This window comes from Azolla caroliniana, unplaced genomic scaffold, assembly GCF_043228905.1.
Source record: "Azolla caroliniana isolate FFs.n. ecotype wild unplaced genomic scaffold, voAzoCaro1.0.p SCAF_20, whole genome shotgun sequence".
Lineage (NCBI taxonomy): Eukaryota > Viridiplantae > Streptophyta > Polypodiopsida > Salviniales > Salviniaceae > Azolla > Azolla caroliniana.
In genome coordinates this window covers 10,105,350-10,393,707 of record NW_028230455.1, presented here as the reverse complement: position 1 = coordinate 10,393,707, position 288,358 = coordinate 10,105,350, and the positions used below count along the sequence as shown (strand labels likewise).

At 39.8% G+C, this 288,358-nt stretch overlaps 18 protein-coding genes and 2 non-coding genes across 27 annotated transcripts; 12 read left to right on the top strand and 8 right to left on the bottom strand.

The window, feature by feature from the left end:
• Nucleotides 1–37,967: 37,967 nt before the first annotated feature.
• On the bottom strand, nt 37,968–40,697 carry LOC147850971 (uncharacterized). Of its 2 annotated transcripts, none has more exons than XM_087335791.1 (2): nt 38,761–40,697; nt 37,968–38,682 (listed from the first exon to the last, which is right to left on the bottom strand). In XM_087335791.1, the coding sequence occupies exons 1-2, from the start codon at nt 40,562–40,564 to the stop codon at nt 38,213–38,215; spliced, it is 2,274 nt and encodes a 757-aa protein (XP_087191917.1). In that variant the 5' UTR covers nt 40,565–40,697; the 3' UTR covers nt 37,968–38,212. The 2 variants fall into 2 exon arrangements, with proteins under 2 accessions (XP_087191917.1, XP_087191918.1); XM_087335792.1 differs by having other exon boundaries at nt 37,968–40,002; nt 40,099–40,696.
• A 3,318-nt stretch (nt 40,698–44,015) lies between these two features.
• LOC147850970 (casein kinase II subunit beta-1-like) lies at nt 44,016–52,654 on the bottom strand. 4 transcript variants are annotated; one of them, XM_087335623.1, is made up of 7 exons: nt 52,471–52,654; nt 48,563–48,665; nt 48,144–48,385; nt 45,874–46,095; nt 45,323–45,432; nt 44,913–45,078; nt 44,016–44,621 (listed from the first exon to the last, which is right to left on the bottom strand). In XM_087335623.1, the coding sequence occupies exons 3-7, from the start codon at nt 48,367–48,369 to the stop codon at nt 44,485–44,487; spliced, it is 861 nt and encodes a 286-aa protein (XP_087191749.1). In that variant the 5' UTR covers nt 48,370–48,385; nt 48,563–48,665; nt 52,471–52,654; the 3' UTR covers nt 44,016–44,484. The 4 variants fall into 4 exon arrangements, with proteins under 4 accessions (XP_087191749.1, XP_087191750.1, XP_087191746.1 ...); XM_087335624.1 differs by having other exon boundaries at nt 48,563–48,635; XM_087335620.1 differs by having other exon boundaries at nt 48,144–48,477; nt 52,471–52,653.
• A 29,559-nt stretch (nt 52,655–82,213) lies between these two features.
• On the top strand, nt 82,214–86,097 carry LOC147850969 (chalcone--flavanone isomerase-like). The gene is made up of 5 exons (XM_087335850.1): nt 82,214–82,411; nt 83,062–83,163; nt 83,830–83,988; nt 84,931–85,139; nt 85,843–86,097. Coding segments are annotated over exons 1-5 (636 nt in total). The 5' UTR covers nt 82,214–82,410; the 3' UTR covers nt 86,008–86,097.
• Nucleotides 86,098–90,851: 4,754 nt separating this feature from the next.
• LOC147850968 (uncharacterized) lies at nt 90,852–94,882 on the bottom strand. The gene has a single exon (XM_087335413.1). The coding sequence runs from the start codon at nt 93,868–93,870 to the stop codon at nt 91,927–91,929; it is 1,944 nt and encodes a 647-aa protein (XP_087191539.1). The 5' UTR covers nt 93,871–94,882; the 3' UTR covers nt 90,852–91,926.
• Nucleotides 94,883–106,366: 11,484 nt separating this feature from the next.
• EMB976 (Tetratricopeptide repeat (TPR)-like superfamily protein) lies at nt 106,367–110,839 on the top strand. The gene is made up of 3 exons (XM_087335731.1): nt 106,367–107,072; nt 108,517–109,918; nt 110,102–110,839. The coding sequence occupies exons 1-3, from the start codon at nt 106,434–106,436 to the stop codon at nt 110,344–110,346; spliced, it is 2,286 nt and encodes a 761-aa protein (XP_087191857.1). The 5' UTR covers nt 106,367–106,433; the 3' UTR covers nt 110,347–110,839.
• Nucleotides 110,840–111,923: 1,084 nt separating this feature from the next.
• Nucleotides 111,924–111,996, bottom strand: TRNAF-GAA (transfer RNA phenylalanine (anticodon GAA)). Its single transcript has one exon. It is a non-coding gene; the product is annotated as a tRNA-Phe (tRNA).
• Nucleotides 111,997–114,882: 2,886 nt separating this feature from the next.
• Nucleotides 114,883–114,955, bottom strand: TRNAF-GAA (transfer RNA phenylalanine (anticodon GAA)). Its single transcript has one exon. It is a non-coding gene; the product is annotated as a tRNA-Phe (tRNA).
• A 139-nt stretch (nt 114,956–115,094) lies between these two features.
• Nucleotides 115,095–117,412, top strand: LOC147850964 (endonuclease V family protein). 2 transcript variants are annotated; one of them, XM_087335733.1, is made up of 2 exons: nt 115,095–115,268; nt 116,046–117,412. In XM_087335733.1, the coding sequence occupies exon 2, from the start codon at nt 116,304–116,306 to the stop codon at nt 117,231–117,233; it is 930 nt and encodes a 309-aa protein (XP_087191859.1). In that variant the 5' UTR covers nt 115,095–115,268; nt 116,046–116,303; the 3' UTR covers nt 117,234–117,412. The 2 variants fall into 2 exon arrangements, with proteins under 2 accessions (XP_087191859.1, XP_087191858.1); XM_087335732.1 differs by having other exon boundaries at nt 116,027–117,412.
• A 4,488-nt stretch (nt 117,413–121,900) lies between these two features.
• LOC147850963 (putative pentatricopeptide repeat-containing protein At3g01580) lies at nt 121,901–124,522 on the top strand. The gene has a single exon (XM_087335730.1). The coding sequence runs from the start codon at nt 121,916–121,918 to the stop codon at nt 124,367–124,369; it is 2,454 nt and encodes an 817-aa protein (XP_087191856.1). The 5' UTR covers nt 121,901–121,915; the 3' UTR covers nt 124,370–124,522.
• Nucleotides 124,523–133,609: 9,087 nt separating this feature from the next.
• Nucleotides 133,610–139,304, top strand: LOC147850962 (uncharacterized). The gene is made up of 5 exons (XM_087335861.1): nt 133,610–135,734; nt 135,780–136,176; nt 136,285–136,472; nt 136,973–137,208; nt 138,324–139,304. Exons 1-5 carry the CDS (start codon nt 133,841–133,843, stop codon nt 139,053–139,055), a joined length of 3,447 nt encoding a protein of 1,148 aa, XP_087191987.1. The 5' UTR covers nt 133,610–133,840; the 3' UTR covers nt 139,056–139,304.
• A 9,007-nt stretch (nt 139,305–148,311) lies between these two features.
• Nucleotides 148,312–150,522, top strand: LOC147850961 (large ribosomal subunit protein eL32z-like). Its single transcript, XM_087335919.1, has 3 exons — nt 148,312–148,464; nt 149,103–149,284; nt 150,236–150,522. The coding sequence occupies exons 1-3, from the start codon at nt 148,375–148,377 to the stop codon at nt 150,363–150,365; spliced, it is 402 nt and encodes a 133-aa protein (XP_087192045.1). The 5' UTR covers nt 148,312–148,374; the 3' UTR covers nt 150,366–150,522.
• Nucleotides 150,523–153,477: 2,955 nt separating this feature from the next.
• On the top strand, nt 153,478–160,246 carry LOC147850960 (uncharacterized). The gene is made up of 7 exons (XM_087335548.1): nt 153,478–156,424; nt 156,470–157,195; nt 157,903–158,250; nt 158,332–158,637; nt 158,967–159,113; nt 159,375–159,898; nt 160,031–160,246. Exons 3-7 carry the CDS (start codon nt 158,100–158,102, stop codon nt 160,244–160,246), a joined length of 1,344 nt encoding a protein of 447 aa, XP_087191674.1. The 5' UTR covers nt 153,478–156,424; nt 156,470–157,195; nt 157,903–158,099.
• Nucleotides 160,247–161,398: 1,152 nt separating this feature from the next.
• On the top strand, nt 161,399–164,854 carry LOC147850959 (pentatricopeptide repeat-containing protein At1g06140, mitochondrial-like). Its single transcript, XM_087335965.1, has one exon. The coding sequence runs from the start codon at nt 161,829–161,831 to the stop codon at nt 163,908–163,910; it is 2,082 nt and encodes a 693-aa protein (XP_087192091.1). The 5' UTR covers nt 161,399–161,828; the 3' UTR covers nt 163,911–164,854.
• Nucleotides 164,855–165,559: 705 nt separating this feature from the next.
• Nucleotides 165,560–170,639, bottom strand: LOC147850958 (ras-related protein RHN1-like). The gene is made up of 7 exons (XM_087335752.1): nt 170,400–170,639; nt 168,600–168,677; nt 168,113–168,280; nt 167,498–167,546; nt 166,913–166,986; nt 166,748–166,841; nt 165,560–165,927 (listed from the first exon to the last, which is right to left on the bottom strand). The coding sequence occupies exons 1-7, from the start codon at nt 170,436–170,438 to the stop codon at nt 165,824–165,826; spliced, it is 606 nt and encodes a 201-aa protein (XP_087191878.1). The 5' UTR covers nt 170,439–170,639; the 3' UTR covers nt 165,560–165,823.
• A 21,724-nt stretch (nt 170,640–192,363) lies between these two features.
• DGK1 (diacylglycerol kinase1) lies at nt 192,364–200,855 on the top strand. The gene is made up of 8 exons (XM_087335753.1): nt 192,364–192,495; nt 193,248–194,497; nt 198,280–198,655; nt 198,735–198,811; nt 199,177–199,296; nt 199,390–199,551; nt 199,884–200,021; nt 200,262–200,855. Exons 2-8 carry the CDS (start codon nt 193,262–193,264, stop codon nt 200,409–200,411), a joined length of 2,259 nt encoding a protein of 752 aa, XP_087191879.1. The 5' UTR covers nt 192,364–192,495; nt 193,248–193,261; the 3' UTR covers nt 200,412–200,855.
• Nucleotides 200,856–201,026: 171 nt separating this feature from the next.
• On the bottom strand, nt 201,027–205,635 carry LOC147850956 (uncharacterized). The gene is made up of 9 exons (XM_087335417.1): nt 205,499–205,635; nt 204,704–204,939; nt 203,834–204,043; nt 203,208–203,321; nt 202,839–202,892; nt 202,485–202,688; nt 201,971–202,198; nt 201,548–201,613; nt 201,027–201,424 (listed from the first exon to the last, which is right to left on the bottom strand). The coding sequence occupies exons 1-9, from the start codon at nt 205,572–205,574 to the stop codon at nt 201,281–201,283; spliced, it is 1,332 nt and encodes a 443-aa protein (XP_087191543.1). The 5' UTR covers nt 205,575–205,635; the 3' UTR covers nt 201,027–201,280.
• Nucleotides 205,636–207,534: 1,899 nt separating this feature from the next.
• On the top strand, nt 207,535–211,334 carry LOC147850955 (GEM-like protein 1). Its single transcript, XM_087335754.1, has 5 exons — nt 207,535–207,665; nt 207,699–207,780; nt 209,477–209,578; nt 210,026–210,300; nt 210,934–211,334. Exons 1-5 carry the CDS (start codon nt 207,564–207,566, stop codon nt 211,108–211,110), a joined length of 738 nt encoding a protein of 245 aa, XP_087191880.1. The 5' UTR covers nt 207,535–207,563; the 3' UTR covers nt 211,111–211,334.
• Nucleotides 211,335–212,148: 814 nt separating this feature from the next.
• On the bottom strand, nt 212,149–213,339 carry LOC147850954 (ATP synthase subunit delta, chloroplastic-like). Its single transcript, XM_087335634.1, has one exon. It carries the CDS (start codon nt 213,286–213,288, stop codon nt 212,500–212,502), a length of 789 nt encoding a protein of 262 aa, XP_087191760.1. The 5' UTR covers nt 213,289–213,339; the 3' UTR covers nt 212,149–212,499.
• Nucleotides 213,340–218,703: 5,364 nt separating this feature from the next.
• Nucleotides 218,704–223,177, top strand: LOC147850953 (uncharacterized). 3 transcript variants are annotated; one of them, XM_087335632.1, is made up of 7 exons: nt 218,704–218,851; nt 219,472–219,610; nt 219,721–219,824; nt 220,316–220,487; nt 220,817–220,945; nt 221,055–222,174; nt 222,214–223,177. In XM_087335632.1, exons 1-7 carry the CDS (start codon nt 218,811–218,813, stop codon nt 222,870–222,872), a joined length of 2,364 nt encoding a protein of 787 aa, XP_087191758.1. In that variant the 5' UTR covers nt 218,704–218,810; the 3' UTR covers nt 222,873–223,177. The 3 variants fall into 3 exon arrangements, with proteins under 3 accessions (XP_087191758.1, XP_087191757.1, XP_087191759.1); XM_087335631.1 differs by having other exon boundaries at nt 221,055–223,177; XM_087335633.1 differs by lacking the exons at nt 218,704–218,851; nt 219,472–219,610; nt 219,721–219,824 and adding an exon at nt 219,891–220,218 and having other exon boundaries at nt 221,055–223,177.
• A 40,911-nt stretch (nt 223,178–264,088) lies between these two features.
• Nucleotides 264,089–266,037, top strand: LOC147850952 (protein MIZU-KUSSEI 1-like). The gene has a single exon (XM_087335780.1). It carries the CDS (start codon nt 264,445–264,447, stop codon nt 265,372–265,374), a length of 930 nt encoding a protein of 309 aa, XP_087191906.1. The 5' UTR covers nt 264,089–264,444; the 3' UTR covers nt 265,375–266,037.
• Nucleotides 266,038–288,358: the final 22,321 nt, after the last annotated feature.

Below are 288,358 nucleotides of genomic sequence, written 5' to 3'. Positions count from 1 at the left end.
CCATCCGGAGGGACCTGTCTCCCAACAGAGTACTGGAACGGCATGTCGTCGTCCGGTATCGGTGCGCGGGCTGGTAGTGTTGGTGCTCGTTCCGGAATTTTCTCCGGTGTCGGTGGTCTTTCCCGATTTGATTTCGGTGTCGGTTGTTTCTCTTCCTTTGGTGACGGAGGCCTCTCCTCTTCGACTTCCGGTGTCGGAGGTCGTTCTTCCTCTGCTGGTTGCGGGGGTTCCAGCTTTAGCACTTCCGGTTCCGGTTCCGGTGTCGGTAAGGTATTCGATCCTTCGTCCTCCGGTCCGCCCGGGGTTTCGTTGCTGCTACGGTAGTTCGTGTGCACGCTGTATTCCCCTTCGGAGTCTGATTCATATGCTGAAAAGGCCTTTGCTTCGCCTTCTCCGTTTGCCAACGCGTGGAGAAGGGATTCGGTTTCCCAGAGGCTGCTTAGGCTGCTGCCGTCGTCCGGGTGCGATGTTTGCTGTAACCAGAGGGAGTCCTCCTCTACTCTCCGGATTACGTTGGAAAACGAGCGATCCGCTCTAATTTCCTGCGCCGCTTGCTGGAAAGCCTCGCGTCTCCTTTGCCTTTTGGCAAGGCGCCGAGTTCGATCTGTAACCAGGTCGTGCGTTGATCTAGACATCCATCCGTGCCGTCGTTCGCTGCAAAAACAGGAATCGTGGTCGCCAAAAACTGTGTTAACTCTTCGGGTTGGACAATGGCCTAACACAGGGTGTCTACGAGAGACACTTCACCAAAGGGTGTTACGGCAACCGGATTAGACTTCAACGCTTAATCTGACTTAATTAAGTTACTTATTAGGATCGTCTTTCATAACACGCGTAAGATATAACAATTAAGACAGAACGACAATTAACACAGAGAGATAACAACGCTTAAGCTTTCATTAATTAACCGCTAACTATTACATTGTATCCGGGCCTTTAAATAGGTTTCCAGTCTGTATTACAAAACGGTGCCATCCGCACCTGTTCGGGATCGGTCCGGATCCGGAACGGCATACCGTTTCCGGTCCGTCCGTCCACACTCATAGCTTAATTACAACCACATTCCTACTACTTAATTAGCTCTCCGTTTCCCACTCTGGACTCCTTTGCCGGCCGGTAACATGTGTCAAGTGGACACGAAGTCACATGCAGGATCACAGTACTTCGTGATGTTCATAGATGACCACAACAGGAGTTTGTGGGCCACACCGTTGAAGACGAGGATCAGGTGCTATCTGTCTTCAAAGAGCTCCACGCGAGAGTGGAAAGAGAAACCGGCCGAAATCTGAAGGCGGTTCGAGCAGATAATGGAGGTGAATACCGGGGGCAGTTCGAGGAGTACTGTCGCTCGAAGGGAATCCAGCTCGAATTTACCGTGCCGAAGACGCCGGAACTAAACGGGTTGGCCGAGAGGATGAACCAGACCATAATGGAGAGGGTCCGGAGTATGCTGGCGCATGCAAAATTACCCAAGAAGTTTTGGGCTGAGGCACTGTCGACGACGACATATGTGATAAACAGATCACCCTCAGTACCCTTGGACGGAGACACGCCGCAGAGAGTATGGACCGGTAAGGAAGTGTCCTACCGGCATCTAAAGGTGTTCGGGTGTCTCGCGTACGTGCATGTTGCTAAGGACCGGAGAGGAAAGTTGGATCCAAAGACCCGGCCATGCATATTCCTCGGATACGGCGATGATGAGTTCGGCTACCGAGTGTGGGATCCGGTTGACAAGAAGGTATTCCGGAGTCGAGATATTATCTTCATGGAGGACAAGACGCTCGCCGACTGGGAGTCAGAGAAGAAGATAATGAACTCCGAGTCGACCGGTAAGGATCGATTCTACGATGAGCAGACCCAACCGGCAAGAGACCGGTTAGCACTCGATGAACCGGCTGGTGACGGTAAGGAGACAAGACAGGCCAAAGAAGAAGGAATAGGTGAAACCGGAACCGGCCAAGATCCCGAATCAGATTCGGATGAAGAACAAATAGAGGAGCCGGTTGCCGAAAGCCAAAGACAGAGATATCGTCTCAGAGAGAGAAGGCCCCCCTAGAGATTTCCAGATGCAGAGCATGTGCTGCTAACTGATGAGGGGGAGCCAGAAAGCTTCGAGGAAGCTAAAAGTGATGCCCATAGCCGCAAATGGTTAAGTGCCATGCAGGATGAGATGGATTCCCTGCATGAGAACCATACATATGAATCGGTGGAGTTGCCGAAAGGAAAGCGGGCACTCCGAAACAAGTGGGTGTACAAGTTGAAACCGGGAGATGCCGGCAACCCCCCGAGATACAAAGCCAGGATCGTGGTGAAGGGGTTCCAACAGAAGAAGGGTGTGGACTTCGACGAGATATTTGCCCCGGTAGTAAAGATGACCTCCATCCGGACGATGCTGAGTATAGCGGTAAGCATGGAACTCGAGGTAAAGCAGTTGGACGTGAAGACGACATTCCTTCACGGTGACCTCGAAGAGGAGATCTACATGTAGCAACCGGAAGGATTCGTGGAGAAAGGGAAGGAGCACCTGGTTTGCCAGTTGAAGAAGAGCCTGTACGGACTGAAGCAGGCTCCCCGACAATGGTACCGGAAGTTCGACTCCTTCATGACCGATCAAGGGTACCACAAGATGCAGGCCGATCACTACGTGTTTGTGAAGAAGTTCGAAGGAGGCGACTTCCTGATACTCCTTCTGTACGTGGACGACATGTTGATCATCGGACGGGACCAAGCCAAAATACGGATGCTGAAGAAGGCTCTCAACCGAACTTTCGCAATGAAAGACTTGGGTCCGGCAAGACAGATGCTGGGGATGCACATCATCCAGGACCGGTCAAAGAAACAATTGCGGTTGTCATAGGAGAAATACGTGACAAAGGTGCTTCAGCGGTTCAACATGTTAGAAGCAAAACCGGTTGGATCGACACTCCTGGAAAATTATAGATTATCCGGTAAGCAAAGCCCAAAGACGAGAGGAGAGAAGGCAGATATGATGAAGGTTCCATATGCTTCTGCCATCGGGAGCTTAATGTTCGCAATGGTGTGTACTCGACCGGATATTGGATACGCAGTCGGAGTGGTGAGCCGGTTTATGAGCAATCCCGACAAGGAGCATTGGAACGCGGTCAAATGGATACTCCGGTACCTGAAGGGCACTTCGAATATGTGTCTTTGATTCGGCTTCGGTAAACCTCAACTTGACGGTTTTATCAATTCGGACATGTCGGCTGATGTGGATACCAGCCGGTCTACATCCAGGTATGTAATGACATATGCAGGGGGAGCTGTTTCATGGCAGTCGAGGCTGTAGAAGACGGTTGCGTTGTCAACCACGGAGGCAGAGTACATGGCGGCTGTGGAAGCCGACAAAGAAATATTATGGATGAAGGACTTCATTGGAGAGCTCGATATCCGGCAAGATGAATACCGGCTCTATTGCGATAGTCAAAGTGCCATCCACCTTGCTAAGAACGTAGCGTACCATTCCAGGACGAAGCACATCCAACGTAGGTATCACTGGATCCGGGAGCGAGTAGAAGATCGAGAGTTCGCACTGATGAAGATCCACACGGCCGAGAACGGGTCAGATATGCTGACCAAAGTACTGATACCCGACAAGCTAGATGCATGTCGGAAGCGGATCGGACTAGTACGACATTCCATGCCGGAGTGAAGGGGGAGTTTGTTAGGAAACAGGTCCCTCTGGATGGAAAGTGAGAAGAACTGGATGACGAGTACCCGACAACGGAAGACACGGTGAGAACTGGATGTTTCAGGCCCAGTGAGAACCTCTCATCGGATGGAAGGGACATATATGTAAATATGTTCCAGAGAGCCCACTGGGGCTATATTTGTAAATAGCCCGAAAGTCATATTAGTATAAATATGACCTAGGGCAAACTTAATAGTATGATGTAGAGTTGGTTGTGTTATTATCGTTGTGGCGATAATTCAGAGTGTAACTGTGTACAGAGAAGAGAGAGAGAGAGAGGAAGAGGTTGTTGCTTCTGTTGTAATCGCCTGGTGGCGATGCGAGGGAGCAAGAGGTCGTTGCCTCTGTGCCCCATTGTTGCAATCTTGATATAGTGATATTTTGCAGTCTGAGGGCTGTCGTGGTTTTTCCCAGATTCGGGTTTTCCACGTTAACATCCAGTGCACTCTCTTCTTTACTGTTTCGTGTGTAAGCTACATCTCACCATATCCCTGTTTTCTATGATTGATCCGACGTCTCGGTTGTGACCGAGCATAGCTTAGGAAACAATATTCCTTTCAAACTGTCAGCAGCAACCGAGGAAAAATAAAAAATTGTTGAGTTCATCTTATCACTTGACGGGCCGTCGGCAAATTGGTATGCCTAGAACGGGAAAAAAGCGTTCGAGTCATTCGAACAATTAAAGCAAATTTCGTGGCCAATTCCATAAGAGGAATTAAAGGATATTTTCTTGGAGGCTATATGTGAACCGCTTCGAACAACCCTAGCAGTGTTCGATTTCTTGAATCAATCATTGGAGCAAGTGGTCGATAAGGCTATGGCAATGGATCAGACACACAATAACACAAGTATGAACATGTCGGCGTTACACCAGAACTTACCTACATTAGAAGAGCTCAAATTCCGGCAACCTATTCAATGTACTACTTGCCTCAACATAGGGCATTCGACAATGGAGTGTAGTCTACGCACTTATTGTACGATTTGTCATTCCAAAGCTCATTCAATCGAGCAGTGTGAGTATAATATGCTCAATAGAACAGGTGCACCAGTTCGGCAAATTCATCCTGAAAATAATTATTAGGAAAATCGGGATCGGTCGCATGATGAAGATCGATCAAAATATGATCATCGGTATCAATCAGAGCGGCGAGATGATAACCGGCGGAATGATGGCCGTTGAGTGGATAATCGCAGAGACGATTATCGACATAGTGAATATCGGCGTAATGACCGATATGATGAGGATCGTCAAGATGACTACCAATGGGAATTATGATTGGGACCACTCATCTCGACGAGATAACAATAATCGACTACCCTACAGGGGAAGTCGTTATTAGGACGACCGAAGGCCCAATAACTATAAAAGAAATGAGGATAATCGACCATCAAATTGTCGATTTAATGACAACCGAAAGCCGAAAGGGTCTCGACAATTTCAACATGATTCCAAAGACAGGGATAATTCTGAATCTCAGGATGCTCGTAAGTGGTCGATAAGGCTATGGCAATGGATCAAACACACAATAAGACAAGTATGAACATGTCAGCGTTACATTAGAACTTACTACATTAGAAGAGCTCAAATTCTGGCAAGTTGTTCAATGTACTACTTGCCTCAACATAGGGCATTCGACAATAGAGTGTAGTCTACGCACTTATTATACAATTTGCCATTCCAAAGCTCATTCAGTCGAGCAGTGTGAGTATAATATGCTCAATAGAACAGTCGCACCGGTTCGGCAAATTCATCTTGAAAATAATTATCAGGAAAATCGGGATTGGTCGCATGATGACGATTGATCAAAATATGATGATCGGTATCAATTAGAGCGGCGAGATGATAACCGGCGGAATGATGGCCGTCGAGTGGATAATCGCAGAGACGATTATCGACGTAGTGAATATCAGCGTAATGACCGATATGATGAGGATCGTCAAGATGACTACCAACGGGAATTATGATCGGGACCACTCACCCCGACGAGATAACAATAACCGACAACCCTACAGGGGAAGTCGTTATCAGGACGACCCAAGGTCCAATAACTATAAAAGAAATGAGGATAATCGACTGTCAAATCGTTGATTTAATGACAACCGAAAGCCGAAAGGGTCTCGACAATTGCAACATGATTCCAGAGACAAGGATAATTCTGAATCTCAGGATGCTCGTCGACCACATTATGAACCCAGAGAATCTAGTGGCTCATTAGGTCCAAATTGCTACATATGCAAAAAAGATGGACAGTATGCAAATCAATGCCCGACAAAAGATGAAGGGAAGGCACCGACAAAAAATATGGTGGTATCGGAAATAGAACAAGTAACCACTCATAGTAAAGGCAAACAATCGGAGTGGGAGGTGTAGGAAGCAGTACAAAAGGCGGCTAAGGAATGGGTTGAGGACGCCAACAACAACAATGTCGCCAGAATGATACAAGACAATGCGGCATCCATCGATGCACAACCAGTTGGACAATCGGCACAACAAACGTCGACTGAAGATGAAGAAACATGGAAAATCTTGGCAGATTGCCAAGTGTCATTACCCTTGACGGGATTATTAAAATTAGTGCCCAAGTTCACGAAGGTTGCAACAATTATTGTGAAGAATGAGGCTGAAAAAGTGTTGGTTAATTACAACAATCTGATCACCGGATCGACAATAATGGATGAACAGAGTCCATCAATAAAAAAAGTGATTCGGGGTCAGGAAGTCACCGACACTATTGTCAACGACGGATCAGGGGTAAATGTGATCAATAAGTTCACATGTGATTGGCTCAGAATTACCAAATGGGATGCATGTCCTTTCTGGTTAAGAATGGCTGACACGAGTACAATCCGACCGTTGGGATTAATTCGTCAATTAGATATCGTTGTAGTGGGTCACACTTTTCAAATATGGGCAATAGTACTTCATTTGGAGGCACCAGGTGCATATCCATTATGATTAGGACGACCTTGGTTTAAAACAACAAATATTAAACAGAATTGGAACAAGAACACCTTAACATTCCAAAAGGGAAAGAATAAAATTTGGATGTCAACACATGAAAAGGTCAGTACGACTCGACAATGTTCACCAGTTCATGTAGTAGTAAATATGATGGAAGTTTTGAGTGAGTTCGAAGAAGATCGATATTTTGAAGACAATCCAAAGATCATTCCACTATTCGAAGTAGACATCTTACAGACACTTACGCCTTATATGGGGGAAGAAGATAAAGAAGAAGATGTTTCTGAGGATGACAAAACATTGAAGGAATTATGACTGCAACAGGAAGCCACAGAAAGGGAGATGCAGGTGTCCCAAAGAGTTCAAGCATCGGCACTCGAAGACTTAAACTTAGTTGATGCTGACGCCAAACCCAAGACCATCCTAATAGCTAAGGAAATGGAGCCAGCTAATAAAGCAAAGATGTGACAGGAACTACACGCTCCTGATGAACAACGCTCGGCCACAACCGAGTCTAAAATCAAACACAGAAAACGGATAATGAACGCACGACACAAAGGAGAGAAGAGTGCACAGGATGTTTAACGTGGAAAACCCTGAGAGGGAAAAACCACGGGAGTTCACAGACTCCAAACTATCACTATATCACAATGATTACAACAGTGAGCTCACAGAGGCAACGACCTCGTGCTCACGATCTTCGCCACAAGCGGCGGTTACAATAGAGGCAACGACCTCATCCTCTCTCTCTCTCTCTCTCTCTGTACACTATTACTCACTCTCTAATCTAGCGCCAACAAGAATGACAACAACACATATACTAAGTTTGCTCTAAGTCATATTTATACTAATATGACTTTTCAGCTATTTACAAATATAGGCTCGATGGACTCTCAGAAAACATATTTATGAATATGTCCCTTCATTCGGTGAGCACTCCTCACCGGGCCTGCATCATCCGGCACTTGCCGGGCACACGTCATCCGGTTCCCACCGGGCCTTCCGTTGCCGGGTGCTCCACATCTGGTTCTCACCGGGTCTTCACCATCCGGCTCTTGCCGAGTACTCCACATCCGGTTCTCACCGGGTCTTCACCATCCGGCTCTTGCCGGGTACTCGTCATCCGGTTCTCACCGGGTCTTCCGTAGCCGGGTACTCCTCATCCGGTTCTCACCGGGTACTCCACATCTGGATTTGGCCTCGGCCGAGTTTGCTCATCAACACTGTTCTTCTCACTTCCCATCCGGAGAGACTTGTTTCTTAACAAGATGACCTATTTATTGCGTCAATATAAAGATGTGTTTGCTTGGTCATTTGAAGACATGAAGGGATTAGATCAAGCCTATCAGTATCAAATAAAATCTGAACTATACTGTGAAAGTTAAGGAGGAAATCAACAAACTCCTCAGGGGTCGGTTTTATTCTACCAGTAAAAAAGACAGGTTGGTTAAGTCCAATTGTAGTCGTACCCAAGAAAAATGGAAAGATCTGGTGTCGTGAAGAAAACCGGCCATAGGCGGAATTGGAGAAAAAGACGCATGAACCGGCTCTTACATGGGTGGACGCGTGAATTGATGTTTTGAACATGATTCATAATTGGATCGGCTGATGTAAATACTAGGTAGTATACATTTATTAGGGATTGTGCGTATCTCTGTCGAAAGGGACAGGGAATAAAGCGGTTTTGACTAGGGAGAAAGGGGCACCCCCTTTTTGCGAACTATTTAAGGAGGGAGAGAAGGAAGAAAAGGGATCGCGCGTTAGGGAGGACGAAGGGTTGCAGGACCGAGTGCCGAGCTCTCTCTCCTCCTCGGATCGTCATTCTCTGTGGGTGCTGGGAGTTCGACGCCTCTGCTTCGGGGGTAGCCCGTGCGCTGCCAGTAGAGGCTCTCCCTTCTACGCTTCTTTTTTCATGGGGTCCAGTGTGTTCTGTCTGTGTGCGTGAGTAGGATCCCCGTGTCGGGTCCATCGCCGCCTTGCCGGTTGTAATCGTTAGAGTTTGTAATCTCTTGATATTGTAATCGATTGTTACTGTAATTAAGTGTGTCGTTTCTTTCTCTTTCCTTCTCCCATTTGTGTATTTGCAAATCTCTTCTCTTCTCCTCTCCTCTCCTCTCTCTCTCTCTCTCTCTCTCGCTCTTCGGTTCAAGGCCCCCGTGGTCCCGCCTCTTTGTACATGCACGCGCGTAACAACGCGACACCGGGTATGTGTCGACTATAGGAAGTTGAATGTGGCCATAATAACGGATGCATTTCTATTACCATTTACGGATGGAGTTTTGGATGTAGTGGCAGGTCACAAAATTTACAGCTTTCTGGACAACTTTAATGGCTATAATCAGGTTTGAATGCACCCAGAAGATCAGGAAAAGACAACATTTGTCACGAAATGGGGAGTGTTTGTCGCAGTCGTAATGATGTTTGGATTAAAAAGAAGGGAAAAGTACCAAGATACCCTTGGAAGTTCGTCTATTTACTAGAATGCCCTTGGAAGCTCCAAATTTACCAAACTACCCCTATGTCCCAAAAAATACACTTTATAAAGTAATTATACACTCAAATCTACAAGCCCTATTTACCAGAATACCCTTCAAACACAAATTTCTTTTTACCATGTTCGGGGCATACGGTAGATTGTAGTGAAGGGGCAGTGCGGGGCCTAGTATTTTGGTAGAGGATGGATCGATGATCAATTGGCCGGTGTAGAGGAAGCAAAGCAAAGCAACAAATGCATCATATGAGACTATATCGACGGGAATGACATCTTTGTCCCCATGGATTTGAGCTGCACCGGCCTCCTAGTTACTCAATATACCTGTTGGAGAATTGCTGGCGGGACTCCCGGTGATAGAAGAAGAAACAATCTGGTTCTGGCCCTGAAGATTAGACTGTTGTTGGTTAGGGTAGCATTGGCTCACAGAGATGCTACTAGCATAGTGGGGAATGAGATTGAGGCGGATGAAAGGAGGAGGAGGTAGAAGAATTGCAAAATGAGGAGGAGGAGGAGGAAGAAGAAGTAGAAGAGGAAGAGGGGGAGAAGATGAGGCGGAAGAAGGGGCTGCGAGCCGACATGATGCAACAATGGGCGTAGATGAGGGCATAGGTTCGGCTGTCTATGCAGAAAGCAATGTCCACGAATCGGTCAGGGCCACAGTCCAGAAGGGTGAGGTAATCTGAAGATAAGCTCCTCAGGCTACTACTCAACATGAATGTGGAAGGTTGGACCACCTCCATTGACTTCTATATATATGTATGCTACTCACGCTCACACACACAGACACGGATAGATGGATGAATGGATAATTAGGGTAGACAGGTAGAAAGATTAGTGATTGTAATGGTAATGGTCACTAACTACAACTATTTTTAACCTTCTTCTTCTTCTTCTTCTTCTGCTGCGGTTGCACACCATGTTTGTAATCAATTCTCTCTCTCTAAATGTTCTTTTCCTCTCTTTTTCTCTGTGCTCCTCTACTAGTTGTTTGTTAAAAAGATGAGCTTCTATTATGAGCTATTAATATGTATCTCTGATATTTGTTTCTCTCTATCTACACACACACACACACACATACATACATATATAATGACGGGGGGGGGGGGGGGGATATGGTAGTAAGAAATTTGTGTTTGAAGGGTATTCTAGTAAATAGGGCTTGTAGATTTGAGTGTATAATTACTTTATAAAGTGTATTTTTTTGGATATAGGGGTAGTTTGGTAAATTTGGAACTTCTAGGGGCATGTTGGTAAATAAACAAACTTCCAGGGGTATCCTGCTGCTTTTCCCTAAAAACAACTCCGGCGACATTTCAAAGTGTTATTCAGGAAATTTTCACTAATTATATCCCTGCATTTATGCAGGTATTCCTTGATGATTTTGTCGTATATAGTAGAAAAAACGATCATTTCGAGCATTTATGACTGTGTCTAGAACGGTGTCGACAAGGTATGAGCAAGGAGAAGGAACGCCTCAAGTCGTCAAATACTGCATTAACACGTATTTGTGGCAAACTCGAAATGAAATATGAACACAAACGGTTGGCCTTACTAGTTGCCGAAGCGAAATTAATGACATAACCAGGGTCGACAGATGCTTAGATAGTCGAGATGCATAAGGAACTGGCCACGATGCAGTCTCAGGTCAATATGGGCAAAGACAAAGTTCGACAAATCCTAAAGGCTCACAAGCTAAAAACACTCAAGTTGGTCACTGATATCCTCGATAACGGTTGGAAGACCTGGTCGGTGCAGGCAACAAAACTGCAATTATTATGCGCTGACAGGGATAACCGTAACAAATAGGGCCAATGATTCTTCAAGGTGAGCGAAGAAGCCATTATAGTGGTCCAAGAAGACCTTGCCTGCGACTTGTATGAACTAGTGACCAGCCATAGGGAGGAGATCACACACCTTATGGAGGAATTTGATGCCCATGACATCGACACTTCGGTACACTTAGATGGCTACAAATGAGAACGTCGGCAGCAGGCTGTAGAACTTGGAGCTTCTACTGACCAACCACAGGTTGAAGATGCTAAAAGGCAGGACAAACACACGAATGTGACTGACACCAATCATGGAACAGAAGAAGAACCGTCATTGTTCGACATTCTCCATGACAACGACGACCCCGACTCCACAACAAATCAGATGTAGGATATGACAAGGGGTTCGACCATGCAAGGCACTGTCCCACAAGCGTGCCAAGTGTTAGCTGCTTAGCTACAAGGTCGGGATGTCAAAATCGGACAAGTGTGAAAGGGTCAGAGTTGAAGATGTTCGGAAGTATAGAAGAGTCGGAGTCGGATCAATGAATCAACAATATTTATTTTGCCAAGTAGAAAATATATATTAGAATTAGTTAAACAATTTTGTGCTAGTTCTTGCCGAATATAGACAGGTGCAATCTTGGAAAGAGACACTCTCGGTTTTACCTATAAATGAGGGACCGAAAGCATTGTAAAGTTATCGTTCTATTTTGGAAATTAATATAGTTAGTGGTTAGAGTATCTCTGTGTTGACATGTCTCTCTATTCATTGTTATTCGAAGTGTCGACCTCTGAATTGTTTTGCTCACTAAGTATTATATTAAGATCTTATAGTCAATCAAGGTTACTCAAGTAGCAAGTCCTATTTGCTAACTAGTTTGTCTATCCATCCTTCTACCACAATCATCTTGATAGAACGTTCGGATCGGAACGTTCGACCTATTGTGTTGGCTACGTATAGTAATTGACTGTCGGCCGAACAACAAGAAGGTAGCATTAGAACCACCAGACCTTGTTGCAAACTTGATTATCAACGTTTTGGCTCATATGTGATCTCTGCTAAGGTCAATGATGTGGCATTTCACCTTGATCGTCCACCTCATATACGTCTTCACGCGGTCTTCCATGTTTCACTTTTGGAACCCTACACAACAAACTCTATTTCGGGTTGTCTTACATCACCCCCACCTTCAATCGAAGTTTCTGATGGCTCTGAATATGAAGTTGCTGCCATTCTCGAACTCCAAGATCGTTTGCAACAAACTATATTATTTGGTTGACTAGTTAGGTTATACACCTAATGATCTAACATGGGAGACTACCGAGCATGTTGCTAATGCCTCCGACATGGTTGTTGCATTTCACAACAATATCCCCATACGCCAAGTGCGAACACTTGTCTTCCGACTCGTGGAACTTGTCGTCGAAAAAGGGAGATAATGTCTTGAAGACATACATTTTGGATTACAGGGATTCGAACCCACAATTTCTTGGTCTATGTGTTAAACCTTTAACCATTATAATAACATATATAATATATAGGTAAAATAATTATGCTAGTTATTACAAGATATTTAGAGTATTCTAGAACATTCTAGAATACTCCATAAGGACCTATAAATAGGTGTCCATACATTTATCACAACTCATTCGGTTCAACACTAGTCTTTAGCCCCTTATACTACTTTTGTCACCCTTGTTCTCTTATAATATAAACTCATTTCCATTTCCAATCTTCTTCTTCTTCTGTGTGTGTGTGTGTGTGTGTCTACATTCTGTCTTCATCTTTTTCTATTTTCTCCCTCTCTTGCTGACAAGTCACGATCGTCGACACCCAGTAACATTGCTTTCAATTAGGAATCAAACCGAACTGCAAAACCATTTCAACCAAAATTTTGTGGGGTTTCCAAGCTAAAATGAAATGGTTTAAGAGATTTATAAACTGTTTAACCATTAAGCCACAATTTGGTTTGGTTTGGAAGGTGAATGGTTTGGTTCAGTTTAAATGGTTTGATGGTTTAGGGTTACCAATTTGATTTTCTTAAAATATTTCTTCAACCTTTTCATTTTAAAGCCTAATTCTCAAATATTAGGAAAAAGCTTTAAAATTTTGAAAATTTGAAAATTGAAATAATGAAAATTTAAAATTTTAAAATTTTAAAATTTGAATTTTCACCTAACGGTTTAACGGTTTGGATTATTTGTAACGGTTAACTTTAAACGGGTTTTGGTTTAAATGGTTGTACGTGGTTCAATTTGGTTCAAGTTTCTTGTTAAGATATCAAGCTCAACTAGTTTAATCTAGTTAGTCAACACATGTAACTTAGTAGTTACCTAGATCGAATCTAGTTAATGTGTTGACCTTAAGCCTTTAAATAGGACCTTGTACTTAAGTGGGATATTCTAGATCCTCCACTCCTTAGTACATTTAATGTAGGACTTACACATAAGTACCTATGTTCTACCCACACATGTGCACCTTTGCACATGGGTTGTATATATACCTCATTGTGGGTATTTTTGTAAGTTGATGACACTTTTCAATATAGTCAATCATCCCCCATTTATCTTCGTGTTCATAAGTGTAACTTCCTCTCTCTCTCTCTTCCTCTCACACACTCTCACGTGCATATCATACTAATCTTCCGCTGCTTAACGTAACCATATAATTAGTCTCTAATTAACCCTAGTTAATTACCTAATTACTTAACATTTCTAAATTTTTAAATGGTTCGATTTTAAATTGGTTTGGTTTTGACACTCTCGAACCAAACCGAATCATTGCCGATTGTTAAATTCTCTAACAAAAATTTGCTCCTAAACATTCTATTGGATTCCAAACGTTATAGTTTAATATGTTAATAGTTTACAACTCTTAAGTTTGTAACATTAATTCGTATTGAATAAATATTTATAACTAATGAAGCCATTTAAGACATGGTTTGAAGACATTCAAATCATGTCAAACAATTAAACTGTTTATGCCACGGTTTGAAGCCAACCGTTAATCCATTTGAGCCATAATTTGAAGTCATTTAAACCACAAATCATTAAGTTGATAAAGGCTCAAAGCAAAGCAAAGCAAACCCATGACCTCCCAAGCCAAACCAAATAGTTTGCAAATTTCTAAACCTACACAAATTGAATCAAACCATCTAAATGGACAAGCCATGGTTTTTTGCTTTTTGATTTGGCTGAAACCCAATCCACTATCGATATCTAATGCCTCAAACCCTTCACCCCTCATCAATATCTAATGCCTCCAACACACCTTCCCAAAACATACTTTACTCCGCCCTCTCAAACGCTCATATTGGACCACTCTCCTTGCCCTCTTTGACTTGACTCGAACTCTAGAGTCTTTCTTGATGCTTACCTCACTAGCGTTAGCCCATCATAATGCCCCCAATTCCCACCCAACACCACTCTTGCTCCTTTCCGTTCCCTACTAACATTCTCAACTCTATCCTTTCCTTAAATATTCGCATTTCAATCTTGATGATTTTGATTGTTGATTGCCAAATGCACCCTAGAATATGCACCCACTAGGTTAGGGTTGATGTTAAGCTCTTATCACATAAGACATCAATGCATATTGCAAGGACATAAGCAATGTCATTGGTAACCAAGAAAACATAGAAGATGTGGACAAATAAGAAGAGAACTACGAAGAAGTGGATGGAAGAAACAAGGGAGAAGGAAACTAAATAGAAAAATCACTTAGTGTTAAAAGGCCAAGACTAATGAGAATATAAAAGTCACTTTAGAACTTTTTTATCACAACTCTTTAATTTCTTGATATTTCTGGAACAAGTTCTTCCTTCTTAAAAAAAAAATCCTCTCTAATCATCCATTTGTAAACCTTCTCTAGGCCCTATGTCCCAATCAAAATCATTGTTAATTAGAAGTTAGAACTTAGGCTAAATTGCATGAAGTGGTTGAGCTTTAATTAGCAATTAAACTCTTGGGGTTAATTTATGTATTTCATATCGTCTTATCTTTTCAAAATAGTTATTAAGACTACAAAGCTAATGTGTTTTAGTTGAAGGGTGATTAAGCGTAGCTTAATTGAGTGTCTAACACCAAAACCTACACTCTTTGCCAACATTAGAGTAGATGTTGATTTGGCTTGACTATAAAACCTTATATTCTTAGCATTTTGTCTCTTGCCCTCATGTCTTAGCATGTATACTTTTTATTCTTAATAACAATGTTGTTTAGTTTATAAATTGTGTGTGTGTGTGTGTGCCCATGTTTTTGTATTAAATCTGTGCACACATGCATGAGCACGTGAATGCGTATGCGTACAAGTTTGTATGTTAGGGTGCATATATATGGATGTGAAATTGGTGTGCAAGTAAATATGTGTACTTATGCGTGCATATGCATATTCATATGTTTGTGTAATTGCAATTATACTTATTTATATATATGTGATTGTGGGTGTGCTTAAGTTTGTATGCATTAGGGTAGACTTTTGAAATTAATATTTATTGATTATATTTAGGAAAACGCTATTTGCCCCACATTGTGACTTGCTATAAAATGTTTCACACAATGACACTTTTTTCAAATTATCTCTAAAAATTATATGAAAAGGGGAATTCATAATCCCCTTTTTTCTTATATGACTATTCCCCTCTCGCCATCGAGACATAGCAAACAGAGCAAGGCTCACAGAGATTGAAAGCTCCTTGTCCCCAAATTTCAACAACACAACCTAAACACCCATGAGTCTATTTGCTACCAAATCATAAAGAAGCCTCGTTAGGGAATCACGGTCACGGATGTTGTGTGGCGCGTTTCAATAATTGCATGGGATTTGCATCATTAGATCATTATCCAAAAAAAAGTGTGTGACTTGCTACGAACCCGGCTCTGATTAGCCTTTGTAACAACTAACATAGGAACTTGGATGTTCTAACCCGGCCATTGTAATCTCTAACCCGGTCATTTTAATGTCATGGTTTTTCTAACCTAGCCCAAGGATTGCCAAACTCGGGTCAATCCAGCCATGATATGACTAACCCCGCCGATGGATTGGCTAACTTGGATCAATCCTGCCATGACTTTACTAACCTAGCTCTAGCCAAGTAACTTGAGAAGTCGTAGTAACCTAGTGGAAATCATTACTAACCCAACCAATTATTATAATCTGGTGTTACGTAAATGCGCGTATGTGTGGTACTTGAGTGGGACCACGGGGATCTTGGACCAGGGAATCAAAAAGATGGATGATAAAAAAGGGGAGCAAGTCGAAGAAAAGGATTAGTTGAAGAATGACTACTCAAAGAAAGGATTCAAAGAAAGAAAATGTCAAAGAAAGTTATCGAAGAAACGACTAATCGAAGAAATGACTAGTTGAAGGAAAGACTAGTCAAAGGTTCCTTCGTCGAAGAAATCTTAGTTGAAGAAACGACTAGACTAGGTCGATGAAAAGACTAATCGAAGAAACCTTAAGTCGAAGAATGGTCTCGAAGGGAGGACCTAGTGAAAGTCGGAAGTTCTTGAGACACGAATGCTTGGGTGTGGATGTTCGTCGAATTAACAAGAGGGAGATTAATACACAATTAACGAATTAACACGAGATTAAGACCAAATGAAAACATTAGATATTAATATTTACAAGAAAATCCCTTTATGGATTATGGTTTATAAGTTGCGATAGGAAGCACAACAGTGATAACTTTGAGTTAACCATAAGGTCTATCTTTGGAACAATAGGGTCTATTCGACAGAGACAAGGCGCCCCTTGGAAATGAATCAAGGCCAAGGGGGCATGAGAAGGCTAATGGAGGAGGATGAAGCACGACATGTTGAAGCCGTCCACTACTCAGCGTTGGCTGGGATCCGAGTGGGGAAAGAGGTGAGGAGGCAAGAGGAGAAAGAGTTTGACTTTTGGCTGTCAATCCTTGGAAGCCTCTCTAGGGGAAAGTTCAAATCAGAAGAAGCGGATGAAGCGGAAAGAAGGGTCCAAGAAGTGGAAAGGATCCTCGATAGTCGCGTAGAGTTTAGTCTGTGAGGGTCCTCGAAATTGCCAAGAAAGAATTCCACGAGGTCATCATCAACCTAATGAAGAGGAAGCGGCTCTCGACGGAGCAAGAAGTGACAAAGCCCGCAATTGTAAATGCATTGTCAACTGAGGTTCCCGAGGAAGACAAAGACTATGTGGACTGTCACTACACGAGGTTCACCGACGAGACATGATAGAAGCTCCGGATTGGTGGGGGTGGCTTCCTATTGCCTAGGGAGGAGGAAAGATTTAGAAGGATGATCGAAAGCCACGGAAGGGCTTTCACCTTCTCGTTGGGTGAGATAGGGTGCGTAAACCCTAAGATCGTGGAGCCAATGGTGATCTTTACGGTACCGCATGTGCCGTGGAACATCAAACCAATCCTGGTTCCGAGAGCTCACATCCCGAAGTTGATTGAACTACTCAAGGAAAAGATCGAGATGGGTATCCTCGAGCCATCAAGCGCCCCATACTCGAATCGGTGGTTCACTGTGCCAAAGAAGAACGACAGCTTACGCTTCATCCAGGACCTACAACCTATTAATCAAGTGACAATTCGAAATGCAGGGGTCGGGCCGAGCGTTGACAAATTCGTCGAGGCCTTTGCTAGAAGGTCTATTTATTCGATCAGTGATCTATACTCAGGGTATGATCAATTCCAACTAGTTGTGGAGAGTAGGGATATCACGACGATGCGGACCCCTATCGGCCTAGTACGAATGTGTACCTTGCCACAAGGAGGCACTAACTCTGTAGCCCACATGGTAAATGCAATGAACAAGGTATTGAGAGACTGCATCCCCGACATCACCATGCCATTCCTCGATGACATCCCCATAAAAGGGTGCTCTGAAGCGGAGAAAGATGAAACCTTGGGACGAGGATGGCTGTAGACGTTTTGTGGCATATCACATCTCCGATTGCGAGAAGGTTCTACAAAGACTCGAAGATGCATGCTTGACCTTCTCGGGTGAGAAATCGGCATTCAGCCAACCGGAGATTCTTGTGGTGGGACAATTGTGCAGGGCATACAGACAGAAGCCATCACCGGCAAAGGTGGACGCCATCACAGACATGAGGGAAGAATCTAAATCGCAAACAGAGGTGAGGCGATTTCTTGGTGCCTGTGCATTCTACCACATCTGGATCCCACACTACACTCACCTAGTTGAGCCCATGTATGGGCTACTCAAGAAGGGGCGGAAGTTCAAGTGGGAGGAAGAGCACACAGAGGCAATGAAGAGGCTCAAAGGAATGTTGGTAGCGGCACCAGCTTTACGAAAAGCCGTATACAAGGAAGGGGTGCCCATCTACGTGACGGTAGATACAAGTTCAACAGGGATCGGATGGGTCATCAACCAAGAAGGAGAGGATGGTACACGCTACGCCATCCGGTTCGGAGCCAAGGTCTTAAGCGAGCGACAACAAGGATACGCCCAAGTAAAGCGTGAGCTTTGGGGTATTGTGTCCGCAGTGAAGGCGGATAAAGGTTACCTAATTGGGTCAGAGGTGGTAATAGAGACGCATTGCCTTCCAATCCTAGGGATGGTTTCGGGATGTGCTACACCTAACCTAGCTATGCTAAGATGGATTGCTTACATCAAATCAATGAACTCGGAGATTCGCCACATTTCAGGGAAGAACAATCCCATGGCAGATATGCTATCGAGGGCAAGATTCGAGGGTGAAAGTGACATGGTGTCTGAAGATGAGGATGTCGTCTTTACTTCTTTAAGATGGCCCAAGCGTCTATAGATGATCGAGATGTGCGAGTACTCCACGCCTTCAACGAAAGTGAATATGAAGGGGAGTGGCTACACATTGGCAAGTTCTTAAGCTCAATGATGGTGGATAGTTCATGGTTGAAGGAGGAAGCACAGAGAGTCCGAAAGAAAGCGTACAAGTACTTCCTACGGGGGGATTCCTCTAGAGGCACCCAAAAAGAAGGACGGGGACGCCACAATGAGTGGTCATAAAGGAAGAGGACCAGACAACATTGGTGTCTAATTTCCACGAGAGTCCTTGGGTGGGCCATAGAGGAACATGGGCAACATTCAAGAAGTTAAAGGAGAAGTATTGGTGGCTGGGAATGTACAAGGATATCGCTCATTTCGTGGGGACATGTGAAAGCTACCAGATACACTCCAACATACGCCATAGGGACGAGTTGCACCCGACCTACCCATTCACCATACACTTCAAATGGATGGTGGATTTGGTTTCGATGCCGATGGGAGTGGGCCAAATGAAATATTTGGTGCTAGCAAGAGAAGACCTAACAAACCAAGTAGAAGGGCGAGCCTTAGCAAACAAAACGACGGCGGGGGTGTGTAAATTCTTACTCGAGGATGTCATCTGCCGGTACGGATGTGTGGGAAAGATAGTGGCCAACAAAGGAGAGCTAAACACTCACGAAGCTACAGAGCTCTTTGAACGACTTAGAGTGAAGCTCTCTCTCACAACCGCTTATAACCCGAAGGCTAATGGAAAGATAGAACACGGACACGGGCCTATTGTAAAAGCCATTGTAAGAGCTTGCGATGGGCGAGTCGGGGATTGGCCTCGATTACTACCTTCTGCCTTGTGGGCCGACAAAACAACTCATAGCTCAATTACAGGTTTCATGCCAATTGAACTCATGTACAAACAAAAGACGGTGATGCCCATTGAAGACACAATTGCGTCGTGGGAAAACAAGATGAGTTGAGAAGAGCTTCTAGCAACAAGGATAAGGCAACTTGAGAGAAGACCCGAAGACTTGGAGTTGGCAAAAGAGAGGTTAGAAGCGGCTAGGCTAAGTAACAAAGCCCGGTTCGACAAGACACACCTACTACGCCCTCGGAAGATCAAAGAAAGAGACTGGGTGATTGTGTATGATAGCAGTCTCGACAATCAACATAGCTCGATGCAGAAATTCGCAAAGCGATGGTTCGGGCCGTACATGTAACGAGTGCAAACGATAATGCTACCTACCATCTCGCTAAACTCGATGGAACTAAGCTAGTAGTACCCATAGCAGGGAAGCGGGTCAAAATCTTCAAAAAGCGACACGACAGGGAGCCAAATCTCGATGACCTTGACGAAGATAAAGGTGAGCAAACAACAAGCCACGGGGTCAATGAGGAGGAGGAAATGAACTATTGACCACCCTCAGCCCGCCATGGCAAATACCGGAGGATGTGCGGTTTGGTGGGGGTGGATGTCGTGATGTGGCGTGCTCAAGAATGGGAAAAAGCGGCGAAGGGGGGGGGGGGGGGTTCAAAATGTTCATGTGCAATGTGTGTGCACACAAAGGAGATTAATTGTGCACATGCAAAAAAAAAGGGAAAAGAAAAGGTGGAAATGATGTATAGATGCTCGTGTAAAAGTAAGAGAGAGGAAAGATAAAAAGTAGAGAGGAGATAGGCTATGAATTTGTAGAGATACAATTATATATTATATAAGAGAGAGTTGATGGGCTAGTGGATAGTCACATTAACTTATAGCTAGAGGTGCATGGTTCTAATTTGGTCTTACAATGTAGTGTGATTTAAGGAATGTTATTCCTTTTGCATTGAAGACAAAATTGGCGACCCCCCTTCTTTTTTTCCTATAAAAGGAGGTCGAGGGGGCTCATTTGGGAGGACGTTTTGGGAGGAGGAGACTATCGCCATTTTTCCTTTGGAGCTCTTCATCTTCTTCTTCACCACTTCTCTTCATCTCATACCTCTTCATCCCCTCATCGCCACGTGCTCGTCTTCTTCGCGTTGGCACCCGAAGTGCTTGTGAGCCCAAGTTTCGTTGGTTCAACGTTGGTTCGCCCCGTTCGTCGTTGTGAGCCCGTGTGCTCACCGTTCGGGTGGTCGTGGTTCGTTGGGGTTGGCATTTTGGTGGTGCTCATGTGTTCGTCTTCATCGTGTTCAGATTTGCTCTTGTCTCTAAGGGCATTTAGTATTTATGTTTTGATTGAGCTTGTGGTTAACTAGAAGTTGCCATTGTAATCAAACCCTATTTTATAAAGGGTCCTCTTGCGTTGGAATCGAACACGTATTTATTTCTTTCACCAATATCATTCGTGTTTCTTTCTTTCTTTGTTCTCATCCACTTGTACGTTCGGTCGTCTTGTGACGAGGGAGCGTTTCGAGCGTGCCCATGCACCTCTCCTCCTCATAAAGGCGTACGAGCATTTGTGTGTGTGCTTGTGTCTTCCTTGTACGTTCAGTCGTCTTGTGACGAGGGAGCGTTTTGAGCGTGCCCATGCACCTCTCCTCCTCATAAAGGCGTACGAGCATTTTGTGCGTGTGTTTGTGTCTTCCTTGTACGTTCGGCCGTCTTGTGACGAGGGAGCGTTTCGAGCGTGCCCATGCACCCCTCCTCCTCATAAAGGCGTACGAGCATCTGTGCGTGTGTTTGTGTCTTCCTTGTACGATCGGCCATCTTGTGACGAGGGAGCATTTCGAGCTGCCCATGCACCTCTCCTCCTCATAAAGGCGTACGAGCATTTTGTGCGTGTGTTTGTAATTTCCTTGTACGTTCGGCCGTCTTGTGATGAGGGAACGTTTCGAGTGTGCCCATGCACCCCTCCTCATAAAGACGTACGAGCATCTGTGCGTGTGTTTGTGTCTTCCTTGTACATTCGGTCGTCTTGTGACGAGGGAGCGTTCGTGCTTGCCCACGCTGTCGTGCCTTTCGGCTCCGGATCGTTTGCGTGAGTCGGGTGGGAACCACCAAGGTTTTTGACTAGGAGAAAGAAGAATATGAGATGAGGCTAGTAATGAATAGATTATTAGAAAGAGAGATAGAAATTTCGTGAATCCCACGAGTGTATTGTATTCGATTAATCAATATTTAGATAAGAATATGTATTTAGATTGAAAGAAAGATATAAGAAACTTGTGAATCCCACAAGTATAGATTATATTATTTTCGTGAATCCCACGATTATATTAATCGGTTGGTGTTTTCGGAAATATATCCAATTTCCAAATATTTCACACGCCTATTACATTGTGCTCCCCATCCTTATGTAGTGATGGGAGAGACTAAGCATAGCTACATGCTTTTTTTTCTAATATGTTCATGCACACTAAATGTGCATGTGATGCTTTTTTAATCCTTGCTTTTATTTGCTAAATATAGTGCTCATGCACGCTAGATGTGCATGAGTCACTTTTTAGTTGCTTGCGTTTTTCTATAAAATATTCACGCACTCTAAAAATGCATGATTTACCTTTTTAATAAAGGTAGGCGCAAATAAAGCACTTATAGTTATTAAATCTATTTATAGAACAATAAAGATAAGGTAGCATAATGGTAAAGTTGAAGTTTGGCTACGTGGAGGTACATGGTTCGAATCTTGCCCTATGTACGTGATAAATATCTTGATATTCTTATTTTATTTATTGGTGATAAATATCTTAATATTCTTATTTTATTTATTTATATGTAATTAAATCGGTTATATTATTTTTACTTTTTCACGTAGTGTACGAAATACACTACGACAACGCTGTCGTACCTTTCGGCTCCGGATCGTTGCGTGAGTCGGGTGGGAACCACTAAGGTTTTGGACTAGGAGAAAGAAGAATATGAGATAAGGCTCCTTATGAATGGATTGCAAGAAAGAGAAATATTTGAAGGAAGATATGAAACTCGTGAATCCCATGAGTATAGTGTACTAATTGATACTTAGAATGTAAGAGAGAAATAGATGGAAAAAATCGTGAATCCCACGAATATATTAGATTTATCAAAATCCTTGTAAAAATAATCAACAACCCCCATACATCATTCTCTCCTCCTTATATAAGGATGGAAGAGGCTAAGCATAGCTTTATGCTTTTTCTAAAGTGTTCATGCACACTAAATGTACATGAGTTGCCTTTTTACACTATGCTTTTATTTCGTAAATATAGTGCTCATGCTCGCTAAATGTGCACGAGTCATTTTTTTTATTGGTGTACATTTTTCTTATAAATAAAGTATTCACGCATTCTAAAAAATGCATGACTTTCCGTTTAATAAAGGTAGACGTAAATAAAGGTCTTATACGTATTAAATCTATACTTAGAACACTTAGGATAAGTTAGTACAATGGTAAGGTTGGGGTTTGTCTATGTGGAGATATAGTGTTTGAATCTTGCCCTATGTATGTAATAAATCATTTTAATATTTTATTTTATTTATTATATGTACTTTAAATCGGATATAGTATTTTACATATTTCACGTAGTGTGTGATTCACACTACGACAATGCACCTCTCCTCCTCATAAAGGCGTACGATCATTTTATGTGTGTGTTTGTGTCTTCCTTGTACGTTCGGTCATCTTTTGACAAGGGAGCGTTTCGGGCGTCCCCATGCACCTCTCCTCCTCATAAAGACGTATAAGCATTTGTGTGTGTGTTTGTGACTTCCTTGTATGTTCGACCGTCTTGTGATGAGGGAGCGTTCGGGCTTGCCCATGCACCTCTCCTCCTCATAAAGGCGTACGAGCATTTGTGCGTGTGTTTTGTGTCTTCCTCGTACGTTCGACGTCTTATGATGAGGGAGTGTTCGGGCGTGCCCATGCACCTCTCCTCCTCACAAAGACGTACAAGCATTCGTGTTTGTGTTTTTGTCCCCTTGTGCGTTCATCTTGCGTGCTCATCTTTGCGTGTACCCGTTTGATCACTTGGTTCGTGCGGTGATCTCGAAATGTCGACGAGTCGTGATCAACGAAAGCCACCGGCCTCACAAAAAAAAAAGGGTAACGAGCCCTTGCTCGGGAAGGGGTTGGGAAGTAGTATTGTTGTAAAGCAAACCTCGGGTCTTCTCTATCCCTTGAGTAATCCCTAGTCCAAGACCCCCGTGGTCCTGCCAAAGTAACACACACGCGCGAAACTTCGCGACAACGGGCATGAGTGACCATGTGCAGTCCTTACCGGAGACTAGAACACTGATGGATGTGAGCGACAATGTGTGGTGCTCATCGGGAACACGAACGGGCGTGAGCTATGTATTTGATGTCACTGTGTCATGACACTTTGAAAGAGTTGTGAATGGGTGAAACGTTGTTCTATATAATCCTTGTTAAAAAAGCATGTGTCAATGTTGTGCGTGGTTGTATCAATAAATGCATTTCTAGCATAACTAGGCCTGAAAAAACATGATCATTTTTCAACCTTCATTTTATTTTGATAAAATCTTGGTGTCTATTTGTACATAATGCATGGTTTATCTCTTTTTTGTCTGTTCACAAGCATAATCTTTGTTTTAGAGCTATTGACACTTAATTTATTATGTATGTAAAAATTTTCCAATGTCTTCATAAGCTTTTGCGCATCTCCTAAAGTATTTGCAAAAAACACTACATTATCTGCATATAGCAAAAGCATAATGACGACATTCCCAATTGCAACTTCGTCAACACCTTCTTCCTTTACAAACTTGGCAACCATTTCCTTCAATTCAGCAATGCATAGACCAAATAGAGTTGGTGAGAGTGGGCATCCTTGCTTAACACCAATAGTGCTATTGAAAAAATCTGAAAGTTTATCGCTCTTACGCACACAACATATAACCTTCTCACATATTCAGGATATTGCAAGCATATATTCGCTTGGCACCTCGAGTTCTTCTATTCACCTCCAAAGATACTCACGAGGTACCATATCAAAAGCGTTCTTGAAGTCTATGAATCAACAATATAAAGCTTTACCTCCAAGGCAACTTTCCTCCATTAATACTTGAAGGGTGACAAGGTGATCAATGGTGTTAATCAATGGTGTTATGGTGTTTTTGAATGCCAGGTTGTCCATAAGCTCTCTTACCATTTTTTTTCATCCCATGCACTTATATTTGATTCCATTATACATCCAAATAGTTTTGCTATTAGCGAGCCAATCATGATGGTTCGATAGTTGTTTACATTATTTACATCTCCACCTTTATGTAAAGGTTTGAATCTCCAATTTGTAATCCATCGTACGGCATACCATGTTACAATGCATGATTAAACATATCGCTTATCCATGCATGTGCTTCCTTTCCTGTCCATTTGAGCATTTCATCTTTTATACATTGAAGATTGTTTGCCTTTCGAGATGCCAATTTCTTAAGTCCTATGCATATATCTTCAATTGTAAAGAAGGGAGATTTATGTGAAAGACAACCACAACACATCATCTTTCCGGAAAGAGATAGCATTATCATCATCAAATACAAAATTACCTACAATGAGGTATATATAGATCTCATGTGCAAGGGTGCACATGTGTGAGGATAATATAGGTACAAAAGTGTAAGTCCTATATTAAATGTACTTAGGAGTGGAGGACCTTGAATATCCCACTTAAGTACAAGGTCCTATTTAAGGTGTTATAGTCAACACTTCTAACTAGATTCTATCTAGGTAACTACAAAGTTACATGGTTGGCTAACTAACTAAACGAAGTTAAGCTTTATCTCTCAACACGCCCCCTCAAGCTCCAGTGTGAGGTGTCCGACATCCGCTTTGGCTTTCATCGGCTTCATGTGCTTCCGTCCGGCCTTCGGTTTTCTTCATCGTGGCAATCTCGGTTCCTCCCCCTCAAGCCGGTGACGAAGGCTTGTAGTGTGTGGGCAAAGGTCGACCACTTCCACCCATCGTGGGTTACGAGCCGCTTCGGTGGAGCTCTTGGGCTCTGTTCGGCCGCTACCTTCATCGCAAAGGCATAGTGATGGGCCATGTATTCATTGTAGCCGTGCCGAGTGACGGGGTTCTTAGCTCTAGATGAGCGTCAAAGTTTTTCGCTTGCTAATGTGAGCGCCTTCTTTACTACAGGTGTCTGCATGATGGGTACACCAAACTAACTGTCTAGTGAGCGAGTCGATGCATCCAAATCACTGTCGTCGGGGCTGTTGACTTCGTATTCGGGCATCTTACCTTTGCCTTTGTCCAAGGTCGTACTTGCCCGTGACGTGCTTGGAAGGCTTGAAGGCTCGTGTGGTCCACTTAGCTTGGTAGAGCTTGGACAGTCCTTTAGTGAAGGGCTTGGCCGAATATCATCCTCTGAGTTGGCGTTCAACTCTTCCTCTATCGTGTCGGGTGGAGCCGAATCGGGCTTATACCAAGATGCTGATTCGTCGAAGACTACGTCTCGACTCACCCAAACCGCTCGAGTCGAAGGGTTATAGCACTTGTATGCCTTCTTCTCAAACAAGTATCCTATGAGGATACATTCCTCGGACTTCACGTCGGCCTTCTGTCGGCTTTCGTTCGGGATGCATACATTCGCAATGCTTCCGAACACCTTGAGGTGCGATAGGATTGGCTTCCTTTCGACGAGGAGCTCGTATGGAGTTAGCTCATGCACTCCATTAGTGGTGCATTGATTCATGAGATAGACGGTTGTGGATGTCGCTTCGGCCCAATAGAAGTTCAGCATGTGCTTCTCATGCATCATGGCGCGTGCTACCTCGAGTATTTGCCGATTCTTCCTTTCGGCTACTCCATTTTGTTGGGGTGTGTGTCGGCACGAGAATTCTCTCCGAATGCCTTCACTTTGGAGGTAGGAGGTGAATTCATCAGAGAAGTACTCCTTTCCTCCGCCCGATCGTAGGCATTGAATGTGTCGATCGGTTTATTTTTCCACTTGGCCCTTGAGTTTTTGGAAGTGGGAGAGCACTTCGCTCTTCTTCTTCATCGGAAAGATCCACGTGTAGCGGGAGTAGTCGTTGATGAAGGTGACGTAGTATCGGCATCCGTCGATTGTCTGCATTTGGGCCGTAGTGTATGACGTCGAGAAGGTCTTTGCTTGCGGAGCTCTCCTTTGGAAATGGGAGTCGATGATGTTTGCCGAGTTGGCACACTTCACATACTCGGTCAACTCGTTTCGACTCGAATGTCGGAAGTTCGATGACAACTCCCTTTGATTGCATAGCTCGGAGCCGTTGGAGGTTTATGTGGCCAATTCTCTATGCCACAACTCGATGTTTGTCTCAGCTTTGAGACCTTTGGCATATATGGCCGATTTCACCTCGTTCAAATTGAGGATGAACATTCGACCATCTCTCCATCCCTTGGCTATGAGTCGGCCATCTTTCTCAATGAAACACCCTTCATTGTTGAAGCGGACTTGCATGGCTTGCTCCACGATTTGGCCGACCGAGACCAAATTCTTCGTTATTGTGGACGCATGCAAGACATTCTTGATGCAAGTTTGTTCCCCTTCTTTTCCGAATGGGACATTGCCGATGTGCCAAATGGGATGTGTGGTGTTGTCTCCCGTCTCTATGAAGCCGAGTCGGTCCGACGTTCATAAGTCACGAAATCACTCTTGGTGTGACGTCATATGATGTGAGGCGACGGAATCGACGAACCACACGCGTCTTCCGAATTGGAGGTGCTTGCTGAGTCAGAAGTCGTCATAGAGTTCGCTCTATGTCTCATTATGAATAGACCACCGTAGTCGTCGTATTCGAAGTTGTTGGCGTAGTTTGTGAGTTGTCGGCTTGTCGAAGCCGACTCGCTTCTCTTTTTCCGACACTCCACTTCATGGTGGCCGATTTTTCCGACGTTGTTCGGCATGGAAGCTCCCCCTTCTTCCAAAGGTTCCTCGATGGCTTCCATCTTGTGTCGAAGGTTTGAGTTCCCTTCGTGTGATGGGTCGAATCGACCTCTTCTACCGCCTCGACTTCGTTCTCGGCCACCGTCCGAATTCGAGAATAACATTTGTCCTTCCGATGGCTTGGTTTTGGTTTAGATGTGGTTCTCTTCAACCATTAGCATTGATTGAAGGTCGAAGAATGAAGGAGGATATTCCCTCACCAAGATTCCCGTCCTCAACGAGTCGAATCATTGTGTGAGGCCGCCCAAGCATAATTGAACCATCTCGTCTTCAACGACGTTTATTTTGATGGAGCCAAGCGAGTCGCAAATGCTCTTGATCTTGGCAGTGTAGTCTGACACAGACATGTCTTTTTGGCGAATTTTGTTCAACTCTTGTCAGAGTTGAAGCGTTCGGGCGGTTGTGTTGGCGGTGAACATTTTCTTTAAGTTCTCCCACGCCTCTTTGGGCATCTTGGCATCTCGAATGTGGCTTAGCATGTGGTCGTGGACACGTGTTGCCAATCAATACATGACTTGACTCGCCGCTTTCTCCCATGTTGCGTAGTCAGCGTTCTTTGAGTCGGGTTGATTTTCTTGTGCGTCGTTGATGTAGCTCCACTACCCTTGGCCGACAAGGTATTGGGTCATCTTGTACTCCCAAGATGAATAATTGCTCTGGTCTAGCTTTTCACTTGGGAGCGAGCTACTCATTTGTGTGTTCATGTTGATTGTAGTGTCTTCTCTTCTTTTGCTTTTATTCCTTCGATCACGTACACGTGCTACGTAGCGGCACTAAGGTAGCGGATAGCCAAATTTTGTCATTGGCGTCTCGAACACACAATCACAGAGTCAGGTGGGCTTAGCGGATTTTCTAAACCACACGCTCTGATACCATGTTAAGAATAAGGTAATTAAGCAAGGGTTAATTAGTACCTAATTATGTGATTAAGTTAATAAGCGGAAGATTAAGTGATATGTGTGTGTGTATGTGTGTGAGAGGAAGAGAGAGAGGAAGATACACTTATGAACAACACAAGATGGGGGATGAGTAACTATATTAAATTAGCATTATCATCGTCAAATATAAAAATATTGTAAAGAATCAAGAGATGGATTCTTGTGAAGCGGAAGAGATGTGAGTTATGTGTGTGTGTGTGTGTGTGTGTGTGTGTGTGTGTGAGAGAGAGAGAGAGAAACAAAGAGAATACGCAAGGTAAAAGTATATTGACAAAGGAGAAAGACTCAACATTATACAAGGTGGGAGGAGGGTGCTTTATGTAGTCACCCTCTCTCTTCATTAACTACAAGCCTCATGGAGCATGGGGAATGTGAAAGCTCATAAGTTATGTGTCATAGAATATGATTCTATGACTCATACTAAATGCTAGAATACAAAGTGGTGACATAATGGTGACTCTTGACTATTGGAGTGTCTCTTCACTCTCAAGGTGAGTTTACACACTATACCAAGTTGAGCTTGATTCTCAACACACCCCCTCAAGCTCAAGTCGGGTCGGTTTCAGACGGTATTCAGAATCCGCTTCAACTCGCGTTCCAGAGTCCGCGTCGACTCGCTTTATGCGGAGTTGCGGAATCCGTGCTCCAGCTTGCGTTGTGCGTAGTTACGAAGTCTGTGCTTCGGCTTGCGTCTTTCTTCGCGGCTTTGCGCGGTAGATCGGCTCTTCGTTGTGCGTAGTGTCTTCAGTACTCCCCCTCAAGCTTGGCAGGTCAGGGATCGTCAATCCAAGATCGTTCATGAATTTCCATAGCTTGTCGGCTCCTAAGGTTTTAGTGAAGATATCGGCCGTTTGAAGATTGGTTCTTATGTGTTGTAGGTCGACATCTCTAGCCAAAACGCACTCTCGGATGAAGTGATAGTGCACTTCGATGTGCTTTGTCCGCGCGTGGAACATTGGATTCCGAGCCAGATAGATATTGCTCATGTTGTCGCAGTAAAGGGAAGTCGGATCCTTGATGGGTACGCCCAGATCCTTCAAAATCCTCTTGAGCCATACGGCTTCACACGCAGCTACGGTTGCACCCCTGTATTCCGCCTCTGTACTAGAAAGAACAACGGTAGGCTGCTTCTTGCTACTCCAGGATATTGCTCCGCTACCGAGGGAGAAAACAAATCCGGAGGTTGATCTTCTATCAGCTTTGTAGCGGGCCCAATCGGCGTCTCTGTACCCCTCGAGTTGTATTGGCATCGCGGTCTTGTAGAGGATGCCGCAATCCATTATGTCGCTCACGTAGCGTAGAACTCGCTTAGCGCAATCCAAGTGAGTATCACGCGGTGTTTGCATGAATTGGCTAAGGAGACCGACCGGATAACTCAGATCGGGTCATGTGATCGTGAGGTAGATGAGACTCCCGATGAGTTGCCGATACTGAGTCGGCTCACACGCTTTGGTGCCGGAGTTCGCATCTAGTTTGATATTACGATCGAGCGGGGTTGCCACAGATTTGCACTCAGCCATCCCGAACTTGTATAACAAGTTGAGGATGTAGTGCCGTTGAGAGATCATGATTCCGGCCGGAGTCCGAATTACCTCGATGCCGAGGAAGTAGTGGAGCTCCTTCATGTCCGTCATCTCGAACTTGTTGGAAAGGAGGGATTTGACTTTATTGATTTCGACGAGATGCTCACCTCCAATGACTAGGTCATCCACATATAAAATGATGACGATCGGACTTGCGGAATCGCTTCGTATGTAGAGGGAGTTGTCCGATTTTGACATACGGAAGCCGATTTGATGAAGATATTGCGTTATCTTCGAATGCCAAGCACGCGGTGCTTGCTTGAGGCCGTAGAGTGGCTTCTTGAGTCGGCATATAGCTTTCGAATGGGTGCTCAAGTTGAAGCTGGGTGGTTGGATCATGTACACCTCCTCTTCTAATTCGCCTTGTAGAAAGGCGTTCTTGACGTCCATTTGATGGAGGTGCCACCCTTTCGCCGAGGCAATCGCAATTATGGTCCGCACCGTCGTCATCTTTGCCACTGGGGCAAAGGTTTCTTCATAGTCGATGCCATGTGTCTGAGCATATCCTTTCGCTACGAGTCGAACTTTGTAGCGGTTGACGGAACCGTCCGCGTTGTACTTCACTTTGTAGATCCATCTGCATCCGATCGCCTTTTTGTGCGGTGAGGTGGGAACGAGATCCCATGTCTCGTTCTTCCGTAGTGCCTACATCTCCTCGTTCATTGCTTCGATCCATCGCGGGTCCTTTGCGGCTTCGGAAAAGGTTTCCGGCTCCCGTACTATTGCTACCTTCATCATAAAGGCGTAATGGTACGCCATATAATCGTTGTAGCCGAATCGGCTTACGGGGTTCTTTTCACAAGTGGATCGGCGGAGCTTTTCATTTGCAGAGATGAGGGCTTTCTTTGCTCCGATTGGTACCTCGAAACCACCGAACTCACTGTCAAGTGAGTGAGTTGACTCATTGTCGGTGAAGCGATCGTCTTCGTATTCCGCCATTTTCGCCTTGCCTTTGTCCATCTTCGGGCTAGGCCGTGATGTGCTTTGATCGCTCAAAGGCTCTTGTGGTCCGCTCAATCGGGTCGTGATCGGACTTTCTTCGAACATGCCCGTAAGGTGATCTTCGTCCTCTACCTCTTGTTCGGTGGATTCCGAGTCGAGCGGGGTCGGAGTCGAAGTTGTCTCTGGTGCGTACCAGGATGCGGACTCGTCAAAGACGACGTCTCGACTTACCCGAGATTTTCGAGTTGAGGGGTTGTAGCACTTATACCCCTTTTGCTCCAGTGAGTATCCTACGAGGATACATTTCTCCGACTTCGGGTCGAGCTTTTGACGCTTCTCGTCGGGGATGTACATGTACACAATGGAACCGAATATCCGAACATGTGTAGGTTCGGTTTCTTTCCGAAGAATCTTTTGTGCGGAGTAGCCTCGTGCACGCCGGATGTTGTGCACCGGTTCATTAGGTAGACGGTCGTATTTTCCGCTTCGGCCCAATATGACTTGGGCATATGCTTCTCGTTCATCATGGCCCGCGCTACTTCGAGGATGTGCCGATTTTTTCACTCGGCTACTTTGTTTTGTTGCGGAGTGTGTCGGCAAGTGAATTCTCGCCGAATTCCTTCCTTTTGGAGATACGTCGTGAAATCGTCCGAGAGGTACTCCTTGTCGCCATCCGATCGAAGGCATCATACATGTCGGCCCGTGGCTTTCTTGACTTCATTCTTGAAATTTTGGAAGTGTCCGAACACTTCGCTCTTTTGCCGCATCGGGTAGATCCAAGTGTGCCTAGAAAAGTCGTCGATGAAGAGCACGTAATATCGGCATCCGCCGAATGTCGCCGTTTGAGCCGGACCCCATACATTGGAATGAATTACGTCGAGTACGCCTTTGCTCACATTCGGTTCCTTCGGAAATGGGTGTCGGTGTTGCTTGCCGAATTGGCACGCTTCGCATACACCTTCAATCTCCTTCTCTTTGAATGTCGGGAGTCCGATGGCAACTCCTTTCGATTTCATTGCTTTGAGTTTGTTGAGATTGATGTGGCCGATTCACTTATGCCATAGCTCTATGTCGGATTCGGCTTTCGTGCTTTTCGCGAACATGGCGGATTTCATCTCGTGCGAATCGAGAATGAACATTCGGCCCTCTCTTCTACCACGTGCGATGATTCGGCCTTCTTTTTCGATGAAACACCCTTCTTGGTCGAATCGTACTTGCATCCCTTGCTTAACCATTTGGCCGACCAAGACCAAATTCTTTGTGATGGTGGGTACATGCAAGACATTTTTAATGTATGTTTGCTTACCTCTTTCACCAAACGGAACATTGCCGATGTGCCGAATCGGGTGCATAGTGTCATCTCCAGTTTCGACATAACCGGGTCGCTCCGGCTCTCGAAGTTCGAGAAACCATTCTTTGTGGGATTTCATATGGTTTGAGGCTCCGGAGTCAACAAACCATACGTCCTCCGGATTGAGGGCACTAGTTGAGGTAGAGGCCGACATAGACTTTGCTCTATGTTTCATCATGAACATTCCGCCACAGTCGGAGTTGTATGCATACATTCCGCCACGATCCTCGTAGTCGGAGTTGTGCCCGTACATTCCGCTATACTCTTCGTAGTCGGAATTGTGCACGTAATTCATGAGTTGTCGGCTTGTGGAAGCCGATTCACGCATCTTCTTTCGGCACTCTTCTTCGTGGTGGCCGAGCTTTCCGCAATATCCTCATTCGGTTGCATTTTGACGGCTCGGGCCGGAGTGGAAGCTCCCCCTTCTTGCGAAGGTTCCTCGTTGGCCTCCATTTTGTGGCCGAAATTGGGAGTTGTTGTCGTAGGTCAGACCTCGTCCGCCTTGTCCTTGGCCAAATCGGCCTCTCGCTCGTCCACGTCCTCTTCCTCCATTAGAGTGCGTGTAGAGCATGTGGCCTTCCGACTCATTGCTCCTTGTACGCACGTGGTTTTCTTCGACCAATAGCATTGATTGGAGCTCGACGAAGGAGGGAGATTTCTCTCGTGCTAGAACGGCGGTTCGCATCGCGCCGAACCATGGTGCGAGGCCGCCGAGGCATATTTGCACCATCTCATCATCATCTATACTTATGCTTATTGAGCCGAGCGAGTCGATAAGCTCCTTGATCTTCAAGGTGTATGTTGTGATGGACATATCCCTTTGTTGAATGTTGTTCAACTCTTGGCGGAGTTGAAGCTTCCTCGCAGTCGTGTTGGCGGCGAAAATCTTTCGTAGATTTTCCCACGCTTCCTTCGGCGTCTTGGCTTCTCGAATGTAACCGAGCATGTGGTCGTGAACACATGTCGCCAAACAATACATCACACGGCTTGCGGCTTGCTCCCATGTCGCGTATCCGGGAGCCGCTTCGGCGGGTCGGTCTTCATGCGCTCCTTTAATGTAGCTCCAATAGCCTCGTCCGACAAGGTATTGGTGCATCTTGTACTCCCAAGATGCGAAGTTGTTTCGATCCAACTTCTCGGTAGGGAGAGCGCTCCCCATTTGAGTATTCATTATGTCGATTCTTCTTCTTCTTCTTCTCTCTTTGAATGCGAGCTATGTAGCGCCTTGTCCGACAAGGTATTGGTGCATCTTGTACTCCCAAGATGTGAAGTTGTTTCGATCCAACTTCTTGGTAGGGAGAGCGCTCCCCATTTGAGTATTCATTATGTCGATTCTTCTTCTTCTTCTTCTCTCTTTGAATGCGAGCTATGTAGCGCCTTGTCCGACAAGGTATTGGTGCATCTTGTACTCCCAAGATGTGAAGTTGTTTCGATCCAACTTCTCGGTAGGGAGAGCGCTCCCCATTTGAGTATTCATTATGTCGATTCTTCTTCTTCTTCTTCTCTCTTTGAATGCGAGCTATGTAGCGAAGCTACAATAGCGATGAGCCGGTTCTTGGTCGTCGGCGTGGAGCACACCACACGATCACGATGAGGCGAATGGGCTAGATCGAGCTACCAAATCGCTCTGATACCATGTAAAGAATCAAGAGATGGATTCTTGTGAAGCGGAAGAGATGTGAGTTGTGTGTGTGTGTGTGTGTGTGTTTGTGTGAGAGAGAGAGAGAGAAACAAAGAGAATACGCAAGGTAAAAGTATATTGACAAAGGAGAAAGACTCAACATTATACAAGGTGGGAGGAGGGTGCTTTATGTAGTCACCCTCTCTCTTTATTAACTACAAGCCTCATGGAGCATGGGGAATGTGAAAGCTCATAAGTTATGTGTCATAGAATATGATTCTATGACTCATACTAAATGCTAGAATACAAAGTGGTGACATAATGGTGACTCTTGACTGTTGGAGTGTCTCTTCACTCTCAAGGTGAGTTCACACACTATACCAAGTTGATCTTGATTCTCAACAAATACCTACAATGAGGTATATATACATCTCATGTGCAAGGGTGCACATGTGTGAGGATAATATAGGTACAAAAGTGTAAGTCCTATATTAAATGTACTTAGGAGTGGAGGATCTAGAATATCCCACTTAAGTACAAGGTCTTATTTAAGGCGTTATAATCAACACTTCTAACTAGATTCTATCCAGGTAACTACAAAGTTACATGGTTGACTAACTAACTAAACTAAGTTGAGCTTGATCTCTCAACACTACGATCCAAAATACCAAGTTCGGAAAGTAACACATAGTCAATCACACTATTTCCATTGTGTTTTCTACATGTAAAACCATTAGTGTTGGGCCATAAGGGAACACCATTTGTAATAAGCAATCCGGTACTATTGCACATTTATAAGAATAAATTCCCAAATTGTTCCGCATCTTTTCATCGTTAGAAGAGCAGCTATACATTTGTGTATCCTCTTGTATCCTTGAGATATTACCCTTGTCCTTGAGAGACTATGGAGGGATCTTGAGCAATCTTGACATTCAGCTAGAGAGGTAAAATGACAACCTCAAATCTACAGTCTGAATCTATTGATGTTGCTTTTGTTCATTTCAACTTCATATTTGTTTAAACCAGAGGTTGGAGATGCAACCCACTTTGATAAAAACTATTTAGGATCACTTGAAGATTGTTTCAGTGGTCAAGTATGCATCTTCATGGATAACAAAACAACTTTTTAGTTGGTTGTAGGTAACTCAACTACCTGCCTATAATCAAAATAGCCATTTTTTATAATGTTAGAATTGTTAAAGCTATGATAGAGTGCTTTGAACCAAGCATCCAGTTGAAGCTTGCAAGTTGTCAAAACAAATTCCTCACATAAAGGTAATCATTCAAAGTTGTGTAAATTGTTATATCTAAGAAAAATATTAGTTTTTTAATATATTTTAGATTTTGTCAATTCGTAGAGTTGTTATTATCATTTTTCCTTAAAGTTATTGATTCCGCAACATAGGTAAAATGTTTAAGGATGCATGGTTCTTATCAACACAATCAAATTGATTATTGGTAGGTATACGTGCAAATGTTGGATTGGTCTAAGTTACATCATTCAATTGATTGTTTTCTTATGCCGGAGAAAGTAGAGTAGCCTCATTCAAATGGGGCATTGGGAATTAGAGATCATGATGGAGATATCTACTTTGATTCGAACCCATCTACGGAAGATTTTTAATGCCAATGTTCTACATGTTTATAGAAATGAGCTTGGTATTTGACATGGAACTTTCAAGCAATACTATGATAGGGACTTGTAAATTGATTTATACAACAAGCAATTGCACTTGTCTATCTTTACCTTGAGATTCTTGATTGTACGACTATAGACCAATTTTAGAACTATGCTAGGAATATATCCAATTATGCCTAGCATAGTAGGAGACCAAAAGTGAGCTTCAAAGCAAGAGAGAGCACAAGAGATGACAAGAGAGCTAGGAAATGCCACAAGTATAGTAATAGAACAAACAAAAACAAATAATAAGAGAGGCTTCACCTATTTATATTTTTCTTTTTAGCCACTGCAAGGTGTTGTTCAATAAGTTGCACATAACAAACTATTTGCTAAATGGGTATGTAAGTGATGTGTGTATAAACCTTAGTAATAACATCCTATTCTACAGTAGTGCATCAACCTCCTTTTATAAGAGCAATAGTGGCTCGAGAGTAATTAACAACCACTCTCGCCCGACTCACCAACAATAGGGTATACATCAATCTAGACTCTTCAACTATGATATCACGTGGAGGCATCAATACAAAGATGTGCCCTAAACCTTAGACCCTTTGATGGATGATAGGTTTAACAACATTTGCTTGACATTGAAAATGTAGGTTGTTGCTCATTTGCATATTAGATTTCGTTACTTGCATCATTGATTGTTCTTATTCTTGAATTTAGATCAATGAACACTTGTGTAGCCTTTGTGTCATTTAGTTGTGTATGTGGCAACGATGTGTTTGCTTATCCATCTAATGTCCTACATATGCACTCCTTTCCTTTCATAGTTTTGTTTTTAACTTTTACCGCCAATTGTTAAACTACAAATTTCCTCGTTTTTCTGTTTAAATGGTATTAAACCTTAACAATCACATGCTTAATATTTGGATCATCATTTACGTTGAGTACATGTCCTCTTTGTGTTTACATTGAGGCATTTTTTGTCATTCTTTTAGCTTATTATTCTGGTGTTGTAGGTTGTCACACATATTACTTTTGTGAGTTTCCTGAGTCAACCTTACCATCTAACATCTTAGCTTACTAGGTCACTTGATGATCCATCCAATCTTCCATGTATCACTCTTCGAAATGTATATCCCCTTGGATATACAATGTCACATTCCAAAACCAACAACACTCGTTGAAATTCATGATTATGAAGAATAGGAAGTCAAATAAATTCTCAATTGTTTCAATCTGTCACAAAAAAATCTATTGTCAAGTATATTTTTGTTTTCCTTTCTTCTAGTTTTGCATCAACTGATTCTTGCATAACCTTTTTTTCCTTGATTTGTGTATGTGTTGAGCATTTGTTTGCATGTGTGTCTAACATCTAACATACCCACACTTGCACATCTTTTTCTATAATAGCATAATTTTGTTCTAGGTTGTACAACCTGTTGTTAACCACAGATTTCCTTGTTCTCTCATTTAAATGGCAACCAACCTCTTAAATCACTTGTGTGAAGTATAAGTTCTCTTTGTGTTTATATGCTTATACATGGAGGAGTTTCTTGTCTTCTTTTCTTTTAGCTCATTGTTCCAACGTTTTAGGTTGCCACATATATTACTTTTTCGAATCCCCTACATCAACTCTATCATATATCACTGTCATATATCATCTTAACTTAAATCACCTTGCGATACACCCAATCTTCCATCTATCTCTCTTTGAACTATATATCCCCTCAAATATAGCACATCAAATGGAACGCCTTCCTAGATTCATGTCAATCTTAAGAGCCCCCCACATATCTAACAATGCGAGGACCTAGTCAAGAAATTTTGTGAAATGGATGGGAAAAGAGTGAACTAGAATGTTCTAAAACACAAACCTTCAATAGTAACGTAGCATTGTAATTTACAACCGAAAACAAGTAACATTACTCATTTATCAAGTTTCAAGGTCTTGCATCTTTCATGCATATTTGAATCTCACAATTTTATTGCCCTTAGGTCTCATGTGCTCCAATTGTCTACCTCCACCTTCGCAAAATTTCTTCATTTCTCAGCCCACTATGAGTGACAACCACCATGCAAAACAATCACTCCCAAAATGTGGAACGATCCTCCTTTATCTCTCCCAAATTACTCGTGGGTTGTACTGGAATCTTGTGGTTCAGCTGCCTACCTCCACATTCATCTTGCCCTAATCCGACCCATGAAAACGTCATAAATTTTAGACCTAGTGGAGTTTGAACCAATCCCACACAGACATGCTTTTGCCATCTAACCCTCCCCTAACCATGCCCCGTGAATACATGTTTTTTTTTCAACATTTTATCTATAAAAGGTGTCAATATGGTGAACCCAATCTCAATAATCTCAACAAGATGTCCGTTCACTTCTTCAAATAGCAATATTCAAAGCTTTACTCCTAATTAAGATATCCCATACCGTTACTACAAAGCTCTTGCGCCCTTCTTACAATGTTCGAACGGGGAAAGTTGGCTTACCAAAATTTCCCATTAAGAGAACATAAAAAGTATGTACATAGCTCTATTCACATCAAAAACCACAAAACTAGTTGACATTTAACATTCTATGAGTCAGATGTGGGTACGCAATGTTGTTTAACGCTCTTGAGACCTCACATTTCACCTAGAAGTGACATTATGTTGCCACCATGTACTCTCTCATCTGGTAGATCCAAAGAAGACATATCAAAAATATTGTCATCCTCCTCTAGATTGGCTTTGTGTTTTTGGCCAGAGTCTGATCTTTTCCTAAGAGATGCATACCTTTGCATGGCCGAAGGCCTGAGTATATTACCTGATGAAATACGAGACTTCAAAATAGAACCTACCCTTGGAATTCCTTCTTGCTTAAGTGAGACCCCAGGTGATGAAGTGTCGAAGGTCAACATCTGGTAAGGTACTCCAAGATCTGATGAGAATATTGCTACTTTAGGAGAAAGCTGAGTATCCTCTTGAACTATATCATCTTGTTCTCCACTAGTTATCATAGGTGAATTTGATTCAAACATATATTCCTCACCGGCTATCATATCATCGCAATCGTTATGATCATTGCAATCATTACCACCATCACAATGTTGACCTCCTTTAAAGCTTCCGGCTATCATATCATCACAACCATTATGATCATTGCAATCATTACCACCATCACAGTGTTGACCTTCTTTAAAGATTGATAGAAAGTTCTCTTTCTTGTCTATCAACTCGAAAGCTTCACCCATCAGTGAACCTACTCTCTCGAAAGTAGCACTTCCATGCACTCTTCGATCCTCCAATAGAGCCCCGTGCAATCCACAAAGACCCAATTTTCCTTTAGCATATCTATCACAGGGTTCTTTGACATAAGTCAACAGATTATCATCGAAACATTTTCTAGAGTGTATCAAACTTTCTTGACCCCAGCAACACCTTTTGCAAAATGTCCTACTAATAGATGTAGCCCCACTCAATGCATCATCAGTAAATACGGGTAGCACATAGTTTCTGTTAGAAGTTGACCCTTCGTCTGAAGAATTCTGATCTTGACTTGAATTCTTTGCATACCCTAATACCCTTGACCAACTAGATCCTGACTCTATACCCAAGCCCTCTAGCATTTTTACTCCTTCAATATCGAGATCTCTATACAGATCCTGTGGATTACAGGCTTGACTTAACTTATTCACATAGTCAAACCTCCATGGCTTACGAGTTTGTGACTCCATAACCAAGCCATTGTCTACATCTGGATCTTGATTCTGAACTTGACTTGACATTTGGACAAATTCAAGCACCCTTGACCCATCACATTGTAACTCCCTATCGGAAACCTTTACAGTAGCTACTTCTTCATCGCTTACATTTTGAGATGAATTACTCATTTGATTTGATTTTGTTACATAGTCAAACCTCCTTACCTCACCAAATTGTGACTCCATATCCAGACCCTCTACCATAGTCACCTCTTCCCTGTTGACATCTTGAATTGAATTCTCGTCTGAGCTTGACTTCTTCACATAGTCAAACCTCCTTGACAAACCAAATGGTGAATCCATAGAAAAACCCTCTACCGTATCTTTGCCTTCATCGTACAACCCTCGAAGTGAACTTTGGGTTTGATTTGAATTAACATGGTCAAAACTTCTTGCCCCATCATAATGTGACTTCACAGCTACACCTTGACCATCTACATCCCAATTCAGATCAGTCAGATTCTGAGTTCGACTTGATATTCTAACATTGTCAAATATCCTCGGAATTTTCTGGTTATTATCAAGTCCTAAAGAGGAATTGTCCACATTTTGATATAGATCAGACAAATACTGATTTTGATTTGACTCAATCACGCCATCAAACCTTGTTGATCCACTACATCGTGACTTCATCACATAGTCGAACCTCCTAGACCCATTACATTGTGACTCTGTATCCAATATTTTCATTCTACTTTCTAGGTTACTATCCACTACCAAAGAAGAACATTGCAAACTAAAATCTGGTTTAAGTGGATAATACTCACCTGATCTTAGATGCATCAACAAAGGCTTTGAAACATCCGTATCAGAGGCAAATTCTGCTGATTTAAACATAAAATAAAACTTTAGAAGATTGGCAAAAGACTCATTTTCTGTGCCTTTCATCTCTATGCTTCCTCCACTGGTGAGATCAAGATCCAGGTCAAGATCCAAATGTAACCCTAACCCATTATTGGAATGGGATCGAATCCCACTTTTCGAATCTTCGTTTCTGTCAATACATATCCTTTTGATCCCTATGAATCTGTCAGAAAATAGAAGCTTTTGGGGAGTCTCTAGGTTGAGAGACGGGTTCATAACGATATCCAGGCCAAGCCCGAAATCTTCGTTTTGATCCAATGGAATCCTTTTGATCCCTCTAAACCCATGGGGAAAGACGAGCTTTTGGGCACGGGCACTCTCCAAGGGAGAGAGGTTTTCCAAGCCAGTGAAGGGCTCTGCTTCTTGCATCAGATTGGGAGGCTCCGATCCATGGAAGCTTCATAATTTCTTGGTAGAAGAAGCATGACCCATCACAGACCTGTTAGTGGGCGAATCAGGATGTTAAACAGAGATTTCTTTCCTTTGGCTTAATGTTAAAATGTTTGAGAGAGAGAGAGAGAGAGAGAGAGAGAGAGTGTGTGTGTGTGTGTGTGTGTAGAGAGAGAGAGAGAGAGAGAGAGCTTCCAAATTGGGGTGTGTTCACATTATAAACACTATTATTGTTTTCTTGGGCATTGTCCTTTCTGTTCTATGCTGCCCATTTACTCTTAGCCATATATCTGTATCACGCGTGTTGTGTTGTTGCGATCATCTATCTGCCATTGACCACGGAGCCCATGGGGGGGGGGGGGGGGGGGGGGGGGTTCATTGGTTCATTTGTCCGTCGGGTCATGTCTGGGATCTCAATTCCCTTTCTCCATTTGCCCGAGCTCCTTTCCATGCATGTAAACAAAACAATAAGACGCCTTCACTTAACTGCAACAATTGTTACTCATGGAACTTAATGTTGGGAATTTCTATACCTTTATGTCACATCTTGCCTCCCATGAACATGTATTCCATATGTAGAAGTTTGAGATTTCGAATGATAGCACCTGCACGAGAGGCCTGTTTTCCCACAACATAACATTTTACAGGGAGGGTCTACCGTCTTACTAAGGGATGCCTTTTCCCACCATCCTAAGCTTGTGGTATACCATTTCCCCTCATCATACTTCTAATGAACGGATCCATTTCATATACTTCTAATCCCATTCCTCACAATTGTCGATTGAGAGCTAATTGGCCATAATAGGCCAAGAGTTGTTAGTGTTGACATGTTAAGAGTTCATGTAATATTTTGTTTGTGGCACCTACTTCACACATGTTCACTGTGATCAATGTTTAAACGTTTTGTTTGTGCATGCGGCCTCACACTAACGCATCACTCGCACTAACCTGGAGTAAAGTTAAATTGGGGTCATAGAAATTGCACATTGATGTTGAAAAGTGAACGTCGCGCCATAATTTCAATCTCAACTCATTAGAAAGAATTCTAGTTGGAACCTATACCTCTCATCTCTCCTCCACTAACCTAGAATCATTGTCATACGCATATTCGAAGAGGTCATTCACATGGCTTAATGTCCCTCAAATAAATATATTGTTCCATTATTGGGCTTTCTAAGTTGCCATTTGATTTTGTAGAGAAAAACTTGACTTCTAACAAAAGGATTAGTAAAATGGATGGACCCCATTTGCCTATTTCTAGGAGACATGCTTGTAGGGTGTGATTTTGAGAACTTAATATTACTTTTTTATTTAACACGTTATGTCCCTACACGATGTATTTTGACCAATTAGGTTTCTACTTGAACGTGTCGAGTTGCAAATATATATCAGATCATAGTTTGATCATACTTCAATATATCCTACATGATAAAGGTTCTTTATTTTGAATCATTATCGTATCTTGTTTCTATCATATTTCCTTCTACTAAAAAGCTTTTTCATGTTCTTGCGATGAAGTTATTAACCAATTGAATAATTTTTTATTGGAAACTTTGTAGAATTGCACTTACATACAATAATAAAATTACTTTAAACAATGCATAAAACCAAATAAAGTAAAGCCTTCCATTATTGGGTCAAGTCATAATGTCCAACATTTAAGTTCAAAGTCGAAACAAAATATATTCCAACCTTTGTATCATGGCTTAATGGTGACCCTTTTTTCTAGTTGCTTAAGGTCACTAAGGTTTTGCACCAAGAGTCGTGCACTAAACATGAACAAGACTTTGTGGTCTGCAAAAGTTGTGGAATGTTGAAATACATCAGTAGGGGGCGTTCCATAAAAGACAAAAGCATTAGCGCAAGCAAGTGTGGATAAACTAGAAGTAAGAATGTCAAGTCAAGTAGCCAGACTACAATGCCCCAAAAAACCAATTTGATGGCTTGGTAGCATCTCCCACAACTTGATCTTGTTGTCTCAATGTGAAAGAAAATGGCTCAATGGTACGTCAATGATTTGGTTCGCTACAAAAATGTGAATTTGTAAGCTCTACATCCTCTAAACTTGAGGTCATTCTTCTAGAGGTAGTGGCTCATTTCAATAGTGCCCAAAGAGCAATGACAACTATTTCAATTTTCATAGGGGGGTTTCACACACAAACCCAAAGAGTACTTTGCTTCTTGATGTTTACAACAGTTCTTTTGTTGGTTATTAGCCACAGGAAAAAGTTGTCCATGAACTGATGTCACATGTTAGTACTCTAACATAATAGTGTCAATATCCAACCAATCAACCTCTAGATGAAGGAAGCATCAAGGTCCGATTGATGCTATAGATGTTGTCACCCAAATGAACAAGTGTATCTCATTATACCACCAAGTGCAACTACTCAATTTATTGACTTCTTATCATGCTATAAAAATCACATCAGCATTGACAAGAAGCAAGATTCTACAAGTTTCAATGAACAATTTGCAAGAAACGATAGAAAAAGCTACCCAAATTCAAATAATTCCTAAAATTTGTGAAACATTTGGATTTGACCCATTTGCTTGAATCGGTGATATACCTCAATGGGACAACATACATATAATGAAACCATCAACAAGAAAATGCCAAATATAGCAATAAAATATTCTTTTCTAAACAGCTGAATCTAATCTCATTATCTTAAAGTTCAGAGAAAGCTGATACCAAAAAAGACATCAACTAATTTAGATGCTGTGAAGACACTATTTTTGGTACCACCATTTGGAAGTTGATTGTTAAAATGCATAGAAACTTAAATGCAATTTCACCGATCAGACAAAATCCAGACAATATATATGAAGAACAGAACCAGGTTGCAAAAAGTAAAGGTACATAGGATCATTTATTGTTGGGGTATTGTACAAAAACTTCCTAAAACGCCACAGATGAAACTGAAATTGCAAGAATGCCATCACTGCTGATATCAACTGCCACTCGTTTACCTTTTCATATTACCAAAATGTTCCACACATTTGGATAGGTAGGAGGATCTGGGTGAAATATCAAACAGATGGTAATATGATAGCTTCAACCTTTTTCAGGGCACTAGGGAAATTGTGTAAACATATATCATGAATATTATTTTGGTAGATTTTCTATTCTAGGCAATACATTTTGCTCATGAAGACCCACAGGTAAAGAATAGTAATTGCACCAAAATCTCTCTTATTGAAGATTGCAGAAAAACTCAGCACTAGATTTCAAGAAATTATAACTTTAACTCAAAACTACCAATAATTCAAAACTCATAGATAACAACCAATATATTTATGTTTCCATAAATAAGAACCACTACCTTACATCAAAAAGTTATCTGTTTCCATAAGTATGTCAGTGATCTGTATCATCATCGGTTTCCATAAATAACAATCACTTATCTTACCACATGCTGCCCCAAACTCTAGAACATGCTTTACCTTAATATTGAAGCAATGTGCAGCTAATAACAAACACTTTTATCAAAGGATTCCTATTACTATAGAAATAAAAGAAATGAGAAGCAAAAAAGAGAAATTCCTTGAAACAGGAAAGTCGGGAGTTATTTTCAAATCAATACAAGAACACTGGACATAACCTTACAATTGAAATGTGTGAAAACAGACTAGTTCCTTTCCTCGATTTTAACCGACTTGAAAAAAGTTGTACAGAGTCATTCTGTAGTAGCAGAAAACAATTCATCCTTCCCCTCAAGGCTCTGTTGTTTCATGTAAATGACCTAGAAGTGATTGCTGAAATCCTTGCTTCACCATAATGTGTTTGTTTAATCAGCCTTCTAATCAAAAACCTCTTCCAGACCTCTATATAATTGTAGTCTCAGAAATATCCGCAGTCTCTTCCAAGGCAAGCCTGAAAATTATCCTGCCACTCTTTACCTTGCACTTCGGTGAATTTTGAATCCAAAAATCTTTGGCACATAAGTTGCTGTTGGTTTCAATGGCTTCATGTAAGGATATGTCATCAGAAACAGGTGAGGAAATGTTGTCCCAAAATAAGCTCCATCAACATCTGTATTTTTGTCAGGAATAAGCCAGAGTCTCTCTCCTTACAGATTTACAAAATACCCTTATTATTTACCAAAATAATCATTACTTGACTGGAAAAAACATCTATACAGATCGCATTAATTCCCCGTAACTTTATAATTTACAACACCCAGAGTAACTCTCCCAAGTACACCATATTCTGGTCAGTTTTGAAAACTGAGGGTATTTCAGTGTTTTGTGCTTAAAGTTTTGGCCAAATATAATGCTCAATTCACAAAATAAACAGAACAAAAATAAGCTGTTTAAAGGATACTGCCTTGGTATTTCGATCTTGGGTAGTAAACATCCTCACATTTCGGGCAGTAAATCTTCACTGTACTATTCCGGGGAACATCAGATTGGCCAACAGGTAAACAAGGTTGTCCAGAGCAGTATACTCTTGGGCAGCGACCAAAATCCATGTTCTTGTACTTGTCTAACTGCAGTAAAATACCAAATGACCATTTACTCAAATTTTAGAGCAGCATAACTGGGCTACATAAAAAGTCAAATCATCGAAACACCTGAAATTAGCTATTTACCAAAGCACCCCTAATCTTTTTGAAAATTACCATTGCAATAGCTTCCTACAAGGTTGTTCTGGTAATTTTAAAATGTTATGGGACATTCTGGTAAATTGCATATTTTTATGTTTTTTCCCCTAAATGTAAATAAGCCATTTACCATTGCATTCAAGCCTTTACTTGTCAGAATGTATCGGACATGGATAAGTCCATACAGCATTTCCGCAGCAGATTCAACCATTTCATTTTGATCATCAGTAAGCATGTCAGCTGAATAATAAGAAACCATAGAACTTTCAGAGCCTATTCACAAACTTCTTTTTGAAACCCTTTGTCTTAAAGATTTTTGAAACCCCTTGCCTTTAGATATGCTATATTTTATCTTGGACATGCCAATTTCAGTATAGTTAAACTCTCCATTCATGAAAATTGAAACAGAGGTAATACAAACACATTGTCTAAATGTGAGTATTAACAAGAATGAACAATTAGAAATCACATATTATGTAACCACAGCAACTCTTCCAAACAATGATTATCATTATACTCCATTTTAAAGACACCACCTTAGTTATGGTCAATGAAAACCCTCTAGTTTCATCATACTTTCTTCTCTTCTAGATATTTATTTTAGATTCTTCAATAGAACATACTGAAATCCTATAATCTATTCATAATCTCCACACCCTGAGAACAGAATCAAGCCATTACCATTGGGAGATTCAGCATCAAGAATGAGATCCATCGCATATTCATAATAAGGCACTTGGCTGCTTAGTCCACTTAAATTGAAGTCATCTTGGATGTAATCTTCCTCAATTTCACAAAAGAATTCATTTCCTCTCAACCCACAAAACCATGAAATCCAGGAAGTATCATCTCCATCTGAGCCACTAACATCTGAACCTTCAGTGTCTGTATCTGAATATTCACCTTCAATGAAACATTATCCATCATGTTAACAGATCAATAAGATGAAAGACATTTGCAAGACAGAAAACTCTAGACTTATTTAATTGGTCCAGACACATAAATCTACATGATTGAGACATTTGGATCCAGTAATCATGATGGTTAGTTTCCCAATATAAATACTCTGATGGTTACAGCCTAGTGATGGATACTTAAAATCTCTCATACTTTGAAACCGATTTTCAAACAAACAGTTAAAAGACAAAATCCCATTCATTCCATTCTTGTCCCATAACAATGTGCCCATGTGAAGACAACCAACACAAAGGATTGTCCTTATCATCAATGTGTTTAAATCAATTTTGAACCAGTTTTGTGTGCACTAGATAGAAATAATAAGGATAGTTTGCGTGAATCCTAATATTACTGGAGACTCAGATATGTTCTCTAAATAGTCCAGGATCCTAGATGACAAAGCATAGTAGCTTAATAAATTCTATAATTATTGATAATTTCCAGAAGACTTGTTGAACTCTGAAAATTACACAGTATGTAATGTACGACAAGCAAGCTAGAATGACACTTAAAACAATGTAGGGATTTTAACATCCATATTTTTATCACCAAAAGCTTAGTTATATTTAGCTTTATATCTGTTAAATCACCATGTTGGGCAACACCAGGACTGCTATATGTTACAGTAGCCATAAGAGATGTCAGAAAGAACCTTTCTAGAAAACATTAGCTATTATCAGAATAACATTAGACTGCCATAGGTTAATAGTACAACAAAGGTGTTAATAACCTAAAATAGAAAGAAAGCTATGCAAAGAAATCGAAATCTTGATTTAAATATACAGTTACCTAGTCTGGACTTGATGGACATATGATGAGACTAATGAGTGATGCATGTGCAGGTATCATATTTGATTGAGAAATATATATTCTGAAATACCAAGGTGACTCAATCATGCAAAGAGTTGTTGCATCAGTCACTAGAACATACAAAATGTGATTAAAATGTTGGTCTCAACCTACCATAATATTTCCTGTAAATGGGAAACATACATACTACTCAGAGATGTCTGAACTTATTTCCACCATATCATACTTTGTGCCTCTTTTCTCATTCTTGTCACCTCCTTCCAAGTTCTGGCCAACATTTATCTATCATTTTCATGAAACTCTTCATGTATTGTTCCCCAGTAATTAAAATCTATAAGGAATGCATCTCAAAGATAGTGCATAGAATAAAATAAGTCATCACTGATAGTCAGGCATGTTAGCCTAACTTGTCATCATTGCAATTACCTTTGTAGCTAGCTATGTCATATAGTGTTCATCTTCAAGGATTCCAACCATAGTTGAAACCAATCATCATCCAATTTAATACTTATTTTAGTATGTATTAAATCCAAAGATGCCCTTTTCTGGCAGACTTTAAATTGTTAAGACATAATCTGCATGTGAATAAATAATCTATGGAGACTAAATAACTTCAGAAGACTGCAACTGTAAATTTGCACCTAATAATATACCATTAAAATTTTGGTGTTTACGTTAATAACAAAAATAGTAATAATCAACTCACTAAAGAAAGGAAATAAATTTCATACAAAACATCAATCAGCAATACATCTAAAACCTAATCAAAATATGGAACACAATGATAGAAAATATAGCTAGTCAATAATACATCAAAATATATAGTAATATTGCTACATTTATGAGCTATGCAATAAAAATTTGAAGGCAATGAATCCTGTTAGAGAGAAAAGATATATTGGAACTCTAATAAGGAAACTTGCATTTGATACAAAACAAGCCTCACATAATTTATAAAGTTATATAAAACTAAAACATGTAAATATGTTCAACCATAACACAGACGACCGTAAACAAAATCACACACAAAAAAAGGACATGAAAAAGAATTTTCCTCTGCATTGAAGCCCATGGAGTCAATCTCATACTGCACATATGTATACTAGATTCTAGAAGGCATTCAATAATAACTTATAAGAATCAACAGGTAAGTGGATGAGAAGATGAGAAGGAAGTGTACATACCATCCTCTGGGAACTTGGCCTTCTCATAAGTAGATCTTGCTTCCCTTGTGTCCACAGATCCTGCACGTCGAACAGTTGATGTGGATGGCATGGACATACGCTCTTTGTCCTTTGCATTTGCCTTGGATGTTGATGGAGATGTCTTCTCTAATGAATCCTCTATGCGTTTCTTGCTTTCAATCGATTCACGGCTTGCAGCACGCCCTTCCCCACGGTCTTTATACATATCACCCGAGTTGCTCCTTCACCAAGAGCCTCGGATAAGTGACTTGAAGAACGTACGCAACATGAAGTTTTTCTCAAGAACAATATTTTTGTGAGAACAAAAGGAAAACTGTCGAGAGAAGTAAGAAATGCATCAAAACCTTAGCTGCATAAAAGAAAAAGTATGTGGAAAAAGGCTGAGATATGTGTCTTACTCTTTTCTAAGAAGACATTATGCAACATGAAGTGTTTCTCGAGGAATGTTCTTTTCTGAGAATGAAAGAAGTTCTGTAAGCACAATGAGCAATGAGTCAAAACCTGTGAAGTCACAATTAGAAAACAGAAATAGGGGATCTTTTGTGAGATCAGAAGAAAAACACTGAAACACAATAAAAAGCAAGATAAAACCTAGTTTTCGTACAGGAAACAGTATGAGATTTTGAGAGCAAAAAACAACAAACTAATCTACTCGATTCTATCAGTTCAAAGAGACCCTGACATGAGAGATTCAGTAAAATCTGTAAACATCTGGAAACATGTTTGGTGGTTTCATTGCTCCATATATGTGAGAAACTCTAGTCTTTACTGGCCCATAAACAAAAGATTAAGTACACCATGTGAAAACAGAAAATGTGTGAAGTCAAAATAAGAAACAAAAACCGGGAATGTTCTTTTGTCAAAACAAAAGAAAGATGTGAAGCACAACAAAAAGAAAAAAGCCAAAACCAAGTTTTGGTACAGAAAAAGCAAAGTGAGATCTGACGCAGAAAAAAACAGAAAAAACTAATCTGGTCAATTGAGTTCAATAGATTCGTAAAAGAGACTGAGATGAGAAGTTCAATAGATTCATGAAGCTCTATAAAAATTCCTGATTTTAACATTCGGAGACAAGTTTGTGATTTCATTGCTCCATAAGTGAGAAACTCTAGTCTTTATAGGCTTGAGGAAAAACATTCAAGTACATCATATGATTCTAGGAGCACGCCTTTAGAACAACCAACTTAAGAGTATCTGCAATTATTTTACAGCTTTGAGATCTACCAGACCCCTCAAGCCATCATTTTGTCAACAACTGTTGGCCCAACAGATTCCACAAGAATTTCATATCATTAATGTTGTATTATCTCCATTGCAATTGCCACCTGGGTCACTCTTTCCAAAATTGACCCTTTGCACTAAGGATCGGGGATCTCTATTATCAGTAAGTGAGCAGCCTAATCCAGCTTACATACTACCGATCAGGCATCTGGCACACTGCTAACTTACTGAGTTGCCGTAATGTCAGGCTCACCTGTTCACTTCACAACATGTATCTTCGTATGTAGCCAGCACCTCCACATATGATATTCTACATAGTCGTGATATGGTGTGCACTTGCTAGATGGTCCAATTCTGGTTACAACATCAATCTTAGCACTCATTATTTAACGAAAAGCATAGTTTTTGCCGGAATGGAGGCCTATACATCAACTTCCAGTTGCTCTTTCATCAGAAGAAGCTGAATCCTAATCCTCTTGTTACATTAGAGAGGCAATTTGGCTATGAATTTTCCTAGCATAGTTATTGTTCATAATCCAGGCCATCACTGTTCTGTGAACAATCAACACTGCATTTCAATTGCTTAGGATCCAATTTTTAATGATTCACCATCTTATAACAGTTGACAGTGTAGACCAATACCATTATATTTGGCAAAGTATGGAGACGTTCTCACATATTCGTACTCTTCTGATAATGCTATTGATAACTTTGATGTCTCTCAGTTGATCCCATTCCTACTCTAAGAAAGGATATTACCAACAATTTCAGACTCCTGCTAGTTTTTCTAAAAATCGTCTCCTATCTTTTCCCTAAAAATCATCACCTCTATATTTCAGCCAAATCAGGAAACCCACATTAGATGGTTGTGTCAACCAGATCGAGATTGCAGAGAGGGAGCTACAAAGAGAGTTATCATGGACAAGTAGGCCTGAATCCTGGCCTCATCTAAATGGCTTGATGCAACAAGGCAACGCACTACAACCAACAAATGTTGAGCCAATGCTGGTGATGCCATCAAAGTAACTAACCTTCAACTATTATGTGTGGATCAAGAAAACCATAAGTTCATAAGTAAAGTAGTGCACTTCCTGAACCTTGATTAAATAGTAGAAGATTTAACTTAAATCAGGTTGGGCACAGCAAGCTCTACGTAGCCAGTCACCAAAATTTAAAAATTGTTTTGGCAGCTACATAAGACTTGCACAGAGCTTGCCACTTAATTAAAACTCACGAGAGACTAGGTTGAAGAAGACAATCCGCCCTCCAACTCAACGACCGTCTCAGCCAGGCCAAATATACCCACAGCGAGTGTTGCTCCAGATGACCAGTCCAACCCCCCACCACTGACTACTAGAAACACAATATTAAAACTGGCATATTGGAGACATTGCTTTCACCAGCCTTTTGTTGCTTAAAAAATTAGGTGTTAATTGTGTGTCTTTCTGTTTGAGTGTGGAGCAGACTTGGGGGGAGTTTATTGTTTCGGTTCACTATATCATCAAGGTGTCCTACCAAGCTAGGTAGCATTTAGGTCAGAAAGAAACCTACCTACTCTCTCCTTCCCTTTGTAGGGACAAGGTTTCTTAACTATTTCCGCATGTAATTGGAATCAATCATCATTATTCCAATATTAATTAATTAATTTTGAATTTCAAGGAGATAGTGAAGGATAATAATTTATAGTATGACTCTACACTTCCCCATCACCGCCTGTAATTTGAGTCAATAACCAAACACAGATTATGCCCTCTAAGCAGAGAGAGAACCGCCACTTTCGCATAACAAAGAACACGCTACATGAGTCGCTTTCTTGTTTACCACCTTCTTGTGGAAGAATTGGATGCAAAACTTTACAATTGGATGCAAAAACATCAGAATTGAATGCTAACTAGACCTACCACATGCCGATCCCAGGGCCTGCCAGCAATGACTCTTTACACATTGATCATTCGTCCTCTACCATTACACATTGACCAGGAAATTTCATCTTGCCTGATTTCAAGAGTTCCAAGGAGCAGTAAAATAAAATATCCTGGCGAAAATTGAAATGTGAGAATTCTTTTGCTTATATAAAAGTCTTGAATATATTATACTTTCCAGATTCCACCCATTAAACAGTAGTCGAGGATTGGGAGACTCAAACCTAATACTGATCTCAGATCAAAAACCCATTTAATCAAACATACTTGGTCAATGATAGACCATAAACCTATCAAGGAAAAAACTGAGGTAAGTGTGATTGAGGATGGCAAGACCTTACATTGGAACAAAAAAATTTGACCAAAATGCTGAGCTTATTAAGAAAAAATAAGTTGAGCTGAACAAACATAGACTAGGATAAAAATATGGTTATCTTATCTTAGTAGGGAGAAAAACTGCATTTAGCAAACAGAGTCAAAATGCAAGTCCGAACCTAAACTTCCCAAAGAAAAACACTTGAGATTAACAAATAAAAACAAGGCCTTAAACTAGATAAAAAATACTTGAGGAAAAACCATGATCTTGACCGGAAGAATTGGACCATCACAGACTCGGGCAATGTTCGAAAGACCATAACCTGACCTTCGTTAGCATGGAAATGGCTGAGCTTAGCAAACGCAAAAAAACTTGATCTTAGACAACGACGTCAAGATCTTTACCAGATGTTTGCAGGGAAAAACTCCTTCACAAACAAGAACAAGGATGGCAAAACATTAATGTGATGCTAACCGGAAGAAACTTGAAATTGACAAAACGAAGTCAGGGATAGCATGGTCCACGCAGGAGAACACTTGATACTCTTAAACTCGGTCAAGCATAACAGGAGTGAAACATAACTAACCTGAAAGAAGTTATCAGAGTTCTGATCGTATGAGAGGGTAAAATAAAAGTCGACCTTTGTAAGCGCTGTCAAAGACAGCACAATCGATCTTAGCAGGAGAACAAAAATCTGAGCTTCACAAACAAACGCGGTCAAGGATAGCAAGAAGGTAAAACCTAAAAACAAGGGGGGGGGAGGGGAACGCAGCGATTGACGGTGACTATGAAGAAGAATATGATGATGATGATGATGATGATGATGATGAGAAGATTGAGGACATACCTGGAAGAGGGAAACCGGGGAACGTTGAAATAGATCGAGGAAGGAACGACGGCAGATGGAGGAAATGGAGAGAGAAATAAGCACGATAAACTCTAACCCTAACCCTAACCCTAACCCTAACCCTATTCTTGGGTCTGAGTTTTGAGTCTGAGCTCAAACCCTGATCTCCACTCTCCCACTCTCTTTCTCTTTCTCTCTCTCTCTCTCTCTCTCTTTCTCTCCGCTGTCTGTTCACATTTGTCTGCCGCCCATCCCAAGCCATTCTCCTTTTGTCCACACATCTCTATGTATGTATGCATGTATGTATATACATATGCCATGTATGTATATACATATGCCATGTATGTATGTATGTATGTATGTATGCCATGCATGTATGTATGCCATGCATGTATGTATGCCATGTACGTATGTATGTATGCCTTGTACGTATGTATGTATGCCTTGTACGTATGTATGTATGCCATGTATGCCATGTATGCCATGTATGCCATGTATGTATGTATGTATGTATGTATGTATGTATGTATGTATATATGTCTGTATGTATCTATGTATCTATGTATCTATGTGTGTACATATGTATTTATGTATGTATCTATGTATGTATGTTTGTACATATGTATGTATGTATGTATGTATGTATGTATGTATGTATGTATGTATGTATGTATGTACAAAACACATGCATGCATAACAAACACATACATGCATGCATTGATATGACATTACTTACACACACACACACACACACACACACACACATACATGCATATATACAAACACATAGATACATAGATATGTATGTTACGTACATACATGCATGCATTTGTACGCGCACGCCTTGTTATGTATTTTCACGAATCTCCCAAAGCGCAAGCTACTCGGAAATAAATACCTTGAGTTGCTCGTTACTTTCCCAACTGTATTTTGTTGTTCATTGTTTCCCAAACTCCCTCTCTCTTTTCGACATTTCTCCAAACACCCTCTGTTAACCTCCCTACTAAGCAAATGCACGTGTTATTTATGCTAGCATGTGGTCCATTTGTCCCTCCTCTTCTTAATAATAGGTGTCAAGAGAGCAACTGCCTGGTCAATCCATCCCATGTTTAGCACATTTGGGGCTTTATCTAGCACTATTGGGAGACAACAAAGTGGGGGCCTTTGCATAAATAAATCAAAAGATCGAGGGTATTTTGGAGTTTTCCCCTTTGTAAAATTGCCGAAAATAGCTCTTCATTTGTCTTCCTTTTGTTCGAGTTGTATCACGGTGACCGGCAATGCCTTTTTATTAACTCTATGCACCAAAGTCCAAATCTCTTTTACAAAACGACTTTATTAGATGCCACTGCAAAGGGTTGAATGCATGATCTTCTGGTCTCCATCAACCAACCTTACCGATTGTCTCTCTCGTAAATATAGTATATTTTACTCGTAAAAGTAGTACACATTTTTTTTAAATGGCAATACACTTATGGCAATGTACTAGGTGTTGAAGACTAGTTGACATCGTTATAACTCCTACGACAACAAGGTATCAACAAATCACTAGCAATAACTAACGATAAAGTTTCCTTTTAACTTACATATATGCCACCATGCTCCATGTATATAATCTCATACAATTACATATCATTCCCTCCCTTTGTGCCATTTTATGTAGTGGGTATTATATTAACAAGTACAATTTGATGCCAAACGAACAAACATGGCCACATGACCAACCAACGAAAAGTTTAGGCATCCAATATTGTTTCATGGCATGAAACCATAATTGGAAGATGCTTTATGCAATGGATCATGAGGGTGCATGTATCCTTCTCAAGTGAAGGTCGAGAACCTACCATCGTCATATTTCAAAGAGAGGAAAAAACAGACAGCGAATGGTGAAAGAATGTTGCGCAAATCGTTGTAGACGACGAGGAAGAGGACTGGTTGACACGATACACCATGGGAACTCTAATGCAACACCCCTGACAACTCCTCCACGGTCGGTCTCCATCGTCGTCTTCACACCGGAAGAAGAAGTGATGTTAAAAAGAGAGGTAAGTCGTCTACATTCCTACTCAATAGTGTATAGGGTTATAGGTTTAAGGCCAAATAGAGGAGATTTGAGAGATCTCCTCCAGGCGGCTTTGCAACATAGGATCAGAAAAATCGTTGATGTGCAATTTCTTAGACATGACTTCTATCATCTAGAATTGGATACAGTCGAATCCATTGTAGTAATGTTGAATGCAAATATGATCCATATTTGGAATGCAATTGCTTGTTTTGTGTCGTGGAAACCATGCTTTGATCCTGTCGAATTGTTGAATTTGGGGCATCGTCTAACCCCAATTTCCGTGGTTTTCTCGAGAATCCCTAAGGAATACATGGTTGTACTCCCATCAATCACATCAAGAATCAACATGGTTCTTCCTCCCCGCGAGGAGGCCTTAGAAACAAAGCTAACAGGATACCCATCAATTCGAATATTAGTTCCCCCAATGGAAAATTTACCTATTCGGGTACTTTTACCATCACTCACTGGGAATTTGATGTTCATGCAAAATTTAGAGTATGAAGGTATGCCTGGACAATGTTTTTATTGTAAACAGAAAGGCCACGCAGTGAAATATTGTCCAAAAAAAGAAGAAGGGATTTAGACCCTATAATGGTACAAGTAATATGCATGTAGATGTTAACCATGTTAACTTGGATAAGAGTCAAAAATCACATCTAGTTGAGGGAACTGAGAAAGGGAAAAATGTTCAGCCCTCCAAGGATGATAAGGGGAAAAGTATTCAACCATCCAAGGATGAGATGTGGAGACCAATTGAAAAGCGACACTCAATACCCAATATGTGCATAAAATCTAAGGATTCTCATGTAAGTATAGGTCGCTATGATGCCATGCAGGAATTAGATAACTTTTTGTCTCAAAATGATGTTCAGATATGACAAATTAGTAATGTTTCTAAACAATCTACTCCTAGTGGAGAAGAGACTGAATCAATCCATAATCTTGCTATGACCACTCAAAGTAAAGCAACAAGGGTATCAAGTAAACAACATTTGAACTCGAGTAATACATCGCAACCCCTTCATAGATCTATAAAATGATCGTCTAGTTTGAGAGGGTTAAATGCGAACTTCATTCGCACAATCCCGATAAAATGTCAAGTAGAAAATACTTGTGATTTTGCAGTCATTCGATGGAATGCCACATATGGGTTTGAGTTTTTGAATTTTTTGGGATACATGGTTGATAATGGCGATGCATCAATACATGTTCATGTTCTTTTCAAGAGGATGCAATCTCTTGTAGGATTTTATTTTCCTTTTTGTGGATATGATAAACAAACATGGGTGGCAATGGGTGTTTGATTGGTTATTAGACAACAAACATTACACTTCGCAAAATATGTTAATTGTGACAATTTAGGGGAAGTAATATTAAGGGGACTTGAGGCAACAACTATACAACTTATGCCAATGTCTAATGTGATGGAGCGGAGGCAGGTGGTTGTCTCCGTAGACTTTGAGATCCTTCCAAATTGTGGATATACCTATATTCATGAAGATTGATTATCGGAAGGTCAAGTATTAGCTAAAGCTCATCATCATTATAGAATGGTACGTGATGCGATACCTTTATCATGTTCGATAAGTAGTGAGCACGATAGCAATGAGGCCAATCTGGAGCCGTTAGCGAAAAACATGAAAATGGTGTGACAATAACCTAAGTTTCCTTAAATGCGAGTGATATCATGGAATGTTCAGGGGTTAGGGGGGCCCTTATATAGACGATACAAACATAATCTCTGTCAAGAGATTTTCTTTCAATACAAGAACATCATTTAAATACTTTTAGAATTTCTCGTTATGGTTCTATTTTATCCGGAAACTGGGACATGTTTTGGTCCCCCGTAGTAGGCAACACGGAAGTCTGTGGTGGGGTTTGTATGGCTATTTCTCAGAGGTGGATTCCATCCATTATCCAAAAAGAAATGGTTATCCCTGGAAGGGTTCAATATGTTATTATGCAAGGGGGAGAGATTACATGGGGACTTTTGAATATATATGCTCTCAATACTGCCTTTGCTTGACAACAATTTTGGAAAGAATTATTAAATAATATGCCTCCCCTTAATCATTGGTGTATTGTTGGTGATTTCAACATGCTTGAGGACCCCATTGATAGAATGGGAGGTAGCTCAACCACGATACATGGCCATGAATTAGCAATGTCAGAACAATTTGTGTTTTCCTTACAAATGTTAGATGCTTGGCACACTCCTTCGATAGTTTATACAAACACCTCACTTTTGTTTTCAATATCAGATAGGCATGTAAATGGTACTAATTTATCTCGTTTGGATAGATTCTACGTATCTGCCAAATTTATTTTAGCAACTGGTACAATACATATAATGTCAGGAACGACTTTCTATGATCATTCTCTAGTTATTCTTTCAATCTTGACTTGAAACCTTAAAGAATTTTCCAATCTGAAGATTTCTGAAAATCTATTGTTAGACAATGGCTTTTCCTTACAAATGGCTGAATTATGGTCTCAAAAAGATGTTGTACAAAAATCAATGGCTATGCGGGTAGCTAATGGCTTATGATGTATTTCCGAATTTTTCAGGTGTAAATCCAAGGAGAGGTTTTCTATGCTACAAGAAAAGGAGAAATGGTCTCGTACTTCTCTTGTTTCTCTACAACGATTACAAGAACGATATCCACATTGTACTTAGATTGCTGAGAAACTTGGGTCAACAACACAAGAACTTGTTGCACTATTAGAAAAGCGTGTAGAATTTCAATATCATCATAGGGCAGCTAATTGGACCAAAATGGGTGATAAATGCACAATTGAATTTTATCATGCAATGAGACCCAATCATAATGCGATTTCACTCTAACGACTACAACATGAGAGTGGAGGCATCTCATCTGACCCTTAAGTGATGAGAGAAATAGCCACAAGATACTATTCCAACCTATTACCAACTATTTCCTTCTCCGATGAGGATGTAATAAGTCGGTCTTGTGTATGGAATAAGTTTAGTTCAAGAATAACACAAGATATGAATGTTAGTCTTCAAGACGTTCTTACTTAATGAAGAATTGAGTGAAACACTCCAGGTTTTGCCGAAAAATTGTTGTCCAGGTATGGATGGTTTAACTCCAACATTCTTCATTAAATATTGGGACTTGTTCAAAGCAGATTTATGTACAACATTCCAACAAATTCTTCGAGAGTGTAATATGCCTTCACATTTTATAGAAGGACTAATTTACCTTATCCCTAAATCAAAAGGTCATTCACTAGACATCAAGAAATGGCACCCGATTACATTACCGAATACGGTGTATAAAATCCTAGCTAAAGCAATTAGTATACGACTTAGTACTATAATGCCTATAGTTATACATCCGACTCAAATAGGATTCATTCGGGAAAGGGGCATTTTGGATAATGTTTATACATTTTGGGAATTTGCTGCCTTGGCAGCCAAATCTAATCAAAAGTTGGCCATTGTTATGCTTGATTTTGAGAAAGCTTATGACCGTGTTGATTGGGAATTTTTACAAGGTGTATTGGCTCATTTTGGTTTCTTGATAGAATGGATAAAAGGTATTTCTTCCTTAAATGATTCTGCACAAAACCTAGTCTTATTGGCTGGGAATTATGGACCTTTGTTTCCTATTTCTCGATCAGTTTGCCAAGGTTGTCAGTTGGCTCCTTTCCTATTTCAATTTTTTGTTGAGGTAATGATTTCTTTTTTTGAATGCTGGTGATATTGGTGTACGGGGACAACACATCCCACTCTCACATATAGAAGTGTAAAGAACCAAATATGATTTTGTGCAACGGAAGAGATGTGTGTTATGTGTGTGTGTGTGTGTGTGTGTGTGAAGAGGAGAGGAGAGGAGAAAAGAGAGACACAAGTTAGATAAGAGAAAAATGAAGTACTCAAGAAGAAGGTGTACATTAACAAGGAGAATATGTAGCATTACAAGGAGCAACAACCGACTCTCTATGAAGTAGGTGACGGGAACTAGAACGCTCCTTATGCGCAACGCTCGGCCACAACCGAGCTTAGAATCATACACAGAAAACGGGAAATAATGCACGACACGAAGAAGAGAAGAGTACACAGGATGTTTACGTGGAAAACCCAAACTAAGGGAAAAACCACGGCAACCCACAGGCTGCAAGCTATCACTATGTTAGAATGTACAACAGTGAGTTCACAGAGGCAACGACCTCGTGCTCACGATCTTTGCCACAGGCGGCGGTTACAACAGGGGCAACGACCTCTTTCTCTCTCTCTCTCTCTCTATACAATGTTACACGCTCTCTCTCTTTTCTCGCCAACAAAGAATGACAACAACTCTACATCGCACACAATGAGTTTGCCCTAAGTCATATTTATACTAATATGACTTTTCGACTATTTACAAATATAGCCTCGATGGACTCTCAGAAACATATTTACGAATATGTCTCTCCATCCGGTGAGCACTCCTCACCGGGTCTGCACCATCCGGCTCTCCGTAGCCGGGTACTCCTCATCCGGTTCTCACTGGGTCTGCACCATCCGGCTCTCCGTAACCGGGTACTCCTCATCCGGTTCTCACTAGGTCTGCTCCATCTGGCTCTCCGTAATCGGGTACTCCTCATCCGGTTCTCACCGGGTCTGCTCCTTCCGGCTCTCCGTAGCCGGGTACTCCTCATCCGGTTCTCACCGGGTCTGCACCATCCGGCTCTCCGAAGCCGGGTACTCCTCATCCAGTTTCGGCCGAGTTTGCTCATCAACACTGTTCTTCTCCCTTCCCATCCGGAGGGACCTGTCTCCCAACAGTAGGAAGAGGGTGCTTTATATAAGGTCACCCTCTCTCTTCATTAACTCGTGTAAAAGAATATGATTGCAGAAGCTTTGACAAAACTGGCTCGTCCGGATAGCTAAAGAATATAAACACAGGTTTAATGGAAACCTTACACGGGAGAGACAAAGAGAGCAAAACAGAATAATATCAATTAAAAAATAACACCTTTTACACAAGTCCTTAAAAGGACTGATAGAAGTACTGACATGTACTTCAATGCTCATACAAGCGACTAACAATGACTCCCAAAAATATGCCTACGTACTAGGCTAGATTCGTAGGCCTCTGACGGCCTACTGGTTACGATCTGATCCAGATCCTGGTTCCAGATACCATTCGGACACCGATCCGGTTCTTCGTTCCGGACCCCGATCCGGCTCTGGCTTGTTCAGCCGATCCGGATCCGGCTGAGCTTGTTCGCTCAACACTCCCCCTCAAGCTCAACTTGAGGTCGGATCGCAGTGTCAGTGTCAGCGGTAGACGGTCCTCTCCTCTAGCTCCTCCTGGCGTCCTCCCACCCAACTCACACTCCTTGTCTGGTGCGGTTTTGCTTCCTTCGACCCGTCCGGTTCCGCGCTCCTCAACCTTCTTGGTCGGCTTGTATGCTCATAAGGCCCTTCTCAACTCCTTCGCTATTGCGACTTCGACGCTTCTCGACCCGTCGGTCCCTCCATATCGATGTCGACTTCCGTTGTCTCCTCGTCCGTTTGGCCTTGAGTTGATCCGGCTCCTCCGAATCAAACTCTTTGTCAGAATCGGCTGCTTCCGACTCGTTCCAGCTCTTGTCCGAATTGGTTATCTCTAATCCGTCTTCTATTCCTAGACCTTTCACGACATTGGCCCACGTCCGTGTCTTGGTCTTCATGCCCTTCTTGGTTTGACCTCCCCCTTGTTCGGTTGGCTCATGCTTGGGCACTCCGTTCCACTGGCTTCCCCTGCGTCCGATCTCGACTTCTTCAATCGTCCCGTGCAGTCCGACTTCTTCAGTCGGGCCGAAATTGAAGTCGGTTTCTGACTCAACTTCCCGGTCATCTTTCTCATTCCTCCCCTCAAGTTCGGCATATCGAGGTATTGCACACCCAGTGCACTGGAAAATTGTCGCAACTTGTCTAAGCCGAGGGGTTTGGCGAAGATATCGGCGACCTGTAGATCCGTCGGAACATGTAGCAGTTCCACTTCATCGGAGAGAACGCACTCTCGGACAAAATGGTAGTGCACCTTAATGTGCTTTTTCCGGGTGTGAAAGACGAGGTTCTTAGCCAAATGGATGTTGTTGAAGTTATCGCAATAGATCACCATAATATCAGATACCTCCACATGCAGATTCTTTAGGAGCCTCTTGAGCCATATGGCTTCGCATGTCGCGACATCTGCTCCTCGATACTCGGTCTCAGTGCTCGAAAGTGCAGTTGTCGGTTGTTGACTGACAAAGACTTAAAAACCGGATAAAGTCCAGAATGGGAAAGGGATAATTATTTTAGAACCAGGAGTTGTTACCTATAATTATTATATATTTTGAGAAGCGAACGGACGGACCCAGAATTGGTATGCCGATCTGGATCCGGACCGGTTCATGGTCGGTTGTCGGTTGGCACCGGTTCGTACCTAGAGTCGATGACCTATAAAAGGACCCGGTGAGATTGTAATCAGATAGCGGTTTATTAATGAAAGTGTTGTTGTTCTACATCTTGTTTAATCTTGAAGCTTTAGTTAATTGCCGTTCTGTGCTTAATAGAATCTATCTTACACGTGTAGCCGGTTAGGAATACGTTTGTATCACGGTCTACGCCTACCCCACTACACCACGCCTTTGGTGAAGTGTCCTAGAGGGACACCCTGTGTTAGGGCTAGTCGTGCCCCAATTCTTCCTTCAGTGTGACGAGTTCTTGTTCTTGTGCCTTATTCGTATCCGAGACTGTTTTAGCCACCGGGGTCTTATTATTCTTAACACTCACCGGTGCCACCGGTTCTAATTGTTTCGGTCCTTCAACGACCAGCTTAGCCGCCTCTTCTCTGGTCTTTTCCATTTCTTGTTCCATGCTCCGTATTCTTGACTGGGCCTTCTCTAGTTCTTCGGTTGTGGCGAGCAACTGGTTCACGTGTGCTCTTTCTTCTACTTGTATGTGGCACACCACCCCGGCCACTTGTTCTCCTATCCACCGTAGCCATTGGCTGCCGGTGCTTTGTTGTCGTGCCAGTTCTGGTCATGGTGTGGCTTCCTCACTTGCCGGGAACCTATTCTGGGTAGTTAGCAGCAATTCTTGGTCTTGCTATTGCTGCTGCGTCAGCGACACCGGCAATTCAATCACCAGTTTTTGAACATCCGGTTCCGCTATTTCCTGCCGCACAGGTGCTTCTAACACCGGATCTGGTTGAACCGGTTCTGACTCCTTCCTTAGTTGCGGCTCCTCGGGGTGGGGCTTTGGTATACTGTCCCTTACCAGACTTGATTCCTCCCCTTTGTGGCCCTCGCTGCGTGTCTGTTTGCGACGTAATAGGGGCTCGACAGGTTCTTCTTCCTGCTCCTCTGCTAGGGTTCTGCTATTGATTAACCCTGCCAAGGGGTCTTGTTCCAATTGTTGTTCGGGCCGGCGTAACTTAATTTTTAAGGGTTTCACCGGTGTTTCCACCGGTGTCTCCTTCTTTGCCGTACGCTTTCGACTAGGCTGCTCCTTCGCCTTCTATGAGGAGTCGACCGCTTTCCATCCGATCACTTGTTTAGCCAAGAGTTGCTGCCTTTTTAAAGATTGGTTGGGGGTTGATTCAGTCGGTCTCCCCCCATCTTCGACTGTATCGGCTCTACCGGTGGCGCTAAAAGAGTGAGCCATTGCGCCACCACCGTCCACATCTTCTTGCCATCCTTTATTGAGTCTATGGCTGCACTCAGACTATCAGTGATGATCACCGGCCAATCCACCTGTACTCCCTCATAAATCGCTATAATCAAACCGGCTCTATTCTTTGGCATAGCCGGGGGTCAAGGGTGTACATGCCCATACTCATGAAGCACACGAGCGACTTCTCAGAATAGAGCGTCCTCGTCGTCTTGTGTGCAGTACACCTTGCTGGCCAGGGAGTACTCACCGAAGAACTTCGTGAGCATCTCCGGTGAAGGGTTGTCAATCGAGAATATTCCGCCCTCCGGTAAGCTGGTCATGGTGCAGATGGCCTCTTATGTGATGACCTCCGTATCGATCTCTTGCACGACTTTCTCTGCCTCGTCGTGCGGAGGTGCCTCAACGATTCTTAGGAACCCTTCCAACCCGTGTTGCTTGAACCATTTCTTGGCCGCTTCCGAGAGTGCCATGTGTTCCATATCGTCGTCTGAGTCTGTTGGACTTGGTAGAATTGGTACGTATGTGCGTTCTTCTTGCGTTCGTCTGATCGCTCTTAATTGCTTGTGTGCACTTAGTGCTCTATTCTCGCGAAATGCGAGGGACTCTGTGAGGCGGAGGTTTTGTCTCTCCATGCTTGGCGCCTTTTCTCGATTCCCGCGCATGCACGTTGTGTACTATTATAGCAGTCAGTTGACACATGGTGGGCTTTTAAATAGGCTTTAATTAGCCACCAACCACACACCTTTTCAAAGTGCCCGTTCACTCCTCGCCTATGCATGATGTGTTTTTTTTTTTTAGTAACTAAGCATTAGTCCTGGTTATCTGGTAACACCGACTCCTCTTGGTTGCCGGCCAATTGCTTGCCGCTTCCAGTTACCGCGTCGGTCTCCTCTTGATGGAACGGGTTTGGTGGCATGGGCCCGTAATAGGGTTTAAGCTGGAACCCATTTACCCATTTGGCTAGTACTTCGCCGGCAAGCGTGCCTAACTGGTAAGAACTGTTGAATTCTCACGTGATCCAGTATGGTCTGGTCCACCGGAACCGTAGCTTGCCCGACATCTTACCCATTCGGGTCTGAAACACAAGCACCAGCTTGCCGATTCCGAACAACTTCTCATTGCCCTTCTGGTGCCGGTCAACGAATGCCTTCCTTTGTCGCTGCTCTAGTTCCAACTGCATGATACTCGCTATCTGATGCTCTTCCAGCTCACATAGTGCCGCCAATCGGATTTTCTTTGATTCCTTTTCACTTAGTCGCTCCCGGATCTATATTTGTAAGCTTGGTACTTGAAATTCAATCGGCATCACCGCTTCTAGTTCGAACACTAACCGGAATGGTGTCGTCCTGATGCTCGTTTTATACGCGTTCGATAAGCCCATAATGCACTGTGCAACTTCGTGTCCCAATCGGTCTGGTTCTCGTTGACGATCTTCCGGAGGATGTTCTATAGTGTCTTGTTGGTGGACTCAGCCAATCCATTGGCCTGCGAGTAGTACGGAGTGTTGCGCTTGTGTACTACCGCGTAGAACGTTGTTAGGCTCTCCACTACTTGACCGAGGAAGTGTCCACCCTGGTCGCTAATTAATTCGATTGGACATCCGTAACGGCACTAGATGTACTCGTAAAGGAACTTCGTCGTTGATGCTACGGTATTGTCTCACAAAGCCTTGGCCTCTACCACTTTGTGCAATAATTCGTATCGACAATGACGTATCTGTTGCCGGTTCACATGGCTTGTAGCTTGAATGGTCCGATGAAGTCCAACCCCCATTTTTGAAATGGTTCCAAAGGTAGTACTGGCTGGTGACACATCTGCGCCTATTCTGTCGGTTGGCCCATTTGTTGACACAAATGACATTCCTTCGTATATCGGACCGAATCTTTCAGTGTCATTGGCCACCATAGCCCACTGCACCATATCTTTCTTGTTGTAGCTTCACCGACATAGTGTCCTCCAACGACTCCGCAATGTGCTTCCCGTAATATGGTGTCCTTTTCATCGCTCCGCACCGCTCTTCGCCATATTCCATCGGCTCCCTTGTGGTATAGGGTGTCCTGTAATAAACAAAAATGTTGGCTTTGGACCGCCAATCGTTTCCGCTCGTCTTTGTTCATCTCTTTCGGAGGTAGTCCCGTGCTTAAGAATTGATGCATGTTCGTTAGCCATTTGTCCTCATCTGGAACTGTACTATCTGTCGTGGTTTCTGCTGTAATTTTAAACAGTTCGGCATCTGAAAACTCATCTGGTATGCCGTCACCGGTCTTGCCGGTTTCTAACCGACTCAAATAGTCGGCAACTATGTGTTGTACACCCGGTCGGTGATAAATTTCGAAGTCGAATTCATGTAGTAGCAATGTCCATGGGGCCAGCTTACCTGTGAGGGATGCCTTAGAGACCAAGTATAAAAGTGTTACCAATTAGGAACACTGTCTACGGTCAGTCCTTCAACCTAGACCTCAAGGTGACTGCGGTTGCAAGGAATGGTATCGTCGTACCGTAATACGTAATGGGATACTTCCCCGTATCCCGGTAGCGTATAAGGGAGACAACTACAACCGAACTCCTTAGGAAGTGCACTTAGTATCCGCACTTACGCCTACACCTTTATGATTACACTCCGCCACATAGAACAAAGAACACAATAGATAAAACCACAAATATGCACATAAATCAGAGAAGATAGTATTCTATTAGAATAACGCTCTAGGCACCAAAATTACACGCTACCTCTTACAGAGGATTTCTGCCCTTTATATACACAGGGTCTTTTAGCCGTTCACGCTTCTCGCGTGAACCATTACATGCGTTTCTTACGCTTTTACTATATTCTAATATTTTTGCGCTTCTGTCCGTCGGTTACTATTCCGGCGGACAACACCTGGCACGCCTGTGGGATAGTACCATGCCACATCAGACCCACCCCTTTAATCTTCCTCCAAAATGGCCCAGATGTTTGGTTTCGTATTGGCCGCGTTCGCTTTTTCGACCCATGCTTGGGCCGTCTGACGTATCTCATCTTGCACGGCCCAATCAACATTTTTCGTTTGCTGTCTTGTCGTAACTTGTTGAACTTGTGCCATAATCGTATTGACGGTGGGGCCCTTGCCCTTGTAGAGTGAACATTGAGTGGCATAATGTCCGGGTTGTTGGCAAACGAAACAATGGACGCTGGATTCGCCTTTCTCGGCAGCTGGTGGCGTGTTCCTATCCCCAGGTGTGACTTGCTCCTCCCGGTCTTGGTTCATTCTTCTGAAAGTCCGCGGTGGTTGTTGTTGGTCCCGACACGGCTCCTGGTGCCAGTCATCGTCTGAACTTTCGTCGTAACGCCGTTGATCCCTATACTATCGATGTTTCCCACAAGGCCCATTGATGCCACCACGTTTGTTTGCCGGACGGTAGTTTTCGTAATGTCGTCCTCCTTTATTATATCTGCAGTTGCCCCGGTAGTCTTTGTCCTCCGGTTCTTCTTCCTCAGAATCGTTGTTATTCCGGCGATTTCGGTAGTGCCGGTCATCGCGTGGATTCTGAACCATATACCGGGGTCGTTCTTCTTGGCGCCTTTGATCATTACGGCGAGGTGGTCGTTGTGTTTCTACGCTTCGTATTGTGGGCATGGGTCTGTTCAACATATTGTACTCACACTGCTCAACCTCGTGTGCTTTCGAGTGACAGATTGGGCAGTGGATTCGCACGTTGCATTCCACTACGAAATGTCCAGAATTGAGGCAAATCGTGCACTGGATTGCCTGGTGAAAATGTCGTTCCTCATCTTGAGGTAATGCTTGTCGTAATGAGGACATAGAAAACCTTTCCTCTTCTTCATCCAGCTCGAGCTATAACGCTCGTTCTATGACCATATCAGTTGTTTCTCCTTTCACACTATTGTTGTTGAGCGTCGTCCGTATCGGTCTCCGTAAGTGTTATGGGCATGACCATTTAATATCCCGTGGTGAGAATTTACCGTAGTATTCTATACACGTGGATAAGTGTGAGGGTTAAACGAGGGTGTAAAGAAGGGGAGGATTACTTTTAATCCTCGGGATTGAGACAACCCATTAGGTCAAGTGTGAACTTGCTTGGGGGCCTTGGGTATCGCTATAAATAAGAGGCCTAGCTATACCCTCATTTGATCATCTTTTGACTACATCGAGACTCTGCTCGTGTGGTGGGTCAACTCTTGTAGCGAGCGCGCCAGCACCAGGTACGACTAGACGCCACGGCGGTGGTATGGGACGCCGATCGAGGCTCGAGTCCGTCTCGATCCCTTCGCTCGGGGGTGGTCGGGTGGATCAGCACCCTTCTTTCTCTTTCTCCTTTCTATCTATCGTTACTTTATCCTTATCTTAAGCTTACTTTAGTACTTAGATCTATAATAATTGGTATCAGATTTTTGTACTAATGTTTCTTTGTTTTTCATTTGTCTTTTGATTGATGCTGATCGATCGTTGTGCGGTTGGCCTTGATCCAGACAACGATCAACAAAGAACTTCGGTAACTCTTTCCATAATTTTTCTTTCTATTCTCTCTTCTCCCATCTAATCATGTGTTTAGTTTATATGTAATTTTTTTCATTAAGTCAATGATGTTGTAGTGGTCTTTAATTGATTATCTAAAATGTTTACATATGTGCACGAGGTCAACACCTCGTTTGACATATTAATAATATGTGATGAGTGTCGTATGCGTACGAGGTTAATACCTCAATTACGTATTACGTTCACGAACATATGTTACGTTTGCGTATGAGTTGTTGATTTGTAGTAAACGATATGCGGTTGGTCTCGTATGCGTAAGAGGTCAATACCTCAATTGCGTATTACGATGATCTCTTATTTGTGGATGTTTCGTGTGCGTAGAGGTATATACCTCGATTACGTATCTCGATCACATCATTTGTGGCTATTTAATATAACGATATGTTTAATATAGGCATATGTGGTCACATATATACGTATTTGATCGTATATATGTGATAAGTAAACATATGTGTATATTCGTTATTACGTGATTATATCGAAAGTTGTCCTTGTCGGGAAAAGGATGTTGGTGGCCGTCCTCACATTTTTGTGAGAATGGCGTTGTCACCATCCCATTTTCAACATTTTTTTATTGTTGATAACCCCGTTGATGACCTCGATTTCGTTACGTAAAGAAACGCCAATAGCCATAATGATGTTGAGTACGTAGGGCTTGACCCACTTCAAGTGAGGTCGCTCCAATGACGCACGTATCCAACATCCCTCCCTCGTTACATGGATACGATGCCACCATGAGCTCGTTCTTACGAGAGGCATTCGTAATGACGTGACCATGTGATGGCCCACGTGAGCCTACTACGAAACAAGGGTTCATTTGGCTTGACCATTAGGTTGCACTTTGGCGTATGCCATCGTAATTACGAGACTTGAGGTTAGGTAACGTACCAACATAGTTTTGGTACATGAGGGCGAAATAAGGCCCCTTGACATATATGTTCTTTTAAAAAAAAAAACATATATGATCAATTGCCTCGCATATCTCTTATACGCATCAAACATTAAGCATTCGAGAAGAGCAACTTACTTGGTTGGCTCAAGTGTTTAATGTATTTGTTCTCGAGGTCTCGAGTTCAAATATGACCAAGACCATACAACATCCTTGATACATATGACTATAACACATGTTTAGACTTAAGGTCTAAGTGCACCTCGGGGTCCTCGTAATAGGACTTAAAGAGCCGAAACCACATATGTGGGCACCGAAACATAGTTTATTATTAACATTTTTTTCGTGTATAAACAATTCATGACGCGAACATACATGGTTGAGCCTCGGGGAGCCACCATGAAAAAATCGATATAGAGATCAGGGAAAGACATTTATTTGTCACCCCCATGGTTTTTAAAACACCTTTGTTTTACCATAGTAACCTGATCTTGAACCTCATCTCATACGTCTAGAGGGGTATTGACGTGAGATAATGATATCGATTAATGCTCGCCCATGATATGTTTACATCACGACATGATGTTATGACTATATCTCTGACCTTATCCTATTTCTTTTCCAAAAATAATCTTTAATGGCTCAAATTAACGACCCGATGTCATCCGCTCAAGCGGAAGGAACTCAAGGGAATCCTCCCGGACAAATGTCCACTGAGATGTATTTGGCACAAATAACCCAATACCTTAGTTTCACCGCTCAATAGATGACCGAACTTCGGCAATCTCAGAGTGCTCTTGAGGCACGTGTCATTAGTCTACAACGTGAGACTAATAGACCTGATGAGCGACAAGGTGAACCATCATTTGTCGTTAAGCCATTTACCGGAGACAAAAAGGAAAGAACCGAAGAAGCAATCTGCACATGGCTGGGACGATGGGAGTCTCATTTTGAGCTCTATCCCACGCCAGATAGTATGAAGATTGCATATGTCGGCCGAGAACTCGGGGGTAAGGCCGCCGCCTGGTGGCGTGGCCTCCGTACCATGGGGAAATTGCCCGATACCTGGACAGATTTTGTCACGGTTTTTAAGGGCCAATTTCTGCAACCTCCCTCTCGAACCGAGGCAGCACAAGCTTTAATAAACCTCTCTAGCAGGAAATTTTCCTCGCTAGAAGACTATGTTTACCATGTTAGAACCCAAATCCAAAAATCGGATCTAGAAGGGGACAATTGGTTGATAGCTTGTTTTGTCAATGGCATCCCCAATTCGGACTATCACTGGATAGTGCACGATAAGGATCCAAAATCCTTCGAAGAGGTCGTTGAAATAGTTCTTCGCTATCAACGCACTTCGAAGAAGGACCATAACAAACCCAACGAAGCGCCCGGGACTAAGCAGTCGCAATTTGTTGGGAAACGCAAGACACCCAACGAATTCCTGGATCACGATTGTAAGCGACAACATCCTTTTTGTGTATTCTGCAAAAAGAAGGGTCATACAAAAGATCAATGTCGAAAGCTCCAACGGAAAGAGCACGACAACAAAGCTAAAGCTGCAGACCATAAAGGTGAGATTCCTAATGTCCTTCAGGTCTATACACATCATTTAAGTAATTGTCAATGTTCTTTCCCTCACTATGTATTGGGTCCCAATGATTTACTACGTGCAAACGGGTATATCAATGGATCTCCCGTACAATTTTTATTTGATTCGGGAAGCTCACACAATTTTGTGAATGATCGTTTGGTTTAGATATGGGGAATCCAACCCACCGTAAGTGATCACACCTACATGGTGCACTTGGCTGATGGAAGAGTACAATACATCAACGGGGCGATTCATTCATTAGGAATTTCTATTGATACTTATATAGAGGAAGTAGACTTCCATGTAATGAATCTTTGTACCACCGATGTAATACTGGGTTATCCCTGGTTTTATAATAAAAACTCTTCTTTATTTATTGATTGGGTTCGTCATTCCATTTCTTTTGTACTGAACGATTGTACGCATTTTATTCAATGTGTAAAAAAACAATCCCTCTCGATTGTTTCCTCGTGTCCATCAATATCCGAGTTGTCTTGTTCTACGTTATTTTATTGTGTACTTGATCCGGACATTCACGTTTACAATATCGATAATGTCCCGGTTCAATTATCATATTTTGAACAACAACAACTTGATGAAATCTTAAATGATTTTCATGATGTTTTTCCAAGTGAACTACCTGATGGGTTACCTCCTAAATGTAATATAGACCATCGTATAGATATTGTACCTGGTGTTGCACCAATAAGTATACCTCCGTATCGCTTAAGTCGATCCGAAGAAGATGAGGTATCTAAGCAACTCAAGGACTATTTACGAATGGGTTATATACGTTATAGTAAATCTCCATGGGGTGCACCAGTTCTCTTGGTTAAAAAGAAAGAGGGCACATGGCGTATGTGTATTAATTACCGACGCTTGAATAAAGTGACGATCAAGAATTCATACCCATTGCCCCGGGCTGACGATCTAATTGACCGTCTCCAAGGAGCTCGGTATTTTACAAAACTTGATCTCCGTACTGGCTACCATCAAATACGAATAAGTGAGGACGATGTTCCTAAAACGGCATTTCGTACGCGCTATGGCCATTACGAGTTTTTGGTTATGCCTTTTGGTTTGACCAATGCTCCGGCTACTTTTCAACAAGAAATGAATGACATTTTCCGAGAACAACTTGGAAAATTTGTCGTTATTTTCTTGGATGATATTTTAGTTTATAGCCGTACATTACAAGAACATGTTAGACATGTCCGCTTTGTTTTACAAACATTGCGTGACAAACAGTTTTATGCAAAGATCTCAAAATGTGAGTTCTTCAAGAAATCAATTACTTATCTAGGACATCTCATAACCGAACGAGGAGTTGAAATTGATCCTTCTCGCATTGAGAAAATCAAGCTTTGGCCCACTCTTCGGAATATTCGAGAAGTTCGATCATTCCTTGGTTTTGTGGGGTTTTTGCGAAAGTCTCTTCGTAATTACTCCCAATTGACGACGCCGTTTACTGATCTTTTAAAAGGTCAAACGCGTAAGTCTACAAAACCTATTGTGTGGAATGGTACACTAGACCTCGCCTTTAAGGAACTCAAGGACCTGGTTTGCAAGGCTCCTTCACTTCTTTTACCTGATCCTTCAAAACCTTTTGAGGTTGAAACTGATGCGAGCGATTATGCTATAGGTGTTGTCTTATATCAAGATGGTAAACCAATAGCGTTCGAGAGTAAGAAACTTGATTCTGCTCAATGTCGGTATACCGTTCAAGAAAATGAATTATTTGCAGTTATACATGCGCTCAAAACATGGCACCATTATCTTTATGGAAATCACTTTGTGGTAACTACGGACCACGAGTCCTTGAAATATTTTTGTGACCAACAAGACCTTAAAGGTCGTAAGGCACGATGGGCTGATCTCATCCAGGACTTTGATTTTTCCATACGATATCGTAAAGGTTCCATGAACATTGTCGCTGATGCACTAAGTCGCATTCGTGAAGTTAACACGCTTAGCTTCACTGAAATATCATCAGATCTTTATGATCACCTTCGAGGAAAGTATCCTGATGACAGTTATTTCGCAAAATACTGGGCAAGAGTTGAGTCTGGAACAGACACCACCACATCCTTGAAGGAATACTTCCACATTGCTAACGGTTTGCTCTACCGTAATGGGAAGGTTTGTGTTCCAGATTTACCCGAGGTCAAAAAGAGGATTCTTTTTTAATGCCATGATGCACCCTCAGCAGGGCACCCTGGAATACATCGTACACTCGTTCTCATCTCCACTCAATTTTATTGGCCTAAGATGCGTCCTGACATACATCGCTATGTGACTAAATGTCACCAGTGTCAAGTTAACAAAGCCGAGCGACTTAAAGCCGCAGGACTTTTACATCCCTTGGACATTCCAAATAATAAGTGGGAAAGTATATCCATGGATTTTATTGTTAGCCTTCCTCGCACCCAAAAAGGTCATGATGCCATCTGGGTTGTCGTTGATCGACTAACTAAAATGGCCAGATTTATTGCTACTAAAACCACGGTAACAGCTCCTGAATTGGCTTACCAATTCGTTGACGAATTGTTTCGTTTTTATGGGTTACCGATGGATATCGTGAGTGATCGAGATCCAAAGTTTACTAGTGACTTCTGGACACAAGTCTTTAAGAAGTTAGAAACTACGTTGAGCATGAGCTCCACGGATCATCCTCAATCCGATGGACAGACAGAACGAGTAAATCAAATTATTGAGGACATGCTTCGAGCATACGTTGGTGCAAAACCAACAAAATGGAAACGTTATCTCCCAATTTTGGAGTTTGCTTATAACAGCTCCAAGCATACGTCGACGGGATATAGTCCTTTTATGTTGATGTATGGTTTTCAGCCACGAGCCCCGATTGATGTTAATATACATCATGATGAGTTGCGAAGTACGCAAAACTTTCTTCGGGATATGCAAGATATGTTGCATATTGCACGAGATAATATAAAAACAGCTCAAGATAGAGCGCGTTTTTATGCCGATCATCATAGGCAACCTCGTGTATTCAACCCTGGACAGAAGGTATTTTTACGTGTACCTCACAATTCTAAGACATTGTCTACAAGTAAGTGCGCTAAGTTAGCCCCACGGTTTTGTGGACCTTTTACAGTCCTCAAACGCATTGGGTCATCAGCCTATCGTCTCCCTCTTCCCGATGGTGTCGGAATTCACCCAGTCTTTCATGTGAGTCGTCTAAAAGAACTTCTAGGTTTTGGCGACAATACAGTTACAACTGAAACTCTGGTTACTTTTGAAGAATTATCTTCTAAACCACATGTACCAGAAAGAATTCTCAATGTTAAAACAAAAAAATTACGTACTAAAGAAATCCGAGAATTTAAAATAAAATGGATGGATAAATCAATAAAAGATGCCACATGGGAAAGCGAAAATACTCTCAGAACTAATTTCCCTAACTTTCCATTGCAAGAGTGCAATGTTTTAAAGAGGGGGAGTATGTTACGGGCATGACCATTTAATATCCCGTGGTGAGAATTTACCGTAGTATTCTATACACGTGGATAAGTGTGAGGGTTAAACGAGGGTGTAAAGAAGGGGGAGGATTACTTTTAATCCTCGGGATTGAGACAACCCATTAGGTCAAGTGTGAACTTGCCTGGGGGCCTTGGGTATCGCTATAAATAAGAGGCCTAGCTACCCTCATTTGATCATCTTTTGACTACATCGAGACTCTGCTCGTGTGGTGGGTCAACTCTTGTAACGAGCGCGCCAGCACCAGGTACGACTCGACGCCACAACGGTGGTATGGGACGCCGATCGAGGCTCGAGTCCGTCTCGATCCCTTCGCTCGGGGGTGGTCGGGTGGATCGGCACCCTTCTTTCTCTTTCTCCTTTCTATCTATCGTTACTTTATCCTTATCTTAAGCTTACTTTAGTACTTAGATCTATAATAGTAAGGCTGCCAGAAATGTCTCCTGAGCCTCGTCCTCTATCTGGCCCCGTTCTAATTTCCGCCGCAGATTTTGGAAGCGTAAATTGAAGTTCGCGACAATCTCGGCTGGCAACTGTTTGATTGTATAGAATTGCCCGAGGATTTTGCATTGCGACACCCTCCGATGAAAGAACTGCAGAAATACCGACTGCAACTGATTAAAGGTCGTGATTGCTGGTAGATCCATCTGCGAATGCCAAAATGCAGCTCTACCATCCAACGTTAATCAAAACTCTGTCATTTTGAACGGTGCGCTACCTCTTCTGGAAGTCTCTACGCCATGTGATTTACATTCCAGACATTCAAGAATAGGCGAATGTGGGCTGCGACATCAGTTTCGTCGTTGAAGCGGGGATAGGAGAAGGCCATGTTGGATGCTACGACGGGCATGGGAAGACCACCGTACTTGTGTGGTGACGGAACTTCCTGCGTGTCGCCAGGGTATTTGGTGAGTGGGAAGTCGACTTTGTGGTCCCAACAAATATCACTGAGGCCACTGAGGCGAGGTTTTTGCCTTGCGCATTGCTCTGCCTGGCGTGTGATGGACCTTGTGATTGGTCGATCTTGTCGTGTTGGTTCTCTGGGACGTCTAAGGCTAAACATCCATTCGTCATTGTTCGTCTGCGAGAAGACACAGATCACCAAGCGTGCCAAACGTGTTACCGATTAGGAACACTGTCTACGGTCAGTCCTTCGACCTAGACCTCAAGGTGACTGCAGTTGCAAGGAATGGTATCCCGATACTTCTTCGTATCCCGATAGCATATAAGGGAGACGGCTACAACCGAACTCCTTAGGAAGTGCACTTAGTATCCGCACTTACGCCTACACCTTTATGATTACTTCTTCGTATCCCGATAGCGTATAAGGGAGACGGCTACAACCGAACTCCTTAGGAAGTGCACTTAGTATCCGCACTTACGCCTACACCTTTATGATTACACTCTACCACAGAGAACAAAGAACACAGTAGATAAAACCACAAATATGCACGATATGAGCATTACAAAGGAGATTAACTGATGCCTTACAAAGTAGGAGGGTGCTTTATGTAAGGTTACCATCTCTCACTAAAATGCTCACTGTCACTCTACCTTGGGGAATGTGGAGACTCATTAATTATGGGGAATATGGAACTCATTAGTTATGTGTCATAGAATATGATTCTATAACGCATATTTAATGTGTAGAAAGTAGTGGTGACTTTTAACCTTTGAGTGCTAATAGATTCTCAAAAGGTGTGTTCACACACTAGACTAGGTTGAGCTTGATTCTCAACACTGACTCACTATCGTCAACTAGTCGAAAGCTTGATCTACCTCACCATTATGTGACCCGACCTCAGTTATCTTATTGGTCTTCTTATCTAGTTCATGTAGACACCTCGTGGCATCTATCTGGACGGTGCTAAGCAAGTACTAAGGTATGTAAGTGGGACGATGGATTATGACATCCTCTACAAATCGGCCACACCAATTCGACTCGAAGGGTACATAGATGTTGATTGGGACGACTACAAAGCTAACAGACGATTAACCTCCGATTCATCTTCTCCCTCAGTAGTTGAGCCATATCATGGAGTAGTAAAAAGCATTCGACAATTGAACTGTCGAGCACAGAACCTAAATACAAGGGCGTGATCGTTCTTGCATGTAAAGTTGTATGGCTTAAGAGGATTCTCAAGGATCTGAATATTTCCATCAAAGATCCAATCCTCCTATACCAATACCTAGCTCGCAACCTGATTTTTCACGCTCAGACTAATGTTAGGATCGTGACCGGCCACAACCAGTTGTACTTTGAATGTTCGGGTGCAAAGCATCAAGATAGATAGTACACATATAGATAAACAAGAAAGCAGAAAGATAAGTACAAAGACACAAGATGTTTTACGTGGAAAACACGAAAGGGAAAAACCACGGGGGTCCAAAAACCCCGAGGAACAAAATCACTATGATATAGAAGTAGTACAATAAGAATCTTGGGGGCAACGACCTCGAGTTCTTCTTCGTCGGACTGACGGTTGTGGAGTTACTAACTCATACACTCTCACTCTCTCTTCCTTTCACGATTACAGAGGCAACTACTCACTGTAACTTATTACAACTATAATGATTCACACTCTATAAACTTTGCCCTAGTTGCTTATATACTAAAACCACTTTCAGGCTATTTACAAATATAGCCCACAAGGGGCACATTCAGACTATTTACAATTATAGCCCCTCGAATCAAGAAATCGATTTTCGGTTTTCGTTTTCGATCTCGGCCTTGGCCTATTGATCTCGGTCGAAATACTCATTGACTCCACCCGATTCGGTTCGTTCTCCTCCCATCCTAAAGCACTTGTTTCCCAACAACTAAGCACATCGATGTGCATTATCATTTCATTCCAGAACGTGTCTTGGCCAAAGATGTTTCCTGACAACACATCAACACAAACCTGCAAACGCTCGACATCTTCACGAAGGCCCTAGGAGCTGACACACTACAACAATTCAGACGAACCTGTTACCGGCCTAGGGTTCTCGTTTGTATAGCCGGTTGTCGCCATTCTCGTCTCTCTTTGCTAGTCACTGTAGTTCATTGGCCATTCATTCCGGTCGTCTCATCTTCCTCTCATCTTCTTTGGCAACACCTTTCTCATCCTACTTGGTCTGACATCATTTCTCCCAAAATTGTCGAGTTTGCTTCAATCTTTCACTACCAAATATGAGACATTCCTCCAAATTTTGTAAACGTAGGTGATAAGGAGAGGGCACCCAATGTAGACATTCTTGGATTTCTGGGTAAACTTCTAGGGTGTTGAAGGAAGGGTAGCTGGTAAGGTTCATTGCATTGCCATTTCTTGTTGGAAGATCTATGGGTCTTCTGTTCGTGCTCAAATTTTGCTCCCTCGGAATAATTATAATCACCACACCAAGATGATGATAGTGTCTACTGATTTCTTCGATTTTCCAATGAATGTTGATCACTATCCATAGATTCTTTATATGGTTTGCTTATTGGATTTGATGCCACTTCTGAAGCAAGATTGTGTGGTTGTAATCAATTCATAAAATGACAAAGATTGATCATGGTTGATGCTCCTCCACCCAAGAGAGGTGATGATCTTGCCTCTCCACAAGTGCCATTAGTGCTCAATAGTGGGAGAGAGCTTGCAAAGCTGCATCCAGATTATGGCATATCCCACAGCTCATATTGATGCCTACTATCATCACCACGATCATTAAGGACCCATAAGAAAACCAAATCGGTTGTCTTCTCCACTATCAACATGACCTAGTATGGATTCTTAATGCCCACTCTGCACCCATGTGGGAACAACCTCTCAGCTTGAGTTGATCCACTGTTACCTTCCATGGCATTGCACAAATGTAAGGAGATGGCGTCCCCATCATCATCCACCTACACATTGATGAGAACACGACCATAGGTGGTCGTCTTTTTGCACAACGTGTGCACACAGAGGGTACCATAGATGGTACCTTGGCGATGGATCTTCTCAACCTTATGTTGCTTCAGAGTGTAGGGTTTGTGGCCACTTATACTTGAGGTTGGGCTAGATGGCTTGATGCAGACCTCATTCACAAGGTGGGAGGCCAACTCCATGAGTAGGAATCTCTAAGGGCCACGACATTGGCTGATATCATGTCCAAGCTTTGCAATGCTATCAACCTTTCTTCTGGCATTGGTATATGGTGAAGCAACACATGTGGAATTCATTGATAGGTATTGAGTAATGTCTTGATCTAATGGCGATGGACATAGATTCACAGACACATGCACACAACACCTCATTCTTTCATTACGTGTGGAAAAATATTGACAATAACGTCTTGTAATTTTGCAGAGCTTGATTGTCATAAAACAAAGAGAGGGAGGGGGGGGGGGGGGGGGGGGGGGAGAGGCCAAGATTGAAGCAGAAGGCAAGATCAAATCCAATATGTAATCTAGTTAAAAGAGTGAAGAACGATAATGAAGAGGGAGAGACTTCTTCTCAAGGGGCTCCTGCTCTAAGAGAGAGAGAGAGAGAGAGAGACTTCTTCTCAAGGGAGGGTCGGCCGTTTGGGCATGACAAATGTTGATGGGTGGGGGGTTAAGCCAAAAACGGCTCCACCCCCCTCCCAAGGGGGTTACGTGGTTACGTGTGAGGGAAAGAGAGAAGTAAAGAAAAATAGAGAATGACACAGAAATGAGAGGGAAAAATCTATATTGCATTACATGCCCCATAAGGGGTTTATATGGTACATAATGTAACAGTTATATAATATGACCGTTACAAAAGAAGACCATTACATTTTGTACACATGCACATAATTGTGCATGTGTTCACACACATATTCATCCTCACGTACACTCGTATACATTACACATACACAACAACCACTTTATCGTGTTCTACCCTTATACCGCCCCGTACACTCCTACGGGAAACTGAACCTAGGTCTCTCGACCGCCAACCAACCGAGTTTGAGGAGCGAGGAGCAGAAGCCCGACAAGACCGACACATAGTGAGCATAATCAAAGTGTGGAGTCGGATGGTCAAGAGAGTTGAAACCGAAGCCAGATACCGGACCAGTTTAGAGCCAAACCAATGATCCTTTATTGGGTCAATGGTTCCCATATCGATGTCCCCCACAATTTATGAGAAATGCATGTTTATATCCATTATTCTTGATGTGATATTGATCCGGGATAAAAACAATTTTCCATGAACAAGAGAGAAAACCAAAACTCACCTGATTGAAGAGATCGAAGATAATAGGAGGCCCACAATGTGTGTTGAGTATGTGTATGCTAACAACACACGATCCATACTTTCAATTGTTGCGTTTAATACAAACCACCAAATTAAACTTTCTATATCTCATTGCGAAGCCCTAATCGGGGGCTTTCCAACGCTTGTCTTTGTGTCAAATTCTGTTGCCGATAGAGAGTGCAGCAACAAAAACAAATTTGCTTCTTCTTCTTCCCCACTCCACTCTCTCTCTTTCGTAAATAATGGCTTTCATTACGAAAGAAAAAAACACCACCATGATTAACTTACTACAAAGTATAGAACCATTCTATCTAGGGATCTAAAGAATACTACGACACCAAACTCAATGCCACCCTACACACCAATTCAAATGGCGAGTATGATGATATGTGACCTTGCAGAGTTCTCCCTCTTCTTGGTTGAGATTTCATGACTTCTCTAGCACTGTCAATTGCCACAAAAGAAGTCCTTTTAACTTTAGAACATATTTTCTCACCCCAACTTGTGAATAAAAAATGAAGACATTCCACATATTCCAATTGAACCATAGCCCCCAATACCTCAAGAACTCATACCTAGAAGGTTGAGCTCATATATGTATGCCTTATTCACACATCAAGACTTGGTGCTTCAAAGCATGAATATCCCTTTTGAGGAAGGAGACACACATCAAGACATAGTATGAACCATACGTGCATTCGCATTCAAGTATGGTAAACACCCTTGAAGTATGGTAAATACCATACTATTATATTCATTTTTTTAAGGTAAGAAAGTTAAGGTAAAAAGTGTAAATAAAACATAAGAATTTTTTGATAACATGCCCATTCGTTTGCATTCGTACGAAAAAGAATGTTTGCTGATACATTCGAGTATATTACGTACTATGCATCAAGATAACTTTTGTAATTAAGTCCAATAGATCAATAATGGCCTCTCTTAAGAAGGAGACACATGTCAAGATAAGTTTTGTACTTAGGTCCTATGAGTCAATATTGGCCTCTCTCTCTCTCTATCTATCCATCGCTCACACACATTAATCTCTTTCTCTCTTCTTCTTCTTCTTCTTCTTCTTTTTTTTTGGTAAAATCACACAATTATATTAATTGCATGTAAAAAAAACCCATATTACAACTTGTTAGTCATCTTTACATACATAGAGAGATACATATTCATAACATTACCATGAATATGTCTCTCAACATCCCCTAATCTTTCTTAGCAGACCAAATGACGAATGTGATGTCCAAGTAACTTACATACTTGTTTCTCTTTATGATTGAATATGCTTGACATCTCCAACAATGAAAATTGCCATAAAAGGAACCCTTTCAATCTCAACACATAACGATGTACTCCCCTTTGTTCATCAAATATAAAAGCATTTCGCATATGCCAAATAATCTCTCTCTCTCTCTCTCTCTCTCTCTCTCTCTCCAATAGCACATGGACCAAGTCCATGGGTGAGAATGAAAGAAAGAAAGATATGTTAACGTCTTCTAAGGCCAAAATTGGCCCATTAGACAGTTGGTTTACAACAAAATGGGTATTTATCCAATCATCAGAACTAAAATAAAATAAAGTAAAAATGGGACTTAAGCTAAAAGAGTTCTAGTAGTGTACAAAACATGGTATACTCGATAAAAGGAAGTGACTTTGCAGTAAGCCTAATTTAATTTCCATCCAAGCCTCTCGAAAAGAAGTGAGAGCTCAAAGGGTTTTGGTGTGGGTGTGACCCATGGTCTCAGTGTATAGAGTGCCCCAACCATGGCTTCTAGGCGGTGTAGCTCACATTCCCTTATTTTCTTTATTGCTTCTACACCACATCGAGTTGCTTTGAAATCTGACATCCGAGGGTGTTTGGTTCTTCTTTGGTTTTCTGCTTCATCAAGGAAAAGGCCGAGTGGTGCAAGTGTGTTGACATTCGTTGTCTCCCCCTGTTCCTGAAAAACTTCATTTGTTACATGTTGGTGAACATTAGCAACATTATTGTCAGCATTTTGTAACTTATTCTCTCTGTGTTGTTTTAGCTCGAGGATGTATCTGCCTATTTTCTTTATATCTAGAGTATCTAATAGTTTGGGGAGGGTGGGAGAGGAACCAAGTTTGTCTTGGTATTTTGCCCTTATCTCGGCGTAGGTGGGACACTTGCATGTAAAGTGGTACTCATCCTCTATCTCTATGTGGCATAACCTGCATATTCTTTCCTCCCTAGGGACTCCATTAGTATGACCATTCTCAATCTCAATTTGGTGAGATGATATTCCAAGTTGTCCAATGGCAACCCTTAGTGCATGTGGTAAGAATACGTCTACATATTTGGGCCACGTAATAAAACCTAACATAGAGAAGTGCATGAAGTGTTCATTATAGTACAACATTTTAGATGGGAGTGGCTCTAGTGGAGTAATCCATTTATACCGAGTGTAAATTTGTCATATTTCTTGACGTATTACTTTATTGCGGTCCTCATGAGAGATTAAAGTGTTATCAATCGCGTGGTTGTACCTAAGGGGAGGGAGGTTATTAATGTTTGGATTGTTCGCAAGAAGCCAACTCACTATCATGCCATACCATGAGCTAGTATAACCAGACTCATACAATGATCGAGAGGCCTTAAAGGCTTGATGGGATATTCTATCACGTGGTTGGCTATATATCTTGTAGATAAAGACTCCAAGTTGAAAAAGTGCCTCTATTAACATCGTGGGTAAAGTGAACTCGGCCCTAATAATGTCATGTTGTACTGTCAATTTGCTTCGGAGTTGGCGTGATAACATCATCACCAATGGTCTCTCTAATTGCGTGACAGAGGTGGTCTTGGTGGTGGGATCGTTTTTGCATTGTCCCGACCTATTCTTTGTTTATATTGTACGTACGCCGATTTTGATTTTGTAAGGCAAGGCAAGGCATGTCTGTCCATCCATCCATCCGTCCATCCACACACTAACCCAACTGTCCATCACATGTTTTCAACATGATATAGGATTCATGATATTTCTCGGAATCTTTCCTCCTTTCATATACTCCTTCCTTTCCTTTCCTTATGTCTCTAGACTCTTTTTCATTCACTCCTTCCTTTATCTTCCTTCCTTATGGTCTCTAGACTCTTTTCATTTATTCCTTCCTTTCCTACCTTCCTTCCTTCGTGTCTCTTGACTCTGACTCTCTCTCTCTCTCCCTCCTTCCTACTAACAATCGGCAACAGTTTGGTTCAGTTTGAGAGGGTCAAAACCGAACCAGTTTCGAACCAAACTGTTTTATTTTTTTGAAACCTGAACCGAACTGTTAAAACATTTTTCAAACCATTAAACCATAAAAACCGTAGTTTCGTGGTTCGGTTTCGGTTTTCAACTTAGGTCAAATTTTAAAATTTTAAAAAATTTATAATATCTCATTATTTTAAATTTTGTAAATTTTAAAGATGTTCCTAAAATGTGAGAATAAGGTCTAAAAATGAAAAGATTGTTTAAAAATAAATTTTTAAATTAAAAAAAAAAACCATTAAACCGTTTAAACCACGGTTTTTGACTCTTAAAACCTAAAATGTTCCTAAAATTTTGTAAATTTTAAAGATGTTCCTAAAATGTGAGAATAAGGTCTAAAAATGAAAAGATTGTTTAAAAATAAATTTTTAAATTAAAAAAAAACCATTAAACCGTTTAAACCACGGTTTTTGACTCTTAAAACCTAAAATGTGAGAATAAGGTCTAAAAAATGAAAAGATTGTTTAAAAATAATGTTTTAAATTTAAAAAGAAAAACGTTAAACCACGGTTTCTGACTGTTAAAACCGAACCGAACCGTTTTAAAAAACCTGAACCTGAAGCGAACCGAACTGTTTGAAAACCGTTAAGCTGCGGTTTCGCGGTTCGGTTCGGTTCGGTTGGGCGTTACTTCCTACCTTCCTTCCATTTGTGTTTGTGGACGTAGACTCTTTCTTTTTGTTTTGGTGGACGCTGACTCTCTCTCTCTCTCTCTCTCTCTCTCCTACTTTCCTTCCTTTTGTGTCTCTGGGGACTAGACTCTTTCTTTTGTTTTGGTGGACGCTGACTCTCTCTCTCTCTCTCTCTCTCTCTCTCTCTCTCTCTTTCTGTCGCGTGCGCGAGCGCACAGTTGTCTCGTGGGCAACGAACGCAGACTCAGACTTCCCTCAGTTAATCCCACCACACGGACTTCTGATGGGAGGAGGCCCTGCATTCATTGCCTCGTTCTTCTCATTCCTTCTACTTATTATGTACGGTGTACACACACGTTGCCTCCCTTCCTAACCTAAATTACACCTTCATCTTCGTCTTCGTCTTCGTCTTCTTCTGCAACAGCAGCAGGAGCTCAGACCATTTCCATCTCCATTTCCATCTCCATCTCCATCTCCATCTCCATCTCCATCTCCATCATCGTCTTCTTCTTCTTCTTCTTCTTCTTCTTCCCCTTCGTCATCGTCTTCTGCGGAAACAGCAGCAGCAGCAGCAGCAGCAGTGAGTACATTCCCGCTCATCTCCTTCTTCACCGATTTCTCTTCTTTTAATCATTTATTTCTCCATCTTCTTCTTCTTCTTCTTCTTCTTTCCTTGCTTCCATCGCATATTTCTTCTTCTTCTTCAATGCTTTACATTTACTATACCGCCTCCGCCCCGCTCCCTCCATCGCATTTTTCTTCTTCTTCACTGATCCAATTGCCATGTCTTACATTGTGCTTCGTCAATTTATTATCTTCCGCAATCGCGCATGCCTTCTTTTCGATAAACGTCACTGTATTATCTTCCTTTAACCATCATATCTGCATATAATGCCTAATTTCGTCTTCCATGAAAACTTTCAATAAGGCTTCATTTTCTCTTCCTTAGTCTGTATATCTTCACGCAATGCTTCTTTTTCTGTTCCTTAATCTCCGTGTCTTCATATAATGCTTCATCTATCTTCCTCAACTGTTGTATCTTCATCTAACGCCTCACAACATCTTCCCTAATCATTGTATCTTTCATGTAATGTTTCCTTTTCTCTTCCGTAATATTAATGATATCTTCATATAACCATGTAAAAATATATAACTTGCAGTTTTCATGATTCATTATATTAGTCTGATGGTGTTTCTAATACACATATTGAAACTCGTCCTTACCTTTCTTCAGTGGCTGTCCTTGAGTTTGATGGCTTGGAAGTAGACGGGACCGATTTCGCTTCTTCCATTGTTCCACCTGGATCCGCACAGTCTCTTGGATTAGGAGGAGCTGGTATATCATTGTGTTTCATTACAAACTAGCTATGTTGTCTCTATGTTAATGCAAGGTTGCAATCGTTACGTACTTCATTTCAGTATGCAATGATTATTGTCTTATATATTAAGGAAATCAATGAACCTGTTATTCGAAATAATTGTATCTTCACATAATCCTAGATCCCTTTCTTCAAAAGATGAGATATTTAATTGTTACACACTTAATTATGTCTTTATGTAATCAAACGATGTGATATGTTCTCACTTTCAACGTGATTCAACAATAATTATGTCCCTATATAATGAAATAATTTTCTTTATACAGTCAAACAATGTAATCGTGGTCTTAAATTCATTATAATTCAATAATAATGTTTTATATGAGGAAACAGTGAATTGATGCGAAAGTCTCTCTCTACTTAAGGGAACAATGTGATCACCTTCTTCACTTTATTCAATTCAATATGACATAAATTAGTTCCTTTCATAGTGAAATGGTGATTGTGTCCATATATACAATGGAACAATATGATCCCTTTCAACAATTCAATATGCAATACCTATGTCCTGACATAGGCATACAAAATAGTTGTGTCTTTATAATATAATGGAACGATGGGAGATCTCTTTTTTCAATTCAAAGTTACACAGTTTTGGATTATAATTTAACTACCTTTCACAGGTGCCAGAGGCATGGAAATCAATGGTAATTTCATCAAATTCACTGCCATTGGTATATATGTAGATACGGCAGTTGTTCCTCATCTGGCCCCTAAGCTTGCTGGGAAATCCGTGGATGAGCTTTGTGAGAAAGAGTTGATATTTGAAGAATTACTTATAGGTTAGTATTTAACACCCTAAATACTGTGGTCATATAAGTTTTTCTTTGTTAATAAAAGAATGAAACCTGCATGAAAGTAGCTCCTAAATATCATATGTTACATGTCTTTGGAAAGATTTTGATTAGTAGTTACATCCAGATATATTGTGAGGAATAATGTCATCAATCTGACATTTCTAAATTAGTGTGTAATCTGTGATGTAAGTAGTGTATAAGTCTTTCTGTAACTTTCGAATTCATCCATTGGTAATGGTTTGGAAGCTCAGTACCAGCCTCCAGCAGCCTACCTCTAGTTTTTACTGCAATGCATGTTTTTGTCGATAACGTTATGCAAGTTTTTATGTTGGTCCAGAGGTTTTCTGTGCAGAATTTAATGCCAATAGAAGTGATCTGTTTTTTTGGAAACTCATCCACTTGAAATGTTTTTGCAAGCTTTGTTCAAGAAGCTCATAGGTATTTCAGTGCATTTATTTCTAGAAATTCATCTGACCTCCTCTCTGTCTATTTGCCTAAAGTTTTGTTTATGAAAGAAACAATGCTAATAGGGCATGCCTCAAGCTCATGCTCTTATTCAATTTATCCATCAGCAATGGTTTGTGAGTATATTTTCTCTCATATCTCAATTCGATGCATTTCTATGGACAAAATTTCTATACTATTGAAGGAAACAATGCAAATATGGCTCGTTTGATACGTTTGCAATAAAGATCATCTGCTATTTTTTAGTTTATCTATTGGTGGATCTATACTACGGTATAATATTACAATAAAAGGGCATGTCTAATGCTTGTTTGGTGTTTTCCAATTAAAGCTCATCTGAAACTTCTGAATCAAGTTAATCTGATACTTCTTAATCAAGCTTATATGATATGTCTGAATCAAGCATATACTGGTGTTTTCCAACTTATCCATGGTTTTATACATGGTATCTTGTTTTATCAGCTCCATTCGAGAAGTTTGTGCGAGTTGTCTTCCTTGTTCCTCTCACTGGAATTCAGTATTCTGAGAAAGTTATCGAGCGAATTGGTGTTCAAGAATATACCACAAAAGTGCAAGAAGAACACAAGCAGAAATTTCTAGAGACCTTCAAGGAAGAGAACTTTCCTCCTAGATCATCTGTACTATTCTCATTCTCAAAAGAAGGATTGAAGGTAAAAAATAACAGAAACAAAAACAATACTCTCATTGATGTTTTTGGTTTTTGTTTTTTATTTTAGCATCGCCTCTTCAACTAGGAAAGCTTAAGTTCTTATTTTAAATTGTTTTTTGTTTGGGCATAGCACTGAATAGCCATACGTTTTCGTGCTCGTCTCTGCATATGTTACTCAATCATATATATAGATCTTGTCAGTATTCATAATTTGTTTTTTTTTTCCCTTTAATAAGTTCTCTTTTCCCGAGTATTTTTGTCTAAAGTTTATTCATTCTTTCATCTTTTACTGAGGCATTGAATGCAAATCGTGCTACACTGCTATGCTTTTGTTAGGAAGCTGTTGTCAGTTATCTCTGCAGGCCTCTCTCCAATTGCCGCAAAACAATTATCTTTTCTCAGAACTGCTTTTATTCTCATTTTACACAGCAAGAAATAATTCCCCTTGGAACTTCCCTAGTTAGTACTTCATCTGCACTGATTGTATCTATGCTATAGCAAATTGTGTTTGGTGATTTACTGATTGTATCAATGCTATAACAAATTGTGTTGGTGATATGCGAAGTGTTTATATGTATGGTAAAACTAAAACTGTGGTGTTATATATCTATGGTATAATAAAATGTTTTGCTATATATATATATATGGACTTGACAAATTTTGTGTAGGATTTACTTATTGTGTGTATGGATATTGTGCCTCAGATTGCCTTCACAAAGGATAATCGTATTCCGGAAAAGCCAATTGCCGTGATTGAAGATGAATCCTTTGCCACAGCTGTTCTTGCAACTATCATTTGGAAAGATGGAGTATCCCCTGCAGCGAAAGTGTCTCTTGCAGAAAGATTGTCTAAGCATTTCACTGTCTAAAAAAAGCTATTCATGGGGAGGGAGAAAAATCTGTCTTTGCTAAACATTCTTCATCAGAAACTATATTTTCTTTTGGTTTGTAGAGAATAGGAAAGAAAACAAAAACAAGAAGCCAGATCAAGTATAAATGGGTTTCAAGTAGGAGAATCTAGGGGAGAAAAAACGAAGTGTTGGCCTACTTATCTTTTTATGTAAAATAAAATAACTGCCATGCTATGTTTTCTTCCACATGGAAAGAACAAATATGAATTGCTGCATTGAATACAAATATCTTCTTTTCATTTTTCTCTCTTATCATGTGAGCAAACTATTTCATGTCGCTTGATAAAGTAACACAGTCTTATCTATAGACTATGGATGCAGTGTTTAGTGCATCTAGTAAACCTTTGAATTAAAAAAGGTGTGAATGAACTTAAACGACAATGTGTTAAATGAGCTGTATGCCAACGTTCGGGAATGAGCAAACGTTTAAGTAAATATAAATGTGGAATGAACAAACTTTGTGTAAGCAATAATATGTGACAGTTAAAGAATGTATCATGGAAAGTTGGTACTTTATGTTTTTGAATAAGAATAATGATCTTATAATTAAAGTAGATTAAACAAGAAAATGCATGATTTCTAAGCATGGTTAAAGGTGTGGATTATTTTAATGTTTTCAATTGAGTATAATGTGATGAAAAGTTGGAGAGTTACTTTACGTTTTGACCCAGAATAATGATCTTATAATTAAAGTAGATTAAACATGAAAATGCATGATTTCTAACCGTGGTTGATGATTTGGACGATTATTTTAGTGTTTTTGATTGAGTATAATGTATGCCTCGTCCCATATGCAAGCATTTAAATAAACTTTAAGTTAACAGACTTTTGAATGAACTTCAAGTGAATAAACATTTGTTAGCGTAAGGATTGAGAATTGTCTTTGCCTCATATCCCTTCATCACTTGATTCACATTTGGCTTTTATGTTTCCTTAACATATGTATGTGTATTATCATTGCTTTTTAATTGAATGTAAAATATTTGAAAGATGATTTTTGGAAAATAAAAATAAAAAATGAAAGATGATTAGAGTTGTATTCAAACATGAACATTGATTGACCCCGATTTCTTTCTTCCAACTTTTAGCTTTTCAAAAAGCAAGCCTAGCTTGGATAGTTCCTAGGAGACAAGGAGAGTGATTGATTATCATGCAAATGTTTGATAATCTACAATATGGTGTTCAAGAGCAATACTTGGAGTGTTATGACTCCTTAAATATAGATATATATTATTGGATAATTGTGGGCATACTAGAGAAGTACAATCACATGTACCTTCAAGATCTTGACCTTATTGCGCATCTCTTTGACGGTAATGTATTAAATAGTGGCTGATAATAAAGAACATTTCTTGAGAACTTGTTTGCTGAAAGTAAACATTGTTTTGATGATTTGAATAACAATGAGCTTTTTTTATATACAAAAACAAAGATACAAGTGGGCCATATGATAAATTTTACTCATTTAAGTTTGCGGATAAAGATAGTAAGACCTTCAAATTTTCTAAATCATGGTGAGTTCTGAAATTTGCATTGTGTCACATCACAAAAAAAGACATTTTGTGTTGTTGGAAATCATCCATTGAGGTTTATATGCTCTTTGTGCATAAACATAGTTATGTATAACCCAAGACAAGTTGTACTAATTGTTATTGATGCATACAACTACACATAAGTTGGGTTTTAAGCTGTTTCGAAGCACCCACCTCCTCCCCACGTTGCAAAAATAAAAATACCTCTAACTTTGTTGTAGTAACCCCACCTCCCAGTCAATATACCACAAGAGTATGAGATATAACATCCTACTAAACACAATATGATCATGGATTTGGTCACAAGGTAACTATTGTTAGTTGCTTTAAGCATTGTTGAATAGTGTAGAAGGTAACAAGTTATTCACTATCACTAGAACTAATATTGGGTGAGCACTAGTGGTGGCATGTAGGTATTTTTCATGAGGGCTTGGAAAACTACATATGAGTATGTAAGTATGATGAATGCAAAAGATATATGTAGGTTGAAGTAACCAATGTAAAGATCAACTTTATTTGGCATGCTATTACATTCCTCATAGAAAGTCCAACTATGCACGAGAAGATAGGAAAAGTGTTGGTCATGGAAGATTTTAATTGCTAGAGTTGGAACTTATCAACATTTTAACTAGATTCGACACACGACTCAGAAGATTGTATTATGTCTAATTCTAGTAGGCTTCTCAAATAGATGCTCAATTGCACAAACTTGAAGATTCTTAGTGGTACCCAAGTGTTTTCAATGACAAATGTTGTGCCATGTCTTCCAACCTTAGGAGGACATGTTGTTGACTATATATTGGTGAAATAATGTGATGCATCCATAGCAAATTTATTCAAAATTGAATCAATGTCACAAGACACAAACCACTAGCCCTTATATTTGCACATTGCAACCAAAAACTTAGACATTGTCCAATATAATAAAATACAAATGGAAAACATTACAATATGGGGATAGATTTCTAGAGGCTATACATATGATACAAGATGCAAAAATGTCAAATTTGGAATATTGCATTGTGAACATTAATCACCAATGTTGGCCCCTTTACAAGACTAAAATTCCACGAATACAACCACATCTTACGACCCCCATGAGCCTTGGCTTTCATAGAGCCTTAACACTTCTTCAAACTCGGTCACACAAGTTGGGTGCTAAGGTAGCTTCATGAAATCATTGCATATACAATGTGTGCAATGAAAACCTAGTGGAGGATGAATAACACTAATTTCTCACTTGCTCAACATATCAAGTAATTCATGAGACTTGTTAAACTGACATAATAATTGAAGTATTGTACTCAAATCCCCACCATGAAGGGTGAGCATATGTGTGTGATTATTTTCAGGTAGAGAGTTTCTACTCGGAGTAGTAACACCCCCTTGTTAGGAAGGAATCACATACAAGATGATATGTTTATTTGATCCCATATGTCAAAATTGGTGTCCTTGTGGGAGATTAAAAAAACACCATTCTATTGTATGTAAATATGTTTGAAGATAATATGGGTAGTATGTGTAGAATGTGGTCATTTTAGATATATCTCAAGATTGCAAGGAACTGGTTTGCGGCTTATTTTCTTATTTTCCTATGTCGTGTTCGTTACTTTCTTTGTCAAAAATGTACAACATTAAAAGAGACTTAATAGTGCATCATGTCGGTTGGCATTGCAAACAATGTACAAACATTTAATATTGTGAGATCACGAGTTATTTTCTTCTTAAAAAACATACAACATTGAAAGTAGCTTTAATATTGCATCACATCAAGTTTCATGTTACCTACATAGTATTAAGAACCCCATTAGAGTGGGAATTACCTAAGTAGGCTTTATATTGACCGAGGATTCCACCTATACACCAAAACATGGAAAGAGGTTTCTTATCGATTATCATTTGGCAACTAATTTGACAGTTTAATCAAATGAATCAAAATGAGACTTATAGAATCTCTAATTGTCGCGAGGAGAGACATTCCTAAGAGCCTCAAATAAATGGGTATAATCATCAAATGAGTGACATAATGATTCCTGGCAACCCCCCCCTCTCCCTTTTAAAGCATAAGTAGCAATTATTGACCACCCATACCCAAGCACATGCACATACATTACATATATTTATATATAATTCTGAATTTAGCATGCAAAGTTTGAAGGCCGTGATCACATGTGTTGAAACTAGCACGAAAGCAAAAATAGGAGAGTGTATGAAGGTTGAGAAATTTTAGTTAAACATCATACGGGTATTGTGATAAACCTTGAATTAAAGCAAAACTCAACAAACTTGAAGTAAAAGGTAACAAGACAAAAGATTGCAATAATGAGTGTTGTGATGCTATTGTAACTTAATGGTTATTGTTGCAACTTTGCAAGATTGAAAGAAGACGAAGAAGAAGCATGGGGAACATGTATATACTTATTAGTCATATGAAAGAAGGAAACCATTCTTTCCATTAAATCTTTCTAAATCAATCATAGGGGTAAAGGAAGGCAATTCATTGAATTTTTGTGAAAATTCATTTACAACGTATGTATCAATCATACAAGCTATGAAATGAGCATCAAGATGAGATCATTGAGACTTTGAAAAGTAGGAAACATGAGACAAATAGATTCTATCATTTGTTATTATCTTTGTAGATATGAAAGTGAGGCACATTTTCCTTCTTATATGATCTTGTAAAATCTAGTGGTTTTTAGCACTTCTAGAGAAGGATCTATTGCTTTAAGAAGCTTGGATTTGGACGTTGGGAGTAATTGTTTAAATGCAATAATTTGGTTCATAGTTTTCATCAGTGTATTCATCGTTTTGCATGTTGGCAAATAATCTCTTCTTCAAACAATTTTCCTCTTAGCTTGACTCATCAATTTGACAAGTGGAAGCATTGCAATAGTAGCATGTCACATTGTAGTGTTCTTGTAAATAATGTATTGTATTAAATTTGGTGATAAGAGTATGAAAGTTGGTGCATGTTGCATGTTGGGACATCAAACATTATTAACACAAATCCACCTAACTTGTTTAAAAATAAAAATCAAAGGGATGATGGTAATGAAGATGGTGATAGAAGTAACAATTCCATATATGTACACAATAAAGTATCTCTTCATATATGGACCCGCTCAAATTTTGTCATACATTGTCTATGAGATAGGCCCTCTTTCTTTTTCAGATGGCCTCTGGTTTTCATATTGGTTGATGAATTGAATGGGGATAGCTCATTCAGAGTTCACAAATCACACAATGCACAATGCAATCAACCTATGGTAATAAAAACTTGTGCATACTCCTTTTATGGTGTCAATTTTCAAAACCAATCTTTGTTGGTATAGCGCAACAATAGTTGCGCACCTATAAGTAGGGTTGGAATAGTTGATAATAGTTCTCAGCTAGTCTTACAGCACCCCTAGGGTTTATCTTGCCATAAGTTCCTCAACTGTTGCTGTAGAGACGGTAAGAATAAGCCTTTTAAAGTTCTACATTGGCCTGATACAATGATTTCTCCCTTAAAGCTTCTCAACAGATCCTCTTCATCTCAGTGCAGGAGCTCCCACTGTTGTGTGCTAAAATTCCTTACTGACACTTTGCCATTGTTGGGCAAGCCAAAAATCCTGTTTGGCCAGTTGTGGTAACAACGATTGATAAAATCCCAAATCAGATTATTTGGGAATGATACATTATATCTCCAGTCAGTCATAAGTACCATATATTGTTTCAACTATGACAGCATAGGCAAAAACTACTTTTTACCCATTTAAGAACTCAATGATATAGAATGCCCATGGGCAAACTAAGCACAAAAGGTTTATAAAATCCAAGTGAGTTTATTTCAAAATGATACAACATGCCTCGAAGCTGTGAAAGTACCAGATATTATATCACCTAAGAGATGATGGAGCAATAATTTTCTCCTTTGAGAAGTAACTTGATACCAAAAACCTTCATTATTGAAGCCTCCTTTAACATCTTTTAGTATTTGTATACATTCCCAAAGTGCAAAGAAGGATCATTGTGGAGATTGGTTACAAAGTTCAAAACTTGGCATGATGAGCACCAACGTTTTATAGAGGTCCATGGGTATATGTGGGCATCCCCAAAGTCCAAACAAGCTCACTGTGGAAAATGGTTACAAAGCTCAAAACTTTTTTATAGAGGCCCACCGGTATACTTGAGCAATGTAAGGCAACATCTACAATCACATACTTTAGTACATCATCGTCACTGTACACTTATTGGCTTAAGATCCACTTCTCTCCTTTAGATAAAGAATTGCATTGAATCAGCATATCTGGGCAATGTAAGCCAACATCTGCAATCGTATACTTTAGCACATCATTCCCCATTAGCGTACACCTAATGGCTTAAGATCCACTTCTTTCCTTTGGATAAAGAATTGCATAGCATCCTGTACCAGAGTAACACGAAGAGAAAATCCATGTTTCTCCATGCTGTCCATGAGACGAAATGCACTTGATAGTTGCTTAGTCTTACAAACCACCTTCATAACAGTTTCGTAGATTATCTTGTCTAGTGAGCATCCCACTTTATCCAATTCAATTATTAATTCAAGAGCCTTATCCACTTCACCAATCTTGCATAGGCCATCAACAACAGGACAAAGTGATTTGGCATTCGGTGTCAGACCCATTTGAAACATCTGGCGGACAATTTTCTCAGCTTCATGAAGATTACCCGCCTTTACCAGTGCACTTATGAATGTGTTCACTGTCACTACATCAGGGGAACATCCATTTTTAGTCATCTCCTCAACGATTTTGACAGCGTCTAGCTTTCCCCCAATACTGCAAAGGTATTCTATCAATATATTGCAAGTGACCGAATTGGGTATAAAGCCAGTTTTCTCTGTACACCGTAGAAATTCCAACACCATGGCCAGCTTTCCTGATTTGCAACAACCATTTACCCAGGTGTTATAAGTTACATGGTTTGGGGAACAACCTCTCTCCTTCATCTCCTTTAAAACCTCCCCTGCCTCATCCCACATACTTTGTTGGCATAATGCATTAAGCACCATTGTGTAATTGAACCGATCGATTTCACAATACTCTTTCATTTTATTCAAAAGTTCATAAGCTTCGGCCACTTTCCTGTGTTTCAAAAGCCCATCCAAGAGGCAGCTAAATGTGACAATATTTGGAGTTAGCGCATCATTTTCCAAGAGCTTATTCATGAGGCATTGTGCTTCATACAGTCTGTCATGTTTGCAAAGCCCGTCAATGAGAATATTGTAGGTGATTCGGTCAGGGGGACAACCCATATTAGACATGCAATCAAAAACTTTGATAGCATCATCAATAAGACTAGCCTCACAGAATCCAACGGCCAAAGTATTGAAAGTTACTACATCAGGAACCACCTTGTTCAGTCTCATCTCCTTCATCAAATCAATAGATGCTTGCATCTTTCCTTGCTTGCAAAGAGCTCTAATGAGAACTGTATATGTATACATGTCAGGTAGAAAGCCTTCCCTTCTCATTTCTTTCTTAAATTCCCAAGCTTGGTCTAACCTTCCTAGTTTAGAATAGCCATGAATTAAGATGTTATACGTTGCCCTTCCTGGCAGAACATTCATCGATGCCATTTTCTTGAAAAGCAAGTTTGCAGTTTCCATATCTCCTGCGGCAAGAGCACCTTTGATCAAGGTATCAAGCATCACTTGGTTTGCATGGCATCCAACATCTTGCATTTCCTGAAGAATGTCACGTGCCAAATCAAATCGATTTTCTTTGAGGAAACAGTTTATTGCACAGCTGAAATGCCACACGTTTGGATTGATACCAAATGCATTCTTGGCTCTCTTGAGAATGTCAACAATCAAATCTAAGAGTCCAGCCCATCCATAGCCTTGAATCAATATGGTCAAAGCTTTTGGTGTCATCTCAAAACACGGTTGCTGTACTCCTACCAATATGGTGATGAAGGACTCTAAGCTTCTCTTCTTTTCATCCTTCCAAGCATGCAAGATAGTTTCTATAACATTCTCATCAGGGACAAAGCCAGGATTACATCGTATTGACCATATAAAAACACGAAGAGCTTCTCTTGGGTGTGGAATTCTGCTCAAAAGAAGCGAGAGGCTATGACAATCCAAAGAAAACTGAGATTGTGTCAACGCATCTTCAAGAGGGAGTGAAATGTTACGATTTCCAACTATGGCGCAAACCTTCTCTATCTCTGGAGGGAGTTCTCTTCGAGGTGGTATTAGAGATGCCACATGCAAACATCGAACCTTTCCAAAACTTAGCAAAATAGACATTCTTCTCATTCTTCAAGAATCTCAAGTGGAGAAAAGAGCTCCACTCTTCCACCTTCATGGTGTCTTTTTCCTTCTTCTCTCTGAGTATTTGCAGACATCCTCCATGCTTTTCAACCCGGTTTTGTCATCACTGCTAAAACATAGTATAGAGATCTTTTTCTGAATAACAGAAAACCATCAGAGTGGCTCCATTTTTTGGCACTGATCTCTTCCCAGACTAACAGAGAGCCATTGGGAAGGCTCAAATTCTCATCTTCAGAAATGATCTCTCTGGAGATAGCAGAAAACCATCCAAATGGCCCAAATTCTCATCATAAACACCCTTCCCGCTACCAGATTAGAGATAAATCATCAAAATGGTTCTCAATTTATAAGTTTTCGGAAAATCTTATTTCAGAAAACAAAACTTATGAATATATCTCATTCTGGATGACAGAGAAACATCCAAACGGCTTAAGTCCCCAGTTCACACACATATTTCTCTCCACATTAACAGAAAACTAAATAAAACCCAATCAAATATCAACAGCGTTGGCCCATTTCTTAGTTCTCAGCGCTTACATAAACACCATATTAGTTGGAGTGACGCATCATATGTACATGCCACCAGATAACATTCAACCACTAAAAAGTAATATAATGGCATCAAAACGGCTGCCTCCCCCTGTTCTCAGCACATAATTCTTTCCACGTAGCAGGAAAAACTATACGAAATCTGGTCATATTCTGAGTTTTCAACAAAAATATGTCTCTAGTTATCAGAATAGCATAAGAAAGCCTCAATTTATCAGTTCCTTACAGTGAGCTCTCTACAGATTATCAATCCTCATGTTTTGCAGCACTTTAGGTTTACCTCTTTCTTCTCACGTCCCCACTTCTCTGCTATGATCCTCTTAGAAGTTTACACGGGGGGAAACCATCAAACCTGCGGAATTTCTCAGCATAGATCTCTCTCCAGACAAGAGATGACCATCCAAACGAGCAGATATTATGCATAAAAAAATAAAAATAAATTGCCTTCCAATCCCCGGTACGAGGAAGCTACATCCAATGGCTCACAGAGAGAAGAAACTCCTACAATGCAAACAAATTTTGAAGAGAAAACCAGTACAAAGAAAGGTAGAAGGGGAGAGACAACCTGGAAGAAGAAATGATAACAGAAGAACAAGAACAAGAAACCATCGATGGATTGGATCGGCTGACCTTCGCACTGCGTCTGAGCAGAGACAGAGAGGGGGGAAGCAGAGAGAGTAGGGTTTTCTTCTAGGGTTTTTGTATCTAACAGAAGAAACTCTCTGGTAGAGAGAGAGAGAGAGAGAGAGAGAGAGAGAGAGAGAGGGTAAGGCCTTAGGGTTTTTCTTCTTCAGTTATATGTATGTATCATTTCTTCCTTCTTTTCTTAATGAATGAGATTAAGAGTAATCTTCTTCTTAGATTAGAGGCTCAGGTGATTATTAAAGAGATGGCGAGTTGTTAATTGTTATTATATTTCACTCTCATTTTTACTCTTAAAAAGTTGTTGCTCGCACCGTGTATGTATAACGCATAATGTGTATGCCTATGGTCGATTAGTATTGATGATCATGTTATCACCGTTGGTTAAGCTAAGCTTCCCGAATCATATCATGTTTATCATTGTTGGTTAATTAATACTATATATTTCAGTGGTTGGTTAGTATTGATGATCATGTTATCCCTGTTGGTTAAGCTTATGAATCAGACCATGCTTATCGTTGCTTAAGCTTATGAATCATACCATGCTTATCGTTGCTTAAGCTTATGAATCATACCATGCTTATTGTTGCTGCTAACTAATACTATACTTTTGTGGTTGGTTGGTATTGATGATCATGTTATCGCTTATGGGTAAGCTTCTAATGTTTATCGTTGCTACTAACTAATATTATATTTCTGTGGTTGGTTAGTATTGATGATCATGTTATCGCAATTGGTTAAGCTTCCGAATCAGATCATGTTTATTGTTGTTGCTAACTAATACTATATATATTTTGTGGTTGGTTAGTATTGATGATCATGTTATCGTTATAGGTTGAGCTTCTGAATCAGATCATGTTTATCGTATAATTCTATATGTGTGTGGTCATTAGTATTGATGAACATGTTATCGTTGTTGGTTAAGCTTCTGAATCATACCATACTTATCATTGTTGCTAACTAATATTATATTTATGTGGTCGGTAATATTGATGATCATGTTATTGTTGTTGGTTAAGCTTCCGAATCAGACCATACTTATCCTTATTGCTAACTAATACTATGTCTGTGTGGTCGGTAGTATTGATGATCATGTTACCGCTATAGTTTAAGCTTTCGAATCAGACCATGCTTATCCTTGTTGCTAACAAGTAATGTATCACAGTCAATCTATTTATGAATTCATGTGTTGCCTAACGCATGTGGCCACCCCCTTGGGTCCATGTTAGAAAATTTCACCCACATTATTCTCGTCGTCATGTTTACAACTCTCCCTTACCTAGTACCTGCACAAATAATTTTTTACCCATCAATAACTGTTCTACTTGAAGGACATATTCCCTCGCTTAACAATCAACCCAAACCTCTTCTACCTTAAGGGCTCATGTTGTACGCCTTGCATCACTTACTACTACCTTGACACTGTTACCTCTCCTCGTGCTCAATTATGCTTCATTCTAAGCAATAACAAATCACTTACCAGTTCACCGACCATCCTATATTAAAATTTCTGACATTGATCCTCGTCAAGAGTTTAAATGACAAACTCTTTGTTTAGCATATCAATTATGAATTTTCTCACTCTTTGTTAAATCCCATACGTGGAAATGAAACAATAACATGAAATAGAAACAAATGGAAAAGGTGCTCTAGATCATTCTACATCGGTTATGTTTTTACATAATAGAATTTGAAGCTTATAACTATAGCTCTTTAATACATCTATGTGTTACATTTGAAGATGGTTGTTGTATTGGTTCACTAAGTCATCCTCTTGTCACTTTGCTTCAAAGCTAGATAAATTTGACCAAGTTTTGCTTTGCAACCTTAAAACAATGCCCTTCTCATTTGAGGGGCCTTTATTTCAAATGAAGTACTATATCCTTTACACTATGGCCTCCCAATTATGTTCACACCCATTGGATGCCCAATACATGACATACCCATGGGACAACAAATTTTCTGAATGAACCTTGACAAGTGTTAGGTGAGGAAAGAGTTTTACAATGGTCAAGGCACCTTGTTGTCGTTTGACTCGTTTGATGAGCATATGTATCAACTAGTTTGTTAGCGCGGATGATGATGATGGAAATGGGTTGGCCTCATCATGAGTAGTTGGTTGGTTGGGGGAGCCATGCATGCTTTGTTGAGTTCCAAAGGAGGGGGAGAAACAACCTCAAATGGGACATGAGGCTTTGTAATGTTGTCGTACTTCCACCTAGACACAAGACGATGAACTTCCCTTATCATATCCTTGCATGATATCCATCTGAATCTCTATAATTGCCTCGATGTCCAAGAAGTAAGCTTCCAAGTGTTGTTGGATTCTATTGTCTCAATTCACCCAAAGAAGGTGAAGTTCCATATTGTCACTTAGAGCTCATTCTTGCCATATTGCTTCAATACTTGATAGGGCAGTGTGGCCCTCTCATGCTAACATGCTTTGAATTAGTTTTGGGATGATTCTTGTTGCTCCTAGAGCAATCATGCATGGAGATCGATGATGATCATCTCAAAGGCATCAACTAGTTTATGTTCTTGCTCAAACAACCTTCTTCCTCCTATTTTTTGTACCACTCCAAAAAGATTTGTCACATCATCGAACATGAAATGCAAGTGTGCGATGGAGCATACCAATTGGGTGGTCCTTGCCCATGCCGTATAGCGATATGCTTCATCCCATGCCTTTGTGAACCAATTAACAAGGTTCAAATGTGCTCAATGAATGTCTTGTTTGCTCTATCCGAGGTCCTTGATCTTTGTATATGCCACTCAAAGATTTTCCTACGTAAGTTTATGTTCAAGTTCAGTGATCATTACCCATTAATTAGAGGCCATGATCCTCAAATTTTGAGCCTCCATGTAGTTTGTGTTGCAACTTGTCGATTGTGCTAGGTCCTCTATGCATTTGGCAGTCTAGAAATTAATGGTTTTGCAAGCCTATTGGACACATTTGAATTGTGCCTATGTACAAGGTTTTACCTAAAACTCAACATGTCGCAACATTTTTTATTTCAATCCAACTTATTGGTTGGATAAGATTTAGGGTCAAGGTAGCCTAGAAAGGCACTGAAGATGGGGAATTACAAGCATTCAAGATGCTTCTCTCACAACCCTTGGTCATACAACATCCCAATTGATTTGGGGATTGCATTTATTTGTTGAATCTGCCTCTAACATGATGACCAACAACACGTTGATGTAGATGTATGACCCTAAGTGGTATTGACACATGTTCTATACACACCACTACCTCGTAAAGGTAGAGAAAACTCGTTCCACCTCTAGCACAAAGCATTAGGATTGATCTATAGTATGAATAAACTCTAACACTAAATGCTTGCGTGTTGGATGTAGATCTTGGTAATAATTTGAGTTTGACATTGTCCACATTCTAGAGACCTATCATGCACTTGTAGACCACCTATCCTGAATTGAGTTTGGGGAGACGAGACAATGATGATTTCCTAGGAGCTACCATATTCTTCATCCATGCCAAGGACATTGTCACTCGTTATTACATCATTGAGAGATTATGGTAGAGTGGCCATGGTCCAAGATAGCAACTTAACAAGAAGAATAAACCATCCCTACCTACAATTACTTGCCCTTTTCTGCTAGTTGATCCACTGTCATCTATGACTTGTTGTCCCTAGCCATTGAAGCAACTACTTAGTCAACTTTGTTGATTGTACCCCAACAAAGAAACCATGCCATATCCTTACACTAGATAACATATCGAAAATAATGTCAAGGTGCATCTCATCGCCTTCATCATAATTTGTAGGCTAATAACATCCTTCAATATCCTAATCTTGTATATAGTGGAACTTTCCAAATTGTCGAATCCAACCTCTCACTCGACAACCAAGTAGTAAGGTTACGAAGACTATCCTTTGTTATAATGACATGGATTCTCTACATAAATTCAAAGGTACACCTCATCAAAATTAATCTATTGATTTAAAGGGAATTGGCTCTTAGGTTTGGGTGAACCTTATAATTTTGTCATATTAAGTAGGTAGGATATGAATAAAGAGAAGGTAGTTGATATAATGTTCCTCATCATGACAACTCCTTTTCCATGCCATTTTGGGCACACCTCATAGGATGTGCAAGTTTGGTAGGGGTGGATATCATAATGTTACATGTGCGAAGGGAGAAAAATGCCTAAAGCAAAGTTTTATAATAGGCTAAGGTTCTCGTTAAATAAGTAATTGGAGAAGTCAAGAAGAGATGGACATCGAATCATTAACTAAAGATAACTTAAGTGGCAATATCTAACCTCTTAATATAATAAGGTCAAGGGTTTGAACATTGTTAGGGGTACTAAGGGGTAAAAGTAATTTATGATACATTGTTAGGCGTGACTAAATAATGGTTTTCTTCCACGTTAGATAGTTGACGAGATAAGGGAAACATGCACCCTCTTGTTGGTGATGCAAGCAACGGATGGGTGTCAATCCATCTTTGAGCATATGAACTAACCACCTAATGTCCATTAGGGAATTCTCTAAATAACTATAATTAACTTTAACCTTAAATGACAACACTTAGTAAGACAATTTTAATAGACTTAAACATTTAACCATAACAAATAAAACACCAAGAAATCACACAAGAATATTACCAACCAACCTTTGCATTCCTCAACCACTAGCACTCATGCATCCAGTCAAGTTCATGACGATACAAGGATCAAATGAAATTGAAGAGGTTATGGTAGGCTTAGTGTGAAGGATTATGGGAATAAGAAGTTTAAGGAGATTTAGCTTTAAGGAGGGAGGGTCAATTTTCCTTGAGCTACATCCTAAAGTTCTTTTGTATATAAGGTGCACTTTCTCTTGGTTCTGAATGTTGAGATCTTGCCCAATGTTATCTCCTAGTGTAATACCCTTGCAAGTTCTTTGGATGTAACCACAAATAACAAGTCAACCCCTATTTTGTTTTTCTTATCCAAATACCACCTTGATAATAATGTCAACCCTAGTTTAAATAAGGAAATTTGTGTCCGTATTAGGAATCGGCACCGGCTTGACTCAAGCCTAAACTGAACTGTTAAATGGTTTAGCAGTTTGGTTTGGTTTAGTTTAGGCTTCAACTTCCTTAACTGGTTTAACCTCAGTTTCGGTGGCTCAAGCCGAGTTAAACCGGCTCCCAAACTGGTTGAGGCTTAATCGGTTTGGTTTGCACTAGGCCAAACCGGTTAAGTCGAAACCGGACCGTTGTTGATTCCTAGTCTGTATGATGACCATTGCTTGCAAAACATCAAATGTCTTCTCATGGGACATACCCCTTTGGTCACTCCACCTTATGCTGAGAGACTTGTGGGTGAGTTCGTGGTATCATGCCTCTTAGGTTGGTTGCAGCCAAAGTCGGTATTTGGAAAACAATCATAGAACTCTCCACGACCATCATTAGAAGACAAGCATTAAAAGATAATGCATTGTTTTTGTGCAACTACGAAGTTATCTGGGGTTGGATAAATAAGACCCACAATAAACCTATTCATAAGTTGATTAAAACAACCACAAAAGGCAAGGTAACAAGTCAAGATTTGGCTCACCAATTGGTTGACTGGTTATTTTGCTTTTAAGGTTGCTGATGGATGTTGTGAATGATAGAGATCCTAAGTTTACTAGCAAATTTTGGATGCAAGTCTTCATAAAACTAAAAACTAAACATGAGTTCTTTCAATCATTCTCAATCTCATGGACAAACTAAATGAGTTAATCAAATTATTGAGGCTATGATTTGGGAATATGTTACAAAAAGCCTTCCTTAAGAGAACAATATCTCCCTAGTTTAGAAATATTTCAAGGATCGAACATCGTTTGTAATGACAAACTAATTTCTATATAGGTAAAGTCTCCAAGTTTTTAATGTGTAGATGGTGTAGATGGCCGCCACCAAAATTTTTCTTGAACTACATATCAATATTGAGTAGATTCTAAAATTTTGCTTTAAAATGCAATAGGTCTACCATCTTCACAAAGAGCAACTCTAGTGGCATAATCAAAGGTGTTATTTTAAACCTCAAAGGGTTTTGACAAGTTTGGTGGAATGAATGTAAGAGCAAGACAAACATGTTAAACCAATGACTTCAAATAAATGACTTGAAACTTTTCAAGTTTTTTGTTTAACAAATTTATGTCTAACCTTGTAAAAGATTAGTAATCTTAGTCAATTTAGAATCATTATGGATAGTTTTTTGCAAGAAACCAACAAATCCTATAAATGACCGAGTTCACATATATGACAAATAATAATTTATAATGGATTTAGGGGTATATTATGAATTAACCCTTAAATAATATTTTAAAGTTCTATGCATAGCATGCTTTCATGCAGTTTTGTACAATGTGTACCGTTGTTTTGATCTATGTTTTCTTGTTATGATAGTGTAATACTTTAAACCTACCTATACTTGTTGAATTAAGGTGCTTTTTTTTTTCAAAAAAAATATCCTCCATTGGTATTAAAGAAGTCAATATACAAAACAGTCCACTATTACAATGAATATTGCACCATATTTAAGTAGAAAACTCTTGAAAAGTCATGTAGCTTCAACCATACAACCACATTTAACATCCATATCAATCAAGGAATTACCACCAATGACCTTTATCAATGGAGTCTATGCCACATATATTACTAAGCATTCCGTCTCTCATTTTGCTTAGCCAGCTTCTCCACAACACGCCTCAACCCTATTTCCAATGTTCAACAAAATACCACCTTTAGAAATCCCTGCAATATGATCGAAACTTTGTCGATGAATTCCAATGGTTGGTGTCAAAAGATGTATATTAGTTGAACATCCATCACACCTTGTCTGTCAAATTAAGGTGTTGTTTAATTAGTCTATTGTCATAATCGATTCCCACTTTACCCTTGTGATAAGTAGCAATCCCAATATAGATAAGTGAGTTTACATTCTTATGTCATGACCTAGCTAATTGTATAGAGCAATGTGAGAAGCATAAGTACGAGGTTTGAGCACAATCCTTCAATGAGAATGTTGCTCAAGGAGTCCTTACATTCCTAGTCCCAAAGATACACATTCTAGGGTAACCCTGGAATATATTAATTGTCTTTGTTTGTAGTTGTTGTCCTGATAGGACTTGGAGATTGGAGGATACATAGTGGTAGGTCAACATGCCTAGTCAAATATTTTAGACACTCTAGAGTGGCAAGTGTCTATATATTGGTACATTTATCCCCTTGAAAAATACAGTGCCCTCAAAATCAATCATACTTTAGGCCTTGGATGGTTGGGAGAGTGTCATGCTTTTTTGCGAGTGCTTTAATACTGAGTCCCGACACATCAATCATTTTTTGACCAAACACTTGCAATTTTTTTGGCCATCTTCAAACATTTAGTGGCTCAAGTAACAAGCAACTCGATTGTTCACATTATTCCGACGTTAAAGTAGCGAATGATCGTCTACTGTATTCGATGCAATCAATTATGTATGTGTAGGTAAGATGAGATGTCATCAAAGGGATGGAACTTTGAGGCCGAGGGTTTAAGGTTTAGGGTTTGTCGTAGGGGGATCAGAACAATCGTTCGACTTCATGATATCCATTGGAGATTCATCTCGCTTGGCTGTTTGGTGCATTAACAGAGTTGTGATTCGATTGGATCGTGCCTCGCCTCGCCTCGACAAGGAGAGAGAGAGAGAGAGAGAGAGAGAGAGAGAGAGAGAGAGACTACGTCTGAACATTCAATCATGGATGATCCTGAGCAACTTGTTTGGGATTCATTGGCTATGGAGTTTTTGAAGTTGGATGTTTGGACATGGTTGCATGGGAATGATCCAGGTTTTACTTTCCAATCCGCTCAACATAGACAAACATGGAGTCGGTTAGATAGAATGTATGTGATGCACAATGATTATTTTTTACCGACATCACTTTGTATGACAGTTTTACAAGATGTAGGAACTTCATATCACTTTCCTATTTGTTTGGAGATTTGTGGTCATGCAATTGACATGTATAAATCCTTACTTGGAAAGCCTCCATTACGCTTTAACTCTTCTCTTTTGCTTCAACCTCACTTTAATTCTCTCATGGAGCAAAATTTGGTAAATTTTTCACAAGAAGTGAATCTTAAAGGAGTTAAAGCATGGGATATCACATTACGAAATATTAAGATCGTTCATTGTATGTATGGAGTAACTAATGCTCAACGAAGAAGAGGTCTCCTTCTAAAATTCTCGCAAGTTCTCTCTAGGTGTAATGCATTATTGATACGTGCACCTTTAGATGAGGAGCTTTTGGATATCCAAAGTCAATTGCATGTTATTATTTCGTAGTTGCAATGCCAAAGTTATCGTTATGCGAAGATGCGACAATTGAGGGATGGGCTCATAGATAATCAATGTCAATCCCATTTGTTTTTCCAAGCGTTACATCCTACTTATACTCGATCTAATGTGGTACATGTGAAGCAAGGTGATGAATGGATAGTGGATCCTACTAAAATAATTGACATATGTGTTCATTACTTTAAGGAGTTGATTGGCCCACAATTGTTAATGACAAATGAGGTGAGTAGAGCACGTCATGAGTTTTATGATGTGGTTGGATGTATTGTGCATGACCTCATTAGTCATGAATTGGATGCGGATTTCATTAAGGATGAGGTGGACACAGTTTTAAGGCATCTTCCTAGTGGTAAGAGCCCTGGTTGGGATGGCTTGACAAATGAAGTTTTTAAGCGATATTCACACATTTTAAAGGGGCCCTTAACTTTGATGTTTCAACATTCTTGGGATTCTGGTCGTATGGCTCAAGCTTGGAAGGTTGGTCTAATTAAATTAGTTCCAAAGGTGGCATCTTCATAGTCATTTCATCAATGGAGACATATTTCTTTGATGGGGGGGGGGTTGTATAAGATATTTACAAAGGTATTAGCAAGTAGATTACAAAAGTATTTGTCAAAGTTGATACATCCAGCCCAATATGGTTTTATTGCAGGTAGGAATATATTGCATAATGTCTTAAATGTTCAAATGGCCATGGATTATGCTCGAAACACTCATCGAGAATTGATTATGGTGCAATTAGATTTGGAGAAAGCTTTTGATCATGTTAATTGGTCCTTTGTTTCTGGGTTAATGCATACAATGGGCTTTGAACCTCGATGTCTCGCCTCATATTTTTATTAGGACAAGATGCGGTGTCTCGAGTCATGCTTAATGGAGGAGTTACATCAGATATTGCCCTTATAAGATCCATTCATCAAGGATGCCCTATTAGCCCGTTGTTGTTTGCTATTGTTACTCATCCCTTGTTAGTGATGCTATCAAGGCTTGCAACAAATGGTGATATTGTGGGTCTACACCTTCCGTCTGGAGGGCAACTAGTTGCACAAGCTTTGGTTGATGATTCTTTCATGTTTCTACAAGCCTCACGAGAGAATCTTGAGAAGGGGATGCTTGTATGAAACCAATTTGCATTGGCTTCCGGATTACATATTAATTGGAGGAAGTTTAGTGTACTGAAAGGGATTTGGAATGTTTAGGATGGCAAGGATCCGTGGTGAAGAAAGGCTCTATTTTTCAACACTTGGGCTATCCATTAGGAATGAGTGTTACAAATGGTCAATTGATTGAATGGATGTCTAGTAAGTTGAGGGATAAGTTCATGTATTGGAAATCACAATCTTGGTCATTTCATGTACGTTTGAAGGTTGTACAATGTATTATGGAACCTATGATATTATATTACTTGCCATTGTTGTCGTGGACAAAGAAAGCTTTGCATTCTATTTTGCAACCTCTTCGATATTTGTTGTGGAAGAAAATGGATAAGATGGGAATCACTTGGGTTGCATGGAATCATCTAGCAACTCCGAAGCGCTTGGGGGGAGCTGGAGTATTGAATTTATCTAAGCATATGATGGGTCATAGATTTTCATTATTACAAGACATGTGTTCAATCTCACAAACATGGATATCTATTATTCAATATTTCATTGAGAACAAGGGTTTAACACATGGGAGGACAACAATTAAGGCTTCATGGTGGCAATTACTAAATGGATGTATTTCACTTAGGATTCAGGGCTCTACATGTGTTCAATACTTGGTTACCTCATGGCAAGAAGCACTCTTGTTATGTGTATGGAAACCATCATCTAGTAGAGAGCACTGTAATTCTTTGCAAAAAGAGTTACTCGTGTCTTCTCGGTTATTATGTTGGCCAGGAAAGGAGAGATTACGCTCTCAATTTAATCGTTTGTTTCGTTTGGGGGTCAAAGAGGTGGGAGATATAGTTAAGGCTTCATCTCAAAGAATTTTGGAGTTTGTTGAAGCACGACAATTATTACGCATTCCGCCTAATTATGGGTTTATTTGGCAACAACTACGAAATATTCCAGTGATGCAAGGTCCCTTCCCTCTAAAACAGGAGAACAACCGTGGATTGATTGGTGTTTAAAGGGTCAAACATCGTTGTTACAAGTGACTACTAATATTTTGTATCATTGCTCTGTTGAGTCTCTTGGATGGTTATCATCTAAGGCTGAAGAAGAATGGAGATTACACAAATCTGATCATGGGTGGTGGCAAATCTTACAACGTAGTTGGCATTCTAAATTGCCACTTGTAGCAAAGGTCTTCATTTGGAGAGTTTTGATTGGAGGATTGCCTTTGGGATTAGCTCTAAAGTGTCGTGGACTAGCAACGAGTAATTGCTTTTTTCTGCACTGTTCAAATGAAAGATAGTACTCATCGATTTATACAATGCCCGATTGCTTCTCAGATTTGGAGTTACATTTCTCAAATTTGGCAAGTTTTATCACGGTGCTATTTGACACCTAGACAGTGGGTGTTTGCACAATTTACACAGGTGGACCCAAAGTCAGAGATGGAGATTGTTTTTCTATTTTTGAGATATTGGGGATTGGGTGACCATACTTCATGGTCACAACCATTGTAAGTAGTGTTTTTTACACACATTTATTAATATAATTGTGTGTTTTCACCAAGAGAGAGAGAGAGAGAGAGAGAGAGAGAGAGAGAGAGAGAGAGAGAGAGAAACAGGTGTGTCCCGAAGAAGGAGGTGGGTCATTTTAGCCGGGGATCGCGAGAGCCGCACTAGGAATGGAGACAATGTGCTAGAAGAGAGACTCTTGAAGGAGCACAAGAAAAATGATACAATTGTATAGACTCTAAATACATATAGTCTTTATACATATGTACATAGTTTCCTTCTTCATATATGTACATAGTCTTGAGATAGTCTCTAAAAGTTAAATCTCTCCTTCTCCTTCTCCTTCTCCTCCCCCTCAAATGGATGGATATGCTGTGATTTTGGATTAATGGGCATTTTTCTTCCCTCCCCTAATGTCTAGCTTCGGCTTCTGTAACTTCTTCGGCCATAGCTTATCACTCTCACTTCCTCAACAGAAAAGCAACACTAACAACACCACTACCACTACAAGAAGAAGCATCAGAATAGGAGGAGGAGGAAGAAGAAGAAGAAGAAAGGGAATATGGAGAAGAACCTCGGTTTCTCCATCCCTCCCTTATCATGGCATGTTCCTTCAAGGGATTATAACATGCCAAGCTCAAAGAGAGCACAGGAAGCTCAGTGATCTTTCATCTAGGCAGAGAGTCTCTAATAAGAGATGGCCTCTAACTGATGATGGAGCTAGAAGGGTCATCAAAGAGAGGATAGCTTGGGAAAGCCAACTAAGAAAGAATAACCCTAACGCAAAAGGCTATAAATGGATCAAAAGGTCTCCTTCCCAAATGGCTCAATTCTTAGAGAATGGTCGGATCGATTACCAATATGCGAAACATGTCGATTCGGCCATACATACCATTCGCAAACTGGCTTCAAAGTCCCGGAGCTCATATGACTTTAGTCTCGTTATGAATCCTTGGGTCGGTCGCCTCTCTTTCAAAGAGATGTGTATCATTCTCAAGGAACAGAGGAATTGGGTTCAAGCATACGATTTCTTTCAGTGGATGAAGAGGCAGGTATGTTTATTGGGTGCCCCCTCTAACTTGGATTCTTTTCTTGTCTTTTGTTATTTAGTTTATCTCATTACCTTTGTCCAGTTTTTTCTTTTGTTTTTTCCTTCCTTCCTTAGATTATTACTAATCAGGATAAATTTTGTTGCTTATATAGATATAGATATAGGTAGTTCTTGCCTAATTTGCACATAGTCGGTGTTAGTTAAATATCGGTACCCTCTTTTCAGGATTTTCTTTTCCCTTCAGTTATCACTAACAGGGTAGATTGTCTATCTTTAGATGGTTGATTATAAGGTCGAATTGTCTTTGCCTTAATGGAAGTGGCAGGTACGTTAGTTAATCTTCTTACCTATTGGTTAGGTTTTTTTCTGGTTATTGCTAGTTGGGGCTAGATCTAGCTATAAATAGGTAATTATAAGTTCTATTTTGTTCTATAAGTTATAAGTAGAAAGTATATTAGTTAATTAGTTCCACTTGTTCAGTTTTTTTTTTTCCTTTGGCTAAATGAAAGTGGAATCTATGCCAGTTAATATCTGTATTGCGTGCTCATGTTTTTCTTTCTGGTTATGTCTAACTGGATAGATCCAGCTAGCTATAGATAGGTGGTTGGAAGTCTCCCTTCTTTAAGGACAATGCTATCACTTATTTTGTGGAAACCTGTGATTATGCATGATTTCAAACTTAAACTTATGAAGGGTTTTAAAAAGATTAGGGTAACATCAAACCTATTGCTCGAGATTCAAATTCACAACCTTCCATTAGTCACGAGACTTACTGCTTCAACTTTAGAAAGTTCGAAAATGTAAGCTTGTGAATCTATGACTAATAATTGGTAATACTTCTAACGTCTCTTATGTGGTGATGTAGTAAAGGCAATGCTTTAGCACGTAATGTCTTGTTATGCCGGACAATTAGTCTGAATCAATCTATTGAACTGCGAAAATCTTTTCAGAGGGAAATGACAATGGTTGTGCATGTGTATACATCTAATTTGAATTACTGTCGAGAGTCACGACGCAAGGATTGGAACTCAATGAACGAAACCCAAGGTCAAGTGCAAACGGGAAAAATGATATATACTTAAAGCTCTCTTTTCTCTTTTGATGGAAGCTTCAAGAACTTTCTATGAAGGAGCACTGTTTATGATCTTTATGAAACTCGATTTTTCTTAGACAGCATACCATCTTTTGGTCAACTTAAATGTAATTTACATTACAACCTTCTGCTGCCCTAACTTCCAAGTCCTCTGTTTGACCCAGAATTCATAAAACTTGATTGTTTTCCTTGGTAAGGATCATTTATTCTTTTTGTTTAGATTGACTTTCTACATAGGAAAACTAAGAATGGGGATATTTTGCTTCTGATTGTTTAGTGGTTTCAAAAAGTTTATTTTTTTCCATACATAACAGAATGTTTGAAAAAAACAAGCTTATACATTAATGTGCAGGGTCGTTATGTGCCGAGTGTCATTCCTTACACAATCCTATTGAGGATATGCGGACGAGAGAAACAATTTGATATTGTTCAAAGCCTTTATAAAGAGATGTTGGGTGTAGGTTGTGAACCGGATGAAGTTGTAATATGTAGCTTGATCTGTATATTTGGAAAATCAGGCCACATAACTTTTATGCTGGAGTTTTACGAGATGATGAGGATGCAAGGACTCATCCCACCCATTGTGGTATATAATTTCATGCTTTCTTCCTTGTACAAGAAAGGCCTTTACATAAAGGCGATTGATGTTTGGAACGACCTTCGTGACTCGAAAGCGAAAGCGAATGATTACACTTATGGGGTGGTGATCAATGTTTATCGAAAGATGAACAAGTTTGAAGAGGCCATCCATGTCTTTGAAGAGATGATGTCGTTCGGCCATCTCCCTGATGGGATTCTCTACAACATGGTGATCACTATGATGGGAAAATTAGGAAGACAGGATTTGATGCTAGATACATATGAAAAGATGAAGATGCAAGGCTTGATCATAGGTAAATATACATATACATATTTGGTTCACTTCTTTTGCAAAGCTAGAAATTACGAGCTAGCAATGAGGTTTTTCTCTGAAATGCAAAGACAGGGATGTCTGATGGATGAAGTGATCTATGGTACGATAATTTCTATTTATGGCCAGTTGGGTCTCTATGAAGATGCCGAACGTGCTTTTAAAGAGATGGATGAAGCTGGGCTTGTGGTCACTGATAGAGTGTTTATCATAATGGCAACTGTAAGGATGAAAGCATGTAGTTATGCTCAAGTGTTAGAGCTGTTTGATGAGATGAAATCTCGGGGCTTTACCATGTCAAGATATGCCTGGATTATTGTGTTACAATGTTGTGTGAAGCAACAAAAACTATCTCATGCTGAGTCGGTCTTCCAAGTGATGCACGCGAAAGGGTTTGCAGATACAGCTGCATACACATGCATGTTCAGTTTGTATAAGAAGCTATCCATCATTGAAGGTAGTAAAGCATTGCTATCAGTTTTGGAATCTGATGGTTTGAGACCTGATGAGAAGCTTTATGGTGCAATTATTGACCTTTTTTGTAGCCTTGGCATGATTCCACAAGCTGAACTCTATTATACCAAGATGCAAAATGATTCGGGATTGACCCCAACTACGTATATCAAAACAATGCTAATCCAGGCTTATGGAAAAGAAGGGAGGTTTTCTGAGGCAGAATTATTGTATAATGGTTTGAATCGTCCGGATGCTACAGCGATGGTTGTGATGCTCAACATATACGATTCCTTTGGTAGAACAGAGGATGTGGCATCTCTATCCCAATGCTTAATGCAATGCGACCTTGAAAGCTATAACAACCTTATTGTCAAGTGTGTTAAAAAGGGTAATGGAAATGTTTGATTGCTCAACTTGTTAAGCTCATCATGAAGTGCATTGGAAATGAGTAGCGTTTGATTGGTTAACTTGTTAATCTTGTTATGAAGTGTTTTACAAACAAGTTATTTTGAAGTTTGTATGAACTTAAGCCTCTCTTCTTCTTCTTCTTCTTCTTCTTTTGTGCATGCAGGTTCTATAACCACTGCAAGCTTTCTTTGTTCACAAATGATGGAAAAAGGCCACATACCGCCTGAGAAGACATTTATCTCTGTGCTTTCTGCGTTTATTGGCAAAAGGCAATATCAAAAAGCATCAGAACTATTTCAGCAAGCAGGCACATTGGGCTTTTGCTATAAACCATCGGTATATAATAATTCAGTTATCGACAGTTTGAAGTGTGGGATACAAGGGATGATCACGAAATTTACCAGATGATTGAGGAATATTGACATTGATACATTGGTCAAAGTGTTTAAATTCCTTTATCATTACATCTGAACGTTTTCTACGTCATCAGTATAAATGCAGTTCCATGCTCCAACTTGAAGAAATCAGATGTATCGCGATGTGGCCAATGGAGTATGAAGGCTGAATGATCATAAAATTTACTGGATGATCGAGGAAACGAACATTAGTACATTGGTCAAAGTGTTTAAATTCCTTTATCATTACATCTGAATGTTTTCTATGTCATCAGGATAAATGAAGTTCCGAGCTCCAACTTGAAGAAATTACAAGGATTACTATATGGCCAATGTCGTACGTAGGCCAAAGACTGAAAATTGTAACATATATGAATTATAATATTCCATTTGACACTTGTACCTTGCCAGTATATTTACATAATGGAGAAAGAGATGCTCTTCAAAACATATTCACGGCTCCAGATGGGAGTGTCATCGAGTAATACATTGACATACCGTTTTGATGAAGGTTTGCCAAAGAATCGATTTAAGGAAAGAGGGGGAATTGTTAATAGCGAATCATATGTTTGAACCATTCAATTACCTCACATGAAACTTTGTCTGCTTGTTAAGATCAGGAATTAGATGAATAAGATATTAACAGTTATTGTTAATATCTGACCACATATACGTTCAATATGTAAATATTCAATGAAAGGATTTAGGTAGTTTCAATTTGTTATTTGGATGGATCACATGTACGATCCCATGAAGTTAAGATCTTAACAGATATAACTTCTTGTCTTATTCATAGGAATCTCTTTTTCAAAGCTATATCAGCATTTTGCTAACCATTGCTATCCCAATACTCTGAAAAATCCGAATTGAGCATCTTGTCTTTATCTTGGTGTCTTGTGTATGCTTCTGTATTATGTTAGATAACTAATCAAATAAAGTCTGTAATTAAGTTTGTAATGACTACAATGTGTCATAATAATTTCAAAATGGCTCAAAGAATGTCATTGGTATGTTGGGTATAAATAAATTACATGCGACAAATGCATCCTCACACAACACACACGTGATTCATCTCGAATAAGTAATTATCATGACCAAACTGTACAACAAATTGATTGTATCAAAGGTCTCCTTTTATTCCCCACTACTCAGGCCCAACTTTTTCACAGAAAACATGCAATGATGATGCTCATATTTTATGAACTTGTGACAAGAAAGGATATATCCTTCACTGAAGCAACAAAAATCATTGGGTGTTCGAAAGTCTCATCCAATGGAGAGTATAAGTGGTGTTCGAAAAATCATAGGAACCAACCTTGTTAGTTTTTGGTAGATGATGAAGCATTTCTTTCACACTTAACCCATTAGTTTTTTTTTTCCGATGGAGGAAGATAATGAAGCACTACTGTTTTATCAAACACCTATGAAGGAGAGCATTATCTTCTTCTTCTTCTTCTTCTTCATAGGTCAAAAACCATGGAAGGAAAAAAAGCCAGAGTTAACCCAGAGCCAATCTCAGCTAGCTAGCCAAATCAATGAGAGTGTAAAGCTTTTCTTTTTGGACTTGCAAGAAAGAAAAATTTAAGAAAATGCGGTGAGCGTGGATCGAACACGCGACCTTCAGATCTTCAGTCTGACGCTCTCCCAACTGAGCTATCCCCGCAGATGAAAATTGTTTCACTTTAACTATATATACCCAGTGTAAACAAGAACTTAATTATTAACAAACTAGAGTATAGAAAGAACTTAACTACATATGATTTAATGAATTGGTGTAAACAATCCAAGAACTTAACTATTAACAATCAAAAGTATAGAAAGAACTTAACTGCATATAATTTAATGAATGAATTGATGTAAACAATCCAAGAACTTAACTCTTAGTAATCAAAACTATGGAAAGAAATGGAAGTCTGGTTACACCTACCCTCTTTGTGATACAAGGTTTTCCCTTCTCGCATTGGTAGCTCAACTGTTAACTGCTTCATTCGTAATTGTTCTACGGTTTCGATCAATCCCTTCATGCACTTTATCCAATTTTTACCCAACTTGGACTTTAACTTCATCAAGTCAACACAATTTAGGGTTTGTGAGGGAAGACCAAAATCCTAATCTTTCAAGACCCTTCATGTCGTACTAGTGGTGGAAACAAATGAAGTAGGGGTACCAGAACATACATGTAGGTGTATATAACATGTGGGCCAACCTAGTTATTAATCATGCTAGCAATGCATTTGTATAACATCCACAATTTTAACCAAAATTATTGATGGATGGAAATGACTAGAATGAATGTGGTCACAATGACTTATTATGATGAGTAAATTGATGTACAAGATTGAATGTAGACATATATTGCCTTACAATATGCAAAACTTACTTCCTAGCAATAAAATGGCCGGAAAGCTTTGAGTTGGTAATGTCATTAAACGCATATGATAAACTTGAGTGTCATAACAATAATTTAACCCTATTCAAAAAGCTTATGTAATACGTGCACACCACCTCATCAAACATGAAAAGCCTTATATAGGCAAAAAAAATTCTCAATCTATTCATGTACTTTAAAGAAGAAAATGGAACAAGTAGATAGACCATGGACACATTTGCATAAAAATGTTCTTACTTTTCTTTTTGAGTAATTTGAGGCATTTATAGAACACATATCTACAAGGACATTGTAGAGGAAAGAACATATTCATGGTGTGTATATAGCACACTTTATGTGAGTGTTGCATAGATAAAGGCCTTTAAAGCACACAACATTGATAAGAAAATGGTTTGTCATTGCATCATTGCTAAGATCTCATCATTAACATAGTTGCATTATTAGGGATTTGGGTTAATAAAGCCAAGAGTAGGTCCATTCGCCTTTAATTATCATATAGTTACTCCAACATTAATTAATGAACCCCTACTAAGGTAGCCATGTGTCTGCTCGTCACAAATGTAATCAAACTCAATCAGATTGAAGGACACACACACACTTTTGTTTGCAACACATCATATACACGTGGAAATGAAAACCTCAAAGAGAAGCGAAATTATGTAAAGAATTGATGCAACTAGGGAGCTTGAGGTCTCCAATAGCCAATAAACTAAACACATTCAAAGAAAAGAGATTAAAGATGCTATATGATACCATGGAAAGTATTACAAGCATGAATAGACAACCATAGTTATAATGATTTGAGGAAGATAATATATGAATCAATGGAGGTAGTGCCATGTTCTATCCTTTTGCAAAGGACAATGAGACAATTGATTGAATCATTATTGTTCATAAAAAAATCCAAGGTCTTGGTTGCAAGAAAACCAATGTCCATAAAGCCTAGAATATTACCATGTATAGAGTTACATGCAATAACCAAAAGTCCAAAAGACCTTACCATGTATGAAATGTTGTCTCTATGAAAAATATGTATAACAAAACACGTCCGAATAAAATGCTCCATGCTTACATCAATGCATGCATCCACATTGTTTGTAAATGAGATTATTTGAGAGTAGAAGCAATATTCACACTATGTTCCCTTGAACTACAAGGAACTCTTCAAATTACCTTTTTAACCTTTATCTCCACCAAGCCAATTAGTTTTTTGCATTTTCCACATGTCATTGTCTTGTAAATCCACCTAGATGCTAGAACCTTATTGTAGGCCAACACAATTCTTAGTAGCTTACACGGACAAAGAGGGGCCATCTAAAGGGTTCTTCAAACTCGAAGGTGTTCTAGCTCTTTTAAGGGTGCCATAAGCACATTGATGTCTAGTTATGATATGCATACAACAAATTGTCATACATGTCGATGGTGCAGACCGAAATCATATCTGTCTTATGGTTTCTAGAAAAGTTGATATGTTGATCCGAGTTGGCAACATCTTCAATGTTCATGTACTCTTCTTTTGTGGTAGTAAGTAGGCTTTTCATGCATGCAACACGACTAGAAGTGATTCTTGGATAGATTGCACTATAGATGCGCGAGCTCTTGGGCTACATAGAATTGAAGACTACACACACAAGCATGTATGCAAGTCTAAACACGTCCTCCAACTATATAGCACAAAATTTGGAGCCAATTCATTGGCCCAATGAATCACGAAGAAGAAAGGTATTTCGAGCACATTCATTGACCCAAATGAATCATGAAGAAGAAAGGTATTTCGAGCACATTCATGGACCCAAATGAATCATAAAGAAGAAAGATATTTCAAGCCCACTCATTGGCCCAATGAATCATGAGATCAAGGGTATTTCTAGCCCATTCATTGGCCCAATGTATCACAAAGAAAGGTATTTCGAGCACATTCATTGGCCCAATGAATCATGAGATCAAGGGTATTTCTAGCCCATTCATTGGCCCAATGTATCACAAAGAAAGGTATTTCGAGCACATTCATTGGCCCAATGAATCATGACGAAGAAAGGTATTTCTAGCCCATTCATTTGGCCCAATGAATCATGACGAAGAAAGGAATTTCTAGCCCATTCATTTGGCCCAATGAATCCATGAAGGAAAAAAGGTAATAGTTACAAAAAGCCTTAAAGATGCGGTGAGCGTGGATCGAACACGCGACCTTCAGATCTTCAGTCTGACGCTCTCCCAACTGAGCTATCCCCGCAAGATGAAAGACAAATTTTTTAGATACATTTTTGTATAAATTATTGGAGCTTCTCAGGGGTACCGTTCCAATTGCTGAAAACCAAACATTACCTTGTAATAATTATGGAAAAACCAGAAATCTTCGAGATCCCCTGCTTTTATTTTGTAATTTTTCTTCCTTAGCACCTCCTCCGATCAGTTTAAACCCAAGAATGAAGCTCCTTCAACAAGTCAAGCCAGATGGAAAGCTTCTAAAAGATCCGATGGGAAACTTCTTGCAGATGTGATGAAAACTTGGAATTTTATTCATTACGAATCTCTGTTCTAACGAGGTATTTGCTTTCAGGCTTTTTTTTTTCTTCTTTTCTATGCCCAAAATCTTAAAATGTGTGTCATCTTTCAGAAAATTTGGTAGAAACAATGCACTGGTTGTTATGGATGATAATAGATTGTGAAAAAACAACAAGAAATGGTTAAAAAATGCGTGTGTATTGTAATGAATGAAAATGCTTTGAACTAGTTGTGTTATAGAAAACAAAAATATTTTGGATTATGTTTTCATTCATCTTTATTTTTCACTATTTAGATTAATCCTTGATTATTGATGAGAATGTTCTGAACTTGTTTTGAATTAGTTCTGTTTAAGGGATTTTCGTTTGAAAAAATCATTTGGATTATGTGATTACACATTTGCTTTCAAATATTCAGAATCATCCTTCATTACCGATGAAAATGAACTGATCTTGCTTAGAATTAGTTGTGCTTATAGATCGTGGATTTATGCATCTTTATTCTTTGACGTTTGGACTTGTCTCTTGATTAGCAGTGAAAATTTGATAAAACTTGCTTTGAAATAGTTGTTTATTTATGTGTATGTACGCATTTTTATTTTTTGATATTCAGACTAGATCTCCATTACTGATAAAAATGAACTGAACATTATTTGAATTAGCTGCATTCATGTGTGTGTTTTGTGGGTTTATGCAAAAAAAAATTGGTCTTTTGATTATCAATGAAAAACTGGTTGAATTTTCTTAAAAAGTTATGTGAAAAATCGACTGTACTTGCAACTGAGAGAATGTTGTTCTAGTCTTGTATTTATGTTACAGGGGTTATGTGACTATCTTCTTTTGAGATATATTCATGCCTAACATGGTCATCAAGTTAAAAAAGAAGTGCATCATGCCTCAACAAAGGTTCGGCCAAAATTACAATGTACGAGATCACATTTATATTGGCAGTTTTTATTCTTTATCTCATAAATCACATTGATCAAAGTATCACGGCTGTAGCAAAACCTTGGAAATTCTCCATTACACAGTTTATGTATTATATCACTATTAAGTTTGTGTGCTTTATTCGTGGTAATGAATGAGATTGATGGGATCTCAAAACAACGAATGCTATGGCAAACGGAGCAAGAGAGGCTGAAAAACCTCCTTGTGCTTTGTGATGATTTTGCTCCAAGAATGAATTGTGATAAATCGGGTAGTCAAGCTTGTGTTCATTTCATCGGAGGGGTTGATGTAAGCTTTGACAAGAAAGATTCAGAACTCGCGTGTGGAGCTCTGGTTGTGATTGATATGGACACAATGAATGTGGTTTATGAAGATTTCAAGATTGTTCATCTAACTCTACCATATATCCCCGGTTTTCTTGCTTTCAGAGAGAGCCCTGTGTTGCTCGAACTAATTCAAAAGCTCATGAAAGAGCATCCAGAAGTGGCACCGGATGTGATAATGGTAGATGGAAATGGTATACTTCACCCAAGAGGCTTTGGATTGGCTAGCCACATTGGAGTACTAGCAAACATCCCAACTATCGGTGTTGCCAAAAACCTTCATCATGTCGACGGTCTTTCGAGAGCCCATATTAACACAAATCTAAAGACCGATGAAGTGAATGATGATACTACAAATCATGTTGATTGTGTTTCTAAAGAGTGCCTGAACACAAACCTAATAACCAAAATAGTGGGGGATAATTATGATTGTAATGATGATGCATCACATCATATTGATGGTATTTCTAAAGAGCAGCTTAATACAAACAAAATTAGGGAGGCGATGACTTGTGATGTTATACCACTTACTGGTGATTCTGGACAAGTATTAGGCATGGCATTGAGAAGCCATAAAGGCTGTACAAAGCCCATCTTTATATCAATTGGTCATCGGATCTCTCTTGGCACCGCAGTGGGTCTTGTCCAAAAATGTGGCAAGTATCGGATTCCAGAGCCAATAAGGCAAGCTGATATTCGGTCCCGTGAAAGAATGAGGTTAAATTTCAGCAAATAGTAGGGTAACTTTTGGCACATGTCCCATAATACATATAAAACACATGATATAATCATCATTTGTGGCAAAGACCTTAATCTTGATATGCAATGATCATGCGAGGTGCAAAACTGCGAAATTTTGTCAAAAGTCTGAAGATAATCCATTTGGTGGAGGATCGGAGTTAGTGATTGTACTTTTGCTTTTGGTTTTCTCTGATGCATAAAGGTTGTGTCGATATATATATATATATATATGCCTTTCATATATGGGTTAGCACAAAGGCAATCTATTGTTTTGGGAATCCTAGTTTGGAAAGTGATCATCAGAGAACCTATACATTAAAGGGTGTAAATGTGGTTTACTTAAAAGAAGTGAAGTTTGTTTATTGTGAAAATAGTTTGTATACATATTGTTAACAAGAGGTGGTGCATTGCTTACATCTTATTTCAACGAAAGAACATTTGGTATGTGCACCAACCCATTTATATTGTGGGATTCTGAACTTTTATGTTCGAAATTTAATTGTCTATATAATCATCGTTCTGAAGTCTTAGAATACGTTACATCACACGATGATAACTTTTTTGGATTCGTTGCTGATACATTTTTTGGTCTAGGCTTTACGCCATCATTATACATGGAAAGAGTGAGAAGAGCTATGTGTGGAGTGGCATAGCTTGTGAACTCATGTTTGGGATCCTGGTGCACAATATTTTCGGAGTTTGGAAATATTTTTGAGAATATTTGGGAAGTTTGGAAATCAAAAATTTCGATATGACGAATTAATATAAAAATATACCAACAAAGAACAATACTTTGAGCATGACTAATCAAGAACAAGTATGAGAAGACAAAGGTTTAAGCAATAGGCAAAGTGAAAAAAAAAACATATGTTTGTAGTAGCAATGGGCATGGTTCGGTTTCCAGCAAAGAAACCAAACTAAACCATTTAGGGAAAAGTTGAAACCAAACCGAACCATTTAATAAAAAATTTAAACCTAACCATTTAAATCAAACTAATTAAACATCTAAATAAATAAATAACATTAAATTAAATAAACATTTAAGTAAAATTTATTAAATCAATAAAAAACCATTAAATTAATAACTATTAAGGTAAAAATAAAGTTAACCAAAAACCTATAAATAAACCTATAAACCTGAGTTTTAGAACCAAGACTGAACCGTTTATCGAAAATCCAAACCAGTAAAAAAATTTGCAACCAATAAACCGTTAAACCATGGCTTAACGGTTCGGTTCGGTTCGGTTTGAGCCAAAACCATGCCCATTGCTAGTTTGTAGCGTCAAAGGAGGCAAAAATTATATGTTTGTAGTATCAAAGTCAGGCAAAAAACCTAGGTGTTTGTAGTTATCAAAGAAAGGCAAAAATCATATGTTTGTCGTATTAGAGGAAGGTAAAAAACATATGGTTGCAGTATGAAATTGTATGTTTTGCAAGACAAAAATCAAAACCCAAGATAAGTATGATTCAATTGGATCAAGAGAATTATGGTCAATCAATGGAGAGATAAATGGTGATCAAATATTTTGTCAAACTTTTGGGAATACTTACAATGGAGATAAAATCTAATGAAATTGCATAAATGTTCTACTATATTCCGGTAGATTTGTGGTATGTCCCATGAAAAGGAAAAGGAAAAACAACCAATTAGTAAAAAAAAAGTTCCCAAAACACTAAAAGAGAAGGTAGACATCAAGTGAGGAGGTCGAGGGATAGATGCCAAAAATTTCTTCCAAAGAAAAAAACTACGAAAATACCCTCAAACAATACTAGGATACCTTTGACTTTTTGGAAAATTTGCAAATGTGGTAGATATGCTTTGAGGTGAATTATGGATGCACAAAGGATGTATACGCTAAGAACGAGAGATGACTAGCAATTGATGTGTATAGTTGTGGAGTATACAATGACTTGCTAGATTTGGATCCTTTCACACCCCTAGAGGAAGTCACAAAAGGATTGTCAAAGTCATTACATAACATAGTCACAAATGCCTTTCGTCACATAACAAACAATGCACCCAAACCTAGTTGAGTCATATAAAATAGTTGGTTTGATGAAAAATATCGTGATACAAGGAGACTTTTGCAATAGGAAGTTACTCAAGGGATTTCTACAAACAAATAAGCAAGATTAGCCTTCTAACACCTCATGAGGAAGAAGAAGAGGTCGTATTTGGCTAAATTTGAAGTACATATGTATTGCTTGTTCCTAGCACAATAATGAAAAAGAGCATGGAAAATATTTAATGAGAGGCAACTCACCCCATGATTGACCTCACCTCTATGCAAAGGTATTATATGGCATCCCGAAGCTGGTCCCACTCCCTTGTCCACATGGCTCACTCCCATGTGAATCCACATTTTTATTCCACAAAATATAAGAAACACCATTGATCAACTAGCATTCGAGAAGGCTCAAAATGATTATGGATTGATAAGTGAGCACTTTATTTATGCTTGTGACACCTTACTCTCGTTGCTCACACACATATTTAAGAGAGCTATATGTGAAGGTTCCCCTACTACTACTATTCAAGCAAGACGTACCATTGTGTCTATATTCAAGGGTGGATACCCCATATGTTGATTGATCATTACTTGGCTAAACTATATGGTTGAATCCAAGAGTAAGAATTGAGTGTATGGAAAGTGAGGAATGATTGTTGTTCAATTGGATATGTAGGCTTTCGAAAAGGGTTCACAACTTTATTGAGGAGGGTAGAGTCCACAAAAAAAGGATTTATTGTTGCCTTGTGGATTTTCTAAGAGCCTTCGACATTGTAAAACACATTCAACTCATGTAGCTACTAGAAGCAATGAGGAATCTAGGAATATATGTAGTATATGAATCCATGTCAAGTAAAGTGAAGCTCCCAAATGTTTCTCAAAGGTTATGGCTAGCATAATTGTAGTAGAACAAGGATACCAACCATCATGTACCCTCTTTAGTCTATGTAAATATTAGGTATCATGTTACATAAAGAGATTCAATTGTTCAAGAGCATATCGAACGGGTATAGCCATATAAATATTACTATATGTTCGATGATATTGTGTTTATCTCTAATTCTCCAAAGGGACTACAAAGACCTTGAAAGGCCTTAAAATCCTTTTGTACAAACAAATGTTTGTCAATAAACCTAGATAAAACTAAAGTGACAGTGTTTAACACCACTCAAAATGTGTAATGGAACAAGAACCAAATTTGTCTTCAAAGAGAAATAGATGGCATGCATATACTTAGGAGTAGCATTTAAAGGGCTTCAGTTCTCCTTGTAGGAAGTTGTTTGTGCTTGACTTTCTTGTAGATAAGCAACCCTTGGTTCACTTGAAAGACAATGTGCGCATGTAGAACTCCAAGAGGCATGAACAAAATTGTGGCTATTTGATGCACTTGTCACACTAACGCTTTCTACAAAGTCGAATCTTGGGGACCGAGTCTTAAAATAACTAGAAAGATTTGAAGAGACATGTAGTATTGACTATTGCTCCCATAATAAGGAGCAAAGAATTGATACCCACGATATAATTCGACTAGAGAGGGAGTACCCCTAATAATCATAGAGACATTATTCTAAGTAGCGGCTAGTATCCAAAGGCTTTTGGAGCTACCTAAAGAAAGGTAATTGAGATTGGCAATTATGTCATCAAAACCATTTGAGTGAATCTCTTCACATCAATTAGAGTTTGAGACAGGCAAATATTTTTTGCATGAAGAAAGATTTTTCTGATTTCAACATCAAGGAGTGGAATATGAAGAACATTATATATTGTCTTATGAAATGAGAGGGAGATACACTACCTCTCCAACCAAGGCTTTCCACTACAAAAGGTAATGTAATAAGGGAACCAAATAGGGTGCTTGGGGCAAATTCTTTCCAGAACTCAAGAGACACAAGGAGAAGTAGTGGAAGCAGGATAATACAAGCTCATCAACAAAGAATAAGCACGACTTTATTTAGGCCCATCACTCCTACTCATGTGGCAAGGCAAGAGCAAAGGATTACACGAGTGGGCATTTGACTAGGACATTGCAACGGGGTTTACAATTAGTTCCATCAATAGCAATTTGCAGTGCATATTAGGCCCATCACTCCTACTTATGCAACAAGTCAAGAGCAAAGGGGTTACACAAAGTGGGCATCCGAGTAGGACACTACGAAGGGGTTTACAACTAAGTCGAGCAATAGCAGTTCGTCGTGCATTTTTTGGCCCATCCACTCCTATTCATGCAACAAAGTCAAGAGCAAGATGGTTACACAAGTGGGCATCTGACTAGGACACTGCAAAGGGGTTTATGATTAGGTCAAGCAACAACCATTTGCCGTGCATTTTTCGGGGGCCTTTCATCCTCGTTACGTGCTATTGAAGGGTAAATATGTCCATAACGGGTTAAAGGGCATCATATTAGGGATCGACGCAACTCGAATGAATAAGTGCCCTTACTCTATTAATCCTTTCATTTAGTTAAATTATGTATTTACACATACATCTATCATGTACATATTGGCTTGACTATAATTAGTGTATTCTTTCCCTTCTTTAGAAGAGGTTTTGTGGGTTTCTTCTTCTTCTCAAAGTCTAGCAGACAAAGAGACTATCATTTTGAAGGCCTCTCTCTGTCTCCCTGTTTCTCTCTGTTGTGGAGAAAGGAAAGCACAGAGCAGAGCTATGGATGTCTCTCCTACTTCCTTCCACTACACAGAAGAAGAAGAAGACCAACACTGCTCTGAAGTCCCTCTTAGATCTCCCCCAAAGCAAACCCACCTCAGACATAGAGCACCTATGTCTCCTCAGGGCATGCAGAGAGACTCGGTCCCTCTCCTCCGCCAAGAGAATCCAAATCCTGCTCTCCCTTCATGGGTTCGATCGCATCCGGTCCTTCTCCGAGGACCTGCTAGCGACTCTGTGTAAGTGTGGAGCTTTCCATGAATCCTTCGTGTTGTTTAACAAGTTATGTATCAGATCTGTCTTCGTTTGGACTGCCATTCTCTCTTGTTATACGGACAATGGCCATCCGAAAGAAGCGATTTCTCTATATAAACACATGCGAAAAGATGGTGTCAGCCCTGATTCATATACATTTGTTGTGTTATTCAAAGCATGTGGTCTCATTAGAGATCTAGATGAAGGCAAGCTTTTCCATGCCGAAGCTCGATCCAGAGGGTTTTGTTCGGATTTGTTTGTTGGGAACACTCTTATCAGTATGTACGGAAAATGTGGGTCCGTGTCCGAGTGTGAAAGAACGTTTCTCGAGATGAGCTCTCGAGATATTGTTTCTTGTAATGCATTGCTTTCAGCATATGTTGATCAAGGGTTATCAGAGAAAGCATTGCTTTTTTATCGGCAAATTCATGAAGAAGAACAAGAACAAGGATATTTGGGACTCCGTATGGATGAGCACACTTTTGTCTTCACACTTTGTGCCACACGAATCTACGCGGAGAGTGAAGAGGGTTATTTTATCCATGATGAACGCCCATTTCCCATGTTAGTAGCTAGGGAAATTGCTTTGTCTTTACATGCAGATGCTCGTAAGAGGGGCTTCACATGCAATAAGTTCATTGGAAACACACTTATAAGTGTTTATGCGAATTGTGGGTCGGTGACACGAGCCGTGAACGCCTTTTGTTGTATTTCCGATCCCGATCTTGTGTCATGGACAGCATTACTCTCGGCATTCTTTGAACAATGCCAACCAGAGAAAGCTTTACAACTATACATAGTGTTGCCCCAAGATGAGCTCGCAACAAACCACCAAACTTTCTTGATTGCTCTACAAGCATGTGGAAGCCTGGCAGAGGCAGAAGAAGCTACAATGATTGATGGGCAGTTGAGTAAACCACGGGCTCTTTCTATTGGTCGTGGTATCCATATGGACACTCTAGCCCTGGGCCTAGGGTCATCTTTGTTTGTGGGTAATACACTTATAAGTATGTATGGGAAATGTGGGTCAATTCTCGATGCCGCAAATGTTTTTGCTGGGTTGCGTAACCTCGATGTCATTACATGGAATGCGATGCTATCAGCATATGTGGAGCAAGGGGAAGCCAAAAAAGCTTTGCTTCTGTATAGGCAAATGCAAGAGGAAAACATGAGTCCTAATAGGCAAACATTCATGACAATCATTCAAGCATGTTATGATCTTGTAGATGTAGACGGGGAGGAGAATGCTACCAAAGCCATATTCCTCAAAATTGGGAAAGCATTACATTCTAGTGCTCGGAAGAGGAGTTTAGCTTCAGATGTATTTGTGGGCACGACACTTATCAAGATGTATAGTAAGTGCGGGAATCTGTGTGAGGCCGAGAACGTGTTCCAAGGGTTATGTTACCACGATATAGTGTCTTGCACCGCGCTTCTTTCGGTGTATGTAGATCGAGGTGAAGATGAGAAGGCGATTCTCTTCTATGGCTGGATGGAGAGAGAAGGTATTAGTCTGGACGATGTTACCTTCATCTATGTCTTGCTAGCTTGTCGGAAAACAGGAAGGATGGAACTTTGTAGGCACATTCATTTCATAATGATTTGCGGTGGGCTTGAAACAAGATCTATGGTGGGAAGCACTCTGGTGCACGTAAACGGGGGCTTAGCTAGTATGTCAGATGCAAAGGCTATATTTAATGGGTTAGTGATGCCAGATATGGCAGCATGGAATGCTTCCATGGCAGGGTATGCAGGTGTCGGGAACAGTGAAGAAACCCTAAAACTGTGTGGTGAAATGCACAAAGCCGAGGTTTTGCCTGATGGATCAACATTTGCATCTCTTCTATCTGCATGTAATCATGATGGTGTTGTTGACCTTGGTGCTAACATTTTCGCATCAATGGGGAGGCTCTATGGGTTGAACAAAGATATCAACCATTTTGTTCTTTGGGTAGATCTTCTAGGTCGTGCTGGTGACTTTGTGAGGGCTCAGAATGCCATGGGGGGAGTACCAAAACATGCTATTTTAGCTGTTTCTTTATGCCTTATGAGTGCTTCCCGAACTCATGGCAATATAGAAGTCGCAAAATTCGCATTCGATCAGATTTTGGGTTTGAAATCTAACGATGCTGCTGCATATGTGCTCATGTCAAATATGTGTGTGGATGTTGTGATCTCCGAAGCATTCATACCACCACTTTGAGAGAGAAAGTATTGAGAGAGAGAGAACGTTAAGTATCATCACTGTGGATAAATTTTTCATTGTGTTTATCAAGTTACATTTGCGTTATAACTGTAATGATGTACTCCCTATTCATTAACATTGTAAAGGACAATGCAATCTTTTTTTAATCTAGATCGTTTCAAGAATTTGAGGAATGTCCAAAGTCTCTTAACATGGTGCGGAAAGGCAGTGCTTGCACATTGTGATTTATTATGTAATATGAGACTTGAACCAGCATAGTAGTTCAACCAAAGTCGAAGCTTTCCTACTTCATAATCAAATTATATGTTAAGATTAAAGGTTTTTGAAATAATTCATAATTCCCTAAGGAGACCTTTTCAAGCAAACAATTTATACAAACAATAAATTCCCCAAAGTGGGATGGTCATCAAGACACTAAAAGGATGGATGTTCTCTCTCATTGACGACGACTAGGCATGCTCTTTGTTCATATAGTCAACCATAGAACCAAATTTATGGAAGATCAAATAAATGAAATTTGGCTACTAGCTTAGTTTTTCATGAAGACTTTTGCATTTTCCTTTGTTCCAACATCTTATAATCCCCACCAAAGTTGTTGGGAGGGGGTTTTTCTAATGATTGTTAGTTGTTGTGGGTTATGTTGGCCCACCATTGTCTTTATGCACATGATTACAATTTACAACCATCACACACACAATTCATCTAGCCTTAGATGGGTTTACCGATAACTTTGTATAAATATAGTCACACCTTGACCCTCATATGGTCATCCCAACCCAATGTTAGGAGTGCCCTCTTTAATGTTTAATTGAACATTAAACACAAGAGGATCTTGAGAGAATGTGCAAGCATAGGATTGGTTAGTTTGATGGTTGCAACAATAACTTATGAATTTAAGGTCAAATTAGTTTGTATTACCTGTAAAGTTAAAGCCTTCAAATTGTATTTCAGCATCGAAATTATTGCTTTCATTTTTTTTCCTTTTTTCTATTTTTTTGCTTTTCCTCCCTTTTATTTCTAGCAACATTGCCAATTGTGAAAGGAGTTGATTGAACAATATGATAGCTAGAGAGAGAGGGATCAAATTTCCATTTATTTGCAATCACATAGTACAAGGATGAGGGGACCACAAGAGCAATCGAAAGAGATAGTGTCCCTTTCATAACCAAAAGAAATGGCACAAATATAATCCTCCTTCCTAATGAAGTCGGATACTTAGTAGATACTTAGTACATTTGCATGAACAAGGTGAGTGAGAGATTATCATGAAGAATTACACTTGCACTAGGACTTATGCAGAAAAAAGAAGACAAACTTGGGTGGGGGTCAAGATGTGTAAGAAAATGATTTTCCTAATGAGAGAGAGAGAGAGAGAAAGAGAAAGAAAGAAAGAAAGATATATTAACGTCTTCTAAGGCCAAATTTGGCCCATGAGACAATTGTTTTACAACAAAATAGGATATTTACCCATTCATCGAAAGTAAAAATAAAATAAAATAAAAATAGAGCTTAAGCTAAATAGTTCTAGTAAAATAACCAACATGTTCTACCATGAAATGGCTTTATACTAGAACTATTTAGCCACACCATCATATAAGTTTGTTTTTTACTACCTTAGATATTGGGGGATGTGGTTTAATTGAACCATGAGAAATGGCTTCTTGTTTGATGGATTTCATGGGGTAACACAACAACTCCGTAGGATGAACGGGAAGCTGATTTGGCAATTTTCACAACTATGTTATATGGGGACGTTGTCCCGAGAGGAGATGGACTTATGTCATCTAGTTTTACAACACTTGAGAGGGTTCCCTTGCACTATCACTATTTAGGAAGTAGTGAAGATAGCAAGGGTTGTATTATCATCTTCGGAGGTCAAATATGACCTATGAGACCAAAAATATTACATTTCACGTGATACGTGTGAAAGTGAGTAGCGACTCTCGATGTTCAAGAACTTTACCAATGAATGTTGCAATTGAGAGTGCACATTGTGGTTGTGAGAGAAATTCGTGCAAGGATTGGGCTCGATCGAAGAGATGTGAAAAGCATGGTCGAATATGATCAAAAGCAGAGCATTGTATCAAAGTGTAATACTTAGACTCTCGAACTTGTTTAGGGCAAAGTGTGCATAGCCAGCCACTCTCATCACTTGTGCCCCAACGCCCCGTCTCACATCGCAATGCATGTGAGCTAAGATGCTTGGAAGTAAGTGTCTAGTGATGCATCATGAAGCAAGTGTCTTCCTTCCCATCTACCAAACTATTTTTCTATATCTTGCATTCAACCGAAACACAAAAATTTGCTTTTATGCGTCTTTTAGATCTTTTTGCTTGCTTCCCATGCAATACTAGGAAGTCAATGTGAGGGACTTTTTTGAACCTTAAGCATGTATTCAATAACCCTTTCCATGGCCATTATCTGAAGTTTTGGATGCATGTAAAAGAATATTGTATATATTTGTTACCCATTACAAATTTACTCAAGTTTTGGATGCAATTTTGATCCCAAGAGTCAATCTTCACAAATTTGAGAGGTCTATAAAGGTTTGAGAGATAGCCTTTATACATATCCCTCATACAAGATAATTTTACTAGAGGTGAACTAATAACATAAGTTGTCAATGTTAAGCATGGATCTAATAACATACGTTGTCAATATTAAGCATGGACCATAAAGGATCGACATTGATTACCAATATCATTTATCATTTGTGAAGTACATGCTGAATGTGACAAATCAAAATTATTGGAATTATGAATGATATTGTACATATTAACGTGATATTTATGATAGCAACTACTCATTGGATGCGGGTTGCTATTGTTGGCATGAATATCATGTTGGGAATCATAACATATCAATGCTCAATTAATTGTTAAACTAAGAAGATAATTGACAAAAAAACATTGTGATGATTTAATGCTATAATTGGAGCACTTATGATGTCACAACCTAATACAAGGGGATTATTTGTCATGATATCTACAAATAATTTGTTTAGGGTAGTTAAGATTTTGTAATCAAGAAATGGTTTTTACTTTCTTCTTCAGTGACCTTTTACCTACATTGGTTGTCGTGAAAGAAACAACAATTGTGATTTCGTAGCTTCTTCTTCTTCAATAAATGGCATACATTAATAAGATTATTGTGTGAATCCTACTACTATGTTTGTAGGTGTAAAGTCTATTGAATAATTTACATGCCTAGCACCAAATCCAATTTCTAAATTGGGTAAGATTTTGGGATTATGGACTAAACTAATATCACGTAGCCACATGGTCTTATATTAACCTGATTTTTGTGAATTCAAATTCTTCAAGCGCTCTATAGTTGGTTGCATGATACTTCTATTGTCAAATTTCAAAAAAATTGTTGAAGCTTTTGGGCACAACTTCATTCATTAGTATTCTTTTCTAGGTTTTCACCTCGTCTCAAAGTTTCCCACCATTAACCTAAAGTGTTAGTACCAAATAACAATAACAACAACAACAATATGCCATCTTTTAACAATATATAATAGCTTGCAATATATTGAAAGGCTCACGGATATTATATACAAACGATACACACGTCCAGCTCATTCTCTCAATCAAAATGCTCATTTGACTACATAAACTAATGGTGTGCTAACAGTTCCTCCAAGTCCTAAGTTGGCTGGCATTTTTTTTCAAAGCAATGGTGGTGGGTCTTATTTTAAAAAATAGATCAAATGAGTTCAATATTAGATAAGCGGATGAGATGACACCAAACAGTGCACCTCATTTCTTTCACCCATTTCTCCCTCATATACATATACTCACCTTCATCACTCCAAAGTCCGTAAAATAGTTACTAGATTCTTCTAGATATGTGGATCATTATGAAATTCTTATTTGTGAACATACAAACCATGTCTATTTACAATGTATGTTTAGGCTTTGAGATTCATGATGAGTGAAGTTACTTAGAAGTGAGCATATTACGTTCTAAATGCTCTCCCTTCAAAGTAGTGTGGTATGTCTGTACACTCAGTTTTTATTTTTTAGGTTTCTAAAGTAACATCGTCTACAAAATCTACTAATAAATTAGTATGACAGAGTGCCAACATAATTGTATGATCCAGAAAAACTTACTTGAAACTCCACAATAGACATATATGAATGCACTTTTTTATTACGAGGGAAACTTTGGAGTACATAAATAGATTTCCCGTGCGACAATGTTTATGGGAAATTTTGGAAAGTCTCGACTTTTCGATGAGTATGCAACACTACTTGTGTGAAGTTATGTCAACATCTTAAAGGAATATATTGCATCACATATCGTAAAAATCGAGGTGAAGTTGAGCTTTGCATGGTTACCATAAGGAATTAGGAATGAAAAAGAGAAAAGAAAGACGAATAAAGATAAGATAGAACAAGAGATAAGACGACGATGAAGAAAATCAATGAATGTTAGAAATTGTAGCATTGTAGTACTAGAGGAGAGAGGGAGATCTATATCAATCATTCAACTCTTCACATCATTGCATCCTAATGCAAACAAGAAAGCTAAGGAAAACAAGAATTCCTAATTTCGCTAAGAAAGATTATGGCATTTGCCTTTGGATGGTTGTGTCAACAATCATACTAGGCAAATTGTATCCATCAAAACTATCAATTTAACAACAATGAAGTTCAAAACTTTGGCATATATATGCTTCCACATAACAAAGGAGTCTAATAATTGAAGTAGGTGAATGTTTTAGTTTCTTTAATTTTTTGGTGGTATGAAATAGAAAAAGTGAATATTACCTCACAAACATGACTATTTTGTCTTAACCCTCTTTGCAATGAGCTAATTGATTGACATGAAATGTTCATTTGTCATCAACTCTTGTTGTATATAATGATTAATCACTTGGCGCATCCTCAAGCCACCCTATTATTGTTGATAATGCCTCCATGATATTGAAACAAACTATAAGTAACTATCTAGCATGCAATATTTTGGTCTTACTTACGATGTCTCATAATGATTGAAATGGTTGATATTGTAATTGAAAATTATAAGATCAAATCTCATCCTTGTTGTGTGGAAGTTTTTTTGGGCTTCCAAGAATCACACATGTATACATCTCCACGCTATTGAGATGAAGAATGAATCACGGTTAAAGATACCTAATTTGATATCACAAGTTTATGTGCTCGGAGGTAAGCCCTCCCTATAAACGATATGATGACCTTCATATCTTTTTCCCATTTGTTCATATTTTTAGAGAGAGCTATGAGAAGATGCATGGTGGGTATAAGCGTTATATATATTTGCAACACTTCATTAAAAAATTAAAACAAATATTTACAAAGTTTTCATACATGAACTAATTTTCACACTCATGGCTAACATACCAAGGGCAAACATTTCCAACTACCATGGCCAACACTTGTGAAACTATCTTAAATTGTCAAGAGGTTACTCAGAAAGGGAATTCCCGTACATGGTGCTTATTGTCTACCATGTATGCTTTGTTCAAAATGGATTCACCCGTGTAGATCTGGTCTTACTTTCATGCATGGTGCCATAAAAGAATGTGGGTTCTCTCTTTGACTAAGGATATCACAATGAGTGCTTTGGCCCACAAGGCTTTCTTGACTTTCACAACTATTGTTTGTTTATGAGGAGAATTAACACCAAAAACAAAATGCCTATGAAATTCTATCTATCTATCTATATATTATTTATACAATCTTAGGGATATCATTTGAAAGAACAAGAGAAGCCATAAGCCAACATCCCCTTTGATTGTGCATGTATGCTAAATCTTGTTGGGAGCATTACATGGCATGCATGGTATTGCTTACATGATACATTACATGGGAATGTTGAGCAATTGCATGGGAGGATGTCAATCTCATCTTATATTTTGGTGCAAAATCGTTTGCTTTTGGTTGGTAATGCCCCTTACAAAGCCAACACATTTTAAATAGGACATGATTTTTTTTCTGCACACAATGATCGAGGAGGTAACTTGCAGGGTCGGTAATAATAAATCACAACTTTGGGCATCATTAACTTGGGAATATTTTCTCCTCCACAACTTCCGACTTGTTATCCCCTTCAAGAAGCCATAACCTTATCCCTCGACTTGTTGATAGGAGAGCAATGGTCAACATTGGCAATCATGGGTGGATGGTACAAACCGAAATATGGAAGCTTCGCAAATGAGATCTATCTATCTACATAACCACCTCATAGGTAAGAAACAATTACCCAATTGTTGTACAGGTCCCTGACTAGATCAAGAGAATGTCTGAAAGGGTTTTCCACGTATGGCAATACAGGCGTCCTCGCTACTCGTGTCGTTTTACGCATATGCCTGATCACAAGAAAGAAAGAGTTAGCCTCTTTGTTTGTGCAAGGTCCATGGACCAGATTAGATCGAGACAAGGTCTGAAAGGGTTTTCCATGTACGCCGACCAATACAGGTCCTTGCTGCTGGTGTCGTTTCGATGGATGCACGCACGCACGCACGCACGTGTACACACACAGACAGACACACGTGCACGCGTGTGCCCACGTACAACATGAGAAAAGAAGAACACACAACAAGAGAGATGTGCGTCGTGGGAGCACGCTCTTACAAAACAAAAAATTTATATAATTAAGATGAACAAATAATCAATCAAATGTAAATGAGCAAAAAATTAAATAATTTAAATGAGCAAAAAATTAAATAATTTAAATGAACAAAGGCATCCAAAAATTTGCAAAGAAGATGAAGATTGCAAAAGAAAGGTGGAAAGAAAAAACAGAAAACAAAAAACAGAGAAGTATAGAAATTTTTTAAAAGAAGGAGCATAAAAGCAAAACGCAGAAACAGAGCGGAAAGCAGAAAGCAAAAAGCAAAAAGCAAAAAGCAAAAAGCAAAAAGCAAAAAGCAAAAAGCAAAAAGCAGAAGAGATGAGACAGAGAAAGAGGAGAAGCGATAAATGGAAAATAGAAAAAAATAAGCAGAAAGAGAAATAAATAAATAAATAACTAAATAAATAAATAAATAAGTAAGTAAGTAAGTAAATAAATAAAAATAAATAAATAAATAAGTAAATAAATAAATAAATAAGTAAATAAGTAAGTAAATAAAAAAAATAAAATAAAAAATAAGTAAATAAATAAATAAATAAATAAATAAATAAATAAATAAATAAGTAAATAAATAAATAAATAAATAAATAAATAAATAAATAAATAAATAAATAAATAAATAAATAAATAAATAAATAAATAAATAAATAAATAAATAAATAAATAAATAAATAAATAAATAAATAAATAAATAAATAAATAAATTGCGTGGTAAGTTTGAAATGTTCATAATCTCTCTCTCTCTCTCTCTGTCTGTCTGTGTCTTCTGACGCGCCTCTTTCTCTCTCTCTCTCTCTCTCTCTCTCTCTCTCTCTCTCAGAGAAAGAAAGCCATCGCTGCGATCGCACAGAAGCTCCAATTGCGTCAGCGGGGAACTCCTGCTTCTCACAGGTAAGGACCTAATCCCCATATCTCTGTGCAGGAATCCTTTCCATTCATAGACCTCACACGAACTAAAGAAAAGGAAGCAAGGATGGATTACAGACGAAAATGCTTGACTTAATTGATTTCGTCTTCTTTTTTCTCTGATCGGAAGTCCCTTTTTTAGCTGCAAATCCTCCTAATATTCCTTCTCTCGATACTTCGGTCTATTCTTGGATCGATCTCCATATCTTGTGCTCCAAAGCTCAGTCTTAAGAAAGAAAGAAAAAGTGGAATAAGGAAAGAAGTAAAGAAGGGAGGAAGAAAAGAATGGATAAAAAACCGATCACTTCTGTCTTCGGGTCTGGTCAGAAAGTCTTTTAGCTTCAAATACTTCTTCGGCTGTGTTCTGAGATTGATTTACCCTTCTGTTTTCTGATCAGAAGTTATCGTAAGATTTAAATCCTTCTTTTTTCTTATCTGATTTAAATCCTTCTTTTTTCGTCTTGAATCAACTCCTTTTCTGTTTCTCGAAAGATAATTCCTTTTATATATATACCTTCTTGGGCATATCTCCATCTTTATATGTTCATTGAACAGTATGTTTTTGTACCTTTCTGAATGGATGAAATTTCTAAAGGTCTCGTTTGTCTCCGTTTTTTCCTCATGTGTTCATCTCCGTAACGGTGGATTATTTATGTTTTGATGTCCTATTTCATTGTTTTGAACCCAGCTGTGGAAAAGTTGCAATTTGTAGCTTTGGAATGTAATCTCCATCTCCATCCTTCTCTTTTCTCTTTGCTTTTTTCCCAGCTCATGGTCTCCTGCTTATCAGCAAACGAAAACTTAATACATTGTCTCGCAGAGCAGATAGATTATTCCTTTTCTTCTCTCTCTTATTTGTTTTTGTGTGTTTTACTCTTCATTCGTGCATGGTTAGGGCATTTTTCCATTGTTTCTGTTCAATTGATCATGTAATCACCATAATTGATGCTTGAGGTTTTACTTTAGTGTTTGTTTTTCGTTCGTCTTGGCTGAAATTGTGACATTTTTTCGTCATTTCAATTGTATTATTGGGTATGTCGTGCTTTCTTGCATTAGTGGCTGTTTATTGATCTTCTGTCTTTTCATCTGGTCCAGTGAATTACTAGCAGTCTACTGGAATTCAATGTTTTATTTCTTTCATTGTTTGTTTGTTTACTGCTCTTCTTCTTTTTCATCTTCCCAATTGAATTGCTAGCAGGATAGTTGAGGCTTAAAGGTTTCTTTCTTTCATTTTTTGTTTGTTTGTTTTTTGCTCGTCTCCATTGAAATCGTAAACCTTCTCTTGTCTATGTTCAACTGCCAAAAACCCACTCTCTTTCATTGTTTATTGTGTCACCATTTTCATATTCTCTGCTCAGTTGCAGAAAAACCTAGTTCTTGTCCAAAGTTTCAGGTCATTGTTTGTTTACGTCTCTTCTGGGCAGACTTCTTTAGTCATTTTCTCAGTTAAATAACAAGTAGCATATTTTCTTGGTCAAACTCCTCTTTCAATCGTTGTAGCGAACAGTTTCTCATCTTGTTTGTTAAGTTGCAAGTATCACATTTGATGCTCATCTCGTTTTCTATTCCTTTCTCTTTCACGATTTCCCCTCTTTGTTTATTTGCTTCTTTATTAGCATTCCGGCCTTCAATTTAAACATTTTCCTCTACTCTGTTCATTTGCATGCAGTTATTCTTCCTTGTTTCTTGGCTTAAATGAGATTCTCATCAAGAGTACATTGCATGCAGTTATTGCCCAACTCTGAATGATGTTGGTCAGTCATCAGAGCTAATGTTTCGGTTTGTTCCTCATCAAGGGATATATGCTTTGGTCGATCCATTCACAGATCAACTCACCAATTCTCCATCTTCATGTTAGACCCTGAACTCGTCGAATAACAGAAACATAACCAAAACAAATTCATCAAATAACAAACACTAACCTGAACAAGTTGTTAGTGTTTGTAATTGGAAGCAAGTATGTGCTTCCTTTTCAGGAAGTCCAAGAATCAGAATAAGAAACCAAATCCAAATGCTTCTCATGCTTCTCATGGTTCTCAACTGCTCAATCCAAGTGCGAAAGATAGCCAATCTTTACAATGGCAAGAGGCTTTTAAAGTGGAGAGCCCACCATTCAAGCATAATGCTGCAACAGTGGCTGCAGCGAACAAGGAGAGGAGAAATACTAACTCTCTTGCAGGTGTGAATGACCCTTTATACAAAGTCAAAGGACAGCATAATAAGATACCAGAAACTGATGTAGAACTGACACGAATGGATCGTCCAACAGGTTTCAAAACTCCACCACTATCATCTTCTTTGGAAAATGTAAAAAGGCCAGCAGTGAGGACTCCACCAGTTTCATCATCTATACCATTTCAAGGTGCCCAACCTTTAAATGGGTTCAAACCATCTGAGGAGGGGCGAAAAGTACATAATGATGTTGTGGATTCAACGATGGAACATCCATTTAACGGTAAGAATAATGTATTGGTCTCCACCGAAATGCCACAGGGAAAACCATCGTCATCGATAAAGCCTGGTAAATTTTCACATCAGAACTCTATCAATGCAGCAAAAATATTGGCTGAATCTTTTGGGCCACTGCCAGCTGTGGATCATGAAATGGTAGAACAATGTCTTGACATTTATGAACCACCACCACTTTCACATTCACCTTCTATCAATGCTGCACAATCCTTGGCAGAGGCTTTTGGACCAATGTTGTCTTCTCCGATATCTCATGGAGGAAAACGAGACCCACTTGCACATGATATGATTACTGACACATACATGCCAGAACAAATGTGGGAAACAAGGAAATCAAACCCAAATCTGGCGAATGATATGACCACAAATTCATTCATGCCAGAGCAAAGGCAGGCACTAAAGAAACCAAACCGAAGCTCCATGAATGATACTGTCATTGACTCATTCATGCCGGAGCAAAGGCAGACACAGCAGAAATCCAATGCAAATGTAGTGAATGGTATGATCACTGACACATTCATGCCAGAGCAAAGTGCAACATCACAGAAATCAAACCCAAATCTAGTGAATGAGATGATCAATGATGCATTCATCTCTCAGCAAAACTTGGAACCAAAGAAATTAAACCCAACTCAGTCTGTGCCATTTAAGTTCATTCCACAATTTGTACCTGCACTTCCACTACCTCCTGCGCTTGTTTCTGCAAATATTCTCAAAGCACAACATCAGAAACCTACTTCAATTGTCAATGAAATCCATTCCTCTGTTCCTGTAAAGTCATATGCAGCGGCGTTTTCTAATCAATCCTCAGAAGTAATGACCTCTAACTTAGAAGAAAATCAAAAGATCCATTCTTCTATTCCAGTGAAGTCATATGCTGCAGCATTTTCCAGCCGACCTTCAGAAACAATGCCATCTAGCTCTCATGGAGAAGAGATTTCATCTTCTATACCTGTCAAGTCAGTAGCTGCTTCATTCGGGCAACAAACTTCAGAAGTAGGGCTATCTAGTTCTAACGTAGGAGAGGTTTCATCTTCTGTACCTGTGAAGTTAGTGGCAGCCTCGTATGCAGAGCAAGGCTATCAAACTGACACACATGTGTTTGTCTCTGATGTCCAGTCTACAGTGCCTGTGAAGGAGGTAGTTGTCGCATTCGATAGTGGTCATATGTCGCTTCCTCCTATCAAGGAACCTATAAATGACTCATCATTGATATCATCAGCCTACAAACTATCCAACACGTTATCTACACTACAACCTACACCTTTACTGCCGATGTCAAATGTTAATACTCCACCTCCACCATCATCGATTAATGCAAAATCACCACCACCAACGAACCCAGTTAATGCAAATGTTCCTCCTAATGCAAAGGCCCCATCGCCTCCACCACCACCACCACTGCCACTTAATGCAAAGGGTCCACCACCACCACCACCACCACCACCACCGCCACCTCCTAATGCAAAGGGTCCTCCGACACCACCGCCTCCTCCTCCTAATGCAAAGGTTCCTCCTCCACCACCACCACCACCACCTAATACAAAGGGACCACCACCACCTCCTCCTCCTAACGCAAAGGGTCCTCCTCCACCACCACCTCCCCTTCCTAATGCAAAGGGTCCCCCTCCACCACCTCTGCCTCCCAAGTCAAATGCTTCTTTGCCACCACCACCACCTTCCCAGAAGGGTCGTCCTTTACCCAAACCACCCACAATGCAGGAGTTAGAAAATCCACAAAAGTTAAAACCATTGCATTGGGATAAAGTTCGAGCTGACCCGTCACAATCCATGGTTTGGGATAGGCTTAAGGCTGGTTCTTTTGTGTGAGTATATAAATATTTTGACTGATGTATCTTGTAGTTTAGCTTTGGTTCTTATCCTTGATAATGCTTGCCCTGTTGAAAATGTTGTTTCTTGTCTGTTCTGTGTAGGTTGAATGAGGACGAAATAGCAACTCTATTTGGCACAAATGTGAATCCTGCAAAGGAGTTTAACAGATCTGCACATGCACCACCGAAAAAGAGAGGAATTCTGGATCCCAAGAAAGCCCAGAATATTGCAATCCAGTTGCGGGCGCTCAATATTGCTACGCAAGATATTTGTGATGCTTTGCTTGAAGGTACATGGCTAACTTCTACTAAAGTGCTTCAGAAATTGATCTTAGGTAGTAGATTTTGCCAGAATATCCAGAATATATGATAGAATTATCAAATCATAGTTGATGTTGGATGGAGAGTATTATTAAGCCGCTGCAAATGGGTATTCCATATTAGGAAGTCTGATGCGGGTCAAGTATGTTTGAATTATCTAGAAGATATGAAATCATCTGTTTGTGAAATGTTTTAGTGCCCATGGACTTATGCTAGGTTTGCTAAACCCGAAACCCTAAACTCTGTCAAATTTAACTAGATTCTTTTTGGGACCATATCCAAGAGTCTTAATCAATTTTGATATCTTTGGAGAATTGTCGAGAAACACCTGCTCATAAATTGCTACTGTAGATTCAAAGTATAATCCATACCATAAAGAGTTTCTAATATAGTTTTTTCAGTCTATGATTCTCAGAAGTTTTGCTATGCTTCTTTTATGACACATTTATTTAGATGTCATCTTTTGCAGGTGATGGCCTGAAGGCAGAGTTGTTGGATATCTTGGTGAAGATGACCCCAACACAAGAAGAACAAAAGGCGTTGCTTGAATATTCTGGCGATAAGTCAGAGTTGGACCCATCAGAGAGATTTCTCAAGTTGGTTCTAGATATACCAAATGCGTTCCAACGCCTGCAAGCTATGCAATACAAGGCTTGTTTCAAGGATGATTTGGTTCAAGTTCAAGAAACATTACAAACTTTGGAGGTGTGATTCTTTATCCTCGTTCATTTATAACTGAATTAGCAATATCATCTAGTAATAACTTGTCCTATTTCAAAAAGGAAGCATGAGGCATATCTTCTACAATAAAGTGTTAGTATCATTGGCATATGAAACTTCTACAGTAAAGTGCCAATATAATATTGAGATTTTACCTCCTACAACAAAATGTTAGCATCAGTCACATGTGCATAGTTGCCATAAAAAGTGTTTCTTGCCCACTACAGTAACATGTTAGCATCAGTCACAAGTGCATAGTTGCCATAAAAGGGAGAATGAGGTCTGAACCAGTGGCTCAGTTGATCATGTGTCCATCATTCAACAAGGTCTTCTAGTAAAGAAATCATGGAAGTGAGATTTGAAACAGATGTCTGGGTTAATAATAAACAATGGCCTCAGGGAGATCTTTAATAACATCTGCCAAGGCCAACAAAACATAGTACAGTTGTTGAGTAAAACTGTTGATCATGATAGTAAGTAATATGTCATAATTGTGGAAACAATGTGGGCGTTGGAGTATATATGAGATTTAAAACTGTGTATCCTGATAGGATGATATGTCATAGTAATAGAAAAAATGTGCTCACTGGAGTAGACTGATTTTCGGAAAAGCAGTTCTGGATGAGGTTTTACATGAGTTGTCTCTCCTGAATGCTCTATCATTCCTGTTGTGGATGCCTTGAATTTTGGACAATGTAATCATGATGATGTCTGCTACCCTGATAGTCTAGTGGCCCTATCTTCTGGAATGTTTGTCTTGGGTTCTGATGGGTAGAGGGGAGATGTTTGTGTCATTTGTTACTAAGATGGAGCATTAGCTCTCAAGAAATATTGGGTAGGCCAAAGTTGACACACTCTCGGGGATGACTCTACCGGTAAAAGTCTCTTGGCATCTTTTGATCTGTGTTAGGAATGGCTGGAATTTGCGTTGAGAGGCTAGCATCTACCAGAGGCCAAAATCGGCCTACGAGATGAATCGTGATTATAATAATTTTAACATCAACATAAGAAGAATGGTTGCCTTGTCTTGTGTATTATGTTTACTTTTGTGAATTTGTATCTTAGTGCTGTTTAAGAACCCAACTGCTGTGAGAATACAGGCTGCATGTGTGCAAGTAAAAGAGAGTCGGCTTTTCTTGAAGCTATTGGAAGCAGTCTTGAAGACAGGAAACCGTATGAATAAGGGAACAAACCGTGGCGAAGCGGATGCATTCAAACTAGATGCATTGCTAAAATTATCTGACGTGAAGAGTGCTGATGGGAAAACAACTCTTCTCCATTTCGTGACTGAAGAAATAATAAAGTCTGAAGGTCTTAAAGCTTTGCAACCAAATGATGGGCAAGGATCGTCATCATCATCATCATCTGGGCCACAAGGACAGAAATTTGAGACTGATGTGAAGCGTAAAGGATTAGAGATAGTTATAGAATTATGTTCAGAGCTAGAAAGTGTGAGGAAAGCAGCAGGAGTGGATGCTGATGCACTGACTCAAGCTGTGTTGAAGCTAACAAATGGGTTGCAATCTATTGAGAATAGGTTGAAAACGAGTTTTCAAGTGAAAGCACAGACCACAGGTATTTTCACAACCGAAGATATTTTCTCTTCCAACATGGAAATTTTCTGTTCCCAGGCAGAAGCTGATGTGGCAAAAGCAAAAGAAGATTTAGAAAAAGTCCTTGATAAGGTGAAGAAAGCAACATCGTACTTCCATGGGAATGCAAGAGAGACACAACCCCTAAGGTTGTTTATGATAGTTAGGGACTTCTTGAATATGCTCGAAAAGGTGTGTAAAGACCTTGCGAAACCACTCAAAATGAAGATCCGTGGGTAATGAATAACTCATTTTGGATGTGAAAGCATGTTGTAAATCTATTTAAATCCAGGCATGAAAGTGTGTTGTGCTCACATGTAAGAGTTTGTATTGGAGATTTTTGCCATGGCTTGGCTTGCCCCAGCCAACAGCAGTCTTGTATTGATTTTTTAACACAATGGATAAACAGAAAGCAGTTTCTGTTCTATAAATTATGGTAATATATATGCATTTATCTGACTCAGGAATTGAAAATTCTAATTCATTATACAGTTTGTGCATTTAGCAACAAATTATTCTTCTTATGGGCATCCGGTTTACTAATATTGTCATGATTATTATGTCTTTTTTTGCCCAGGAAACTCTTGTTGTAGGTGATCTTTCTCATCAAAAAGTGAGTTTGATTTATTTATTTTTGTCAAATGAAAGAATTCAGACATTTATGGAAGGGGCTTTGTTAAACATAGTTCTTGTTCGTGTTGAAGGACTTACAAAGTTGATAAAACAAGGGGCCCAAATGACTCGATTAATCACTTTCCGAGAATGCTTTAAAGATGTTAATTTCACTTTAGTCCATGATAGATGTGGATGCTCCAAGTTCAATAGTCATAGAGTGAAAAATGTTCACATGATGTGGAGGCTTTCACAAGGGGTTAAAATATGCAAGGGAAAAGGTGTTTTGTTCAAGTTATGAACTTAACATAGGTTTCATTTAATGTAAAGGTGGCCATGTTTTCTATGGAAAGCAAAGGGTAGTTGTAGTTGAGGATGAATAACATACTATTGGTTGTTCAACATATATGGCCATTAGGCTCAAACGTCGATATAGGTGTTGCTTTCTAGTCCATACAAAGTCAAGAGACAATGGAGGTGCAGACATTCCATACCAATGTAAATGACATAGGCAAGTTCCTAGATAAGCAAGCTTGGGGAAAGATGAAGATTATGACCACAATGAAAGGTTCAAATAGATTACATGAGCCTATGAAGCCACTTCGATTTAAGTCGAGAATCGTTGTTTTTTGGTAAAACTTTATAAGATCAATCTAGAGTTTGATTCACACACTTACAAATGAAGTCAAGAATGACTTCTTTTATATAACTCCTAGTACTGTGGCCGGAAGGGCAATAGAGAAAGCGAGTGCTGGAAAAAAGGGCCGATTCGGACAAAGCCAGATTGAACCGGAAAGACGTAGATAGGCATCACTGATCACAATTGGCCGACGGCTCATAGAGAGCTGAATCGGGACCGACCCTCGTAATGAAGCGTGAGGCCAACTGGATGGGAGTATCCACCTCAAGGTTAGAAGTGGTGTGGTATGTGGACTCCGGAGCTTCCAATCACATGACGAACCACAAAGAGTGGTTCTCCTTTCTTGAGAAACCGGAGAAGTCGGGGGTGGTCGAAACTGGAGAAGACACCCCACATCCCATCGAGCATATAAGAGATGTCCCTTTGAGCAATGTCGATTAGAGAGGAATTATGAGGAACGTCCTGCATGTTCTGACAATCACCAAGAACTTGGTGTCAGTTGGCCAGATCATTCAAGGAATGCAGGTCTAGTTCACTCATCACGATTGCTTCATTGAGGAGGAAGGCCGGATCATTGCACAAGGACGTCAATGATTCGATGCCGCTATATTTGCGAAAGGACAGAGGATTGAGTTGAAAATCGACCTATGACATAAGCGGATCGACCACATCAACTTCCGGACGCTTCAAAAGATGCAGTCAAAACATGTGGTTTCCAGACTGCCAAAGTTTAGTGGCCAAAAGGGCCAGATTTGTGAAGCTTGTCTCCTCGAGAAGAAGCATAGGCTTCCGTTCCCCAATGAGAAGAATCGGAGCCAGAACCGACTCGATCTTATCCATTTGGATGTGTGGGGACCAACACAAAATGTGAGCATTGGTAGGAGTCGATATTTCGTCTCCTTCATCGACAACTTCAACCAACACACTTGGATCTAATTAATCGAGAAGAAGAGCGAAGTCTTCTCATGCTTCTGGGACTTGAAGAATAATGTGGAACGAGAAATCGGAAGAAAGATCAAGTGTCTGAGATCGGATGGCGGGAAAGCGTACTTTTCCGGCTAGTTCACAAGTTATCTACAGACCACTTGAGGGAATCCGTTGACAATTCTCATATAGATATACGCCGGAGCAGAACGGAGTGGCCGAACGATGGAACATGACGTTGGTAGAAGCAGCGAGGGCAATGTTGGAGGAGAAGAGCATGCCCCAGATCTACTAGGCCGAAGCAATCCGGATAGTTGTCTACATCTAGAATCAGATATCAGTCTCTGGGACAAAGGTGTCGCCACACGAATTGTACTTCGAGCGGAAGCCAAATTTGACGCACCTTCAGGTATTTAGTAGCATTCCATATGTGCATGTGCCGGATGAGAAGCGGAAAATGCAAGATGCTAAGGTAGAGAAGTGTATCTTGGTTAGCTTGATCAGTTAGTTTATATCGCAACCGACCGTCGAACACCTTCAGTGCGCGCATAGGATCATGTGATATGCAGTGGAACTAAGGATCAAGCATTGCTATATTGGACCGGTGTAGTTGGACAGCTTGTCAGCGACATGGATGCCGATTGGGCTGGAAATCCCGGTGACCGCAGGTCTACATCCAGTTATGTGTTTTCACTTGGAAGCGCCGTGGTTGCATGGAGTAGCAAAAAACAACCGACAGTGGCATTGTCGAGCCCCAAGGCCGAATATAGAGGAGCGGCTATCGCGACATGCGAAGCCATTTGGCTCAAATTGGTATTGAAGGATCTGTGAGTGGAGGTGTCTGATCCGGTCATGATCTACTGCGACAACTTTAGTAGCATCCAATCGGCGAAGCCCCGTGTTCCATGCTCGAACTAAGCACATTGAGGTGCACTGCCATTTTTTCCGTGAGCGAGTCCTCTTTGGTGAAGTGGAACTTCTGCATGTACCAACTAATCAGCAACTCGCCGACATCTTCACCAAACCTCTTGGCCTAGACAAGTTGCAACATTTTTTGACTATGCTTGGCTTGCAGCATCTCGACATGCCGAACTTGAAGGGGAGGAGTGAAACCAAAAAGGAGGAGTGAGAAGATGTCTGAAAAGATGAATTCGATTTCGGACCGACTGAAGAAGTCGGAACGTCCAAATCGGCTAAAGAAGCTGCTAGAGAGAGCCAAAACTAGAGCCAACCGGATCGGGGGGAGAAAGAGCCGAGAGAGGCAGTAAAGTTGGCAAAGTCAAGAAGGACAGAGCTGACCGGAAGAGGAAGGCAAGACATGGGCAGATGTGGTCAAGTTCCTAAAAGAGGATGAATCGGAGACAACCAATTCAGACAAGAGCTAGAACGAATAGGGAGTAGCCAATTCGGTCGAAATGTTCGATTCAGAAGAGCTGAATCAGTTGAAGGCCAAGCGGACGAAAGGGCAGCCGAAGCCAACACCAACACAGAAGAGTCGACGGGTTGAGGAGCGCCACTACCACAACAATGAGGGAGCTAACATGAGCCAAGGGAGCAAACAAGCCGAATGAGAAGGCCGAGGTGTGCGAGACCGGATTGGTCGAGGAGCACGAGCAAGGCGTGAAGATGCTAGGAGAAGCCGGCAACAAGGATTGGCAAAGACAGACACCATGATCCAACCTCAAGTTGAGCTTGAGGGGGAGTGTTGAGCGGACAAGCTCAACATGATCCGATCGGTTGAGTAAGCCAGAGATGGATCGGTATCCGAAACAAGAAACCAGATTGATGTTCGGATTGGCATCCAGAACCAAGAGCCGGATCGTAATCCGGATCGGTGTAACCGGTAGGCTGTTAGAGGCCTACGACCCTAGCCTAGTACGTAGGCATATTTTTAGGAGTTAGTATCAGTCGCTCGATACAAGCATTGAAGTACTTGTTAGTACTTCTGTCAGTCCTTTAAGGACTTGTATAAAAGTGCTCTAAAACACATTTGTATGTACAGAGTCTATAGAGTTTTTGAAATTGAGTTTATGTTCTACTCTCTGCTCTCTCTCTCTCTGCTCTCTCTCTCTCTCTCTCTCTCTCTCTCTCTCTCTCTCTCTCTCCCATGTACTGTGTATTTTCAAGCTTCCATTAAATCTTCATTCTGTTTTCTGTTGCTATCCGGCTGAGCCGGTTGTGTCTACCTTTCCGCACGTAACTTTTACATTCACGATGTTCTTTTAATAGACTCTTGTAATTCTTTATTTCTTCATTTGATCTCCCACTTGTTGCCATGTTTTTTAGACTTGTACATATTGAACAAACACCCATCTGAGCCTTGCGAGGTATAACCACATTGTTAAATTGTAACCTCCAAAATCGATTGATATGTCGATATTGTATATAGGGTACACGTTCTAACAACATGTCATCCTTATACATTTGGTAAACCTCATGACGAGTGAAGTTGTCAGAAAAATGTAGGCATAATATCACATTGCCTTGAGAAGTATATCTCCATCCAACTAATAACATGGCGCCCAATGTGACCCTTACATCGAGGCACATTCTTGTCAAAAGGTATCCACGATCCCTTTATTAATTGTAGCCGAGTTCTCTAGAGCCTCATGTTACCAATGTTGTGAGCAATTTTAAAAGCAACTCGACAACTCTTAGTCCAAGAAAATATTCAACATGCGTTGAACAAGCCTCTCCAATGTGGTCCTTCACAAGTTGCATATGTGCGATAAGGAAAGTATCTTGTTCCTCACCATTAAGCGATAGATATTTTTGTCGCATTCCCCTTAAGTTTGCCTTTCCAAATTTAGAAAGACAGAGATTCCCACAACATGACTTATTGGTATCAAATGTTATTTGGCAATCATAACACAAAAAGTTAAATCTTTTGATACTAAACTTGTTTGAGAATTCTTCTAAAAGTGTAAGGTTGATTTACACAAGCCTCGTCACTAGATGTATCAACCCTGTCACTCTTTGCACACCTTCTACTAATTTGGACACCATATAGGTTCAGAGGCTCGATCGAGAAAAGTGAGTTTGAGTTGTGCATAACATCACAACTCGACATTTGACTTTGACCATTTTGAACACTTTCGTGTTTATACTCATTGTTGAGAGATCAAGCTCAACTTAGTCTAGTTAGTAGGAATCGACAACGGTTTGGTTTAGGCTTAGCCGGTTTAGCCTGATCCAAGCCAAACTGGTTAAGCTTAAACCGGTTTAGGGGTTCTCAAACTTGAACCAAACCGATCCCTAAACCGGTTTGGTAAACGGCTTATACACCGGTTTGGACACCTCTCTCTCTCTCTCTCTCTCTCTCTCTCTCCCTACCTCCCTCTTTTGTTATTAACCGTTCGGTTGTAGCAAGGAGTGCGGGCGACTTTGTGATATGGTAGATAATGTAATAGAAAAAAAAGAGATTCTAAGCATAGAGGTGAGAGAGAGAGAGAGAGACTCAAGAAATTTTCATTAAAATGAAAGGAAAGACCTTATGCAGCAAACTAGTTTCACTCGCTTAGAGCTCATTAGTGCAAAAGGTCATGGAAATACAAAAGGTAGTTTATATAGGATGTTGAGAATGGGGAAGGGAGGAGAAAGAGGGAAAGTATAATCATAGTGAGTGGGGTGTAATAAGAGTGTAAATAGATGGAAGGCTATAAGGATTTAAGGTGGAAGATCTTGATGATAGGGGAGGTGGTGATAAAGGGGAAAATGAGTTGGTGATAGGAAGATTGATAGGGTGATAAGACAGATGAGTGAGTGGGATAGGGTGATAAGGGGAAATGAATGAGTGATAGGGTATGTAATTATAAGTAAGTAAACATAAGATGGTGAGAAGGTGAAAATAAAGGAAGGGAAAGGAAGGGAAAGAAAAAGGAAGTTAGTAAGAGGTGGTGGGGAGAAGGTTCGAGGGAAACGAGGGAAGAGAGAGAGTGTATAAAAAGGTAGTGAGAGGTATAGGGGAGGGGGAAGGGAGAAGGGAGAAAAGAGAGAGAGAGAGAGAGAGAGAGAGAGGTCTTATGAGCTCAGTTGGTAAGGTTGCCCAATGGAGACCAGGTGATCATGGGTTCAACCCCAACATTCCACAGTGGCATCTAGTGAATTAAGAGAATATGAACTATATAATAGAGAGGTGAGGAGATTGGGTTTCGAGCCCACGATGCAATGCTTGTAGTGTTAACAACTTACCACTATATAATAGAGAGGTGAGGAGATTGGGTTTCAAACCCATGATGCAGTGCTTGTAGTGTTAACAACTTACCACTAGGGTAAGGTACTTACGAAAAGAGAGAGAGAGAGAGAAAAAGTCTTATGAGGAGAAGATGCCCCCTTTCGCATTCCATGATACCACTTTCATTTAACACCTTTGGTAAGAACTTGCTCTTTATGAGCAAGTGTATTCATGAATGTACTAACTACTTGTTCAAGAGCTGCATAAGGATTTGTGTGTACTACATCCCCTCCACCAATATTAGGGTTTTGTTGTCTAGCTCTATGAGAACGAAGTTCGTGATTTAATTGAGGTCGTACCACCCTTCTCGAAGAATCAAATTGTAAATTGTTGGACAATCTCTGATTTCGCACTTGTTTCTGCCAAGGATTTTTCTTAAACCCCTCCTTCAATCTCAAATTATCTTTTGGTAATGTCGTACCATAAGTTTTTTTTGTTTCCCTTTGTATGACAACACCCTTCCTTTTATCTTATTCTTCACTTGATGCCACTCTCCATCTTCAACATTTGGGCCATCATTATTACATACTCCATTCTCCTCCCCAACACCTCTAGCATGACCATGATCTTTAGGATCTCGCTCTAACCCATGAGATGTTCCCTCATCCATGACCATATCAACCATTGAGACAATATCCTTCTCAACATCTTCCTTATTTTTCCCTTTGACATTATTTTTTGGGGATAGTTCACCATGATATTGGCATTCAGCCATTAAATGCCCCAATTTACCACATTTAAAACAATGTCTTGCAAAAGTTTCCCATTGAAGCTTAAAACGAAATCGACCAAATCAAGATGTATCGATACTCAAACATCCTGAAAGTTTACAACTTGTATCCATAACATGCAAAATCTACATTTGTTCAACGAATTAACATGAGGAGCAACCAAAACTTTACCAATTTGGGACATCAATCCTGGTAGTAAATCTCAAAAGAATGAGTTACTACAATCAACGGTCACCCAAATTGGACATTGTTGTTTTAAAATCTTTATAATCCACCATTGGATCCCATTCCATCACATGCACTAATCTTCTATAAAAAAAGATTGGTACCTTTGCCATCAAAGTTGTACGGTGTTCTGACGATCGAAAAACTACATCATAAAAACCTCTTGGACCCACATACACATCCTCAACACAATTAGACATTATGAATGAATTCAACCACTGCTTAATCCATGATACCAAAGGAAGTTTGCTAGTGAAATACAAAATAACACCACGATCATAGAACCTATCAAAAGTTGCTAACATAGAGTTGGTTTCCATCACCACCTCGACAACATCCTCCTCCACACAATCTCTAGCATCTTTCTCACCAAGAATAGCAACATATGATGTTTTCTCATGTTTTGTAGAATCAATACACTTTTGCCTCTTGTAATTTTCATAACCATCATCACTACCACATCCATCAACAATCATCAACTCACTTCCTGTTGTTGTGTCAACCATCCTAATAGAGATTAAGAGAACTAACCTGAGACGATGACACTTTTGCTTGTAGCCTCTTGTAACGATAATGAAACGTAATGTCCAAATAATCCTTGGAAAGCCCTCTGAACAAGCTTCGCAATGAGCCAAAAATCATAAAAACGGAGTTCTGAGGACAAAGTTACATCAGAAACATGTTTCAACACTATTCTTGAAACGTCATCGCGTTTCTCTCTCGCTCTCTCTCTCTCTCTCTCTCTCTCACACACACACACACACACACACACACACACAATGTACACCATATGTATATATCTATGTATCGCGTATGGATTTCAATCATGCTTGGAGCCTTTTCACTTATGAGTATGATACAGATATTGACGTATGAGTATGGCACGGATGGGAAGTATGGTTAGAACTATGAATGTATTATCATGCAATGACATCATTATCTTGGCTATCACCTAAAGCAGAAAAGGTATGGAATATATGTAAGTCGAATGCAAAGTGGTGGAAAATATTATAATGTGGCTGGCATTCCCATCTGCCATTTCGTGCAAAGGTATTCATATGGAGAGTCATGATTGGTGGGCTTCCATTAGGTTCAACCTTAAAGAGACGAGGACTAGGGTCAGGCACTTGTTTTTGTTGCACCATTCCATTGGAGGACAGTACACATCGGCTCATTAAATGTTCTATAGTGTCTACCATTTGGAAGTATTTATTGGGCATTTGGCAAGTTTTAACTCGTTGTTATTGGAGACCTCAACAATGGGTTTTTTTTATCAGTATGTTCAAAGATGGAGATATTGTTCCAATTTGTATGTTATTGGGGACTATAACACAATTGGAATATGCGTAATGCTTTCATGTTTGATAGTAAACATGGGGTGAAAGTCTATATGAAGAAGTTGAAAGGTATTCTTATGTGGAAATTCTGGATATTACAACATGTGGGGACCGTTTCCTCAAATGCATATCCAGGTTTTCTAATGGCATTACAGGACGTCAGTCTCCCTACATGAGCATAGGATAGATAGGTAGAGGAGACTAAGGAGTGTTGTAACTTGTAACTAAGTACATTTTACATACAAATGTACAATTAATATAATTGTGTGCTTTTACCAGAGAGAGAGAGAGAGAGAGAGAGAGAGAGGGGTAGTTTTGGAATTATAAAAAAACTTTAGGGCTAGGAAATAACGAAAAACCCTAAAGGGAGAAAGATGGGAGGTAGTTTTGGAACTATAGAAAACCTTTAGGGCTAGGAAATAACGAAAAACCCTAAAGGGAGAAAGATGGGGGGTAGTTGTGGAATTATAGAAAACCTTTTAGGGCTAGGAAATATGTAACCAAAAACCCTAAAGAGTAGAAAGATTGGGGGGGGGGGGGTTTAGTTTTGGAATTAGAGAAAACCTTAGGGCTACGGAGGAAGGAAGAAAAAAAAACCCTAAAGAGTAGAAAGACGGGGGGGGGGTTAGTTTTGGAATTAGAGAAAACCTTAGGGCTACGAAGGAAGGAAGAAAAAAAAAAACCCTAAAACATACTCACCCGTCTTCTGTGTGTCTCTCTGTTGGCTTCTCCATCTCTTCATCTTCGCGCAGAAGGAGAAGGAGAAGGAGAAGGAGAAGGAGAAGGAGGAGGAGAAGGAGGAGGGGCCAGAAGAAAGAAAAGGGAGTGCAGTGGACATAGCTTACAGCTCGCAGCCATGGTGGCTCCCCTTGTCAAGCCCAAGATCGTGAAGAAGCGCGTGAAGAAGTTCATCCGCGCACAGAGCGACCGTAAGATCTGTGTCAAGGTAAAACGATTTCTTCTCCTTTTAACCCCAGCGACCGAGCGAGAGTGAGAGAGCTCCTGCCTAGATGAAAGCTTAGAGACTTTGACTGTGTGAACGAAAATGCATAAAAAATCCTCCAAATCGTAGACTTTTACCTGCGAATTTGGTTCCTTGGCTTGTTCATAATGGATAAACTGATTAATCTTTTTACATATTGTAAGTCGAAGATACAAACATAATTTTGGTCTAAATTGGTGGCTTTTTACTTTGACTGTTCTCTCTTCTTCAATATCATCACCATCATCATCTTCTTCCTGCATTTTGTAATAGCAGGCAATTACAGAAAATAAACTGTCTGCATGCTACTGCTAGGGTAGGGTTCTTTTCCGTTTTAATCGTTAAAGAGATCTCTTCGTCTTTTTTCTTGCATTTTCTAATATAGAAGGCACTGACTAAGATAAATATTGGGAGATTGTTTTATTGTGTTTGGATTTGTGGCAAACGAAAATATTGGCCAAGGTAAAATTTTTCAAAGGTAAGCCCTAGATTAGAAATCATTAATTCTTGCTACTAAAGAAATAGCTGATTGCCGCTATGAATGTCTTATTCCTAACGTTTTTTCCCTTTGTTATTCTGATGATAATCATTACGAACATCAGCCTAGCTGGCGCAGACCAAAAGGTATTGACTCTCGAGTTCGCCGGAAGTTCAAAGGATGCATGCTCATGCCGAACATAGGATATGGCTCTAACAAGAAGACCAGACATGTCCTCCCCTCTGGTTTTAAGAAGTTTTTGGTTCACAATCCTGCTGAGCTTGATTTGCTCATGATGCACAACAGGTATAAATGATAAACGAAAGTTATAATTCTATGTCATATGCCTATTTCTAGTTTTCACAATGTTGCCTCAAAACTTTTTGAATATCTGCACATGAATGCAATGACGATTGTGAACTCACTAAATCATTGGTTAAGGAAAACCCTAGAATTAGTGAAATCCCGTACATTGAGAAGTTACTCATAATCGGGAGGAGCGATGACGAGATATTTCTAACCAGTCTAAAATGCCAGTTCTGCTTCTGATTCTTTCTGATGATAACTGGTGAAGATAAACTTCTGAGCTCCCATTTTTAATATTTATGTCAAGTACTTTATTCTTTTTGCTATCGGTGGTGGTAATACATTTTTATTTCTCTGATGAATTAGTTTGAGGCTATTGTTCCTTTTTCCTGGTCAAGAGTCAAGCTATTTGTCTGTGCTTTGATTGGCATATTTAATGAACGTCAAATCTTAATGAACAATAGGTCAAATTTTTTCATATGAACTAATACTTTTCTCAATCTTGATTATTATATATTATTCCAATATTAGCTGATGTAGGTGCAGTTTATTTTGAACAATTCTTTAGTGTCCATATTAATTTGCTATTTTCAATGATCATCTTTTATTGAAGGGATTCCTGATATGTTGATCTGTTTGTCACTGGTTTAGATTTCTTACTTTGAATTTTTCTTGTTTCTGACTGATTAAGTAGATTTATCAGAACCTACTATTGTTGATTTGAAATCAGTCTTCTGGAAGGAAATTTACAAATTGTGTGTTTTATAACCAATTACGCTTCTTATTTTGAACTGTTCTCATTTTTCATTGGTTTGATTGAAACTTTGGCTTTCATAAGGAAAACCTGAAAACTGTTACCATGTCTCCAGAACTACTGTTTTGAGAAAAGGAAACTCTAAACTTGTTCATTACTATTATTATTCATTAATTTTAACATTCTATTCTGAACAGGAAATTCTGTGCTGAGATTGCTCACAATGTTTCAACTCTAAAGAGAAAATCCATCGTTGAACGTGCTGCTCAGCTCAATATTGCAGTTACAAATGCATCTGCGAGGTTGCGCAGTGAAGAAAACGAGTAAAATGAATGGTCATAGCAGATTGTGTATGATGATGAAAACTCCATCTCATCTTTGTTAGACGACTTCCTATGTTGAGTTAGCCTATTGACAATTCTATGCGAAATCTTGGTTTGCCATTTTTGTTCACAATTGTTGCAATTTTAATATCTTTCAATGTTGTTGTGTTGATTCAGTTGAATTCATGTTTTTTCAGTTCATGTTTTATAATTTTAACAAGTGAAATTGAAATCAGCTTTTTGACGGAGGGATCAATAAAAACTTTATGTCATGTTGAGTTGGATTTTTGTGGAACTATTGTTGCTACTTAGTGTTATTGTCGTCATCATGGTTTTGAAGTTCTCTTTCCATTTAGCTTGATGGTTAAATGCAGATGTTTTATTAATGGTATTTGTGATCTCATATTTTGTATTTCTAATATGAGATTTTTCCTGGGATTTAACTGTTTGAGTTCCGACCTCCCTAAGAATTGCAATGTGGAGCTATACTCCAATTTTAATGGAATCAGCAGGTTTATAAATATGAAGAAGATATAGTTATTGTGTTGCAATGGCCTGAGGTGTGTCTTCTGGTCAATGCCTTCCTCATTAGAAGTAGTAATGTTGAGCTATACTGCAATGTGTCTTCTGGTCAATCAGCAGGATTATAAATGTGAAGATCATTATTGTGTCGCAATGGCCTGAAGTGTGTCTTCTGGTCAATGCTTTTCTCATTAAAAGTAGTAAGGGTGTGTATTGCTCCTCACAGGCAATGGGTTTGAGTTGTGGTGTTCATAGAGTCTTTCATCATTTTATTTTGATATCATGATTACTTACCTGATTATTCCAAAAAAATGGCAAAACAACCTTGATACTTGCTTGCATTTCATCAGAAAACTGATTACAGTGGTAACATTCCATGTTTAATTTAATCCAGTGGTTACTTCTGTAATGCCACTATCTTTTAATAGGTGATTTCTCGTGTTAAAACATAAAATGAAGAACTGGCAATCTTTCATTATGAAATGCAAAGGTACAAATGAGATGGATGTAGAATGATGGGTATGACTGCATCCTCTACTGATTTCTCATGTTAAAACTTAAAAAAGTATGAAAATGGAGAACTGGCAATCTTTCATTATAAAATGCTAAGGTACAAATGAGATTGATGTAGAGTGATGGGTACCGTATGACTGTATACTCTACTTGCTGGAGGCTCTCTCAATAGATGATTGATGTAGTGGGTATGGTGTGTGGTAGTAAGCTACTCAGCAAGGATGATGATTTGTTGGGTCCTTGGTATATAAAATGGGATTTTATTTTGACTTTACCTTGTGTTGTATGGTTCCATATCTAACTAGAGAGATAATAGCTAGGAGGTAGTTTTTACCGTTGAACCCTAGGGGTGGAATGTGACCTATGCTTAACATTTTGTGCATTATGTGGAGAGCGACATGTATATTCTAATGTCCAAGATAGGTCTAAAACATGATGTTGGGACGGAGTGAGGACCAAACTTAGATTATCCTACCTATTGTAATAATGTCTATATTATCGTTTGGTATACACCACAGATCAAAGAATTATTTTATGGAGTTAAATGGATGTGTTAGTTTGTCTAAGGATCAAACATGGGTTCTTTCAAATTTATGACCAGTTCATATTGTGTTATACCAAGGCAACATGAGAGAGAGAGAGAGAGAGAGAGAGATGTTGTGCCTAAATTGGTGTATGTGAAATCCTTTTGTTTTGTACACTCATTATGGGGTTCGAAGACACATCTTATGTTTGAAAGACATAGTGGTATGGCCATTCTCCTTGCTGGATAGTTCCAAAATGATGACCTAGGATTGACTAGATGTTTGTGGGTTTATAGACAACAAAGTTTGCTAATTGCATTAGCCGTTAGGTAGCATGACGGAATTTGGCCATCTATAGGAATTAAGTGACAAGGGATATTATGAGGAATAAATGGGGTTCTTTTGAAATTGCTTTTACGTAGCATGATGGAATAGATCATTTGGGGGAATTAAGTGTCAAGGGCTATATATCGTATAACAAGGAATCAAAGGTGAAATTGCTTTGCTTCCCTGATCCACTGTAGTTACACATTCAATAATTAATATAATTAATATAATTACTATTTACACATAAACACCTGAGAGAGAGGCAGATGGAGCCAAGGAGTGACGTCACATGGGACCTAAATGGACGATGAGAGAGATTATATTGTCTTCGTGAGATGTAAAATATGACATATGAAACCAAAAGTGAAATATTTTCATGTGGTATATGTGGAAACAATTGTTATTAATGAATGTTTGTGATTGAAAGTGTACATTGTGATTGGGTGAGGAATTCGTGTTTGGATTGGACCCGAATAGGCAATGTGTGGAGAACTCAGAAAGGTTAAAGTCGGTATCGAATATTGGTCAAAGGGGGGGGGGGGGGGGGAGTATATCAGAAAGCGTGATACATGGAACCTCCCAAGCTTGTTCAAGGGCAATGAATGCATTAGAGATAGGGATGTGAATCTTCTCACATTCTGGCACTAGTTGTTGCCCTATTTGTCGGACATGAAGAGAGGATGTGAAAGAAGTGGTATGGAAGCAAATGATGTGGAGATGGTGGACATATATATAGGTATACATACACATCTATAAGGCAGAGGCACCCAAGCAGAGGCAAAGAGATGGAGAACAAAGACCCACCACATCAAACTCTTGGATGTGAAATCACAGATTTGTTGAATGGAATTGGAATTGGAATTGGATAGAGGCAGAGGCGGAAATGGACACAAGTTCAGGAAGAGGCAAAGGCAGAGATGGACACAAGTCCAAGTCTAGACAGAGAGAGGCAAAGGCAGAGATGGACACACAAGTCCAAGTCCAGACAGAGAGAGGCAAAGGCAGAGATGGACACAGGGTCCAAGCAAAGCCAGAGACAGCCCCTCCTCCCCCCCCCCCCCTCCCCCCCCTCGAAACCCTTGGATGCGAAACCGGTAATTTGCTGATTGGAATTGGATTGTGTTTGTTGGGAACCCCCTCCGAGTAGACACCATACAAAATACCATCACATAATTCATATGCATATATATAATATATCTATATATGTACATATAACAATATATCTATATATTGCCCAAATCGCCCACCAAGAAGAAGAAGAAGAAGAAGAAGAAGAAGAACAGGAACAGAGGAGGTGTGACGACGAACAAACACAACGCGACACAGAAGACACACACTCGCGCACATAAGCACAGAACAGAACAGAACAGAAGACGGACGGACGAACAGACAGACAGACAGAAAGAAATATAAAAGGAGAAGAAGGAGAAGGAAAGGGGGGAAAGAGAAAGGAAGGTGAAGAAGAAAAAGGAAGGGTAATCAGAGAGCCCTGTCATACTTTCTTCATTTCCTTTCTTTGGGCTTTTTTTTTTTCCTTCTGCCTTCTTGATCTGATGCCTAAAACAATTCGTTGAGAAAGAGAAAGGGAGTTGAGGCAGGAAGAGGCTTTTTGCTCATTCATAGACGAATAGACGGAGGCAGGTCCTTAATGTAGAGAAAGAGTTAAGGGGACAAAGATCATTGAATGATTTTGACGATATCCATAAATACTGATAGAGAATATTTTTCTCTTTATGAAACTCAGAAAAAAAATAGATGGAGAGGTTAACGTTCATGGTATCCTGGCACATCTCCAACCTTCAACTTTCATTTAATAAGAACAATGATCTAACCAAATGAAAGGAAGAGAAATTGACGTATATTAGATGCTGATTTTAGAGGCCCTAATCGGCCTATGAGACTAAATATGATTACAAATATGGGCAGCTTCTGGTATCCATATTGAAAAAATGAAAGCTCTGGGTTTCCTAAAGCTCCATGACTACCATTTATAATGGCTATAAATATGAGTTGACCAGCAGAAAATGTATGAAACTACCATGTATGGAGTTAGTGATGATCTGACGAGGGAAACAGAGTGTCTAATGTTGGTTAGTATGGTGGAATGATGCAATATCCGTTGGCATGCTTGGGTGGATCAGGCATGATGTGAAATGATTTGCATGATCTGGTGCTAGATGACACATTGTATCCAGGAACTTAGTGTATCTGTTGCCTCAGCAGTCCTCTGCTTGGAGATGCAAGACTATGCAAGAAGTCAAGTGGCATGCAACTCTCTCCGTGACTCATGCGCTAAGATAAGGTTTGGTTGCATATGCTTTTGAAGTTGGTCCAAGCCTCGGGATCCAAAGTGACAAGGTGTTTCCTTTTCATTTGTTGGAGGGTTGTGTTCTAAGCAAAGTGTGTTTCCATATTTCTCTCAAATGTCTTGCAATGTTGGAAAAGCTATACATATACATGCACATTGCATCAGCCTTAGGTATGTGAAGCGCCTTCCTACCTGGTGTGAGGAAAAAAACTCTTGAATTGGCAAATGACTTTGCAAGCTCTATGGGGCGTGTAGAGATCCATGTATCTCGACTTTGTATAAACCCATCAGTTGAGAAGCTTATGGAATGATGTTTGTAATATGCCATTCTTGGATCTGTTGGTGTGGTCCAAGCCTTTTAGGTATTGAGTTGCCACAGGTCTTGTGGCCATACTATGTTCCTTTTATCATCTTGGAGAGATGTGGGGTATTTCGAAGGTGGAAATTCCTCAATGTTAGATGACATTCTTGTTGAACCACTTCCTTACCTGTGAATACAAACGATCCTCCACCTTCTTATGTTGATCACCATTTTCTTCGAAGCTTTGAATGCCCTACGTGTAATTTATTTACATGCCATGGTTCAGATCTGGTGGATGAGGTTCGCCGTATGGAACAATGCTACCACCATTGTGGGAAATGCAGCTAATTAGTCTTGGGTAGTGTAATGTATGATGGATGTGTTGCCACATGTCATCCTGGACAACATGGCAAGAGGATGCTCTATTTGTGTCCAAGTGTGGATGAGGAGGCCATACAGCAGCGCTTTCAAGAGACTGGGGTTGACTGTGGTGGCAAAAATCCATATTTTGACACAAGGTTCTACATGGATAATTGAGTAGCAAGGAGTCCTTCTTGCATGTCTGTGAATGGATGCATGCAAGCTGTTCCACATATGTAGATGTTGAGAAAAGAGCCTCTATGTCCTGGGTTTGAGTGGATGCATGCAGGAAGATCCACATAGATTGATGTGGTATAAGGAGCTCATGTGGCCGAGTCTCAAATCAATGAATGCAAGTTGAATGTTCTGCATGGAGAGATGTGGTTTAGTAGAGACTATGTGCCTGGGACTCGTTGGATGTGTGCCAAACCATCCTCCATGTAGTGGCTATTACAAACTCGAATGTCCCAATCTTTTACTGGTGGAGATGTAGTGATTGGTATCCTTGTGCTCTTGGTCTCCACCTATCCTAGACATCCTACTACTTGAGGGTGTCTCCTCTTTGTGATGAGGTAGTCTGCGGGGTTGATATCTGGAACACGTTCGTAAAGTGTGTTTGCATCCCTTCTCTCTGGATACAAATGTGTATGTAGGGTTGGCACTCTTGTATGTAAGTGAATAACATAGGGTTATCGAGCCCTGATGAACTTATATTGGTTCTTGCTGTCTATCCATGTTCCGTAGTCTGATGATGGCTGAACGCACCATCTCAATCTCAAGTTGGTTTGATGAGACTATCAGTTTTCCACTTGCTACTCTTATGCTACGCTAGATATTCATAATTTTTCTCTGGTGCCAAACCTAGCAAATTTATTTGGCAATGTATTTAATCCATGTTGCCAAGTCCACGCACATATTGCTACATATCTTTGTACATATTGCTTGTTGGGTAGTCTGCATACTTACTTTGTCTTCTTGATGTTGGCTGAACGCACAATCTCAATCTCATGTTGGTTTGATGAGATTCAGTTTTCCACTTGCTAGCCTTATGCAATGCACAATGTTTACATATCCATACTTTTCTCTGGTACCAAACCTAACAAATTTATCTGGCAGTGTGATATGCAGGTCCAGAACCACTAGTCTTACATTCTTCTTCATCTTGTCACTTGGCAGAGATCTCATTCGTAATTGCTGCTTCTTCAAAGGTGCGATAGCTTGTTGACCATCATCTGGCTTCCTCTTCGACGCAGTGGAAGTGTCCTCAATTCAGCATTCCTGTCGAATGCTGCAACAATTCTCCCTTGATTATGGCTAAATTTAATATTCCCTGAATGACATGTTCCAATCATCAATATGATATACTTCAATAGACTTTTATTGGAGGTAATTGTATGGTGTACCATACTGTTCTGATTTACCCTTTCAGGGCTTTTCATTTATTTCAAAGGAGACATTGAAATCTTTTATTGGAGTTATCTGTTTGGTGTAATATATTCTTCTGGTTTTTTCTCGTGAGGCCATTGATTCATTTCCAATTTCAAATGTGAGACAATAAAGTACCTTATGGATATGTGTATATAGTCTAGCATGTTGCATTGATTTATTTATTTGGGGATTCTCCTCCATTTCGGGAAGGTTTTGGAAGGTGATACCTCGAAGTCTCTCATATGGGCGTATCCGATTGATGTAAGATGCTCTTACTCACTCATTTGGTTTTTTCATTCATTTCCAAGGTGAGTCTCTGCCATATCTCTCACTGGATTATGGCAAAATTTGGGTTCCTGAATGATACGTTCAATGAAGTCTCTTCTTATAAGAAGTATATTTATCATGTATAATATCCTATTTCTGATTCAATCTTTGGGGCTTTCCATTTTGAAAGTTGAGGTCATGGGAAGGCTTTTATCATGTATATTTATATCATGTAAGCAAGTCAAAATCTGGAAGAGTAGCCATGGAATCAGATCTCCCTAAAGGTTCGTAGCCATAGAATCAGATTACTCTAAGGGTAAATATTTTATCATGGGCGCTCAGATGTTCATCTGGTTGAATGCACAATTGCCCTATATACATGGTGTGAGTGATAGGATGGCATTTCCCTCAGGGAAAAGGGATTCAAATATTTTACTGGCAAGTAGCAATCAGCAACGGTTTGAGAATGTCAAATGCAAACTATTTAAAAAAATTGAAACATAAACTGAACCACGAAACCATTTAAACCGAAATTGTTCAAATTGAACTGTTATAAAAAATCCAAACCGTTCTCGTGGTTTGGTTTTAGTTTTCAAGTTAGGTCAAAATTCAAATTTTCAATATTCAATTTTTAAATTTTATTTTTTCAATATTTTAAAGCATTAAAGATTTTTCTTAAAATGTCAAAATTAGGCTTAAAATGAGAAGGATGTCCAAAAAATATTTAAGAAAATAATCAAGTGGCAACCCTAAAAATCATCAAATTGTTTAAATCGAATTGAACAAACTGAACTCTTTTAACCGTTAAGCTGTTTGCGGTTCGGTTCAATTCAAACCAAACCGTTGCCGATTGCTACCGGCAAGCAAGCATTTTGTGTGAAAGCTTTCTTATAAAAAAAACTATGAGAGTGAGGACAATCATTTGTGATAGTACATTTTTGGAACCCCTTAACCTTATCTCATTATGACAAAGATGATTATTTTTATGCAGTATTTCTGAGTTCTAGAGAAGGTGCAACTAGTTTAAGCAAAATTGATTCACATAGAGAACAATACAGTGTTGCTTTTGGTCAAGGTGGAGAAAGGTTTAGCAGTCATTTTGGTCCATCCACCGAATGCAATACCAATCGCAAAACATAGAAATTGAGCACCTATTCTGTATCTGATATATCTTGGAAGAGGGAGTATATGTGGAAATCCTTTCTAACCTCCCCAAGTGAATGCATTTCTGATTCTAGTGACAAAGAAGGTTCTTTTTTCTTGCAGCTTGAAGCTTCAAAGGATATAATTGTTGCAAGTGAAGATGGAGCTCAAATGAAAGTTGATTCTTTTGACAAAGGTCATCTACTTCACTTAGTACATAATCATATGCTTATGCAATGATATAAAAGCCTTCACTAATCAATATTGTGTGTATCAGAGTATTTCACTTTGGATGTTGAAGTTGACCCTTTGCATACTCGAGTTGAGCAATGGATGAATCAATCAAATGTATTAGGTGTTCATTATGGTGACAACTATTGTAATGATGATTTGGAGGTTGTGAAATCATCATTCGAGGCTATCGAACATCGAGTGGAAGAGGATGTATTTGTAGAAGATGCAGTCAGGAGTTTGCATGCATCATCTAAAATGGCCCATTTGTCTGGTGTAAATCTCCATGAAATTCCCGCATTAAGAACATTCAGCTCATTGCGAACCATCAATCTTTCCAACAATTTTATCGGTCAGTTTCCTTTACTATTCACCAAAAGTTTTAAACATCTTCCTGGTGTGCCACATTGCAAATAAGAGCTTAAATAGATGAACAAATTGTGTCGACTATAGGGATCATATTGAGCTAGGTATGCGAGTCTCGCCTAGGTATTAAAGCTCATAATGCTTCACACTCTAGGGGAACACGAGGGCGGGCAATTGAGGTCTTTCTTAGATGGAGAAATGTCTAAAGCATTGTATCAAATTTTCGTAGACCTCAAATATGTTCCATGTTGCATACAATACATATGTGTATGTATGTATGATAAAATTGTCGATACGGGTTTTCCTATTGTGCAGTTGAAATATCAATCGGATGTTTACCCCGGACATTATACTCGCTGAATCTGTCCAAAAATAGGATCTCACGAATTGACGGCCTGAAGGAGCTCACCAGCTTACGCATTCTTGATCTTTCTCATAACCGGCTCACAAGAATAAAATATGGTAGAGTTGGAAATATCTTTTTCCTCTTTGCAAATCCGTATAAAAATTATTGTAATATAAACGAGATGTTTGTATAAAAGGAAAAAATGTTGAAAAGGTATATCCATGATGGATTGGTTAGTTTACCTTAATCTAGGAGGAAAGATCAAGATTTTAGCGAGTTAAGGGAGCTTATCATAAATAAAGCTACTACACTATATTAAATTTCTAAAAGATAAATTATTGTTGGATATCATTGAGCTATTGAATATTGTCTTGTAGGTTTGTCAAATTGTACACACCTTAAGGAACTCTATTTAGGAGGGAACAAGATTTGTGAAATAGAAAGCCTCCAGAAGTTGGTTGAGCTTCATGTACTTGACCTACACTCCAATAAGCTAGCTTCGACAAAATCGATAAGTCAACTTGCAGCAAATTGTGGTTCTTTGATGGTTCTTAATCTTCTCGGAAATCCTATTTTTAGCAATGTCAGCGAGGATCATCTTCGGAAACTTATGAGAACATTGACCCCACATTTATTATACCTTAACAAACGGCCTATTAAAGGTTTTTTGGCTAGAGATGGAGGGGCATTGGATCGAGTTGTGAAAGCTACTCATAGGCATTTCCAAAAGTCTAAGTCGGCAATAAAAGGAGGAACTTCTTCACGGTTCTATAATAGCAACATATTTGAGTATTCTCATAATGGGAAAGCAAGTTTGGTGACCTCGACTCGTGGAAGAAGAAAACATCATCATCATAGTCATGGTCATGGCTATGGTCAACATCATCATGGAGTAGCTATTGTATGGGAAAATGAATTAGTATAAATTTTGTTCTTTTCTTACATGGCATTAGATAGATTTTTAAGGCATATTAAGGTGATCTAATATTCTGGTTGTAAATCTTGTGCTCAATTTATTTGGTACTCTATTTAGGTGGAGTGGACATACAACAAATCTTCAAGGGGTGATGTGCACACAAAAGTTTCCGAAAAACGGGCAAATTCTAGGAATCTCCAATGGGAGGACAACCCCCTCCTTCGTCTCAAGCATCTTTTTCTGCCTATTGTGAATTGGTCTAAGGTTTTTGGTGGTGGTGCCATTCGATCTCTCAAACGGCATTTGCTACATTTTCTTTACATGAATGCTTGAAGAAGTAAAAGGCTATTTGAAGCGAGCATCTAATTCATGGAAGGGAAATGTTTAAAGTTTGATCATTTTCTTGACATTCAAAAAAGGTGGCCAAACATCAAAACCTTGGATGATATTAATTGGAAATATGATATATATTTTAATCAGCCACGTCTCCTCTAAACACAAAACCGGAATAATCTCTAAACTTAAGAAATTAAATTGCCTCACTTTAAACACGATAGAAAAAGTGCATAAAGAAGGGTTAATAAATTTTTTAAATGGGCAAACGAAGATAGGTCACAACTTAACAAGAGTAATCTCACAAGTAATGCCTAAACTTGTAATTTCATGAATTAAATCTAAATAATTAATTAATTATCCAAGTATTGTCCAACCATTACAATGTTATCCTTCGAACCAATGGGTTGGGTCAACTGTATATACTCATAGAACAAGATCTCAATCATTCTACATCTAACTTTTAATTCGAATTAATCAAGGACGAGGTTCTAGCATGACATCAATTGCCAAATACCACCGAGTTCTAGAGGGAAGATTCACCCAACCATATATGGTCTATATGACCTAGCGAAATTAATACACGTGAACAACAAATCAAACATTCATTCATGGCTAGCTAGCATTGATGTTGAATCCTAGTTTATTACACTTGTGGCGATATCAAAAAATGTAGCGAGAACACAAAAGCTAATGTTACAAGAACCCATTAGCAATGGTGCCCCATCTGGGATCATCATTATTTAGTAGATACCTCTTCTTGTATATAATGACTTATCACAATCGGCTTCTTGCGAAAAAAATTAAGAGACATGAGGGAATAGGAGAGATGTTTGTGGGCAATAATGGCACCAAAACTTTAGCACATTGGTAAAACATTAAGCTGAAGATGGGATAGATTGATCCATTGTGCTTTTAAGTATATAATAGAGTGTTTACAAAATGGCCCAAGATTCTCCATTAAAAGGGCTGAAGCAGATTCTCCATCCATTTGCCTCCCGTTAAGTGAAAGATTCTAAAAGACAATTCAGAAAATTACCAAAAACAGGTACTGACACTACATTGGTTAGATCAAAGTTTTTCTTTGGAAAAACGGAGTGAGTGATCAAGGAAACCAAAATTTGAGAGTTGCAAATCTATGATGACCTGGACAGTGTTTTATATTCGTGGGCTAAATGGATGCAAGTCTATGGTGATTTTTGTGCTGCACTTTGTATTTTGCTTTCTTGTTTCTTATGTTGGTGGGTCAAAACAATTCAAACCTATGATGCGCTCTGCGAAGTGTTTTTCTTTTAGCTTTTTGTTTTCTGTTGATGGGTTCAGAAGAATGTTTGGGCGGTGTTTTGTTTTTGCTTTATTTTATGTTAATGTATAACAAACAATGCAAACCTTTAATTTATTCGGGCAGCATTTTTTTGCTTTTTGTTTTATGTTGATGGGTTATACCAATGCAAATCAATGACGATTTGGGTAGTGTTTTGTTTTTTGCTTTTTATTTATCTTGATGGCTAAATGTGGCAAATTTATCATGATTTGGTCAGTATTTATTACCCCTGTGTTTTACGTTAATGGCATCTTTTGAATGAACTTCAAGACGAAGAAGACCACAGGGCTTCATGATGCCATCAAGATCGCCCACCATTTTCTGCTTGATCAAGGAGGAGGTTCTTCTTTAACCCAAGAGACATTGCATTCTCTTCTCCAAGAATGCTCAAAAGTCAAGGATTTACAATCTGCAAAGGAAATGTATACTCTCATGTCTAGGTATGGCCATTCAGACCCATCTCTAGATGCACATTTTATCAGAGCATATGCTCTCTGTGGAAGCATTATAGATGCTAATGCGTTGTTTTCTGGCATAAAACCTAAGACAATTCAAACATGGAATGCTATTGTTTTTGCCCATGTTTGCATCGGTGACGCTAAGAAAGCTCTTGAATTGTATGAAAAAATGGAAGAACCAAGTAAGTTCATGTCTATATGCATCTTGAAAGCATGCTCTTCTGAAGGTATCATGGGAACATTCCAAGCATCAGATCTCATGGGCAAACAGGGTATTCCTATATCAAAGAACATCATTTTATGTTTTCTTCAAGGTTGTTTGAAAACTAGAGATATTGTTGGAGGAAGATATGTTTACTCACTTATGGTCATTTCTCACCTTGATTCTAATGCTTTCTTGGCTGATTACCTCATTCGGCTTTTTGTAGTATGTTGTAGTCTACAGGAAGCAAACCAAGTGTTTGACAAGATTAAGGAACCATCCATATACACATGGACAGCCATCATCGCAGGCCATGCAGATCTCGGCGAGTCAGAAAGAGCACTTGATCTATACAATAAGATGCTTCTTCATCATCAGGGAATTGAGGCAAACAAGGTTCTTATCCTAAGCCTGCTAAAAGCATGTAGTAATTTAGACATGTTGGTACAGGGAAGGCTCATTCATGCACATATCATGGAATTGGAGCTAGATTATGATATTGTTATCTGCAATACTGTTATGGATATGTATGCAAAATGTGTGAGCCTAGAAGATGCAAGAGACATTTTTGACAAATTGCGGAATTGTCAGGATGTTGTATCTTGGGGTGTGATGATCTCAGGATATGCAAAGTGTGATGGACTTAGTTCGGTTGCATTGGAACTCTATAAAAAGGTGAGTGAAGGATTATTAATGCCTAGCAAAGTGATACTGGTAAGTGGCTTGAAAGCTTGTGGTAATATAGAAGCCGTGAATGATGGACGATTTGTGCACTATCATGCTGTTCAATATGGGTATGAATCAGATATAAATGTAGGCACGACTCTGGTTGATATGTATGCTAAGTGTGGTTGTCTTGAGGATGCTTACTATGCCTTTGAAAGCTTGTCACATCAAAATGTTGTATCATGGGGTGCAATCATCGGAGCATATGTTGAACATGAACAAAACCTTGGCGCACTTTGTCTTTTCGATAAGATGCAAGAAAGCGGCATTGTCCCGAATAGAGTCATTTTCCTCAATCTTATGAGGGCATGCAGTAGCATAGGAGCATGCAGGCATAGTAAACTTATTCATGATAAAATAATCAGATGTGGTATTGCATTAGATGTTGTTGTGGGAAGCACACTTGTTGACATGTATGCAAAATGTGAGAAGCCAGAAGCCACGCACAGAGTGTTTCAAATGTTACCAGAGAGAAATATAGTATCATGGAGTGCTTTGATTGGAGCTTATGTTCATTCTGGTATGCATTCTCAAGTAGAAGCATCTCTCGAAGATATGCAAGAAGAAGGCATTGAGCCAGATAAAGTTATTTTAACCTCAGTGCTCACAGCATATACTCGAGCTGGGCTTTTGGAAGAAGGTCATCAATTCTTTAGTTCTACAGTAAGGAAATTCAAGGAAATAGGGCCTAATCAAAGTCACTTCAATGTTATAATTGATCTTCTTTGTCGTGGTGGATGCTTAGATGAAGCTAAAGACATGATTACAAGCATACCAACCTTACCAGATATAACAGGGTGGAAAGCTTTATTGACCGGATGTGTGGCCTACGGGAATGTGAGGCTGGGAAGGAATTGCTTTTATGAATTGCAAGAGATGGATCCTGGTGATGCTGCTGGATATATGCTGCTCATGTCAAGCATATGCAAAGGATCTGACACAATACAATCATGAGGGACATTTCACCTGCCACTAAAAGCATAGACATTGGTGGTCATGTCTGGGTGTTATCAATCCCATTATCAACCAACGAAAATCTCAAACACCCATGCAGGGGATTTACTTGAATTTAATGTTCACTTGTGACAAAAGGCTTGCAATCTCTGAAAATGGGCAGAGGCTGATCCCTACCAAAAAAGCTTATTAGTTTCATTTGGTTGGACTTGATTATTAAGCCACACTGCCCAAAAAACATGAAATATGGAAAAAAAACACATCACATGTGTGAACAAAATATTCTTATATTATTAGAGATAAAAGATCAAATTAGTGAGAGCTGTAATTGGTAGATACCTTTTTCCATTGTCTAATAGTGATGAATGTTTTGGAACCCTAAACCCTAGTTTGGAAGCATGAGACAGTTTTGGAACACTTTCATTAGCTTAACTAGCATTGCTTCCGAATAATTACTGTTTTAACTTCCTTTGCTTTGGAAGCAAGCATGACAGTTTTGGAGCATTTCATTAGCTTAACGAACATTGCTTCTGAATAATGACCGTTTTTAACATTCCTCACTTTGGAAGCAAGCATGAGACAGTTTTGGAACACTTTCATTACCCTAACTAACATTGATTCTGAATAATTACCATAGTTTATGTTCCTCGCACAAAGGGTTTTCAATTGAAACTCTCTGAACTTTCTGGATGCAATGACTTATATCTTTCATTTGACATCAAGGTTTTCCATGCCTTTTACTGATCAAATCTGGGTTGGAGCTATGACATTATGAGACAAAGCAAAACCGGAAGTATCGGGGGCATTTATAGAGTAGCGTATCGTAGGGGGTATTTATAGAGTAGAGTATCATAGGGGGTATTTACAGAGTAGAGTGTCATAAGGCGATAAAGTGGATCCACAAGCATGTTTATACCCAATCTCTTGTTGAACAAATTTTCTCACCTTGCTTGCATACAATACGTCATATTAATTTTTTTTGCCACCATGCATTTTTACTGATCAAACCTGGTTTGAAGTTATGACATTGCGAGAAAAATCAAAACCAGAGAGTATCGGTGTATTCATAGAGTATGGATCAATATTGTAGGGAGATCAAGGGATTTCTTGAACATGCTTATACCAAAACTCTCTACGAACAAACTTTCTCATCTCACTTGCATACAATACCTCCTATTACTTTTCTTCACAGGAAACTATATTTAGAATAGTTGTTGACAGATACTAGGGACCACATGGAAGTATTCAGTGGACACTGAATTTATATATATTTTTCTTTAGATGTAAGGTAACAGAATCCCCTTTATTCAATTCCCTCCAGCTGTATCTTGAGCAGACATTAATTAGAAACGCTTTACTGTTGAAACTAAAAAGCTTAGAGGGTAGACAATGCCCATTTACTCAATCCCCTCCAGCTTTGTCATGATCAGACATCAATTAGAAACTCTTTACTGTTGAAACGAGCAAGTTTGGAGGGTAAACAATCCATGAAGACCCATACGTATTAGAGTTGATTCATCCTTAGAATCTAGAGACAAAGGGCCAAGCAGTGTTCCACAATATGCCATTTGATTAACATGGATTTCATGCATTAATTTCCTTGTCCTCTTAATTCAATTTTTTTGTGCATACAAAAGCTACTAAATACATAACAAAGATAAGAATTACTGTATCGTATTCAAAGCAATAACAGAGCTTACAATGGAAACTTTAATATGAATCTTTTATACAATACGATAGAATGTACCTGATATACTTTTTTGACACAAGGATTATAATATAAAATCATAATTTTGTCATTCATTCACTACAACCAAACAAATCACTGCAAGTTCTTCCTCCATAATGAAGAAACTTGAGTTTGTTGCTCTGTGATAACGATTTCATACATGCACATATCTGAACTCCAAAGTTTAAGAGCAACATGTGCTTTTTGTGGTAGTATCCACTGGCCGGTTGTCAGTTAGCAGCATTCCACTTGGAGGTTGTACGGGTTGTGCTCTTGGAAGTCTCTTTGCTGCAAATAAAAATTGCCAACAATTAATATATTACTAATTCTATAATCCTATGTAGACATTATTCTGGTTTTACAGTTTACAAAGAGAAACAAATTAATGTCTCAGGAGGGGCCATAGTGCACCAACTATAATCCAATGGAAGATGGAGAGAATAGAAAAAAACCTTTTTGTAACACATTATCTTAACTGTGGGAAGCCTCAAATGTGAGGTGAAAAGTTAAAACCCACAAAAAATGAATTCAATTAAGTGACCAGTTAATATACCTGTCTTCAGACTAAAAACATTCAAAGAAGAGGATATACATACCCTCCTCTATATCGTGAGACATAGCAAGAATGTAAGGTTGCCTTAGTGACAATATAAAAGTTTGAAATGTATCAGAAATACGCACCCAGCATATGCAGCTAAATAGCCAAAAAACTTCCAGATTTGGCTAAATAGGTGAAGAGAATGGAACACATGGAATGGAGACAGGTAAAGATAAAGAAACAGCAAGAATTATGTGGGAATGAATTAATTATAACAAATAATAGTTGTTTTGCATCATTCTATTGTGTTGTCTTTTGGTCACATATGCCTTTGAGGCCAACAAACTTGATGCCAAGTACATAAAAAATGAAGAATTGAGAATGCTTGCTTCTGAGTTCAAAACATACTGTAAAATCACAAAAATGTATATCAATGCTTCAAATTAATTGTTTCCCTAATGTGTTTCTGAAGAAACCTGGACACGCATTTAATTAGCCTATTCATGAACAAGACATTAAACCAGAAGAACTGGAAATATTTAGAAGATTTTAGACATTAAGCAAATTTACCAATTTCAACAAATAGTTCATTCACATTCTGAGCAGTCTTTGCTGAAGTCTCCATATAAAACAATCCATTTTCTTCTGCGTAGCTTTGAGCTTCCTAAAAGTCAGCAGATGATATGAGAAGATGTTTATGCTTTAAATGTTTCAACCAACACTGTCAACACTTACTTCTAACTCCACTTTCCGCTTTGAAACAAGATCTGCTTTATTTCCAGCAAGAGCCATGACCATGTTTGCATTTCCTGATATCAAGCAATTGGCATAACACATTAGTATTTTCTAATTCTCAAAAAAATGCAGAGCGTACCAATCTACCAAAGCCTCACAAAACTCTACTTTTTGAATTACACCATTTCTAGTTCCTGGTTCCTTTCTTTCATCCCTGCAGTAACTGGAAATTACCCAGACGGCAAATTTTTGCCATCTCTCCACTTCTACATTCCCGTGTATATGCCTAACCTATATATATCCATCGAGCTTAGCCATCTTATACTCATGTTTTACTTACAAACCTAGATGACCATCAACGAGAACAGATTTTCTGGGTTCCTTTCCGGAGACCTTTAATTGACAATGTTAAAAGAAATGCGCATATAAATCAGGCACAAGACAAAGGCAGTTCCAAATATGCCACATAATGGGGATAGCATGAGCTATTTCATAATAAAAAGGTACTTCAAAACTACACTGGCCATATATTATTATGATTTGCATTGATTATAGTTAGTCTGAAGAATATAGAGAGGAGGATACCTTGTCTCTGGAGCTCTTGTACCCATTTTTTTGCACGAACAAACGACTCCTGGTGCAAAAACTTTCAAGCTTAAGCATCATGATTTATTTATATTTGTATTTTAGAAACACAAGTGTTAATGCAAAACCTTGTGTAAAGTGGAATCACACACAAAATTAATTAAAATACATACAGATACCCATACATATATACACAAGACACAAACTACATATATGCATGTGTACATAAACATTGCATATGCAGACACAGATACAGACACACAAATTATATATATGAGAGTAGCAGAATTGCATCTTATGAAATTGTGGTTCCGAATTCATGCATTAATATTATACATTGTTGGTGATGTCAAACACAATAATTGCTGCAGCAGCTCCTCGGTAATACATGGGGGCCAAGCTATGATATCGTTCTTGTCCAGCTGTGTCCCATACAGAATTAAAATACATACAGATACTCATACATATATACACAAGACACAAACTACATATATGCATGTGTACATAAACATTGCATATGCAGACACAGATACACACACACAAATTATATCTATGAGAGTAGCAGAATTGCATCTTATGAAATTGTGGTTCTGAATTCAAGCATTAATATTATACATTGTTGGTGATGTCAAACACAATAATTGCTGCAGCAGCTCCTCGGTAATACATGGGGGCCAAGCTATGATATCGCTCTTGTCCAGCTGTGTCCCATATCTCGAATTTTACAGTTGTATCATTCACAGCCAACGCTTGTGAGAAGAATGCAGCACCTATCGTGGATTCCTACAATTACAGCCATATTAGAAAGGAAATGCAATTAGAAAGATGGTGCTACCCATACAAGGCACGATCATACTGCAATAGAACAGTTTTTAAAAGCAATATATGAATTTTTGAAACAATTTAATTATAGCAATTAACAAGATCAAATTGAGCTCACTAGCTCCAAAATGCTATTATGTGGGCCTTTTAAGTAACAAATAATTTCTTCTAGAACCTGAAGTGTCATAACTTGTTTACCAACTCTTATCACAATGAAACATAACAAGTCTCGAAAACTCAAATAAATGTCATTTAAAGTTTAACAGCAAAGTAAATTTACCTGAAATTCTTGAAATTGACCTTTTACGAAACGCAAAACCAAACTTGATTTTCCAGCTCCCATGTCTCCAAGAAGCACCTTTTCACAAACAAAGATGTTTGGTGAGTAACAGGTTTCCAATTCATGATTGGAATAATACAAAAAGTAGTGGAACATTGTAGAACCTACAAGAATCTAGAAATATGTACATTATCATCTAAATTTTATGGTGGTTTCTTGTGATTTCATGGATAAAAAGGAATCAAAATATTGAAAGAAGAGTAAATTTGTCTTGTATAATTTTCTTCTAGAATTCCCATATAGTTGTGATATTTTCTCATAATTTCCTATTATTTCGCGCATTGGAAAAAAATCCCCTGATATTATTATTATAGAGAATTTTCCTATGATGCTACATACAGTGTGTTATATCAACATCTGTGCAATTATTACACACTTCGGCAGTGTTGAAGATAACTTGTTAGAATGTTGTGCTATTTTCAACTTGCCAATTGCAATTTTTCATTTCATAAAAAATCCACTGATATTATTACTATAGAGAATTTTCCTATGATGCTACATACAGTGTGTTATATCAACATCTGTGCAATTATTACACACTTCGGCAGTGTTGAAGACAACTTGTTAGAATGTTGTGCTATTTTCAACTTGCCAATTGCAATTTAGAACTTCCTTCTAAATTCCTATAATTTGTGGTATAAATTTATGTGAGGAAGAAGATCCAACTGAGATATAATTCCTTTCCTTCTAAAAACCTATAGATTTCTGGTACTTTACCATATTACACGATGCACGAAAAGTGAGAAATGCAAAGGAAAATTTTCCCAAATTTTGCATACCCTAAAGTTATGCTTCTTATCCTTCCAATCTCTATCAGACTTCATCTTTCCTTTCTAAATTTGCTTTTATCCTCGTTTCTCAATTCTACCATTTTAAATCTCTCGTGAGCTTCATCCTTTCATTTCAATATCTTTCTAACTCTATCCTTTCTTTAGAACTTGCGTGTCAATGCAGTCCACTCCTTACACACATTCCCCTCACAATAACAATGTGCACTTCCCATTGCAACATTTATTAGTAAAATTCTTGAACGTTGAGCTTCACTACTCAATTCCATAGATCATGTTTGACCACCGAGGAAGATAATAAAATCTATCTATCTGAAAGAGGGAGCCATCACAAGTTTCTTTTAGCTCCATCACTCCTCGCGCTACAAGTCAATCAAGGGCTAAACAAGTAGAGTCTCAACCACAACACTCAAAAGAGCTTACAAAATATCGGGAAATAGCAATTTTTCATGCATGTAAACCATGAACATTGACCTTTGTCATCCACAAATAAAGGCCATTATCATCCAAAACCGAAAGCGTTTTAACTCATTTTGGAGACCCCTTCATTGTGGATCGTCCCATGTTAAAGATCTTTCTAAGGGGGATGTTTCAGTCCATCAAACTTCAAACTGTTAACTGCTTAGCTAACGAGAGACTCTGCTTTAGACAGTTTTATTAATTTAATTATATTTATTTTGGTTATTCGTTAGACAAGACACCATTTGAAGATGTAATCTCTTGTTTGGTCTCATAGACCATTTTGGACTCTTAAAGAAAGTTGATCTCTTTCAATGTTTTATGACTTTCACTATCTCCCATCCCTTCAGCATTTGCGTTCTACCCTTTCCACCTCCATCCTTTGTTCAAAATTGTACACTTTATCTTTTGATCTCTCTGAAATTGGAGTATTTTTTTCCAGAGAAATTTGAAATATCAGGAAGGTCATAGAGAGAGAGAGAGAGAGCCATACCAGTTTTGCTTGCATATTCGTGGTACCAACGGTAGCCATCTCTCGCTCTCTCGCTCAGAAATTCCTGTTCTTCTTGTTGTTCTTTGCCTTCTTCTTTTCTTCTTCTTTTCTGATCAGAGTTAGGGTAGTGAAGCCTCGGATCGGATCAGCAGACAAACAGAGGGGAAGCGAGAACAGAGAGAGATGGGTAAGATCAGATGAATCGAGAGAAACAAGAGACAGACACAGAGGCAGAGGCAGAGGCAGAGGAACAGGGGAAGAAGAGAAAGAAACAGAGAGAGAAGAATAAGACTTGAATAATAATAAATAATAAATATATAAATAAATAAATAAATAAATTTCTGTTATGTCTCCTTCTTCTTCTTCTTCTTCTTCCTTCTTTCATAGATTTCTTCCTCCAAAAGACATGAAAAAAATTGGATAGAAGAGAGAGTGGAATCTTGTGGGAGGCCCATTTCACACCTTGCCTCTTCTTCCCATGGGAATCATATGGGAATTCCGAATCATGGGATACGCCCGGCCCGAGCAAAAAGAAGAAGCCGTGATCGCATCCATCGTTCTTAATACCGTAGAACACAGAAAGAGAGCCCCCCACAAGGAAATCAAGCGGACATTTCCTAGTGTCTCGAAGAAAATGAGAACATCAATCATTGCATGATGGGTTACGAGTTTCCAGACGATTCTCCGAGCTTTATCAAGAGTTGGCCATGGTTCCATCTTCGTTGTGTGTGTGTGTGTGTGTGTGTGTGAGAGAGAGAGAGAGAGCTCTTGATAAAGCTTGGAGAATCATCTGCAAACTCGTAACCCATCATGCAATGATTGATGTCCTCATTTCCTTCGAGACACAAGTAATGTCCACTTGATTTCCTTACCAAAAAAGGTGCCTCTTAAAAGTTAGTGTTTAGTTAGTGTGTGGGGATCATCAAGTTGATGTTACATATCGGGAATTCTACAAATTCATTTTGGTGGATGTAGAGAGAGAGAGAGAGAGAGAGAGAGAGAGAGATCAACGAAATATGAATGTGTTTATTGTCTGATGATGTATGATACAGAGGTGTGCCCACACATGGCATGCCTTTAGTGAGGTTGGTTTGATTTTTGGCAATTTTTGGTACACCCTTATGTGAGTTCTTTTATCGCTCGAAAAGTTGATGTCACTCCAGCTTTTCAATCCACACTTGCTTAGAAATTACCCTTTCAATTGTCATGGCAACAATCTATGTAAATAAGCCTTTATTTACGATACAAATACTTTTTTAACACACGCGTTGGCCTCGAAAATAGTCAATAAATGTTTGTATGCATGAAAAGAGAGACTGAAAGAAAGAATATATAACATCTCTCGATAGCCCAAAGTAGCCTATGAGATCAATCGAGAGATGGAACCTAGAGTTGCTATTTCATATTGGAGGATGACGATGATTCATTGTGTGCGAAAATCACAACGCAAATGCATGGCCTTTTTTTATCATAATTATGTTGATTGGAATAAAATTCGAAGATTTGAAAGAATAACACAACGGTGGTGGTAAAATTAACACATTTCAACATTAACAATGGGGGTTCTAGCTTGTGGCATAACTTTGATGTTACTTCTTCTCTTATAACTAATTTTACTTTTGATTAAGGCATAAAAGTAGTTTGCCATCCCAAAAAATGGAAAGACGGTGTTAATAAACTAAAATAAATAAATTTCCACATTCGTAACCACAAAGAGTCCCATGCTATATATAGGTGGATATGGAAGTATGAAGCTTTTGATTAGATACACATCTCCTACACTTGTTTGGTGCAATGGAGCCATTTTTTTCAGTGTACTTACTACTTTCATTGTACGGCAATGAATTTTAAATGCAAGACTTCTTATATGACATTCACATCCTTTTAACTAGTTCTTTGGAACATGAGGTTCATGCTCCCTTGTACTTGTTTCACATATAGGTGGGCCTTTTGATCTCATGCACACATCACTTAATCTGTGTATTACCCATACCACAAGAAAACCATGATCCAATGTACGTAATCCGTCACCAAATACATGTGGATATGGTGATATACAAGGGTATAAATTTTTTTGTTTTTTCTCAGACATGTTGATTGAGCACAAGAAAGGTGGTGCTCCAATGCACTTAATCTCCATTAGATACAAGTATTTCTTTGAAATTGACATGCACATGTTCTAACCCTATTTTCATGGTCATAAACACGTAGGGAAGTTGTTCCTATGACCTTGACACATGCTTTAAATCTTAATCAATGGCCAATGGTTATATCTTTATTACTTTGGCATTAATCGTTATAACATTTAGCATGATAATTATTGTAGAGTTTTAGCTAATAGCAAAGTGGGGAACATACATGAAAATTAGGATGCATAGTAGGGGTACTATATATAGGGAGGTTCCAATATTGTCAAACCATTACGGTTCAATGCAAGGTTTCAATGAATGCGTTCAAAATTGCTCTTATATTCTTATGCTTATTGGACATACAATAAAGATTCATTTACTTGTTTCCTCTTCAAATAAGTATTATTTATTGTTTCAACCTTGATAGTTTGAGTGAAAGTCCTTTAGTTTGGCGAATCTTGAGCCTTCTCATTGTCGTGGAGTTTGTTAATCCAAAAGCATACACATGTGTTTTGCCATATCTAAAGTGTATAACAACCAAATTTATTACACTAGAGCACAAATAATAGTTCTAGCTACTTAGGGATATGGCAACAAGTCAATGTTGAGAAGGCACAAGAACAACATGAGCAATCCCAAATAATATTTCAACAAAAAACATGTTTGTAATCTTTGTGGCAACAAGCTTGAAGAGTACAAATCTCATCCAAGGACCCAAATATCAATCTCCCAACAATGGTTGTGCCTCAACACATTTCGAGGAGACCTAATGAGCTCTAGGTTAAAGTTGCATTTCACCCCTTACATTCAAATACTTGTACCTACATGTACTCATCCACAAAAATGCACTCTAAAGACAAATTATCCGCACACACAACGTATGCATGTGCCCTCAAACCTATACACTTAAATATAAATATAAATATAATATATATATATATATATATATACTTATAAAAACGTGTAAAAACATACATATATATAAGTACAAGTTAATTATAAGGAAATTAATTATATGCATACTCTATCTTACCAAGCTTGCACTTACAAATACTCACGTCTTGAACATATATAATCATAGGCATCACACATACATCTTCAAACATACACAATCATCGAGAGCAAAACTATTACAAGGTTCAAAGATGATGACTCTAGTCAACCCATCCTCTCTATTTGGTTCACATCCCAGTTGCCCCCTCACATTAAAGCACACGCGTATTTGGTGACCCCAACATAAAACAAGTGGCAAGGGAGGATGACTACCCAAAATGCAGACATTGCATAAAACAAGTGGCAAGGGAGGATGGTGAAGATGATGATGCAAATGACGAAATAAAGAGAGGTGTTGAGAATCAAGCTCAACATAGTGCAACGTGGGAACACACCTTTTGAGAATCCGTGATTACTCAAAGGTTAGGAGTCACACCATTACTCTCTACACATTAACTATGTGTCATAGAGTCATATTTTATGACACATAACTACGAGTCTTCACATTCCCCATGACTATGAGTCTTCACATTCCCCAAGAGAGAGAGTTGTTGTTGTAAGTTAATGAAGAGAGAGGGTGACTCTATATAAAACACCCTCCTCATACTCCATACTAAGTTGGTTGTGACTCCTTGTAATGCTACATTTTCATTTATTATATGAATCTCCTTGTTAATATACATCTCCTTCTTCTTGAGTACTTCATTTTGTCTCTTATCCATCTTGTGTTTCTCTCCTCTCCTCTTTCCTCTCACACATACACATAACACACATCTCTTCCGTTACACAAGAATCACCATTGATTCTTTACATGGTATTAGAGTGATTTGGTAGCTCGATCTAGCCCACTCGCCTCATCATGATCGTGTGTTGTGCTCTACGCCAACGTTCAAGAAGAACTGGCTCATCACTATCGTAGTGCGATTACATAGCTCGTGTTCGAGAGAGAAGGAAAAGAAAAGAAGGAAGAAATCTACATCGACAATAAATACTCAAATGGAGAGCGCTCTCCCTAGCGAGAAGTTGGATCGTAACAACTTTGCATCTTGGGAGTACAAGATGCACCAATACCTTGTCAGCCAAGGGTATTGGAGCTACATCAAAGGAGCACAAGAAAATCGGCCCGACCCGAAAGACACTGACTATGCAACATGGGAGCAAGCGGCAGTCGAGTAATGTATTGCTTGGCGATATGACATGTACATGACCACATGCTTGGCTACATTTGCGAAGCCGGGATGCCAAAGAAAGCTTGGGAGAATCTATGAAAGATTTTTGCCGCCAACACAATTGCGAGGAAGCTTCAACTCCGCCAAGAGTTGAATAATATCCAACAAAAGGATATGTCTGTCACGAGCTACACCTTGAAGATCAAGGAGATTTGTGATTCGCTCGGCTCGATAAGCGTAAACCTGGAGGATGATGAGATGGTGCAAATATGTCTTGGCGGACTTACACCACGATTCGGCGCGATGCGGACTTTTGTACTAGCACGGGAGAATCCACCCTCCTTCTTCGATCTTCAATCCATGTTGTTGGTCGAAGAAAACCATGTTCGAACGAGGAGCAATGCCTCGGAAGGCCACATCCTCTACACGCATTCAGACGAAGGAAGAGGACGTGGTTGTGCAAGAAGAGGCCGGTTCGGCCAAGGACGAGACGGATGAGGCCTGACTTACGAAAACAACTCGCAATTTCGGCATCAAGACGGAAGCCATTGAGGAACCTTCGGAAGAGGGGGGAGCCACCATTCCGGTCTGAGCCGACAAACCTCAATCGAATGCGGATATTGCGGCAAAGTTAGCCACCGTGAAGAAGAGTGCCGAAAGAAGATGCGTGAGTCGGCGTCCACAAGCCGACAACTCACGAACTACACCACCAACTCCGAGTACGATGATTACGGAGCACTATTCGTGATGAGACATAAAGCAAACTCTATGTCGGCTTCTACATCAACTAATGCCTCCGGTCCGGAAGACGTACGGTTCGTCGACTTTGGTGCTTTGAACCATATGACGTCCCATCAAGAGTTGTTCCAAGACTTGCGGAAGCTGGATCAACCCGGTTATGTCGAGACCGGAGACGATACCACTCATCCGATTTGGCATGTCGGGAATGTCCCATTCGGGAAAGATGGCAAACAAACTTGCATCAAAAATGTATTACATGTACCCACCATAACGAAGAATTTGGTCTCGGTCAGCCAAATTGTGGAGCAAGGGATGCAAGTTCGATTCAACCAAGGTGGTTGCTTCATCGAGAAGGAAGGCCGACTCATTGCTCGGGGTTGAAAGGAAGGTCGAATGTTTATCCTCGAGTCAAACGAGGTGAAATCGGCCATGTACACAAAGGGCCTCAAACCCGGCACCGACATAGAGCTATGGCACAAGCGGATTGGCCATATCAATCTTCAAAAGCTCAAGGCAACGCAATTGAAAGGAGTCGTCATCGGACTCCCGACCTTCAAAGAGCGAGAGATTGAAGGCGTATGTGCGGCGTGCCAATTCGGCAACCATTTCCGAAGGAGAGGAATGTGAGCAAAGGCATACTCGACGTAATTCACTCTGATGTTGGGGACCGGCCCAAACAACAACATTTGATGGATGCCGATATTATGTAACCTTCATCGATGACTTCTCAAGGCACACTTGGATCTACTGTAAAAAGAAACGTGCGGAAGCAAGTATGAAGAACGAACAGAAGAGAGGAAACTCAGGTTTAATGGAGAGCTTGAGCTTACACGGTATACACAGGAGAGACAGAGAGAGAAACACAAAAAACTATATTCAACAATAATACTCAATCTGTACATAAGACGTGCTCAGTGAGCACTTTTATACAAGTCCTAGAAGGACTGACCGAAGTACTAACAGTACTTCAATGCTCATCAAGAGCTCCTACACTAACTCCCAAATATATTCCTCACGGAATATCTTTCCTAACGGCCTCCCAGTTTATGTACTCGGCCTAACCGATCGGGTCCTCGACTTCTTCAGCCGATCCGGCCGATGTTGAGCTTGTCTCTCAACACTCCCCCTCAAGCTCAACTTGAGGCTCTTCGAGATCTTCACAACACCGGTTCCTCCTGGCTTCTCGCCTCGCTCGCGCTCCTTGACCTGTTCGACTCCGCGCGCTTCGACCCTTCCGGTCGGCTTGTCTGCTCATGCGGCCCTTATAAGCTCTTCTGTTGTTGCGGTGTTGACGCTTCTCCTGCTGCCTTTTCTTCCGCTTGGGCCTCGGTTGATTCAGCGTGTCCGAATCAAACATCCGAACCGACTCGGCTACCTCCGATTGGTTTTCGCTCTCGTCCGAGTTGGCTGTCTCCAACTCGTCTTCGGTCTTCTCGCCCTTGATGGTGTCATCTTCCCCATGCGTGGTTGGCTTCGGCTCTCTCCTTCGGTTGCTCCCCTTTTGTCTGCTTCCGAACTTTTCCGCGGGTCCGCCCTCGGCTTCTTCAGCCGATCCGATGTCGAACTTGTCAACCGACTCGGTGTCTGTTCTCCCCCTCAAGTTCGGCACGTCAAGGTGACGCAACTCGAGCGCACCTGAGAATTGCCGCAACTTGTCCAGACCAAGAGGCTTGGTGAAGATGTCGGCAGTCTGCCGATCTGTCGGAACGTACTGAAGTTCGACTTCACTGGAAAGGACACGCTCACGGACGAAATGATAGTGCACCTCAATGTGCTTGGTCCGGGCGTGGAAAATGGGGTTCTTCGCGAGTTGGATGTTGCTGAGGTTGTCACAGTAGATCGTCGTTGGATCGGACACCTTCTCTTGCAGGTCCTTAAGTAGCCGTTTCAACCATATGGCTTTGCGGTCGCGACAGCCGCTCCTCGGTACTCAGCTTCGGTGCTCGACAGTGCAACTGTCGGCTGCTTCTTACTGCTCCACGCGATCGCGACACTCCCGAGGGAGAACGCGTATCCAGACGTGGATCGGCGATCGGCGGCGTTGCCAGCCCAATCAGCATCGGTGTAGTTGACTAACTGCACGGCTGCACCGGTCCGATATAGCAGCCCGCGGTCCTTAGTGCCGCTTACGTACCGAAGTACGCGTTGCGCACACTGAAGGTGCTCCTCGGTAGGTCGTGCCATGAACTGACTGATCACCCCGACCGGGTGACTTAGGTCGGGTCGGGTGATAGTCAAGTATATGAGGCTTCCGATAATTTGTCGAAACCTCGTCGGGTCGCATACCTTTCCCGTATCGGGACGAAGCTTGACGGTTTTGTCTAGAGGAGTCGAGACGGACTTACAGTCGGCCATCCCGAGCTTGAAGAGCATACTCAGCACGTAATGGCGTTGGCTGATCAATATGCCTTCGGGGGTACGGATCACTTTGATCCCGAGGAAGTAATGAAGGTCCCCTAGATCCTTCATGTCGAACGATACCACAAGCTGGAGCTTCACGCGGTCGATTTCACCTAGGTCGGCGCCGGTGATGACCAAGTCATCAACATACAGTAAAATACTAACCGGTCCGAGTCGACCTTTCCGGATGAACAGGGAAGAGTCCGATTTTGACGAGACGAAGCCCATCCGACGCAGTTGTTGTGTGATCTTCACGTTCCAGGCTCGTGGGGCTTGCTTCAGTCCGTAAAGGGACTTTTTCAGTCGGCATACTGCTGAGGAGTTCGTTCCGGAGTGAAATCCGGGGGGCTGTACCATGTACACCTGTTCCTCAAGGTCACCTTGCAGGAACGCATTCTTTACATCCATCTAATGTAAGTGCCACCCCTTGGCTGCAGCTACTGCGAGCAAAACACGGACGGTCGTCATTTTCGCAACCGGCGCAAACGTCTCATCGTAGTCGATGCCGTGTTTCTGCGCGTAGCCCTTTGCCACTAGCCGAGCCTTGTACCGGTTGACCGAGCCATCGGTGTTGCACTTGACCTTGTACACCCACCTACACCCGATCGGCTTTACACCCTTCGGTGCGTCAACCAGGTCCTAGGTCTCGTTCTCTGCCAGTGCGTGCATCTCTTCCTCCATCGCGGCGTGCCAATTCGCGTCTTTAGCCGCTTCTGCGTAGCTCTCCGGCTCACGCACTTCCGCTACACGGGTCATGTACGCATAATGATGCGCCATGTACTCGTTGTATCCGAACCGCACAACTGGGTTCTTTTGGCGGGTAGATCGGCGTAATCTCACATTAGCCGATGTCGAGGCCTTCTCGGCCGACGCGATCTTCATCTTTAAAGACCTGTCACCGGTTCCCTCGGAGTCGGACTCGCGTTGGTCTGACTCGTTCCTTTCCGTGCCGGAATCCGACACCTTCTTCTTCCCTTTCTCCTTGCGCGTAAGCCGTCTCCTCGGCTTCCTGCGCGGGGAATGCACGGTCGAGTCTCCACTACTCGCCGGCTCTTCATCGGACTGGTCGTACCGACTCTGTCGTCCAATCGGTCCACTTAACCGGAGTGAAATCGGACTCTCTTCGCGGATCTCGATTTCTGGCTCATCCGGAGGCATCTCAGCCTCGCTGACGTCATCGTCAGAACTCGTATTGGAGTCGGGGTTCCGAGTCGGGGGCAGGTACCAGGACGCGGACTCGTCAAACACAACGTCGCGGCTGACACACGCTTGTTTGGTGCGAGGGTTATAGCACTTATAACCCTTCTACTCATCCGAGTAACCGACCAAGATGCATTTCTCGGCCTTTGCGTCTAGCTTCCTCCTTTTCTCCTTCGGTACATGCACATACGCAATGCTACCGAACACCCTCAAGTGTCGCAAGTTCGGCTTCGTTCCGAAATATAGCTCATGCGCTGACACTTTGTCTCCAATCCGGTTCTGGATGTATACCGTGGTCCTTACAATGGACGTCAAGAACGCTTTTCTTCAAGGCGAATTAGACGAGGAGGAGTACATGGTACAACCACCCGTCTTCGAATTGCGCATTTATCCAAAAGCCGTATGCCAACTCAAGAAGCCTCTCTACAGCCTCAAGCAAGCACTGTGTCCTTGGCATTCGAATATTACGCAATATCTTCATCAAATTAGCTTTTGAATGTCGAAATCCGACAACTCCCTCTACGTATGACACGACTCTAGAAGCCTAATTGTCATCATCCTATATGTGGATGATCTAGTCATTGGAGGTGAAAGTCTAGTCGACATCAACAAGGCCAAGTCCCTCCTCTCCGGAAAATTTGAGATGATGGACATGAAGGAGCTCCATTACTTCCTTGGCATCGAAGTAATTCGGATTCCGGCCAGCATTACGATCTCTCAACGGCACTACATTCTCAACTTGTTATACAAGTTCCGGATGACTGAGTGCAAATCGGTCGCCACGCCTCTCGATCGAAACCTCAAACTAGATGCTGACTCTGGCACAAACGAGTGCGAGCCGACCCAATATCATCAACTGATTGGGAGCCTCATCTATCTCACGATCACTCGACCCGACCTTAGCTATCCAGTCGGACTCCTCAGCCAATTCATGCAAAAACCACACGGCATTCACTTGGATTGCACTAAGCGAGTATTACGATATGTGAGCGGAACAATGGATTACGACGTTCTATACGCATCAACCACACCAATACGACTCAAAGGGTACACATACGCGGACTGGGATGGCTACAAAGCCGATTGACGATCGACCTCCGGATTTGTCTTCTCCCTCGGTAGTGGAGCGATTTCTTGGAGTAGTAAGAAGCAGCCTATCGTCACTCTTTTGAGTACGGAGGTGGAATACAAGGGCACAACCGTAGCTGCATGTGAAGCCGTATGGCTCAAGAGGATTTTGAAGGATCTGGGCGTTCCCATCAAGGATACGACTCCCCTTTACTGCGACAACATGAGCAGTATTTATCTGGCTCGAAACCCGGTGTTCCACGCACGCACGAAGCATATCGAAGTGCACTATCACTTCATTCGGGAGCGCGTACAGGCCGGAGATGTCGACCTTCAACACATCAACATGAATCTTCAGACGGCCGACATCTTCACCAAAGCCTTAGGAGCCGACAAGCTTCGGCAATTCATGTCAGACCTTGGATTGACGATTCCTGACTTGCCAAGCTTGAGGGGGGGTACAAGCAAGAACCGGATACCGTCCGAACCGGGTACGAGTCGAAGCGGACACTGGAGATCGTCCGAACCGGATACGAGCCCGAGTTGAGCTTGAGGGGGCGTGTTGAGAATCAAGCTCAACATAGTGCAACGTGTGAACACACTTTTTGAGAATCCGTGATTACTCAAAGGTCAAGAGTCACACCACTACTCTCTATACATTAACTATGTGTCATAGAATCATATTCTATGACACATAACTAATGAGTTACATATTCCCCATGACTATGAGTCTTCGCATTCCCCAAGAGAGAGAGTGGTTGTTGTAAGTTAATGAAGAGAGAGGGTGACTCTATATAAAGCACCCTCATACTCCATACTAAGTCAGTTGTGACTCCTTCTAATGCTACATTTTCATTTATTATATGAATCTCCTTGTTAATATACATCTCCTTCTTCTTGAGTACTTCATTTTGTCTCTTATCCATCTTGTGTTTCTCTCCTCTCCTCTTTCCTCTCACACATACACATAACACACATCTCTTCCACTACACAAGAATCACCATTGATTCTTTAAAAGGAAATAAACTGCATAGTCAATCCATCCTCTCTATCTGGTTCAAAGACTTCGACATCATATTCTCACATTTTTTAAATAAATACAAAGTTTGATGCTTCAAGAGGGTATGAGCAAGCCAACAAAATTGAAGTACTTCAATCGAGTGGTATTCTTGGCTCTACATAAACAAATCATAAAACTTCAATGGGCCCATACATCATGGTAAAAGAGTTCGAGAACGAAGATATGACTAGCACAAGTCACTATGAGTTTGATAAATGGCTCACATTGAAGAAACCCTACAAGAGTACAATAGTGGCATTCCTTCAGTTTGAGCACCAACTTGCTTGACTTTCGAATTGAGACCAAAGATTGGTGAGGATGAAGAAAGTATTAACGTTCCTCAAGTCCGTCGATCGAGGTGAAATGATGATGCTCAGTATACTACTTGAATATGATAATGGTAGGGGCTAATCAAGAATTGGGATGGTGTCGAATGGACCTGTCAACAATATGACAAGCCAAAAATTCACGCCTCATTGGGTCAATCACGAACAAGTCAAGGCAACTCAGTGCTGACTCATGTAATGATAAAGCACCCCTTAAGGGAGCGAGAATCAACATCCAATTTGGAAGAATACATAAAGAAGGTATACGAGAACCTAAATGAAAAGATAATTTATCTTCTTTATCAACCTATCTTTTAAGCCATTCCATGTAATGGAGTTAAGATAATCTCGTTACATATGATTCAAATAAATCCTTTGATGTAATCAAACTTTTTGATTTTTTGTATAAAATTAATTGTGACAAATTTCTATTTTCTACTGTTATTCATTATTGTGCAGAGATCGTGTGGACTTTTCACATTAAAATTCCAAGCTTAGGGCATGAAGTTACACAATTTGGGAGCAAATCAACGCAAAGACGAGTCCTTGAGGCATCAACATTACTTGGTGATATGGACGATGGTAGGGCAACAATATTACTTTGGGAGAAGTTCACCGATATTATCTTGTATCTTGCCTTTATCTTTATCTAGAAAGATTGGCTACACATTATTCATTGTAATGTTGGATTATTTTGTATCTTGCCTTTGGCTACTTTAATCTTAATACTAATGGAGGATAATTTCTATAGAAAAAAAAAAGACGAGTCCTTGAGTTATCGTGTCAAAAACTCACTACTCTACATGAATATTTTGCCAACAAATTTTTGGGATCTTGATTCCATCCTACAAGCGAAAAGTTATGAGGGAATGTGTAAATTTCAATTGTTAGGAGTCGAACCTACTCCGTTCACCAAGGCCAACGTTTCATCTAACAATTGGCAACGGTTCGGTTTGAACCGAATCGAACCGCGAAATCGCGGTTTAAAGGCTTAATGGTTTCAACGGTTCGGTTCAGGTTCAGGTTAAAAAAAATGGTTCGATTTGGTTTCAACAATAAAAAACCGTGGTTAAAACGGTTTAATGGTTTTTAATTTTAAATTTTTTTACATTAAACCGTAAAAACTGCAGTTTCGTGGTTCAGTTTCGGTTTTCAACATAGGTCAAATATGTAATTTTTAATTTTTAATTTTTACAAATTTATAATATTTCATTATTTAGAATTTTAAAATTTTTTAAGATGTTCCTAAAATGTGAGAATAAGGTGTAAAAATGAAAAGATTGTTTAAAAAAGAAGAAGACCTATGTTGAAAAAAAAAAAATTTAAAATTCTAAATAATGAAATATTATAAATTTTTAAAAATTAAAAATTACATATTTGACCTATGTTGAAAACCGAAACTGAACCACGAAACTGCGGTTTTTACGGTTTAATGGTTTAACGGTTTTGCGGTTCGGTTCAGGTTTCAAAAAATTTAAACGATTTGGACCCTCTCAAACCGAACCGAACCGTTGCCAATTGTTAGTTTTGTCTACCAAATGGCACCTTAACGAGGGTTGTTGAACCCCATTCCAACGTCGAAGTCAAGGGTTGTCGGACCCTCGATTTCAACCTTGGGGCCAAGGATTCTCGAACCTTTGATTCCAACATTGGAGTCAAGGGTTTTTGAACCCCTATTTCCAACCTTGTGGATGACCTTGTTGCCATCCATTGATGTTGACACCATCATTAGTTGCCAAGTGCCATAGACAAACAATGGTAAGGTCACTAGTCAGACCTTACTATCATTAGCGTCAGACCTCTTTTGTCACCTCCCTTGTGATGTTGTTGTGATGTGACGGGTCCTAAGGTAGAAATAGATAAAATGGAGGGAAGTGGGCCACCTTAAATATAATGTCTTAAAATTTTAATCTAATCATTAGGGTCATTGATCATGTATGAAGGGATGTAGAGTTTGAATCTTTGTCAGCGCTTGGTAAGCATTTTCGATTTAATGCAAAATGAGGTGCCTCCCTCCTTGTAAAAAAGAGGGGAGGGCTCATTCAAGGGTCCAATAGCCATCGACAGACAATGGTAAAGTCATTGGTCGTCGTCGTCGATCCCCTTTTGTTACTTTTCTTGTGATGTTGTTATGATGTGGCGGTAACTAAGGTAGAAATAGATAAAAAGGAGGGACGTTGGACACATTATATACAAATGTCTTGAAAAATTACTCTAATGGTTAAGGTCATTGATCATGTATAAAGGGGTTGAGTTTGTCCGCACACATAAGCAAGCATTTGGGGGTACGTAACCATATAATGCAAAAGCCTCTCCCCTACAAAAAAGAGGGGAGGAGGGCTCATTCAAGTGTTCAACTAAGTTTTCTTTATTAGGAGAATTTTGGGCATTTGAGGTATAGTTTTTTTTTTTTTTTGATGGGGTTGGCGAGTGGTGAGAGCAAGATTGGATGTTGGACTACCTCTTCTCCTCCATACCCCCCCCCCCCCCCCCATTCCTACTTTGAGGATTCTTGGGTCTTCTTCTTCACCATGAAGAGGTCGTGTGTTGGTGGCTTTGGAAAGAAACATCGAGCGGGGAGGAAGCAAGTGTAATCGAGGCTTGCGCGATCGGGGATGGGGTAGCCACGGACAACGACATCCGGATGGAGGTGGCTACAGACATGATGAGCAGTGGTGTTGAGTCCTTGCTCACACCGGTTCTTGAGACTTTGGTGGTCAACCACGAGGGCCCACGTTGTCGTGAAGAAAACCGGCCATGGGCGGAATCAGAGAAAAAGACGCATGAACCAGCTCTTACACGGGTGGACGCGCGAATTGATATTTTGTACATAATTCGTAATTAGGTCGGCTGATGTAAATACTAAGTAGTACACATTTATTAGGGGATTTGTGTGTATCTCTGTCGGAAGGGACAGGGAATAAAGTGATTGGACTAGGGAAGAAGGGTCTCCCCTTTGCGAACTATTTAAGGAGGGAGAGAAGGAAGAAAGGTATCGCGCGTTGGCGAGCACGAAGTGCAGCTGCAGAACCGAGTGTTGAGCTCTCTCTCCTCCGATCGTCGTTCTCTATGGGTGTCGGGAGTTCGCTGCCTCTGCTTCGTGGACAGCCCGTGTGCTTCCAGGAGAGGCTCTCTCTCTCTCTCTCTCTCTCTCTCCCCCCCCCCCCCCTTCCCTTTTTTTTTTTTTTTGTTTCTTCGAGTTGAGTGGTTGTCGTCTGTGTGCGTGAGTAGGACCCCGTGTCAGGTCCATTACCGGTTTGCCGGTTGTAATTGTTCGAGTTGTAAGCTATTGATTATAGTAATCGGATTCCTGTTTCTTGCTCTTATTTTCTTTCTGTGTGTCTGCAACTCTCTCTCTCTCTCTCTCACTCTCTCCTTGATCCCGCCTCTTCCTGCACGCGAACGCGAAACTTCGCGACATAATTGGTGAACCCGACGTGAACAGGCGGCAAATGAGTCGGAAGATGAGGGGATCGGAACTAGCATAGGCAATGGCGGTAGCCGTCAACCGGCTGGTGAGTGCTCGCGAGGGGACGGGTACCCTCGACAGAGCCATTGAATCGATTGTCGGCAGCATAGGCCGATTCGGTGGGAAGAATCCCATAAGTTATTTGGAGGCTTACCGGGCCGAAATGATCATGAGGGATATTCCGATGGACAGGCGGCTGTCCGGATTCCCTCGGGTGGTGACGTCGAGCATCCACGCGGAGGTGCTCGAGGTGCTGGCCGGATGCCAGACTTGGGAGGAGTTCGAGCTGCAGCTCCTCGAGAAGTACAGGTTTGATGACTCGCTTTGGCTGTCGAGGCGGGACTTCATGACGTGGGTGGAAAGCCCCGGAAAAGGGAGGAACATGTCGGCGCTCCTCCAAGAGTTTGAAAAACGATTCGCGCGGCTGTCGACGCTGGACCGGACCGTGCTCGAAACGAGTCGAGTACTACTGTTTGTCAAGTCGGTGGACGCGCTCGACAGGGAAAAGGTGGGTCCCCTATTGGAGACGGACGAAGGGCTCACGGCAGACTCGGCCGTGGTAAAATGGGTCTGCAGTCGTTTCGGCAAACGGCGCGAGTGGAGAGACGAAAGCTCGTCGGAGTCAGGACCGGTCCCGGCGAGGAGACTCGAGGAGCCGGTATCGGTGCCAGCCGGAAGGAAGGAAGAGACCCGAATTTGGCTGGAGTCGAGGTCGGCATCGAACGACATGGTCAAAGGCCCATCCGGAGGAGCGGCTCTAGAGGAGCTGACCCAGATGGTGTGCGACCTGCAGATTGCACAGGCCCAGAGAGACAGCGGCGAACAACCTCACGACCGGAGGCCGCCGGCTAGGCAGCGGTGCATGTGGTGTGACGCAATCGGTCACATTTGGAAGGATTGCGCGGATTTCGCCGACGCACTCAGGACCAACGTGGTGTACCTCTGGATCGGGCGGGTGCACGCGAGCGAGACCCGGAGAGCCCTAGAACTGAATATGGGGCACGGTGGAATGAAAAGGTTGATGGAAGAGGCCGCGGCACGGCATGTAGAAGTCGTTAGCTACTCAGTGTAAGCGGGAATTCGGGTCGGGGGTGATGAGACCCGGAAAGCGAAGGACTCCGGATTCTGGCTGCTAGTGCTAGAAGGCCTCTCCGGAGTTCGGCTGAAGAAGGAAGAGGCGGACCGCGCGGAACAACGGGTCCAGGAGGTCACTGGATGGGACGATCCGGTCGAAGAGAAAACGGGCTTCATAGAAGCCGCTTGCCAGAACTACGAGGTTCTGGTGGAAGACAAACGGGCAGGAAAGGCCGGAGGGGTCGGTCCCCCGCAGAGGTACGAGACCCGGTTCGGACTGAAACTGACCGGTGCCCGAAAACAATATACTTTTACAACAATAACTTATACCAAAAAATGGAAAATTGATGTGAATTGAATTAAATATAGAGAACGAGGCATCTTGTGAACCCCATTTCAAATTTTGTAATCCGTAGATCATCTATCTTATGTCTTCGCAAATTTTGCCTATAGGCTATTATAAGCTCACCTATGGCTAAGGATATACAACTTAGTATTTTTTACAATTAATAAATCTAATTCAAACGAGATATGGAAAAAGGACAATGTCTATTGTTTTGTCACATCCAAGACAAAGCTCAAATTGATCCTCAAAATCCACTCATTGTTCGCTTTTGCTTGTTTGACTCAAGGAGTGAAGGTGTTTTTTGTGCATTGGTACCTCTTCTTCTCATTGAGACCTTGTCTTTGAACTCCTTCACAAAGTCGTCCATATATTTGGACTTATGATGGAAGTTCATATATTGTCTTGCTCCACGCGTGAAAATCGAATTGGAGTTTCTTTGTCACAAAGCACCTACTCAGATATTGTGTCCTCTTTATCATGTGTCCACATAATATGACCCATCTTCGTCTACATCTAACAAATACTCTAAGAGGTAGTATATGCACTCCTTATGTAGCCAACTCTCTGCTATTGATCCCTCTAGCCATGATATTTGGTGAACAAACCTCTTCAATATGCTCATGAATCACTATACTCAAAACATCCAATAGATACTCATTACACTTGCAAGCCCAATTTCATCAATGAGGTGAATCAAAACAAGTAACAACATAAATATATCAAAAGGTGAGAAGTTTATCTATGACATATAAGCACCTCGAGTCCTATACTGAAGATTTCAACGTCATAATTGAGAGATTGCTCCATCCAAACCATTTTCTAAGTTCAAGATTAGAAGATGCAGACTCCATTCCATTATGAAAGCTCAAACTTATTAATTATGTCCTCATTTCTTGTTATTGATCTCAAAATTTGAGTGTTTATGATGGTTGACATGTAAATGTGTGTTGAATATTCCATTCTCCCATTGTTCATCAACCAGACTAGAGCCACAATCATCAATGCCCCCATTTTGTCCCAAGATAACAAGCTCTTAGTAGTACATCTTTGCTCATCATACCACCATTAGAAAGTCCCATTGTTAGTAGTGGAGCTATTGATACATCTTTTCCACCAGCAGTTGGGCATGTCAATGAGGATATTTTTGTTCCCTTACCCTTTCTTCCCCATAGGCTCCTCTCCTCTAACATAAGATGTTACGATGCATGACATTATGGAATACTATATGATAAAAATTGTCGCATAAGTTCTCACGTGCGTGTGAAAGATGAGGAGACCATAATGACCTAAACCAAGGAAGATGGATTTGTTGTGGAAGAGTTATGAATTATGTTAGTTTGATGGAACCTCCTCAACCTTCCTCAAGTTGTAGCCTCTCGTTCCAATCTATGGATCCTTGTGAACATGCACTAAGTGTGTAGGTAGTATGTTCATACCGGTGACCGTGTGTGCTGATATGTGTTTATATGATTTTGTGCTCAAATATGTAAATGTGAATTGATTTTGTTAATAATGATATCACACGTTCACACTTGCTCAAGCGTTTGCATTTGGATGTTATTTAACTTCTTATTTTTTATGTGCATAGATGTGTGTGTGCATTTGCATTTGCATTTACGTGTATATGTACATTAGTGTATTATGTATAGCATAAAAATTGTCGACGTCTAAGCTAAATAGTGGGAGTAGGCTCACAAGCTTAAATTGATAAGAGTTTTGTAGAGAGATTAATGTTTCAAAGTGACTTGCTACTCAATGCAACACATTAGCCATTTATGCACAATTCAACATATTAGCCCTCTAGCATTCAATCAACATATTATCTTCTCCTCGAAGGAATCTTCCGTCTATCGAGCATTTGAACATGGTGCATCCATCCTCGGTAAGTTCATGCGTTGCAACCACAAGATTGGAGGTGGTATACAACAAAGAGGTGGAGACAATATTTGTGCACTTGAATCTGAATTTGTATTGTACATAAGATAACATTAGATTATTGAACCAATTTAAGATAAGTTTTCACTTGTATAACCGGCAAATTTCCAAATCGGGAAAAATGATCACAAGGCCAATTATTGGACACATTTTCCCAAAGAAGTACATTTAAGTATCAATCCCCACAACAAAATGTATGTCTTCTTCATTATTTATCATGTTAGCTACTTTATTTTATTCTATATTTTATGCTAGATCCCTTGTATCACTAATTATATGTGTTTGTGTTCTAAAATAGGAAGCCATTATGGTTCATGTATGCATCGGTCATACTTCTAAGTTCTCACATGAGAAGAGGCAACATAAAAGGGTTTAAGGCCCAATATGTAACTATAAATTTGTGTTTTAAGATTTTCCTTCATGAAATCTTTTTCTTTTTAGTCCTAATGCAAGTTTTTATTTTTCTAGATGAAAGGTTATGGGACTCAGATATGATAGATGACCAAAACTTGCCTCATACAAAGGCTTTAAATATTTGAGAACCACATATCCCCCATTGAATCCGATGGTAAGTGCATTTTATGAAACACTTCATTTTACAAAGCCCTAATAATACACATTTACATGCTCAAGAAATTCATAGAACCAAAGATGATGTTGAGGTCAAACAAGACGAATGGGTTGGCCAAAGTGTTCTAGATCCAGTTGAGTATATGGTGGAACACTCAAGAGAAGATAATGATAATCCCTCATGGGGTGGTGATGAAGAATTGTCACATTAGTGGAGATAATCTCCATTTTTGTTTCTACTTTGACAACTGTAAATATATGGATGACATATTTATTTTTAATTCATGACACTAATTTATGAAATTTATATTTGACCAAATTTAGTTGTCTTACCCGGTTTTTTCGTTATGAAAAATACGTCGAGAGTGAGTCAGTCGGAGAGCGAGAATGTGAGTGTGAGCTAGAGATAGATAGATAGATTCTATTATCGTCTTAGGATGTCAAATATGACTTATGAGACCAAAAATATTACATTTCACGTGATACATGTGAAAGTGAGTAGTGACTCTCGATGTTCAAGAACTTTACCAATAAGTGTTGCAATCGAGAGTGTATATTGTGGTTATGAGAGAAGTTCGTGCAAGGATTGGGCATGGTTGAAGATGTGTGGAAAGCATGGTTGAATATTATCAAAGGTAGAACATTGTATCAATATGTGATACTTAGACTCTCGAACTTGTTTAGGGCAAATTGTGCATAGTTGACCACTCTCATTACTTGGGCCCTAACGCCCCCGTCTCAGATCACAATGCATGTGAGCTAAGTCGCATGGAAGCAATGGTTTGAATGGCAGATAATGGGATGCGCTCTAACATGTATCGATGTGTACGGTTTCCCCGTTCCACAAAGAATATGGTTTTGTAGTTAGGTGCAACAGGTGTAGTATAATGTGTGAAGTGTGAGCCTCCACATTTGTCCCATGTCATGATACATTGGCGTTGCAAAAAGTTCTCATTTACAAAGGAATCTAGTGATGGATCATGTAGCGAGTGTGTTGCATCCCATCTACCAAACCATCTAGAGAGAGAGAGAGAGGGCAAGAGAGCTAAAGGGAGAGATAGGGTCAATAACAAGAGAGCTTTTCATGGCATCATTATACGACATTTCCAGATACATTGCATTATGACACATGAGTGTCCAGTGTGACGCTCATGTGAAGTTGGTAATTGCATTACACAATGACAATGTTGAAGTAACACAATTAGTGACGTGTTTCAGAGTCGTTAATGTCATGTTTGCAGTAGTGACAATGTTGTGAGTTTCTTACTCGAACTAGCTTGAAATTCTTAGGAGGAGATTGCCATAATTTTGATTGCAATGGAGGAACATGATAGGAGGCATTTTAGTCAAGATGCCAATTAGTAGCTTCACCCATCGTTAGCATAAACTCCTGCTTCAATGGCATTCTCCAAAGTAAGGATGTTCACATCTACTATTAGATCATTCGTGGTAAATTTCGTTGATCGACTAGTTTTGCCAACAAAGGTCGAAGCAACATGGTTCAACTTTGTTGATGGGTGGGGGGTGGAGCCGAGGTTCGAACATGACACAGAGAGAGAGAGAGAGAGAGAGAGAGAGAGAGAGAGAGAGAGAGAGAGAGAGAATAAGAGGGAAAACGACACAATGTTGATGGGGTAACTTCACTATATTCTCCTTTCCTTCATGCCCCATGGGTGGGGTTTAAATAGTACAAGATCTGATCAAGACATTACAAAAACCCGAGTGGGGGTAGTTACACCTACTTACCCCACCTCACACTCACACATTAACATTTCATATTACACCTTACACCTTATACATTACACCATTAACCCTCCCGTACACCTATACAGGTAACAAACTCTTCCACTAATTTGCCTCAATCCTCGGGTTGCCTAGGTTTTTGATCTTTGTATTGTCGCACTCGCTTCAAGAGTTGATCACCATGAGCATAGAGTCTCGACGTAGTCGATCATGTGTCAAATGAGGGTAGTTAGGCCTCATATTTATAGCCAGACCTAAGGCCCCCATGCAAGTTCACACTTGGCCTTAATGGGTTGTCTCAATCCCAAGGATTAAAAGTAATCATTCCCTTATTTACACTCTTGTTTAACCCTAACACTTTATCCATGTGTATAGAATACTACGGTACAATCTTACCACTGGATATTATATGGCCATGCTCGTAACACCCATGAGACCAAAAATATTACATTTCACGTGATACATGTGAAAGTGAGTAGTGACTCTCAATGTTCAAGAACTTTACTAATGAATGTTGCAATTGAGAGTGCACATTGTGGTTGTGAGAGAAATTCGTGCTAGTTTAGGGCAAAGTGTGCATAGTCGAGCACTATTATCACTTGTGCCCCAAATGCTTCGTCTTATATCGCAATGCATGTGAGGTAAGTCACGTGGAAGCAATGGTTTGAATTACAGACAATAGGATGGGCTCTAACATGTATCGACGTGTACAGTTTCCCGTTCTACAAAGAATATGGTTTTGTAGTTAGATGCAACATGTGTAGTATAATGTATGAAGCGTGCGCCTCCACATTTGTCCCATGTCATGATACATTGATGTTGCAAAAAGGCCTCATTTACAGAGAAATCTCTAAGTGATGCATCATGAAGCAAGTGTGTTGCATCCCATCTACCCAACCAATTTTCCATATCTTGCATCCCATCTACAATTTTTTCTTTCTTTCAATGCGTCTTTTGAATCTTTTTACTTGCTTCCCATACAATTCTAGGAAGTCGATCTGATGGACTTTTTTCGAACCTTAAAACACGTATTCAATAATCCTTTCCATGGTTGTTATAGCTGAATCAAATATATACATATATACATGCATGCATGCACACATACATACATACATACATACATACATACATACATACATATATACATACATACATACATATATACATACATACATACACACACACATACATACATACATACATACATATGCATACATACACGCATATATATACATACATACATACATACATACATACATACATACACACACACACACACACACACATACATACATACATACATACATACATACATACATATGCATACATACACGCACACACACACACACACGCATACATACATATACATACATATACATACGTACGTACGTACCTACATACACACATACATACATATACATACAAATTTAATACAATACAATACATACATACAATGCATACATACATTACATACATATATGATATATCATTATAAATTTATATGTATGGGCTAGCGTTCTTCTTCTTCTTCTTCTTCTTGTTTGCTGCTTTTTTCTTATATAGTTTGTTAGTTTATGTATTAAACCTTTCCTTGCCTTCTGTTCACAAGAGATCTTGATTCAGATTTTCCCTTCGGCGCGAGGAACACATGAATATGATCTCTGTATTCTGTGCTCCCTCTCCCCATCTGCTACCTTTCCATCGCCACTCGTTATGCATTATTTATTAGCAGATGTCGGAGACTATGAAGAACAGGCCAAGATTTACGTGCTGAGGACAATGGATTATTTTAAGAAGCAAGATCCGGTTTTTCCTTTTCCTGGGGCTTCATTTCTGCTCATGAAATTCTTCATCTCTCTATTTTTCTGATCAGGTACATATTTGATTTGTTTGCGTTCAACCGTTATTTCTTATGTATATGTATACGTAAGAAGAAGAACTCGGCCTTTTCTCGGTTCAAATCTTGATATACCCGTGAATGTATTCACGCACAATGAGCTCATCTGATGCTCTGGATTTGGCTGTGGAGTTCTTCACGTGTGTTTGTGTGTGTGTGTGTGTATTGATTTTGAAAATGCCATTCTTTTTTCTTAATTATTCTGAAATACCCTGAGAACCAATAGATATAATTAAGTAGCCGGTTATCTAAAGAATTCACAGATTATTGTCAAGATTTGGATGGTAATTAACTGATTATCATTTGAGTAATGTGCAGATTAAGTAATGAGTTGTTGATTAAGTTGATTAATTGGCGAAATAGATAATGTTCAACTAATATAATTGATTAATCAAGTAATGTTATCTCTAATGAATCGATTAATCAAGACCAACAAATCAAATTGTGTCCAAATCCTGACTAATCAGCATAAAGCGTCTGTTAATGAACATTGATATTTTTGTGGCGTGTTGTGTAATTACAGTCCGAATCTTGATTCAACATTGTATTCCTTATATGGCATACTACTTTGTTAAGCCTGTTAGTGACCAGTTATTCATTAAGGAAAACTGTGGCATTTCTGGGAATCACTTAAAAGGAGTGACATTTAACAGACACGAAAACAATTTACTGAATTTTTTGCAAATGTAATGAAATTAAGATTATGCCTACTTTATATGTGTATGTAGGGAGGTAATTCTGGATGGAAAATCCTTATATAAGGTTCTTGTATCCACCTTCATTTAATGAAGCATATGGATTCTTTCGCATAGCGATCCATAGATTCATCGAGGCTCCAGCATGGTTCACTACAGTGCTTGTGGGCATCTTTACCTTCTCTGTATTGATGCTTCAATTGCAAAGAAGAGCTTCTATTCATTGGATTAAGTTTGCATATGCAAAGCATAGATCAAGCTCTGGTGGCATCTCATCAATACGTCATAAATGGACGCAAGAATCGACACAAAAGACTGGCAGCTCTTCCACCTGTTGTGTTTGCTTAGAGTCTCTTATACCATCCCAGACACTTTCAACCTCCATGTCGGCAATATGTCGATGCTCTATATGCGGTCTTGGAGCTCACCTGAGTTGCTCTAAGAGTGCCCATCAAGATTGTAAGAATGTTGCTTTAGCTGGGAAATGTAAGTTTCTCAAGCACCAATGGATCGAGAAATGGGATGATAAAGAAGACGAACCTAATGTTTGCATGATTTGTAATGAGCCTTGCACGGGTTTTTTTCTTGCTCCGGCTGCTGTTTGGCAATGTGTATGGTGCCAAAGACAAGTTCACGTTGGTTGTCATTCTGTTCCCCAGCGAGAGACTGATGATTTATGCGATCTTGGTGCTTTTAAGAGGCTTATTGTATCTCCTCTCTCTGTGAAGGATACATTAGATAAGAATATCGGTGGAGGATTTTTCAGCTCAATCACGCATGGTGCTACTGAGATTGCATCAACTGTGCGACAAATAAGTAAAAGAGGAGGAAAAAGCAAACCTCGGAAATCTCAATCTAGCACTTTGAGTAGTTCTTCCAATACCAGTGGAGTGCCTTCTCATTGTTCAGATTTGAATGTTGAGGCAGTTGGTGATACTGTAGATTCAGTTAATGCTAAATCAGATGCTGATGCTCATTCTAAACTCAACAGTACTCTCGATGGATCTCAAAGAGAGGGTAAATCGTCAGTTGATAATCAAGCTGAGAATGGTCTTCAGAGAGAGGGCAAATCTCAATTGACAGTTGACAATCAAAATGAGCAGACACCACGTGTTGAGTCGAGTGGAAACTTGAATCAGGAGGCTGAGAAATGTTCTAGATATGCATTGGTAGATATTTCTTCCGATGCCAGACCTTTACTTGTTTTTGTGAACAAAAAGAGTGGAGCTCAACTTGGGGGAACACTGAAGAGACAACTAAATATGCTTTTGAATCCTATTCAGGTTGGAGAATGTTTATATTTTTATTTCATTCATCTATTGCAATGTAAAAATGGTAAACTTTTATTTCATATTGATGAGAAAGCAAGATAGGTACATTATATATTAATGTTTAGAGGAAGCCATGTTAAAATGAGATTTTCTGTGATACCTTATGTAAAAACAAGGACCATATAACAGGATAATTATGGTATCTAGTAGGAGTGTCAAAGAGCCTGCTAATTGTTGATTCATCTTGAATAGTGCCAATTATCATTATGGGATGCTCCTTAGTTATTTGTGCATTGCACACTATCCTATACATACTTTCACCTTCACCATGCCGCTGAACACAATGCTATAAAAAAGTTAGGTAATGGAGGCTTGCATGGCACAGTTGAAAAATGATAACATATCTTTGATGTTTGGCTTGGTCTCGTGGCCAGAAAGCATATTCTCTTCAGTGTTGGTTCTTCACAATGGTTTATCTTCCTCAAGTAGGAATAGGGTCACCCATTGTTCTTTGTGTATGGATAATGGAATAGGTAGGGCCTAGTGTTTTGGTCCATATGTCTGATACTACAGAAAATCAGGAATATTTTCAAATCATATACATATCTTTTATGGCTTTACATATTATGTCCAGCATGTCAGTGAATTATCTCCCACTTGTAGTCAGTACTTGTGGAAAATACGTCTGTGAAGCAATTTTCGTTTGCAAATATGCTGGTTTGTTGTTCTCTTCGTTCATGAACTTGTGATATCAATTGCCCATCCAGAGAAAGGTGGTGGTGACCAACTTTTGGAGAATATATCAGAGTAGAGGAGTATGTACTTTACTGGAGCTTCACTGTCTTAGTCTTGTCAGAGGCCATTTGGTTCTCTTGTATATTTGATAATGGTTATCTTCCACTGTAAAACCTGTGAGAATACCTCATTAGTTGAATAGAGCTTCATTCCTTGGAACACAGCTTCAGCTTTGTACAATGATGATCTGCAGGGGACTAAAATAACCCATGGGACCTTGAAGCTTTTACAAAGTACTCTCTGCAGCACTAATGTGAGGAAACTAAGAACCAAACAGAAGTGATATAAAAAATCAAATGCACTATCTAATTGTAACTGGGAATCAAAGTGTAAGTGAGCTCTGCTCAGAACTCTACTTAACATGGAAAAAGATACCCAAAGCTACAGGTGAAGGGTCTGTCCTCTTTATGAGTTCTTGAAATGCAGTGCACTACCCATGTCTTAATGCTTGAAAAAGCCTCCAGGTGAAGGGGGTGTCCTCTTTATGAGTTCTTGAAATGCAGTGCACTACCTATGTTGTAACTGATGAAAAGCCTCTCTAATTTCAGTGTATTTCATGTACAAGAGTGCTGCATGTACTTCTATCTCAGGCTGGTTAAGACTGCACAGGTTAACATTCTCTTCTTTCTCCTTAGTATTTTTCCAGCCACACATCTCTATTTTCAGCATGGAAGAACATTTAGCATCAGCATGGTACACTATAGTGTCTCAACGTGTTATGTAAACTGTCATTTTTTGCCTTCAGTTTTTTTCTCTAGCTTACTTTTATTTTGCATCTACTATTTTCCCATTGCAAAGACAGTCACATATGGAGTTTTACAAGTTAATATATATGTTGTAGGCACGTGGAATCCTATATTTGTTAACAACTACACGTGTAAAAGGTGGATTGTTTGCAATGATTAGGAAGCATGTTACCCAAATTTGTGAGCCACACTAGCATAATGGCACGTTGTACCCTGTTGGACATGGATGTCTGAATGTGGGTCTGGCCTAAGCTTTCCGTCACTTGTAATATACTCAATATTGAGGATTATGTGATGCTATCGTATTAATACATTGACCTAGGTAATACGTTGGTCTAATTGCCTGGTTGGGCAAAACATCCATCCATTCTTGTGCTGAGGGGTCTGCCCATTTGAGTGTTTCAGAGCAAAGATTAAGCTGCCTTCTCATTTTAGAGTTTCATGATGGTGACCCATATGTATCTTTGGCCTCTGTCAAATTTGCAAATGATTACTACGATGTTTATTACTTTCTCATACATAATGGAGACTCCGTCTTGTCCTCTTGTACATGCACCTTGGTAATTCCTAATGTTTGGCATCCATCTAGAGCATGACGCATATCTTTCAATTTGTGGGAGATGCCATGTATCATGCTCCCATGATTTCTAAAAAGAGAGTCTACATCAACATTCTGTATTACCTTGTTTAGTCTGTCAACTTTCTTCCAAAGGAAGCCTTCACAGTTTCAGCTTGTAACATGTAGTGTGCTGGTCCGAGGCGTTCAGATTTTCCTATGCAATATTTTTCAGCTTTATTGCCTCATAAGCCTATCTAATGACAGTTTGGATCATGTATAGTGCATTCGGAAACATTGCAACACTACAAAGAAACTGCTTTACATGTCAGTCTTGAAAACATAGAAAATTTGATGCAGGCACATGTATGATGTTTACTATAAAGTTTGAAGTTTGCAGGACCAAGAAGACTGGTTAAGGTCAACAAGGTCATTGGACATCTTGGGCTGATAACATGAGCATAGATTTTTCTCTGCAAAGCGTGTCAGGCCTGTTCTTCTGTTAGAGCTTTGCGAGACGGTGATGGTATTATTCAAATTAATCTGGAGGTGATGCCCTAGCTACCGAGTATTGTGCAGGTTTTTAATACTGGTTTTCTTATAGCAGTGTCCCCTATACCTGTGTCCATGCTTTCCCAACATCAAGTATGGCCAACAGTGTATTCAGTTATTTTCCAAACTATTCACCCAAGGGAGAAGTCTTGAGCAGGACATGTAGCTTCACCAATCAAACAGATTGATGATTCATGTTCTGAGGTTAGATTGCCTTGCTAGACAAAATTGCTTTTGTATTGGGATACTTTATACAGGTCATATGCCCGACTCTTTGTGTGCAGGCTGATCATGCTTGTCCCTGACGAGAGTGATCCTTGAAATTACAAAACGGACTGATAACTTCCATTCAGGATGCAACTTATAAAATCCAAACTAGGATGCTTAGTATCCACTTGTGATCATTGTTGATCGACATCATGCACAACTTCCTCGAAGGTTTTGGGATAATGTAGTCACCATATATGAGATGAGCCTCTTGATTATTGGACGAGGTCCTTGGCTTACTTGTTTTTCTCCAGAAAGTACTGACATGTGATTTTAGCTGGTATCTAACTAGCTTTTCCTTGGCTTAATGGGCTAAAAGGATGAAGTTGTCTGATTATACATAATCGTTGGAATTTGGTTTCAAACATGAAATGAAACATCCAAACAGGCACATCTGACAAGGAGTTTTTCAAAACAAATGACCAATTTAAAAAATATAATTATATCTATCTTTTAGACACCTACATTCGCTAGACTATATGAATGTTAGGATGAGGATCTTCTATGCATTTTTCGTGCATGTATCTAGATTATTTAACACAATGTGAAATGTTTGAATCCACCTCAGCATTCACACAACATACCAATTGTTATGTCTTTGATATTAACATCTTTTCCGAGGTTGTTGGAGGTGACCATATGTATGTGGTACTCTAAAATCTTTGGTGATAGTTTATGTAACAAGTGTATTGCAGCCGATTAGCATTCCATATTAATTAGAAAGTTCAGCTTTGAATATATGAAAAAGAGCCTGCATAGTTTATAAATTAATATACTAATTTTTTGAAGATTAAATTTTCACAATCTGTAAATCCAAGAGTTTACTGAGTCTCTATTGAGCTTACAGAACATCAATTTCTACTTTTTGAAACTAACAGGTTTTTGAAATAAGTGCAACTGAAGGTCCAGAAGTAGGGTTAGAATTCTTCAAAAATGTATCGCATTTTAGGGTTCTTGTATGCGGTGGCGATGGCTCTGTTGGTTGGGTGCTTGATGCGATTGAAAAACAAAACTACGATTCTCCCCCTCCTGTTGCTATTCTCCCTATAGGAACCGGAAATGATCTTGCAAGGGTTCTCTCGTGGGGTGGGGGTTATGGAGTTGTGAAGAGGAAAGGTGGGCTATCAATGGTATTGACCCAAATTGATCATGCTGCAGTGACGGTGCTGGATAGATGGAAGGTAATGATTACTGATAAAAGCTCCAATAACAACATAGAATCCAGAAGGAAGAAGGGTATGAACAATTACCTAGGTAATGCTTCCTGTATTGTTGACGTCCCTCAAATTTAAGCTTCATGAACTGGGGCTCAACATTTTTGCAAAACATTCAGGTATTGGATGTGATGCAAAGGTCGCGCTGGACATCCATTTATTGCGAGAAGAGAATCCAGAGAGGTTCTACAGTCAAGTAAGTTAGAAGATTGATGAGCGTTCGTGTTAAGAGTAACTAAGAAAATTAATCACAATGTTATCATGATTGGACCGCACAACTAGTTACTGTACAGATGCATTAAATTATATGAATTGTCTTATACATGAGGGATTGTTCTGTTCCATAGACCTGGAACTTGCTATACATGATATCCATTTTAATCTTAATGAATCTAGTACTAGATTCGATGCTCAGGTGCAGGAGACTACAGTGGTTTTGCATATAGATATGCTGCCATCATATAAGCACGTGATCGTAGTAGGTCATATAGCTTAGATTATCCAAATAGTAAACATCTTACATTTGCCATTTATTGATGCTAACCTTTCATCTCAAAATAGTTCATGAACAAAATGCTTTATGCCAAGGAAGGTGCTAAAGACATTTTGGATAGAGCATGTGCTAACTTGCCAAAGCATCTTCACTTGTATGTCGACGGGTCAGAAGTACCGATACTGGAGGTAATACTTGCAACCATAAACATTTGGCTTTGTATTTAACCATGTAAGTGTCTTTTCAGTGACCACAGCAAATTACGTTTATATCATCCACAGGATCTCGAGGGTATTGTTGTGATAAACATTCCAAGCTACATGGGAGGTGTTGATTTATGGCAGAATGAAGATTATCTGGGTGATTTTCTTCCACAGTCGATGCATGATAAACGTCTTGAAGTTATTGGGATTTGTGGAACATGGCATTTAGGCAAACTCCAGGTATACACTCTTTATTTTTCTTGTAATAGGGATGTTGCCATTTGTGGCAGCCATGGATAAAATTAGGGCTGAATTTTTCCCAGATCACTATATGTTAAGGTTTTGGAAACTCTAGGATATTCTTATGATGACAGTTTCAGAAAGAATCCCCAGATTTACAAAATTTTGAATAATTTACTAGTAATATTCGGCAAAAAAAGCTAAAATATATATGAAACGCTGGAACTGTTGGGGATTCATATGTTAAAAATTTGCCTGCATACTTTTGCTTTGTAAATCTTTGGGAGTTCTTCATTCTTTTGTCATGGATTATATGTCCTTGATTAATACAGATGGGATTTTCAAGTCCACGGAGACTTGGTCAAGGTCAGGTCATCCAAATCCACATAGATAATGCTTTTCCTGTCCAAATTGATGGAGAGCCATGGATTCAAGAACCTGGTATCCTTGAGATTACTCATCATGGACAGGTATAGGAAGAAATTAATAATCCTTTCAATGCTTGCTCTTTTGAGTCTTTGTTTGTTTAAAAGTAACAGATATTTAATCTATACAGTATATATAATCCTGTAGACAGTTCAAAAAATATCAGAATCTTGATGAATATTGAATCTATCAAATAATCCTTTAGATGGGTGCTCTCTTTGAATTATGACAGTTCAAAAGAAAAGAAAATTTCTTGATGAATGTTGTAATCAATGGATGTAAAGGTATTCATGTTGAAGAGGACTGCAGAGGAACCATTACAACATGCAGCAGCAATCATGGCAGATGTATTGGAAGATGCTGAGAGCAAAGGTGTTCTTAGTGCTGCACAGAAACGAGCACTTCTGCAAGAAGTCGCTTTGCGTCTTTCATAAGAGGAAAACCCAAAAAATGCTATGTAACACTAGTCAAGAGAAACTTTGTTTCTCAAGAAATATATATGCTGAAGTAAAATGCTTTCCTGCCTCATGTAGATAATTTTTACTTGGATATACTTCGGCTTTGATAAGAAGTCTCAGTTCCTGGAGTGCTCTATATGATCCAAAGAACATAAGTTTTCTATACTGTCAAACTTTCTGCCCACATTGCAGATAATCTGGATGTAATACTTGCATTGTTCAACCATGCATCCACATATAAGTAACACACTGTTCGTGATTCCAAATACTTGATCCATGGAAATTATGAAATGACAATTTATATCATTTCATAAAAAAATGGGAAAATCTAGGTTCCACAAGATTCAACTCATGTATAAACATTACTCATTCTGGAAGTAGCTTGAAATCTTATTTGGTTCTTGAGACCAAAATTCTTGATGTAAAGAGTAGTTGAACAAGCTAAAGAAGCCTTTGAATATGTTTATGTAAAGTAGCACAGAGTACAGTCTTTCTTTGGAGCAAGGATTAACATTTCAAATTAACCCATACATGTGATTGTGTCATACTGGAAGATTTTTCCCACATACACATACCAAGAAATAGTTATTATGGAACATGTTGAAGTTTAACTTACATATTAACAAAAAGTTTACCATTAGTAACAAACAAATGTCCACTACTAAAATTATCACAAGAATACTCTTTGCAAACTAGTATAGTTTCATGAAAGTACTCCTTTCCTCACAAATTTTTCCGTTCCATGCAGTGACACGGTAATGGTACACAATTTATTTTCAGTATACAAAGTGTTCCCGTGTCCCAGCCTACTTGACATTAACATTTCTATCAACTTGATGTATGTCTCATGTTCGTGGACTTTTATCATCTTGAGATGATCCAAGTTTTTTCTCATAGTTCTCTCGTATCATTATGCTTGTTCTATGAAATTTTGCATAATGTTCCTTAGCCTTCTCAGCTTTCATTTCATCATTCCATTGTTGGACTCCCTAGTCATGTTATAATGTAAAATGCGTCAAATTACTTGCAACATTTAACTATAAAATAGTATATTGTATTGATCATAAACTCTAACATTCTAATACTATGCTAAATGGATAGAATATATTTACTTGTAGTATTTGGACTAGTTTTTGCTCAAGCTGCAACAACATTCTCTTTACTTGTTCATTCTCACTCTGTCAATTTCATGAAATGTAAGAAGATAAAAACTTATATACATACAAGGTTATGTATATAGTGAAAATGCATGTATATGTACATTCATTTATGTCCCTGATGTATAACCATCCATCCATTTATAATTGAATGTGCACACATAAACATATGTGTTTGAGTTATAGAGTTGGCATGCACACAGACATACACATACATCCATGCATGCACATACACAATGACCCTGTTTTTACATGAGACAATATAAACAAGCAAACTCTGGATGGACTAGATTCTCCTATGTAGGCCAATTACAAAATACTTAGAATAGTAATGAACCCAAAGATTTTGAATAACTTTACACAAATCTTTCCGCTCACATTGTATAATCTTCCTTCTTGGATCTTATCAATAAGCTTTTGTAATCCTTTGACCATCTTGAAAAGCTTATGTTTCACACCTACTTCCCTATGACCTTTTGTAACTGTATTGTTTGCAATACTGTTGGGCTTGCAAGAAGTCTTGGCATCCGTTTGTGCCTCTTCTCTTTTAGTGTCCGATGGCTTGCAAATCTTCCTTCTTAATTTGATCACTTTCTCATGCAAATTCTATGAAATCAAATCAGAGAAGAAACATTTCAGTTACATTTGGTTTCTTGTGACACGATTATATTTCACCATCTTTACAGAATTCAAAATGAAACCAATCCTCTATTCTTGTATCAGAATATCATCATGTCATGATCTTATTATTGCGTCTGATATGTTTTTTATCATTCCTGCTTAAGGGGAAATAGTAGTGGAAAGTGATTTGTAAAGCCACATTTTTACAACCAAACATTATAAAGAGCATCACATGACCTCAAACAATTATAAATCTCGTATATGTAAATACCTTTGAAGATGTAGAGCCATCCTTGAGCTTTTCCACCATCTCCTTTAATTCATTAATATAATAGCTCATGTAAAGTTTTTTTCTTTCTTCTTCAATTAAGTGTAAGTAGAGCTCCTTCATATTCTTCGTTCGAAACTTTGTGGTGATATTTGCTATAGCTTCCTCCAATTCAAGTATAGTTTTGTTATTCTTGCTTTTGCTAGACTATATGGTCACAAAATTCAAATCAATTTGCTGATAACTCTCTCAAATCCTAACTAAAGTGAGTTCAATTTGTGCACACCATTTATATATCATTAGCAAAGTTTTGATTGGTTATGTCACCAGAATGTCTTATAGGTAAGAAATCAGAACCTTTACAAAGAGAAGATGGTATCGAACTCCAGGAGGGAAGTTTTCCTTAAGAAGCTATATATTGGTAGCCAAGAAAAATAGTCAGTACTATACCATTCAACAAATATATTTTCAGATAATGCATGAATAGAAAAGAAAATTAGATTATGAAATAAGAATAATTTTCCTATGGAAAACTTTTAGACTATTTGACATGAGATGAGATAAGAAACCACCCTAACTCGTCCCGAATTCCTTTCAGAGAAAAGAGATGAGTTTGTCGTGTTCTCACTAATGATTGATTCCTCTTTCAAAGAGTATGAGAATCATACATGCAGCGACAATAAGCACAATACATCATTATTTCCTTTATAAGGGACTCATACCTACTTGGTGAAGTTTTCCTCGAGCTAATTCGCGTGTTCGTGTCGCATCATGGTACATAAACGTGAGCTCATCAAACTCTTGATGCTTCTTTGCAACATTTCTTGCCATAGTATCTACCTATTCGATTATAAGATAAATGTGCAGTGAATCATGATGTGTATAACATCCTCCTTTATGCACATAAATAGGAAATATGGTTTAAATCACATTATCAATATGCTATGTGTTATTCCTTTATCCTACATACATACACTCATGTAGAATGTACATTACATGCGTATGTACATATAGACATAGACATACATACACACAGAAATACATACATACATACATACATACGCATACAGACCCCAATATGTAAATATTAATATATGTATCTTAAACACACATATTGTAAGAGAGATATATAATACATACATCTACATACACATACACTGCCCTATATTTTAGTATTAAAATATGAATCTTATAGACACATGGCCAGAGACATGTGCATAATACATACATACAGACACATGCATGTATTCTTTCACACATATAGCACACCCCTATATATAAAGATAAAGGATTATGAATTTCCAAGACACATAATGTCACTAAAATTATGCAAATTGTATGGTCATTCATACTTTGGCATCGAAGATGGTACGTTCATCGAGCATAGGCTTGAGCATTTTTTGATATTTCGAGTCCATGTCACGAGCCTTTCTAAGTTGAGACTTCAACTCTTGAACTTGGGATGAAAGCTCCTTATACTTGCACAGAGGTGGGCTCTTTTGATCCAGTACATCTTGAGCATCGATTTCTGCCATCTCCGCCTCTGTTTTACACTCTGCCAACTAATAGAGAAAATAGAAATGGGGTTATATATATAAACCTCTCTTTCTTTCTCACTTTAGTGTATTTATTATTAACCCATGCACATTGGTCAAATCTGTCTCTTTCTCTCTCTAGAAGAAAGAATTTGCTGATTGTGTCATCAGCGAATGGAATCTGAAGAACACTATGTTTTTTTACTGTTTTTCATTAAATAAGAGGGAGATATGATTGCCTCTTTAACCATTGCTTTATGTCCACTACACAAAGTAATGGAATATGAGAACCAACTGTGCTTGGGGCTGTTCTTGCTAGAACTCAAGTGATATGAGGAGAAGTTGTTGGACAACAAATACAACAACGCAAGCTCATCAACAAAGAACAATCACAACTTCTTTAGCCCCATCACTCCCACTCATGCTACAAGTCAAATCAACAGTAGAACCAAGCTTGAAATCAGCTAAAACAAGGACATGTCACATATAACCAATGTGTACTGTATTCTAGGAAGTAGCGATGGAGAGCGCACATGTCTAAGCAAAAGTATTGTCGACAAACCAATCGTTACATGTTGTAGGGGGCATCGAATTTATCTAGTATGGTCAATAAACAAGTATCAACAAGGATATAAAAAACAAGGAGAACAAGATAAGAGTGTAGTTGTGTAGCATGGCAACACTTACAAGCTTTCTTTTGGTTTTCCCCTCCTCGAGGAGGCGATTATGGAGGTCTTTGAGACACGCCACACGTTTCTGCATTCGGACAAGGTCATTGGCTCCGAGTGCATTACGCTCCTTCTCTCGTAACGCCGCCAATGTGGCCCGAAGTTGTCGGTTCCGTAGCTTGGCAGCCACAATCGCGCCATTGTTTCTTTGAACCTTGATTTGTGAAGCTCTTAGGTAGAATCTCTTGCTCAGACCTGAACAAAAAATTGAACATCTTTTCGTTCACACACATCAAACAAATTAAGTACTTTTCCGAATATTAATGTGCATAGTTTATTGCTCCCATTTTGCTCATTTGGAGATCATTTTGGTCATATCTAATGTAGCATTCTGCGACCATCACACATTTCTGTTAATTTGTTTTGTCTTAACTTCCTTGGCTCTGCCTTAGGATTAAGTCCATCGCCCATTTTTGTTTTAAAGTTCTTTCTTGCCATCAGATTTCTACGTTACTTTGTGATTATTATTCCATTTTGTTCCTATTAAAAGATCCAATCTGCATGTTTATTTGGTCATTAAAAAGAGAAGATAAACAGCATCCCATTGGGGTTCAGGTAATACTGAGATTTATCTTCATGGTATGCATATACATATACATGTACAAATGACCATTTGCCACCATCTGCCGCTTCTTCTTCTTCTTCTTATTTAGGCTAAAGTTTATTGATTTTTATGATTTTGAGGAATCATTGAAGTGCCGATTAATAATGGATGATGATGAATGATGATGGATGGATGGATGTGGGGTCTTACTCAAGCGATGGATCTTCCTCTTCACATCCTCTGAGTACTCATAAGCCTCCTGCTCGTCTCGCCTGGTCTTGTCCATGGATCAACACAGAAGATGCAGAGAAGAACGGATTTGGGGGGAAGACGGCGAGAGACAGCAGATTGATTGATTGATTGATTGATTGATTAGGGGAGAGGGAGGGAGAAGGGAGATGCAAAGAGGGGTGATTCAAATGGGCGCCTCTGCCTGCCTGCCTATTCAATCAGATTTACTCTGTTCCTCAGGTTTCTGGAATATTTCTCGCAAAATGCCCCTCCCCTGCCTCTCTGGGGCCTCCAAATTTTCCATATTTCCTGGAATACCCCTATCTCTATATCTACCTTCCCCTTTTAGAATATGTCCAAGAATAGCAGCCTCTATCTCCCCTCTTTAGATATATATAAAACAAATTACCCCCCCCCCCTACGTGTCTCACCTTTCAATTATTTTACCCAAATACCCCCCAAAGCTATCACCGGCCTATCGGCATCATTACCACATTTTTCGTTTGTGATGTGGTAGTTAATAATATGGAAAAGTACCAGGATACCCCTCTGGAAGTTCGTCTATTTACCAGAATACACTTCCAAGGGTATTTTTTTGGACATAGGGGTAGTTTGGTAAATTTGGAACTTCCAAGGGTATCCTGGTACTTTTCCCTTAATAATACCTCTATAAATCGGTGGTGCCGCTTTTCGGGTGAAAAAACAAAAAAATGCTCGCCTTCATTTGTCTAGCTGCATGTTCTGGTTTTTCTCTTTATTGAGATTGTCTGGCCACAAATCTGTCTTGAAGGGTGAACCAGCGTCCGATCAAACATTGCTCAAAGAATTCCTACTTGATTCGTAGCAATGCTTTTTTGTGTTGTTTCATTCATGAAAAAACGAATCCGATTTGATAAAGCCAAACGGATATTTTTTGGGGAACACTTTCCATTCGAAAATACCTCTTGCCGGTTGAGATATTAGTTTGCGTTACTCCTTTTTTACATACATAAATATCGCTATTCTTCTCTCTGTTGTTTCATGCATGAAAGGGAATCTCAGTTGATGAGGGAACATTGCTTCTTCTTTTTTGTAACATCCTCAGTCAAAATGTTAACCTTTTTCTCGAGATCTTGGAAGGTATCAATCACTTTTACGTGTATGAAATTCACAAAAAAGTTATTTGGAGTTTAAACATTTCTTGAGATATTCATGGTTATGGTATATTTGGCATACATGAAATGAATTTGTCTTTGATGCCCAATACGGGGTGCAAAGATATATCCAATGGTTGAATGATAGATTGCTCTAGAAATTCTCATTGTTGGATTTTTTTTTTGGATTGCTTCAATGCATGTTAGCAGACAAAATCACGGTTGCCTTACTACTCTCGATTAACTTATCTTAGACCACAGTTATCCAAATGTTGGTAAAGAGCAAAATACCTGTATTTGACCTAGGAATCAGCAAACGGCTCGGCTCAAGCCAAAATTCGACCGTTGAACCGTTTCAAACGGTTTGGTGGTTCAGTTCGATTCGGTTAAGGCTCGAGCTTCCTTAACACGGTCTGAGCTCAGTTTGGGATGGCTCAAGTCAAAGCGAACCGATTTGGGCCAAACCGGTTTAGGCTTAATCGGGTTTGGTTTTTGACAAGCCCAAACCGGTTAAGCCAAAACCAAACTATTGCCGATTCCTCGACTTTGACCCTACAAACGATCTAGACTCTATTCAACCAAATGGACACATAGTATAAGGTACTGATAGGGTAGGTAGTGGGCCTTTTTGGTCTAATCTTTAAAGCTATAATTAAGTACATATGTATGTGTGGAGTTGTGTTTTCTTTATTTCCTGAAATGCCCTTGGGACCATTCTTGAGAAGCACACAATTAGAACAGGGGGGGTGTCTCCACTGACTCTTCTCTCTCTCTCTCTCTCTCTCTCTCTCTCTCTCTCTCTCTCTCTGTCAGATCAATCATTTGCTGATCGAAGTTTGACAATCAGACAGAAGCTGCCCCCCCCTTTCCTATCCAACTTCCAAGTGAAGAAAGAAAGAAAAGAAGAGGAGATGAGCTCAAGCCAGCAGAACCCCATTGTTTATCCTCAATTAGATCCCCCATCCTCATCTTCATATGCAGAAACAGGGCAATGGGGAGCACCTTCTAAGCCAGAGGATCCCTCCATTGGGCAGGGTGTCGGCCAACATGAATCGGCCTCCTGCCCTCCCCCTGCTACTGCAAATCCTTATATAACTGCTTCCCCTGCCTCTGGTTTCACTGGGAAAAGTAAGTGTGACATTTGTTCATCTCATATATATATATATATATATATGTGGTGGTGCTTTAGGGTTTAGGGAATTTGCATGATCGTATGTTACATATACACATCTACATAGAATCATGTGAAATCAACATATATAACTATGCTATATGCGTTGCTCCATTTTGATTTCATATGATTCTATGTGTAATTTCTATTTTGATTTCATATGATTCTATGTTTAGCCATATGTTAATTTCATAATATTCTATGCGTAACCTCATGCTGATTTCATATGATTTTCTTTGTGTGATCGTATATTGATGTTGTATGTTTTAGTGTGTCGTTATACATTGATTTCCTAAGCTTCTATAAATAGTTACGTATCTTGTTTTCATGTGATTCGATTTGTAGCTATTTAGGTTGAGTTCATATTAATTGCTTGTTTAATCATGAGACGTGCGAAATTGACATTGGGAAAAGAGTAAAAGATGTGTGGGAAACTTGCTATCATAGATCAGATCAGATCATACATGATAACAATCTTAAGAATATGCCTAATGTTGATTAAGCAAAAGAGAGAGCAACAACAGGATAGACTCAATATACACGATGTTTGATTGTGGCATTAAGTGATTCATGTGAATATGATCGGAGAAATTATGTGGTTGACCATGTGAATGTTGATTCTCCTTGTAGGCTGTGGGAAGTTAGATTTGGATTTGGTGCATTGCATTGAATTGTGGCTTTGATGTTGCTGTATTGGCATAGCTTGAATGCAATCCAAGAGATTCAGTGAAGCTTAGTTTGATGTTGACTTTGAATTCATTGGAAAGGCTTCTCCAAAATTAATCTCAAGAAGCATAAAGGGTGTGGGAAACTCTAGATTTTCAATTTGATCGCTTGAATGTTAGGTTAGTTTTAATGTATTGGCACTAGATAGGTTGAATGCAAGTCAAATGAAGTGAATCTTGCCTTGATGCGGATGTATCGATAGCTTGGATGCAATCAGCAATAGTGGAGGTTGGATTTAGGTTGATGTGTTAATAACGTGACTATAATCCAGGGGAACTGAATATTTTGGGTTGTTAATGTTGATCAATTGATAGCTTGGACTGAGTCTGAGAGAAGTGCTTTTCGATTGTGATATATTGAGCGTTTTGATACATCTGAGAGAAGGTAATCTTCCATTGGTGTTGAAAACCACTTCTCTCCATAGTCAGGTTGTTATAACCTTTTGTTATGAGCTATGATCATAGCCACTGTGGCATAGCTATGCATGTGGGATGCGATAAAATGCCATCGAGTTACCTGAGAGTTCTGTTATTGTGTGTATATGCATAATTACTTTACTAGGAGTTAATTTAGGTTAAAGTAGGGCCATAAGGTATTGTACAACCTTTGGCCAACCATATTGTCCATGGCCATGTTATAGACATAGACCTAGGGTTTGTGGTTATCAAAATGGCGCACTACCTGTACTCTACATCCTTCATTCTCTTCAATTTTCTTATTATGCATGCTCTCTGTCATTAGTGTATGACTTACTTCCATATCAGTGATACTCTACAAGTTGTCAAATGGACTAGGAAAGGTGCATGGTTTTGAGACTGAAGTCAAATGGCCATCTTAGAGTAAAAACTTCTCAAACGACATTTATCATACATTGGATAAGAGCAAAACATGTCTAACAAAACATTATCTTATATATTTCCATGTCAGGTCCAATAGATATCATAACCGATTATACTTCCAAGTGGAAATTAAAGGTTGATGAGATTTCAAAGAAGGCTGAAGAGACTGCTGGAAATGTTTGGCAACATCGTAAGAGGGTCTTTCCCTACTTGAGTATTGTGCATATCTTCTTTTATCAACACAAAAATGGCTTTATATGCATATTTACATTTGTGCATCTGGCTAATATATTTATGTATTTTCTCTTAATGGAACATTTTATTGCAGGGTCGGTAGTCGAACTCCCGACCTATAGTTTATAGGACTTGAACCTGAACCACTGTGCCAAGCCCCATGTTCCAAATTAGGACACAATATCCCCTAAATTTTGTTGATTATTTATTGGAATACTCAGAAAGTTTCAAAGATTACCAAAATACCCCTCTGGAGTAGCGAAATTTGTACTCGAGAGGGTATATTTGGTAAAATTGGAAAACTTAGGTGATATTCTAGTAAATGCGCAACAAGTACGGGCATTTTGGTGACTTCACCTATTGCTTACATTTCACTTATCTTTTTTGTGTTTTTTTTCTATAGTTAAAACAGGTCCCAGCATGGCAGAGACTGCATTGGGAAGGTTAAGCCAAGGAACAAAATTATTAACAGAAGGTGGACTTGACAAAGTTTTTAAACAAAATTTTGATACACTCCCAGAAGAGGAACTCCGCAAGACTTATGCATGCTTTCTTTCAACCTCATCCGGTCCAATTCCTGGTACTTTATACATATCTACAAAGAAGATTGCATTTTGTAGCGATCGGCCACTATCGTACCAACAGGAGTCTGGGCAAACAGCTTCGATCTACTACAAGGTAAACATTTTAAATTGAGTAGTTTCTTGTGTAATAACTGTAACTGTAAGGCCCTCATGTAGCAATATAAGTTGCTCTTAGACATTTAATAACTAATTATTAAATGTCTAGGAACAACTTATATTGCTACATGAGGGTGTTACTATAATGTAAAACTTATATTGTCCCAATGATATGATTATTTGCTCCGATACTTCTCTATTCTTATAAAATGGGACACCCATCTCTCGTAATTGTAATTGTATTTGGACTAGAAATGTAACAAGAAATAAAAAACCCAAGGTCAGTAAGCCATGTGAAAACACTTCAAATAATGGTGTCCACTCATCCATACATACTGTCACTCGATTGTTATTTCTTGTGAGAGATTTGTTATGTGATTATTCCTAGGATTAAGTTAATTGGATGTGTGGGGTTTTTATTATGTGAAACTGTGATTATCCATTCTGATGGTTTGGGTCATGTTAAGGATAGTGATTGTAACTAGAACTAGAGTCCAACATGCATGTTCACTTCCAACCAAACCAACCAACCAACCATGCAGACACATCCGTTCATACATCCAATGCATACATGCACATACGTCCAACCCAATCGCACATACATATATGTAGAGAAGTATTTCTTTTCCAGGTCGTAGTTCCGTTGGATAGTCTACAGGCGGCAAATCCATCATCAAATCCCAACAATGCTGCTGAGAAATACATTGAAATTTTGACTGTGGACAATCATGAATTCTGGTTCATGGGATTTGTTAATTACGATAAGGCATTGCAGAACTTGCAAGAAGCTGCTGCATTTGCCAATTAAAAAGTTGCAAATTATTTGATTGAATTCTTTAGTTTTGCAAATAAGTTTTCCATATATTCATTTATTATAAATGCAACATTGTAGAAAAGTTTCATTTTATGTATAGATTATTATTTTCATCATGGTTGGTATGAATAACAACACTTTATCATTATTGATGTATAGCTCAAAATGTTAAGTGATTTATTGAAATTGATGACAAAAACATGTTTGATGTGGAGAAACGGATTTTGATTTATAATTCTTGTTTAGAAAGAATGTATTTGAAATATCTTAGCATATATATATGGGGTTTGTTTAGCATTTGTTATATTGTGTGTAATTATTTTTCAAGGTTTTACTTTTAAGTTCCTGTTTTTTTTGTGGGAATGTATTCCATAATGCTGCATGTAAAATTATGTGCTTGTGCTGTTACGTTATGTCATGTTGCACAAGAAAAGACGAGATTGAACTCCTAATGTTTTATGTTTTTATTTGGGAGATGTAAAAGTTGTGATGATACTTGTTCAAAAGTGGTTAAATTCTTATCTTGAAATGATTGAGAAATTATGAGCAGGACACATTCACGAGAAGCTGTATAAATTAGGCATAAGTGGTGACCAAAATTACGCTCAAATGAGTCATGAAAATGTGGCCCAAGAGAGAAACAAACAATTCTTTTCAGGTGTTAACATGGCTTCAAACGTTCTAGTGCAAAATGAAAGATTTAACATCTTGAAGTTAGCTAGATCCTTAATTGAACAAAATTGCCCAGTTCAACTATGTACTTGTATACAATGAGACGGGTTTTATACACTGCATTTTCAGAGATGTTCTCAATATCAAGTCTTGCCTTGCCATGCCATGCCCTACTAGGCTACAATGATATTCTATTCCATGCTCAAGTTGTCCGGCGGGACAAAACGTGATGTTTTCTCATCCAAAGGAATGAAATATACATTTGTGAGCAAAGTGCATTACTGTTTGTCTCTAAAGATCAATGCATCAATCCATGTCTTTGCTCCCAACATATTACATTTTATCTTGACAGAATGTGAATAGAGAGGAATAAAATTTTCTTTTATATCTATGAGAGTCCAAAACTCAGCCAATGAGACAAATGGGTCCACCCTTAGTACTTGTCTAAAACAAAAGAAAATGACAAGATACACTATGTAAAGATAAATCATTGAGACTACAAAGTCTAAGGCAATAATTGATGGGGAAGTTCGGAGGGAGACCATGTTCACACTATGAAAAGTATCGAAGATAAAGTAGGTCAAGCTAAGCAATAGAGACCCGGTGTAAAGTTGAGGGGGGTAACAATTAATCAAGGTGTGTACCAAGGTCCTTGTGCTCACATTGTGATGGCTAATGGCCATACAAAGTTCAAAGGGGAGACTCATGAGTTCACACTGTGATGGCCGATTCGACTGAGCTTATCTCTTGGGCGATACGGGCGAGTTGGCTCTTGACACTCATATCGACGAATCGGGACCCGTCCTTGCCGAACCGAACTACGAACCCAGCCACAAGAGAGGCGTCGACGATATTCTTCATCCTCACATTCTTGGCTCCCGTGAGGTTGTGGACCTTCTTCGCGATTTCCGCGAGCCGGGCCGTCTCGATCTTCACGGCCGAAGTCACAATGGCGACCTCGGTATCGGTCATCTCGTCGTAGAGCTCCTCGAATTTGGCTACTATATCTTTGAGGATCTTGGTCCGCTTGCGATCGACAATTAGGTTAAGCAGGTTGAGAGTGTAAGGGGAGAAGCCCGCTTTTCGGGCTAGGGTTTCCAACACACTCTTCTTGTGTTGGTCGAGGACCGTCGGATTGACTAGGAAGGAGTGGAGATTGGGGTCATTCAAGAGAGAGCCGAGGTTGTGGATGTCGGAATTGATGGTGTCTAGGACATTTTGGGACCGGCCGGTCTCGGCCAATGCGGCCGCATAGCCACCCGCGGCCGCACTATGGCTCATCACGACAATTTCCCGAACAATGGGTCTCCTCCTCCTTGGAGAAGAAGGGCAAGTGTCCCCATTTACCTTTAGGGTGAGGTTAGAGGAGCCATGGAAGAAGGTAATGTTGTCGCGCCCCAAGCGAATGTAGTTGTTACGGGTGCCGCGTAGATCCGATGAAGAAAAGGAAGAAGAAGAGTGATGGAAGCTTGATGGGTGTGAATGTGATAGAGCTTCCATGGCAGCTTCTTCTTCTTCTTCTTCTTTTCTACAATGTGTGGGATTCCTCTGAAGTGATTCTTCTTGGGTTTTCTTTTCTTCTTTTTTTGTTTAGTTTTAGTTTTAGTTTTGCTTTGTTTTTCGTCTCATGTCAAACAAGATAACAAATGCTAGCCTTTCATTGGAACCAAAAATCAGGTTTTCCTTTTTTACACGTTATGCCCCTGCCCCCCTCTCTCTTGGTTGTGGGTCAAATTCAGTAAAAATCTCAAAAGTAGCCCCCCACAAGTTCCTGAGAGCACAAATCGTGCTCCCACACTTTGGATTAACAATCGGCAACGGTTCGAACCGAACCGTGAATCCATGGCTTAACGACATAACAATTTAAACGGTTCAGTTCGGTTCGAGGGTTTACCGATTTGAGCCTTTATCTGTTAACGGTTTGAAACCACAATTTAAAAGGATTAAAAAATTAAAAATTAAACATTATTAAATTACAATGTGAAATTTTGAATTTTGACCTAACTTGAAAACCAAAACTGAACCGTGAAAACATCGGTTGTAACGGTTAAACGGTTTGAAAGTCTCTAAAACCATTTGGTTTGAGCTTGAATTTTTTGTGATGGTTCAGTTTAAATGGGTTCGTGGTTCAGTTCAGCTTGGTTTAGGTTTCAAAAATTTTAAACAATGAGGTTTTAAATGGTTTGAGTTTGACACTCTCGAACCGAACCAAACTGTTGCCGATTGTTACTTTGGACTACTAAAGATTTACTGTGTATGATTGTCAATTCTCATCCATCTTGGACTATAGAGTGTGTATGTTGTTTGTCTATCCATTCATTCCCCTGAGTGAGGAACTTGCTCGGAAGTCAAGAATGTTGATATGCCCAAATCTGGTCCATCCCTAATAAGGGACCCAATGTCATGCTTTTGTTGTTAGGATATAGTCGCTACACCACATATCCAAGGAGAGATGCAACTTGATGCAAAACATCGGTTGTAACGGTTTAACGGTTTGAAAGTCTCTAAAACCATTTGGTTTGAGCTTGAATTTTTTGTGACGGTTCAGTTTAAATGGGTTCGTGGTTCAGTTCAGCTTGGTTTAGGTTTCAAAAATTTTAAACAATGAGGTTTTAAATGGTTTGAGTTTGACACTCTCGAACCGAACCAAACTGTTGCCGATTGTTACTTTGGACTACTAAAGATTTACTATGTATGATTGTCAATTCTCATCCATCTTGGACTATAGAGTGTGTATGTTGTTTGTCTATCCATTCATTCCCCTGAGTGAGGAACTTGCTCGGAAGTCAAGAATGTTGATATGCCCAAATCTGGTCCATCCCTAATAAGGGACCCAATGTCATGCTTTTGTTGTTAGGATATAGTTGCTACACCACATATCCAAGGAGAGATGCAACTTGATGCTGGTGATTGTTATGGGCAAAGAACGTAATGATCAAGAGTGTCATCGTAGTGCAATGCCCACTCTTGGCCATCCTCAATAAGGGAGATGATGTCACGTGTCTAGTGCTCGTATAGAAACTACACCACATATCCAATGTGGGGATTGCCATAGCTTGAGAATGTAGAAATAATAGGCATTCTCGTCCATCTAACACTGAGGTAGGAGAGATGTTACCCAGTGATGTGACTTGGGCTTCGAAGTCTAGAATGCACACATTACATCCTTTCTCGTTATCATAGACCAAAGATGGCTGAAACTTGTCCCACTCTTAAAAGGAACTTCATCTAACATTGTTAGTAGTTTGAGACTTATATTTTGAATACATATGAGGGGGTGGGGGGGAACCTTCATTTGCAACAGTTTTTGTTCTTAGATTATTTAGACGTATTAATGGGTTGATGTGCTTTCATCTTGGAGGCCATCTTTTTTCTTTTGTTCTAATGGGTATTGTCAAGACATTTATAGGCTCCTAGAAAGCATGAATATGTTTCATAACTGAGTGTCGAGCCTCAAGAGTCAAGGTTCGAATTGTGGGAACATCAACCCTATGACCTCAATAATATAATAATTTGTGGATTACCAATTAACCTCAAAGCCATTACTTCATTGTACAATATATTTCTCGAGGAGTTTAAGTTATGCAATGCCCAATTTGCAAAGAGTGCTTTGAGTATTATTTTCCTAATGGATTTTGTGTCCACGATACAATGACTCAATATTATATTAATGGATATTGGTTAATGTTGGTTGAATATTGTAATTGCGCTCTACTAAGGATGTGTTTAATAGGTATTAGGGGGTCTTTCATATTTGTTCTCGTTTAATGGATAAAGTGGAGTATCCAAACTGATCACTGCTTGTGACGACTATTTATTTTGACATGACTAATGGTTTGTGTGTGTGTGTGTGTGTGTGTGAGAGAGAGAGAGAGAGAGAGAGAGAGAGAGAGAGAGATTATATTATCGTCTTTGGAGGTCAAATATGACCTATGAGACCAAACGTGTAAATGTCTTGTCTCTTGATCTAATTCTCGCAAGGAATGTGCACATACATAAAAGAATACAACATTTCCAATATCAAGAAGTGCGTGTCACATTATCTTTAAAAAACATTGTGTGCATGGTTCCCTTTGTCATACTTCTAAAGTAATTATGACACCAATAATGTGTAGAGAACTTCATTGGATCTTGGTTAGTTCATACTAACAGGTTTTGTTTGGATGATGGTAAGTGATCATGATAATTGAAACATATGAGATGTTAATGAACGAAAAAGCATGTAATGTTTCTGTAAATATCTATTAGGTGGATTAGTTTTTGCATTACGTTGTTTTGATGATCATGCCTTATTGCATCATAGGTGTAAGTCGCTCGATGTATGGCTATCTATTATTTATAACATGTTTTAACAATGTAAATTCTTATGATTGGTTCAATCTTATGTTATCTCCATAGCTTCAACTGACATAATTTATCAACTACCAAACTATAAGCATCGCCTAAGATAAGGTCTATAAAAGGTCCACCCATGGAGTGTTTTGTACCATGTGTCATTTATTGCTTTTATTTATGTGTCTACGATTTCTAAATACTTTAAAATATTGAAGGGACAAGACGAGCTATACATAAGAACATAGACAATTAAGTTGAACTTTGTTTCAATATCTCGTTACCATCGTAGACGCAGTAACAAAGTATATTTAATGGTCCATGGGGGTAATTATGCTTAAAACCGAAACCTCTTTTTGAGGCTTCCCGCCCAAGTGATCACCTCGAAAACTCTCAACGAAAACATTGCCTTGCAAGTTTTTATCATTCCGGAGTACAATGCTTCACCCAATGGTAATGGTGTTGCTAGCATGGCATGGGAAGCACATGAGAGATCAATGATCGATTTGGCCCAACCTTCTTTAAACCTTACAAACAAAGCTCCTTCAATACCACTATCACTTACTTGTATAGCGAACCCTTTTACACTTTGTCATACTAAATGAACTATTGGGAATGTACTCTAAAGGAACTAAAATGATATTTGTCAAGGTTTATCATGATTTATTATGAATGCTTGAAGGTGAAGCAAATGTCACATCAAGTGGAAAAACCAATTCCTAGTAAAAAAAAAAAAGCACCACAAACACACTTGTATCAATAAAATCCATAGTTAACAATGGTAACATGCTCGTACAAGGGTTGGTTTAGGATATGGTGTTTAGCTGTAAAGTTTTCATGCATATAGTATATCAAAGTAAATATAAAGCTCATTGTAAGGGTTCAATCTCGAGGTTTTTTTTTTATGATCGAGGTATGAAATTTAATTCTATTGATTTAATATGCAATCACAAAGTGCACTCGGTTGTTGGATAGTTTACCCTTGTAGTTTCTAGAACCCACAAACAAGGTGTCTCTGTTGACCGTCGGTCATCATACCAACAAGCATGTTATTACATGTTGTGCTTTAGGAAGCACATGATAGATATGGTTTGCGTGTAACATCGTAAACCCTATATGCTACATGAAGTGAAAAGGTGACCTTAGGGAGAACAAACACTACGGGACTACATTTAGATGTACACGAACCCATTCCTAAATATGATGTTTCTAATCCATTTGCGAAATGTCATTCATAAGCAATCTATATGTTGAAATTTGAATAGTAGCTAGTTAATATTCCTTTTTGTCTTTATCTTGGTATGTGTGTAGGTTGGCGATTCTTCGATAATGACAGAAAAAGATTCTAGATTATACATTTCAAAAGCCCTCCACCCACAAACGCTAACTTTCTACCACCGCCTTTGCTTTCATTCTATGCCAAGGAAGATCATTTTAATTAGCCTCTAAAACACATCATTTTTTGCAATAACCTATATGATTGGAATAGAAGTTGGATAGACACAAGAACTATGGACAACACCTCATTACAAGTGGATTATCAAAACTCCGTTTCCATTAGAAGTTGGATTTTGACGTATAGGCCTTTCTCCTCCGTTTATTGTACTTAGGGTTGAGTTTCCCATTTACTGCAAACTAACTTCACTAGGTTAATGCATGCCATAACGAAATGAATTAAGGCATTGGACACATTGACTTATTGTATATGTTTGAAAAACTTACCAACTTGGTTACATACATCATTTATCTATCTCTCTCACACCCACATATACACAAAGATCTAAATAAACCAAACCACCTATTACAAGCCCCTCTATCCTAGGCATGTTCATAGCTCATCACTCAGAAGAAGAAAAAAAATTGGAGTTTGTAGAAGTAGAGAACACTCATCTTTGTGTATGTTTGGTAAAATTAAATATCTCCACGCACAAGCACAAGCACAAGCACAATAAAAAGCAAAATCACTAGCACAAGCACAATCACAATCACAATCACAAGGAAAATCACAAGCACAATAAGAAGCACTAGCATAAGCACAAGCACAATAACGAGGAAAATTACAAGCACAATAACAAGGAAAATCACGAGCACAATCACAAGCACAATCACAAGCACAATGACGAGGAAAATTACAAGCAAAATCTCAAGCACAATAACAAGGAAAATCACAAAGCACAATCAGAAGCACAAGCACAAAGCACAATAACAAGGAAAGTCACAAGCATAATCACAAGCACAATCACAAGCATAATCACAAGAACAAGTCATAAGCAAAATCACAAGAACAATCACAAGCAAAATCAGAAGCACAATCACGAGCATGAGCATGAAATGGTTCATCAGGTACGTGCCTTCTTCCGCACGTGTGGTGTGTGAGTAAGCCTCGAGTGTGACGAGTAGTCGGCGAACCCGGTCGTTCTCTCTTCTAGCGCCACACGCACCCAAAGGTGTGAAAAGGTAATCTCTCTCTCTCTCTCTCTCTCTCTCTCTCTCTCTCTTTTAGTGGACCTTAGAATGGTCATGCTCTTGTGAGGGATTGCCAAGTGTTACAATTCTTTTCTTTTCTTTTTCCATTTTTTTTTGTTTCACTACCCTGCCCTTTCTAAGCTTTTCTTTGGTGTGTTACACACAGAGACAGAGATTTCTCGATTTGCTTGAAGAAGGTTTACACAAGAGTTGGCCTACAGAGGATGAGCCCTTTCCTGAAGAGGAAATTTGATGCAGCAAAATGGTAAGAGAATCTTTGTGTGTGTGTGTGTGTGTGTGTGTGTGTGGTTAGTGTTAGTGTTTAAGGCGTTGGGATTCATTAACTAATTGATATTGAAGTTTAGCTTCTTACGATTTGTAGACAATTGGATAGTCAAGTTTAGGGTTTAGGATTTGTAGCACATTGGACATTGAAGGTTCATAGACAATTGGCTCTTGAAGTTTAGGGTTTAGGATTCATAGACAAATAGATATTGAGGTTTAGGGTTTCAGGACCTTTAAGGAAATGGATATTCATGTTCTAGGTTTTAGGGATTATAACGGTCTTAGGATTAATAGGCATTTAGATATTGAAGTTTAGGGTTTTAGGGGTTAAGGTTTAGGATTCATAGCTAAAAGGATATTGAAGTCTAAGGTTTGAGTTTTAAGGTTTTACAATTCTTTACATTTGGGTTTTGAAGTTTGAGAACTGATTCTATAATGAAGTTTAAGGTTTTAGGATTCATTACAATTGCATTTTGAAGTTTGAAGAACTGATTGGATATTGAAACCTCGGGTTTTAGCGATTATGGTTTAGGATTGCATTCCTTTCAAAAGTGACATCTTGTAATAAAAATGCTATCCTTTTATTTATTATTTTCACAGCAAGACTCTGCTGCAGCTTACCATTCAAAGAATCAAAGTTTTGAGGAATAAGAACTCCATTTCCATCAATAAATTGCGTGGCGCAATTGCAAAGGTCCTTGAGAGTGACCGAGATAGTTATAATAACACAACTGTAATGGTATGTGAAAAGAGTTCCTATCATATATACATAGGTAGGTACATATCACAATTTTCAATTTGTTTTGTAATCTTGGGTATATACATGTTGGTGTATTTTGTACATGATAGGTTGAACACCTATTAAGAGAGGTGAACACTAAATGTGCATATGATTTAATAGAACACTATTGTCAAACTACAATCGACCAGTTAGCAACCATTAAATCACACAAGTATGTATTGCTTGTTCTTCTTTTTATTTCAAATTATTTTATTTTATTTGGTTTCCGCTTTATCTCAATACATTCCTTTCTTTAAAGCTCAAAAATAAAAGGAAAGCAGCAAAAGACATTAACTATATTGACTTCTAATGCTCTTACGACGAACTTTATTATGAAGTTCTCAATGATCAAACATAATAATATTCAGTTCCACTGAGAGGATTTCCCAACGTGTTGTAGGAAGCGTGCTTGATTCACAATTATAAATGCAAAGCAATCATGCATATACATACACATTCTCTTTTGAAAAACACAAACATTTATGATTCATATGTCTTCAGATTTATAATTTAATCATGTTGCACTTGCTATAAGTTCCCAACTACATTCTTCGGCGACATTATAGGTTAGTATCGAGATTCAATGATGCTTTCATGTTGCACTTTACTTAAAAAGTCACAAGTATGAAAGTACGAAAAATAATAAATCCACTTATATTTCAGAGAATGCCCGATCGACTTGAAAGAAGCGATTGCAAGCTTGATTTTTGCTGCTGAACATTGCACTGAACTACAAGAATTGCAGAAAGTCCAGAAAATATTTATGTCAAAGTATGGATCTGAATTTTTACATGTAGCAAAGGATTTCGGATCAGATTGTAGAGTTAATACACAGGTGCGCTAATTTCCTTTTTCTTCTATTGTGACTTTGGTTGTGTAAATTATTGAAGTATATTTTAGTATTCATTCAACCCTTTGCTTTTTGCAGTATATGTATATTAGCAGTTCATTTATCTAGATAAATAGTTTATTTTGTTAATAGTTCATTTGTCTAGGATTTGCCGGAATGACAATGTCGAATAGTAGCTCATTGCCTTATTGACAAATGTAGATAAGTGAATCATTGAGATAACAGTATGCTTATTATGCACAGATTAATAAAGTCTTTATTCAACATTAGCAAAGCATATTATGTATTAATATTTTCATTATTTGACTATGTAGATTATAGAGAGATTATCAGTACAACCTGCAAGGCCTGAGATAAAGCTAAGGTTATTGAAGGAGGTTGCTGAGGAATACAAGCTGAAGTGGAATTATGAAATTGATACTCTAAATACTTCGAAATTGGAAGTAAGTTCACTTGCAAGCTCAATATATCTCCTCTTGATATATTATTGAGATTCAATGGATGCTAGGTGGCAAATAAAGCTTTCCGTAATTGTGATTCTTGAATTCCCAGAGTGAACCACATCATTTCTCAAGTGAAGTCCAATTGGTCTCGGCAGTGGATAAGATTGATGATCAGAAAATTGTTCCTTCTTTGGATATTGATAAACCCGAAAGGCAATATACTTCAACAGTTACAAGTGATACTATTAATAGAGAAATTTTTGCAACAATGAATGATGAAACTAAAACTAACTTAGATCAAGATATTGAAGAGAGTGTCACTGATGACAATCTGAATAAGAGAAACCTTGAGGCTCCTTTAAAACCAGAAAGTGATGTGTTAATGAATGAATCTCAAGCTATTGGGAATAGAACAAGAGAGTGGAAGAAGAGAGGAAAAGCCAATCCGGAGTTTGTAGATGCGGAAATGGCAGCGAGAGTTGCTTTCTTATCCGCATCCGAGGCTGCTGAAGCAGCAAAAACAGTTTTGATTATGATTAAAACGTGCTCCAAAGAGAGAAATTACCAAAAGGAAGAACAAAGGCTGCAAGTAGTTCACCAAAGTAGCTCTCATGTGGCTAATGCTGGTTCACCAAATGCCAAAGATGGTAAGGAAATTAAGGAAGGTAGTCCTGAAGGTATCAATTTAGAAGAGCATTCTTTAAGGAATACTGAGCATGGGAATAAACATGGTGTACATTTGGAGCATGATATTTTTAATGAGAAAGAAGATCATGCCGATGTCTTGGCAACAGTTCAGTTTGATGGTGAAATGTTGCATCATTTTGATAAACGCGAAGATTTCTCAGAAATGCCTCAATATGATGATGAGCATGAGGATGGGTCAAATTTGCATAGACTTGATATACATGAGGAGGATTCAGTAATAGCGAAATTTGGTGAACTCGAGTCCGATGAGGATGACTCAAAATTGCCTAAATTTGATCAACCTAAGGATGACCCACAATTTGATAGACATGAAGACGAGTCAGAAATGCCTAAATTTGATCAACATAAGGATGACCCACAATTCGATGAGCATGAAGATGAGTCAGAAATGCTGAAATTCGATAAGCACGAGGATGACCAGAAAGGGTCACGATATGATCACCATGACAATGACTTGGAAATGCCGAAATTGGGTAAACATGACAATTTCTCAAAATGGCCACAATTTGATGAGTATATAAGTGATGACTTGCCCTTTGATATGGAGAAGGAAGCTAAAGAAGCGGCAAGAAAGCTGTCATATTATGAAAACCAACAAGACAACCACATGCCTAATGCAAAATCAATGGATATTTATACTTGTGAACCTCGAACGAGTGCTCCCCATGCATTGGTGAGCATTAGAGCACACAGAGGTTGTGTAGGAAGCAGACAAATTGATGATGATGATTATAGTTTGCTTAGTCAGAGCTCACCTGTGAGTGATACAATAGCTAATTATATGATTGGCGGTGTCGATAGGTACCACAAGCCATATAGAAGGCTTAGGTGGCACTCAAAAAATATTGATGCTTGTGACTCTTCGAAGAGCGATGGTTATAATAGTACTCCCACTTTGAGCTCATCACTTGGTGCAAATTTGAAGTCGTTGCATTTGGGTAGAAGTCCAGACGAAGTTGAAGAAAATCCATTGTCACCTGATCCGAGAAAGTCAGATCATAAGACCAAATCTTGGGCTTCGGAAGACACGCACTCAGACTCTATGTCACCATCATTTTGTAGTAACCAAGGGTATCGTGTCACAACGAAAACGTTGGATACTCAAGTTTCATTACCTAAACCTCGTCAAGGTGTAAGTGTACGATCTTCTAGGCCTAAACAATGTGGCGATGCCCATTTTCCAAATTCTCCTGTTTGTGATCCCTCTTTAGGTAGGTGATAGATAGATTCCATGTGCAGCTGATGATAGAGATATAGACACATAAGAGTGTTATATCTCCTGAATAGAGTCAACACCTGAGGTTCTATGGTCCATCACAATCTTTAGGGGGCATTGGTTTTGGGTTAAAAGGTTAAGTCTAATGAGATCTATAGTTTCTAGTTTTATAGTTTGTCTTTCTTTTGATTCATTTGTAAATGTTTATGATGTATTGACTAAAATTCTCACTCACTACATGAGATTTAGTCAAAAACCGTTGTATGCGTTTTTACATATAAGAGGGCAAGACAAGGAATTTCTAAGCTTCTTTGCTCTTAACCTTCTCATGCCTCAAAAGGGCTAAAAGGCTATAGGAGCCTTTGTCTTGCCAATGTGAGGCGTGGGAACTCATCTATGCTTTTAGTTACTTGGTTATGCAAGAGTACTCTTATGAGAGTTATATTTTCTTGGATTAATTGTCATGTTTGTGTGTGGATTTAGTACCAAGTATCATGTAGTGCAATAATCTTGGGAAAATGTCATATTTAGGGCATATCATCGTAGTTCAATTCCATGGACATAGTTGGAGCTATGTTTTGAAAATGAGTGGGAAGTCATGGTTTCAGTATGAAAAACTTTTAGTTGTGATCCTTTGATATTCTTCACTTTTCCCTACTAATGAACTTGGAAAATAATGTAGTTCGAATGACAATTATTATGCGTCACTGAGTAATTGCTTCTTTTTATTTTCCCATGTTTGTTTTCTACATGTCTTGCCATTCCCTCTCTTTCAAAATTTTTAAAAACTTGTATGGTATGAGTGCCTATACTGTTTATGTGGTGTCCATGATGATATTATTAAACATTCCTCTTTATCACATTATTACACGTTCCTTCATAACTCGTGGTTAGTTGCATCCCATCATTTCCTTTAGGTGTAACAACATGTTGGATTTATGTGGGTGTAATAGTAATGCAAGTTCTTGGTCCTAGCATGGTCATTCCATTTGGTCATGGTTGCATCTACAATGCATGCTCAAATGTCCATAATGAGTATGTCATTAGTAGGTACTAGGTAGCTCAAATTGTGTCAACACATCTTAAGCATTTATTAGGTGTCATGTGCTCATATGGAATTATGCAATTTTCCTTTTGTTTGCCTTTTTCGACCTTTTGCCATTGTGGATTCTCATCAAGCCCTCTTTTCATTGGGTGTAAGTAATCCCAATTTCTGGGGGAATCTGTGAGTAAAGAGTGATTTCCTCGACTCCGAGCTTGCAATTTACGGACATCTTTTCTAGGTTCTCAATAAGGATATCTTCCTCTTCCCCATCCCATATTACTTAAGAGTACTAATTTATTGAAGTGTGTGATCATGGTTTGTCATCTATGATGGTGATTTGTGCTTGCATTTACAATATCAAAGGCATGGTAATTGGCGTTGGCTTCTTGTTATTTGCATTTATCTTCCCTTTTGTCACCTTTCCCACAACACAAGCATGGGCATCAATACCCAACCCAGTTCCCAAGTTTAATATTTATGAGAAGTGAGCGAGAGATAGGAAAGCCTAAGAGAAAAGTTAATGAAGAGACTCTTTAAGTAACATAAAAAACTACAAACTTTTAGCTTCTTTCGTTTTACATTTCAACTCACCCCAAGCACTTAAGGGTTGCTAGATGGTTCACACAATCCATGTGTTTCCCATCTTATCATTCTTTCTCTATGAGAAGAGATTGCAAAATGGACTGCAAAGCCTTATTTGTCTATGGTTGTAGTGACAAATCATATAACATCATGGGGTCCATAACAAATTGTATGGCTTTCACCCATACATGAAATGGCTAAGGTAGCGACTTCGAATTCATGAACTTATCCCTCAGCTAGCTTGTCATCCATTTAATCAATTGGCCATCCATGTCATCCATTCTAATCGATATCCCAAGTGGAAAAAAATAGAGCCTTCCTTCCCTAACTAAGCCTTGTCATCCTTGACATTCCAAACCCCTCTTAGTACATTAGATGAAATTAGACATCCTCTAATTAATGTGCAATCCGGATGTCAATGCAAACTGGTTCCATACAAGCATCCCTTCTTTTTCTCATGTTAGACATGTAGAATCATGAAATAATCATTTGTCAAAGGTTGCGCTACTAGCTTCACCTAGATGGAAGGTGCATGGTCCATAATGTCACCATTAGTTGCAACAAGGGATTAGAAACAATAGAAAACAACAATGGACTAAGTGATCTCTCTCTCTCTCTCTCTCTCTCTCTCTCTCTCTCTTATTGTAATTAGTTTACCTTATTGGTAAGTTGTTACACTACAAGCTTATCTAGGGTTGGTTGAGTGCCTAGAGCCGGCTGAGAGCTGGTTGAGGGCTGAGAGCCAACTACTAGTTGGGAGCTAGTTGAGTGCCGAATCAGCTAAAGGTCCAAAAAGTAATTGTTATATTTATTTATAAATATATACATACATGTGTGTGTGAAACCAGATTAAAAAAGAAATGTTACACAAAAGAAAAATGTGTGACTGGGAGAGGACACTCATATAAAAGGAAAAGAAAGAACACAAAACAAGAGAGAGAACGGTGAATACACAGATGTGTGAACAACTGAGAAAATAGAAAAGTGAGAAAAGAGAGAAGAAAAACAACAAACGAAGAGACAGAGTGCCAGAGTACGAGAGCAAGAGCAAGAGTGTTCTACAGAAGAGAAGACAGAGATCTGTGAGGGGTTGTTCGTGCTATCAAGAACCCATGACTGTACATCACCTCTCTTGTCCATATGTATTAGGTTCCTTCGTGTTGTATTTTTTTGTTGTTCTATCCACTCAGTTGGGTGAAGATTGTAACCAAGGTTGTTGCTTTGACGCATATACATTCCTCTAGTGAAAACTTAGAGAGATTGTACTTGGTTATACTCACTGATGTTCTATCCACCCAGTTGGGTGAAGATTGTAGCTAACGCTATTGCCTTGAGGTATATAAATTCCTCTAGTGAAAACCTAGAGAGGTTGTACTTGGTTGTACTCACTGTTGTTCTATCCACCTAGTCGGGTAAAGATTGTAGCCAAGGTTGTTGCCTTGATGCATATACATTCCTCTAGTGAAAATCTAGAGAGGTTGTACTCACTATTGTTCTATCCACCAAGTAGGGTGAAGATTGTAACCAAGGTTGTTGCCTTGAGGCATATACATTCCTCTAGTGAAAACCTAGAGAGGTTGTACTCGGTTGTACTCAATGTTGTTTTATCCACCTAGTCGGGTGAACAATGCAAACAAGGTTGTTGCCTTGAGGCATATACATTCTTATAGTGAAAACCTAGAGAGGTTGTACTTGGTTGTACTCACTGTTGTTCTATCCACCAAGTCGGGTAAAGATTGTAACCATGGTTGTTGCCTTGAGGCATATACATTTCTCTAGTGGAAACCTAGAGACGTTGTACTTGGTTGTACTTAAAACATAGTGAAGTTGTTTTTGGAACCTAAGGTTCCTGTGGGTTTTCCCAATTTGGGTTTTCCATGTTGAAATCTGGTGTACTCTAATTATTATTATTTGTTTCCATTGCGTATGTCATATATGAAGCGGAAGTGTATGCGGAAACATATGAGGATAGATGTCTCAGTTCGTACTCAGAAAACAACACAGAAAGAGACCCAAAGATATACACAGATGGAGGCCTTAATGGAAGCTCTATTATGTTCTCTGTTTCACTCTCTTAGAGACTCAATATCCTAACTATGTGGACGAGTTCACACTAGGATACAAAGTGGAGGGAGTCGGCCTTTTATGCCAACAAACTCCTCCATAAAAGGACCACTCTTTCCTATGTGTACATGTGTTTGGGGTTGTCTCCCCCGTAAACTTAGGTTACAACACTAATCTAGATTTATGTTACAAGTCGGTTGGCATATAGTCGAGTTGGCATAGGTGAGGTTCGTGTCGAGCCTACCAATCATGATTGATTCGGTCGACTCTTACCTTCTTCTCCTCGTTCGACTTTCTTCTGCTCGGATGCTTGTAGTAGTCTCGTCTTTCTCCTTAGTGCTCTGAAGCGTTGATCTGGGAGTGGCTTTGTCAGGCAATCGGTGATGTTCACCTCGGTGTGGATCTTCCGAACTTCGAGCTTCTTCTCGGTTGTGAGCTCCCGAATGTGATGATACCGCCTCAATATGCTTCGTCTTTACGTGATAGATGGGATTGTTGATGAGGTGTATTGCGCTTTGTGAGTCGCAATAGATGGTTGGCATAGGTTGGTCGGTTTGGCTTATAGCTGAGAAGTCGACAGATAGTCGATGCAGCTAGATCGCTTCCTTCGCTGCCTCCGATGCTGCTATATACTCGGCTTCTGTGGTCGACAAAGTCGTGCACTCTTGAAGTTTCGACCTCCATGATATTGCACCGCCACCATAGGTGAAGATGTAACTTGATGTTGATTTCTGATTGTCCGTATTCCCAGCATAGTTGGACTGGGAGAGTCGGAGAGTCTTGGTCATCCAATTTTGCTCGATCCTCATGCCCAGTATGTGATGGTCTTGTTCGAGTTCCTTCATCGCGAACTTGTCATGAAGGCTCCACTTCAGCTTTCCGATCTCTGCTTGATTGCTTCCTGTAATCAACATGTTGTCGACGTATAGGATCAAATAAATCCTAGACTCGTCGGCCAGTTGCCGAATATACATGCATGGGTCAGAGTCAGATCGGCAGTATCCAAGCTGCCTAATGTAGAAGTCAAAATTTTGGTACCACATCCTCGACGCTTGTTTCAAGCATAGTTCTAGCCATACGTCCCATTCGTGTCATACTCAAACGCCAATATTCGTATCATACTCATACGTGAAAAGGCTCCAAGTATGATTGAAATCCATACGCGGTACATAGATATATTATATATACATATGGTGTATATGGTGTACATAGTGTGTGTGTGTGTGTGAGGGGGAGAGAGAGAGAGAGAGAGCGTGTGTGGTCTAGAGAGAGAAGCCCTGTTTTGCATGTGTGAGGAGACAATGATTGTGTGAGGAGACAGTGATTGAGTGTATATCTAGACTCTAGAAAGAGAGAGAGAGAGAGAGGAGCTATGGGTTTTGTCTGTGTGAGGGAGTATGTAATATGTATATTAGATATCTAGATTTTGTAGAGAGAGAAAATCTGTCAGTTCTCGTGTGAGTCTTGAGAGAGAGAGTGTGTGTGTATGTGTGTCAGATGTCACTTCTATTCACAAAATATTATGAATATCAAAAATTAAAAAAACCAAAAAAAAGTCAAAAAAAGAAAAAAAAAGCCAAACGAATATCGCGTATCATACGCGTACGTTTGCAAACGTTCGCGTACGTCCAGTAAATTGGACGTACGCGAATATTAGGAACTATGGTTTCAAGCCATATAGACTTTTCTTTAACCGACATACGAGGTGACTGTCCTCCCCCGTCGCCGTGAAGCCTGGCTGTTGAGACATGTAGATGTCTTCTTTTAGATCTCTGTGTAGGAATGCTGTGTTTACATCCAGATGCTCTAGCTCTAGGTCTTTTGTCGCCACAACTCCTAGTAAGAGTCAAAGGGTGGTCATGTTGACTACTGGTGAGAATATCTCGTCGTAGTCAACCCTTATTGTTGTTTGAATCCCTTCGCGACGAGCTGAGCTTTGTACTTGGGTTTTTCTAAGTCAAATTCATATTTGTATCGGAAAACCCATTTGCAGGGTAGCAGCTTCCTTCTAGCTGGTAGTTCAACCAACTCCCATGTCTGATTCTTGTGAAGCGAGTCCATTTCAGATTTCATGGCTTGTAGCCATGTGTCGGCGTCTGTTGCGGCCATAGTTTCTTAATAACTGCTTGGTTCGCCTGCATCCGTGTAGTTGACATAGTCGAGGCCCGGTTGAAGAAACTCTGTTGGCCTTCGAGCTCGTCCAAATCTCCTAGGTGCTGAGATAAGTGGTGTCACATTGTCCTCCCCTAGGGACTTTGTCGACTCGGTTCTGTTTCCTACTTGCATCTTGTTGACTTTCCTTGCATCGACTCTTGTCGAATCAACTCTGTTGTTGATGGTTTTGTCTTCGTGTTCGACTAGTGGACTTCCTACCGATTCGGAGTCGGCAGGTATGTTGTCGACTTGTTCGAGTTCGACTGTTTGTCGAATCTCTGAGTTGGCCTGGTGGGTCGGTCCTTCTATGACGTCTCTGTCGTCTTGGAATAATACCTTTTTACCAACTATTTTCTGTTGGTTCCTGAGAGAAGATAGAGTCTTCATTGAAGACTACGTCACTGCTCCGGATCAGTTTCTGGTTCTCAGGGTCCTTTAGCCTATAACCGAATTCCCCATCGGTTCCATAACCAAGAAATATGCATTTTGTCGCATGGGGTGCCAATTTTGTCCTTTTATCCCTGGGGATGAACGTGTAGGCTTCACATCCGAATATACAGAGCCTATTGTAGGTCGGTTGTTTGCCTGACCATAGTGCTTGTGGCACTTTGAGCCTAATTGCTCTTGACGACGCTAGATTTATCAGGTATATTGCCGTTTGCAATACTTCTACCTAGAATTCTAGCTTCAGTCTGGCTTGCTAAAGCATTGCCGTCACCCTCTCCTGGATCGTTCTGTTGATCCGTTCTGCCACTCCATTTTGCATGGGTGTGTAGGCAACGGTCTTTTGATGTTGGATACCTTTGTTGGACAGGTATTGTTTGAAGGCTCTGGAGGTGTACTCACCTCCATTGTCGGATCTGAGTGTCTTCACTCTGTGTCCTGACAGATTCTCCACTTCAGATATCCATCGAGTGAAGACCTCGAGCGCCTCATCTTTGGACCTGATCGAGTAGGCTCAAATCTTCTGTGTACAGTCATCTACAAAGGTGATGAAGTACTGGGAGCCTCCTAGTGATCTCTCTGGCATTGGGCCCACATATATCTGTGTGTACGAGCTCTAGGGGCTGTCGTACCATCTCGTAGTGGAGAGTGTGCAGACTTCGGGTCTATTTCCTGTATCGACAATGCTCACAGAAGTCTGTCTTTGCTTGGAGTTTTGGAATGTAGCCTACTGCCATCAGCCGATCAAGTCCGGCTTGAGACATGTGACCGAGTCGGCCATGCCATAAGTTTGGGCCGGTCTTTTCGACTAAGTTCACAACCCCTTTTGGATTGATCGCCATTAATGGGTACAGGTTGTTGTACTTGTGCCCGCCTCCTATCTTCAGGTTTCCTCGGCTGATCATCCATACCGACTCACTTAGAGTCATTTTGTACCCGTCTTCGGCTAGCATGCCGATGGAGACTAGAATCCTTTTCAGATTAGGTACATGCTGAACTCCGTGTAGGGTTATTGTGTTGCCATTTGGAAATCGGATGGGAACCTCTCCGGTCCTTGCAATTCTACACTCTTGCCCGTTGCCTAGACGGACAATTCTGTTGGCGTCAACTGAATAGTCTGAAAACCATTCAATGTTGGGGGTCACATGGAATGTGGCACCGGAATCTAGCACCGGAATCCAGTAGCCACATGTGTGCATCGTGTGCACTGTAGAGGACTTCTCCGATCACTTAATCCTCTAAGGAGAGAACTTCTCCCGATCGGGAGTCGGCAACATTGATTTGGTTGCTGACTGGAGAGTGGTCTAAGTCGGGTCGTCCTCAATTCTACTCGGATCACCGACCACTCTCTTTCCTCTTGATTGACCAACAATTGGAAACATTCTGGCCAGCTTTTCTGTAGTGTGTGCAGAATTCGCTTGATCGGCCCGTTTTCAACTTCGACCGTTGTCGGCTTGTTCTCTCGTACGACTCTGTCGATTGAACGACTCGATCGAGTGATGGGCTTCTGTCAATTCATCGATGGTAAGTCCCATCAATTTTTGCTGAATGTCCTCGGTGAGGACTTGGCCGATCGTCTCATCCATATTTAAGATCGGTCGACTATTGGCGTATGTCATACAGAATACCTCCCAACTCGCCGGCAAGCTCGATAGGAGGGCAAGGGCTTTCACTTCTTCTTCGAAGTTGATCCCTTGTGAGGAGAGTTCTAACACACCCGGCCAAAGGTGTTGATGTGGGAGGTAGCCGAATCAGTCTCTCTCATCTTCATGTTGAACAATTGTTTGATCAAAATCAGTTTTGAAGATGAGGACTTTTTCTTGTACACGACTTGTAGTTTCTCCCATAGTGAGAACAATGTCGTCTCTTTTGGCATGCTAAAGTAGACATTTTCGGCTCAGTGCATTCGAATGGTGGAGCGTGCGATTTCGTCTGTTGATCTCCACTGATCGGCTAACATTGAAGCAAGCTTTTTGGAGTGTTGAATGGCCTCGACCAGTTTTCGAATAATCAGTACGTCCTACATCATCTCCTTCCATAGGGCAGAGTTTTTGCCGTCGAATTTTCGGATCTCAACTTCTGTACCTGATGTTGATGCCATGATTCTTTCGGAAGTGAGATTTACTAACCTGGTCTTTTCTTTCAGCCTTTTCTGTTGTTTGTTGCCGCTGAGAAGCAGATCGCTTTGATACCAGTTGAAGCGGAAGTGTATGTGGAAACGTATGAGGATCTGTCTTAGTTTGTACTCGGAAAACAACATAGAAAGAGAAGCAAAGATATTCGATATAACACAGAAAGAGAAGCAAAGATATTCGATATAACACAGAAAGAGAAGGAGAAAACAACACAGATTGAGGCCTTAATGGAAGCTCTATTACATTCTCTATCTCACTCTCTCAGAGACTTGATATCTGATATATGGTCAAGAAGATTATTCTTTACAATGTTAGGTTATTTCTTATATACTAAGCCCTAACTATGTGGATGAGTTCACAGTAGGATAGAAAGTGGAGGGGGTCGGCCTTTTATGCCAACAATATACTGTGTTGGTGGTTCAATCCAGTTTTCCTAACAAGTGGTATTAGAGCCAAGGTTCATACTCTTTGCAAAGTTGGAATATGGATAAATCTAGAAATAGGAAAGACTTCAAGAAAGTCTTTACATGTCATTATTTGGTGGTCCAAACCATTATGAGAGAGATTGTAGGAAGAAAAAGAGAGACCAAAAGAGAGGAACCATTGACAACAGGAACAATGACTCTACTACAACCACTTGTGATGGCATAATTGTTATTGTCTGTGATGATGCCTGTGTTAGCTTAACATGCCAACAAACCAACTAGATTATTGATTCGGGAGCTTCGTATCACATTACCCTGTATCGAGAGATGTTTACGTCATATGCTGGTGGTGACTTTGGTAGAGTCAAAATGGCCAACTATGGTGTGATAGAGGTTGTTGGCATAGGAAATGTAATTCTGACCACGGACATGGGTTGCAAACTCATAATGAAGGATGTTAGGCATGTACCGGACATTCGGCTGAATATCATTTCAACCGGTAAACTTGATGATGAGGGTTATACAAATTCCTTTGGTGAAGGAAAATGGAAGCCCATGAAAGGCTCTCTGATCATAGCAAGATGTCTAAAACAGAATTCCCTCTACCTAATGCATGTTATGGTGTTCGGTGGAGAGGTGAATGTAACCGACAAGGATGCCCCCATTGAGCTATGGCACAAGAGGCTTGGGCACATGAGTAAAAAACGACTTGAGGTGCTAGCAAGGAAGAAGATCCTACAAGAGATAAAAAGGTATGCATTTGGAAACTTGTGTTGATTGCTTAGTCGACAGACAACATATAGTTTCCTTTCAATATTTTCCCCCCAAAAGAAAATCTCAGCCATTGGAATTGGTGCACACTAACTTGTGCTATATGAAAGATAAAACTCTAGGGGGAGCATTGTACTTTGCCACATTTATTGATGACTTCCTGAGGAAGTTGTGGTGCTTTGCAGTGAAGACTAAAGATCAAGTGTTTGTGATTGTTAAGAACTTCCATGCAAACGTGGCAAGAGAAGCTGGAAGAAAACTGAAATGTATCCGTGCAGATATTGGCAGTGAATACCGGGGACAATTTGAGCGATATTGTCGTGAGCATGGTATCAGGCTTGAGAGAAGTGTTCTAGAAACACCTCAACACAATGGTGTGGCTAAGAGGATGAATAGGACAATTTGTGAGCTGATAAGATGTATGCTATCAAATTCAAAATTGTCAAAATCCTTTCGGGGTGAAGCAATGAGGACTGTTGTTGACACAATAAATCTGTCTCCATCAGTCCCTTTAGATGATGATGTAGCCAAGAGGGTGTGGACAGGTAAAAGTGTGTCATATAAACACTTGAGAGTGGTTGGTTGTAGGGCCTATGTTCATATCCAAAAAGATGAAAATCCAAGGTTGATGACAAATGCAAACCATGCATATTCTTGGGATATGGCCATGAGGAATTTAATTGTAGGTTATATGACCTAGTAGAGAAAAAGGTCATTAGAAGTAGGGATGAAATATTCCTTGAGGATTAAACTTAGCAAGATCCAGAGCCGAAGGAAATGCCAAATGCCACCCGTAATTTTTCGGTCACCAAACATTCAACTCTTGCTCTAGACACTCAAGGCCACGAGGGAGATGTAGAGGAGTATGATGATATGGTTGATGATGCAACTGATGATGATGATGATGAACAAAATCATGATCATCGCACTCTAGGTGACTAGATTGATGATATTTCTAGAGTTATGCCCCCCACTTGAGATGGAGGGGGAGAATTATGGGACTTTTCCACTCAAGTGGAGCCCACAACATAGAGCCAGTTGAGTACCTAGGGTCTGTTGTGTGCCTAGAGCCGGTTGAGGGTTGAGAGCTGACAGCTAGCTGGGAGTTGACTAAGTGTCGGGAGCCGGCTGAATGCCGAATTGGCTAAAGGGCCAAAAAGTAATTGTTATATTAATTTATAAATATATACTTATATACATATATGTCTGTGTGTGAGTGTGTGAATGCAGATACAAAAAGAGATGTTCACAAAAGAAGAACATGTGACTGGGAGAGGACATACATATAAAAGGAAAAGAAAGAACACAAAAGAAGAGAGACAATGGTGAATACACAAATGTGTGAACAATGGAGAAAACAAAAAAGTGAGAAAAGAGAGAAGGAAAACAACAAACGAAGAGACAAAGTGCTAGAGTACGAGAGCATTCTACAAAAGAGAAGACAAAGATCTGTGAGGGGTTGTTCGTACAATCAAGAACCCACGACTATACAACACCTCCTATCCATCCGTATCAGGTTCCTTCATTCTATGTTTCTCAATTTTTTACTTTTCTATTGTTCTATCCACTCAGTTGGGTGAAGATTGTAACCAAGGTTGTTGCCTTGAGGCATATACATTCGTCTAGTGAAAACCTACAAAGGTTGTACTCGGTTCTACTCAAGTTATTTTCGGAACCTAAGGCTCCTATGGTTTTTCCAATTTTGGGTTTTCCACGTTAAAATCTGGTGTACTCTGATTTTATTTTTTTCCATTGCATCTCTTATATATATTATATTGGTTGTCTAAGTTAGTCCCAATTCAATCCAGTTTTCCTAACAATGCCTTGGGTTTGAAACCCAATTTTCTCACCTCTCTATTACATACTTCATACATATCTCTTAATTCACTTGATGCCATTGTGGAATGTAGGGATTGAACCCATGACCTCTTGGTCTCCATTGGACAACCTCTCTCTCTCTCTCTCTCTCTCTCTCTCTCTCTCTCGGTGGTTTACACCATAGCTTCAAAGTCATAACATTGATAGAACTGAAGTTTGATCCTCATCATGGGCTAGGACTCATCTCATAGATCGCTATGATAGGAAGGAAGCATGTGCATATGGGTTAAGAAAAAGGAGAAAATGCTCATATGAATGACAAAGGAAGCATGTGCATGGATAATTTGTATGTTTGATTATGCATTGCAACATGACATGACTTATGCTTGGAGTGCAAATTAGATCAAATTATTGTTACATACAAGTGGACATGTAAATAATGTGAACACTTATTGGATAATCATGGTTGGCTCAAGTATGACAAAAATATTGGAATGTAAAATGGAATTAAAGGTAAGTGCTGGGTTGAAAAAAGTGGTAAGAGGGGCTTACAAACAAGTTAGCTTTTGAAACACAATAACACCATTGATCTACACCTTATCACCATTTGATTGTTAGTGGAAGTTGTTTGAGAAGCAAGGGTTTATGCTCTTGTTTCATAGACTTCAAGAAATTTTTTAAGATGGTACCTCATGAACAACTTTTGAGGGGCATGGAAGAACTCATGGTACCAAGTAAATATATGGTTGCAATTCTTGAATCTAGTATATGATTATGTGTGGTGGGCGTATAGGCTGTTACAGGCATGACCATATAATATCCTATGGTAAGATTGTATCGTAGTATTCTATACACGTGAATAAAGTACTATGGTACAACCTTACCATGGGATATTATATGGTCATGCCCGTAACATAGGCAATAAAAAGTTTAGTTTTGTTCAATACCCCTATTGGTATTAAGACAAAATGTCTACATTCTTAATGCCAACTCAATTTGTTTTATGCATGGATGAATTAGTAGAATTGGTTTCGAAGTTTGTAAAGGAAGAAGGCATTGAAGAAGTTACCGTTGGTAATGTATTCATCATGCTTTTGTTGTACAAAAATACTTTAGAAGATACACAAAAGCATACGAGGGCTTTAGAAGCATTTTGCATGCATATTGAGTTGAGTCTCAATGACTCTAAAATGAATATTATGCTTTTGAATAGCCAAAACAAGGGTATGAAATACATTATCTACGTTAAATACCTTTGCTTTGAAGTTCCCTCAATTCATAAATGGAACGAATGTCCTACCCGTTGCGTAGAGTCGGAAAAGAGAGCATATCATGTATTTGAGAACATGTATAATGGTGGAAAGTTTAATGTTCTGTCCTCAAGAAATGTGTAAAGAATCGGGTATGATTCTTGTGTAACAGAGTAGGTGTGAACTATGTGTGTGTATGAGAGAGAGAGAGAGAGAGAGAGAGAGAGAGAGAGAGAGAGAGAGAGAGAGTGAGTGAGTGAGAGAGACAAGGAGTAAGACACAGAGAATACGCAAAATAAAGTATATTAACAAACTTGGAGAAAGACTCAACATTATACAAGGTGGGAGGAGGGTGCTTTATATAGTCACCCTCTCTCTTCATTAACTACAAGACTCATGGAGCATGGGGAATGTGAAAGCTCATAAGTTATGTGTCATAGAATACGATTCTATGACTCATACTAAATGTTAGAATACAAAGTCGTGACATAATGGTGACTCTTGACCGTTGGGGTGTCTATTCACTCTCAAGGTGAGTTCACACACTAGACCAAGTTGAGCTTGATTCTCAACAGGCCCCCTCAAGGTCAAGTCGAGTTGGTTTCAGACGGTATCCGAAATACCCTTCGACTCGCGTTCCGGAGTCTACGTCGACTCATATTTATGCGGAGTTGTGGAATCCGTGCTCTAGCTTGCGTTGTGCGTAGTTGCGAAGTCTGTGCTTCGGCTTGTGTCTTTCTTCGCGGCTTCGTTGCGCGGTTGCGGAATCCACGCGTTATTGCTGTCAGGAATAGTACTAAAGCAGAGATGGAATTAGTACTAAGAAGAGTAGTACTATTAGTACTAAGAGGACGGGACTGCGTAAGATTCCCGAGAGAGAGGAAGTGAGAAGAGGAGAGAGAGAGAAATAGGATGATGACAGCAGCTCTTATATTATATGAAAGATAAGTACAAATCGGCTAAGAGGCTTAAGACTGGTGTTGAACCAATTTGGTTCAAAACAATTCCTTGTGCCTCCTTTTATAGTGTTTTTAGGAATAATCCTGAAGATTCTAGAATGTTCTAGAGAGATCTGGAATATACATCAATTTTCTATGATAAAGCATAAATGAAAATAATCTCCTACAAAATACAATTCATAGTCTAATGGTAAGAGCTCGACCCATGTAGCATAAGGTCATGGGTTCAAGTCTTGCCATATCATGACACTATCTCCCCCTTAAAGACGACGAGTGGAACGAGTCGGCGTTAATTGCGGACCGGGTTTGTCCGGATACTTTCGGTGGAAATCAGCAAGAAGATCTTGTGCATTGGCAACATGCTCGACGGGTTCCCAAGTACGTTCGCTCAGACTATAACCGAGCCAATCGACCAAGTAATAAAGTTTGTTGCGAACAAGTTTGGAATCGAGGATGGCAGCAACTTCATACTCCGGGCCGGCGTCCAACTCCAGCGGGGGCGGCGGTGGTGTCACACGATCGGGAATGGTGTTTGCTTTATAAGGTTCAAGAAGAGAACAATGGAAAACCGGATGTATCTGAAGCTACGGAGGGAGATCAAGGCGGAAGGTGACATCATTAATCTTCCCCGTAATACGGAAAGGACCGAGTCGTCGATAATCCAACTTGTCGCACGGTCGAGTAGTCTTGATGTGACGACGTAAGAGCCATACTCGATCTTCGATGGCAAAAGAGGAGGGAATCCGATGACGATCCGCATAAGTCTTCTGTGTGTGTTGAGCATGACGAAGGTGAGTAGAGAGATCCATCTGGATCTTGCGTAGCCTCTCCAAATGATCCTCGGCACGAGGGTTGGTAGGTAGCTCCGGAGTGTCGATCATCGACCAACGAGGATGGAAACCGGTATAAGCGAAAAATGGGGAGACCCGAGTCGAGGAGTGAATAGCATTATTATACGCAAACTCCGCAAAGTGGAGAATCTCGGCCCAATCGTCCTGTTGATAACTCAAGAAACACCGGAGATATTGCTCCAGCGTTTGGTTTGTTCGTTCCGCCTGTCCGTCGATCTGAGGATGGTAGTCGGAGGAGAGGTTGCAGGAGACCTTGAGCATCTTGAAGAGATGCTCCCAAAATTTGGAAACAAATTGCGGGCCTCGGTCACTGATAATACTGTCTGGGAGGCCATGATGCCGAAATACCTCACGCATAACAAGAGCGGCAGTTTCCTCGCTAGTGATGGCTTTAGTACAGGGCACAAAATGTGCCATCTTCGTATATCGATCGACGACGGTTAGGATAGCATCGAACCCCTTCGAGACCGGCAGATCTGTGATAAAATCAAGACAAATAGATTGCCATGGCTTACTTGGAATCGGTAAAGGTTCCAACAAGCCATATGGATGGTGTCGTGGCATCTTTGCTCGGCAGCAAGCATCACAGGTCCGAACGTAGTCGTCGACAAAACGACGCATGTGGGGCCACCAAAAAGATTGCTGCACTAGCTCCAACGTCTTAGTACTATCGAAATGTCCCGCCGTATGGGTTTCGTGACAATGTTGGACGATTTGAAGGCGACAGGAGCAATCGGGGACATATACGCGCTTTTTAAAGAATAACAAACCATCATGATATTCGAATTGTCGGTAGTCAATACTTGGTTGTTGAGACTGAGAACAGGATGCCCGAGAAGTATCAATGTGCGCCAAGATGTCTTGAGCAAAACTATCCGTCTTCAAGGTTGCACGTATGTCATCGGTAATCCGTGAATCCATCGGGGTGTGAAAAATCCGCGTCGTGTGCAATCGTGTTGGTCCCAAGATTACTTGCTTTTGATTATCAAATGTTGCGTCACCAAGACGAGGTGCAAGATATGAACGCCGTGATAGTGCATCTGCTTTTCCTTGCTGCTTCCCCGGTCGATATGTGATTTTGAAGTCAAAACGCGTGAGGAGTTGCGCCCACCGAGCTTGCCGTCGATTTAGTACGCGAGCGTTCTGAAAATAAGCAAGATTTTTATGATCGCTAAAGACAATGACCTGATGTGGAGAGCCCTCTAAGAAATGCCGCCATTGTACAAATGAATCCACGATGGCTAATAACTCCTTGTCATGTATTTCGTAGTTGATTTCTGCGACATCGAATTTGCGCGAATGGAAAGCCACCGGATGCAACTCTTCTTTATCGCCTTGTTGAGAAAGGATGCTACCGAGGGCGAAATCTGATGCGTCGGCCTCCATGATGAATGGTTTGCTTGTATCCACATGAGTTAGAATCGGTGCTGATGTAAAGGCTTTCTTAAGATGCCGAAAAGCCATATCTGCTTCTATGGACCAAAGAAATGCTTGGCCCTTCTTCGTAAGTTGTGGTGAGAGGTAAAATAATCTTTGAGTAATCCTGTATAAACTTACGGTAGAAGTTAGCAAAACCTAGAAAACATTGTACATCTCGTACCGACCGTGGAATTTGCCACTCTAGTACAGTTTGGATTTTAGCTGGATCCATGGCGATGCCCTTTGAGGAGATGACGTAGCCTAGAAATTCCACTTGGTTGCAGTCAAAGCTACATTTTTCTAGCTTGGCATAAAGACCATTCTCGCGGAGTCGCTTTAGTACTAATAGTACATGAGAATCGTGCTCTTCCTGGGTCTTCGAATAAATCAACAGATCATCCAGATAAATGATCAAACAGATATCCAAGAGGTCTCTGAATATATCATTTGCCATGTGTTGGAAGACTGCGGGTGCATTGGTTAGGCCAAACGGCATAACAGTATACTCGAAATGCCCATGCCGCGTGCGAAAGGCGGTCTTCCACTCATCTCCCAGTCGGATCCGCACGAGATTATACGCTCCTCGTAGGTCGATTTTAGTAAAAAACTTGGCACCATTAACTCACTCTAAATGACTTGATATAAGAGGAAGTGCATACCTATTCCGGATGGTGACTTTATTCAATCCGCGGTAATCAACGACAAGACGAAGTGAGCCATCTTTCTTCTTGACAAAGAAGATGGGTGCACCGGCCGGAGATTTCTAATGGCGGATGAACCCGTTTGCCAAGTTCTCCTCTATGTAGGCTTGAAGGACTTCTAACTCGGTGGGTGACAAGTTGTAAATTGGTCCCCATTGTGGCTCGGTTCTTGGTTGTAAAACGATGGGACAATCATAGGGACGGTGATGAGGAAGGGTACCAGCTTTTACCTTGTCAAATACATCGGCATAAGGATGATATTTTGCTGGAAGTTGTACTGAGGAGTCCTTCTTAATAGTGCTGGAAGGATGTACTGATATTGCAAATAGGAACATTGCCTCCTTGGGTCCTTCTTCGCGTAATTGATGGAGTGAAATGGTCGAAACTTGGTGAGTTGATTCTTGGGGTGGTCGATATCGGACTTCTCTTGTTCTCCAATCTATGGCTGGATTATGTAATTCAAACCAAGGTAATCCTAGGACAATGGGATGCTCTGGACTACTAATTATATTAAATGATATTACACACACAAAACTACCTAGGACAACTTGAATGGGTTCTGATTCTTCTACAATATTCCCGGAAGCAATGGGACGACCATCAATGACTACTACAGATGCGGGACAAGGAAGTTTTCTTAAGGATATCTGAGAAGCTTGGGCAAAATTTCGATCTATGAAACAGGAATTAGCTCCGGAATCTAAAAGTGCTAGGACGGGTATTGGGAGAGTACTTTTAGTAACAATGACTTGGGCTAGGAACACATTGCTAACTTGCTTGGAAGGAATGGAACCACTAATGGGCTGTACAGATCTAGGGTTGTTGTCCAACCAAACGGCTCCTATTTTGGCTAGACTCAATCGTTTAACTCTTCATCTAATTGACTAAGGATTTCAAATTTATTTGAGATACTTGGGCTATTAGTACTATGAATACTATCAAACACTCTATTAGTACTATTAATACTATCAGACACTCCTAAGGGAAGAATTGACTCAGGTTTAGTACAGGCTACAATTTGATTTACCTGTCTTCTTGGCCTATGGGGACAATTGATTGCAAAATGCCCTGGTCCACCGCAATAAAGACATAATTGATTTGCACGTCGTCGTTGCTTTTCTTCTTCCGATAACGGGTCGTGTCGACGCATGGTATCGATCTCCATCGGTGTTGAAGTATTTGCTTGAGGAATGTCTCGTGCAAATGGTCTAGCTGCGACTGCGGCGTAAGTGGGCTCTGGCCTAGCGCGTGGTATCTGTAATTGACGTTCCGAACGCCGTTCGAAGAGGCGGTTGTCACATCGGACCGCTCGATTGATTGCCTCAGTAAGAGACTTTGGTTGTTTTTCTAGAAGCAAGGGCGATTGTTATTAAGCAAGGGCGATTGTTTTTCTAGAAGCGGAGCGAACCATGCTAAGGTTGAGCCGCTAAGCAACGTGCCTATTAAGCCGACTCGGGATGCATCAGTGGGGTATCAGGAAGGATGCATTTGGAGGACTAATCGTACTTGATTAAGGAATCCCCTGAATTGTGATCGCATTCCATCAAATTTCACAGGAAGTCCAATCTTCGGCTCTTTATGAAATCCTTGGGGACTTGATCCTTGTTGTTGCAATGCCGCTTCGAGTTGTTGCACCCGTAACGCTAACTCCCCATGTTGTTGCTGCGTTTGTTGCTTTTCTAGAGCGATTTGTTGCAGATCCCCTATTAGCCGTTGGTTTTCTTGTTCCAGGGCAACCATCTTTTCTTTTAGGCACTGTAACTCGAAGAAAACGGATTGATATTCTTGGGCGCTAACAGTAGCCATAGTAGGGGGAAAAGGATAGGAGGATGAGGTAGAACGACAAGTAGGCTGGAGGAAAGAGGAATAAATTGGTTCAAACTGTCAGGAATAGTACTAAAGTAGAGATGGAATTAGTACTAAGAAGAGTAGTACTATTAGTACTAAGAGGACGGGACTGCGTAAGATTCCCGAGAGAGAGAAGAAGTGAGAAGAGGAGAGAGAGAGAAATAGGATGATGACAGCAGCTCTTATATTATATGAAAGATAAGTACAAATCGGCTAAGAGGCTTAAGACTGGTGTTGAACCAATTTAGTTCAAAACAATGCCTTGTGCCTCCTTTTATAGTGTTTTTAGGAATAATCCTGAAGATTCTAGAATGTTCCAAAGAGATCTGGAATATACATCAATTTTCTATGATAAAGCATAAATGAAAATAATATCCTACAAAATACAATTCATAGTCTAATGGTAAGAGCTCGACCCATGTAGCATAAGGTCATGGGTTCGAGTCTTGCCATATCATGACAATTGCGTAGTGTCTTCAGTACTCCCCCTCAAGCTTGGTAGGTCAGGGATCGTCAATCCAAGATCGGTCATAAATTGCCCTAACTTGTCGGCTTCTAAGGCTTTAGTGAAGATGTTGGTCGTTTGAAGATTGGTGTTAATGTGTTGTAGGTCGACATCGCCAGCTAGAACGCGCTCTCGGATGAAGTGATAGTGCACTTCGATGTGCTTTGTCCACGCGTGGAACACTGGGTTCCGAGCCAGATAGATATTGCTCATGTTGTCGCAATAAAGGGAAGTCGGATCCTTGATGGGTACGCCCAGATCCTTGAGTATCCTTTTGAGCCATACGGCCTCACATGTGGCCACTGCCGCGCCCCTGTATTCCGCCTCTCTGCTCAAAAGGGCGACGGTTGGTTGCTTTTTGCTGCTCCAGGATATTGCTCCGCTACCGAGGGAAAAAACAAATCTGGAGGTTGATCTTCTATCGGCTTTCTAACCGGCCCAATCGGCGTCTGTGTACCCCTCAAGTCATATTGGCAGCGCGGTCTTATAGAGGATGCCACAATCCATTGTGCCGCTTACGTATTATAGAACTCGCTTAGCGCAATCCAAGTGAGTATCACATGGTGTTTGCATGAATTGGCTAAGGAGACCGACCGGATAACTGAGTTGGTGATACTGAGTCGGCTCACACGCTTTGGTGTCGGAGTTCGCATCTAGTTTGAGATTGTGATCGAGCGGGGTTGCCGCAGATTTGCGCTCAGCCATACCGAACTTGTATAACAAGTTGAGGATGTAGTGCCGTTAAGAGATCATGATTCCGGTCGGAGTCCGAATTACGTCGATGCCGAGGAAGTAGTGGAGCTCCTTCATGTCCGTCATCTCGAACTTGTTAGAAAGGAGGGATTTGACCTTGTTGATTTCGACGAGATGCTCGCCTCCAATGACTAGGTCATCCACATATAGGATGATGACCATTGGACTTGCGGAATCGCTTCGTATGTAGAGGGAGTTGTCTGATTTTGACATACGAAAGCCGATTTGATGAAGATATTGCGTTATTTTCGAATGCCAAGCATGTGGTGCTTGCTTGAGGCTGTAGAGTGGCTTCTTGAGTCAGCATACAACTTTCGGATGGATGCTCGAGTTGAAGCCAGGTGGTTGTATCATGTACACCTCCTCTTCTAATTCACCTTGTAGAAAGGCGTTTTTGACGTCCATTTGATGGAGGTGCCACCCTTTTGCCGCGGCAAGCGCAATTATGGTCCGTACCATCGTCATCTTTGCCACCGGGGCAAAGTTCTCCTCGTAGTCAACTCCATGCGTTTGGGCGTAGCCTTTTGCTACGAGTCGCGCTTTGTAGCGGTTGACGGAACCGTCAGCTTTGTACTTCACTTTGTAAATCCATCTGCATCCAATCGCCTTTTTGTGTGGTGAGGTGGGAACGAGATCCCATGTCTCATTCTTGCGTAGTGCCTGCATCTCCTCGTTCATGGCTTCGATCCATCGCGGATCCTTGGCTGCTTCGGAGAATGTTTTCGGCTCATGTACTGTCACCACCTTCATCATAAAGGTATAGTGATATGCCATGTAGTCATTGTAGCCGAATCGGCTGACCGGATTCTTTTCATGGGTGGAGCGACGAAGCTTTTCATTTGCAGAGATGAGGGCTTTCTTAGCTTCGATTGGTACATCGAAGCTGCTGAACTCACTGTCGAGTGAGTGAGTCGACTCATCGTCGTTGAAGCGATCGTCTTCGTATTCCGACATTTTCGCCTTGCCTTTGTCCATCTTCGGGCTAGGTCGTGATGTGCTTTCATCGCTCAAAGGCTCTTGTGGCCCACTCAGTTGGGTCGTGATCGGACTTTCTTCGAACATGCGTGTAAGGCGATCTTCATCCTCTATCTCTTGTTCGGCGAATTTCGGGTCGAGCGGAGTCAGAGTCGAAATTGTCTCTAGTGCGTACCAGGATGCGGACTCGTCAAAAACGACGTCTCGACTTACTCGAGATTTTTCAGTTGAGGGGTTGTAGCACTTGCACCCCTTTTGCTCTAGTGAGTATCCTACGAGGATAAATTTCTCCGACTTTGGATCTAGCTTTTGCCGCTTTTCGTCAGGTATGTGCATGTATGCTATCGCGCCAAATATCCGGGTGTGCGATAAATCTGGCTTCATTCCGAAGTATTTTTCGTGCACTTCGGATGTTGTGCATCGGTTCATTAGGTAGACGGTTGTATTTGCAGCTTCGGCCCAATATGACTTGGGCATATGCTTCTCATTCATCATGGCCCGCGCTACTTCGAGGATGTGTTGATTTTTGCGCTCGGCTACTCCGTTTTGTTGTGGAGTGTGTCAACAAGTGAATTATCGTTGAATTCCTTCCTTTCGGAGATACGCCGTGAAATCGTCCGAGAAGTACTCCTTGCCGCCATCCGATCGAAGGCATCGTACATGACGACCAGTGGCTTTTTCGACTTCATTTTTAAACCTTTGGAAGTGACCGAACACTTCGCTCTTTTGTCGCATCGGATAGAGCCACGTGTGCTTGGAGAAGTTGTCGATGAAGAGCACGTAATATCGGCATCCGCCGAATGTAGCCGTCTATGCCGGTCCCCATACATCGGAATGGACTACATCGAGTAGACCTTTGCTCACGTTCCGCTCTTTCGGGAATGGGTTTCGGTGTTGCTTGCCGAATTGGCACGCTTCGCATACACCTTCAATCTCCTTCTCTTTGAATGTCAGGAGTCCGATGATAACTCCTTTCGATTTCATTGCTTTGAGTTTGTTGAGATTGATGTGGCCGATTCGCTTGTGCCATAGCTATATGTCGGAGTCGGCTTTCGTGCTTTTTGCGAACATGGCGGATTTCATCTCGTGTGAGTCGAGAATGAACATCCAACCCTCTCTTCTTCCGCATGCGATGATTCGGCCCTCTTTTTCGATGACGCACCCTTCTTGGTCAAATCGTACTTGCATCCCTTGCTCAACCATTTGGCTGACCGAGACCAAATTCTTCGTGATGGTGGGAACATGTAAGACATTTTTAATGTATGTTTGCTTACCTCTTTTGCCGAACGGAACATTGCCGATGTGCCGAATCGGGTGTGTAGTGTCATCTCCGGTTTCGACATAACCGGGTCGCTCCGACTCTCGAAGTTCAAGAAACCATTCTTTATGAGGTGTCATATGGTTTGACGCTCCGGAGTCAACAAACCATACGTCCTCCGAATTGAGGGCACTAGTTGAGGTAGAGGCCGACATAGAGTTTGCTCTATGTTTCATCATGAACATTCCGCCACAGTCGGAGTTGTGTGCATACATTCCGCCACGATCTTCGTAGTCGGAGTTGTGCTCGTACATTCCACTATGATCTTCGTAGTCGGAGTTGTGCCCGTACATTCCGCTATACTCTTCGTAATCGGAATTGTGTGTAATTCGTGAGTTGTCGACTTGTGGAAGCCGATTCGCACATCTTCTTTCGGCACTCTTCTTCGTGATGGTCAAGCTTTCCGCAATATCCGCATTCGGTTGCGTTTTGATGGCTCGAGCCGGAGTGGAAGCTCCCCCTTCTTGCGAACGTTCCTCGTTGGCTTCCGTTTTGCGGACGAAATTGGGAGTTGTTGTCGTAGGTCAGACCTCGTCCGCCTTGTCCTTGGCCGAATCGGCCTCTCGCTCATCTGCGTCCTCTTCCTCCATTCAAGTGCATGTAGAGCATGTGGCCTTCCGACTCATTGCTCCTTGTATGCATGTGGTTTTCTTCGACCAATAGCCATTGGAGCTCGAAGAAGGAGGGAGATTTCTCCCGTGCTAGAACGGCGGTTCGCATCGGGCTGAACTGTGGTGCGAGGCCGCCGAGGCATATTTGCACCATCTCATCATCATCGATATTTACATTTATCGAGCCAAGCGAGTCGCAAAGCTCCTTGATCTAGGCGGAGTTGAAGCCAAGACTCATGGAGCATGGGGAATGTGAAAGCTCATAAGTTATGTGTCATAGAATATGATTCTATGACTCATACTAAATGCTAGAATACAAAGTGGTGACATAATGGTGACTCTTGACCGTTGGGGTGTCTATTCACTCTCAAGGTGAGTTCACACACTAGACCAAGTTGAGCTTGATTCTCAACAAAATGCTTATTCGACATTTTGGTGATAGCAGTGCTTCTTTATGGGGTGCAAGTATGGGGTCATAGTATCCCTAAGTCCCATGGAAAAAGTTAGAAAATGCTTGAAAGCATTTTTGTACAAAGTTTCGCCAAGTCAAGAAACAATCATCATACATTGTCCTACTTCTTGAGAGGAGATCAATTCTCAATGAGATCATGGCCATGGAAAGGGTTGTTGAGTACATGCCCAAGGCTCAAAAAAGTCTCACATCGGCTTCCTCGAATCACATGGGAAGCAATAAACAATATCTAAAATACACAAAAGAAAATTTGTGTTCCGATTTTATGCAAGATATGAAAAAAGGATTTGGCAGATGGGATGTAACACATATGCTTCATGAAACATTATTAGATTCCTTTTTCAACAATGACTTTTTGCAATGCCAATGTATCATGACATACAAAAAATGTAGAGGCTCACGCTACACACATTATGTTGTAGCTCATGACATAAACATATTCTTTGTTGAAGGGGAAAACCACACACGTATATATATGTTAGACCATGTGTTGTTGTCTACCATCCAAATTGTTGCTTCCATATGATTTAGTTCATACTATCTTTGATGTGAGTGAAAAACTTGGGGCACAAGTGATGAGACAAGTCAATTATGCACATTTTTCCCTAAACAAGTTCTAGAGTTTGAGAATCACACTTTGATAAAATATTGCCTCGATTGAATATATTCGACTATCCATCTTTGATCCAACCCAATGTTTGCATGAATATCTCTCACGATCACAATTTTCACTCTCAATTGTGATATATTAGTACAGTTCTTGAATATCGAGAATCACAACTCACTTTCACATGCATTATGTGAAAATGCAATAGTTTTTGCCTCATAGATCAAATTTGACCTTCCATGACAATAATAAAATCTATCTATCTCTTCCCTTAAATCCATTTTGATCAATCCATCTAAACACTAAAGTCTTAAACTTTACTTTTAAGTACTTGGGTTACTTTTATCACGTGTCATGATCTAAGATATCTCATCAAATTGTGTTTGCCCTTTTGTTCTCAATTAGTTACGTGTATTGACTAAGTAGGAAGACCTATTAATTACATTCCTTGAGAATATTAGAATAGAAAATAGTTTAAATTTGTTCAAGTAATGGTTAACACTAACGCCAACAGGCTTTAGAATAATTGACAATTGTACCTACTCGTGTTGCTTGTGGTAGAGTAGACGTCAATCGAACCATGGAAGAATGGTTTTGGTGTAATAACCCCATTGGAAGGCACCTGTCCTAGGAAGAAACACACTTACACTTGCATTTGGCATTTTATGCATGTGCCTCAATTGTGGTTCGCAAATAAATCAATGCCCAAGTATTTACAAAAGCTCTTCAAGAAAAAGGGAGAATACTCATAACAAAATGTTAAACATATAGAGCACACACTCATGTATGTGTGTGTGTGTGTGTGTGTGTGTGTAGAGAGAGAGCATTTACAACAAAAAGGTAAACTACGAATAGTGCACAATGCTCTTGGTACACACACGCGCATATATGTATATTCACTACAAAAAAGATAAACAACAAAACGACATATACCACACAACAAAAAAACTGAACGCGTTGTAGCATCATTATTGGAGACTCGAACACTAGTAGTAGCATGATGTTATGTAAGTGTACACAACCGTTTTAATAGTGACAGAAAAAAGTGGAACATAGGGAGGGCAATGGAGCTAGATAGGTATATTCAAATGCTAAGAAGAAAATGATAGTATGGTGACCTATCTTACTTTGTTCGGGGTATGTAAGGTTTTGCTTCGGGAGTGAAAAGTGGTTTATAAGTTTTGAGAGTATATTATGCAACTATAGAAGAGTTCGCTTTACGTATAGGTACCCCCTAAAAAGAATTGGTTTGACGATCAACTCCTAGGCTCCCCAAAAAAAGATTCCTAACTTGCTTTAGATACATCTTTATTTATCAATTAAGCATTATTCTTGGTTGCACATAGTAATGTCACCAAAGTTGTCAACAATAGATCATGTTTTTGGTTTTGTTTTGTCAAGGAAACCTCATCGAGAACTATGTGCTTTCATTATTCCTTTTTAGCATTATTTGGTGTATGCCCGATTTACTTCCAACTATGAGAAACTTGTTGTCGCCTTAATTCAATTTCAAAGATTATTTATAGGCATGACTTGTTGCTTCTTTTAATTGATAATGTAAATAATAAAAATACCCCTTGTATAAGTGGTAGTATTAACTCCATCCCTTGTGGTTCTAGAACTGATCCAAAACACCCTTATCAATACATAGTACAAAATAAAGAGTTAAAGCATAGACTTCTTTTCAAGTTAGAAGTAAGAGTTATCGTGTTTGTATTTAACTTTCTTGTAGACATTTGAAATTTCACCACCATTTCTAGTTAGTAATGTCGCTTGCATTAGCTTCATATCAAAATCACGATGCTTTCAAAACTGGCTAGCGGGATCAAACTAAATGGAAACACCTTCGTACGCATTATATATACCTTTCTTCCTTTTTACTCCTAAAATAAGCTTAACATACCATTATATTCGAGAGATCCTTGAAAGAAGACATTAAAAGTAGTGAATGAGAATGCAATGTTATGAAACAAAGAGATTCATGGCATTAGAATGAGACTTGGACATTGTGATGTGAGTGCATTACATTGTAGTCGATAAAGATGTAGCCACTTTCCAAACAACATTCTTGAGAAATCAAGAACATGTTATGATCAAAACTTAGAATTGCCCCAAAAACATGACCAAAATTGCAAGCACAAATTCTTAATTGATTGATTATGTTTCAGATGCAAGTGTAATAAAATTCATCATGATCCATGCTACTTCTTTTGTACGAGGGGTATATAATAATCCTTTTGGAAATCACATGCTTGGAGTAGAGTTGATATCTGAGGTGTTTCTAAAATAGGTTAAACTTAGAACTAAAAACTCATCATGTCTACGTGAAGTGAAAATACATTTCAATAAACTATAATCTCCACGCAAGTTTGGCATCACTTTTTCCAAAGGGTCACAGTGTCATCTAATGCCTTCAAATTGCATCTTGAAAAAATTACGAGAATGCAAAAATGTTTTGGAATCGTCACATGGAGATTCAAACAAGAAATAAAAAGCAAAAATCAATCAAACCTATTTTTTAGAAAAAAGAAACAAATAGTAAATTATAGTTGGTTGCCTTTACGAATGCCAAACCCATGCTCGAGGACAACCTTTTGCTTTTCGATTTAAACAATTGGCGTTGCTTTTTCTCGATCTCATTGGTGCAAAATACTTATCTTATTTTATTAAAGAGGGATTCCATTAAGATGGAATGACACACATATATGTAAATGATATGGCACGACAGTTATGACCGCAAGATAATGATGTGTTTATGGCTTATTGCGCATAGAGCCTTGCCAGTAGGGACGTGGGGTAAAGGACATTACTCTTGCTTTCCCATGCCTCTAGTTCGTTCACCCTCAACTAGGCAGCGGCTCTATGGGGAAGGACATTACTCTTGCTTTGCCATGCCTCTAGTTCGTTCACCCTCAACTAGGGACATGCTTGCTGGAACTGTCTTGAGGATGATGTGGCGAAATACAATAGCACATGCAAAGCTAAGTACATAGGGGAGAATGGAACTGTTTGATTGATCGCCGACAACAGGGTACCTACAGTTATTGCGCAGAAGCAAAAACTTGGAGATCTATGGACACCGCTTGCACCCATTACCATATGGTGTATATGGACAACAAGGTGTACCAGGGTATTTTCAACAAACAAACGCTCTCCACCTGAATCGATTAAGCTAATATGGCACACACTAATAACTACATTGAGAGCTCAATATGAGCGGATTGATGGTACTGATGATGCTTCAAAATTAATGAGGCTGAATTTCAGAAAACGTTGGTGTACTACACCGATGACCACAGTAAATGGAATGGATATACGATGGTAGTATGTAGTACCCAGATGGTTGTTCCCCCCTCCCATTAGTTGAACGAGGGGCATGAACGAGGTGTAATATGGGATATTAAATGCAAGTGATATGTATGAAAGGATGGATAGAGACACATGTGAAAGTGTAACATAAATAAATGAGATCACTTATGAAGGATAGGATAGTCTAGGCAAAGAATACCCGAGAAAGGGGTCAAAGTTCTGTATACATATTATAACTAATGGAGTATATTCTTTTTTGGAAAAGAAAAAAAGAAAAAAAAGATGGAATGACAAACATATATGTAAATCCTATTCCCTTTCTTCATGCATCTTTGGGATAAGAGATAAAGGTTTATAACGTCTACACAGAAAGTAGCAATAAATTCTTTTCAAAATGTTGATCTTCGCATGCATTTGGAATCTTTCTTGTATCCTAATTCATCATTGTTTACATAATCAAGTGAGGTGATTTGGCAAATATTAAGTCTTGTTTTGTATCTATGCAAGTTTAGTTTAGTGATCATAATAAACTATGGCTTTAGAGATTCATTAAAGATGTAGTGGAGCATAGTACATACCACAATGTCTATTGTTTAAGTTGAGAAACAAAAGGAGATATCTAACCACATATGGCTTCAGGTTTTACATCCAAAGGTGATGACGAGATCAAGTATTCAACTAACAAGCATCAAAATCTAAGGGGAAGACAAAGAATGAACAAATCAATAAACGATAGAAGTTTTTGCTCGTTTCTTTGTTTGAAGGTTGAATAAATTTGGCCTTCTAGAATTAACATCACAAGCTCTATCATCTCTCGACTATTAAATTAACAAGGAAAGTCCGTTAGAACTTGTTTTTACTTGTTTAAAGGGTGGTTTTTTGTGTAGATGTATTTTGAATAATCATTTAATGCTCTACACATGTTGTCCTTCTTCATCTCACTTCCACACATTTCCTTGAACCACTTTTTGCCTATCAATTTCAATTTGATTTGTTGTCTAGTATTTGATAGGGGGGTCGCTTTGTATTGAAGATTCCAGTTCACTCTCGGCCATTTATGCATACCCTTATTTTTCTCCATCCCTTTCCCCTCCTCTTTTCTAGCATGCATGTGCCTTTTCATTTTTGCTATCCCCTTAATATATTGGGTTGTCACCAATGACTTAGCTTGCTCTTTCAAGGGGTTGACGACCTTTCCTAAATTTAATTCTCCTACCTCATCCATACTTTCATGACGCATCTAGATCGTATCATCCACTAACAAGTTGTCTTCTTGTTGTAGTATCTACATATCATTAATAGCTTCACATTGGCTGGGCCACAAAAGATGTAGGTTATATGAATCGTAGCTTGCTAACTTGGAATATACAAGGAATTGGTGGCACCCAATTCCAATTGAAAAAGAATGTATTGGTTGTTGAAATTTAGCGTTGCACTGAGGCAATGGTGCCTCATGTTATCATGATGTAGGAGCACCATCTAGATGGGGATAAGATAGATAAAATTGGAAGCATTTGCCCTGGGAATTGGACCAATACATGGTCAACAACTATAGGGGATAGACAGATTCATGGGGGAGTACTTATAGCTATGAAAGCTAAGTTTATTGTTGCATGCACAGGCAGGGGGAGTTTAATAGAGGGTCGTGTTATCTACATAAGGATTAAAAACAGATGTGAGAACTTGGGCATACTAAACATATATGCCCCAAATTCAGTTGCCGAAAGAAAAGAATTTTGGTTGCAACTAGTGGACAAGAAACCGGATGCTGAGTTGTGGATCATTAGAGGAGACTTTAATATGGTGGAGCAACCAGAAGATAGAAGAGGAAATGCAAATTGCACGGTGCAGGGAGCGGAGAAGTACGCATGTGATAAGTTTTGTTTAGCATATAATGTAATAGATTGTTGGAATGCACCTAACTTTCAAATGCAAAAAGAAAAATCTCTTCTATACTCTAGAGTAGGAGGAAGCATGCATGGGAGGATGATGTCCAAGCTGGACAGATGGTATTTGGACCTTCAACTCATTGATAGGAAAGGCAGATGCACTATTTGACCTGGAACAATGTTCCTAGATCATGCACCTATTCTATTGCATATACAAGAAAACAATCAATGCAAGCCACAAAATGTGAAGGTGAGCAAGGAATTGGTTATGGATACTAAATGGATTGATGATATACGGAAAATATGGTCTAATATCAAATGGAGGTACCTTGATCCTGCTCATAGGATGGCTTGGAAACTTGAGGAATGTGCATGTTTTTTTCGGAAGAAAGCGGTTGAAATTAGAAAAGAGATAAGGGAGAAAATGCAGAGATTGCATTGGACAATCGCTTTTATGCAACGACTAAGAGAATTATACCCACATAATGTATGGATTGAGGCCCGACTAGAGGAAGCCAAAAGCAAATTAGATATGTACCAGAAATTAAGGATTACCTATGCATATCGTAGTAGGGCAGCAAGTTGGATGAGAGTTGGAGATCGGGTTACTAAAGGTTTTTTTGAAGTTGTCAAATGCAGAGGATCTGGGACTCAACCTTCATGTTTAAAAAAGACAAATGGCACACTGACCACGTGCAAGGAGGAAATGCTTGAAATAGCCACGAGCTATTATACTCAACTACTAAATGTATGCAAAGAGGAACAAATTGATCAGTTGCCTTCAAAAATTTAATTAATAGGATACCAAGGAAAGTTACTACTCATATGATGGGGAAGAACTTTAAGATGCTACGTTCAGTACACCAAGGATGTCCATTGGTCCCGTAGTCATAGCGTGAATCACACACTACGTGAAATATGTAAAATACTATATCTGATTTAAAGTACGTATAATAAATAAAATAAAATATTAAAAGTACTTATTACATATGCATAGGGCAAGATTCGAACCCTACACCTCCACGTAAACAAACCCCAACCTTACCATTGTACTAACTTATACCAAGTGTACTAATATAGATTTAATATATATAAGACTTTTATTTACGCCTACCTTTATTAAAAGGTAAGTCATGCATTTTTTTTGGAATGTTTGAATACTTTATTTATAAGAAAAATGTACACTAATAAAAAAATGACTCGTGCACAAGCATGAGTACTATATTTAGGAAATAAAAGCATAGTGTAAAAAAAAAGGCAACTCATGCACATTTAGTGTGTATGAACACTTTAGAAAAAGCATGAAGCTATGCTTAGCCTCTTCTATCCATATATAAGGAGGAGAGAATGATGTATGGGAGTTGCTGATTATTTTACAAGAATTGATTAATAAAAAAAAATACTCGTGGGATTCACGATTTTGCCATCTATTTCTCTCTTACATTCTAAGTATCAATTACTACACTATACTTGTGGGATTCACGAGTTTTTCATATCTTTCTTTCTTACAATATATTTCATATTCTTAATTGCCTTAGAATTTTCTTTTCTCCTAGTCCAAAACCTCGGTGGTTCCCACCCGATTCACGCAACGATCCGGAGTCGAAAGGCACGACACTGTACCTATACATCATTGCAACAAAAGCTTTGTATTATCAAATTGCTGATAGATCTTGGCAAATACAGGGCCTTACCTTGCCTGATGATGTCGGAATGGTGCTTGATACGGCATATGTTGATGACACAACGACCTATGTCAAGGGTGATGCAAACAACTTGGGCAGATTGCAAAGTGCAATTGATGAGTTCTATAGGGGATCAGATGCTAAAATAAATTGGAATAAATCAGTGGGCATTTGGATTAGTAATAAGTCTGTGTTAAATTGGGTCCCTAACCCCAATTTCAGGTGGTTGGGGAGAGGAGAAGCTACTAGATACTTGGGCTTCAAATTTGGTATGGACATCGGTCGAGCAGAATACTACAATCTACTAGTGGACAAGATAAAACCGAAGCGAATATGGTGGAATACAAGAAACCTATCCTTTGCGGGCAAGATTGTGATTGCAAATCAGCTTCTAATGGCTACTATATGGCATACTCCTGCATGCTAGATAATCATGCCCATGTCGATGAAATTGATAAAAAAAGATTATCAGAAATTTCTTATGGGGGGGCACAGAGGAAAAACAGGCTCGTGCAAAGGTTGGTTGGACCACACTTATAAAAGGAAAAAGTGAAGACGAGTTGGGATTGATAGATCCCATGGTGCAAACGAAGGCCATGCTAGGCAAACTGGTGGTCAGGAGCTTACAACCACCTGAGGCACCTTGGAAAATTCGATGGAGACGTAGATGGAAGATGTGACTGTCAAGACAAGGTGGAGGTTGGCCAAGCAACCCCTTTTGGGGTTCTGTGCCATAAATGTGACCCAAATATTGGGGAAGTATGCAAAGTTTATGTGTTATTGGAATTATGAAAGCATGGCAAGAAATCAAAAAGGGGATCACATGTAGGTGGAGAAATTATGCATATGCCTAGATCTACATGCCAATTGTGTGGAACCCACTAATTAGAGATGTGGATGGGCGGATGATAGGACAAAATCATTGTAGGTTTCAAATGGGTTGACTTAATCAATGCCAAGGGAATGCATTAGTGGAGTGGAAGAGATTTCTGTCCAATGATGTGGGCACTCAAAAAGGCTAGAATATGGAGAATAAGCAGGATTAAAGGCATGCTCAAGAGAATTACATATGCCATTGTATGCAACAGGCATACCTTGGAAGAGGAAGATATAATTACCTCTGAAATTGTGTGGACAATACTTATAGATGCTGAGAATTGCTTAATTGGAATTAATGGAATGAAAGCATAATAGAATGAGGCATGCTACTACAAAATACAACATAGAATGGCAAGAGGTGGTGAGAAACCAGCCTATCAAAGCGAAAGGCCGATTAGGCTGGTTGCAAAAAATGGAAAGGATATGATTATTGACCCTAACCCAAGGGAGATCACACTGACGATAGTGTGTTGGCCAATAGAAGGGCATTCGGATCAACTATCATGCGACCCAGGTGATGTATTTCTAGAGAACTCAAGGACGAACTGAGGGGGCAAAGCTGGTTCAATTTTTTAGGTACAACATGAAAATTGGGAGGCGGATTATTCTAGAACAAGAACACAACAAGATTGCAACACATAAATTTTGCAGTTATTGTGCAGAAGCAAAAATTTGGAGCTCAGATGTTGCTTGCACCCATTACCATATGGTGCATATGGACAGCAAGGTGTACTAGGGTATTTTCAACAAACATACGCCCTCCAACTAAACTGATTAAGCTAATATGGCACACACTAATAACTACATTGAGAGCTCAATATGAACGGATTGATGGTACTGATGATGCTTCAAAATTAATGAGGCTGAATTTCAAAAAACGTTGGTGTACTACACCGATGGCCACATCAAATGGAATGGATATACGATGGTAGTATGTAGCATCCAGATGGTTGTTCCGCCTTCCCATTAGTTGAAAGAGGGGCGTGAACGAGATGTCATGTGAGATATTGAATGCAAGTGATGTGTATGAAAGGTTGGCTAGAGACACATGTGAAAGTGTAAGATAAATAAGTGAGTTTGCTCATGAATGATAGGATAGTTTAGGCAAGGCCTACCCGAGAAAGGGATGATCGGAGTTGTGTATATTTTAACTAATGGAGTATATTCTTTTTGGGGGAAAAAAATGTCATTTAATGCTTTGATAACAAGGAATCTCCAAAATACATCATTTCTTGAAAACATTTCCATTATGATTTGAACACAAGAAAAAGAAGAAGACGAAGATCTTTGCTATTTTTAACATTGAGAAACGGCATAGAATCATTATGGGTTCCAATGCTTAGCTTTACAAAATGCTCCCCTAGAAAACAAACATTGCTTTCTAGGGCACGTCATTCTCACAAAAAAAACATATCTTCCTTGATTAGATATTGAAAACTCGCTTTCCATGCTCTAGCAAACATATCAACACATGTCAAGCACACACCATAAAATATTATTGCAAAGCCAACGTATCTTTACAGTTAAAACACAAACATAACAATATATTGAAACCTTTCCATATTTATGATAATTTGGAATTGTTCCTTCAAGTGTTAGTGACGTTTGAAACCCTAACTTGGCCTTATTCACCTAATCCGCTACAATGGATTTGTTTATATTGGGTCTTCATTGTACTTGTGTTGTTTTAGTCTAGCGACAAGAAAACCGAGCTTTAGAGACAAGCCGGCACATAAACACAAAATCTCCTCTTCAAAGTGAACATATAAACGTAACAAGTGATGACAGTAATCAATATTCGATGTACATACGTCTGATATGTCAGAAGTCACGACAAATATGGAATGAAACATTATCTTAATGTTTTTCATTTAGAAGACAACAATAATTGCTTTTCTAGGCTCTTTCTTCTTGTAGAATGTATACATTGTTTTATTAGAGGTGTATAATTATTAGAATGTTATATATATCCTCCCCATTCCTTGTGCGTGTCTTTTCAATAGGTCGGAAGACAAAACCGGAATAATTATTAAAAACAGGCATATTCGTAAAGATCAAAAGGTCGAAAATCAATTTCCAGTGTAGCTCAAAAAGGACAAACATTCCCATAGTATAGATAAATGTATTGCAACTTTTGTAGTGTCGGTGTCGACGTGAATTAATAATAGCTTACATACTTAATTATGCTCCACGCGCAAGCTCAATCTTCTAGTGTCTATCTAAACTAATGATAGTTTAAGAGCTCACAAAGGCTCCACCTGACTTTGAAATAATTCCCCTTCTAGGTGGCATCCTTTAAATCAATAAAGTTCAATGAATCGCCAATTAGTAAGTCTTGTTTTGTATTTTGTGTTATTTTAGTATTGTGAATTTGCTTTAGAGAGAGGGGAGGGCACTTCACACAAAACTTAATGTCTGGATTAAATTGAAATCCATTCATAAATTGTGAAAGTAATGTGTATACATTGAAAGGAGGGGAAAATAGGAGGGGAAAATTCATCTAAGTCATAGGAAAAATGATTTACGGAATTAGACCATGCTCTAGATCACCAAGTAAGACATGACTAAATCAATCGCTTGGTCTTTCTTCCATTGTTTTTCGACACATTCTAGGGAATAAAAATGATTAGATACCTAAAGTTCCACTACAAACTTTTAGGAATATACAAATTTCTCATATTGACACACAATTCCATAGGTTCTAGGAGTAGGTACTAGGATTGTATAGATACGTTCTCTCTCTCTCTCTCTCTCTCTCTCTCTCTCTCTCTCTCTCAACTCACAAAGCTTTTCTATTACCCATTTGATTACATATAATCTCCACAAAGATATAAAAGCTTCTCATATTCAAAACTAATCAAGTGCATCTTCTCAGAATGCGTTATCGAAGTTCTGTACCACTAGAAGCTTCTTCATTTTGCTCTCTCATAAGCTATCAGAGTTGGTGACTTTCAAGTTTCTTCGTGTTTCTCCAATAGGTGCCAATACACATTGATCTTTGTGACTAAATTGATACATTGTAGTGAGAACTCTTATTAAGATGCGGATTTATGACATGCTAGAACCTTTGTGCCTTCTAGATAATTTATCATCCTCATCATGAAAAGTATTGTTGGTTGGAACCCTATATCTAAAATGTAAACTATCAAAAGTCCTCGAATTTTTTTAACTATGCTAACATATTTTCTTCATTAACATAAATCGAAGTAATATTATCCCCTGCTACAAATGAGATAAAGTTAATAGTTAGAACTTAGAGCTTAACCCATGGGTTATTACCAATATGTACATATCTCATGTACAACCGTAGGGCGGTATAGTGTGTAATCTCGACCATGGCATACGTAAGCTTGGCAAAGTAGGGCAAAGCCGGTGGTTAGGCAGACACCCCATTGTTTGAGGGTTCACATATGGGAACATTTGTGGCTTTGCCGGAAAGCCATGGCACTTCAAGCGTTCTTTCGCATCTTCATGTCGCACACCTCTTAATATTACATCAAGGAATCCTTGATCCAAAGATTACTATGCAATAACAGTATTGATATACACTAAACATTATTTCTAGATACGGTTGTTGGTTGGCGTTTCCTCCAATTCGTCAATACGAGAAGCAAATTACTATGTGAATGAAAAAGTGAGTATCTTTCTTTTGGAAAAAAAGAAGAAGATACACTATCTTTCTTCCTTTCATTGCCACAAATTTTATTTTTTCTGGTTTGAAAGCCTTATTTTCCTTGAACATAAACCACCCACTTATGTTAACATGTACCAAGAATGTGGAGGTGATGATCTCTATATATTCTACTAAAAATAAATCCAATGACTAAGCTAATTGGTGAATAGAGGCATCAAATTTCTCACTATCGAAGAATTTGACAACTATAGAAAAGTATGAGGGAAATTCTAAATCGTTAAATTCATGCCAACGTTTGCTTACTATCCTACAAACTATTGTAAAATATGTTCCTGGGCTGCCATAACACTCATTTCAGAAATCTCTTCTATATTGTTTGACCTCTCAATCCTCAAAACGCTACTTGCGTTACTTACTATTATAATGAGAGAGGGAAATGTGAAATCCACATGATGACTCTATCTTCTTTCATGGACAATAGTAGACACCATGTACACCCAAGAACTAAACTCAAGGAGCCAAACACATTTGATGCATGAAACAATGAACAATTTATGCAAATTGTGTGTGTGTGTGTGTGTGTGTGATAACATGTCGGGTTGAAAGCTTTATCTACATCTGAACATGCACTTCAGAAAATAACTTGCGCATGATAAAATTTACTTCACTACTAGCCTCTAGGTACATTATTTACTCGAGTTGTATTGTGGCTTTTACAAAATTGAAAAGACAATCATGGAAGTAGGAACATTCCCACCAAATCTCCTTAAGCCCTTGTAAATTAATCATGTTAAAAATGTTAGTGAATCATGATTTAAACACATCAACACAATATAAAGTGAGGTGATTGATAGCATTGAGCCGACTTACTATATACACAATGCACTTGCGAATGTAGTAGGAGAACTACGATTTGTCCCCCAATACCTCGATTTCTACAGAACATTGTTCAATAAGTAGGCATTCCTCATTTAATGTAAGTGACAACAAAATCTCAAAGTCTTTGACAAGTAGATGTTTGCTTGCCTTACAAGTCTAAAATACCCAAGTTACCTTCTAAAGTGGCATGGAAGTCAGACAAGTGAGATACACATGGAACTATAGAGTCTAGACATGTAAGTTATTGAAATTATCCCATGTGATGTACATGTTCTTGTTACCCATGTTTCGTAAAACTACAAACTCACATACACATAGCCTATCGTGATCATCAAATTTGATAAACCTATGATCTTAATCCAAAGTGCACAATTAACATGAAATCACGCCATGATGTCCCTTCGATCCTCATTTTTGTAATCATTAACCTAACAACAAACAAGCCACTTCAATGAAAATGTGTGCCTCGAAACATGTAATCATGTTTGTCAAGCAATCAAGCCTACAATTACACACATGTTATTGTGCCGCTTGACTCAAGTAGGGGGCTATAGGATTCGGTTGAGTAACATGATACAAAAGGTGATTTAGGATCCTTTTCATATTCACTATCATATGTCATATCTCCATTGGAATTTTCACAACTTGAGATACAATTGCACATTACCTTCTAGCACTCAATTCATTTTACCCTTGTTATTCATTAACACCTAGGGACAAAGACAAATGTCTTACAAGCTTTCACATGTTTGACTCACAACAAAACCCCATGGGCCATGGTTCACTTGATACTTTTGAGCTTGCTTTTTAGATTGTAAAATGTTTAATGACCTCCGAATAAGCATTTAATGTTCTCGTTCTTGATGACAATGAACATCATCCTTTTCTATAAAGAAAAAGGAGCCTATTTATGAAAAGAGTGACGAACAAACATATTGCGGTCGTACAAAACTGTCAGGTTGGCCAACTTTAAAAGGGAAGACTGCATTTTAACATAGGAGATTTAAGTCACTTATATGTTGAAACTCATCATATTGCATAAGTATAATCTAACAAGTAATCTTCTTTAATACGATGTATGCATGAAGAAATATACATTGCCAGCTTTTCCACCAGATCACATCACATTCAAAATGAATTCAGAAATTTCTCTCCCAAATCCAAACACGTTGTGTAGCTATAAACGTAGTGTATTAAGAAAGTCACAATGTACATGCATATCCAAACAGTATGCCTTTCCTATTCTTGATCCATTAACACAAAATGGATGCTTGTCACTATCTCATATGCATTATTGTCTCTCTCCCTGATGCTAAAACGTTTTTTCCATCCATTCACATAATGAGTTAAAGTTTCTCATGCATAGGAATTACTATGCTAGAATGTGTTGTACATTGTCCCATTCATTTATTTTCGGTTTGGTGCATGTTTCGTATGACCGATTTGAATGCGATGATGAAAAGTATTAAGGGAAACAATTTATCAACAACTATAATTGCTTTAGTGAGGCATTTGTATGTTGTGTAAAATTTCGTGGTTTTTATCTCTTAATAGCGTTTTGAAGTGTGTGAAACCATTACTATCAATTTTGACTAGGATTTGGCAAAATCACATCACATTGGGGCTCATTTTTGTAGTTGGTTACCTTTGGAAATATGTGCACATAATCGTTTGCTAATCTTAATGGAATGTCAAAATGTTTGACACTTGCTCGGGACATCCCTCGAAAATGCCAAATCAAAAGCTTTAGACAAAGACAACTCATATTGGTGAGAAAGGAGAGAAAGAAAGATATATGAGCGTCTTGTAAGAGGTCAAACAAGAGAGTGACAATGTTAGTATCAAAACTCTTGTAACAATAGCCCAACTGATTGTGATACTTCAAGACATTGAATTTTGATGCCAAAATACTCCAAACCATGAATGTGTTATTTCTTTGTACAATCAATCAACAATTGGTACAATAATCCCAACATATGATCTTTTGCTAAACAATATCCATAAGTTCTCCAACATTTTTTTATGATCATTATGGTTAGCTCCTATGATTTCTTCAATGAGCATGCATCTCTATACACTTATTGGCATATTTACGACATCAAACACCTTATCCTGTGCTTCATCAAATCTCACTGAGCAACATAGCATATGAGAGGAAGGATGGATTCCAAGAGAACAACCGATCACATTTGTATCCCATTTTTGTGCAAAAGGTACGACATGATGAAGAAGATGGTGGATGTAACTTGTTCTTGTAGTTCAAAATAGCCTAGGCCAGAATTCTCAAAAAAGAGTGGGCTCCTTGAGTTGGTTTACACATGACTCGAATGTACGTGATTGAAATAGAAGAACCCCATGAAGCAAGCATTCCCAACATTGTGAAATCATCTTATTGCTATAGTTGAGAATGTACAGTTAAGTTGCACACAAGTTGCATTAAAAGGAGAAGGGGAAATAGAGGGTTCTCTTTGTAATAAAGAATCATTTCATACTTGAAATGGCAAATTCCAAGGAACACGCAATATAGGAAGATTTTAGACATCATTACATATATATTCAAACAAGAAAAAAATAGAAATCTCATTAAGAAAAGTAATCTAATTGCATTGCCCTTCGAGCCAAGATTAATAATAATAATAATAATCATACATAAGAGAGTTGCAGTTGTGTATTGGACCTTGGTGCAAAAAACGAACAAAGGGAAGAGGGAATTAAGCTTCTACTGTAACTACAAAGTTTTGTCGTTGTCCCTTCTATCTATGCATGTGGTATTCCAACCTTATCCTTTACAAAGATGTATGCCATGTAAGTAAGGTTTAATTGAATATATTTTTGGATTGAGAGCCAACAAAATATGGTCCTTTTTGACATATACATGGACTCATGGGTTAAACACTACAAATGAACGCATTAGTAGGTTTATTATACTCAAAGAGCATCATGTAAAAGAATGGCTAGAGCACTTCACATATGAATGGTTGATTTTCAATTCATGTAAAGGACAACTACTGCAACACATCTCATTTGCAACTTGTTGACTTCATTAAAACCTCACATTGAGCATAGTTGGGCATCCAAAAAGGAGGGAAAGAAATATCATGCGAATTGGATTGCGTACGTACATTTCCATTGCTCGAAGACTCACTCGTGTATACCCTTTTAGAGAGAAATGGTTATGAAATGGGGAAACATTGGTCATACTTGGACATATTTGAACATGCGCTCCTACTATAGAGGCGTGGAAAAGTCTGAGCCCTCGATAGTGTGTATGTGTGTGTACATTACATGCAACTTGTTTTACTTTTTTATTATTATCAAGGTTGGTGGTATCTGTTTGGAAGGGGTGCACATGTTTGAGATTCACATTCGAGCATATGAGGAAATGTTCTTTTGGTGGTTCTTGGCTTTCACTTCTACGATTGACAAATAGCAATGATTCGACGATGGAGATACATAGAGAGAATTCACAAATAACATTCGACCTAGCAGCAATCAAGAAGTAAGCAAGCTAAAGTGAGCCCTCCATGGTTCTTCGAGTGGATGAGGCAATGGTTCGACGATGGAGATACAACAGGAGAATTCCCAATATATACATTTCTTCGTGTGGGCAATCAAGAAGTAAGCAGGTGCCCGGTGAGTCTGAGTGAGTGGATGGCGTGATGGTTCGACAATTGGTGATGATAACATGAGAGCATTCCGAGATGACCATTTGTTTTTGTGTGGTGAATGAGAAGTAAGTAGCGAAAGTGAGTCCTCCGTGGTTCCGAGTGGATGATGGTCGTTGATTTGTGGAGCTCGAATGTGAGGGTTCGATTGTTGCCGTCTCAATTTTGCACGCGCACGTTCGAGCTAATATATATATATATATATAGGCTAGTCCATATCGAAAAAGCCCCCCTCCAACCAATGCATGCCTGTATTGGCTTAAGTTACCGAAACGCAACATCTTCACCATAAAAGCTCGATATGTGTAGGGGAAGCTAAGTCGTCAAGAACCTAAAACTCGTGTTAGTATCTCTCCCCCCCCCCCCCCTTAATCAATTAAACTTAATCAAGTAATTAATCAATTGATTAGCTTACTTACTAACTAACTAAATCTAATTATGATTAATTAAAAAGAAAGAAAAACAAACAAAACAAAATACATACACGTGTGTGTATGTATATATATGTACATATATATAAATATGATTATATGATATAAGTATATATATAAATGAACCTAATCAAGTAATTAATGAATTGATTAGGTTCCTAACTAACTGACTGAATCTAATTATGCTTAATTAAAAAAAGAAAGAAAAACAAAACAAACAAATAGAAAATATAGATAATCATACATACATACATTATACATATATATACATATATATATATATCTGTGTATAAATGGAGGCCTTTACATTATCTCTCTCTCTCTCTCTCTGTGTATAGCTTCTTCTTCTTCTTCTTCTTCTTCTTGTGTGAGCAGCCCTCTGTCTCTGTCTCTGTTTCTGTCAATCTGTCCACACAGACCCCCCCCCCCTCCTTTGAAATTAGGGTTTTCATTTTCCTCTGCGTTACACTCAGTCAAGTAATAATCATATATAGAGCTACTTCCCCTAGCCCCTCCCTCCCCCCACTCTAAATTAGGGTTTTTCTCTCTTCTACAGCTAAACCCAAATTAGGGCTCCATTTTCCTCTCCCGCACTCTAAATTAGGGTTTTTTTTTTGCTCTTCCTGCAGCTAAACCCAAATTTAGGGCCTCGTGTTTCTGCAGCTATACCTACATTAGGACTTCATTTTCGTGAGCTATACCAGAAATTAGGACTTCCTTTTCCTGAGCTAGACCAGAAAATTAGGCTTTTCATTTTCCACAGCTTCTAGACCTCAACTAGGGGGCCTTCATTCCCCTGAACTTTGGTCCAAAAGTTAGGCCTTCATTTTCCACCGCTTCTAGTCTCCAATTATGGTTTTCAGTTTCATACTTTTGTGTATAGATCATTCCTTTCTTCTGATTTCTCCTCTGAGAGAAGCAAAATTGATTCCTCATCTTCTTCTGAGTTCTCAAATTTAGAGTTTCTGCAGAGGTCAGAAGGAACTGAACTCTAAAGAAATAAAGGGTTTTTGTTTCTCAGGAACTGCTGAAGAAATCACAGTTTCTGCACAGAGAAGATACAAAGCATCGAAGAATTTAGGTTTTCAGCTAAAAATCATTTAGGGAAAGCTTTACGGGTTTGCGATCGTGCTGAAGAGGGGTTATAGTTTTCAGTTGGAGAAATTCAGATTTCTGCAGAGCTCAGAGAGAGAGAGAGAGAGAAATTAGCGTTTTCTGGGGAAGAAATTAAGGTTTCTTCTGTGTAAAAACAGAGCAGAATAAAGAAACTAAAGAATGAGCAGAAAGAGATGTGTCACATGAAGTGAGGCCACTACCATCGCTGAAGAAATTATGGTTTCTTGTGAGCTAATTAATTTCTAGCGAACAAATCAATCAGTATTTCTGCGGAAGAAATCAATTCAGCGATTATTATTCTTTTGCCCTAAAAGAAGAAGAAAGGAAGAAAAGAAAGAGAGAGAGAGAGAGAGAGAGAGAGAGAGAGAGAGAGAAAGAAAGATGAGCTACGAGCAGAAGAAGCTGCCTCACATAAGAATCAATCCAACCGAAATTCGAACCGCTAAACCGGAGATTCGAACTGCACTGAATGGAACCGAACCAGAACCGCATGAGAACCGGTCTTCATCATCATCAGCGGCATCATCATCATCATCATCGTCTTCGTCATCATCATCATCATCATCAGAGAGCATCAAAAACCTAAACAAAAGCATCCTCCAGAATAGCAGTCTGAAAGAAGAGAAATCTACAGCCAGGACAATGGGTAGTGTCTATTTACCTCGGAAGATGGTGACCATGTTCCGAGCCATCCTTGACCACCTCCCATTGCCCCCTATGATGTGCACCTCCTGGCTAACCATATCCATGGGCCGATCCGATAGACCTTCCCTCGGAAACAGAGTAACCGGAACCCTCTTCGGCTTAAGGAAAGGCCATGTATTCTTCTCGGTGCAAGAAGACCCGCGCTCCGAGCCCGTATTGCTCCTCGAATTGGCGACACCCACCAATAGCCTCGTGAAAGAGATGGCGTCGGGCCTCGTCCGGATAGCTCTCGAGTGCGAGCGCGCTCAAACCCGAGGGAAGCTCTTCTCGGAGCCGGTCTGGACAATGTACTGCAATGGGAGGAGGACAGGCTATGCAATCAAGAGGGTTTGCTCGGAGAGTGATTTGCAAGTTTTGAGCCTTGTTAGGGCAATCTCTATGGGTGCAGGGGTGCTTCCAAAAGGTGGTATTAGTGGTGCCGGGGCCGGGGCTGGGGCCGGGCCCGATGATGATGATGAGAGTGGCGGCGGTTCCGATGGTGAGCTTATGTATATGAGAGCAAGGTTCGAGAGAGTTGTCGGGTCCAAAGACTCCGAAGCCTTCTATATGATGAATCCCGATGGCACCGGCGGCCCCGAGTTGAGCATTTTCTTGCTCAGGATTTGAAGTGGCTTTCATTTCTGGGTTGGTTTTTTTGTGGGTTAGTTTGTAGATAGAGAGATGTATGATGTGATTCCTTGGCCTCTACTACTCAACTCAGTCTAAGCCATTAGGATAAGGATGAAGAAGAAGAGGCTAGGGTTTGTTGCATACATGTTGTGCTTGAGAGATCATTTTGGTTTGATCTCCTCTGCAGCCTTTGGTTTTATCTGGAGTCTACAATTTGAGAGAAGAGAGGCTACATTTGATTTCTGATGACATTGTGGGATAATTTGGGGAGGTAAGCATCTGGTTATATGGAAAAGGAAAAGCTTTTGTTGTTTTAGAGAAAACAGCACTTTGAAAGAGAAACTAACTGTATTAGATCTCATGGCTTGAAGGATCATTTGGTTTCATTTGGGCAGCTAAAGTATTGGTTACAAGGACCCTTGTTTGTTGAAAAACACACTTGAGGAGGAAGTAAAATGGGTCACACAATGATCCTTCTTGTGTTAAGGAGGCATGGCATGCCAATTTGGCTTAACTGAATTTGGTTAGAAGAAACTTAGGGTTTCTCTCTTTGTATTTCTGTATAGTCTGAACCAGACTTTCTTTATTTCCTTCCCTCTTTTTACTGTACAATGCTTTTTTACATACATTTGCAATCCAGAATAAAGGGGTTCATGATCATATATACATTTCAAGTGAATGCTGCTGTTGCTGTGTACGCAAAATCTTCTTGAAATATCAACATTGTGGGTGTCTATGTAAATTCCATTTTCTGCATGCAAGTTTGATCAGTTGTGGGGTTTTGGGAGGGATTGGTGTTTAGATATTATAATTTCACTGATCAGACCACAGCTATACATGCTAATATGTATGTGTTTGTATATGTATAATGTCATGTATATACATGTTGATTCTCTCATATTATATGTATATGTGGAGACAAGTCTTTGGTAAATCAATACACTGACGTTTCTGTGATGATTAGGTACATGCTATGTATATGTATGCATAATCTCATGTATTCATTCCATTTCTTCCCATGTGTATGCATGCATATATAATCTCCTGTATATTGTTTCTTTAACACTTGGGTTTGGATATCTTGTGGATAGATTCTCATCTGTTTCTTGGAAAGTATATGTGGAGAAAACAAATCTTTGGCAAAATCATTACTCTCATTTAGTGTGAATTTCTTACTCTTGCAATGATTTGTGTGTGTGTACAGATGTGTAGTAGATTGGTTAAATGGCTTATTCTGTAAATAGATTGGTTATATGGATTATTCTGCAAATACTTAGACCCATGATAGTTGCAAAGTGCAGACTCTGTAATGTAGGCCCGCAAATGGAATGGCTTTGGAACCTGCCACGATATCAGAATATTTACCCTTAAATTTGACCGCAAACTAAGTTATGAGTGTAAGTTTGATCCATGAATGTGTCTGAGATTTATAAGTAGCATTCTGGAGATTATACTCGAATTTGGAGTGACTTTGGTTGATGCTTTGCTGGTGTCCATCCTGTCACCTATTGGTAGTAGGGCCAATTTTGGGATATCTTTGGGACTATCAGCACATTCATTCCATATATGAACGAAAGAATATAATGTCAGATCTATCCTCATGTTTGGGAACTATGTTATCAGAGATTGTTTGATACTTGGTGTCTCGATTCTTGTTATATGTGAGCATATCCCTGCTCCCTATAATAATATCAGCAATGCTCTTTCAATGAAGTGCTTGTAGCAAAGAGTTTGTCAAAGGATTTATTATGACCAAATGAATTAAAATAGTTATGAAATGGATGCTGTCTCCTAAGCTGATAATAATCTCTCTTGTTTTTCGCATTCAAATCTTCTCAATTCAGCATTTTGGTTTGGTAAAACAGCCACCACTAGCTCAATTGCATTGGAACAAGCATTTGTACCTAATAGCAGCACCATACATTACATAGAAAATACTAAGAAGAATGTGCAACTATTTGATTGAATGAGAATGAGTTTAACAGGCACCACTGAAATACCATTCCCAATCCCAATGGTCAATGCAAATCAGTGTAGCTAAGAAAGCAGACATTCAATGATAGACTTGATAGAAATCATGAAGGAAACATTCAACAATAAACAAACTAACCAAATTATGGAAAGACATCCAGTAATTGCACTTAATTCAGCAATGAACAGAATTATTGAGTAGGTAATGGCAAGCATCTTTAGGGAGATTATCCTAAGATATTCAACAAGTAGCATGAGATGGATTCAGACGTCAACTTTTCCAGCAAATTAATAAAGTTAACATCTAGGGTCAGTGGTTGAATTAGTTTCTGTTTGAATTTAAACATTTCAAAATTATTTTTCCGATTAAAGCACTATCAGACTTTAACTTACAGCAAGTCACCTGTGCCATAGATCACCCAACCATTTCTGGTCATGTAATTCCTCAATAATGTTTATCCTTGGTTTATAAAGAGACGAGTTCGTCCTCTTACAATATGTACTCCATTTCCCTTTCTTTCTAGCAAAGCACAAAGGGATAATATTTATAATTACTTATAAAAGCAATGGATTCCCTCTTAGCATTCCGAGAGTAATGGAAATTTTCACTAACATTGTCCACGTTAGTCATTTATAATTGTTCAGATCAATCACACTTATAGATTACTTTTTACGTTGAAACAGGTCCAAATGTAGATATACAAAACATATTTCTTTCACACATTTGAACTCCTCATATCACACCAAAACCCTCTCACCTCAGGAGAATGGCTTGAATATATTCCACTTAAGTCTCACACCCTTGATTTTATAAGTGGAGTAGCTTTAATTCGATAAGAAGAAACTGCCCATGCCCCACTTCCCAAATCAACTGAGTAACCCACATCCCTAAAAACCATCTGGATGCCAGCAAGAGTTCCAGGCAATGGAAATTGAAAGAAAAACCCAAAAATCTTAACAATTATAAATAGAAACCGGGCACTTGTTTGGCACATTTGTCTGACACGCATTCACGAATCACAATCAGAATCCATTGGTGAGCAGTGTAAAAGGGAAATTTAAGGAATTAAATTTGCTTTATACAAATCAATGGTTCAAGGATATTGTTGATGGGAAGAATGATTCTAGAACTGATGACAGAATTTTGTTTGTCATCTTCAGATGTGATAGATGGTCTCTCTAGTGAAACAATAAAAGTTACAGTGCTCACATCATTTAAGGTGTTCGATGTGAAAGGCCTTTCTTTCCAGCTACCTTGTTGAGACCCAGCCTTAGACCTAGGTTTCACTTTTTCCAAGCTTGTTAGGTTACCATCAATATGGAGCCCACAGCAGTAAATGTATTTGACTAAATCATAATGTTTCTTAGATCAATTCTTTGAATCCCACACCTCCACTGCTAGCCTACCAAATTAAGCACATCTTTGAACCCACAGCTCCACTGCTAGCCTACCAAATTAAGCACAGACAAGATAATGGTACACAAAACAAATATGTATTATTGAAAACGGAACAGCCGCAAATACCTTGTATTTATCTTTCCTTTCCAAAATGCCCCAAAATGTTTCTTTATTCCCATATACCCATGTCAACTCATCACTATGCATGCCACACATATTAGTTATGCACTTTCTGCTTGTAAATCATCTCAAGAATCATTCCGCTGCATGCATTAAGATCATTATCATGGATCTTTAGGAAACCAAGAAACATGGTCATCACCTGTTGTATTCAAGGATATGCAACATTTTCTAGTCCTTACACATCCGCAACTGTGTAATACCCAAACATGATGATTAATTCCCTGTTTTCATACTAGCACATACTAGCATTCTAAGAAATTAGTTTTTCCATCTCCTGAGGACAGGAGTCAAAACTAAGTAGGGAAAATTAAACACTTGCATATAATAATTTCCTGTCGCCAAAATGGAACAAGAATTAGAATACTATCTTAAATTCTTCATTTCGCAAGCTCTTCAAGCCATGGCATGAGCAGAATAATTCAAGTTCTCAACATGGATACTACCATGTAGCAATTGACATTCACCAGTTCACCCCATTTTTAGTTTAAAATGTTTTAAAGACCATCAGAAGACCTACAAAATAAAAACGCTGCCTTCGATTCATTAAGGTGTTTCCTATTCCCAACTAAGGTGGAAGAAATTTGTTTATTAATTTCGTAAACCACTGAAAGAAATAGCTAAATATACAGCTAGCTACTAACTCACGAAGTTGTTGCTTGAACCAGAGCTCTAAACACAGGGCAAAAAACCCAACATATGCAAAACTTAATATGTAAAGTTGTCTAGCATTGACTTATTGTTTTTAAGAAGCGAAAGTGAAATTTGAATTACAACAGATATTACTTCTAAGAAGCAGGAAACCAAGAAATAGATAATAATGAAACACTTACTGTATAACACCTATTTTGTGCTTTAAAAGGGTACAAAATCTTATTACCAAGGACATTTAGGACATAAGAGAGATTCATGGTAGCACTGGTGTCAGTTCCACTGTGGACAATACACACAGCTTTCATCTCATGATTGCTGTCTCTATACCCGATTGTGATGCATCTTCATTTGGTCTACCAAAAGAATACTCCATTGCCCAATCTGAAGCTCAAATCTTGTCAATGCGGGAGATAGTATTGGTCAAGGTTCTTTTCCATGCCTCTATTCCTGTGTTATGTATGAAGACATAAAAAACTAGCGACATGGAGATGTCAAAATACAGCATGATTTCTTTTGCAAAAATGATAGTAATGGATGTTTTATGTATATAATTAAATACATAGTGTAACAGAAGTTTCAGACACATGTGAATATTGACGTCTTTTAATGCAAATAAAATACTACAAAGGATGAGATTTTTGAATGGATTTGACTGCAACTAGAAAATAACAGTTTGGAACTAGAAGGTCCAACATGAAATTGTTTTTGTGCTTGAATGCAAGAAGGATTACTCATGTTTCGAATGCCTTCATGATTAATTATTTAGACGTGATTTTGCTGATGTTATGAATGCCTGAAAGAACCCAACACAGTTTTGCCGTATGAAGGTAATGAAATGTGAACCCTTCCATTTTCCAAAAGGATAACTGCATTTGATGCAAAGAGATAAACAAACCTGAAAATCTTTAGACGGGCATCGAGATGTACAGCCTGTTGATTGTTTTGGATGCGGATTCAGGATAAAAACAAGGAACCTTTTATGGGGTTTGAAGGGCAAATAGATGATGAAATACGCAATCTTTTGATTGCTTGGAATGCGATTTGGCAATGAAATATGAAATAAAGCAGACAGATGACTGAAATACGTAATCTTTGATAGGTTTGAAAGCAAATAATAGAATCTGAAGATACACAGAAAGATATAGAGATACAACTTGCCTGTGGTATGGATGATGAATGAAGTGTAGCACAAGTGGACTTGAAGATGCAAAGGGCAGTAGATCGCCAGTCTTCATTATTACTGTTCATAGATTGCAAAAACCCCTGCTCACGAACATACACAGGAGCAGCAACAAGCAAATATCTTCTCTAGAAAGAAGATGCCAAAAACCCTAAACCTCAAAAGTTTCTAGAAAAGGGAATGTAGATACAAAACCCTAACCCTAACCCTAACCCTATACATACATACTAAGATGAGGCCCAAACCCTAAATCCCGGGCCCCTAATCTTGAGAGGGAAGATCAGGTACAAACCACAAACCCCTACCCTGCCTGCAAGAGAAGGACAGCAGGCAGAGAGAGTATGAAACCCTAACCCTAGGATTAGGCTGGCGAATACATACATACATAATTGGAAAGAACTGTGTAATCGAGCATGGCTTCGAAGCCAGCCTCAGCGTTGGTGCTGACACACACACAGACACATTTATGTATATGTATGTATGTATGTATGTATGTATGTGTGTGTGTGTGTGTGTGTGTGTGTGTGTGTGTGTGTATGTATGTATGTATGTACATATGTATGTGTATGTATGGATCATGTATGTATATATGCGTGCGTGCGTGTGGCTCGTGTTTATTCTGCATCAAATCATAAAGAGGGCTGGCGAGGGAATCACGGCCACGGACGGTGCAAGTCGCTCAGAGGAAGGCGCGTGCGATCTGCACCGTTAGATTTCGATAAGGAAGAACGCGCGATAAAAAACCTATAAGAGGTCGCCCATCCCTGTCAGAGGTCACCCAACTCTGAGTCGTTGGTCGCCCAACCACAATTGGTCGCCCAACTCTGACCATTGCAAGTTGCCCAACTGTTGTAATTCACCCAACCCTGACCTTTGCAGGTCGCCCAACCAAATGTATCATTTCGACCAAAATCTTCAAATAAGCTTGATCATTACCCTTAAAACTTACAATAACATATCAAACAGTCACAAAATCCAACCTTCAAAATCGACGATCTTCATATCAAACAGTCACAAAATCCAACCTTCAAAATCGACGATCTTCACCATACTTAACATAAAACAAATAATCATCTTAAAAGTTAAAAAATATAAAACTTAAATCAGAGATGAACTTATAACATGAATCAAAATATGACATACTTGAAACATAAATCTATATACGACATATTTGAAACATAAAACTTAAAACATAAATCAACATATAACATACTTGAAAAATAAATCAACATATGACATCCTTTGAACGTAAAACCACTTTAAACATCGTAAACCCAAATCAACATGTGACATACTTGAAACATGAAACTTAAAACATGAATCAACATATGACATACTCCCAAATGCACTCATAAATAAACATAAATCCACTTTAAACATTGTAAACCCAAATGCACTAGTCCACAAAACCACTCAAGCTATGTTTATGGCTCATCCCGAGATGATGGCAAGATGCGGCCACAATTCTTGCAACAATCAACATTTGAGTCCCTTGATCTAAAGGTCAAGGCATCGCAATGCAAGCATCGAATCTTCTCTGTCGCACATATTGGCAACCGCCTCCTAGCTCGACTTGCGCCTCTTTGCATTTTTCCACTGTGTGCCTTGGAAGTGTTTGGGGAGCTGGCAGTAAGATCTTGTGAAATGTTGAATGATGCTCCTCTTTTTGCACCAATTGCTTGCTTACGCCTTACGGATCCACGGTCTTCTTCATTGGTTGGTTTCGGTGCACCTGCGTGATACACCACCTTCTGACTCGTTTCTTCAATGGACTCCATACATGCCAAAATTGTTGCATGGTCGAGGGATCGTAACCCTTGCCTAAGACATTAAATAGCCCCCTCAGCCGTTTGTAATTTTGACTCCCATTCCTCCATTTGTGATGTTATAGGGTTTGTCTCCTCGACCAGTTCTACCTCTGTCTCCACTTCCGTCTCTGTGAAATGGTCATTACGCATATGGGTTGCATGATCTATAAAAGGCAACGACCCACATAGATGTGGCATGTGCCTCTCAATAATCATCCTGATGCTGACTATATGCCTACATTTACTCATAGGGTCTTGGCAATCACAATATGAGCATTGGAGCGATACATTATACCATACATTCGGTTTTGTCAAGCTCAATATTTTAAACCAATATCGGGGCTCGTCCACAATATGCATTATTGCATCATTAGTTTCATAAAACAACAAACCAACTTGAGATTGATTTACACTTGAGATTGGTTTAAAACATCAAATCAATTGGAGATCACAACTTGAGATTGGTTTAAAACCACAAATCAACTTGAGATAAACACTTGTTGTAAACAACTTTTCCATTAATAAGTACACGCGATATACAATGAGTCGATTCTCGTTATACAAAATTTGTGTGGATTCCAAAATATAGTTACAACATCAGCTCTATAACAAAATCTGTGCTGAAAACAACAGACACAAAATTTACAATATGGAGCCACCGGTCGCAGGTGCAAATCCTAGTACCCTTCGTGCCCACTCGTCCACATGAATCCGAAGTGAATCCACTTTGCATTTGGTGAACCACATCTCTGTGCCCTATCACCAAATATGTATAAGAACACATCTATACACAATCCACATGAATAAGGCATTGCAATTACACTTACAAAAGTTGGAGATATCCATCCTTGTAAGAGCTCTTCCACCAACATATGGATAGTCTTCATCAAGTAAAAGCCGCAATCCCAACAATTTGACTGAGTTAGGATGTGCAATACGTGATGTCGACCCTCAGACACAATGGTGTGGTCTGACGGTTAAGATGAAATGGTCTGAATCACCAACTCTGCCATTCTCCGCATGTTGTCAGTCCACATGAATAGACGATCAAGAATCGATGTCAAACGTTCAATATGCAATTTGGCCACCATGATATTGCCTCAAGAAGCAATCTTTTAGCCACGACCGGAGCCATGGCATTCATTTACACATATCAAGCACTAAAATTTGCATTTTAGGTATTGTTGAGTTGTCACAATCTCATATACATTAAACGATCATATCATTGTTGCCTTGTCAAAAGATCTCATTACAACTTAAATTCATTGAAAACCAAAGCTTGGTTATGTTCCTTAAGAAATAGAATGCCATTCATCCTAACCTTAAAGTGATGAAGAAAATTTGTTAACATTTGCTAGAGGCCAAAATCGACCCATGACACAAATTATGATTGCAAATATGGCTGAATCCATGTGTCATCCATATTGAAATAGAAATACAAGCTCTAGATTTCCCAAAGCTCCATCATCATTATCTTAATGCTTGTGGTAGAATGATTAGGTTAGTTAATGTGGTGGAATGACACTATGACGAAGTTCAACAAGTGTGTCTAGATTTTCTTGTGTGGATCAGACATGGCGAGCAATGATCTCCATGATTCAATGATGGTACGACCCATGTACCTTATGAGCCTAAACCCTAATCTTGCGGTTGGGCGACCAATTCAATATAAACTTACCTACGGTTGGACGACCTGCTTAAACCAGTCACCCAACCGTTTTAAATATATATGGTTGGGTGACCTGCATCTTATATTGAGTTGGTTGGGCGACCAACTCAATATAAACTTACCTACGGTTGGGCGACCTGCTTAAACCAGTCACCCAACCGTTTTAAAAATATACGGTTGGGTGACCTGCATCGATGATTAAGTTGGTTGGGCAACCTTTGCAAAACTTTTTTTTTCGTGCCCTCTTTCTTATCGAAATCTGACGGTGTAGATCGCACGCGCCTTGAGTGACCTGCATCATTTGTAGCTGTGATTCCCTCACTAGCCCTCTTTATGATTTGTGTCATAATAGACACGTGTGTGTGTGTGTATGTGTGTGTGTATGTATGTATGTATGTGTGTGTGTGTGTATGTATGTATGTATGTATGTATGTATGTGTGTGTGTGTGTGTGTGTGTGTGTGTGTGTGTGTGTGTGCATGGATGTATCAATGTTATGTATGTGTGTATGTACGCAACATGTCTATTTGCTACCACATCATAAATAGGCTTGGCGAGGGAATCGTGGACATAGACCGTCCGATTTGGATAATAAAAAATCGCGCGACCAAAACTGTTGTTAGAGGTCGCCCAACTCTGGGTCCTCGGTCTCCCAACCCTATCAGAGGTTGCCCAACTACCTATTGTGCTCACCCAACCTACATATTCTGGTTGCCCAACCTACCTATTGTGGTTGCCCAACCTTTGTAACGTATGTGGTCGCCCAACTGAGTTTTAATGTGGATATGTGGTTGCCCAACTGAGTTTTAATGTGGCCATGTGGTTGCCCAACCGAATTTTAATGTGGCCATGTGGTGACCCAACCGAGTTTTAATGTGGCCATGTGGTCGCCCAACCGAGTTTTAATGTGGCCATGTGGTTGCCCAACCTTTTAATCGATGATTATAAAACCCTAAAACCTATCATTATCTCCCAATTTTTCAAATGAGATTGACAGGTTCTTTTGTTGGGAAAACGATTTTTCTTTAGGCGGCTTGCAATCAACATTCCCAACAATCACTTATGCAATCGGTGCCCTACTATTTCCCAGGTATGTATTTGTGTTTGTCTCTACATTTTCGGATTTTTTTATTTTTGATGTGGTTGGCTTTTCATTGTCGAAATATTAGGGTTTGGGAGAAGGTTTTGGTTGATATTATGATTTTAATGTGATAGTATGGCTTGATATTAGAATGATAGGGAGAAGGTTTAGGGTTTAGCATGATAGTACGATTGTTGAAATTGTTTAAGGTTTGTTTGATACAATGAATAAGTTTATTCTCAAAAACTATTTACAACATGTTTATTGATATGTGATCTTAGAATGTTAATGGTTTACGGTTGAAGTGAGTTGATATTAACTTGATATTGGATTTAATTAGCTTGATATTGATTATTAATGATATTTTGATATTAGCTTAATACTGATTATTAGTGGTTTATGGTTGATATTATGATTTTAATGCTTGATATTAGAATGTGGCCCAAGTTTAGAACAAGTTTAGCTCATTGATCGTTGAATAGACTTGCAAAAATTTATTGATTATTAATGGTTTATGGCTCAACGTGTTGCTTGATTAAAGTTAATGTCGTGTGTGTTTGAGCATTAAATTCAAAAAATGTTTGATTATTTATGTTTTCTTTTCCTTGTATGGTGGTAGATGGCTGCCAAGTCCAAGTACAAAGACTGGTGGGATTTCGATAACGGTGAGATATATCCAACTCAAGAGAGGTATGTCAAAAACCAATCTCCCCTAATGGTGGTAATGATGTGTGATGCATGCATGCTGACTGATGATTTGTTTAAGTGTTTTTGTAAAAAGACATTGGAGAAGTTGTGTGGTTGACATGTCTAAGGGTGGGGAGAGCATGGATCAAGCACGAGTGGTTCGTCTACCTCGGATTGAGTCGATACAGACCATGGCAACATTCAACGAAAATGCTCCTTTTGCAAGTATGTGGATTTGGTCTCCTTGTAATATGTCAATCTTTATGTTAATCTTTTCTATGCATACAAGTACTAGTTGACCTGCCAATGACTCGATATGGTCGTCGACGTTACAGAGTCAGATCTTGAGACCATGTGCAAGGATGGAGAAATGACATCAACATGGACAATGACATTATTCACGTTGTATATGGAGTACTCGTTGCCAACCGAGGTGACTGAACGGTTCACCATCGTCAACCCACTATGGGTGCAACTACACAAGCAAACGACGAAGGGCCAAGACATCCTTCGGAAGGTGGTTGAACGTGATTTTATCTTCATTCTGATCGTGGTTCAGGGCCATTGGATGTTGTGGACAAAGACATGGCAAAAGGTTTCTAAGCTGACCAACAAAGTAGTCTTTTGCGATCCACTAAACAACACGATGACTAGCAACGTGTAGAGTCTTGCAGAGATCGCGATTCAGACCATTTCATCTGAACCATTAGACCACACCATTGTGTCCAAGGGTCGGTATGACGTATTGCACATCCCAACTCAGCCAAATGGTTGGGATTGTGGCTTTTACGTGATGAAGACTTTACAAATGTTGATCGAGGAGTTTTTACGAGGATAGATATCTTTGACTTTTGTAAGTGTAATTGCAGATGTCTTATTCATGTGGTTTACATATAAGTGTGTTCTTATATATTTGGTGACATGACACAAAGATGTAGTTCACCAAACGTGAAGTGGATTCACTTCGGATTCATGTGGACGAGTGGGCAAGAAGGGTACTGAGATTTGCACCTGCTCCCAATGGCCCCATATTGTAAATTTTGGATTGACTATAGAAATTTTATCATGGTTGTCATGGCCACAGATACTAGACCTTGGCTGTCATATAATGGATATTATGTATACGAAGAACATTTTAAATATTGTCATATTATTTGTATTGGAGCGGATGTCGTACATGTGGTATTACATTTTGTTATAGACGGATGTTGTAATATGGTCATCACTTTTTGTATAGCGAATAGCGACTCACTGTATATCGAAAATTACCGATTAATGGAAAAGTTGTTTATCTCAAGTGTTGGTAATCTTGGTAATCTTAAGTGTTGGACTCGTGCCCCTAAACCTATTTTAGATTCAAAGATATGTTGTTTTCTCACGCATAGTGTGATTTGTGTCTTTTGTATTTCAAAGATGTCATGTTGTTTTCATACATATGTTTTAGCTTCAAAGCTATGTTGTTTTCTTAGTTATTGTGTGATTTGTGTATGTTGTTTTCATATATATGTTATTTCATAACTATTCAAGTCACCCAACCCTCTTAAATATGGTCTCACAATCATTCTTAAAAAATATATCTTCTCATGAATAAAGTCCCCCAACCCTCTTAAAAAACATCTCCTCATAAACAGGTTGCCCAACCTGTTTTAATATGGTCACCCAACTTATCAAATAGGTCACCTTATTGTATAAATCAGGTCTCCCAACCCTCGTAAAATACATCTCTTCTCATAAACAGGTTGCCCAACTTGTTTTAATATGGTCGCCCAACCTATTTTAATATGGTCACCCAACCTATTAAACAGGTCTCCAAACCCTCTTAAAAAACATCTCTTCTCATAAATAGGTTGCTATTACTCAGGTCACCCTACTGTATAAATCAGGTCTCCCAACCCTCTTAAAAAACATCCCTTCTCATAAATAGGTCGCCCAACCTGTTTAAAAAAGAAACGGCCCAAAAAACGGTCATAAGAAGAATCGACATAATGAATACTCAAATGGGGAGTGCTCTCCCTACTGAGAAGTTGGATCGAAACAACTTCGCATCTTGGGAGTACAAGATGCACCAATACCTTGTCGAACAAGGCTATTGGAGCTACATCAAAGGAGCGCATGAAGACCGACCCGCCGAAGCGGCTCCCGGATACGCGCCATGGGAGCAAGCCGCAAGCCGCAAGTCGCAAGTCGCGTGATGTATTGCTTGGCGACATGTGTTCACGATCACATTCTCGGCTACATTCGCGAAGCCAAGACGCCGAAGGAAGCATGGGAAAATCTACGAAAGATTTTCGCGGCGAACACAACCGCAAGAAGGCTTCAACTCTGCCAAGAGTTGAACAACATTCAGCAAAGGGACATGTCCATTACGACATACACCTCGAAGATCAAGGAGCTTTGCGATTCGCTCGGCTCAATAAGTGTAAATATCGATGATGATGAGATGGTTCAAATATGCCTCGGCGGCCTCGCACCACGGTTCGGGGCGATGTGAACCGCCGTTCTAGCACGGGAGAAATCTCCCTCCTTCTTCGAGCTCCAATCAATGCTATTGGTCGAAGAAAACCACGTGCGTACAAGGAGCAATGAGTCGGAAGGCCACATGCTCTACATGCACTCGAGCAGAGGAAGAGGATGCGGACGGTCGAGAGGCCGATTCGGCCAAGGACAAGGCGGACGAGGTCCGACCTGCGATAACAACTTCCAATTTCGGCCGCAAAACGAAAGCCAACAAGGAACCTTCGCAAGAAGGGGGAGCTTCCACTCCGGCCCGAGCTGTCAAAACGCAACTGAATGCGGATATTGCGGAAAGCTTGGCCACTACGAAGAAGAGTGCCGAAAGAAGATGCGTGAATCGGCATCCACAAGCCGACAACTCACGAATTACGCACACAATTCCGACTACAAAGAGTATAGCGGAATGTACGGGAACTCCGACTACAAAGATCGTGGCGAAATGTACGCATGCAACTCTGACCATGGCGGTATGTTCATGATGAAACATAGAGCAAACTCTATGTTGGCCTCTACCTCAACTAGTGCCCTCAATCCGGAGGACGTATGGTTTGTTGACTCTGGAGCCTCAAACCATATGACATCCCAAAAAGAAAGGTTTCTCGAACTTCGAGAGCCGGAGCGACCCGGTTATGTCGAAACCGGAGATGACACTACGCACCCGATTCGGCACATCGGCAATGTTCCGTTCGGCGAAAGAGATAAGCAAACATACATTAAAAATGTCTTGCATGTTCCCACCATCACGAAGAATTTGGTCTCGATCGGTCATTCCCGAAAGAGCGGAACGTGAGCAAAGGTCTACTCGACGTAGTCCATTCCGACGTATGGGGACCGGCACAAACGACTACATTCGGCGGATGCCGATACTACGTGCTCTTCATCGACGACTTCTCTAGGCACACTTGGATCTACCCGATGCAACAAAAGAGCGAAGTGTTCGGACACTTCCAAACATTCAAGAATGAAGTCGAGAAAGCCACGGGCCGACATGTACGTTGTCTTTGATCGGATGGCGACAAGGAGTACTTCTCGGACGATTTCACGGTGTATCTCCGAAAGGAAGGAATTCGGCGAGAATTCACTTGCCGACACACTCCACAACAAAACGGAGTAGCTGAGCGCAAAAATTGGCACATCCTCGAAGTAGCGCGGGCCATGATGAACGAGAAGCATATGCCCAAGTCATATTGGGCCGAAGTTGCAAATACGGCCGTCTACCTAATGGACCGGTGCACAACATCCGGCGTGCACAAGGTCACTCCGCACGAAAAATACTTCGGAAAGAAGCCTGACTTATCACACATCCGGATATTCAACGCGATAGCGTACGTGCACATCCCCGACGAGAAATGTATACTTGTAGGATACTCATTGGAGCAAAATGGGTAAAAGTGTTACAACCCCTCAACTCGATAGTCTCGCGTAAGTCGAGATGTCGTTTTCAACGAGTCTGCATCCTGGTACGCACTAGAGACAACCCTGACTCCGCTCGACCCGGAATCCGCCGAACAAGAGATAGAGGATGAAGATCACCCTACGCACATGTTTGAAGAAATTCCGATCACGACCCGACTGAGTGGACCACAAGAGCCTTTGAGCGATCAAACCACATCACGGCCTAGCCCGAAACTGGACAAAGGCAAGGCGAAAATGGCGGAATACGCAGACGATCGCTTCGATGACGATGAGTCGACTCAGTGACTCGACAGTGAGTTCGATAGCTTCGATGTACCAATTGGAGCTAAGAAAGCCCTCATCTCTGCAAATGAAAAGCTCCGTCGCTCCACCTGTGAAAAGAATCCGGTCAGCCGATTCGGCTACAACGACTACATGGCATATCACTATGCCTTTATGATGAAGGTGGCGTCAGTACGCGAGCCGGAAACATTCTCAGAAGCAGCCAAGGATCCGCGATGGATCAAAGCCATGAACAAGGAGATGCAGGCACTACACAAGAACGAGACATGGGATCTCGTTCCCACCTCACCACACAAAAAGGCGATCATATGCAGATGGATTTATAAAGTGAAGTACAACGCTGACGGTTCTGTCAACTGCTACAAAGCGCGACTCGTAGCGAAAGGCTACGCCCAAACGCACGGAGTTGACTACGAAGAGACCTTTGCCCTGGTGGCAAAGATGCCGACGGTACAAACCGTAATTGCGCTTGCCGCAGCGAAAGGGTGGCACCTCCATCTAATGGACGTCAAGAATGCCTTTCTACAAGGCGAATTAGAAGAGGAGGTGTACATGATCCAACCACCCGGCTTCAACTCGAGCACCCATTTGAAAGTTGTATGCCGACTCAAGAAGCCACTCTACGGCCTCAAGCAAGCACCGCGTGCTTGGCATTCAAAGATAACGCAATATCTTCATCAAATCGGCTTCCGTATGTCAAAATCGTACAACTCCCTCTACATACGAAGTGATTCCGCAAGTGCATTCGTCATCATCTTATATGTGGATGACCTAGTAATTGGCGGTGAGCATCTCATCGACATCAATAAGGTCAAATCCCTTCTTTCCGACAAGTTCAAGATGACGGACATGAAGGAGCTCCACTACTTCCTCAACATTGAGGTAATTCGGACTCCGGCCGGAATCATGATCTCTCAATGGCATTACATCCTCAACTTGTTATACAAGTTCGGTATGGTTGAGTGCAAATCCGCGGCAACCCCGCCCGATCGCAATCTCAAACTAGATGCAAACTCCGGCACCAAAGCGTGTGAGCCGACTCAGTATCGGCAACTCATCGGGAGTCTCATCTACCTCACGATCACTCGACCCAATCTCAGTTATCCGGTCGGTCTCCTTATCCAATTCATGCAAACACCGTGTGATACTCACTTGGAATGCACTAAGCGAGTTCTACAATACGTGAGCGGCACAATGGATTGTGGCATCCCCTACAAGACCGCGATGCCAATACGACTCGAGGGGTACACATACACCGATTGGGCCGGCTACAAAGTTGATAGAAGATCAACCTCTGGATTTGTTTTCTTCCTCAGCAGTGAAGCAATATTCTGGACAGCAAAAAGCAACCAATCGTCGCTCTTTCGAGCACAAAGGTGGAATATAGGGGCGCGGTAGTGGCCGCATGTGAAGCCGTATGGTTCAAAAGGATACTCAAGGATCTGGGCATACCCATTAAGGATCTGACTTCCCTTTACTGTGACAACATGAGCAGTATCTATTTGGCTCGGAACCTGGTGTTCCACGCGTGGACAAAGCACATCGAAGTGCACTATCACTTCATTCGAGAGCGCGTTCTAGTTGGTGATGTCGACCTACAACACAGTAGCACCAATCTTCAAACGGTCGACATCTTCACTAAAGCCTTAAGAGCCGACAAGCTATGGCAATTCATGACCGATCTCGGATTGATGATCCCTGACCTGCCAAGCTTGAGGGGGAGTACTGAAGACGCTATGCAATAATGTGTGGATTACGCAACCGTGCAACGAAGCCGCGAAGAGCCGATCTACCGTGCAACAAAGCCGCGAAGAAAGACGCAAGCCGAAGCACAGACTTCGCAACTAGCACAACGTAAGCTGGAGCACAGATTCCGCAACTCCGCATAAATGTGAGTCGACGCGGACTCCGGAACGCGAGTCGACGCGGACTCCGGAACGCGAGTCGAAGCGGATTTCGGATACCATCTAAAACCGACCCGACTTGAGCTTGAGGGGGCGTGTTGAGAATCAAGCTCAACTTGGTCTAGTGTGTGAACTCACCTTGAGAGTGAATAGACACTCCAACGGTCAAGAGTCACCATTATGTCACCTCTTTGTATTCTAGCATTTAGTATGAGTCATAGAATCATATTCTATGACACATAACTTATGAGCTTTCACATTCCCCATGCTCCTGAGTCTTGTAGTTAATGAAGAGAGAGGGTGACTACATAAAGCACCCTCCTCCCACCTTGTATAGTGTTGAGTCATTTTCCTTTGTTAATACAATCTACCTTGCGTATACTTTGTGTCTTACTTCTCACACACACAACACCGGGTCATTTGAAACAGGTAATATGTCGTATTCTCTTTTGGCATAGTTGGCCAGATGTAGAAAAGTACCCTATTTTAGCCTGATATCGAAAATATACGATGCATGCGTACCCCTTTTGCGACTTGATGGTTAAATATAGAACAAAAAAAACCTAGCAATTACTAAATTGTATATGTGTCCACATTCGTGTCAATTTGCATATCATGGAGCACAATTGAAGACTTGGTTCAATATAAAGTTCTAAAATTGGTATCCATATTCAAATTGTAGAGTAAAACTACATAAACCGTAATTATAAATATGTGGTTTTGGGTTTAGGAATAAAGTAGTACCCCACTTGTTGGATGGGTATATCGATAGTTTCATTGTATAATGTCATATAGTTCATGACAATGTAATTGGTAAGAGTAACAATTACGTACGACATTCATTTATACTATGTGGAACCAGTAGACTTGAACCGTAGGTAACTAAAAACCTCTTATTATCAGAAACATTCGCCTTTTCATATATAGTCATGCCAACGGAAATGAGAAATTACAATATCATGTTAATATCTCAAACTGAAGAAGAGCATGGTGACCAATTATATGTAAATACAAACAACGGTTCCAATAATGATTAAAAAGGGAAATTATGAACAGGTGAATTTAATTAAACGATAAACAATTACAGATGTTCTCATATACAAATATAATATGAAGTGATGGTGAACATTATGCCTCAAAATCCTCAATTTTTACATTACGCCATCTACATCAATCTATAAGCAAATCAGGCAGAGCAGGCTCCTCTGGCGATGATTGTTCTAGACTGTTTTCATTCGTGTCATCTCCAAGCTCTCCCGAATCTGATGTATGGTCAAACTGTGCTACATCTTCCAGGTCCACCAGCTCCCCTGCTTCTTCATCAATTGGTTCCATTGGTTCTCGTGAAGTCATCTGGAACATCTCTGTCTCGTTGATGTGTTTTGCTCCGACTTCTTGATCCTGATCTGGACAGTCCCAGATTCCTGTGATCCTCATTTTGATGAAGTTAACTTGAGCAGGGTCCTTCTCCAATGCAACACAGTTTCTAAACATCTTCAATGCACAAGTTGTCGTTGTACCTAATGGTCGCATGAACACAAACAAGTATATATAAGAAGTAACGTCTTAAACTTGATAGACAAGATTGAAATTAAATATATATATTATACCTATGCCAGAGAACAAGTCTAGGACCCAATCATCTGGATTCGAGAAGAGCTCTATGAGGTGGTTGATCAATCTTTGAGGTTTTTGATAAGGGTTCACCATACTTTTATCCCCTAACACATGTCTTAATTTTTTGGTTACAGCTGGGCACATGATGTAGTTAACCACGTTACGCTCATTGACATGTGCTCTAGCCTTCTTCTTTGTAATTGAATCATAGTAGCCCACACAAAAATGTTCGACCGCACTAACCATTCGATCGCCAGGGCTACGTGTAATATTTGTTTTGATCCTATAGAGAAAGAAAATCAAGTATTAGAGGTGTAAATGTGTACATATAATAAGAAGTACTGTAATGAGTAAAAGCGAACTATAACGCACCAATGCATGTGTTCAGTGGCATGACAACGGAACTTCAAAGCTATTGTGACTGACAGTGATTGCCCCATGCTATGAAATATGACTATCCTCCACAAGGGGGCCAATGTCAGTTCTACGAAATCCTTTACCATTTTCTCGATCTGAGGGTACTTGAAAGGCACATCATCATATGTTGATCCCGCAATACGGAAACCATATGGTATGTCAGCTATCAGCAAAGTGTAGTGCCTTCTCAGTAACAGTTCGAGCATCTGGGATACTTCGCCATTGAAAACACTATAATGAAGTTGTTTGAAAGGATCGGACCTATGCAAAAAACTCTTTACAGTCTCCGAATCCTCGGGCAGTTCCATTTCCTTCCCTTTGGTCATTCTCTTCTCATATTTCGCACGTTCTAAGTGCGTGATGAAGGCCACTGGAATACCGTCATTATTGTCGTTGTTCTTTTTCGATTTTGATGGTTTCTGCAAGTGTCATTGTTGTTAGCAGGGAACATTACTTTCTAACATATCAACATTCAAAAGACACATACCCATTCTCTAAATACAATAAAATATTCCTCCAATACCTTGTAGGAAGAAGTTATCGGGCAGGCTTGTTCAACTTCTTCCCATGTCGGTAAACTCAGTTTTTGCATCATCAACTCCTGAATCTTCATGTATACCTTGTGACTGCACAATCAATATGAAATTAGAAATAAGATATTCAAAATAATTGAAGACTTTCATGAAAAGGTATACTATAAACACTTACTTTTGCAAGTCTGTTACCATCTCGTCCAAACTAAATTCCTTGGCGACCACTCGAGATAGCACGGATATTAACAATCTATCATCTTTGATACCTTGTAATGATCTCCAAGGTAAAAGTTTCATGTCCTCTGGTAACTCCTCGATTACCAAGTCGCTTTTTCCCTTGGTCTTTGATTTCATCTCAACTTGTGGATCAATTCTTCCCTTTTTTTATCTTTGCCCCTTGACTTCTTTCCGCTCCCACATAGAGAATATTTTGTCTTGGAGATCCCACACCTCTCCAGTCCGAAAAGCTAGTTGAAAGCAAGAATCATATTTTCAGAGACCTTCGGATTTCGTACTCTCATCCACTTCAATCCCTACTTCCAATAAACACTGACGTCGCAATCCAGGCCACAATCTTGGACCAAAACGATTCAAGGCATCGAGGTATTCATGATGAAAAAATCTTATCCTCTCTATACATGACATCTTTTGCCTATAATCGTTGTCATTGTTATGGTCCCATGCGAGCAGCTTCGCCTCCTCGTGAGTTAGTCCTGCATATACCTTACATTCGGCGTATTTGAAGAACGGCGTGAGAGGATATTCTTTGACAAGCTGTCGTCGAGCTTCGGCCGAATGTGATCCTCCAATTACATAGTATGTGTAATCGTCTGCAGAGCTATACTTGAAATCTGCTACTGTTGGGCATTGTTCTTGATCAACCGTTACCAAAAATGGCACCACAGTAGCGTGAGGATTGATTTTCATTTTGCTTTTCAGGTTTTGTACATGGACGGAGTGCGGCTCCCTAATTTCCAAGGGACGTCTTCCAGTCACGGGGTCAATGGGGGGCCTTTGGATAGAAGTAATGGGCAAATGAAATAGCTGGCCCCTGCGCACAAGTTTAGTCTTCACAATATTTTCTCTTATTTTATTTTGTTCTGACGTCAGGACACCAGAAGATAGTTGTCCGCCTGGAGCCACGACGTCAACTTGTTGGTCGTCTTCTTCTTCCACGAACTCTAATATTTCTTCTTCTTCTTCTTCGGGTCGTGGTCGTTTAGTATATTTCTTTTGAACAGGATTTGTCTTCCTAGACTTTTTCGGTGGAGTTTCTGCTTCACCGGTCATCATCTCTCCTGTCACATACGGCCGAAGAGCTACCAACAAGTTATTTTTTGTTTGCAGGTCTTTACGCAAAGCCTTGGGATTGCAAGATTCGGGTACTAGGTTTCCCTCATCAAGTCGCAATCGCCTATCGCCAACTGAGCTCGAGACGTCGATTAAAATACATGTAGAATCAATGTCTTCGTACTCTAGCTTGGTTACATGCCCGTAATTAAATGTTTTTCCAAGCTGAAGTTTCCCTTCCCCGTCCGATTTTGCCGTTATCAATAACAGCACCCCATCCTCCTCGACATAAGAGAGACACCATTCAAGTTCGGGGTAATCCTTATATTTCACCTCAACCGTTTTCTCCTCTTGCGTACTACCTTTGTTGATTTTGGTAGTAGCCACAGATGACTTGGATCCTCCTTCCCCCGTTGAGTCAAATAAATTCTTTTTAATCGTGTCCTTCATGAAGGAGCCAGAATCTCGTTTTGTCGGAGATCGAATCTTCAATCTAAATGAAGGAACTTTTTGTCTGGGTTCACTGAAATTAAAAACGTTGGTGAAAACATAGAAACAACGTACAATTTCATCTAAATCACGCAAATTATCATTTAAATTACGTCAATTTTATGGTCCCATGCGATAGTTTTTTATCGCAAAAACAACATTTTTTTCAACCAAAATCCGATGCAGTGCATCGGATTTCGGTTGAAAGGCAGAACCTTCAACCAAAATCCGATGCACTGCATCGGATTTTGGTTGAAGGTCCTGGCTTTCAGAATTGCTTTCCAAGTTCATTGTACAAAATAAAATAAAATTTCTATGTGTTGAGGAAAGGAATCTTTAAGGAATCTTTAGGAATCTTAAAAAATGTAATGAATATTACTAACCTGACGATTTTCTTTCCCTTGTTCATGGTTCGTGCCGGAGGTAGTGCTGTCCACGATGTGCTTCTGAGTGCTCGAAAATTGGCCTGTGCTCTGAGCTCGATGGATTCTTTCACGTGATAATGAAAATGAAATTTCTAACCTCCTTATATAGAAGACTTTAGCATTATTTTTAAAATAAAAAATAATTTTTAATTATTTGTTTTTTAGGAAAATTTCAGAAAATAATATAGTTAATCTAAGTGTTCGGGTAGTTATATAGTTAGGCTTCAGCATTCCTTAATTTTCTCAAAAGAAGGTTTTAGAATACAGTTAGACTCCCTCAAATGTCTTCTTCTACAAGTAGAACATCTCTTTTTTCTATTGCCCCCTTTTCATTGTCACACACTCTCTCTCTCATACACACACAGTTCACACCTATTCCGCTTCACAAGAATCATACCCAATTCTTTACAATGGTTCTAAGAGTATTTTTAGACAGAGGGAAAAAATGCCCTTGTAGTCCTAAGTGTGTTCACACACATCATTGTCCTAAGTGTGTTCACACATTACTGTCCTAAATGTGTTCACACACATCACTATCCTAAGTGTGTTCACACACATCACTATCCTAAGTGTGTTCACACACATCACTATCCTAAGTGTGTTCACACATCACTACCAAAATATGTCAACAAATCCCCCTTGGGAGTGATGCAGTGAACAAGGAGTTGACACTCATGGTTAAACAAGTGCCAAGCTATGTGGATAGAGATGAATCCACAAATGGGATTAGGCCTAAAGCATTGCGGAAAGCTTCAAACTTCTCCCTAGGTAGAGCCTTTGTGAAGAGGTCTGCAATGTTCTCTTGTGTGGGCACGAGGACCCAACACTTAATATCTCCGAGATTGCATGTGTTCTCAAATGCATAGTATGCTCGCTTACCCGCCTCTAATCAACGTGTAGCACATTCATTCCATCTATGATTTGAAGGATCTTCAAGGCCAAGATATTTGAAGCGTTCCATACATTCAAGTGGCTCATTGGTATATATAATGTATGGTTTATCTCTTTTTTGGCTCTTCACAAGCATAATCTTTGTTTTAGAGCTATTGACACTTAATTTAGGCATGCAAAATTTTTCCAATGCCTTCATAAGCTTTTGTGCATCTCCTTAAGTATTTGCAAAAAGCACTACATCATCTGCATATAACAAAAGTATAATCACAACATTCCCAATGACAACTTCTTCAACATATTCTTCCTTTGCAAACTTGGTAACCATTTCATCCAATTCATCAATGCATAGACCAAATAGTGTTGGTGAGAGTGGGCATCCTTGCTTAACACCAATAGTGCTATTGAAAAAATCTGAAAGTCTATCTCTCATACGCACACAACATATAACCTTCTCATAAATTCGGGAAATTGCAAGCATATATTCACTTGGCACCTTCTTCCATTCGCCTCCAAAGATGCTCACAAGGTACCATATCAAAAGTTTCTTGAATTCTACAAAGCAACAAAATAAA

Coding starts and splice junctions, on each gene's coding strand:
- LOC147850971 (XM_087335791.1), bottom strand. CDS start 40,564: ATGCAAGAAGCAGAGCCCTTCACTGGCTTGGAAAACCTCTCTCCCTTG. Junction 38,683..38,760: donor TCTATCAATCTTTAAAGAAG/GTCAACACTGTG, acceptor GCTTTAAAGGAG/GTCAACATTGTGATGGTGGT.
- LOC147850970 (XM_087335623.1), bottom strand. CDS start 48,369: ATGTATAAAGACCGTGGGGAAGGGCGTGCTGCAAGCCGTGAATCGATT. Junction 46,096..48,143: donor GGCCAAGTTCCCAGAGGATG/GTATGTACACTT, acceptor GTTTCATTGAAG/GTGAATATTCAGATACAGAC. Junction 44,622..44,912: donor AAGATCGAAATACCAAGGCA/GTATCCTTTAAA, acceptor ACAAAAATACAG/ATGTTGATGGAGCTTATTTT.
- LOC147850969 (XM_087335850.1), top strand. Junction 83,989..84,930: donor ATTTGAAGAATTACTTATAG/GTTAGTATTTAA, acceptor TTGTTTTATCAG/CTCCATTCGAGAAGTTTGTG. Junction 85,140..85,842: donor TCTCAAAAGAAGGATTGAAG/GTAAAAAATAAC, acceptor ATTGTGCCTCAG/ATTGCCTTCACAAAGGATAA.
- LOC147850968 (XM_087335413.1), bottom strand. CDS start 93,870: ATGAGAAGAATGTCTATTTTGCTAAGTTTTGGAAAGGTTCGATGTTTG.
- EMB976 (XM_087335731.1), top strand. CDS start 106,434: ATGTCTAGCTTCGGCTTCTGTAACTTCTTCGGCCATAGCTTATCACTC. Junction 107,073..108,516: donor TTCAGTGGATGAAGAGGCAG/GTATGTTTATTG, acceptor ATTAATGTGCAG/GGTCGTTATGTGCCGAGTGT. Junction 109,919..110,101: donor TGTCAAGTGTGTTAAAAAGG/GTAATGGAAATG, acceptor TTGTGCATGCAG/GTTCTATAACCACTGCAAGC.
- LOC147850964 (XM_087335733.1), top strand. CDS start 116,304: ATGAATGAGATTGATGGGATCTCAAAACAACGAATGCTATGGCAAACG.
- LOC147850963 (XM_087335730.1), top strand. CDS start 121,916: ATGTCTCTCCTACTTCCTTCCACTACACAGAAGAAGAAGAAGACCAAC.
- LOC147850962 (XM_087335861.1), top strand. CDS start 133,841: ATGTGCTTCCTTTTCAGGAAGTCCAAGAATCAGAATAAGAAACCAAAT. Junction 135,735..135,779: donor TAATGCAAAGGCCCCATCGC/CTCCACCACCAC, acceptor AGGGTCCACCAC/CACCACCACCACCACCACCA. Junction 136,473..136,972: donor TTGTGATGCTTTGCTTGAAG/GTACATGGCTAA, acceptor CATCTTTTGCAG/GTGATGGCCTGAAGGCAGAG.
- LOC147850961 (XM_087335919.1), top strand. CDS start 148,375: ATGGTGGCTCCCCTTGTCAAGCCCAAGATCGTGAAGAAGCGCGTGAAG. Junction 148,465..149,102: donor ACCGTAAGATCTGTGTCAAG/GTAAAACGATTT, acceptor TACGAACATCAG/CCTAGCTGGCGCAGACCAAA. Junction 149,285..150,235: donor TTGCTCATGATGCACAACAG/GTATAAATGATA, acceptor TATTCTGAACAG/GAAATTCTGTGCTGAGATTG.
- LOC147850960 (XM_087335548.1), top strand. CDS start 158,100: ATGTGGAAATCCTTTCTAACCTCCCCAAGTGAATGCATTTCTGATTCT. Junction 158,251..158,331: donor AGTTGATTCTTTTGACAAAG/GTCATCTACTTC, acceptor TGTGTGTATCAG/AGTATTTCACTTTGGATGTT. Junction 159,899..160,030: donor ATCATCATGGAGTAGCTATT/GTATGGGAAAAT, acceptor TACTCTATTTAG/GTGGAGTGGACATACAACAA.
- LOC147850959 (XM_087335965.1), top strand. CDS start 161,829: ATGAACTTCAAGACGAAGAAGACCACAGGGCTTCATGATGCCATCAAG.
- LOC147850958 (XM_087335752.1), bottom strand. CDS start 170,438: ATGGCTACCGTTGGTACCACGAATATGCAAGCAAAACTG. Junction 168,281..168,599: donor GTCAATTTCAAGAATTTCAG/GTAAATTTACTT, acceptor CTGTAATTGTAG/GAATCCACGATAGGTGCTGC. Junction 165,928..166,747: donor TGAACTATTTGTTGAAATTG/GTAAATTTGCTT, acceptor TTTTATTTGCAG/CAAAGAGACTTCCAAGAGCA.
- DGK1 (XM_087335753.1), top strand. CDS start 193,262: ATGGAAAATCCTTATATAAGGTTCTTGTATCCACCTTCATTTAATGAA. Junction 199,297..199,389: donor CAGAAGTACCGATACTGGAG/GTAATACTTGCA, acceptor TATCATCCACAG/GATCTCGAGGGTATTGTTGT. Junction 199,552..199,883: donor GGCATTTAGGCAAACTCCAG/GTATACACTCTT, acceptor TGATTAATACAG/ATGGGATTTTCAAGTCCACG.
- LOC147850956 (XM_087335417.1), bottom strand. CDS start 205,574: ATGGACAAGACCAGGCGAGACGAGCAGGAGGCTTATGAGTACTCAGAG. Junction 204,940..205,498: donor GAGGAAGATCCATCGCTTGA/GTAAGACCCCAC, acceptor TTTTTTGTTCAG/GTCTGAGCAAGAGATTCTAC. Junction 202,893..203,207: donor CTCGAGGAAAACTTCACCAA/GTAGGTATGAGT, acceptor ACCAATATATAG/CTTCTTAAGGAAAACTTCCC.
- LOC147850955 (XM_087335754.1), top strand. CDS start 207,564: ATGAGCTCAAGCCAGCAGAACCCCATTGTTTATCCTCAATTAGATCCC. Junction 207,781..209,476: donor CTCTGGTTTCACTGGGAAAA/GTAAGTGTGACA, acceptor TTTCCATGTCAG/GTCCAATAGATATCATAACC. Junction 209,579..210,025: donor TGGAAATGTTTGGCAACATC/GTAAGAGGGTCT, acceptor TTTTTTCTATAG/TTAAAACAGGTCCCAGCATG.
- LOC147850954 (XM_087335634.1), bottom strand. CDS start 213,288: ATGGAAGCTCTATCACATTCACACCCATCAAGCTTCCATCACTCTTCT.
- LOC147850953 (XM_087335631.1), top strand. CDS start 218,811: ATGAGCCCTTTCCTGAAGAGGAAATTTGATGCAGCAAAATG. Junction 218,852..219,471: donor AAATTTGATGCAGCAAAATG/GTAAGAGAATCT, acceptor TTATTTTCACAG/CAAGACTCTGCTGCAGCTTA. Junction 220,488..220,816: donor ATTGTAGAGTTAATACACAG/GTGCGCTAATTT, acceptor TTGACTATGTAG/ATTATAGAGAGATTATCAGT.
- LOC147850952 (XM_087335780.1), top strand. CDS start 264,445: ATGAGCTACGAGCAGAAGAAGCTGCCTCACATAAGAATCAATCCAACC.